Source organism: Hypomesus nipponensis, chromosome 27 (assembly GCF_054491055.1).
Source record: "Hypomesus nipponensis isolate SF chromosome 27, ASM5449105v1, whole genome shotgun sequence".
Classification (NCBI taxonomy): Eukaryota; Metazoa; Chordata; class Actinopteri; order Osmeriformes; family Osmeridae; genus Hypomesus; species Hypomesus nipponensis.
This window is the reverse complement of record NC_140387.1, coordinates 9934938-10194944: the sequence shown is the minus strand read 5'-3', so window position 1 is coordinate 10194944 and position 260007 is coordinate 9934938. Positions and strand designations below refer to the sequence as shown.

The 260007-nt window shown below is 41.4% G+C and overlaps 5 protein-coding genes across 9 annotated transcripts; 3 read left to right on the top strand and 2 right to left on the bottom strand.

Annotated features, from left to right (window-relative positions):
- The first annotated feature begins 17326 nt into the window (after positions 1-17326).
- On the top strand, positions 17327-26300 carry LOC146220781 (sterile alpha motif domain-containing protein 3-like). Its single transcript, XM_084694099.1, has 9 exons — positions 17327-19595; positions 20499-20697; positions 21047-21208; positions 21331-21418; positions 21543-21722; positions 21816-22019; positions 22437-22608; positions 22723-22802; positions 23099-26300. The coding sequence occupies exons 1-9, from the start codon at positions 19493-19495 to the stop codon at positions 23393-23395; spliced, it is 1485 nt and encodes a 494-aa protein (XP_084550225.1). The 5' UTR covers positions 17327-19492; the 3' UTR covers positions 23396-26300.
- A 23503-nt stretch (positions 26301-49803) lies between these two features.
- Positions 49804-173183, top strand: sema4d (sema domain, immunoglobulin domain (Ig), transmembrane domain (TM) and short cytoplasmic domain, (semaphorin) 4D). Of its 5 annotated transcripts, none has more exons than XM_084694094.1 (21): positions 49805-49992; positions 80680-80771; positions 111248-111317; positions 126671-126804; positions 150390-150535; positions 150703-150765; positions 151820-151918; positions 152073-152166; positions 152347-152463; positions 152585-152736; positions 152927-153102; positions 153889-154045; positions 155383-155605; positions 163180-163295; positions 163895-164067; positions 164249-164295; positions 165637-165993; positions 170184-170426; positions 171722-171937; positions 172065-172156; positions 172622-173183. In XM_084694094.1, the coding sequence occupies exons 4-21, from the start codon at positions 126708-126710 to the stop codon at positions 172649-172651; spliced, it is 2598 nt and encodes an 865-aa protein (XP_084550220.1). In that variant the 5' UTR covers positions 49805-49992; positions 80680-80771; positions 111248-111317; positions 126671-126707; the 3' UTR covers positions 172652-173183. The 5 variants fall into 5 exon arrangements, with proteins under 5 accessions (XP_084550224.1, XP_084550220.1, XP_084550223.1 ...); XM_084694096.1 differs by lacking the exon at positions 49805-49992 and adding an exon at positions 50839-50857; XM_084694095.1 differs by lacking the exon at positions 49805-49992 and adding an exon at positions 77969-77987.
- On the bottom strand, positions 98097-99855 carry LOC146220780 (E3 SUMO-protein ligase ZBED1-like). Its single transcript, XM_084693978.1, has 3 exons — positions 99352-99855; positions 98932-99141; positions 98097-98750 (listed from the first exon to the last, which is right to left on the bottom strand). Exons 1-3 carry the CDS (start codon positions 99483-99485, stop codon positions 98300-98302), a joined length of 795 nt encoding a protein of 264 aa, XP_084550104.1. The 5' UTR covers positions 99486-99855; the 3' UTR covers positions 98097-98299.
- Positions 173184-175789: 2606 nt separating the features above from the next.
- Positions 175790-177658, bottom strand: LOC146220778 (cyclin-dependent kinases regulatory subunit 2). Its single transcript, XM_084693856.1, has 3 exons — positions 177444-177658; positions 176762-176889; positions 175790-176446 (listed from the first exon to the last, which is right to left on the bottom strand). The coding sequence occupies exons 1-3, from the start codon at positions 177500-177502 to the stop codon at positions 176403-176405; spliced, it is 231 nt and encodes a 76-aa protein (XP_084549982.1). The 5' UTR covers positions 177503-177658; the 3' UTR covers positions 175790-176402.
- A 9735-nt stretch (positions 177659-187393) lies between these two features.
- Positions 187394-259807, top strand: shc3 (SHC (Src homology 2 domain containing) transforming protein 3). The gene is made up of 12 exons (XM_084693855.1): positions 187394-188346; positions 221436-221506; positions 222240-222303; positions 223318-223437; positions 253874-253927; positions 254095-254146; positions 254382-254511; positions 254837-254990; positions 255133-255229; positions 255353-255544; positions 256247-256542; positions 256781-259807. The coding sequence occupies exons 1-12, from the start codon at positions 187744-187746 to the stop codon at positions 256907-256909; spliced, it is 1962 nt and encodes a 653-aa protein (XP_084549981.1). The 5' UTR covers positions 187394-187743; the 3' UTR covers positions 256910-259807.
- The last annotated feature ends 200 nt before the right edge of the window (positions 259808-260007 follow it).

The window sequence follows — 260007 nt, the reverse complement described above, 5'->3', positions numbered from 1 at the left end:
TTAGGCTGCCAAATACTATTTGATAAAGTGTGTTTACTGTCAGTAAAGAGGTTATTGGAGCCTATAAAAGTCTGATGCCTACAACAATTTTTTAAATGGGAGTCAACAATCAATGTATATATTAAGATAGAGACGGTTAGACCAGCTATGATGCCTGCATACTAAATGCAACAGTCGGGGAGGTGTGCAGTGGTTAGGCTATATCTGCTGGTTACTTGTTGAATAACTGCTGTGAATTAATAAATGCACCGATAAATGTTCAATATGATCTGCTGTTCTGGCATCACCCACCTGTCATTTCTGAACCCAGTGTATGGTCGAGGGTTAAAAAACAGGTGGATATGAGAGTTAGCCATAGCCTAGGACTACGTATGCAGTGTCAGATCCACAACCAAGTTATCTCTATGGAAGTATATTTATTGTTCAGGTGGATCCCTTGCCTGTTGCGCAAATTCATTTCAGTAACCAAAGCCAGGACACATCGCCACTGATGCGAGGCATAATTGGAAATTCCCTTCCATGACAAGTTATGGCACCCCAAACCACCTTTTTTAAGCACTAACTAGCAAACTTTGAATCAACATTCCACTTTAACGCTAATTTCATTGAACCAACGTCAGACTATATGGTCAACATTGTTGACCCATCATCATTTTGCACCCTTATTTAATATTGAAACAACGATAAAACAACCAACGCGATTCTAACGGTATTTCCACCAATATTACAATTGAAACAACCTTGAAAAAACTACCAAAATCAACGCTATTCTAACGGGATTTCCACCAATACTACTACTTTCAACAACGTTGAAAGATCAACAAGCTATTATTTACAGCAGCAACCCAGTCATCTCGTTGTCCCGTTTTTATAGGAAATTTAAACTTGTTGACAACTTGTTCTTCCCCAATCTCGACGAACAGCCAAACACAGCAACAATTGACAATGTTTTAAACATTTTTTGCCACTGTAACTTGCTCACTTATGCTTCTAAACTAGCTGACTTCCATCAAAACAATCATTCGCGCGTCTGAAACCGGAAGCTTTCAAGGGCCAAACTTGACGAATGAAAATTCTAGAATGTTCATCAAAAAGGTCTATAATACTTTAGGATTTGTGGTCTGAATATCAAACAAGTAGGGGAATTGGGACAAAGCATTAGGCACATCTTATTTTAGTTGCTGCTGGTGTTGTCATTTGTGTATTGTGGTATAATAGTATGGAACAGCAGAGTTGTAGAAATGTGTTTTAATATCAATAGTCCACATTGTACAATACAAACACATTAATTTCTAATTATTTCCAATGATAAACATTCAAAACAACTTCAAAAGTAAAAGATTGTTTTAAACATGTAGGCTGTGAATCGAAAGGCCAGAGACGCGCTTGGTGTTTGTCCCTGGCTTGGGAACCACAAGTCACCTTTGGTTAGATTCTCAGGGAGATAATTGACTCATTAATATCTGACTCCAATTTTTGACAATGTGCACAAGTGCGTTACCTGTAACCTTGAGCGCTAAACAGTTAATGACATGAAACTCTGACGTAGGTAAAAATCGTCTGCTTGATCAGAGCACCGACCCTAAAATATGCGTGTTCACTAAACAGTCGTTTATCTCTACTATAATATGGATTTTAACCATAGTAGACCTAGTAGGATATGTAATCGATCACTCAGAGGCTCCGGTAAATTCCTTCGGAGCGTGGAGATCCACTGTAAGTGACTCAGAGGCCTTAAGTTAAAACCTACTCCAAAAGTCTATGTTTATAATCAGTTAGCCGCATCAACCAGACTAGATCAAAGTTTTCACCGCCGTAGCTTGATAGATACGTTTCAAGGAGAACAAGTAACTTTAAAATGCACACATTAATAGTTTATTATCTAAATAGCAAGATAATCAATACAATGATAATGAAATATCATCAAGTACAAAACATACCTTCAGAGCAATGGTTAACGAAGGTATTCACAATGAGGACTAGGCGCCTAACGCACCGGAGCTGTATCGTAAACAGAACTCGAAGTGATTGGTAAAAACTTCTTCCTATATACACCCAAACCTGACTCAAATGGGGACACCGGTCATGTGACAGAAAAGTTGTCGAACGCATACAAATTCAAATTGGATCATTAATCAAGACTGCAGTAGACCAAGTGGTGCCCTTGCAAGACAAGGGAATATGTTAAACATATGTTGGTCTGCTGCAGGCACAAACTCTGTAAACCCTGTACATGTACATGTTACAGTGTTAAAATTATTACTAGAATGTAACACACAAAATAAGAAACAAAAGCATATCAAACATGACATTTAAAGCTGTTTAGAACCTTATTTTCAAGAACACAACTTTTAATGATAATTTCAGAGTCTTCCTCTGTCCACCTTCCTCTTCAACTGTTGAGACCACCTCTCCAGAGGTGTGTCATCAAGGTGTGATTGTCATTTTAGCATTCATGCAAATCAACAACTGTCCCAGACGAGTGTCTGGGTGACCAGTGACAAAGGGGCTGCCAAAACAGCCCTACAAACACTAAAGTACAAAGCTACAATCAAGCTGAACAGTTGTGTTTATTTAATTTCAAATAAATTATTGATTAACTTTCAGGTTGTCAACTCATTTTTTGACAGTAATGTCAATGCCAGTCCAGTACAGTATCTTGTAAAAGGAAAGTACAAACAAAACTACAAACACTTACAAAGTGTTTTTCAACATTAATGTTGAACTTAATTTTTTTCAAAAAGTATATTGAAAGTAAAGTCTTGGTAAATTAAACATTATCCGTCAGGTTATCTTTGTTTTTTGTCCATAAAGTCGACAATGCTTTCATTTGTGTTTGAAGGTTCAGTGTCTACTTTAGTTTTTTGGTCAAGATGAACAAACGCTGCAGAGAGAACATGTGATATAATAATATTTAGATTTTATTTATAATAAAATACATCACTTGCTTTTCCGTTTCTGCAGTATGGTACGTGTGGTGAAGTTGTACGTCAAAAACACAACTCGGGGGTTTCTTTTATCTTCTTGTAAGACGGCTGAGAAGAATTTGGTTTGGTTTTTGCCTTGTATGACCTCTGAAACTTTGTGGAGGTATCCTTCTACTTCTGATTTAGTTCTCCATTAAGCCTGACTATTTTAAAGATTCATTAATTAAACTTTGGTAAAGTCACATTTCTACTTTCATTTACAATAATTTTACATTTTGTTATGCAACATAAGTAGCCCATTTTTTATATAACATTTTGAAAGAATTTAAAAATCTAGGTAGCAAGTGAGAAAAAATACATTACCATAATGAATGAAACTCCTACCCCCGGTTCCACCTGATGCGAATTTAAGTTGATAGATGTACACACGCTATAGGTTAATAGGCCTAGGTCGTGGGGGAGCGCTTCATTGTTTCAATATTAGTGAAGATAACGCAAATTAAGCCACAAATGCAGCCATGGGGTTTTATATAATTGTCCAAAAACTATACCCAAGACAGAGAAGAACCCAATGAAATAAATTGTTGCAATAACAGCAATGAAGTATGCGAATCACTCAAATGACACGGACACTAAAATCATAATTCAGAGAAAAGTTTATTATAAAAATGCTATGGGATTGCATTTTCATTTGAATTAAGTTAATTATACGTTTCATACAGAATACAGCAAGTTTGGTTTCAATGCATCAAAGAGTTGTGGTCAGGCCGTGGCAGGTGTCTATAAACTGGACCCGACCCGCCATTGACTACGATAAGGTAGGATGTGCTGCTTGGATACACGTCTCAAGAAAATGTAATCTATATGGCTATGCATGTAATTGTTTTAATGTAGTATACTGATCAACTCTCAGTGAATTGTTAATTAAAATGTTATGCCAATGAAAGTTAGCTTGTGTAACACCATCATCCACCTAGCTCTTGACGCTCGTTAGAATTTGACAAAAATGTTGATATAATACAAATTAAACACTTTATGTCACAGCATTGTACTTTAATACATAGATACACACCTATATAACATTCCGGTTTTAAAATCCAATAAGGACCTGCCTAGAAATGTTATTTTCCTCATGTTAGCAGTTAGCCAGGGTGGTCCCATTATCGTCCACCCACCACTTTCAATTAAGAATTGGCAAGTTTGACGCTGCGGGAGGCTGATGCTAGAGTGTATTTACATAGGCTACTCAAATCTAAGTAAGATTCTCTAATTTGGCGTGCAGCAATATAAGGTGTCTACATATCGGTGAGATAGCCTACTTTCTTTCGTTACCGCTGCATATCTTCTGTAAGAAATTAACGGAAGAATCGGTCGTGGACAATAATGGGGGTCTGGAACATTGGCGAGTTTGAATTGATGATGGGGCCGATAACTCCAACATTGGTTGATATCAGTTTGCCAACTCTGTAATATTAGGCTAGCCTACATTTATTGCTAGCTGAAGTTGGGATATTTCTTATAACCTGGGTTTGGCAGTTTGTATCCTTCTCGGTTGACCGTAAGGAAGTTTTTTTTTGTGTTTGTAAGGTGGATAGTAAATGTCTTGAAGAACGAGGTGAACTTGTAAGATAATGGATTGGGCTAAATCTGTTTTGTACTTAAATTTACAACTGTTATTTCTGTATATTTTTTGTAGCCTTAAGTAGGCCTATGCATACTGATTATATAGGAAGATTGCATAGATAAACAACTACAATAACTACAGACACACTTTTGCATTTGTTTATCCCCAAACTAAAAAATATGATAATTTGCTCTGCATGAGACATGGTTTAAACAGACCCCACTATCAAATTAGGGTTATAGAGTTTGTTGTCCTTGGTGGTTCATGTTCGTGGCTTGGCCTGTCGAATATTTTGGACTAGTTAATACTTTTTTATATATGGCCTTACTTCTATGCCAGATGGAGGATCAACAGCGCCACCTTGAAGTGTTAATTTTCAAAATTTAAAATGTGTCTTGTACTCCAATCAGTCCAATGTATGCTGCTACCGGGCTGAAAATGTGTATGTTGCTCCACTGTGAGACATTCCATGCAGAGTGTGACAATGACATTTGAAACTTGAATATAGTTCTTTTTACAGTAAATTATGCAAACTTATGAAGAAAAAAAATGCCAAAGTTTACTTTTGTAGTGCTGATTATATATAACTTTTATTGATCTATAATAAATGTACATTTTACATTTCTGATCAATCTGATGTAAAATTGGGGATGATATTGGTGTAAAACACAAATGACTAAAATAACTACAAATGTATTCCATTAAACAATAGATCGAGACGTTGAATGACGCCATATTTGTAGTTCAATTAAATGTTCTCAGTTCGATGATCGACTTCGTAGTCGTGTCGTCGGACTTGAGGCCGCATGTCTTGGACACTCGGGTGAGGAGAGGGGCGGAGCTGTCAACTGATCACCACCTGGTGGTGAGTTGGCTCCGATGGTGGGGGAGGACGCCGGTCAGGCCTGGCAGGCCCAAACGTAATGTGAGGGTCTGCTGGGAACGGCTGGCGGAACCCTCTGTCAGAAGGAGCTTCAACTCCCACCTCTGGGAGAGCTTCCATCATGTCTCGGGGGGGGCCGGGGACATTGAGTCCGAATGGGCCATGTTCCGGGCCTCCATTGTTGAAGCGGCTGACCGGAGCTGCGGCCGCAAGGCGGTCGGTGCATGTCGCGGCGGTAACCCTCGGACCCGGTGGTGGACTCCGGAGGTGAGGGATGCCGTCAAGCTGAAGAAGGAGGCCTATCGGGCTTTATTGGCTGGTAGGACTCCTGAGGCAGCTGATGTGTACCGGCAGGCCAAGCGGAACGCGGCTCTGGCGGTCGCGGAGGCAAAAACCCGGGCATGGGAGGAGTTCGGCGAGGCCATGGAGAATGACTTCCGAACGGCTTCAAAAAGGTTCTGGACCACCATCCGGCGACTCAGGAGGGGGAAGCAGTGCTCTGTCAACACTGTATACGGTGGGGACGGTGCGCTGCTGACTTTGACGGGGGACGTCCTGGATCGGTGGAAGGAATACTTTGAAGACCTCCTTAATTCCACCAACACGTTTTCCGACGTGGAGGCAGAGTCTGGGGACATCGGGGGGGGCCCTCCTATCTCTGGGGCCGAGGTCGCCGAGGTGGTTGAAAAGCTCCGCGGTGGCAGGGCCCCTGGGGTGGACGAGGTCCGCCCGGAGTTCCTTAAGGCTCTGGATGTTGTAGGGCTGTCTTGGTTGACATGACTCTGCAACATCGCGTGGACATCGGGGACAGTGCCTCTGGACTGGCAGACCGGGGTGGTGGTTCCCCTCTTTAAAAAGGGGGACCGGAGGGTGTGCTCCAACTTTAGGGGGATCACACTCCTCAGCCTCCCTGGGAAAGTCTATTCGGGGGTCCTGGAGAGGAGGGTCCGCCGGATTGTCGAACCTCGGATTCAGGAGGAGCAATGTGGTTTTCGTCCTGGCCGTGGAACAGTGGACCAGCTCTATACCCTCCGCGGAGTCCTGGAGGGTACATGGGAGTTCGCCCAACCAGTCTACACATGTTTTGTGGATTTGGAAAAGGCGTTCGACCGTGTCCCTCGGGGGCTCATGTGGGGGGTGCTCCGAGAGTACGGGGTACCGGATTCCCTGATCGGGGCTGTCCGGTCCCTGTACGACCGGTGCCAGAGTTTGGTCCGCATTGCCGGTAGTAAGTCGAACTTGTTTCCGGTGAGGGTTGGACTCCGCCAGGGCTGCCCTATGTCACCGATTCTGTTCATTACCTATATGGACAGGATTTCTAGGCGCAGCCAGGGTGTTGAGGGGGTCCGGTTTGGTGACCTCAAGATCGGGTCGCTGCTTTTTGCAGATGATGTGGTCCTGTTGGCTTCATCGGGCCGTGACCTTCAGCTCTCACTGGAGCGGTTCGCAACCGAATGTGAAGCGGCTGGGATGCGAATCAGCACCTCCAAATCTGAGGCCATGGTTATCGACCGGAAAAGGGTGGAGTGCCATCTCCGGGTCGGGGAGGAGATCCTGAACCAAGTGGAGGAGTTCAAGTATCTCGGGGTCTTGTTCACGAGTGAGGGAAGAATGGAGCGCGAGGTCGACAGGCGGATCGGTGCGGCGTCCGCAGTGATGCGGGCTCTGCATCGGTCCGTCGTGGTGAAGAAGGAGCTGAGTCGAAAGGCGAAGCTCTCTATTTACCAGTCGATCTACGTTCCTACCCTCACCTATGGTCACGAACTATGGGTAGTGACCAAAAGAACGAGATCGCGAATACAAGCGGCCGAAATGAGCTTTCTCCGCAGGGTGTCCGGGCTCTCCCTTAGAGATAGGGTGAGAAGCTTGGTCATCCGGGAGGGGCTCAGAGTAGAACCGCTGCTCCTCCGCGTCGAGAGGAGCCAGCTGAGGTGGCTCGGGCATCTGATTAGGATGCCTCCTGGACGCCTCCCTGGTGAGGTGTTCCGGGCACGTCCCACTGGGAAGAGGCCCCGGGGAAGACCCAGGACACGCTGGAGGGACTATGTCACTCGGCTGGCCTGGGAACGCCTCGGGGTCCCCCAGGAAGAGGTGGTGGAAGTGGCCGGGGAGAGGGAAGCCTGGGCCTCCCTGCTTAGGTCGTTGCCCCCGCGACCCGATCCCCGGACAAGCGGAAGATGACGAGACGGGAGATTAAATGTTTCAAAGTTTACATGGTTAGAGTAAGAAAAAATAACATCTTAACGATTTATATATCACATTAACGTATGTATAAATAGATTATTATATAATGGAAGTGTTGAAGAGGTAATTTAATATCAAAAATAGTATTAAATGCCCTTGTTGGCAATGGAATATTAGTATTCTAAAGGAGAACAATGACATCTGCAAACTGAAAATATTCCCCCCAAAACGCAAATAAGAACATATATGATACGTTGAAATTTACCAAATGATTAGCCAAAATTTACACTTGCGAAAACGCACATTAGCCCATACACATCACCCCTGCAAACAAAACACTATTTTTTGTACAAAAAAACACAGAAAGCTGATGTGAAAATTAGCATGAACAAATGTAGACTTTTTTAAATCTATGCAATCTTCACAAATAATCAGTATACATACTTAGGCTATTAAAAATATACTGAAATAATAGTTCTCAAATCTAAGTAAAAAACTGACCCATCTGCAAATGACGCAACCACACTTTACAATTTCCCCAGAAATTGTACCCTCTCTAGTTGTTTGTCGTTTCGTTTATGTGTATATTTATTTGTTGAAATTAAATGACATTTTATGAAAATGTCAGAGCGCGAAATAGTTTATCAGTAGTGTGATTTGTCAGACCTGACAGTTTCTGATGTGCTCTCTGTCTGTATTGTGGATCCCACATCCCAGCAGATGGTCAAAGGCAGCCAAGCAAAGGCAATATGTCTATCATTGGTAAAACTATTAATTATGTTACTTCTGTAACCCTGTAGAAAATACATGGTTAAGTTTCCTTGTTTTTTTCTGTCTGTTTACCAAACAGATAATGTATTTGTTTTGCTTTTTTCTGATAATAATGTAAAATGTTCATTTAAAAAAGGATTGTAATTTATCCTATTCTTATGTGCAGTGACCATAACGCGCACTACGCGCTGTGCGTAGGGCACCAAGGCCTGAGGGGGCACCAAAAAATTGCCAACTGAAAAATCATCATAGTTATTATAATTATAATGTTGATATTATTTCAGTAGGCCTATATAAATATTACGCACCTTTTAAGGCATCACAAAACAGGCAAAACAAGAATATATTTAAATGCTCAAAAAAAATTACGACGGTGCCCCCCCCCACCCCACCCCACAAAAAAACAAATACACACTCAACTTTCCAAGCTCGCCGTGGGTGCCCTTTCCTGACGAATTTTGACAGTAGGCTAGGTGAACTTTTCGAAAATGGCCTCAAAAAGACAACAGGAGTCAGGGGCAGAAAAAGAAATAAACTGCGAGATAATGCCCGTGCATCACTTTCAGGTAAGTCCATGTTTAATTATTGTTAAATACGGGAAATGTGCTGCTAACTTATAGTTAGCCTATGCATACACCTCGAACTAGCTGACGTTATTGCTAATTTTAGCACACTCAAATATGTTATCTATGCATTTGAAATAACTGACGCCAGCTAGATGTTACTTTACTGTACATTCTATAATGCTTTTATATTCGATTGATCAAATCGTTTTTAAATGAGTATTAAAGGTGGAGATCTCCTTGGCTGCTTGCTTTCAGTTTTAAATGTTTATAATTAATTTGGAAAACCATGCTAAGAAACGTAAGGGTGTGGCTGACAAATTAAGACACAAAAATACATCACCTGAACTAGACAAGGTTTTACCAATTGAGAAACGGCTGTTTATTTAACACATTTTGTTTATGCTCCAAAAACTATTATGCACTCAAATAAAGGCCCCAAAATTTCGCTTGCGCGCATTGCGCGCTCGCATTAACTCCGTAACTAGCATCATATCAAACACAGAATGTAGATGCATTGACAGGGCAGCTGTGGTGGTGGTGGTGGGGGGGGAATAGGAATTATGCGTAGGGCACCAAAATGGCTTGCGGCGGCACTGCTTATGTGGAAATATAATGAAGTGGGTAAAATAATTCATTTCTGTATAACACATTGGCCAATCAGTGGCAAAGGTGAGTTCACGGATGTAGCAAAATCCAGTGACGATCGATGCACGTCCTCTTTTGCACCGGGGAAGCGACAGAGGTTGCGTAGTAGACTGCAACTAAGATACATTCCTCTTTCGTATATGATGCGTATAATTGTCGGCCTGACAACCATTTTCATAGGGTATGCAAAAGTAGGTTATTCTATTTACACCGGGAAGTTTCGGGCAGTTTTCATATATTTTGCACCGGGGAAGCGACAGAGGTTGCGTAGTAGACTGCAACTAAGATACATTCCTCTTTCGTATATGATGCGTATAATTGTCGGCCTGACAACCATTTTCATAGGGTATGCAAAAGTAGGTTATTCTATTTACACCGGGAAGTTTCGGGCAGTTTTCATATATTTTGTTTAGTCAAATGATGTTTAAAACAGTGGGCAGTTTGCTAGCTGTAGCCTGCTGGTCGGTTGCTAATTGGCTATTGAAGAACGGCGAGTGAACAGAACGAGAGGCCACACAAGTGAACTGCGTGAGTCGCGCGACTACTACTGACGGCGGTGCACAGAGTTCCTCTGTGCCGGGAGCTCATCACATTCGTGAGTTAACAGCTGGTTTTATTTTGTTGCGTATTGCGTGAAGAGGCCACTTTTACGTTTAAAGGCCACAAGCCCACAAGCAACTCAGGCCTGCAACAGGAACAATTAATGTTTGGGGTGTTTCAAATAGATATATGCCGGCTTAGTTTATCACCTTATGGGCCCATAAATTAAATGCTCCAGTAATCTATGAGTGTGTATGATTTGTATGAGGGAACCAGTACCATTTGGTTATATAAGCAGGACACCTGCTATCCTTTGAAAAGGTATCTGATTTAAATTAATGCATCCTACATGTATTTGCTATTCAGTGGTATCTATTTTCCTTTATTTTATTTGATACCTGAGATCTGTGCTAATGGGATCCTTTCATCAAGGTCATCCACAGTTTGGAGATGCACAAAACAAGCAGTGTGGTGCCATCAGTCAGACTGCAGTTATGAAGAGCAAGACTAAGAGTGTGTTGACTTGGAATACTCAAGATTTAGATAATGTTTTGGTGAAAGGGACTTGCCTGTATAGATCCATGAGAGCTCAGGGTAAGATAAGAGACCATGTCAGAAGAAGAGGTTACATTGCTGTGTCTGAACTGCCAACAAGACATAGATTGTGTAATTTTGATTTCAGAATATACTTTTCTGATTCTTTCACTGGATTTGTTCATTTTGATGATTATGACCATGCTATACGTGATGTTGCCATTTGATGTAGCATTACAACGAACAGTTGAGTAACGAGGCATGTCTCATAACCATTTGTGCTAATAATACATGTGCTATTGTAAAAGAGGGAACGTGGTTTGCACTTATTGATTCACACGCTAATAGAGATGTTAACAAGAAACGACACATGTCAAGTATTGTTGCTTATTTTCGCTGAGTAAACCAGAGAGTAAACCTCAGCGTCAGCCGAATAGGAAACGAGCCAGAGGAATCATGGCTAGAGAGACGGTGTCCTCAACAACAAAGACAGACATACCAACATTAACAACAACCCCCGTTCAAACAAGTCAGGAAACAGATGATGTCATTATTAGCGATGTAAGAGTTCAGGAACAACCTTTTAACGAATCAGGATCAGGATGTTTTGTGCGCACGTTTAAAACTTGCAAATGAAAACGTTCAGATTACTGTAGCAACAAACGTTGATGTCATGGGTTGTCCTTGTAAAATAAAGAGTATAAAGCCGGATGGAAACTGTTTCTATCGTAGCCTATCCTTTAGCATATTTCAAAATGAAGAGAAGCATCTAGAAATTAGACGGGCCGTTGTGCAACACCTTAAACAGAACAGTTCCAAATTTGAATTGTATTTGACAGATGAGTACACATCTGTACAGGACTACGTGACCAAGTCAAGAATGTATTACAGTGGTTCATGGGCAACCGAGATGGACATTTTTGCTGCAGCTGACTTTTTGGAAACAACTATAATGACTTTAAATGGTGGAAGATGGAATGCGCACTGACCAACAACCAGTCCCGCCGCTAGCCATTTTGGTGCCCTACGCATAATTCCTTTATGATGCCCCCCACCCCCCCCCCACCACCACCACCACCACCACAGCTGCCCTGTCAATGCATCCACATTCTGTGTTTGATATGATTCTAGTTACGGAGTTGATGCGCGCGCGCAAAACAAAGGAGAGAAAATTGCTGCACTGGCTAACAGGTGTATAACATTAACATATTTACATGTGTATGATGTTGAATGTGAGCATGGAAACTATTTGTGTGACAATCCATCAAGTAAGTTATGGATTTGCTATACATGCCATCGAAAAATACTTAGTGGAAAACTGCCAGACCAGAGCGTTGCCAACAACATGCATTTAGAGGAAATCCCAGCGGATCTTGTGTCTCAACTCTTTAGAGCAAAACGTGGTTGCACGTGGTTGGTTGCCAGAGAGCTTGTCATGGCCCATGTGTCTCAGTTCTTATCAATAATGCAGATGTAACAAACATACTTCCGAGACATGAATGTGACGACAAAATGATAAGAGTAAAACTGAAACGAAAATTGACATACAAAGGGCATTATGAGTATATGTATGTCCATACTGACCGTGTCAGAAATGCTCTGAGATATTACTTTGAATGAAACTGATGATGCTGAGAGAGGCGTATAACAAAGATGAAACCGTAGAAGAGAGTGATGAAGAGAATACTCCTGAAGAGCAACCAGAGGAGGATTTGACATATATTAAAGGACAGAATGGACTTTTGTCTGATACGTCATTACAGCCAGTTGATCTTGGTTCAGAGATCATTGATTAGCATTTCCAGGACAGACTAAATGTGGCACCAGGTGAAGGCAACAGTCCTGTTAGGTTGCTAACAGATCAAACCAAAGCAAAATGTTTCCCTGTCCTCTATCCTACTGGTGGGCCTACTTTACATGCTGAAAGAGAAGAAAAAATAACTCTGTTACGTTACCTGAATACACGCATACTCAATGCGGATGGTTGTTTTGCACAGAACACAGACATTTGTATTTTATTTTTTAACTTTATTGTTTTTTTTGCACATTTTACCAATATCAAACCACATATATGCAAAAATACATCCAGAATAAAAGATAGTCTCAAATAGAGCTGCATGTGCTTGGATTAACAATTCATACCCATATGTTTAGGTCAAAAAGACATTGAAAGGAAACAAAAGACAAATCGAAAGCCACAACAAAAGCAAAAACAGGAAAGTAGAAGGAAATAAAAATAATAAATAGAAATAACAGTGACATGTAAGCGTTCTTCCTTACTTGAAATGCAACGTCAAGATCTGATTTCGAGCTTCCTAATCTGTGGTGTCATTAATTGTTCTTTTATATTCTACCCATTTTTCCCATCTTGTATCAAACTTCCCCTCCTGGACCCTCAATATGTACGTGAATCTTTCCATGACGTATATTTCTTCAACTACACCAAGCCATTGCTTCTTTGTTGGTGGATCTGCTCTGTAACACACTCTTGTTATTGTTTTCTTGCTGGCTGCCAGCAGAGCTTTTATCAGATATAAGTCCCCACCCTCAACGTTTACCTGAACCAGATTCCCCAGATACAGCACCAAGCCGGTGTTAGGCATTTCATAAGCAATTATCTCCTTTAATTCTTTCCAAACATCTTCCCAATATTGCTCTAACTTTTGGCACTTCCAAAATATGTGTGTGGTTTGCCCCCTCCTGCCCACACAACCTCCAACATGCGTTCTGTTCCGGAGCATACTTCCCTTTCATATTTGGAGTTATGAAATATCTTATGATGTTCTTCCACCCGAACTCCCTCCATGACCTGGAAGCAGTTGTCGAGTGCTGTATCCTGCCCACATTATACCATTCTTCCTCAGTTATCTCAATCCCAAGCTCTCTTTCCCACTTTTCCTTTACATACATAGTAGAATTCCCACTACTCTTTAGCAGACCTTGGTATAGGGCTGAGATCACCCTGCTCTTCCCCTCTGTATATGCATCAGTCAGCACCTTAATTACTCCATTTTGTTTGGTGGCCTTATCCATTTTTATTTCCCTTATATAATAATCCCTTACTTGTAGATATCTAAAGTGGTCACCCCTCTCTAAATCAAACCTCTCTTTTAGATTTTGAAAACTTAGCATTTCCCCCTTTTTTACCATCGTGCATATTGCGGTGATGCCTCCTCTTTCCCATCTCCTGTAACCTTGATCTTTTCCGGGTTGAAATGTATTGTCATGTGTTAGCCATCTCAAAATCTTCGTTTCTCTTCCTAATTTGTATCTCTTTACTACTGTGTTCCAAATGTTGAGAAAACTTAGATATTGGGTCTAGCAAGGCTTCCCGTTTCTCAAATAGTTCATTATCTCCCACTAGCGCTTGAATCTGATATCCCTCCCCCTCACTTCAATATCTTTCCATTTGGCTACGTAGTTACTGGTACACCAACATGCAACGGCTCTGGTCTGTGCTGCATAGTAATAATCCTTGAAACTGGGCACCGCCATTCCTCCTCTCTCCTTAGGTAACTGTAGTGTTGCAAGCCTAATCCTGGGTCTCTTGCCCACCCAGATGAACCTTGAGATCCACTTGTCCCACTCCATAAATTGACTTTGTGGTTAGGTATGGGTAAAGATTGGTAGAGATACAATAACCTTGGCAATATGTTCATCTTTACAATTTCGATCCTTGAGCTGTGTGTAATTTGGGTTATATAATTTGTCTACTCCTTTTGTAATATTCACTCCTAAGTATTTAATCTTCTCACAGTCCCATCTCAATTTGTATTTCTCTTTGATCCCTATTGTTGGCGTGTAATTTAGAGCCAGAATCAGTGTCTTTGCCACATTAAGTCTATACCTTGAGTAGTGCCCGTATACCTCCAGTAGATCCATAAGTATTGGAAAGCTCACGTCTGGGGGACCTATGTATGCAATCACATCGTCCGCGAATAGGCCCAATTTGTGTTCTGATCCTCTCATTTCCACCCCTTTGATATTATGCTGCTGTCTAATTGCTTGAGTTAGTGGTTCGATGAAGATATCTAAAAGTGTTGGAGATAGGCAACACCCTTGTCTAGTCGACCTCTCTAGTTTAATCCGATCCGTCAGACTACCATTCACTTTCACTCTTGCTGTTGGCTCATCATACAGTGACCGTATGCATTTGATAGAATCCCCATTAAAGCCAAATTTTCCTAAGACTTTATACAAGTAGGTCCATCCAACACAATCAAATGCCTTTTCTGCATCCAAACTCACTAAGACCACACTATTTCCCCTCCTCTACTATGTGAATGGTTTTCCTTATATTGTTCTGTGCCTGCCTTCCTTTTATAAAACCAGTCTGGTCTTCATCTATAATATCAGGCCTGAACGACTCAAATCTTTTTGAAATAATTGAAGTATAGATCTTATAGTCAACATTAAGCATGGATATCGGTCTGTAGCTACTACACATTTCTTTATCCTTGCCCTTTTTAGGTATTATAGAAATAATAGCCTCCTTCCAGGATGGGGGAGTCCTGCCCTCCTTCATTGAGTATCTAAATGATGCTAACAATAAGGGGTTAAGTTCAAATCAAAATCAAATCAAATCAAATCAAATTTATTTGTATAGCCCTTTTTACACGCAAGCATGTCACAGAGGGCTTCACATACGCCCATAGAACTGCCCCTCAACCAACCTAAACCCTCAAGGAAGACAAGGAAAAACTCCCAGAAAAACTCCCAACGGGAGAAAAAATGGAAGAAACCTTGGGAGGAGCAATTCAGAGAGGGATCCCCTCCTCCAGAGACGGTTGGCAAGAGAGAGGAGCAGAACACAAGCTAAACATAGTCATACAGTGTCAATGGGTTTTAAAACACCAAAAATCCATTGTTCGGCTTTATAGACGTTGGATGGGACCTGGAAACTCGCTGTTGACCGTCATGGAGGCTGGTTTCCGGTTGACGACCTGGTCCAGCGTTGGTAGACCGACGACCAGGCAGGTCCTGACAGCTCAGACCCCCCACACCACAAGGGATGTGTGGGGGGGACAGAGAGGAGAACAGGGATTAGAGAATGCCAGGAGCAGCTAACAGTTTCAGTCGTAATAGAATGAGATCCCCACCGGTCAAGTGTGGACTAGTGCAGCAATTTAACAAAGCTAAGAGGGTATGTGATGCAGCCCCACACACCAAGACAGCGACAGCCCCCCTTGGTTGGAACATGAAATCTGTTCCAGGGGAAACAACTCTAAAATAGGTTATATTTATACGAATAAGGATGAAAACAACCAGCCCCCCGTTGTCTCCAACTAGTAAACTATAACAATTAAAATATACAGCAACGGAACTATTACAGTAACAATATACAATAACAGGTTTACTTTATTTGTAACATTTAAATGGGCAGTGTGAACATAAGCTAAAATTACAATTTAAAAGTTACATGTGATACACACATAGGCAAACGCACACCCCAGGTTTACATAGAAAGTACACACATTTAACAATCATAGGATTGACTAAACAGGAACGTTTTTAATCTAGTTTTAAATGTCGAAACAGTATCAGCCTCCCTAATTGAGACAGGTAATTTGTTCCAGAGAAGAGGTGCTCTATATGAGAACGCCCTACCTCCAGCAGTTTTTTTCTTAATTTTGGGTATTACCAGATAGCCGGCATCTTGAGATCTTAGAGTCCTTGCGGGGCAATAGGGTGCAAGGAGACCGGAGAGGTACAGTGGTGCCAATCCATGTAGAGATTTGTAAGTTAGTAGTAAAACTTTGAAATCAGCTCTGGCTTGGATAGGGAGCCAGTGTAAAGAGATAAGAGTAGATGTTATATGATCAAACTTTCTTGTTTTTGTCAATAGTCTAGCAGCAGCATTTTGTACCCGCTGTAAATTTTTCAAGTAGGTAATTGGGAGGCCAGAGAACAACACATTGCAGTAGTCCAATCGGGACGTAACAAAAGCATGTATTAGTTTTTCAGCATCATCCTTTGAGAGGAATTTTCGTATTTTGGCAATATTACGTAGATGGAAAAATGCAGTTCTGGTGATTTGTTTAATATGGTACTCAAACGAAAGGTCTGGGTCCAATGTGACTCCTAAATTTTTTACCAACTGGCTTTGAGATACTTTGACACCATCTAAGTTTAAGGTCAGATTGGATAAATTATTTCTGTATTTTTTAGGGCCGAAAATTTGAACCTCGGTTTTATCCGAATTAAGAAGAAGGAAATTTGCTGTCATCCAAGTTCTCAACCCGGAAACACATTTTTCCATAGCATGTGGAAATTCTCCAGGCTTTATGGACATGTATAGCTGAGTATCATCTGCATAACAGTGAAAATTTACCCCAGAGCTTCTAATTATGTTTCCTAAAGGCAACATATAGAGTGAAAATAACAGAGGGCCTAGAACTGAACCCTGTGGTACTCCGTATTTTACAGTAGTGCTCCTGGATGAGCAACCATCATAGTGGACATATTGTGATCTATCAGATAGATACGATCTAAACCACTGAAGTGAAGTACCAGAGATCCCAACATAGTTCTCCATACGCTCCAGGAGAATCTCATGATCCACAGTGTCAAATGCTGCACTAAGGTCTAGAAGAACCAGAACAGAGATAGAGCCCGCGTCAGAGGCTAATAATTAAAGTTATAAATAAAGTTCCTGCCTAAATACTTTATAGAATTCCGATGGGAATCCATCACTACCTGGTGATTTACCATTCTTTATTCTACTAATTGCATACCCAAACTCTTCCTCTGTAATATCTGAATTGAAGAATTTATTCTGCCCTTCCCCTATCAACAGTAAGTCTAACCCCTCCAAAAATGTTTCGATACTCTCTTCATCTGCTGCTGCTGGTTGTGTGTATAGTGTCCTATAATATTCCTCAAATATTCCCTCTATTTCCTCTGGCTCTTTTAATAACTCATTAGTTTTGGGGTTCCTAATCTTAAGAATAGTGCTTAGTGTTTGTTGTACCCCAATCCTTCTGGCCAATAATGTATTTGCTTTTGGCCCTCCTTCATAGTACGTCTGCTTTACAAACCTCACTTTTTTTCTCCACCTCTGACAATAGTCTTATTTATCTTGCCTCTAATTTCTTTGACCTTCGCCAGTGCCTCCGGGTCATTTGTGTTTTTATGTTGTTTTTCAAACTCTCTTAGATGCCCTGTTAAGTTTTGATACAGTTCCAGTTTGGTTCTTTTAAGGTGCGCTGTTTGTGCTATGAGCTTCCCTCTTATTACTGCCTTCAGAGCGTCCCAGAGAATAATTGGGTTTACTTCTCCATTATCATTTTCTTCCCTATATCTAGTTATATCTCCTTTTATTTCTTTCACTAGATCTTTGTTATTCAGTATACCTACATTCAACCTCCAGACTGTGTTCTTTCTTCTAGCGGTTAGATTCACTGTCAGATACACTGACTGCACTATGGTCAAACAAGTCAGTAACACCTATCGAACAGTCTTCTACCCTGTGTTTATCCTCCATGGTCATGAGAAAATAGTCGATGCTTGCATAGTTCGAGTGTGGATTTGAATAATGTGTGTAGTCTCTATCTAGTGTATGCCTATCCCTCCATATATCTATAATTCCCAGTTGCTTCAGTTGTATGTTCATGTACTTAGAGATATGTGCCCTAGCTTTTCTTGTACTCGTCGTATCTAAATCATGATTTAGTACCACATTGAAATCCCCCCCACAAATCAGGATCCCATCCATTTCCACAGCTATGATATCAAAAAGCTCCTTGAAAAATGTCTTATCGCTATCAGGTGGCGCGTACACATTGATTAATGTAACCATGTGTCCATCCATTTTTCCCTTAAACACCACGTACCTTCCTTCCCTGTCACACATTTCTTCGCTCGTTTCAAATTTCACTGAGTCTTTAATTAGTGTGGCTACCCCTCTCCTATGAAACTGCTTAAATGAGCTATAGAAAGTATTGTTGTATCCATATCTTTTAAATTTTTCATGTTCTTGTGATGACAAGTGAGTTTCTTGTAGAAAAATAACCTGCATCTCTTCCTTTCTAAATTTTGTTAACACTTTACCCCTTTTTATAGGATTGTTCATACCATTAACATTTAATGACACCATTCTAATACCCCTACGTTGCATAGTAATTCCTCTTGAAGCATTCTTCTGTTCTCCACGTCACAGAACACAATATGTAAAATAGTAGCAACCGCTGAACTTAAAAAACACATTTTAACAATCAGAACATGAACTTCCAAGGCATTCGGGGGTTTCAAACAAGTCCCCCTGTTCCCTGTTGGTACACACAGAGAAATGGAGGTATCATTTCCGTACCTAAAAGGTACATTTTTCAGAAAAGTACCCTGTAAGGTACTGAAATGGTCCTGAAGGTGACAACTGTGTACCTTTGTTTGATTTTTAAGGTACAAAAGCATTGCTGCCGTCAATGGGTACAAAATTGTACTTTAAAAAGCTTAAGGTACAGGCAATCAATGTAGCAACCAGTGATCTAAATAGAGAATTGTTCCCCCTCTCTCAATACATGTAACATTTAAAAAATATGAGGAAACTTTTTCAATGAATAAATCATTAATAAATGATTATTAATCCAAATCCACTCCTTGCCCTGATTTAATTGACATCAACTGACATAAAGTAGGGCACAAAGGTGCAGCTCGTCTAGCTCTGAATTGAGCGGAGGGATTTTGTCAGTTGGAGTCACTCCGCGCCTCCGCGCGCATTCAATGCCTCTCGTCCAATGAAGTTACTCGGAAACTAACGTGTACAACTGTGGATCGTCTGGTTCGTTTCTGTCAAGTCAGTGGCTATGGATATGATGACAGCATGGCGACAAACAGTTTATCGACCCTATCAACGGAGCAACTTATAAAAAAATGTTCGGAAGCAGGAATTAACATAAACGAAGAAGAGAGCAGAAAATTCAGGGGTAAGTAAATGGTTGTAACATTTTTGTTAGCAAGCTAACTTTAGACATTCAGTGTGGCGGAGCTCAAAGGGTGCGCAAACACCAACCACATAGCAACGGTTGTTCGGCAAAGTGTCCATTGTGCCTTAACGGTAGCCCTTTTAGCTCTGTTAAGCTAACTAACCTGGCCTACAAGGGCCAACAAGAGTCAGTTATCAAATAAGATGGTGGTAGCTCACTAAAACGAAGGGAAGTCGAATGTTCATTTGCCGCCCACATTGCTATGAGTCAAAGCCGTTGAAAAACGTCAATATTTGTCTTTTTAAATGTTAGCTTGCTACATCAAGCACATTTAGTCATACTCTGTATTTGAAAATGCCCACATTGCAATTAGTAAAATCTGTTAAATCGTCAATAGCTGCCTTAAATGTTAGCTAGCTACATCAAGCACATTTTAGTCTCACTCTGAATTTAAAAATGGGTTGCACTACCCAAGTTGGCAGGGGCACCAGTATTGGCGCGGTCTAATGGGGCCCCTGCCAACTTGGGTAGTGAAACCTGTTTTTTCAGGTCCATTAATGTTACATCCATGTGGACCAACTGGCATTGCTAGCTTTGACAGCTTTAAGAAAAAATCTCTCACGGTAACGTCGTGCTTTGGTATATACTATCTCTATTTTACCATTTTATATTGTGAATTCCGTGATAAATATATAAAATTGTATTCGGGACAGCCCAACCTTACAAAGACTACACATTTTTTTTGTCTGTTAATTGAACGTGAAAATAACAGCAGCCCAACTCTACCATTTCCAACGTTTGTCTTTTCCTCAACACATTTATTTGTAGGGATGCTTGAAAAATGTTGAAAGTATTGTCCCATAACGCTGTTTTAATTGTGCATGTGTTTGTGTTTTATCTCAGATTATCATGTGGATGGGGAAACGGTTAACTTAGGACTCACTGAATCCATGGTGGGGCACCTATTTGATGGTTCTTTCAAAAAGCAACTACAATTTAGACAGTTTGTCACTGCACATCAGCACAAGGAGGGTCTCGTGCAAGAGCCAGTCAATTCTAACTCCACTGAGGAGCACCAGCCACAGCCTTTCACAGATCCAAGGTAAGATAAGTGCATCACTATGAGGCTTTAAAGGGAGAGATGCTTGTCACTATCACTTTTTGTTAAAATCAGTAAATATCTCCATGACCCAGCTACCTGTCAGTACTGTGTTTGTGTTCGCGTACACTGAAAAAAAAAAGCAGTCTTATTGCCTATGCTCTGTAAACGGGCATGTTGCTTGCTATGGTGGACCCCGTTTGTTTTACCCATTTACAGAGCCTAGGCTGTGTATTAAAGGGGACGTATTATGTGAATTGCACTATTTTAATGTTTTTAAACCTAAATATGTTGTCACATACTGTGGACATATTATGCCTTTCTGCACTAATGTCATCTTGTTGTCTTGCAGCAGTGAAGTAACTCGCAACCGAATTCCTCTGGGGATTGGCATTCCGAAATTCCCGCGAGATGTTCAATCAAAGCTCGATGCTGAGGGAGTGGGACCGTGTGCGCAAAAGTTACGCAACAACATAATCAGAGGCTTGTATGAAATGGTTGCAGAATATACACTGTAAGTACTTACAACCACTTCTGCTAATACAACTTGACTACTTGCTGCCTTCATTGATTGTGAATTGATCTTAAGACAAAACTAAGGGATTGACTTTGAGTTTGTTCCTAACTTTGAGCTAGGTATCCAACCAATGCAGAATACACCCAGGTTGTCAAGGCGCTGGTTGTGAAATATCCTTTTCTGAGAGATGTGACGGGGAACGGCTATGTAAGTTGTATTTTTTTAAATAGTTTTTAGTAAAAATTTAATGTTTGTTTGTAAAACAGTATTGTTACTCATTCCTTACTTGCTGCAATATAACAGTGTGTCAAATGTGTTTAATTTTTACTAGCACACCTGGCACATGTCCCTCAAACGTAAATTCAAGGCTGAACGTGCACCTCTTGTAAACGACTGTGAAGTAAGGAAGGTGAAGGAGAAGTTTGGCAACAAAAAGCAGTCTGAATCCACTACGGCATCTGCTGGTTCAGCACAGATGCTCCGCGGTCGGATGTCAGCAAGTCTTACTGATGTAAGTCCATAGGATATTGTTTGTCAACCAGTACTGTATTAGTGTACAATGAGTGCACTGACTTTTAGCATCTATCTGTTCCTTTTGCCAAAGGAAATTGGTGTTGGCGAGGACTCAAGCACAATTGAGGCTCATGTGAATGTGCTTCAAAACGAATACCTGAAGACCCAACCAGACATGTCTACTGTCCATGACCGGATGGTCCGAACATTTCCGTGGAGAAGACGTGAGATTATGGAAGGAATGACTGTAGAGGATGTTCTAATTAAATATCCACACCTGAGGATGCCTGCTGAAGTGAGTGGAAATGCCGAACTGTTACAGTGGAGTTTTGTCAATCTATATGTAATTATTTTGGATATTAGAAATTGAAGTGAAATCAAACTGTTAGGTTATATAGGTAAGGTAATACAGTTTTCAAATAGTTTTTCATTATAAATTGTCAAGGCAGTATGATAACTTTATTCATAGCTCCCAATTAAGTTTGTTTATAGTGTGGAGAGTTGGTTTAAGTGTTTCTTTAGTGATATGTGCTCATTATAGGCTATGACAGTAAAGCCGTAGAGACACCCTTAACTGTGATGAGTACATATATTGGACAGAAGTGAGGTATTGCTTTTATAAAACAGAAGTATGCCAATACACACTACTTCAGTTTTAAAAAATCGTATTTTATGAAAATAAAGTATAAAGTGCTATACGTGTGTTCTACAGCTTTTCAACGAGGTTGACCGGATTCATCAATCACAAAAAGGCTTTGGTGATCGCTTCAGGGAGGGGTTCGCCAATGTACTGACAAATGTTCTTCAACTTGCCAAGGGAAAATCTCCCATAGCAAAACAGTACAACGAAACAAGACAAGATGCCCTTGCTGAAGATGTACCAGGTAGTGATGATCACCTTGCTTATTAACCTGAAGTAATTAGATCTCTGTAATAACCACCAGGTGCAGTTGAAAATGCATGCGATTGTGAAAGTAGTATATTTTTATGTGTTGCAGGAATCGACTTCAGGGCCGGACTGATCCTGTTGCCACTAATCTTCAAAGAAAAGGTGGAACACTTCATTACAATGGGAGAGGTAAGCGTCTGGATTATCCAACAATATGACTGCTAGTAGACCTTGCATAAAAATATGCACAGAAAGTAATTGTTTACTTTTTCATATAATAGGATGCAAATTTCTTGTCAGGGGCAACAAAAATTTAAACTTTTTTCCCCCAAGAAAAATATAACAAATAAATAAATAACATAGGACTCTAATAGAACTGTTGACAAATTGGATTTGATTGCAATAAAAGTGCCAATGAGTTCACAAATTGACTGATTGGTAACAAATTATAATCATTCCCTTTTGCATGTTTTGCTTTCATGTAGGGCAACCCTGCTACACCCTATCCTACCATAAGACTGCTGGATAATGACTGGAAAATGGCGATTGCCGGAAGAGCGTTGAACGTGGTGAAAGTCGACGGAGTAGACGTGTGCCAGTGCACGGGCATTGAAGACGGTTTCATCACAGCCTTCAGTATGCATTTTGTTTTCAACATTGCATACCCACTGCACCTGAAAAATACTCTGACCTTCCTTCAGAGGCGCATTGTCAGTATTGTAGAAGAGGGCGAGAAGACACTGCCAGTGACTGTACTACGTGTGATCAATCTTCTGTGCTAAACCATTATGCCTCCGATGCACCAGTGCCCTATGTGTCCTCGAAGGACATTTACGCTGTTCAAGTTGATGCAACATGTTGGCATTGTTCATGCCCATCAACCAAATTTTAACGTCACCTGCGGTTTAGGTGATTGCCGGTCAACTTTTACCAAATATCATTCTTTTAGAAAACATGTGTACAGAAAGCACAGACGCTTTGTATTTAGACCTGAAAATACAAATGACTGTCCCATTCTAGAGTCCTCAGTGCAGCAGGGAAGTTCAATGACTGATCCAAGTGGTTCGGATCCCGAAACGGTTAAGCCCAATTTAGACAATTTATTGGAGGATTTCAGAGATAATCTGTTTGGATTCATTCTTAAATGCAGAGAGGTAAACCTTCTACATTTGTCAGTACAACAAGACATCACCAATGATGTCAAATTTCTATTTTGTTTTTTCAAAGAAAACTATGATTTGTTTATTTCTCACCATCTTAAAAACAACGGTTTTGATATTTCAAAGTGCCCTGAACTTCAACAGGTTTTGCACTCATCGGATTTCTTTGAAAAAGCATATGATGTCGTCCGTTCTCCGCACATGATAAAAGAACGCTGCAAGGCCAAGATGGACTATACAGAACCTGTACATTACACACTAAGAGGCTCTTCAGGAAATACAATTGGAAGCTATTCCTATGTTCCCATCTCTGAAGTTCTAAGGAAATACTGTTCTCATGAAGATGTCTGGAATAAAATTACTGAAAACAATGAGGACAAAGATGAACAACTTCTGTCGGATTATACAGATGGTGTTAATTTTAAAGAACATTTGATTTTCAAAGAGCATCCAAATGCAATAAGACTTCATTTGTATGAGGACGAATTTGAGATTGTAAACCCTTTGGGCTCCAAGAGAACTAAATACAAGTTATGTGCATTTTACTACACAATTGGAAATCTAAGTGGAATGTATAGATCTCAACTGAAGCACATTCACCTAGCTCTGCTGGCTCGTTACTCACATGTAAAACAATTTGGTATGGACGTCATACTGAAACCCATGTTAGATGACCTAAAACAGCTTTCAACTGAAGGCTTCATAGTAAGTGTCAGTGGAAAGGAGCACAAAGTGTTTGCAGCTTTAGCAACTTTTTCAGCAGACAATCTGTCGGCACATATGATTGGTGGCTTCCGCATGTGTTTTAACTCGGGTCGAATTTGTCGTTACTGTATGGCAACCTATTCAGAAATTAATCAAAAATTCCAGGAAGATAGTTTTATTGTGAGAACAACAGAAGTCCACAAATATCATCTCCAGTGTGTCCGGCATAACAAGGAAGATGCTGCTTTGTACGGTGTATATGGCCCTAGTTCATTTGATGCACTCAGTTATTTTGATGTAACTAAGTCTCTACCTCCAGACATCATGCACGATATGTTGGAGGGAGTTTTACCATTGACAATGAAGTATGTTATTCGTGAAGCGCATACACAAAAACATATTACTATAACTGAACTAAATGACGAGCTTCAAAAATTCTGTATTGGTCAGAATGACAAGGCCAATCAACCTGTGCTGTTGTCTGAAAGACTTCTCCGGACTTCTGGAATCGTAGGAACAGCTACCCAAAAATGGTGTCTCTTTCGATTGTTGCCTTTTATAATGGGGCACCGTATTCCTCCTGGCAGCAGATACTGGCATGTGTTTTTATTATGTAGAGATATTGCAGATATTGTCATGGCCACTAAAGTGAGGAAAGATGATCTAGCATGTCTTGAATTACTTGTGCATACATTCCTTTCTGAGATGACAGAGGTATTTGGAACGATTTTAACTCCTAAATGTCACTTCCTTATACATTATCCTCAACTTATGTTAATGTATGGTCCTCTTCGTTCTCTTTGGTGTATGAGATTCGAAGGCAAACATCAGTATTTTAAGAATCTGACCAATAACTGTCGAAATTTTAGAAACATAACAGTGACACTGAGCAATCGTCACCAGCTCAAACAATGCTGGGAATTTTCCCTGAACAATGTCTTGGGTGATTGTGAAAAAGTGCCCGGTAAATCAGTGAGCACACCATTATTGTCTCTTCCTATTGGCCTCCAGAATGCATTAAAAGGAAATCAGATCAGAGATTTAGAATGGGAGGACAAAGAAATTCAGCGCGTGTCCCAAATTTCACTAAAAAACGTGAAGTATGCTATTAGAGATGTTTTGCCATTAGACCATGTACATCTTGAAAGAATTCCTGTGTTTGCGCAGATCAAGTACATTCTTAACATCAACACTTTGTGGGTGCTGTGCTGTAAAATGTTAATCCCGGTTTCCTTTGACTCACATTTTCATGCTTATAATGTAAAATTAGACAGTGACTGGATTTTGATTAAACCTGGTCTTGAACTTGACCATACATCACTGGACACATATACAGTTGATGATAACTTGTTTGTTGCGCTTAAACATTTTGTTTAAATGCTTGCTAGATAAGTTTTCCATTAAACACTGATTTTGAATGCTCATTCCATTTTAACTGTTAAATGAGTTTTTTTTTTAAGCAAAATTGGTTGATAAAAACATTTTGTGCTTGCTAGATCATTTCCCCTGCTTTACACCTGCAATGTTTTCCATTTAAATGTAAAAACTGATTTATGAACGGCTCATCGAGCCTGATGCTTTCAGTTTTAACCGTTAAATGTTAAAGACTGATGAATTGAAACTGTAAAAATAAATGTAAAATAAAAGAATGTATTTTGAAAAATTACAAAAGGTTTTGTATTTGAATTTATGGGTATACTTTTGCCGCCATAAGGTACACAGTGGCTTGTCCCCCCAGCAGTACCTCATAAGGGACAAATTATGTACCTTTCCAATGGGTACATTTTTGTTCCAGGACATAAAGGTACATTTTTGTCACGAGGGGTACAGAAATGTTCTTTTAGAGGTACAAATTAGAAGGTACAAATATGTACCTGTATTTAAGGTACAGTGTTGTACCCTGATAGGGTACTGTGGGGGGGACAAAGGGTTTGTACCTTTTTAGGACCAATCCCGTACCTCTATTTCTTAGTGTGTAGGTGAGGGGTTAAGCCTCTCATAGTGAGAGGGCCCCCCCCCCCCCTAGTGGCGGAGATCTCCTCGGGCGTTGATCTCCCAAGCTCACTATAAGTGTCCAACATCTAACTTCCAGAGCTCCCGGGGGAGAGCTTTATGAGCTTTTTCCATACATTATTTTAACCCACTGCGGTTTTTTCAAAAGGACCATCAAGCCACTAAATAATAGGCTTTATTCAAAAGTTATAAATTTGAAGCTGTGTTTGTGTCCATGTTCTTTCCCAATCGGTCACCGTGGCGTTTCACGTCCTCTATTCTCACCTGTACGATCATCTCCCGATTTTGGTCCACTTGCGCGCTGCCTCCTGTCTCTGCAGCGGTGTCAGTCTCTCCTCTCCCGGGTCCGGGACCTGCCATCCTCTCTCCCGCATCGCCCTCGCCGCGTCTTGAGCGCTGTTGTATACTTTTAATCCTTCAGTCCAGTGCACTCTCAGTGTGTCCCTTGGGGATTGAAATCGAATCCCCCTCTCTTTTAGAATTGTTTTAATACCCGCATATCTCCGACGTTTAGCCGCCACTTCTGCTGCGTAGTCATGATCAAAAGTCACTCGATGACCCTCGACTTCCAGCTGCATTCGCCAGGCCGTCTTGAGGACGTTCTCTTTAACCTCGAACCTCAAAAAGTTGACAATAATCGCTCTCGGGGGCTTATTTGGTTGAGGTTTTGGTGCTAACGCCCTGTGCACCCTTTGAATATCCAGTTTAATATCCTCCGACATTCCCAACTCCTTATGAATTAATTTGTCCACGTATTCAGCGACCAAGTCTCCCTCTACTCCTTCTTTCAACCCCCAGATTTGAATATTGCTTCTCCTTGACCTCCCATCCAAGTCGGACAGTTTCTCTTGAAGCTTAGTTTGTTGTTCGAGTGAAGCAGCGAGAATGTCCTGTACCTCTGCAGTCCATTCCTCCACCTCAACTGTACGTTCTTCTAGGGTGTCGATTTCTTTATTTTGCGTCCGCATGTCGACGTCCACAGACTCAAATTTTGTATTAGTTTCCTCTCGAAGGCTATCCAGCCCTTGCTTCATCTCCATTTACTTGCCAATTTTGTCCAGTTTGGCATCCATTGTACTCTGGCCTTTGTCAATTTTAGCATGTATCTTGTCCATACCAGCATGAAAGCTAGCCTGTAGTTCAGACACCCAGCTAGGTTGATCGGCATTGCTAGCTACCGCTGCGTTAGCCCGTAGCACCTGTTCGTCTTCTTCCTCGTTGTACATATTTTCCGTTTGTTTCTGCGCTTTCTTTTTTTTCTTCTTTCCCTTTCCACTTTGAGAATTACCCATGGCGTCTATTCTTCAAAATTCGAATTGCAGCTTTAGGATTTTTTCCGTTATTTTGCTTAATTGGCCGGGAGCTCTTCTTGTTTGCTGCCTATCGTCTCAGTTGCATACCGGGAGTCCCCCGGACTTCATTTTTTATGCAAAGTACATATCAGAAGTTAATCAAGTTGTGTCTAGTGTTTCAGTTGCAGTACGCAAAGGGGAAGGCAATTCTCTGAAAAAAGTCACACCAGACATGCTAACAAACTTCGACTCACTGTGTCAAATATTACATAATAACGAAGGATACAAGTTCTTTAGAGGAATTTGTGGCACACCTCCATTCTGGATGTCAGTACAGAAAGACCTTTTTGCCCACTTTTTTTGCATCTTTTAGTTCTGCTGATTTGAGATGGCCTGAAATGCTGAACTCTATCCTAAAGATAGAAGGAAAACAATTAAATGTTGATGAACTTGACTGGTCTGAAAAAAACGCATACAACGCAATCCTGTCACAGCAGCAAGAATGTTTGGTCACAGATGGCATCGTTTACTGCGTGATGTAATCATGTCTCCAGCTGAACCCATTGGGAAAATCAAAGATTACTTTTACCGTGTTGAATTTCAAAAACGTGGCTCACCACATGTCCACTGTCTTTTTTGGGTTTAGAATGCTCCAAAGATTGACAAAGAAAGTGATGCCGAAGTATCACATTTCATAGATACATACATCACTTGTGAGACTCACCCTGAAACTGAAACGAAGCTTAATGAGACTGTGATTTGTGTGCAGAAACACAGCACAAGACATTCCAAGACATGCCAAAACAGTGTGATGATTTAATTTCCCACGACCACCATCCAACTATACTTTGTCACAAGAGGAGGTAACTCAGAGGACTTGAATGGCAAGGATGAAAATACAGTGCAACTGGAATTATGAAGAAAGTCAAAACTGCTTTGACAAAGCCTGATATGAATTTCAATTCAACAGATGTTTTTTTTGAGTCTATTGGAATTGATCAAGGTTTGTTTGAAAGAGCATACAATATATGTTCCAAAAAGAAGAGCATTGTGCTAAAGCGAAGTCCAAAAGACATTTGGGTGAATCAGTACAACAGAGACTTATTGCGTGCATGGCAAGGCAATATGGATATCCAGTATGTCACAGATGCTTTTTCAGTAGTGGTCTATATACTGACGTATATCACAAAAGCAGAACAAGAAATGGGATTGCTATTACAACGTGCACAATATGAGGGAATGAAAGGGAATCTTGATGCAAAAGCAGCAATCAAACAGCTGGGAAGCGTATATCTGCACAACAGAGAAGTCCCAGCCCAAGAGGCAGTGTATCGATTAGCACATATGCACTTGAAAGAATGCTCTCGTCAAGTACAGTATATACTAGTGCTGTCAAACGATTAAAATATTTAATCGCGATTAATCGCCTTAATGTCATAGTTAACTCGCGATTAATCACAATTAATCACACATTTTTATCTATTCTAAATGTCCCTGACTTCTTTTTGTCCCAATCTTTTTTCAAATGTTAATGCTCTTATCAACATAGAAAAGTGGTTCGGATTGCTTTGTGCAAATATTTTTTTTATTGAAAACAACATTGCAATCGCCTGGCTTTGACGAGGGGGCAGAGAATTCGCATCAGCTGTGTGCTTGGCCATCAAGTGGTATTTCAGACTGGACGTGCTGCGATGATAGCTCATTTTACAACGACAAAACACACAGATCACTGGTCTTGTCAATACAACCATTTGGCAACTTTTTAAAAGCAAACTTTCCATTCAGAATCTTATTGGCATCCATTTCGGCATCTCGCGCTCGTCATCCACTCAAAACGTAACGTTAGCCTACTACCAGAGAATGTCTAATATCCGTAAACGGGCTCTGCTACTACTCTTTAGCCAGCTCGCAAGCCAAACGAGTGTTTGGCGTCCCTGTTGTTTTGTTTCCGATCTAGCTAGATCCGGTGTGGTGTTGTAGTTTTTCTAACGTCGGTAGTTGTTGCAACAGCATGTGAAAAAAACTACAAAGTTTGCTAGGCCAAAAAGAGCGTTAATCGCGCGATAAAATAATTGACGCCGTTAATTTGGGTTTGCGTTAACGCCGTTAATAACGCGTTAAACTGACAGCACTAGTATATACCCATTGGGGAGAACCCTGTTAGGATGAGTTTGCCTTTGCACATACTCCAAAATAAATTTCAACATCAAGTGAGTGATGATGAAAACAGTCTTATGATGACCAATGCAGTTGAGAGGTATAAGAACAGACCAAGGACAGCACATTTAGAAAGTGTATGCCTTGCCAGTTTTTGTTCTGAATACAGAGTACTCTCAAAGTCACAAGTTTCCACAGAAAAAGATTCAGATGACATAATCAAGCTAAACAACGACTATGGATTTTTGAAACAAAGGACCCAAACTGAACCTGCTGTTGTGAGGTATCCCAGATTTTCTCCCACAAAAAACCCGGAGAAGTACTTTCATTTGTTATTGCAACTTTTTTTGCCATATTATAATGACTGTTACCTTTAGCCGGCACAGTTTGATACCTACGAGGATTTCTACAAGAATGGTGCAGTGAAAAGTGGCAGTGATATCCAGAGTGTGCAGTTAATTGTTGATTCTAACAAAGCTTTATTTGAAAAAGAAAGCGATGAAATCAATAAAGCCAAACAGTTGCTGGAAGACGACTGGGCTCAAATATGTCCTGAAACTGAAAACGAGCGTCTTCATTGTTTAGAACTGATGAAAGATAAGGTCAAGCCTGATGAAGACGATGATGATGAGGAACTCATTCCAGATCTGACAGGACGTCCACAAACCACATGTACTTTTGAAACAAATCGCGTGACAATGCCCAGAGAGCATGCACTGCATTTACTACGGTCATTAAAAGAGGAGCAGTCTGCAATATTCTATCATGTTTGTCAGTGGTGTTTGGATAAATTGCTTGGACAAAATCCTGAACCATTTAGATTATTTATTAAAGGTGGAGCAGGAAAAGGGAAAAGCCATTTAGTCAAAGCAATATATTATGAATCCTGTAGAATGTTATCTCAACTTGCTGAAAGTCCTGATGATGCCACTGTAATTTTAACAGCATCAACTGGTGTGGCTGCATATAACATTGGTGCAACAACCATTCACAATACATTCTCCATTGGTGCCAATATCAGGTTGCCATATCAACCTCTAAGTGATGATAAAGTCAATTATTTACGAATCAAAATGGGCAACTTGCAAATTCTGATCATTGATGAAGTGTCCATGATTGACCACCGCCTTCTGGCCTATGTTCATGGTAGACTGCGTCAAATCAAGCAGCCTGGTGATTACTCTGTTTTTGGAAAAGTCTGCATTGTTGCTGTGGGTGATTTCTATCATTTGCCACCTGTAAAAGGCACTCCTCTCTTTGCTGATAATAACGGACCAACTTGTGGGAGAACAACTTTGAAGTTGCAGAACTAACTAAAGTAGTCAGGCAACAAAATGCTAACTTTGCAGAAATGTTGAATCGCCTGAGAGTTTGTAAAAAGAAAGAACCTCTAAGCAACCATGATGTTTTCACATTAAAGCAGTGCGAAACTGGTGAAGAATGTAGTGACATTCACATATTTGCAACAAACGCAGAGGTTGATGAATTTAACATCCAGAGACTAGTCTGCAGGAATCACACATAAGGAAGCAAACCCACTGTAGCCAAGTCTTGACACTGTTCAGTCTGTCTGCATCTGTCTGTCTTTGCATGTGGGACATTCTTGAACGGGCAACTATGCCAGGAAATATGAAAGGTATACCTTGCTCCAAAGCAGTACCTGAATATTATAATCAGTTTTTCAGGTAATCTTGAAACACAAATAATCAATGAGACTTTTTATTTAATTGTTTAAAAGTATTTTCATTGTTTAAAGTAGCCTATTTGTTGACAAGCCTCTATATTACCTCTCCTCTGGCTTCCCCAATATTATAGGTGCAATATACTGTCCCCATGGGTGTATACAGACCCACTGGAAGACTCGGGGTAACTACCTGGTGTCCCTATGGTTGAAAGTGTTTCTAAAATGCCCTCTAGAGTGGCAACAATTAGACCAAGTGCCCTACTGTCTGCCATTCACATTGTGAAATATGTTTGAGTGCATAGGATGCCCCATGCAATAAATGACAGTGTGCCCTCTGTAAATGTAAAAATATGTCTTAATGAGTTCCTTTATAGTATAGAAAATGTGATGCAGTACCCTATAAGGTGCCCTTACAATGGCCTAAATTGGACTGTTCCCATGCCCTTATGCCCTTAAGGGTGCTGTTATGAAGTGCCCTTTATACAGGGTCCCAAATGTTGCCCTTTCCAATGAAGACAATTAGATGCTGAAGGTACAGCAGTTAGATAACTAGTTTAAACTGGTCAAAGAGTAGCTAGCCAGTGAGTCAGTTGCAGTGGCAGAGTACTTGGTAGGGAGGACAATAGAACTCATCATATTTGGCCAAGGCTAACCAATTGTCAAATACTGTGGAACACCGGTAGCAAACGCATTGAATCGAATGCTAAGTTAGCCTGAATGTAGCTAAGAACGCCACTGAGAAATCTGGCACCGGAATTTTAAGGTTTACATCCTTTTCTTTGCTCTATAACTAGCGACTTCTAGCGAGATATTAAAAACATGCCAGTTAACATGTAGACACTTACCCCTTAATGCTATCAAATGTTGGTTGCAATGCACATTGAGAAAGTATATGAAAATAATGTTTATAGTTTTTGTTGCTTTGGCTACCTTTCATAGAAGGTCGGCACATTCGGGAGACATCTTAAACGAAAGTTTAGGTTGTTTTCTTCAAAATAAGGTATGTTTAGTCAATTTTAAAACATTTTAAGAAAAATCAAGTTGAAGTCATGTTGATGAAAATCCCAAAGGAATGCATTGAAATCTGAACGTTCTATTGAGAAAAAGGTTGGTTTTTGCCATGTAACTTTTTTCAGCATGTCGGCACAACATTGACACGTCCTGAAAAGCTAGGTTACGTATAAAGACGTCATCAGTCAAATTTTTAATAAAATCGAAAGACATACATTTTATGTTTTGGCTCCCTGAATGAGTCTTTCAGAAACCTGTGACGTCAGACGTTTTGAGCCTCTGTAACTCCCGCGCTTGACTCATGCTAGGCTGCTTCCAATGCTCACATCAACTAATTCACATCATACTTTGTGCGACTAGCCTTATAATATATACCCATATGTGGATGCAAGTATCGGTTATGGTTACTGGTTTAAAAAATATATTTTAGACACTTTACATGTATCTTTACAGTGTGCAGAACAAAAAACAAACGTTGGTAATATAAAACCCACTCTCTTGGTGACTTTAAGTACAGGTTTCTACTGAAATGATTCATGGTAATGATGTGCAAATATTATTGTCACGTAGCACAAATTGGAACCAATCATTACCGTTTTTGAACGTCAGGAAATGCACGGACGTCACATTCTGGGCAGTAACCCGGATGCGCGGCCATCTTGGAGGCACTCGATGTAAACAACTCAACGGAGTACAACGAAAATAACGTAAATTCTTCACTCTTTGGTACAACTGTAGCCATGTCTAAATGACCGAAAAGGTCACCAAAACGTGTCCAAGATAATAACATGTAGGCTTATCTTATGAAACTAACTCAGATAGTGTACAGTGTACATAGCAAACTGGGGGTCTTTGAAATGAAAAGAAAAACACGATTGAGTGTCACTTGGCTACACCTTGAGTATTGCAATGATATCATACAGTTATGGTTAGGTTGATTTAAGACGCTATAGCATTACTTACTTTCGCCTTAACAACACAACGGTCGTTGAGGACTTGGTACTGCATCTCCCTCACCCATCCACACACCATCTGATTGTAGGCCCACAAACCTTTGTAAGCTTTAAGGTCTTCCGCTGTATATGGGCTCGGCGAGAAAACCAGGTAGTTCACAATATCTGGATGTCCTACTGAAGGCAGAATCACAGGGTCGTCACAGATCCAAGAAGAGGGAGCTAACTGGTAGGGATCTGCACCGCCAATAAATCCAATTTTCTCAACATATCGACGGTTTTCTTGCGGTCCAAGGCCTTCCCTGTATGCCTTTGGATCTTGGACACGTTTTGGTGACCTTTTCGGTCGTTTAGACATGGCTACAGTTGTACCAAAGAGTGTATAATTTACGTTATTTTCGTTGTACTCTGTTGAGTTGTTTACATCGAGTGCCTCCAAGATGGCCGCGCATCCGGGTTACTGCCCAGAATGTGACGTCCGTGAAAACCCTCTATTCTTTCTTTCTGGCAATCAACTTTGCAGGAAAAGAAATTCTATGGCAGATAAAAAAACAAGAACTACTGAAATTGCATTCATAGCTGAGGGGGAGCAACACATAGCCACTTGCAAAAGTTTAGGTATCATTTTAGATCCAAATAGTCTTAGGGTTTGTGGTAAATTACCATTAGAAACCTTAACAAATGGGATCATGATCGACATTATCACCCGTAGTCACAAATTAGTATTTCAAATGCCAGCGCACCTTGTAACGTTTAATATAATTAAAAATAACTTTAAACTCCACGAACATTACTTTGATGATAAAATATGGAAGAGTACATACTGTTGTAAGTAAACTGATGAAACAATTCAAAAATTTAGTCAGAGTTAGTGATAAAGAATTGTGTCTCGGTGTGGTCTTTGAGCTACTGCCTCCATAATATGGGCGTGAAGTTGTAGATACTCTGCCCTGCGCGTCTCATGATGCCGATGAGACAAGTCAAAATGACATTTTTGATGTTAGAAAAGCTAATGATTTAGTAATTGGTTTACAGGAACAAGTTAGCATTGTCAACTTTCAACTTTATTTATCCTTCAAAAGGAAATTAGTGTGCAGCAGGGTCAGAAACACATACACAAACACAGAACAGCGCCAAATGCCAACAACATTACACAACACAGAACACACAATACAGACACACCTTCCCCCAAACCCCATGACAGGGTCCAATTGGGACAGTAATGGCCATTGGCAGGAAATAAATAATTAATTACATTTAAAAAAACATCATGATGTCGGCCAAGTGAATTTAGGTTCCAAATGAAAGAATCTCTGGCACGACCAGTTCTTAACCTAGGTAGCCTAAAGCGACAGCCAGAAGGGAGCAAATCAAACTCTCCGAAAAGTGGGTGGTCAGGGCAGTTTAAAATGTGTTTCGCCTTACCCATAACTCGTTTATCGTATATTTCTTGCAACTGGATTAACTGTACCCCAACCACCTTAGATGCTACATTAACCAGCTTTGTAAGCTTACGCTTGCTGATCATTGGAAGACCACTGTACCACACCACAATGCCAAATGTCAAGACAGATTCAATAAAACACTGGTAAAACAAAGTCATCAAAGTCGTGCACACCCTGAATGATTTCATCTTCCTCAAAAAGAAAAGTCTCTGTTGGGACTTTTTTGGGACAGCCTCAGTATTGCTCTCAAAAGAGTTTGTTGTCAATGATGGTTCCTAAATATTTATATTCAGCTACAATGTCAACATTCTTGTTATGAATAACAGTGTGCGGAACATTGTGCTGTGACTTCCGGAAATCAAAAATCACATCCTTGGTCTTAGAAACATTGATGGACAAACAAAAGTTATCACACCAAGCAATAAAATCATCAACAACAGGACCATGCCCCTCCTCCTCATTGTTTAAAAGGCTCACTATGACTGTGTCATCTGCAAACTTCACACATTGCCTATTCTCATACCTACTCCTACAGTCGTTAGTATATAAAATAAAAAGCAATGGTGAAAGGACACAGCCCTGAGGAGAGCCTGTGGAACAAAGGACTTTACTAACGCCACTAAAACAGAGTACCAAATAGTAGAAGTAAGTCAATCAACTCAGGAATGTAAATATATGTGGCTTAAAATATACCAGGCTGAGAAAGAAAGAATATCACTTTGAACTAATCAAATCAGCGGAAAGACAAAGTCTGGTCAATGTAGCCTACGTAACATACATACAAAAATTAAGAGGAAAGACAATCACATAGATCACCTTGAAGTTAGATGTAAAGGGAATATGCAAGTGTTCGAGCAGGTATATGCAGAGCTCAAAACAGAGAGAGAATTTAAATGACCAAATACTATAGGCCTACTGGCAGGGCCGCCCATAGAAATGGTTATGGTTATAAAAAATTGGTTATGTCTTAAAATATTTAGGACAAACATGATTATTGCTGGCATCACGGCTGGGCCCCACCACGGGGCCCCAGAAGGTTTTCCCATATATGGGCGGACCTGCCTACTGAACATGTATTAACAATGAATGATAGGTATAGAACGCTTGTTATAAAGCTTAGAGTGGCAGGCAGACAGCAGGCAGTTTATGAAGGGTGAGGTCACTCTGTTTGAGGATGTAGACATCCACAGAGGACCCATCTTAGATAAGTTGTTGGAATCAACGTCAAGAGTTTGATGCTATGACTCAACAAGTTCTCGAACTTGTATTTGCTAGTTTAGTGAAAGTTTGCTGTAGGTTGGTAGCGGACCAACATGGACGGTACGATGATGTGTCTGAAGATCAGTATCATGTCCTCAGATCAGTGCCCAAAACAAATGTTTCATGCAAGAGGGATTTTGGGATATTTGATTATTTGATTAGATCAACGTTCAGGGCAAGTAAAATAGCATTAGAGGGTATGGTCATGTTTAAGCAGAATAGGTCCTGGGAATGGTTGTCAGGGTTAGATCCAGATAGAAGAGCTGAAGTTCTCACCTCAGCTCGGACATCTGTGAAAGGGCAGAGGGCAATGTTCTGTGAAAGAATGCATAGAATTAGAGAAGATAGATTGCATGTGCTTAGAAACCAACAGGATAGGCAGGTAGTTAGAGAGGTTCAAGCAGTGCACAGGAAACAACAGCTCACTCTTGAACTTGGTAAGTATGGTGGACTATGGACAAGCGAGTTAGAGGTTAATGAACAGGTAAGTAATTTAGGGAGAGATTTAATACTAGCAGTAGTTGCTCAGTTAAAGTTCCGTTTTGTGTTGGGGCAGAAAAATTAGAGTGGGATTTTAAGTATATCAAAATATGGCAAGAGGCTCCCAGTAGATCAGCTCATCAGTAATCTAAAGAGTGTTGTAGTTAATGCCATCGAGCCTGTAGACACTAGTTTAGATGAAGGGTGTGGAGCTGCACCTGCTGATCTTGTTGCTGATAGGAAGGTAGAGTTTTTGAGGGATGCTGCTAAACAGCACCTTAAGGCACAAGATCTGGGGCGGAGGAGGGGTATAGTCAGACTTCCAAGTATTGAAATGCCAAAGCAGTTACTTGGTAAGAGTGTCAAACATTTGTATGTAGAGCATGGGTTAGATAGGTGGTTTAATGGGACAGTTATAGATTGTAAAAGAACAAAAGATGACATTTTGTTCAAAATAAAACATGATGGCTATAGAAAAAAGTACTGAATGCCCTTATGGACCAAATACCAGGAAAATAAACTAGTATTTATACCGTTTAGTGCAGAGGATCTTGTAGGGAAAAGAATAGCGCATATGTTTATTAGCAGTGAGGACGATAGTGTATGTTGGTGGCCAGGCAGAGTAGTTAATTTTAATGGGAAAGATGGGTTTTTAATAGATTATGAAGAAGAGGAAGATGAGTAGCCAGCTCAGTGGTAGAATACCCATTACTCACAGATTATTACGAGAATGAGGTTAGGATTTATAAATAGGTTTGTAGTCTTGCGATGGGTATGTAATATTCAGGCTGTATTGGGTAAGTAGTCATTTGTTTGGTTTTAGCATTGTGTTGTCTGATCAAGTGGGCCTGTGCGGCACTGACAGACTTGAGTTTGCAGTGTGTCATTTAGCTAATCGGTATGTAATATTCAGGCTTTGTGGTAGCTTGAGGATATTCATGATGGACCATTTGGTGATATGAGACAGGGGGCCCCAGTAGGGGGTGACTCCCTGTTAAGCCAAATGGTTTGCCATAATATCTGATAGCTGCATTGGGTAATTAGTAGTAGTATTTGTTTGGTTTTAGCATTGGGTTGTCTGATCAAGTGGGCCTGTGCGGCACGGACAGACTTAGCTTTGCAATATTAAAATGGACTATGTCTATAAAAGTAGATACAGGTAGGATTAGAAGAAGTACAGTTTGGTGATATGAGACAGGGGGCCCTGTAATGGGGTGTCTCCCTTTTAAGCCAAACTGTCATAGTTAGTATAGAAGTAATAGATAAAAGTTGCTCCCCTGAACCTTCACCATGGACGCAGAGGTGCCCAATTGTCCACTGAGAGCTATCAACCTGTAGGTTTTTTTCACAGGCAATGACTACATTTTGGACCATAAGTTTCATATCCCTATAAATAAAGTATATTATTTATAATACATTTAGTGTATACTTTTTGTCCATCATAAACAAACAGACGTGTTCAAATCAAGGTATTTGAAAATAATGGGCAATGTCACAACAAGCACACACAAACACCCTGTTCAACGTTAAATACTCCCCCAAGTGGCCCAAAATTTTCCTTACAGCAGTAATGCTAAACGTGACAAACATTTGCATATTTGTGGTCTCGATTTAACATAATTGTTTATGGCAAAGTACTGGACACCGCATTAGCTCGCAATGTACAAAGAATGTAAGTCTGGATAAGAGCGGAGAATCTGATAAGAGCATTTGCTAAATGACAAATGTAAGTCATATTTCCCGCCCTGGCTAGAACCAGAGCTCTGTGATGTAGAACAATGGCGTTCTTAAAGGGAGCTTGACAGCCTCTCGGTGCCACAAAACTCAAAGCTTAAAGCGGTGGAACGTTTCCAAAATTACCTAAAATCACGCCTAAAAACTGGATTTATGAGAACTAATAGAGGTAACTGAAATCTGACTTCGGATTAGTTTAAGTTACGTTAGGTTACATAGGGAATTGAAAGAAAAACGGAACTAAACTAATTTTTGGTCTGTCCCCCCTATACTTGGGGTCGTCTTTTGTTTGACAGTAATTGGGGGCGTTGTGTCTGTGCATTAGCATATTTAAGGCGTCTGGCACTACAGAGGCAGCCTCGCCTGTTAGCCTCGCCTGTTAGCCTCGGTGCATGAAGAGTCGGTCGAACAAAGACAGGGAGTCTACCTGCGGGAGTCCACCGAGGAAGGCCAACGGGGCCAGATCACCTCTTCTGATGAGTATCAACCTATCCATATTCATATTTATATTATATTCTACCTATAACTTATTCATAGCTCGCATGTGTTTCCTTAGCATTCCTGTTCATTACGCTACCCGTAGACTTAGTCTACTTCTATCCTTCACTACCTAACCAGATCTTCTCCACCTACCCTCTCTCTTTCTATAGGGCTCTGGAACTGCCAATCTGCTGTGAACAAGGCAGACTTCATCCCGGCGTTTGCAACCCAGGCTAATCTTCATGTCCTTGCGCTGAAAGAGACATGGATCCGCCCAGAGAACACTGCAACTCCAGCTGCTCTCTCTATCAACCACTCCTTCGCTCACTCACCCCGCTCAACCGGGCGGGGTGGTGGGACAGGTTTGCTTCTTTCCCCACATATTAAATACACATCCACGCCACTCTCTGTTACAGCCAAATCATTTGAACACCATTATGCGATGCTAACTGATCCTATCAAAGCATGCTTAATTGTTGTTTATTGCCCACCAGAACCGCTAGCCGACTTTGTGGAGGCGATTTTTGGGGGTATTTCTCACTGTTCCTTATGGATGATGTAACCCCCCTGATAGTCCTTGGAGACTTCAACATCCACCTCCAAGGAACGCAGGCTGTCGACTTCATGTCTCTCCTGACCTCCTTCGACCTGACGCTGCTGAGCAGACTGGTGACCCACAAGGTAGGCAAACAGCTAGACCTCATCCTGACACGTAACTGTATCACTGACTGAACCTCTGTAACCTGTAACCCCACTGCACATTTCTGATCACTACTTTATCCAATTCTCTCTCTCCCTCCAACTCCTCCTACCTCCCCTCCCCTCGTAACTTTCCGGCGCAACCTCCGCTCCCTATCCCCTTCCCATTTCTCCTCTATTGTAACATCCTCCCTCCCTCCCATTGACGAGTTCTCGTCCCACCCCACTAACACTACCACCGACATCCTGTTAACCACTTTAACTGCTTCACTTGACTCTCTGTCCCCTGTCAACTAGGCCTGCACAATCTTCTCCCTCCTGCCCTTGGCTTACGGATGTTATTCGTGAAGAACGGTCCACCCTTCGGGCAGCTGAGAGGGGATGGTGCAAGTCCAAAGACGGTCTGGACCTTGATAAGTATCACTCCCTCCTTAAATCCTTCTCTTCTCACATAATTGGTGCTAAAAAACTTTCTGGACAAAATGAACTCTGCTTCAAACTTTTTTTCTACCTTCTCCACCCTTCCTAACCCACCTCCCCAACCCCCCCCTTCCACCCTGACAGCAGACGACTTCTCCTTCTTTGAGAAAAAAGTCGCCGACATTAACAGTCGGTTCCCTAAACCCACCTTTCCTACCCTCTCACCCTCCATGACTGACCCAACTAAATGTCTAAACTCTTTCTCTTCCCTGTCCGAGGCAGAGATCTCTGACCTCATTCTCTCTCATCGCCCCACCTACAGTCCCCTTGATCCTATCCCCTCCCCTCTCTTTCAAACCATCTCCCCCTCCATCATAACTTTTCTTCTCCATGTCCTTAACTCCTGTCTTACCTCCGGCACCTTTCCCTCTGCTTTCAAACAGGCCAGAGTTACCCCTCTACTCAAAAAAAACCCTTAACCCTGCCGTCTTCCAGAACTACAAACCGGTATCACTGTTACACTTCTTTTCAAAAACAATTGAACGTGCTGAATCTAACCAACTGTCAAACTTTCTCTCTCAGAACAACCTGCTTGACCCCAACCAATTGGGCTTCAAGACTGGCCACTCCACAGAGACTGCCTTCCTTTCAGTCACCACTGCCCACCAGTCTGCCAGAGTGGCTTCCAGGTCATCCGTCATCATTCTGCTGGACCTTTCTGCAGCGTTTGATATGGTTAACCACCAGATCCTGTTCTCTAGACTTTCTGAGATGGGCATCACTGGCCCTGCACTCCAGTGGATCTCATCCTACCTGTCGGGAAGATCCTACCAGGTCTCCTGGGGAAGCAAACTGTCAGGCCCTCGCCAGCTCTGCACTGGTGTCCCACAGGGCTCCGTCCTTGGACCCCTCCTCTTCTTTCTGTACGCCACCTTACTGGGACCAATCATCACCTCCCATGGCTTCTCCTACTACTGCTATGCTGACGACACCCAGCTGGACCTGTCGTTGCCCCTGACCGATCCGGGGATCTCAGCTTAGATTGAGGCCTGCCTCACAGTCATCTCCACCTGGATGACCAAGCACCACCTCCAGCTGAACCTCGCCAAAACAGAACTTCTCATCATCCCGGCTAAACCCTCCATTTCCCACGATCTCTCAATCACCCTGGGATCTGCGACGGTGACCCCTTCATCCTCTGCAAGGAACCTTGGGGTTACCATCGATGACGAGCTCTCCCTCGCGGCCCACATTGCTGCAGTCTCCCGGTCCTGTAGATTCACACCTCTACAACATCTGGAAGATCAAGAGATACCTGTCTGACCATTCCAACCAGCTGCTAGTCCAAGCACTTATCCTCTCCCAGTTGGACAACTGTAACTCGCTGCTCGCTGGTCTCCCAGCATGTGCAACCCCAGAGGATTCAGAATGCAGCGGCCCTCCTGGTCAACAATCTACCCAGACGCTCCCATGTTACCCCGCTCCTCATCTCCCTCCACTGGCTACCCATCATCGCCCGTATCAGATTCAAAACCCTGGTACTGACCTTCCAAGCAGTGAACGGGATTGCACCCGACTACATCAAGTCTCTCCTGCAGCCTTACACCCCCACCCGCCACCTACGGTCTTCTTCAGACAACCTACCGTCCCACCGCTCAAGACCGCCCAGTCCTAACACAAACTCTTCTCGTGTCTGGCCCCCCAGTGGTGGAATCAACTCCCCACCTCCATCAGAGACACTGACTGTCTCTCCACCTTCAAGAAAAGGCTCAAGACGCACTTGTTCCGGGAGTACAACGGTACTTAGGGATGGTTTGCTTGGCCCGATGTTAGTTTCCTCAAGGATCACAATGACTCTTGCTTAGAGACTGGTTGCTCTTGTGGTTAGTGGTAACCGATTTAAATTGTTGTACTCGCTGTGATTTATTGTTTTTATTGTTACTTGTTTTCCCACAGGTACACTAGCACTTATAGAAGTTTATGTTGTGTAATTATAACTTCCATAACTACATGCTCTTATGGTTCTTCCTTTTGGCACTTATTTTGGTTGTTCACAATATGTGCTTCATGTTTTGGCTACTCGCAATATTTTTAGGGCTATCTTGTTGTTATTATCAGTGACCTATGCACTTTGTAAAGCTCTCTCTTGGAAGTCGCTTTGGATAAAAGCGTCTGCTAAATGAATATATGTAAATGTAAAGCTCCATAGACCTCCATTCATTCTGCACTCGACCGTTAGCGCCCTCATATGGAACTAGAGTGGAACTGCAACTAGTTCACAACCCGGAAGTTTCCTGTGAGTGGCAGTTCTCCCCATATTAGACATTCTCTGTATGAGTGCATCCCCCAAAGGAAAACACTCCCCCCAAATACGAGTCATTAGGTGTGTTCGACTTCATTCAGCGCCGGCGGCTTGGAAATAAAAGTCCCAGAGTCTGGAGGAAAAGTGGAGAGGCACAGAATCCAAGTTGCTTGAAGTCCAGTTTTAAATTTCCAAGTGATAATTTGCGGAGCCCTGTAATCTGCTTTAGTGTAGGTCCACTGTTTTATCAAGTCAAAAGTCAATGCAGCTGTATACCAGGACATTTTAGAGCTTCCTTCCAATGCTTTATGGAGATGCTAATTTCATTTTCCTGCAGAACTTGGCACCTGCCCACACTGCCAGAAGTACCAGAACCTGGTTTAATGACCATGGCACTGCTTGATTGGTCAGCAAACTCGCCTGACCTGAACCCATAGAGAATCTATGAGTATTGTCAAGAGGAAGATGAGAGACACCAGACCCAACAGTGCTATCAAAGCAACCTGGGCTTCCATAACATCAGCAGTGCCACTGGCGGATCGCCTCCATGCCATATTGATGCAATAATTCATACAAAAGGAACCCATACAAAGTATTGAGTGCATATATGAACATACTTTCCAGTAGGCTGACATTTCTGTATGAAAATTCCTTCGTTTTATTTGGTCTTGTGTAATATTCTAATTTTCTGAGATACTGAATTTTGTGATTTCATTAGATGAAAGTCAGAATCATCAAAATGAAAATGAACGCTTGAAGTATTACACTGTGTGTGTGATGCATCTGTATAATATATGATTTTCAACTTCTGAATTTACTAATCAAAATAAACTTTTCCTTGATATTCTAATTCATTGAGGTACATCGGTACTCATAGTTCAAGCAGTGCATTTGTAAGAGAGCGTGCTGCACATTTGTCATTATAAACAGGATCTAGAAAATCAACCGGCACATAGATGCAACAGGAACTGTGCCCCAATTTAAGAATCTCTTCATACCCTTTGTGTGTTTTCATTAAATGTAACTTGCAAACAAGTAGTTTATTCTGCATCTTTATTTAATCTTGACCTACTATATAGTATGATTTTTATTTAATCATCAATAAGTGACAGCACACAAGGTGATTATGACCATGTCATGATAGAAATAGAAAACAGTTTAATAACATTTTATGCATGTGTACTGCAATGATTAACCGTCAAGGACTTGGGTTTGCGAAAGGCTACAGTACTGCAGAAAGTCGATGTGACTGTTGATATATGTACACGTTATTTTAGTTTCTGCTATGAAAAGAGTGTTAAGGGTGACACAATAAAGGTAACACTTTTGTCTACACTGCGCTGTCTTGGTCTTGCACCTAGCATCTTGGATTTCATAACGGTTAGGTGTGATGCATGGGGATGTATTGCATGCTCCAAATAGGGAGTCGTGATGTAGGCTACAGCTTCCCAGCTAATAGTGAGAGGAGAAAAAGGTGGTTTGATAAAGTCAACAGGAGCAACCTCAATACAACAAACTAACACAATTAAAAGCATGTAGTAATGACAAAAATACTGTGGTTTAAATGTAAGACAGCCCTCTCCATCACATTTTCCCTCATCCAGCTCTCTCTCATCCAATGGTCTCCCGTCCAATGCTTCTTCATCCAGTGTTAACCCATCCAGCGCTCCTTCATCCAGTGGTCTGACATCCACCTCCAAGGCACTGGGCCTCTGTTCAGCTCATGTCAAGCTCAGTAGCAATGCCAGACTGCAAGGGCCATAGACACAAACACACAGTAAGCTTTAATGATCATCACATGATGGACTGAATGTTACAATGGACTCTAACTCATAGTTTACTTAGTAAACATTCACTTTATGAACAGACTACCCATGTTGTACTCTGTTCTTTGATGGTTCCTTTACACTGTGTATAATCTCATCCAAGTTTTTACTGTACCAACTCCAATATTATTGGTGCAAAGCGACCAGTTATGGACTAATAATTAAATACAGCTTTCCTCTCACAAAAACATGTTTGTAGGCATAAGTTTCTCAATAAATATAAATAGTGCACTAAATTAGCTAGCTACACTTAACATTACATATATTACATAAACATCTCTCACTTCGTAGCACATTGTTTTTGCTACGTTCTGGCCTCTACATTTCTAGCTAGCATCAAAAAATATCGGCACTTCAATGTTAAATGTACTAGCTTAGTTGCCAGAAATGGGCCAAGAATTACCTTCGATTGGCACAGCTCCATCATAAAGTACAATACAAGACCGAGGTGAAATTAGTTTCATATTCGACATTCGTCTCACATTCGGAAGACGCTACTTTGCAGCGTCGAGTTAGGGACCGGGTGAAAATTACCCATACAATTTTGAAAAATTATGACATTTATAATATTTGTATGACTATAAACCTAAAAAAAACAGCAAAGCATTCCAATAATGTCTGACCTACTTACACACCCTTTACTTTTTCAATAAAACTTTTTTTTAAATGATAGAAAATCGCTAATCTCTGAAAATAGCATGAAATCATTGATAATCTCAATAATTTTTTCAAACTTGTTTCAAAAACTCTAATATACACCAGATTATTCTAATAATGTCTGGCCTACTTCCACACCTTTAACTTTTTCAATAACGTTTTTTTTTAAATGATAGAAAATCGCTAATCTCTGAAAATAGCATGAAATCCTTGCTAATCTCAATAACTTTTCCAGATTTATATACACCAAATTATTTTAATAATGTCTGTCCTACTTCCACACCCTTTACTTTTTCAATAAAACATTTAAAAAATGATAGAAAATCGTTAATCTCTGAAAATAGCATGAAATCTTCACTAATCTCAATAATTTTTCCAGACTTGTGTCAAAAAATTTCAATTACACAGCAGATTATTCCAATAGTGTCTGTCCTATTCCCACACCCTTTACTTTTTCAATAATGTTTTTTTTAAATGATAGAAAATCACTAATCTCTGAAAATAGCATGAAATCCTTGATCATCTCAATAACTTTTTCAATCTTGTTTCAAAAAATCTCGAATATACACCATATTATTCTAATAGTGTCTGTCCTACTTCCACACCCTTTAATTTTTCAATAATGATTTCTTTTTTTTATGATAAAAAATCGCTAATCTCTGAAAATAGCATGAAATCCTTGCTAATCTCAATAACTTTTCCAGACTTGGGTCAAAAAATCTCAAATACACACCATATTATTCTAATAATGTCTGGCCTACTTCCACACCCTTTACTTTTTCAATAAAACCTTTTAAGAATGATAGAAAATCGCTTATCTCTGAAAATAGCATGAAATCCTTGCTAATCTCAATAACTTTTCCAGACTTGAGTCAAAAAATCTCAAATACACACCATATTATTCTAATAGTATCTGTCCTACTTCCACACCCTTTAATTTTTCAATAATTATTTTTTTAAATCATAAAACATCGCTAATCTCTGCTAATAGCATGAAATCCTTGCTAATCTCAATAACTTTTCCAGACTTGGGTCAAAAAATCTCAAATACACACCATATTATTCTAATAATGTCTGTCCTACTTCTACACCCTTTACGTTTTCAATAATCTGTTTTAAAAAATGATAGAAAATCGCTAATCTCTGAAAATAGCATGAAATCCTTGCTAATCTCAATATCTTTTTCAAACTTGTTTAAAAAAATCTCAAATACTAACCAAATTATTCTAATAATGTCTGGCCTACTTCTACACCTTTTACTTTTTCAATGATGTTTTTAAAAAAATGATAGAAATCGCTAATCTCTGAAAATAGCATGAAATCATTGATAATCTCAATAACTTTTCCCATCTTGTTTCAAAAAATCTTGAATATACACCATATTATTCTAATAGTGTCTGGCCTACTTCCACACCCTTTACTTTTTATATAAAACCTTTTAAGAATTGATAGAAAATCGTTAATCTCTGAAAATAGCATGAAATCCTTGCTAATCTCAATACTTTTTTCAAACTTGTTTCAGAAAATCTCGAATGTACACTATATTATTCTAATAGTGTCTGTCCTACTTGTAGTCATGACAAGGAACGTTTAGCCAGTACTTTCTCCTGACCCCGAACATCTATTAATCCTGACACATAGACACAATCTACTCTTATTAATAGCAAGTTTACATGAGAACTTACTAACTAGTATCCAATGACTAGTTCTATTGATAAGTGAATAATGTAAGCACATAGGAAATCCCAATTTCTTCAAAACTCTTCTTTCATTGGCTCCCTTGCATAGACCTTGCGCACGCGTGTGTGAGTGTTTGCGTCATTAACCCTAGTTGAATCTCTGGTTCTGGTGTCAGCCATATAGGTGTCAAGCAAATGGTCACCAGAGTTGATGTCTCCATCTCGCCCAGGTTTGGGAGTAGGCCTCTCTTTGCACACAAGGAATGCTGAACACAGTATCATTTTATACAGAATAAAAAAGTTACATCTTCAATTTTTCTGACAGGCAGACACTCCAAGTGATGGGGTGTGTCAAGGGGTTACATCAGAGTAATCTTACACATACCTCTCTCTCTCTCTCTCTCTCAGTATCAGTCAGTCAGGTCAGTATCGACTGGATTCAAAATATTCCTTATATATAAAGTGTTTTACCTAAGACTTGACAGCTGAGACTGTCAATTGATCCGTTGTGGTGGATTGTGATCCTGTCTTCCTGTATGACATAATTACTCGTCTTCTATAACATTTCTGAGGGATTTAATGCTATTTTCAGATATTAGCGATTAATTGGAATTTTATTCAAAACTTTATTGAAAAAGTAAGGGTGTGCAAGTAGGCCAGACATTATTAGAATAATCTGGTGTATATTCGAGATTTTTTGAAACAAGTTTGAAAAAGTTATTGAGATTATCAATGATTTCATGCTATTTTCAGAGATTAGTGATTTTCCGGGCGGACCTTGTAGGGCTGTCTTGGTTGACACGACTCTGCAACATCGCGTGTACATCGGGGACAGTGCCTCTGGACTGGCAGACCGGGGTGGTGGTTCCCCTCTTTAAAAAGGGGGACCGGAGGGTGTGCTCCAACTTTAGGGGGATCACACTCCTCAGCCTCCCTGGGAAGGTCTATTCAGGGGTCCTGGAGAGGAGGGTCCGCCGGATTGTCGAACCTCGGATTCAGGAGGAGCAATGTGGTTTTCGTCCTGGCCGTGGAACAGTGGACCAGCTCTATACCCTCCGCGGAGTCCTGGAGGGTACATGGGAGTTCGCCCAACCAGTCTACACGTTTTGTGGATTTGGAAAAGGCGTTCGACCGTGTCCCTCGGGGGCTCATGTGGGGGGTGCTCCGAGAGTACGGGGTACCGGATTCCCTGATCGGGGCTGTCCGGTCCCTGTACGACCGGTGCCAGAGTTTGGTCCGCATTGCCGGTAGTAAGTCGAACTTGTTTCCGGTGAGGGTTGGACTCCGCCAGGGCTGCCCTATGTCACCGATTCTGTTCATTACCTATATGGACAGGATTTCTAGGCGCAGCCAGGGTGTTGAGGGGGTCCGGTTTGGTGACCTCAGGATCGGGTCGCTGCTTTTTGCAGATGATGTGGTCCTGTTGGCTTCATCGGGCCGTGACCTTCAGCTCTCACTGGAGCGGTTCGCAACCGAATGTGAAGCGGCTGGGATGCGAATCAGCACCTCCAAATCTGAGGCCATGGTTATCGACCGGAAAAGGGTGGAGTGCCATCTCCGGGTCGGGGAGGAGATCCTGAACCAAGTGGAGGAGTTCAAGTATCTCGGGGTCTTGTTCACGAGTGAGGGAAGAATGGAGCGCGAGGTCGACAGGCGGATCGGTGCGGCGTCCGCAGTGATGCGGGCTCTGCATCGGTCCGTCGTGGTGAAGAAGGAGCTGAGTCGAAAGGCGAAGCTCTCTATTTACCAGTCGATCTACGTTCCTACCCTCACCTATGGTCACGAACTATGGGTAGTGACCGAAAGAACGAGATCGCGAATACAAGCGGCCGAAATGAGCTTCCTCCGCAGGGTGTCCGGGCTCTCCCTTAGAGATAGGGTGAGAAGCTCGGTCATCCGGGAGGGGCTCAGAGTAGAACCGCTGCTCCTCCGCGTCGAGAGGAGCCAGCTGAGGTGGCTCGGGCATCTGATTAGGATGCCTCCTGGACGCCTCCCTGGTGAGGTGTTCCGGGCATGTCCCACTGGGAAGAGGCCCCGGGGAAGACCCAGGACACGCTGGAGGGACTATGTCACTCGGCTGGCCTGGGAACGCCTCGGGGTCCCCCAGGAAGAGGTGGTGGAAGTGGCCGGGGAGAGGGAAGCCTGGGCCTCCCTGCTTAGGTCGTTGCCCCCGCGACCCGATCCCCGGACAAGCGGAAGATGACGAGACGACGAGAGTGATTTTCTATCATTTCTTATAAGGTTTTATTTAAAAATTAAAGGGTGTGGAAGTAGGCCAGACATTATTAGAATAATATGGTGTATATTAGAGATTTTTTGAAACAAGTTTGAAAAAGTTATTGAGATTATCAATGATTTCATGCTATTTTCAGAGATTAGCGATTTTCTATCATTTAAACAAAAGTTTTATTGAAAAAGTAAAGGGTGTGGAAGTAGGTCAGACATCGTTGGAATGCTCTGCTGTTTTTTTGAGGTTTTATAGTCATTTAGTCATTTTATAGTCGAAAATGTCATCATTTTTCAAAATTGTATGGGTAATTTTCACCCGGTCCCTAACTCGACGCTGCAAAGTATCGTCTTCCGAATGTGAGACGAATGTCGAATATGAAACTAACTTCACCTCGGTCAATACAAGTGTTCCTCAACGACGATGTTGCTGTGTTTGAAACTGATGCTAGCTAGCTCTAGTTCTACCATCGAGCCCATAGACATAATATATGATCGAGACTACCATGAACGTAAAAATAACGGTGATGATTGAAGGCAATCTCTTTGTATTTATGACTGCATGCCGCCAAAACTCTCAAATCTCTGGCTATCTGTTGCGTGTGTGCAGCCTTTTTACTTAGTTTACTAAGGTAGTCATAGCAACCCCAATAATGGAAAATCCATCTTCGCACTCTCATATATATATATTTATATATGTCTATGACTCTGATACCGATCAACCAATAGGGTTAAGGTGACACCGTGACATACATTGATTTACAGTTTACCTCATTAGCTTAAACTAATGAGGTAAATAAATACTGAAATAAATGAGGAAAGAAATAAATGAATACAAAAATAAACAAATACAGAAATAAATGGCCATGTAAATAAATAAAACATAAAATATATTTATATGTTTTAATTTATAAATACATTTATTGCCACATTTATTTCTTCATGTATTTTTTCTATTTTGGCAGGTTTGGTCCTCCATAACCGAGTAGGCTAGTTGAGAGCATCAAGAGCCTCGGGGGAATCGACTAGCTTCCCTGTTTCACACGCACCTTCCACCCCTATCTCTGTGGATATTAGCGAGACAGGATTTTTGAATTCAATCTTAGCAGCCGCCATGCTGGGAGCAACAAACTTGTCAAGCTACTACGCTAGTGCAGCACTCTGCTAACGACCCGGACAAAGAAGAGTCTTACCAAGTGAGTTAAAGCGATGCCTCGTCAAGTTTTGACATGAATGCACTTCGTAACGATGGCATCATAGCTAACTGATCGGTGTGTAGCAGATGTTAAACCTTTAACTTGAGTTGCTGTAGTTGGCTGGCGATCACGCATGTGTGTTCTCTTTAGGTTTACTCTTGACTAAACCGAACTGTTATGCACTTGTTACATAGTAACAACAAATGTTCGTATTAATTATATATGTTGTTTACGTTATAGAAATCAGTTCCATGCAATTGTAGAATGCTTTCCTAGATTTGACTTTATCTGCACACAACGTACAACAAACCAGGTCTGCAGTATTGGGCAACGTCAGGAGCAAACAGATTTTAGTGCGTTATTCTAATGTTAAACGTTAAAGTAAACTAAATTGTAAGCGATTAAAACGTCCGAGACATTTTAAATGTCTGTCTGGCCCTCGGGGGTTCCTTTTCGCGGAATGCATATAAACCAAGCTGGGTGCTTTTTTAATTTGTAAGAAGGGAAGAATGAAAACAAACCAACACCTAACCAGTTCATGGGGATACGTAACGGTGGCTGGACTACGCGCCAATGGTCAAGTTTAATCACCGCCATTTGTTCACCAGTCTACCTGTAGCTCTTAAAGCAAAAACAAAGCTTTTATGTCTATGTTGTGTTGTGGAGTGAGTGACTTTGCTACAGGGCATTTGGGAAGTGTACCAAGCAGCTGGAGTTCATCAGTGTCACGTCATGTAGTAGTGTCACCTGTGTCGCGTATTTCTAGGACCTTAGAAGCCCACTGTAGGCTATATCAGACTAAGCTTAAGTCTTTCAAGGAGAAGCAGTTCTGACTGTTGAAATATACAATGTCATATGGAATATGGTAAGTGAAAAGCATGATACTTTTGACAGTTTGACTGTGTTCCGTTCTAAAAGCCCAGTCTGTCATCAATCTCACGTTGAATCGTGGCCATGCCATTGTGGGGATGTTTTGAGGAACTGACCCAGATAAATAATTGCAAAGTATCAGGTGTCAATTTTGTGCTTAAAAATAGCCCAGTGGGAGAAAAGAAGAATCTTACATGTGTTGAACCACACACTACCATCATCCTTCATTCATTCTAGCATTGTATTCTCTGCTTAGTCAATGCCCCACCAACTATACAGGAGTTTAGAAAGTCTATTTGTCTCCCCCTGGACCTCAATAAGTATCTGCCTCATCAAATTAGATTCATGCCCCGTGCAGTGTCAGAGCTGGCATGGCTGCCATCCGGACTTTGTCAATATAACAGACCAGCCCCTCACCCTGGCCTCACACAGTCAAAACCATTTCAGCCAGTGCCTCTGGCCTCTTATGGTGAAACAGGAGAGGATATTGCAGTGAACATTCACCAGCAGCTGACTTGTGTGAAAAGTGGTGTTTCCATGTAGCTTTGGTTGCTTGTTTACCTGCGAATCAAATCCATTCAATTGTAACAACTTTTACATTAGTAGGGCTTCAGTTATTGATCTTGTAGCTTTAAGTTTAGGACCAAGTTGAACCATGTAAGTGGCGTGTAAATGACTTTTGTCTAGTGTGTACCATAATCTTTCAGCCAGTGGGATTTCATGCTAATTGTTGTGGTTAATAAATGGAAGATCAGGGCTCTACGCTAATGTTTTCACCAAGGAGTACATGTGCTCCTAAATGAAAACATTTAGGAGCACACAAAGAAATTTAGGAGCACAGTATTTTTTAAATTAGTTCATTTATTAAACATAACTTAACACAGGAGTGTCGTTATACCCTTTTTACAGGGGCACAAACACAGTATAAATCTGCTGTGCCCCAGTAAAATCTAAGTTTGAGTTTTAACAAACCAAAAACACAAAGGTTGCATTTACTATAGATGTCCCTGCCAAAGCTGATATCAAACTTGCGTCCCTAAAAATGTTATATAGTGGGTTAAGCGAGGGGAGTTTCTATAGCCTAATTATGCATTGTGCGCAACAAGCTTGGAAGAAGGGATAAGAATAGTGCCCATAGCCGTGGGAACTAGGGGTGCTGCAGCACCCCCTGACAGCACGAGCATTTAAATTGATATGACTTAAAAATCCACCACCGTGGCACAGCTCCGCAGTAGCGGACTGGCAATCGGGAGCACCGGGAGGAGAATAACGATGGAAAACCAGGCTAAGAAACGTAGGGTGGGGCTGAAAAATTAAGAAATCACCTTCACAAGACAAGGTTTTACCAATTGAAAAATGGTTATGTTTATTTTACATAAAGCTCAACTATTTTGCGCTCAAATAAAGGCCCAAAAATTTTGCTTGCGCGCTCGCATTACGGATAGAACTCCCAAACTTGCATCACATCGAACACTGAATATGCTTGCATTAGCAGGGCAGCTGTGGTGGCGTATATGGGGGCCAGTTCTGGTGGGCTGGTCTGGATCAAAGTCCAGGGCTTATTTTTACTCCCAGTACGTCCCTGCCGCCCCGCAACATTAAGCCCCCCCAGCACCCCCTCGATAAAATATGTTCCCGCGGCTATGCCTGTGCCCCAGTACAGTTTTATGTCTAACAACGCCACTGACTTAACAGTTAATGCTAGACAACTAGCAACTTTCACTCTGCTAGAACTAGAACAAATAGTTAAACTATTTGTATCTATATGTATCTAGTTATAGTTAATATTTTCTTAAAATACTGGGACATTATAGACTATGTAAGCATGCCACGGATTAAAAGGCTTGGTTGTCAAAGTTAGGTAGACCCAAAGCCATATAAAAAGAGAGGTGGGACACTTCCATAGACTTCCATTGTTGTCTAATCGAAGAAGGCAGAAGTAAAGTGTGTCATTTGCGACCTACCTATAGTCCCAAACATTGTTTTTAGCAATGTCGAACCCCATTCATGTTCAGTGTAACGAATCAAGTTAGCTGATTTTGAAAACTGTTTTAAAATAATGCAGTAATTGGATCAATTTACCATTTACAATTTTGGAATCCCTGCCGGAAGCATTTTTTAGGTCTCGAAAAGAGGACATGTCCGGGTAAAAGAGGACGTCTGGTCATCCAAATTTTATACAGCCAGCTTTACTTCAAGTTTATTGTAAGATATAGCTTGTTAGATTTTAAATGCACATGTGATTACATTTTACATTTAGTCATTTAGCAGACGCTCTTATCTAGAGCGACTTACAGTAAGTACAGGGACATTGCTTGACAATATTGCTGCCTAGTGTTATAGCGTTAAGTTATGTAATACATAAATGTTAATAAAGTATCAGACATATACATAATACAACACACCAGGAACCAATTGATATTGTGTGTTAATATACCAGAATTTCCTGAAATTCAGCCTTGGTGCATAATTACAGCCACTATTAGCAGTCCCACAATGAGCTTTCCTCAAAACGCGTTGTTTCTGTGTCTGTAGCTTTAAATGCTAATGAGGAGGGGCAGCAACATGCACTAATGTTTACAACGGATGTATCGCAATGGCTCGTAGCCCCCGTTGCGGTAAGATGCCTCGAATTTAGCCATTCTCATCTGATCACCCTGGTTTGCAGAGATGCACACTTAATCATTTCAATGAGGAGAAAGGCGGTTTATCGCGCTCCATAACACCAACAGCAGAACGGTTTTCCAAATAACAAGTGTACAACACTCGTGTTACAGCGTTTGTATTTACACACACACACTTGATGCCATCTACCTTTACATTAGCAACAGTAACTCAGCTGTTAGCTGCAGAGCTAATGTTACAGCTACATTCTAAGGGTAGCAAGCTAGGTAACCATATACAGAAAAGCAACAAAATGATATAGCGTTAGTTAACTTATTTGTCCAAGGTTTGTAGCTTGACTAAGGAGAGTTAGTAATGATCCAGAATTACATTTCAGCAAGGTCAGCTTTGTATTGGCTCAAGTTGAGGAAACAGCAGTGGCTGAAATGTTTGGTGCAGACAAATTAAATTAAGATACTGGTTGTGCAAAGGCTTGGATGAAGGAACTAAAAAAATACTTTTGTTTTGATTTGTACATCAAAACACTGAGAAACTGTTATGCTTCGTTCGTTTGCTAGCCATGATGTCCCTACAGGAAAAACATTGTGCAGTCGTGACTCCGTCACTTGCTTTCCATGTGAAATCAATGGTATGCTTCACTTCATTGCGCTGTTGTTCCGACAACAGCCCGTCACTCGCGCACTGTGCTCGTAAATGTTTTTTGCGTAAAAAGTTTGTATGTACATATTTTTAGCCGCAAATGCAAGTGAAATGCTAGCACTGTAGAGTCCTGAAAATGACAGCTTCTCGGCATTGAAATGTTTAGCTTTAAATGACCTATGAGTTGCATCAAAGCAACGCTATGCATACAATGAGGACTAGATGGGTGATTTGATAAAGGTAGGAATGGGAATGGTCGCAGGTGTCGTCTTTGTTCATCTTTTGCCGTGCTTTTGTTCTTTTTTTATTATAAAGAAATATTGGTGGCAGGTGGAAAATGTAGCCTTTATAACGGTTCGAGAATTACATGGATTATACAAATAGTTTGATTGAGGGTTCAACATAAAACAAAAAATTGCGATTGGCCCCACGGGCCAGTGGGTTTGAAACTTACTGGCCCCCCCTCCAAATCCTGTAATTTATCATTGTTACAACAAAACCAAAGACTTATAAGTTATGTTATTCTGTTAACATGTTTAACCATTTATTAAACACATCCTGGATATAAAAAGAACAAAAATGAAATCACATTTCTAGTGATAAAAAAATGATAAGGTAATAGTCAGCAAAACAATTGACTTCTAACCTCAAAAATGACGCAAACCAGGTGCTGCCTGCTAGCATGTCAGGGATTGTTTTCGAAAATCGTCGGTGCCTGTGTAAAAAAGATCCACTTTTGTCTGCTTTAGACGGGAACATACGACAGACAACACAGTGAATCTTAGCTCCATAAGATTGGCGCCTGATCGGGCCAGTGAGTTGCTATTTAACTGTCCCAACGTTACTTTTCACTGACCCCGGGCCATGGCTTATGTTGAACCCTGTGATTAAAGGTAGAGGAGGACAGCCTTTAAGACCGCCAAACTAAGACAGACCTCTGCGACCGCCAAAGCCTGCCGATACACATCAGCTGCCTCTGGAGTCCTACCAGCCAATAAAGTCCGATAGGCCTCCTTCTTCAGCTTGACGGCAACCCTCACCTCCGGAGTCCACCACCGGGTTCAAAGGTTACCGCCGTGACATGCACCGACTGCAGCTCCGGTCAGCCGCTTCAACAATGGAGGCCCGGAACATTTGAAAAACCAAAATCCATTGTTCGGCTTTATAGACGTTGGATGGGACTGGTGTTGGCCGTCATGGAGACTGGGTTCCGGTAGACGACCTGGTCCAGCGTTGGTAGACTGACGACCAGGCAAGTCCTGACAGCTCAAACCCCCCACACCACAGGGGATGTGTGGGGGGGGGGACAGAGAGAGGAGAGCAGGGATTAGAGAATGCCAGGCGCAGGTAACAATTACAGTCGTAATAGAGATCCCCACCGGTCAAGTGTGGACTAGTGCAGCAATTTTACAAAGCTAAAAGGATATTTGATGCAGCCCACACCAAGACAGCGACAGCACCCCTCATTTGGAACATGAAATCTGTTCCAGGGGAAACAACTCTAAAATAAGTTATATTTATACGAATAAGGATGAAAACAACCAGTCCCCCTTTGTCTCCAACAAGTAAACTATAACAATAACAATATACAGCAACAGAACTATAACAGTAACAATATACATTAACAGGTTTACTTTATTTGTAACATCTAAATGGGCAGTGTGAACATAAGCTAAAATTACAATATAAAAGTTACATGTGATAGGCAAACGCACACCCCAGGTTTACTTAGAAAGTACACACATACTTACCTTTAACAAGCATAGAATTGACTAAACAAGAACGTTTTTAGTCTAGTTTTAAATGTTGAAACAGTATCAGCCTCCTTAATTGAGACAGCTAATTTGTTCCAGAGAAGAGGTGCTCTATATGAGAACGCCCTACTTCCAGCAGTTTTTTTCTTAATTTGGGTATTACCAGATAGCCGGCATCTTGAGATCTTAGAGTCCTTGCGGGGCAATAGGGTGCAAGGAGACCGGAGAGACAATGGTGCCAATCCATGCAGAGATTTGTAAGTTAGTAATAAAACTTTGAAATCAGTTCTGGCTTGGATAGGGAGCCAGTGTAAAGAGATAAGAGTAGAGGTTATATGATAAAACGTTTTTGTTTTTGTCAAGTCCAGCAGCAGCATTTTGTACCCGCTGTAAATTTTTCAAGTGGGTAGTTGGGAAGCCAGAGAACAACACATTGCAGTAGTCCACTCGGGACGTAACAAAAGCATATATTAGTTTTCAGCATCATCCTTTGAGAGGAATTTTCGTATTTTGGCAATATTACGTAGATGGAAAAATGCAGTTCTGGTGATTTGTTTAATATGGTACTCAAACGAAAGGTCTGGGTCCAATGTGACTCCTAAATGTTTTACCAGCTGGCTTTGAGATACTTTGACGTTGTCTAAGGTCAGATTGGATAAATTATTTCTGTATTTTTTAGGGCCGAAAATTTGAACCTCGGTTTTTTCCGAATTAAGAAGAAGGAAATTTGGTGTCATCCAAGTCCTCAACCCGGAAACACATTTTTCCATAGCATGTGGAAATTCTCCAGGCTTTATGGACATGTATAGCTGAGTATCATCTGCATAACAGTGAACATTTACCCCAGAGCTTTTAATTATGTTCCCTAAAGGCAACATATAGAGTGAAAATAACAGAGGGCCTAGAACTGAACCCTGTGGTACTCCGTATTTTACTGTGGAGCTCCTGGATGAGCAGCCATCATAGTGGACATATTGTGATCTATCAAATAGATAGGATCTAAACCACTGAAGTGAAGTACCAGAAATCCTAACATAGTTCTCCATACATTCCAGGAGAATCTCATGATCCACAGTGTCAAATGCTGCACTTAGGTCTAGAACAGTGGTTCTCAACCCTGTCCTCAGGGACCCCCTGTCCTCAGGGACCCCCTGTCCTCAGGGACCCCCTGTCCTCAGGGACCCCCTGTCCTCAGGGACCCCCTGTCCTCAGGGACCCCCTGTCCTCAGGGACCCCCTGTCCTGCACGTTTGAGATGTTTCTCTGCTCCAACACACCTGATTCAAACGCATGTTCGTTACCAGGCTTCTACAGAGCTAGGTAATGACGCATTCATTTGAATCAGGTGTGTTGAAGCAGGGAAACATCTAAAACATGCAGGATAGGGGGTCCCTGAGGACAGGGTTGAGAACCACTGGTCTAGAAGAACCAGAACAGAGATAGAGCCCGTGTCAGAGGCTAATAATAGATCATTGACTACCTTAGCTAATGCAGTTTCAGTGCTGTGGTGAAGACGAAATCCAGACTGGAGAGGTTCATAAAGCTGATTTAAGGAGAGGTGCTCAGTGAGCTGTTGTGCCACAGCTCTCCTTTTGCTCTCATGGCTTACAGAACTGACTGGGGCCTATAGAATTTTGGACGGGCATCCGCAGACACACGGATTGTTGCCTTCGTGCCTTTTAACATGCCTAGTTCTTGTTTGAAAACCTCCTCATGCTTTGACAGTACTTCCTGTAGCTCGTGTGCCTCTGTGTTTACATGTTTGATTTCATCCCATTTGAGCTTTAAAGCCTCAAGCCAGCCTCTACTTAACAACCTAGTTCCGGTGCCCTTCACCACCACTAGGGACAATGTCTTCATTTGCTGAGCATAGTTCACTTTTCCTTCAGAAACTCCCACTATTTAGATTTTTTCTCCCGAGTATGACTTCAGAGACAGTTTGCTTTCATTTAATTTGAGGCGTTTATTTTCTTCCCACTTGTCATTGAACTTATTTTCATTCATAATGCTCACATTGCATTCTGTGTCTATTTCAAAGTTGACTTTCTTTTTATTGACTTTGAATGGTTTATTTCTCTGCATTAAAGTTTCTGTATTCAGGCATGCCAGTGTGAATGCTTCTTCATGATCAGAGCTATCATCATCTTGTCTCTCACACAAGTTGTGTGACCTGTGTGGACAGGGTTGAGGGCGTACGCGCCACTCTGCTCTGTGTGTTTTGGCTTCACGGGCATCATCTTTACTTTTATTCCTACTAGGGATGTCACGAGAACCGATACTTACGATACCTTTAGATGCTAAAATAACAAAACACCAATGGTGCCCATTTTTTTGAAGCACCGTGAGCGCCGATGCCAGATGTTAGCATTGGTGCTGCTCCTCTTCTGGAACGGATGGGAGCAGTATTCAGGAGTGTTCCAGTCGACTTACATTCAGAAAGACAAGATGGCAACTGCAGCTGCAGTGATAGCCCCACCTCGACTTGTTTACAACATAGGCACAAAAAGTTGTGTTTGGAAATAGCCTACTTTGCGTTTGAGGCAGATGACCGTGGCGTTATAATTAATCCGCAGAAGCCACTATGCAGAAGATGCTACCGTGTTCTTCAGATCAAGGGAGGTAATACTTCCAATTTAGCTTAGCAACTGAAAGATCGTCCTCCGGATTTGTTTAAAGAATTCAAGGTGAGCCGTTCCAGAAGAGGCGCAGCACCGATGCTAACAACTGGCATCATACCATGCTGTAGTTTTAACATTAGACTTTAGCCTACCTTGGTTACAAGGTAAACTCATGTTCATCTTGTTAGCTGAATGGTTTAATTGCACTGTATTATGTTGTGCTATGCTCTGTTACACATGTTTTGTATGTCTTATGACATTTTGATATTTGTATAAATAAGTTCATGTTTCAAGTTCAAGTAGATGGAATCTTAGAAAATATTTTTTTTTACCATGGTATCGAAATTGGCATAGAGAATCATGTTATTTTACTGATTTTTTACCTATTTTACTAATACGCGATTATTACGCCACTCAATATGTCGCAGAGATGTTTGAGTATAAAAAAAAAAAAAATTTAGTTGAGCACGGAGCAGAGGTAGAGGAAAGGCCATTGGAGAGACGTTGTTGAGTAACGTTGTTGTGAAACACATGGCAGAGAAATTAGTACAACCCAAGTAATCCAAGGTGTGGGAACATTTCACACGTAAGACATCGAAAAAGTGTGTTAATTGACCGAGGTGAAGTTAGTTTCATGTTCGACATTCGTCTCACATTCGGAAGACACTACTTTGCAGCATTGCATTACGGACTGAGTGAAAACAACCCATACCATTTGGAATAATTTTGACTTTTATAATATTTTGGGGAATATAAAACCTCAACCAGACACCAGCGTACCAAAGTAACCAACTTTTTTTCAAAATTGTGTCAAAAAATCTTAAATATACACCAGATTATTCTAATAAAGTCTGGCCTACTTCTACAACCTTTCAATTTTCCATAAAGTTTTAAATAAAACTCAAATAAATTGCTCATCTTGGAATCCACGCTAATATTGATAACTTTTTCAGAATTGTGTGCCTGTTTGTGCACATTCTGAAGATTTTTTGCACTGTGAATTTGCACTGTCAGCTCTGTTTTTGAATAAAAGGTTGGAAATGAATGCGTTTTTGTTTTTTATCCGATTCATTGATTAATCAAAAAAAGAATCGACCGTTTAATCGATTATTAAAATAATTGTTAGTTGCAGCCCTACTCCACATGCTGCTGCATACCCGTGCCTGGCCAGCCACCAGACAAAACATTTCTTATTAAGCATTTGAACACCTACATGAGTGAGTGCCTAGGCTACATAGCCTGAAATACAAGAACGAAAAGAGTGAACGTTATTAGAGGATGGAAGAGTGAAAGCCATCCTCCTGGCCTTCCAGAACATCACTGCATTCAGTCTGATGTAACGATGAACCATTGCAGCTGGCCAACGACCCATCACTTTCAGCGTCGATGACGAGACCACTTGACGTAGCCGCTTTGATTCCAAACGAGTGCGCCGTGTAGCTACAGTTTAGGATACAGACCACAGCGCCGGCACAGGATTCCAAGCCAGTCGGGGTCTCGCTCATTACCGTTGAGGAACGCCAACGGAGGTATTTCACCATGGAAGAGTTAATCTGTGATATCACGACAGGAGTAAGCTACCCGCACTTCCCCCGTTTAAGAACCACCGTGGACATGTGCGAGTCAATGCCTCGGCATCCGAACGTAGTCGCTGCCTTGACATACTGACTGAGGCGTTGCCTCGACATACCGACTGAGGCACTGCCTCAACACACCACTTGATCCGTTGCCTTAACCCCTGAGGCACTGCTTCGACGTCCAAACGTTGACGGTGACTGCGTCACCTGATGCTGCCACGCCTAGCCAGACACCTGATGTAACATTAATTTGTAAATATTAAGCATGCAATGCAGGACATGAAGAGTGAACATTAGGTAAGTTCGTAAGTAGTGAGGGTAGACGGCATCCTTCTCTGCCTTCCATAACATCACTGCATTCGCTCTAATGTAACATTGAACTGTTGCAGATCAACGACCCAACACTGAGCAGTGAGCCGAGACCACTTGAGATGCCAACGTTGTTTAGGGTCCGGACCACAGCGCCGGCACAGGATTCCAAACCTCCCGGTGACAGTTATGTAGTCATGCTTCCCCGGCATATGTGACGAACATGGGCTCGCTCATCGATGAATGCATACAGCGGAGGTGGTGCACCATGTAAAAGAGTTAATATGCCATGTAACAAGAGTACCCGCACCAGCTTCACACTAGTACTATGTTAAGTATGCGTGTGTCTATGGTCGTGGCAGTCGCCAGGGTGAGTGTGCAAAGGTCAAGGATGGAATGTGACATCACTTACGTTGTTTACCAACCCGGGAAGAAATGCGGCCCACAAACATTGGCCCGTGATGCACGTCCAGCTTGCAACACATCTCACTACTGTTAATCTAATGCCCTTGATTGTTACTGTGTCTTCATTATCACAAGACACAACAATCTTCTTCCTGCACCATATTACATTTACATTACATTTTACTTTTAGTCATTTAGCTTACACTCTTATCACAGCTACAGGGATCCCTTGTATCTTATCACATCATATTAAGCTTAGCCCACGTCAGAGAGCTACAGGTGTAGGATACAAATTCATATTCAAGTCTTTGTCAGATGCGCAAACACCAGGTCAGAGTGGGCCCTGAAATTCTCAGGACAAGACAACGCAAAGCAACCTGGCATAACATGAGTACACACCGAACATAGATTACATTTTAACTAAGCTAAATAGTTAAACTTCCTGAATACAGATAATATCCAATACAATATACTGAACGTTTAATACGCCTAGTACAACCTATACCAACCTTATAAACCTAAGAATAATATAATACACATACTACCCCTACTACCCTATGACAAGTGGGGTACAATTAGTGGGATACAGTCGAACAGTGCTGTGACTTGCAATCGCCCGCCGCACTCCATTCCAACGAGCCACGAGCCCTTCATTTGCCCAGAACGCAATCAGATTTCAACCCTCATACGACAAGATTGTGCAGCCCCGCAACCAATTTAGCCACGACCACAGACGGGAACGATGACCGACCGTGAGACGATGCGCATGCGAAATTAGACACCCGAGCAACAACAAATGAAACGCACTGAGCCGGTGCGAGGACAAAAAAATTGCAACACAAAATCAGCCGGCAGGTGCAGCATGAATGCACACTGCACCCGTCCGAGCTGACCTACACAGGACTCGGACGGAATGTCAAAATGCGCACCCGCTACGATGCTGAAGCTAGAAGAGCATGAAGACATCTGTGATAATGCTGCGATCATACAATTATACACCACATCCATTGTTTCAGTTGACCTAATTGGGGTGTGCTTGCCTTTGGCAAGAGCACAAACCATTGTTATCTCATATATTTATTTCTTTATTTATTATTGTTTATTTTCGCGCCCCTAAGGCTCAGTCAATATTTGGACTACATAGACAACGTTGATGTCAAAAGGTTCGTCTTGGTCACGATTGCGTTGGTTCTTTTGGGATTTATGTTCCGTTGCACGGTATAGGTTTTAATTAAGTTTTTGTGGCAAAAGTGAAGATAACGGTGGCTAACTTAACAGATACTACCTCTATCAGAACATTAGTTTAGCAGCTTGTTAACTTCTGGGAGATAGCTAGGCTAGGGTAACTGCTTTACTGCAAGGGAGCTACAGAAACACCATTAGCAAAGAGGCCAGGGTGATAACTATTTACTCATTTTGCTTTGTGATATGAAACACAATTGTGAAGTGTAATGTTCAATGCAAGATGAAATAAGGAAGAACATTTACATTTACTCATTTCGCCGACGCTTTATCCAGAGCGACTTACAGTAAGTACAGGGACATTCCCCCGAGGCAAGTAGGGTGAATTGCCTTGCCCAAGGACACAACACGTGCCAACATCATTTTGGCACGGCCGGGAATCAAACTGGCGACCTTCAGATTACTAGCCCGATTTCCTAACCGCTCTGTCACCTGACTCCCTGTGGAGTAGTAGTTACATCTACTTTCGGAAACAGTAGGCTACTATTTCACTGAAGCATTAGCATCATGACATTAGCTTCTGTTGCCCGGGCAACACATACTACAGCAGTCTATGATGCATCTGTTTTCAATTGTTAAAATAAACATGCCTCACATGTAACTTTTCGTTGTAGGATTTATTATGACATTAGATTACAAGTAGACGATTTGTTGGTGAAATTATCATTGCCTGTGGTTTCAAACCAGTGTAGCTCACTGCAACGCTGTACTGTAGCATAGTTTAGTAGCTAAAAAAACCCCCATCTCCACAGCTGTTGTAGCCTACGTAGGAAGTCAAACGGCGGCACATGTTCGGCACTACCCTTACTTAAGTCAAAAGTCTTTCAATAGGTGAAACTATCTGACTAGTGACTACTAACCTGAATTCCAATGCCACAGCCTAAACTTCAATCGGTTCATGAAACTATTTTTTTCCGCCTAGACCGTACAACGGTACAACGGAAGTAATGTTAAATCGAATTCAACCAACGCAATCGCTACCAAGACAGTCTAGTAGTAGTTGTAGCCTACAATTTACCAGGGCAGCTTCTCCACACAGCAGGGCTATATCGCATTTTGCCTTGTTACTGACAATGATCGCTACCCCTGACATTTTTATGAATGAGTGATTTTCCCCTGAATAAATGTCAAGCTTATTTACAATTTTGGGGGCATATTTTCAGTTAGCAGATGGTACTCGACTATCGCGATTGCATCTGAGATAGCTACTGCTGGTAACATTGTTGTTAAAATAAGCTTCAAAGGGGGTTCTTTAGTAATGAATGAATGCAAAAAGAGTAGGCTACATGCCTGAAAATATCACAAGAAGGGAAAAACTGACAATGACGTTTAAGTCATAGAGATTAGGTCAATTTTTACACCGGTCTGCCAAATGTATTCATTTTGATTCAACTATGAGGTTGCTGATCACCATTCCCTCTTCCAGGGGAAATGAGAAGACAACTATTTCATTCTACTCTTCACTTAGTATTTTGAGTTGTAAATGAGTAGAAAAAAATATGCTTTTAAATTTATGGAATCTTTATAAATAATAAGTAGGCTATGCATTTTAATATAAAATATACAGAAATATCAGTTGTAAAATGTAATTTAAATACGGACCCCTGCAACCAACGCAAGCAAGCACACCCTACAATTTCCCCAGAAATTGTACCCTCTCTAGTTCCCACATTCCCTTCGAGTTAATGTTTCTTCGTTAGCTTGTTTGTTCATTTATTCATTCATTCAGTAGGCCAGGCAGGTGTCGTAGGGATGATGTAACTAAATAAATGGAAACGTATATAGGCTTAAAATGAGCTTTCTCTATTCACATTTACATTTGGTCATTTAACAGATGCTCTTATCCAGAGCGACTTACAGTAATTACAGGGACATTCCCCCGAGGCAAGTAGGGTGAAGTGCCTTGCCCAAGGACTATTTAAAGACCAGCAGCTGCCACCGCCTCAGATATGTAGCTGTGCCACCGACTAAAGGAAACGCAGACCAACCACAGATACCCCTGCCGGATCCTTGCTAGCCCTAGTGACACGTCGGGCTCCTGAGAAGACATTTGCAGTAACTAAAGCACACAAGTGACATTGAGCAGACATTTACCCAACCTTAAAGTTTGATCTGGTTTTATGATAAAAACCCTTGCATTACATTAACATTCATTCATGTAGCAGACACTTACCCAAAGCGACTTCCAAGAGAGCTTTAGTGCTAGGTCAATACCATAACAACGAGACATCCCCAAAACAAACAATGCACGGCCGAGAGCACAGCCCAGTAGAACAGGAGAAACACCTGCACCAGAACACGCCAACTTACCAAGCCCAGCAATGCGGGGCTAACCACTCCAGATCCAACTCGGACCAGGCTAGAGTCAATGACCACATAGATATACAGGGTAGACCCTGCGGAAACGCTGCGCTACTCGCATAACAGACACATCCCACGTTGTCCCGCCGAATCACGCCCACATTCCCACATCAGACAAAGTGTTCCCAAAGATTCAGCTCCACACAGCGGAATCCGCCAATTAACATCCTTACCCAAAGACACATCTGTTCACGCCACCCAGGAACCAGATCAATCGGTCACAGCGTTTGACACAAGAAACAGCCGATTAAACAGAAACCAACCTGTGTCGCACTAGCAAAGCAGAGTGCAGCAATATCCTGTTTAAATAGCCCTCCCTGCTATGAAGGTGTGTCCCTACTGCTTGATGTGACGAGCTGCTAATGAGGCACTATGTCTCGCGTCCCCCTGCATGAACCAGCTCCGCTTGATTTTGGATTTAAGTGCTCTTTCATTATTTGTTTTAATTAATCAAATGTTTTCGCAGATGGCTTATCTGGACTCACCAGGTTTCTCATGAGCTTGTACGTTCCTGGACCCAGGGCCGGATTAAGACATTTTGAGGCCTGGGGCTAATTACCAGGATAAGGCCCCTATATCGCCCCAACGCACATCATGACACGCACACAAACCCACGCCAGGTGCACTGACACATCAGTGCTTTAAAGTCCACAGAGCCACTCTATAAATATAATCAGTTTAAACATGTGACTCACCATCATCACATCAGTGATATTAAAAGGTTCGTTTTCTGTTCTTTCTCAATGCAAACTCATCAATGAGCTCTTCAAAGTAGAGAAGAATAGAAAGAAAAGAAAGAAGTTGGCGCAGTATGTCATGCTCTATTGACTAGGGATGCACCGAATCCAGGATTCGGTTTCGGCCGAACCTTAATTTTTTTCCCACCGAACCTGAACCCTACGCTTGCACTACACCGGTTACGCTGATCGAAATAATGACGCCGCCGTTGAATACGGGAATGTGTTTATGTAGGTGGTCCGTTCAAGGTAGTAGGCTGAGAGAAAGTGAAAATGAAACTCATAAGCAGACAAAGTGTTGTGTGCAGTGGCGATTTCTTTAAGACTGCAAGGGAAGCTCAGCTTCCCCTAAAATATCAAAAAACTGATTTACATTTGGTGCTTAACCCAACCTAATAGCCTACCTAGTGAGGTTTTGATGTGAGGTGAAATCGGAACTTCACATTAATGCGAGTGCGCATGGCGCGCGAGCGGAAATTTGTACATTAATTTCAGTGCAAAATCGTTTTTTTTTAGCTTTATGTAGCCTAGCCTAATATGAACATTACGTTGGAGTTATATTCTTAGCTATATTTTCCTGGAAATTACAACCCAAATGTTTACCTGAAAGATTCAGGGCTTTTGAGAAAACATTGTTCCCACCCTTGCACAAACCTAGATTTATGAAGTGAAAGATCTTTCTTTTTTTACCTGTCTTTTTCAGTTCCGCCGGGCATCTTTTTCCCTTCCATTTTATTCTTCTCTGGACGCTCAGCGTCTCTGGGAGCGAATGGAGGAGTGGGCTGGCCTGGACGCTGGGCTTCTGCTTGATGATTGGAGGGTGTGTCGAAAGACTGCATCTCCTTTTGATTGACAACGATTTTGTTCTATAAAAAGTCGCCGAAGCTATTCGAGTTTAGTCCCATCGCGGATTTTGGCCACACTCTCTGCTTTCCTTGACCGGACATTTTCGAACATTATTTTTGTTTTCACTCTGAATTTTTCTAATTTTATGCGCGGTGCCGTTGACTCACTCGACATCAGGCAACCTGAGGCCCCCCTGGTGACGAGGCCCGGGGCCCATTGTCTTAATCTGGCCCTGCCTGGACCAACCACGCTGATTACATAGCCCTCTGTTTCCCTCCATCCTTGATCGCATTAGCTTGAAAAAACTGATCGATAACCTCGCAGTACTCTTCCCAATTCTGCTCTTTTGCATCAAAAGTTGACAGGGTGCCTATCATCATCCTAGCAATTTTTTTTTTATTGCTCGTTACCTCCAGTCCACTTCCAACGTTCCTAACATTTGCCACCTGCGGCCATCCCGACGCATCCAACTTTAATCAGGCACTTTCCTCCTCCATCCAGTATCCTCGTCGCCAATATGTGATAACTTATTTCTCAGTAAGAGATGATTCACTTGATATGACAACATTCATTCTTTATGATATTTGATTTAGTCAATAGTCAATATGATATTTGATTTATTGACACAAAGATATTGTGGCAATGTGTACATTTACATAAATACACCCCTTTCAGACATTTTGTATTACATTTCTCATTCCATTTCACCCTATATAAAACACACCTGCCCGCACACAATCCCAATCCATGCCATTTACCTCCCTCCCAGCGCAAGTCACGCCAAAGCAGAAATGCTGTAGCGGCGCATGAGGTTTAGATGTCGACCAAAAATTGCCTCCCACAAGCAACACACATTGATCGCAAAACGGTTTCCAGAATTTCTCAAAGATGGCTTGAAAACAGCTTTCCAGACCCACAGTCGATTAACAATCAAGAGTAGCCTCATTGGCAATAGGTCTATGCCACAGCCCATGACCAATTCCTTGCAAGTAATAATGTACAATCGCCGACTCTCACTTCCCATTAAACCACACAACATGCACTCTCACGGTGACCAAGATTATTTTAACTAACAAACAATATTACAAACATCTAACTGAACGAACGCAACAACGTGTTTTTTGACATGCCGCACTGCATGCTGGGTACCCAAGAGCGCTGACGCTGATGACAGAGCCTGTTTAAGGAGAGCCTTGGACTGATACGACCAGAGCCCCCGGTTGATGGCATCCGAAGCAGAACCAGAATGTCAGAGCATTAGCAACATTAGCAACAACAGTAGCAAGCCAATTTCTACAATGTGTATTGACAGGGAGAGCCTAACCTGTCAGCTGTGTTGTCGATGCCCTGAGAGAAAAAAGTAAGTGACCAGAGCTTGCCGTAAAGCAGTAGCTCTGGTAGTACGATGTGTATGACATTAATGACATTTTCAAAAGCTTTTTAGAACAGAAAGGCGACTTTAAAACAATCTAATAGCCAGCAGTGTGTATTTTTTTTGCCTCCCCTTTCGAATTCAGAATTCACATTACGACAAAAAATTATATCCTCAGAAAAGTGGATTTAGAGGGGTACCACTCCATAGACCTCCATTCATTCTGCACTCGCTCGTTAGGGCCCTCAGATGGAACTTCAACCAGTTCAGAACCCGGAAGTTTCCCGAGAGTGGCAGTTCTCTCTATATTAGACATTCTCTGTTGATGATCTAGCTGTGCTCGGACTGCATGATATGACGAGATGCTAGTGACGCGCTATGGTCTCAGAGTCTCCTGAAATGGAACGCGTCTTTCTGCCTTGAAGTTGCGTGCGCATCATCAAGACCCCATGTATATGTCAAGATAACATCCAAGCTAACAATTTTGCCAAATCTGACTGCAGCTTTGTATACCATATGTACTGTGTTATGGTTGTTTGAGTTAAACAACTTGCTTAATGAATTAAATGGCTGTTAAATATCAAATCCAACTATAAATGCATAAAATAGAGAGTTCCAATCAAATCTGAATTCCTTTTAAACCAAGAGGTTTAAAATACAACCTTTGCCTAAACTGACATGCACCAACTCAAAGAACTGAGTTTCAACATCCATTTACACACTTAGTCTCTATTTTTTACTCTACTCTTAAGGCATAACTATGTTTAACTTAATGTCTGCACCTTATAAGACTTTTTAAGACCTTTTAATACCACTTCCAATTGAAATTAAAGACCAAATTTGCGATGGAAATACAAATCAAAAGTGGAAATATACAGTTATCTTCCCAAACACTGATGTCTGTTCAATATGAACAGTATGGTAAAATGAGTTTAAGAACATTGACTAAATGTGTGTAATGTGAAAAGATAACACAAAAATGGAATTGCTGTCCTTAATTATTTTTTATTACACAATGGTGGAGCAGAAACTAGCAATTCCATGAATACCATGGAAACAAAGGCAAATGTGTGAGATGAACTGATGCGGAGCACAAATCATCCAAGAAGCAGTACTTCTCTAGAGTGTTTTTTATTCAGATGACTAATCATTGGATTCAGGTCAAAAGTCTATAACTTGAACTGGTTTCATTACTTGACACTAAAAGTCAGGAGTTTGGCATGCTGTGACATGGAAAGGATTAAACATTTAGTAAAAAATGCTGGTTTGTCCTTTTTCATCAATGTCCTCAAAAAAGCAGTCTGCACAGCTACTGTGTCTGTGGGGCGACTGTCTCTGGAGGGTTGGAAGGCAGGGGCAAGCAGGGCCTGCAGGTAGGCAGTCAGGGCAGGCCAGCTGGATGAAGCTGTCCTGGGGTCAGGGCTGAAGAAAAGCTGTCCAGCTAGAGGGGGTTAGTCCAGCAAGAGATCTGTTTTTCTCTCAGCATCCTCTGTTGAACTCTGTTGAGCATGACCCTCCAGACCTGTAAAAGTGAAGAAAAGATCCATGTCAGTTGTAAAAACGAAACTTTTTACATCTACACTTGACATAAACTACAGTTTTGACTGTGAAATGCAGTGGCATTAAGGCCGATTTATACTTCTGCTTTTTTACGCACACGCACAAGGAACTCCCTCTCCGTGTCCTCTCCGAGCCCCTCGCAAAGCTCTGCGTGCACCTCCTGATTTGCCTGACTCTCCACCTGTCCATCCGTCATTTTACGGATACCCCTTGGCTGTGATTGGTCCGTATTAAGAACCGCTTGCGGCGGGGGCGGGGTTGCCGTGACCAACAAGAGAACAGAATCCTTTGACCGCCATTGTTGTAAGTTTTTACAATTCATATTTCAGCTCCGATATGTTGGCTATCTTCATCAGGCTCGTATCTACATAAGGCAGTCCTGACATTAGGCAGCCCTGATGTTTCTGGTGTAGTATGGAGTGAAATACAACATTAAGCACACTGCCAGTGAGCGAGTCTGACTGAGGCTAACGTCAAAACAGTGTAACGGGGATGCAGTCTCACTCAGATTTCCAGTTTAAACAAATAAGAAAAATAATCGGAGAAGCTGGCTAAAAGCAGAATTTCCATATCTCTTGAAAGCTGCCCTGCTCAACTTTTTAGATGAAGAATTGACTGTAAAACTGTAAAATTATGAACTTTGTGACGTTCGATTTATTGACACAAAGATATTGAGGCAATGTGGACATTTACATAAATACACCCCTTTCAGCCATTTTGTATTGCATTTCTTATTCAATTTGACTATTTACAAAAACATGTAATATACACATCTGCAACACATTTCAAGTCGATTGGATCTATGGTTCATGAGAAGAAGGGTTTTGAAGGTTGTACCAAATTTGGACTGTACAGCAAAAGCTATCGTGGCGGACGTTGTGGGTTCTTGAGGCTTTTTTGTTCCCCATGAGAAACAAGGTACACCAATTTTCAGGCATTTTGGAGTAATGGGGCGCTGGGGAAATCACGTAGACTTTGGGTGTGTTTTATAGCGCCACCTATGGGCGTACATGGGCCACTAGCTGTCTGGGAGTAATGAGTGACCTATTGTATCATTGGGCCAAATTGGAAAAAATCGGGTCCAGGGGCCTCATGTATAAAGGATTGCGCGGTTTTCATACCAGAAGATGGCGTACGGCCAAAACTCGAAAAGTACCTACGCACAGAAATATTCACATGTAGAAAACCGGTCGTACGCCAGGTCCTGCGCACCTTTCCTTTATAAATCACAATCAACGTGAGATTGACCGCACGAAAACGAGCCACTGACCCCACCTTGCCTCCTCCCCTAAATTAATATGCAGATGGACTATAAATGCGCTCCTGATGTCATTTCTTGGTCTGAATTACCGTATTTCTTCGAATAAATGCCTTCCTCGAAAAAACGCCGGACCAAAAATGAACGTTAAACGCCGCTGCGTTTATTCGAAGAAATACGGGGACTGTGAGATCGAGGTTCTGACAACAGAGGTGGAGGCGAGAAAATGTGTCCTGTTTGGCGGCCTGTCATCAGGTATTAGTAACAAACAAAAAAGTCGGCAGAGTGGAAAATTGTCACTATTTGCGCCCTTTCTTGTTTTTAACCTGCAGCACTTTGAGATTTAGAAAATGTAAAGTGCATTACAAATAAAATTATCATTATTATTATAGGGCCATCAATGCTGTGGGTTCAGAGAACCGGACCATTGCAGAAGTTAAGAAGAAATGGTTTGATATAAAACTTTAAATGAAGAAACGAGTGGTGGCACATCGTAACAGCATGGCAGCTATAGGGTTAGCGTGACATGCATTTCCTGAGTGATTTTGTAGTTTGTTTGACAGCCTCAAGTTTAACAGAAGTTATTAAGTGGTGGCGGTATAAACAGAAGGCGAGATAGCATTTCCCGTTTTGGGTTTTGGCATTTTGATGTGATTATCCACATTAATGATCAAACTTTTATTTTAATGTTTTTCGAATAGTCAACGTCATAAATGTACTAGTGGAAACTTTATTTTGTAATGTTTGGTGAGTGTCGGCACTTTTCAGTTAGAATTCGCCATGTTACAGAGCCAGACAAGACTTTGCGTACGGTCCGCACATTCTCACGTCTGCTCAAAAGTTACCAGCGCACGCAAGCTTTTTGTGCGTACGCAACGTTTATACATGAGGCCCCAGGACTTTTTGAGCTATTGAGCCATTTAGCAGGAAAGAAAAATAATAAGAAGAATACTAACAAAAACAATAGGTTCCCTCCTACCGGAGGAACCCTAATAAGATTAACTAAAAATAGAATACAACAATTTAAATCAGCTACCACTAACCAACAAGAGCAACAGTCTCTTAGCAAAAGTCCTTGTGATCCTTGAGGAAACTAGCTTTGGGTTCAGCAGACCATTCCTAAGTACCGTTGTACTCCTGGAACAAGTGTGTCTTGAGCCTTCTCTTGAAGGTGGAGAGACAGTCTGTGTCTCTGATGGAGGTGGGGAGTTGATTCCACCACTGGGGGGCCAGGCAGGAGAAGTGCTTGTGTTGGGACCGGGCGGTCTTGAGCAGTGGGACCACCAGGCGGTTGTCTGAAGAAGACCGTAGGTGGCGGGTGGGGGTGTAAGGCTGCAGGAGAGACTTGATGTAGTCGGGTGCAGTCCCGTTCACTGCTCGGAAGGTCAGTACCAGGGTCTTGAATCTGATGCGGGCCGTGATGGGTAGCCAATGGAGTGAGATGAGGAGCGGGGTAACGTGGGAGCGTCTGGGTAGATTGTAGACCAGGCGGGCCGCTGCATTCTGAATCCTCTAAAGAGGGCGGGTTGAGCATGCTGGGAGACTGGCGAGCAGCGAGTTGCAGTTGTCTAACTTGGAGAGGACAAGTGCTTGGACAAGCAGCTGGGTGGAGTGCTCAGACAGGTATCTCCTGATCTTCCGGAAGTTGTGGAGGGTGAATCTACACAACCGGCAGACCGCAGCAATGTGGGCCGTGAGGGAGAGCTCATCATCCATGGTAACCCCAAGGTTCCTGGCAGAGGATGAGGGGGTCACCGTTGCAGATCCCAGGGTGATTGAGATGTCGTGGGAGATGGAGGGTTTGGCCGGGATGATGAGAAGTTCTGTTTTGGCGAGGTTCAGCTGGAGGTGGTGCTCGGTCATCCAGGCAGAGATGTCTGCAAGGCAGGCCTCAATCTTAGCTGAGATCCCCGGATCGGTCGGGGGGAACGACAGGTACAGCTGCGTGTCGTCAGCGTAGCAGTAGTAGGAGAAGCCATGGGAGGTGATGATTGGTCCAAGTGAGGTGGTGTACAGAGAGAAGAGGAGGGGTCCAAGGACGGAGCCCTGTGGGACATCAGTGGAGAGCTGGCAAGGGTCTGACAGTTTGCCTCCCCAGGAGACCTGGTAGGATTGTCCCGACAGGTAGGATGAGATCCACTGGAGTGCAGTGCCAGTGATGCAAATCTCAGAAAGTCTGTAGAGCAGGATCTGGTGGTTAACCGTATCAAACGCTGCAGAAAGGCACAGTAGATGATGACGGATGACCTTGAAGCCGCTCTGGCAGACTGGAGGGCAGTGGTGACTGAAAGGAGGGCAGTCTCTGTGGAGTGGCTGGTCTTGAAACCCGATTGGTTGGGGTCAAGCAGGTTGTTCTGAGAGAGAAAGTTAGACGGTTGGATACAGCACGTTCAGTTGTTTTAGAGAAGAAGGGTAACAGTGATATCCAAGGACGGCAGAGTTAAGGGAGTGATTTTTGAGTAGAGGCAAGGGTGAAAGTAGTTTTTATTTCTTGGTGGTACTATGATACAAGTGTAATGCTCGCCCGCTGAAAATTTCACTTAGCCTTATTATTTATTTGTTTAGTTACTGTATTATAGTCTACTTATCAAGCATTCACTATGACTTTTTATCAATATAGTATCACTCTTCAGGGCTCTACGCTAATGTTTTCACCAAGGAGTACATGTGCTCCAAAATGAAAACATTTAGGAGCACACAAAGAAATTTAGGAGCAGTGTTTGTTTTTTTTTGTATTCGTTTATTAAACATAACTTAACACAGTGGCATCCTTAGACCCTTTTTACAGCGGCACATGCCCAGTATAAATCTGCTGTGCCCCAGTGAAATCTAAAGTTTGAGTTGTAACAAACCGAAAACACAAAGCTTGCATTCATTATAGATGTCCCTGCCAAAGCTGATATCAAACTTGCGTCCCTGAACTGTTATATAGTGGGTTAAGCGAGTTAGTTTCTATAGCCTAATAGTGCATTGTGCGCAATAAGCTTGGAAGAAGGGATATGAATAGGGGCCTGTGCCCCACCCAGTACAATTTTATGTCTAACAACGCCACTGACTTAACAGTTAATGCTGGACAGCAACTTTCACTCTGATAGAACTAGAACAAATAGTTAAAGAAACATGTATATAATTATAGTTAATATTCTCTTAAAACACTGGGACATTATAGACTATGTAAGCACGGATTAAAAGGCTTGGTAGTTAAAACTAGGTAGACCCAGAGCCATATAAAGAGAGTTGGGACACTTCCATAGACTTCCATTTTAGTGTAATCGAAGAAGGCAGAAGTAAAGTGTGTCATATGCGACCTGTAGTCCCAAACATTGTATTTTGCAACGTTTAACCCCATTCTTGTTCAGTGTTACAAATCAAGTTAGCTGATTTTGAAAATAGTTTTAAAATAATGCAGTAATTTGATCACTTTACCAGCTAACTTGCTTCGTAACACTGAACATGAATGGCGTAATAGTTTGTTAAAGACCCAGAGAAACACACATTTTCGACAAGGCAAAATCGCTCACCCAAATGTTATATAGCCAGCTTTACTTCAAGTTAATTGTAAGATATAGCTTGTTTTATTCTAAATGCACATCTGATTAGAGCTAGCAACAATGAATTGCAGATTAAGGGGTCCCCTATCGTCCAGCTAACTGTCGACGCTCGGCAGGAATTTCAGGTCCACTCACTAAAAACAAACGACCCTCTCACTGGACATATTCCATAATAATATGTTTAATTGAATGCAATTAGTTGCCTTGTATATTCTGTTCTATTTACCAAACTCCTTTCTTGTCTTAAATTGAGCTGGTGTGAGCTATGGTAGCTAGCATAGCCATTTCTTACTTTGCTTGACAATATTGCTGCCTAGCGTTATAAGTTAATGTAATACATCAATGTTAATAAAGTATCAGGCATATACATAGTACAACACACCAGTAACCAGTTGATATTATGTGTAGGCTATACCGAAAATGTCAGTAAATCGAGATGCTGCTACTGTCTGTCCCGATGAAAACCATTCAAACAGGTTGCCACTGCCAGCAGTGTTTTTTTTGCAGCTAGCTACTTGAACCAAGTGATCAAGTGTCGGCGACATCTAAGTGTCGTAATTAAGCATTCTAAAACTAGTTGTTCCCATCCTTGATTGTGATTGGCTATATCGCGTTCCATGCCGTTGTAAAATCCAGCATAACCTCACAGGTTGTCCTCATAACATTCTTTAACATTCCATATTACTGCGCATCGAATATTTCAAATTGAAAAAGACGGCAAAGATGTCCATCTGGCTGTTGCGTAGCAACGATTTATGTAGGAACTAGACTTTGTAGTAGCGGAAGAACGACGGTTTATTATTAAACTATTTTGTTTCTAATTATTTTTATTGATGAAACCATATCAAATAATTGTAGTAACAGTTTTAGAAAAGCAATAAGCCCCGCGAGTCCGTTGTTTACGCTGATTTTAGAACAGGTAAGGGGGTTTTTGGCACTCCGCTTCGCGTCGTGCCTAACAACTCCCCTTACCTGTTTAAAATCAGCGTAAACCACGGCCTGTTAGGGCTTATTGCTTAAATAAGGTACTCGAGGCAGTACTTTATTGCCAATAAAGTACGTGTTCCAGGGTTTGCCGGCCCTCCGCTGCACGTCGGGCCTAACAACACCCATGAACACGTACTTTATTGGCGATAAAGTACTGCCTTGAGTACCTTATTGCTTTTATAATACGGTTGCCAGCGAAATTATGAATAGTAAATAAATAGTAAGCTGCCTTTCAGCACAAAATAGTTATAGACAACAAACATTGTGTATCGCATTTCAGTAGCCGAGAGAAAATAGTCCCTGTAAACAGTGGCTGTTGCTATGCAACGGACAAACAGCACTGTGAACTTCACATTTGTTAGCCTAGCTAGATCTCGCACCATCTCATTCATTCAATGCTCATTTTATAAAAGCTGCCTTTAAAATAGCAACGACAATGGGACACTTTCAATAAAATTATATTTAATTTAAACAGTAGGCCTACTGTAAACATTCTAAATCAATCATAAATGTTTTGTAGGCACTGGGTATATGGTAGCTAGCTAGCCTACATATGCTGTAAACAAGTTACGAGTGACTTGGGACTCGATAGACTAACATTAAGCTGTAAGGTATGTTGATTTGGATAGCTCCATTAGTTGTGCATCCGTGGAAAACGTCCTTTTAAGAAGCCAAGACCAGGTCATGTACTGTAATTGCGTGGCTACAGTACGAAGCTAAAATTAAATAAGTGGATATCAAGTTAGCAACTAATGGCTAGACCTGAGCTTCCGTCCAACGTTTCAGTAACTAGTTAGACCAGTTATGATGGAAGGGAAGATGGTTTGAAAGAGAGGGGAGGGGACAGGATCAAGAGGACAGGAGGTGGGGCGATGAGAGAGAATGAGGTCAGAGAGCTCGGACAGGGGAGAGAAAGAGTTTAGACATTTAGTTGGGTCAGTCATGGAGGGTGAGGGGGTAGGAAGTGAGTGAGTGAAGGAGTGGTTGATAGAGAGAGCAGCTGGAGTTGCAGTGTTCTCTGGGCAGATCCATGTCTCTGTCAGCGCAAGGGCATGAAGATTAGCCTGGGTTGCAAACGCCGGGATGAAGTCTGCCTTGTTCACAGCAGATTGGCAGTTCCAGAGCCCTACAGAAAGAGAGAGGGTAGGTGGAGAAGATCTGGTTAGGTAGTGAAGGATAGAAGTAGACTAAGTCTACGGGTAGCGTAATGAACAGGAATGCTAAGGAAACACATGCGAGCTATGAATAAGTTATAGGTAGAATATAATATAAATATGAATATGGATAGGTTGATACTCATCAGAAGAGGTGATCCGGCCCCGTTGGCCTTCCTCGGTGGACTCCCGCAGGTAGACTCCCTGTCTTTGTTCGACTGAGTCTTTGTGCACCGAGGCTAACAGGCGAGGCTGCCAGGCGAGGCTGCCTCTGCAGTGCTAGTCGCTTTAAATGTGCTAATGCACAGTACAACACCCTCAATTACTGTAAAACAAAAGAATACCCTGACTCACTGGCTAGCTACTCTTTGACCATTTTAAACCGGTTATCTCACTGCTGACCCTTCAGCTCTACCCAAGAGACTAAGTTTTAGCTCACCTCAATATTATACTACAGTAGGGGTCCAACATCATTTGGTCCGGCCCGCCATGGCACTGCAGGAACCATATTATTAGCTGCATTATTCGTTGGCAGCAACACTTTTTTAACATGTGTAAGAGGACTGTGGAGGCGTGCAGCGTTGCGTACCAATGTACCAAAAAAATTTGCTCGCGCGCTATGCACGCTCTCATAAAGTGTGGAATTCCTTCCTAGCAAATCAAACCCAGAAAACGTTGTTGGTTTGGCCTAAGCCCCAAATGTTTACAACATCTGGCTCCGTGCCTGATTAACACTCGGATTGATAAGCAGTCTCAAAAATGGTAGCAATATAAAAAATAATACGATCCCTTTCCGTAATCACGATACCCCCCCCAGAAATGTTCACTGCACCCCAGTCAAAGCAGGCTGCATCCGTGCCAGCTAACATCACAAACCTCACAAAGAGAAGCAGTTCCAGCCATCACATTAGGGGTGAGTTAATTAAATGTTTGAAACAATATAGCAGGCACATTTTGATAAGTTGATAAGGGTTAGTCTGTACGGCCCCAGAATGATTTTATAAATATTCATATTTCATTTGCAGAAAAAAGGTTACCCACCCCTGTACTTCAGCCTTGATCACTCGCAGTCAATGCGGCGGTCTCAATGTTCACTTCAGCAGGACGCTATACGCTCTCAGCTGATTCCAGGTGACTGCAGCTTTTAAACCTAGACCTAGAATCTACAATGCCCCCAATTACTGTCAAACAAAAGAATACCCTGAGTTACCTGAAACCGAAAATGACTCAATGGCTAGCTACTCTTTGACCAGTTTAAACTGGTTATCTAACTGCTGACCCTTCAGCTCTACCCAAAAGACTATGTTTTAGCTCAACTCAATATTATACTACAGCCTTGATCACTCGCAGTCAATGTGGCGTTCTCAATGTTCACTTCAGCAGGACGCTATACGCTCTCGGTTACAGCATAACATGAGGAGAGAGGAGGAGAGAAAAAGGCAACCCCCAGACAATGCTCCTAGAGGAGAAGAGTGTGGGAACAGGCAAAAATCTCAGCACATAAGCCCAACAACATTTACAAAGACACAACGGGGAGTGTGTGGGGGGGGGGGCGGGGGGGTACACAAGCAGCATCTGGACCTGCAGCCATGGTAGGCGCTGGACACAATTTGTTACTAATTCATTACGTGTGTACAAGTCTGCTTTACACCATTACACTATATATATATATATAATGTCTAAATCGACTACTTTGTATGGTGAGCTTGTAGTGAGACATCAAAAGTATGATTTTGAGTCTGTTAGCACTTACATTGTAACTTCTATTTAAAAAAAATCTAAGTTTATAGCCTGTTCTCCTGTTATAAAATGGCCGAAAAAAAGAAAAGTTACACGACAGTAAACAAAAGCTGCAAGACACCCAATGCAACTGCCACGAGACACTTGCGTACCAGTGGAGGCTGTCACATACCACTAGCTACTGTCATGTACCAGCGGAGGCACTGGCATGTACCACTAGCTACCACACGTACCACTAGCTCCACCGGCACGTACCACTTGCTACAGTACAGTAGAGTTTCGGTTCAAGTTCAAGTCTTTTATTTGTCAGGAACACAGAAAAACACAAGGTCAGACTGGGCACTGAAATTCTTAAGACAAGACAACGCAAGCACCTGGCATAACATAACATGTAAGTACACAGAACATAATTTACATCTATGTTGAGCTTAAATAAGTGAAACTTCCTAAATATATAGATAGCAATAAATAATCGACTATACTAACCCTAATACTAAAACTTCCTAAATTACAGATAACAATAAATAATACACTATACTAACCCTAAATGCACATAAAACCTATTTCAACCCTATAACCTATTCTAACCCAAGTGGAGTACAGTACAATAGTGCAAAATTGCAGATCAGTGACTATGTCAATGACCATACAAGAGCCTGGTGGCGAGGTACAGTAGTGCAATGTTACTGATAGTGCAACCATAGCTGAAAGTGACAGTGTATAAGTGACTAGTGTGCATTAAATCAATGTCCATATCAGTGTCCCTTCAGATGCCTGATGGCCCTTGGGTAGAAACTGTTGTCCAGTCTGCGTGTGCGCGACCGGATGCTGCAGTAACGCCTGCCAGAAGGCAACGGGATAAAGAGACTGAAGGATGGGTGGGAATAGTCTCTTAGAATCCTGCCGGCTTTCTTTAGGCAACGTGTGTCGTAGGTGTCCTGTAGGGCTGGGAGCTCCCTGCCGATGATGAACTCAGCAGAACGGACCACACTTTGTAGGGCCTTGCGGTCCCTGTCTGTGCAGCTCCCATACCACACTGTAATACAACCAGTCAGAATGGTTGAGAATTCTGACTGGTTGTCAGAATGTTGGAAGAGATTGGTTGGTTGGTAGAGATTCTGGTTCAGAATCTCTATAGTGCATCTGTAAAAGTTAGTGAGGATGACTGAGTCCATACCAAACTTCTTCAGTCTCCTCAGGAAGAGGAGGCGCTTACGGGACGATTTGGCACATTTTGGGCCGCTACCCACACGGTTAGCTGTGTTGCTCATTCCACGAATGCACGATCCTTACAAGTTGTAGCCTACCTCGTTGTAAAGGTGACTAATCAGGCTTTCCAACTATATGAAATATTGTTGAATATAGTTATTGAAGGGGAGGAATAATCAACCGAAATAACGTTTACGAAATGTTATGAGGAGAATTCTCTGGATGATCTGGCCACCATTGTTGCCGGTTGCGCAGTATTCACATACTCCTTGGTTTCAAGTAATTTCCCGAAAACACTTGGTTTTAAGGGGTATGTACACATTCCTACCCTCAATCAAAACAAGTATTGGGACAGCCCTTACTCTCTCGTGAACGCGCAAAACTAAGGGGTAGAGGTAAGACAGAGATTTGGGATTCGGCCCAAATCTCTCTTACTAATTAAAGCTTCCCCCAACAAAAATGAACATTGTGTGATATACGCTGCAGCGTTTAATCAAAGAAATACTGTATTTGCTTCACATCTTGATAGCAACCAATACATATAAAGGTTATATAATAACCGGTAGTATGAAATCAATCCGACATCTGTGGGCGTCGCAAGACTGTTATAAACAGAACCAATCGTTAAGCTGTACCTTGACTAAAGATTGGACGGGTTGTCTGCCTGTCTACTAGGGATGGAGATTTGAACTGATTTCACTATTCGAATAGTATCCGAAATTATTTTCGAATATCCGGATAATCTATTTTATTAATGTGGTTCCGTTATGTATATAGCCTGACGTGACGCAAAGCATACACATGAACCACCACACATTCTGGCAATAATTGGGACTGTTAAACTATTAGATTAAATAAGGGTTGAATAAAGAAAACAAATGAAAGATAAATTTATTAACATGACGAAAAGACAATGAACTTGAAAAAACGCTGCGTCTTCAGACGTAGGCTCTTAATTTTGCGGAAAAGCGATTAGTCTATTAGGCCTATTATGTGAAATAAAAAGTCGGTTACATTGGACTAAATTAAACACATTGGGTAGGCTATCCTCCATAAAAACGAAAGACACACGGAGAAATATTGCATATTAACTTGGAACCGGAATCCTATAGGATACGGTGCGCCACCACACATTGCGAACATAAACAGCCGATTACGCTAGCTCTACATGGCTACTGGTAAGAAAATAAATAAGCCACAACTGCATTAGCCATACGCATTTTTATTCTGGAGAATTAGCATGTAAACATGCTCAGGGGAAAGGCTAGTACGGAGTCGATTTTACGAGCAGGCCGGCGTAGAAAAGACTGCAGGAACTGAGGTTGTTGCGTGGTACTGCTTAGCCAGGACACAATGCTTCTTGTAGCGCCAAATGAAATGAAAGGAGACTCGCAGCAGAACGCAGGCGTAGCGTACCTTTTTTGATGGTTTTCATCATTTTCTAACGTCACAACTATTAGAATTCACAACACGACGGTTTTTCAATAAAACCTTTTTTTTTTTTTTTTTATCAAACTACGCTCATAAGTATTCGAAAAAAGTATTTGAATACTAACTTACTTTAGGATATCCGGATATTCGATTAACCACGCCCATCCCTACTGTCTACCTACCTACGCGTACTCTGCCCCTACACTCAATGCGCTTTACTGTAGTTTTGTGTGAGTGGCTTTGAAGGAAGGGGGTGGGATATTTAGATTAGAATCGTGTCAAACAGAATCTAAAATAGCTAGCTTCGCAAAACTTGCCCAACCAAGCTTCAATATACATGATTTATTTAACTACGATGCCTAAAATTAGGCTTACAGCATGCGTAACGAATTAAGGTTTGAATATGTTTGCTTTAAACAACAGAAAATTCCTCTCTTTCACAGACCACTGTTGAACCATCCTCAGGCCATCCCAGATCGAGGAAGAAGAGCGTTTTCATTCATCAATATTATCTCATTGAAGCCATGACAGACAAGTAAGTGTTTGTCTGCACGTGTGTCTGCATGTGTGCGTTCACCAGGAAAGGTCCACAGTGTCCCAACTGTTGTCCTGCATGAAGTCAAGACGGTGTCATCTCAATACTGCGCCTTCTTGGATGACGTTCACCAGTCACCGTGGAGATGGGGGACCGACAGACAGACAAGGATAAAGGGAGACGCTGGTACAAAGAGTCAGTCTGTTTTGCCCCTGAAGATACCATTTGCATCAGGCTCGATTTGCATCCTAGTTGGCTGTGGTGTGTTGTGTTAAATGTTGCTACTTGCCTGGTTCTACCCCCATACTTCCTCCCCTCCCTTTGTCTCTTTGTCTGCGTGAGTCAGCCTCTCTGTCTATCGTACTTCATCTTTTTGCCTTTGCTTTCTTCTGCTCCGTTTCCCTCTCCTACCACTTTCTCTTTGTATCTCATCACCAAATCTCTCCACCCCCATCCACCAAAAGCAGACAACTTGGCAGCAACTTGATAGCAAAACACCTGCTGGAGACTATAAAGAACTGATTATCTTAGCCTAACATCATAGTTATAGGGCGTTTCCTTGAGCCATGCATGTTGTCTGAGCACATTAGTCTCATGTGGCTGGGGGATGGACTGGAGTGATGAAGTTTGCCTCTTAGTGCTGCCCTATGCAATGGTTAGCTGTGATCAGTCCTGTCAGCACAGGCTGTGTACAGACACTGACACACAGACTGAGCTGCACCTTACTGAGAGTGTTAACTCATGAGGGAGAAAATTGTTTTGCTGTAAGGCATCAAAGACACTGAAGCCCGTTTGTGAGGTTTTAGTGTGAGTTAATCCAGTCAATTGCTCGGTCAGCAATTAGTTAAGACTGCAGTAGCATATCCTTTCCTCAGTGGATCTCTGCATATAAGAAAAATACAAAAATGTTTGGATGATGAGTTGTAAGTAAGTGATGAGCTCATTGACAAGTGGTCCAGATGATCGTAGGAACAAGGGATCGTTGCAACCAGTGCAGTGGGTGCAAGGAGTCCTCAGATTTAGTTGTCCATTGTTCTGCCTGTGCTAGTCAGTGTTGTCGCACAATTGTTAGTAGGAAAGAATGATAAATGTTCCAGCCAAAATAAAGTGAAGGAAGAGTGGTAGTCTGACCCTCCACCCCATCAGTGGCAGGGAACAAAGCTCCCCTCAACACAAGACTACTTAAAATTCATGCAACTCAGATTGCAGAATTTTGCAGTTTGCGCCCTTCTTCACATCCCCTTACATTTTTTATTTGGCATGGCAGCACACCCTGGATATCAGGACATTCCAATAGATCTGTGCTCTCAAATTGTTCCAAAAACTCTGCATCCTAGAGGCAAATAGGTTTGTTTTCCTAAAATATGGTGGATATTTCGTGGTGTGAACTGCATCTCCAGATAAATGTATCTATCAGTCTTCTATTTCCAATATGACTCCCTGAGGATTAGTAGATTATGGTTGAACTTAAAGAACGTAGAAGGCCGTGGAAGCTGTTTGAAAACAGCAGTCTATTGTGCAGGATTTACTCTGTTGTATATGATTCCAAATCCAGATTTGGGCTCTAATACTTGTAGACAGGGATTCTTTCTGTTGAAATACAAGCCTCCCTAATCCTCCTCTCCAGTTCACAATGCAAGAGTGTGTGTGTAGTCCTACCTCATGTTGGTAAACGCACTGGAATTTCACCCTTTTTTCTGTCTCTGCTGAAAAGGTTTTACTTTGGTGGGCTGCCGTGCACTGATAGAGAAACCAGGACAAAAAGGCTTAGGTGATTACCCCAAATGTACAAAGTGCACACTGGTATTGCTAGCATGAGAATACAGATTTAAATCCTGAATGGCCTGACCTCAAATAGCTTCCATCTGCATCTAAGATGTCAAGCTCATAGCTAGCTCATGCAACAGTTAAAGATGTAATCAGGCTTTGAACCTGCTTTTCTTTTTACATAATTATAATTTTTACATGATCATTGCACAGTTATCCAGAAAGTTCACAGCGCTTCACTTTTTCCACATTTTGATTTGTTACATCCTTATTCCTAAATGGATTCAATTCATTTTTCCCCTCAAAATTCTACACACAATACCCAATAATGACTGTGAAAAAAAAGGTTCATATTTTTTTATAAATTTGCAAAAATGTGTACATAAGCATTCACAACCTTTGCTCAATACTTTGTTCTAGCACCTTTAGCAGCCTAAAGTATTTTTGAGTATGATGCTACAAGCTTGGCACACCTGTGCCAACCCTTATGGAAAGAAAATATATTTACCAATATATGATTTAAAATACATTTTAATATATTGTAATATATTATTTTCCATTACATTGACCAATATATTATATATGGAAATAAATGGGATAATATATTGATAATATATTACCAATATATTATAAACTATAATATATATTCATGTAATATATTGCAATATATTGCAGGATACAGCAATGTTTGTCGTTTTCTATATATTGCAATATATGGAACATGAATATATAATATGTGGTTAGATATCCCAAAATATATGCAAGTATGTATTCATAAATAACCACCATAAGGTATGCCCCTTTATATGGGAATATGTATGGGTAAAATATGTAAAGATATAGTGTCACATGTATGCTTCATATATGGTAGAATATATTCTAAATATATCTAAAATTATATGGAAAGATATATTGTACAATGCATGTGTACATATATGATAACATGCCCATACAATGTACAGACATATATGGTGATATTTACATTTAGTCATTTAGCAGACCAGAGTGACTTACAGAAAGTTACAGTAAGTACAGGGACATACCCCGAGGCAAGTAGGATGAATTGCCTTGCCCAAGGACACAGCTTCAATTTTGCGCTTCCGGGAATCAAACAGGCAACCTTCTGATACCCTAACTGCTCAGCCATCTAGAAGGTATTCTAATAAGGTTGTCAACGGCAGTATTTCAAATGGAATCCCGATTCAAACAGTACCACCTGCTAACTGATAATGTGCCCCCAAAAACGGAAATACCGTAAGATTGACATTTATTTAGGGGGAAATGGCTAATTCAAAAGAAGTTTGCTGGAAGCGATCATTGCCAGCATATATTTCAAATATTTTTCCATATAATTTGACCTATATTTAAAATGTATTCCACAATACATTGAACACATGTACATTTATTTCATGTATATCTTTCCATATAATTAGGATTCCCCCGTCAGGAATAGGCTTTAACCTCTTCCCGTTCCTTGGCTCGCCGGCTTGCCAGCAACACTGCGCCCCCTTAGTGAGAACGCACTCAAACATTTTTTTTATTTTTTTTTAGACGGCTAAACATATGATACCTCGTTGGAAAGCTACGATTCTTGTGCTTTCATTGAAATAAACCAATTCAAGCTCAACTCGCAACAGCAAGTACCGTCAACGTCTTTGTCCGGTGACCGTTCCTTCAACAATGCCAGAGAAAAAAGTTTGACTTACCTACGATTACTTCGGAATGTTCCAGATATGCACACAACTCATCAAAACCTCATCTGCTTACATTCCCAAAGGTCCAAAGTATCAAACCATGTCGAGTAGTTGTCCAAACAATGAATTATATCCACACATAGCCACGATCTTGTTGCTTCATTCTTCCATCGTAAATTTTTTTTTGATTTGTGTCACAAACAATCGCTCATAGCAAGAGATCTGGGGTCTCATTTATAAAGCTTGCGTATGCACAAAACGGGGGTGAAAATGTGCGTACGCCACTTTCCACGCAAAGTTTGTGATTTATAAAAAACAAACTTAACGGGAGAATGTGCGGTCCTCCACGCAAACTCTGACCCTCCCGTAGGCCTACGCACATTTTGAAAACAGTTGGAATTGGCGACGCAGATGACCGTACTGTAGTCAGACCGCAGAAATTGAATGTGGGAAGAACATTACTCGTAATATTTATATATTTTGTCTTCCTCACACACGTTTTTTTTCATTCAATTTCATGATTATGATGAAGATTACATCCAGCAGTGTTATTTGCGCTTGTACTGAGTGATTCTTGTTCCATAAACACCTTGTACAATCCAACTCAAATTTTAAATAAAAATTCAGCGCTTCCTCACCATCAGATTGTCCACTATGGGAGTTCAGGAGGGGGAGATTTCCTGACTGCATGGAATACAGGATAACATCACATATCCTACCTTTTAGATAACTGCAGAACATAACTAAATATATTTATTTAATACTGTGCAAATATTCTCATATGTCAAAAACTGGAAATACAGTCGTTAAGCTCCCGTGCAATCGCTACACTCTACTTCCTCGTTATCAGTCCAGACTTTACTAGATTACTGTTCATAACAGTTCTTATAACAGTTAAGTTTTTCTTAACCGCTTTTGTTTTCAAATTGTATCTCGACTCGCAGTATCACTGCCACAGTTGACGCCACTCGCACAGTTTTTAAATTGGTGATCTACCGGCCACCACATTTTCAGAGTTTTCGGGCTCCACCAATAGGCTAACAGTGTCTGAGAAGTTGTCATGCGCTATGATTCACCGTAAAGAACAATCGTATTCCAGGGTCATGATGAGATACTAGATTAGCATTCATGAGGTGCTTTGCATTGACTATATATGGTTAAAAATGGGCGTGTTCAGGGCGGGGTACAATGCTGATTCACGTACGCACACTTGTGGGTAATCTGTGATTTATAAAGGGAACATTGTGTACAGGTGTGCGTACGCACGGTTTTATAAATCTGAATTTTTGTGTGCATACGCCATTTTAGGCTTTTGGGCGTACGTACACTTTTAGTAACAATCCCACGCAGTTTTATAAATGAGACCCCTGAGCAGAGTACAAACGCGCGGATAGTCTTAAAATGGCCGCTACACCCTAAGCTTTTGATCGACACCTCTTTTGACCCAATAGGAGCTTCCATGCCCCGTGACAGCCCTCTAAAGCCAACTAGGTCTGTGTGTCCCGCCCCCCTCCTGCCCCCCCACCCCCTCTACACGATTTTTTCTAACTGGCTTCGACTGGCTCTGAAATTAGCCTTCAAAATAAAAGTCGATTGCGCAATATGTCAGTGTTCTATGAGTGCCAATCCTGGGAATCAGATAAAGCACTCCAATGTGTTCATGCTTCAGTTTTTGTGTTTCAGTTATACTAATGAGGGGTTTAGCTGTTATATATGATAGTTCTAAGTACCACCTTTCATTATAGATAACAATTATACCTTTTTATACTAAGAATTTGACCTTGGTTACATGGGTCATTCTGGAGTCTCCAAAAGAAAACGCCTGGATGTACTCTTATAAAAACCTTAGTCAAATCAGAATATATTGTGGTATTATGTTTGACTTTTGATTTGAATTGGGTAAGGCTTCACCCTGTGGTCCAATGCTGTCTTCCAGCTAATACCTACCACCTCTAGGCCTCTTTAGACCTCTGTTTTCAACACAAACTCTAGGCGGAAATAGAAACTTTCACTTTCCTTGTGTCCAAGCTTGTATTTCTCAACACCAGTAGGACTGACAGGGGTCCTGACAACAAGAAACATAACTTCAGAGTGTCAGCTTTCAAAATAGTCCATTTACATGCATGTACTCCAAATGGTTCAAGAACAGCAGTCAATTTACTTTGGGTATGCTGTTTAGGCGTTTTTGGGAACATTTAACAGGATCCAGAAGAGGTTTAAGGTGACTTGCCCCTGAAGTACCCTGCAAAGTTTCACCTTAATATGTGAAAATATGACTGAATTAGAGCTGTTTGAGCTTGGACCAAATGTGACTATGATTGCCATAGGACAAACATCTTATTTTATTATTCAGTAACTGAACACTGCAAAGTCTAGCTCTTGGAATGGCTCAATTTGATGAGAGGCTGTGCTGGTAAATGAAGATTTCCAGGTTCAACTCCAGACATAGGAGACAACACACGTTTTTGACAAAACAGTTTCTAGTTTTCTGGGTAATCCCGGTGTAACTATCTATTATGTCAATTTTACAATATTTTGCCACTTTGAAGGAGGAATTCGCCATTGCTGCTTGCAGCTATATTTTTTACATATAATTCAAATATATTCTACCATATATTAAACATACATGTGACACTATATCTTTACATATTTTACCAATACATTTTCCCATATAAATCGGAATACATTATGGTGGTATTTATAGATATAAAATAGCATATATTTGGGGATATATAAACACATATATTATATATTAATGTTGAATATGTCGCAACATATGGAAAACGGCAATCATTGCTGAATTCTGAAATATATTGCAATATATTAATATATTTATAATCAATATATTATCCCATGTATTTCCGTACAATATAAATATTAAATCCCATGTATGGACATATATTGCCTAATGTATCACATGATATTTTCCAATATACTGCAACCGTTACTCCTTCCGTAAGGGAAGCCATGGGCAGTTTTTGGGCAGTTTCTCACATTCTTCTTTGCAGGACCTCTCAAGCTCCATCAGGTTGGAGTTTATGCCGCTAAAAAACATCCCCACAGCATGATGCTGCCACCACCATGCTTCCCTATAGGGATGGAATTGGCCAGGTGATGAGCGGTGTCTGGTTTCCTCCAGACACGACGCTTGGCATTCAGGCCAAAGAGTTCAATCTTTGTTTCATCAGACCAGATAATTTTGTTTCTCTTGGTCTGAGAGTCCTTCAGGTGCCTTTTGGGTAACTCCGGGCGGGCTGTCATGTGCCTTTTACTGAGGAGTGACTTCCGTCTAGCCACTCTACCATACAAGCCTGATTGGTGGAGTGCTGCAGAGATGGTTGTCCTTCTGGAAGGGACCATCGGGTTCTTGGTCTCCTCTCTGACTAAGGCCCTTCTCCCCCGATCGCTCAGTTTGACCTGGCGGCCACTCTAGCAAGGGTCCTGGGGTCTCATTTATAAACAAAACAGGGCTGAAAATGTGCGTACGCCACTTCCCACGCAAAGGTTGTGATTTATAAAAAAACAACTTGACAGGAGAATGTGTGGTCCTCCACGCAAACTCTGACCTATCCGTAGGCCTACGCACATTTTGGAGACAGTGGGAATTGGCGACGCAGATGACTGTACTGTAGTCAGACTGCAGAAAGTAAATGTGCGAAGACCGATTCCTTGTAATATATTTTGTTTTCCTCACACACGTTTTTTTCACTCCATTTCATAATTATACATTTACGTTTAGTAGGGCTGTCCCCACTCAGTCGACTAGTCAATTTTTTTTGGTCCATATGCTCTTGTTCGACTAAGATTTTTTTAGTCGAGCTGCCGTATGGCAGTGTGTGATCTCATTCCCGCTTGTGTCATCATTGCTGAATTAACAAAATGTTCTACAGAAATTGTAGATTGTATTTAAGACAAATAAAGCAACTCAAAAAATATATAATTTAAAAGAAAAGGTGTTACTGTTTTCCCTTTCGTTAATCTGTGCTTTGTTTTGGTTTGGTATTTTTCACACGGCACGAGCACAATTGGCTGCAGAACTACAAACTCTGCCATAGCCTACTTTGTCTGTGTAATTAGTCAAAATGGCAAAGAAATCTGTGGTATGGCACAAGGCCGTAGCCATGGAGTCAACATTGGGGGGGATTGTAGCCTACCACCTGAAAAACGTAAGTTGGCCTAGCCCTACTTCGCTCATGTTAACGCGCTGGGTTGAAAAATGAATATACCTATTATAAGAATCACATCCAAAGTGATTGACATTATCTTCTCCAGCCAAGACAACAAGCTCTTCTCCTGCCTGGCCCCCCAGTGGTGAAATCAACTCCCCACCTCCATCAGAGACATAGACTGTTTCTCCACCTTCAAGAGAAGGCTCAAGACGCACTTGTTCTGGGAGTACAATGGTACTTAGGAATGGTTTGCTGAACACAATGCTAGTTTCCTTAAGGATCACATGACTCTTGCTTAGAGACTTGTTGCTCTTGTTGGTTAGTGGTAACTGATTTAAACTGTTGTATTCGCTGCAAAATATTCTATTTTAGTTAATCTTATTGTTATTTTTATTGTTGTTTGCTTTTTCTACAGGTACACTTGCACTTAGAGATTCATGTTGTTTAATTGTAACTTGCTTAACTACATGGTCTTATGGTTCTTCCCTTTGGCACGTATTTTTTTGGTTGTTCACAATGTGTGCTTCTTGTTTTGGCTACCCGCAATGCTTTGGGGCTATCTTGTTGTTATTATCAAGGACCTATGCACTTTGTAAAGCTCTATCTTGGAAGTTGCTTTGGATAAAAGCATCTGTTAAACGAATACATGTAAATGTAAAATCTTTCACTGTTGCACCGTTCCCCACTCAGCTTCTACGTAAGTTTGCATACTGTTCGTAAGTTCAGGCAGTGATAAGCGCGCTCTGATGATTTGCATGTTAAACAAACAATATTTTAATTTGTAGTACATTGTAAGAGATACTAAATACTATCGGCATTCGGTTACAACAGGACTGGTGATACAAGTCTTATCATTTGTAGGCATTTAGCGGTTGAAACTGCAATGTCCAGCAGCCATTGAGTCAGATCGCGAAAATGTTTGTACAAAGTTGTGTTTCAAAGTTCGATTAGCTGATTTTCAGACATTTTAGTCGAGTCTTGGTCGACCAGAGAAAATCCTAGTCGGGGACAGCCTCATTTAGCAGACGCTTTTATCCAAAGCGACTTCCAAGAGAGAGCTTTACAAAGTGCATAGGTCACTGATAATGACAACAAGATAGCCCCAAATAATTATCCCCAGATAATTACATTTACATTTATTCATTTAGCAGACGCTTTTATCCAAAGCGACTTCCAAGAGAGAGCTTTACAAAAGAGCATAGGTCACTGATCATAACAACGAGATAGTCCCAAACATTGCAAGTAGCCAAAACATGAAGCATACATTGTGAAAAAGCTAAACAAGTGCCAAAAGGGAAGACCCATAAGAGCATGCAGTTATACAAGTTACAAATTAAAACAACATGAACCACAAAAGTGCAGGACTGTACCTGTAGAAGAATAATCAACAGTAAAATATTTCACAGCGAGTACAAGACTTAACTTCGTTATATCTACCTAAAAGAGCAACGAGTCACTCAATAAGAGTCATTGTGATCCTGGAGGAAACTAACTAACAAGTCCAGCTAAGCATTCTTAAGTGCCGTTGTACTCCCGGAACAAGTGCGTCTTGAGCCTTTTCTTGAAGGTGGGGAGACAGTCAGTGTCCCTGATGGAGGTGGGGAGCTGGTTCCACCATTAGGGGGCCAGGCAGGAGAAGAGCTTGTGTTGGGACCGGGCAGTCTTGAGCGGTGGGACCACCAGGCGGTTGTCTGAAGTAGACCGTAGGTGACGGGTGGGGGTGTAAGGTTGCAGGAGAGACTTGATATAGACGGGTGCAGTCCCGTTCACTGCTCTGAAGGTCAGTACCAGGGTCTTGAATCTGATACGGGCATTGATGGGTAGCCAGTGGAGAGAGATGTGGAGCGGGGTAACATGGGAGCGTCTGGGTAGATTGTAGACCAGGCGGGCCGCTGCATTCTGAATCCTCTGAAGAGGGCGGGTTGCACATGCTGGGAGACCAGCGAGCAGCGAGTTGCAGTAGTCCAACTTGGAGAGGACCAGTGCTTGGACTAGCAGCTGGGTGGAGTGCTCAGACAGGTATCTCCTGATCTTCCGGATGTTGTAGAGGGTAAATCTACAAGACCGGGAGACTGCGGCGATGTGGGCCGTGAGGGAGAGGTCGTCATCCATTGTAACCCCAAGGTTCCTGGCAGAGGATGAGGGGGTCACCGTCGCAGATCCCAGGGTGATTGACAGATCGTGGAAGATGGAGGGTTTAGCTGATGAGAAGTTCTGTTTTGGCGAGGTTCAGCTGGAGGTGGTGCTCGGTCATCCAGGCGGAGATGTCTGCGAGGCAGGCCTCAATCCTAGCTGAGATCCCCGGATCGGTCGGGGGGAACGACAGGTACAGCTGAGTGTCGTCGGCGTAGCAGTGGTAGGAGAAGCCATGGGAGGTGATGATTGGTCCAAGTGAGGTGGTGTACAGAGAGAAGAGGAGGGGTCCAAGGACGGAGCCCTGTGGGACACCGGTGGAGAGCTGGTGAGGGTCTAACAGTTTGCCTCCCCAGGAGACCTGGTAGGATCTTCCCGAGAGGTAAGGTGAGATCCACTGGAGTGCAGTGCCAGTGGTGCCCATCTCAGAAAGTCTGTAGAGCAGGATCTGGTGGTTAACCGTGTCAAACGCTGCAGAAAGGTCCAGCAGAATGATGACGGATGACCTCAAAGCCGCTCTGGCCAACTGGAGGGCAGTGGTGACTGAAAGGAGGGCAGTCTCTGTGGAGTGGCTGGTCTTGAAACTCGATTGGTTGGGGTCAAGCAGGTTGTTCTGAGAGAGAAAGTTAGACAGGTAACTCTGGCCTGTTTTAAGGCAGAGGGGAAGGTGCCAGAGGTAAGAGAGGAGTTTAGGACATGGAGCAGAAAAGTTATGATAGAGGGGGAGATGGTTTGAAAGAGAGGGGAGGGGACAGGATCAAGGGGGCAGGAGGTGGGGCGATGAGAGAGAATGAGGTCAGAGAGTTCTGACTCGGACAGGGGAGAGAAAGAGTTTAGACATTTAGTTGGGTCAGTCATGGAGGGTGAGAGGGTAGGAAAGGTGGGTTTAGGGAACCGACTGTTAATGTCGGCGACTTTTTCCTCAAAGGAGGAGAAGTCGTCTGCTGTCAGGGTGGAGGGGGGGGTGGGGGAGGTGGGTTAAGAAGGGTGGAGAAGGTAGAGAAAAGTTTGTGGGGGTTTGAAGCAGTTAATTTTGTTAAGAAAGTAGAGGGTTTTAGCACCAGTTATGTGAGTAGAGAAGGATTAAAGGAGGGAGTGATACTTATCAAGGTCCAGACCGTCTTTGGACTTGTGCCATCTCCTCTCAGCTGCTCGAAGGGCGGACCTCTCTTCACGAATAACATCCGTAAGCCACGGGCAGGAGGGAGAAGATCGCGCAAGCCTGGTTGACAGGGGACAGAGAGAGTCAAGTGATGCAGTTAAAGTGGTTAACAGGGTGTCAGTGGCAGTGTTAGTGGGGTGGGACGAGAACTCGTCGATGGGAGGGAGGGAGGGAGGGAGGGAGGATGTTACAACAGAGGAGAAATGGGAGGGGGATAGGGAGCGGAGGTTGCGCCGGAAAGTTATGAGGGGAGGTAGGAGGGGTTGGGGGGAGAGAGACAGAGAATTTGATAAAGAAGTGATCAGAAATTTGCAGTGGGGTTACAGAGGTTAAGTCAGTGATACAGTAATTATCATGAAGATTACATCAAACATTGTTATTTGCGCTTGTATTGAGTGATAATTGTTCCATAAACACCTTGTACAAGCCAACTCAAATTTTACATCAAAACTCAGCGCTGTTTCACCATCAGATTGTCCACTACTGGAGTGCAGGAGGGGGAGATGCCCCAACTGCATGGAATACAGAATAACATCACATATCCTACCTTTACATAACTGCAAAACACAGTGTAGCCTATAACTAAATATATTTCTTTAATAGTGTGCATATATCATCATATGTCAAAAACTGGAAAAACAGCCATTAATTAATGCACAAAATCTTATAAGCTCCTGCGCTATTGCTACACTACGTCCTCGTTATCAGTCCAAACTTTAAAAGCATACTGTTCATAACAATATCAATGTTTACGGATACGCTTTTGTTTTCAAATTGTTACCTCGCATTGCTTTTTTTATTTATTGGTGATCCCGCTGCTGTGGCCACCAAATAGGTCTAATGTGTTTTTTTGCTCCTCCACCTCGCCTACAAGTATTTAAATGTCAGTGTCTGAGAAGTTGAGCCTTTTCGTTCTTTTCCTTCCTGACGCCATGATTCAACGTAACGTAAGAACAATCGCATGCCAGGGCCATTAATATACTGGATTAGCATTAATTTGCATTAACCATTTACATTTTACATTTACATGTATTCATTTTTCAGACGCTTTTATCCAAAGCGACTTCCAAGAGAGAGCTTTACAAAGTGCTTAGGTCACTGATAATAACAACAAGATAGCCCCAAAGCATTGCGGGTAGCCAAAACAAGAAGCACACATTGTGAATAACCAAAAAATAAGTGCCAAAGGGAAGAACCATAAGAGCATGTTGTTAAGCAAGTTACAATTAAACAACATGAATCTCTAAGTGCAAGTGTACCTGTAGAAAAAGCAAGCAACAGTAAAAATAAGATTAACTAAAATAGAATAGAATTTATGGTTAAAAACGGTGTCTTACAGGTGTGCGTGCACACGGAGTCCTACGCACAGTTTTATAAATGAGACCCCTGGTGGTTCCAAACTTCTTCCATTTACGGATGATGGAGGTCGCTGTGCTCACTGGGACCTTCAATGCTGCAGAAATCTTTCTGTAGCTTTGGACTCCAATCAGGTTGTAGAAACATCTCAAGGATGATCAGTGGAAACAGGAAAGTGTTTCCCATACATCCATTTATTAGTGGTGGCCCGCCACAATAAAACATTGACCACCACAAAATAATTAAATGATTGTATATTTTTTTACTTTTTAAACATGGCTAAACAAATATTTAATTGAAGAGTGCATTGATTCGGTCAGCCCCTTCTTGCTCCGCACCCGTTTTCTCTCTCACTACAACGGACCCATCTGTCAATAGCCCCCTCTCTCCGTACAATCTCTGAATCAATGACAAACGTTTTTTTCCCTCAGAGAAGATGGAAGGAGAATCAATTTGGAGTTTACCATGGCAAGACCCGATCCCAATGTCCACCCTCATAGACTCACAGATTTTGAAGTCTGTAAGGGCTTAGGGCTGTCCCACTGTCAAATCATCAAGTGCACAAGGGCTTTTTTGCAGACATTTTGAGCCCTTGATGCACCCTTTTTGTAAGTCTGCATTTTTGCCACGAGGGTTACCAGAGGAAGCCCAGTAGTGAGAGAAAAGTCCTGGCAAATCTGCCTTATAAAACAAAAAAGAAGAACAAACATGGCATGGAAGGAGCAACTAACCCTGACGCAAACATATTTAGAAATAAAAGTTAACATGTAAGGTTAAACACAAAGCTGATGGTTAATATAGTCAGAAATGTGTGTAGTTTGTCCTTTGATGATAAATTCGGGGATTAGGGTTTAGGGGGGGACATTGGGATTGGGCCTTAGTATCATAATTCCCCTGTCAAATTTGTACAAAATTAATATTTAAGTTAAATATAATAAGCATAGTTAAATACATTCGGCAAATAAGAATATGAATTCAACGTAATGTTAAGGTTACATAGAGCAAAAATATATATATTGCTTGTTGAAGTCCTTATGTACACACATCTAACCGATACTAAGACCTAGGTTTGGGCTAAGCCCCTAATGTTTACAACAACTGGCTTTGCTCCTGCCTACCCAACCCAGTCTCATACTTCTGCGCATTTATGACACAGGTTTATACTTCAATTTTGCGTGCCATATACGCGCCAAATCCAGTGTACGAAATACCCGTCAATATTCGGTGGGGTCCCCATCTCCGATTGTTGCGCAAAAACGATCTAAATTTGCTCAATATGCAGTAGGCAGGGATGGACTGGGAGTAAAAATAGGCCCTGGACTTTGATCCAGACCGGCCCACCAGAACCGACCCCGTATATGCCACCACAGTGCCCTGCTAATGCATGCACATTCTTGGTTGATGTGATGTTAGGAGGGAGTTCCACAGTTAATGCGAACACGCACAGCGTGCAAGCAAAATGTTTGGGCTGATTTGAGCAAAAATTTGTAGAAAAAAAGCTTTTGTAAAGCTTTGTAAAGCTTTTTTAGAAAAAGATTTTTTAGAAAAAAAAGCTGTTTGGATGCACGTTGTTTTATAACAAGGAGGCAAAGTTGTGCATTACAATGCAGACATGACAATTATTGGAACCAATCTGGCGCACTTACAAGAGCAATTAACTGAATAAATGCCAGGTATAGCCTATCGGAGACAGTTGTGGTCTTTCCATGTGCCCACCTGCTGAATAATACACTCTGTTTAGCTTTCGCTTGTTTGCCATTGACTTTTGCCATTGCCATGCGCACATGGCTATACGTGCACAGGACCTGCTGGCTCTGCTTGGCATTTTTTTATTTTTATAAATGTTTTGAATTCTGAATACTGGACATTGTGAGCTTAAAAACATTTTAGTGACCATTAGTGACATTTATTAGTGGTATTTATTTATTTTGAAAACATTTGAGACCCCCTTCAAATTTTGCTTTTGAGGCTTTCAGGGGGGCTCATGGGTTAATCGGGGGTGTTGAGCCCCACGGATTCCCCGTATTTTGCACACTGGCCAAATCCCTGTTTTGCATGCAGTTCATACACAAATTCCTCCCATTAATTTCTATCAGTAGCGGAGGGGGGGAGGGTTCTATTTTTTTCTCTACTTCTCAATTTTTCTTTGGTAACAAAACATTGATTGTATCCATGGTAGACAAGTTTACTAAATATAGTTTTTCCATATAGTTGTGTTCCATCTCTTCGCAAATATATCACATTCCTTCTTTGTAGGTGAGATTATTATTGTGGCACAGTGTTCCTGGGCTAGTTGTATGAACAAGGATTATCGTGATAACCAGGTAGTTTTAGTGTCTCATTCATTCCTGTTACTCCATCAAGCATGGGGATTAACTAAAAGATAATTGTACTAAATATATAAACATTTTCAATTTGTTTAATTGACGTAGAGACGTAGTAGACGTACAGTAGAATAAACGTTGAGTAAACTTTCGCAGTTTGAGCATCGCTTCGCTGATTTCAGGAGAATGGCTGAGAAATTTGCTGTGATGAACCCAAAACATTTTTGTCACCCTAATGCTGCTCGGAAAGCGCTTGCAGAGTTCTATTCGGAATATCTGTCTTAGGCCGATGATGTGGTTGATGAATTTGTTACACTTCGTATTATGTACCGTAAGCTGAGCATGGAAAAACATGACCTAAACACACACCGCATCCTACCATTTCTCATTGACAACGACATGGACCGTGCTTTCCCCAACCTTGCCATTCTTTATCACATTTAGGTACTTGACAATTCCGATAAGCAGTGCTAAGGCAGAGAGGACTTTCAGCCGTCTGAAGTTAATAAATAATGTGCTTGTATTTTGACCTGTGTGTAGGCTATGAGTTTGCTGGTTTTGAGAGATGCACAATACATGTCAGTTCGGAAAAGAAAATGATTAGTTTAGTGGAATTTTAGTTCAATCGTAGCATGCCTGTAGGTGGTCAACTACAGTGCACATCATGCTTGTCTGTTTTTTTTTCATGGGGGCTTGGTTTTGCGTGTAGCTTGCCCAAATTGTTGCTGAAAGAATTGTTATATAGGCCTATGTTTGTTTATTATTAGTTGTCACTGTTAGGATGACTATAGGCTACTGTCTTCAACTTCATTTTGGGGGGCTTATGACCTATTATCGTTGAATTTGAATATAGTGTATTTGGTAAATGGACAGATCATTAAACCCATGTTATGCATGGATTTGTATAGGCCTACTGTGTGTGAAAGATTCTAATGAATGCTGAATGCACGGCTAGTGGCCTAGGCCTACATTTTGTTCGCACATAAGGGGCTATGATGACTGAACACATTTATTATATAGGCTAATATGTGCTGTTCACAATAGAGGTTGCCATTGGTTACTGTTTATTGTTATATTTTATTGCACTGATAAATGTTAATAACAGGGGGGCCCCCAATCAGTTTCCGCCCCCCCTGACACACAACCCTTGCTCCGCCCCTGATTTCTATCAACAGAAAATGCGTCTATATCATTCGTAGAACGTCATCAACTCTTTATCGATTATGCATCATCCTCCAGAGTCGGATTTTAGTCCGACGCAGTCGTACGTAGGTAGTTATCATTGAGATAATAGTTGTCTCGAGTTATACAGAGTTAAATCAGAAAAAAAATTAAAAAATAATCTCCATAATTTATCCCCATGATTGCCCACTCAGGATATCTGCCAGCCCGCCCTTCCATAGCTGGCAAGAACCAGGGGCCTATTCCATAAAGGCCGCTCAAAAAAGCTAGACTTGAAAGTCCTAAACCAGACTTGAATAAGTTTAATTAGTCAAGCGGGGCTTCAGCGGTTCCATAAAGGCCATTTCAGCTCACGCAGTCCTACTAATTCAAGTCAGATTTACTTAGTCAAGCTAATTGCGCGTGCACCCTATTTTTTAACAGCCCGAGAAGTAAAACATGGATCATACAATCCACCACGGCAAAAGCAATCCACACGGCCACATGACTTCTTCCAGAAAGAACGTCCCCTTTAAATTGTGTACAATGACAGCTCCCTCATCCACCGCTTCAATCAAAGTAAAATGACACGCCGTGATTGACGTCGTGAACGTAGACCTTCGTTGATTAAAAAATACCCTCTAAACTAATCTAAATGGACTTTTTTTGACATTGTTTAAAATAAATAGCCTACTGTTAATTAAAACATTATCCAGTTGCCTAGTGCTTAATTTTTAACATGAGTTTTGTGTCGGGGAAATGGGGGGCGGATTTAGGTTTGTTTTGCAATTGTAGGCTACTGTAAACAATGATATTGCTATGATAATTATACTTGGATAATTTAGATTGAGATGTAGGCCTATGCCTGATGCCTAAACATTTGAAATCACAAACTAACATCCATACATTTAACGGCTATGGTGCGTAGCCTATCAAAGCATTGTTCATCATTGTTTAATGCATTAGGCTAAATGTTGTAGCCTATGTAGGCTATTTACGTTGATTTATTATCAATGTTAAACTGATGAAATAAGAAAAGGAGAATATACGTGGTAAATCATCGTCTTCCCGTTGGGTCAATGTTACAGGGACGTCTGGTTAAGCACCAAGTCACGCTAAGCCTGACAGTTAGTATGACCCTGACCAGACTAGTTTCGTAGCCTAAGTTGCCATAGTAACCGAGTTCGAACTACGTTGAGCTAGCTTTACGGAACCGAATGAACAAGAAATGAGTCCGACTAACTGACATAAGTCTGGCTTATTCGGTAAACTCGCTTTATGGAACAGGCCTCAGGCCTGTATACAGCCTATATGCAGTATGTATATATTAGGGCTGTCAAACTATTAAAATATTTAATCGCGATTAATCACATTAATGTCATAGTTAACTCGCGATTAATCACACATTTTTATCTATACTAAATGTCCCTTGATTTCTTTTTGTCCCATTATTTGTTCTCATTTTAATGCTCTATCAACATGGAAAAGTGGATCGGCTTGTTTTGTGCAAATATTTTTTTATTGAAAACAACATTGGCATGTAGTGTTCAATTTCACACAATTACATTTCATACCTTTTCACACTAACAGCCCCTTCAACACCCCTTTCTAAGGGATCAAAATAGGGCAATACAAAATACAATTATAAAGTGCACATGTAAGGTAAACTAGGACTCTATTCACCAGAGGCTCATCAACCCAGCCTCTTATTTCAGAAAAAATTAACATATGAAAGAATTAACAGTAACCAATAAAAGGCCTACTACTTCTTTGCTTTGAGCCAGTTACTCAAACAGACAAGCCTGTTGACATTTTCAGACAACAGGGAAGCTCGCTTCTTTTGAACAACATGCCCAGACAGTGAAAACAACCTTTCAGATGGTACAGATGTGGCTGGTGTTGCCAAGTACTTGCGTGCAAGGCAGGCAATATCACTGTGTGCCCCTTCATGTGTGGACCACCATTCCTGGGGACAGTCATCCATGCCAGCAAGAGGCTCTGCCTTGTAGCGCTCCAGACATTGCTCAATACTGTCCTCCTCTTCATCAGACGAAGACTCGTGTGCAAGCATGAGAGATGGTTTCTTCATAGGAGGCTCAGGCGTGATTTGGTTAACTGACTGTGCAGGCCTCTCCATTTCCAGGAGCAAGGCGCGGATCGCATCCCACACCTCAGCCCTGTGAGGTTTGCCCAGACACTTGAGGTCCTTAAACCTTGAAATCAAATGCAACTTTAATGCAAGTACAGGTATAACCAAATTGCAACAATACCCCGATCTCTACAGTGTTAAATTCAAAAATACAAAGTAAAGAAGCAAGCAACCTAACAAAACACACTGGGAGAAACAATGCTGAGAATGAGGATGAGTGTAAGAATGAAGCATGGCTATCTGACCTTGGGTCAAGTGCTGTCGCAACTCTCAGCCATGTGATGTTGGTCTTCTCCTTGCGACCTTCCATGTCTGCTGCGAAGGTTTCTTTGAACTTGATCATGTAAGCTGGGTCGTCCTCAGTGACCTCCATCACTCGCGACAGATGACATAATGCTGGCAGCACCGCTGAGCAAGACACAAATGTCTCTCCTCCCAGAAGTTCAGAAACATACCTGCAATAATATAGAGAAGCACTTTAGTGGGGAACTAGTTAGGCCTACTGTAATTCACACAGAGTTCTCTCACTCATATATTTCACACATGCATAGCTGCAGGCACATAAACACACACACCAAACAATAACGTTATTGTTCTGACACAGACCTACTTTGATTATTAAACAAACAGATATACACACACAGCACGAATACACAATAAATTACCTGCAGTGCTCCAACACAGCCTCGAGCTTCTTCAGTTTCTCCAGCTCAGTAGCTGTTGGCATGGCGACATTGGTTGTGTGCAGGGCCAGTGCATCTCTCAGAGGTTCAGCATTCCGCTGAACACGCTTGATCATTTCCAGGGTACTATTCCATCTGGTTGACACTTCCTGTGCGAGTGATTCTTTATTCTGATATTGTGCGACTTGTTGCTGCTCGAGCTCCGCTTGGTTTGCTGGGCTGTGCTTAAAATGTCCCACAACTTTTCTTCATTTTGCCAATGCGCTGTCAAACGGGCTGTTGGTTAGAGAAACCGTGACGGCTCGGTGCACAATGTGTGCGATGCACGGCATGTGCTCAAAGGGGAGCTGCCTGGCCGCTGCAATCATGTTGCGTGCACTATCAGTGGTCAGTGAGACAACTTTGTGTTGAATGTCCCACTCTCTAGCTACTTGCATAAAGTGCTCTGCAACAGCATCAGCGAAGTGTCTATCTTCTGTCTTTAAAACAGTCAAAGCATGCGACTGAAGTTTCCACTGTGGATCAAAGTAATGGGGTGTGACCCCGAGGTAGTTGTGATTACTGAGGGAAGTCCAGTAATCACCAGTGAACGCAAATGCTTTTGTCTTCTCCAACGCCTGCTGTACCTTAAGGCCGTTATATGCTACTCCGTACTATACGATTACGGACACATGGGAAGGGCCTACGCATAGTTGGAACGCCCTGAAACGCCCTCTCCGTCGTCTGCAGGGCCGACGGAGACCTTTCCCGTGCACCGTTTAAATTCCTGTCGATCCGTCGTGCCGTGCTGTACGCGACGGATACCCCTTGGCCGTGATTGGTCCGCTACGACATCATTTCCAAACGACATCATTTCCGACTTCGACAGAAAGGCGTTTTCTCTAAGGTCGTCTTTTTGAAAGACGTCTGTGATGAGAACTTCTTGGAGATTAATTTTATTGTGAGCTAGTTTATGCTCTACTCTAGCAAATTCAGAAACGTGAGTTTGTTGTCTGTGCACTGACTGCCACAGTTTAGTGACCTAGAGTAGTACATTGTAGTTTTGACTGTAGCCTACATACAGTTTGTATGGATCTTTTTGTTTCCAATTATATCAGTCTTTTTGTTTATCATTTTTCACATTGGATTATACACTTGGTGGAGAAATGAATTCACAAAACCAGAGCCTTGTCTATATCGCAGGGGTGTCAAACCCATTTTCACCGAGGGCCACATCAACATGGTTGCCGTCAAAGGGCTAGTTGTAACTACGATGTAACGTCAGTAACGATGTAAAAACATGGTGTTTTTGTTGTAGCTTTTGTGAACATAGGGCATATTATGCTGCAATTTAAGTCCGCCTTTTAATTCTTGGACAATCTGCTGTTTTTCTTGGAGGATACATTTGCACATTTTTCTCAGTGTTTGGTGACAAAATGCAAGCGCGCATAGCGCAAGAGCAAAACTTGTTTTGCCCTTCATCTGAACGCAGAATAGCTTTTTAAACTTCATGGTAAATAAACATTGCCGTTTTCCAATAGCCTAGGTAAAACCTTGTCTAATGAAGGTGATGTCTTCATCATTGCTGGCTCCAAATTGTCGATAAGGGAAGCAGAAACATGCTAGCTTGGCTGAGTACTCTAACCAAGTTCGAGAGCGATACCAACTTGGGTTGAATGCCCGAGGGCCTTGGCTGAAAATGCACATGGGGTACGTTCGCAGAACCGGCTGCATTGGAGTGCTGTCATTCAAACCATGCTCGCCTTCACCCAGTTAAACTTTGCGTTTAACACTGATGTGCATACACTGTTTTCTAAAGGCGGGATGTCGTCACTTTGCCGTAACACAATTGAAATGCATGGTGAGAGATGTCGTTTATGGTCAATGCACGCTGTAAAGCAGCGTAGACTTATTTCAATAGCCCATTAATCTTCCGCGGGCCACATAAAATGACGCGGCGGGCCTTGAGTTTGTCTTAATATTATAATATAATATTATGTGACTGCACCTGCTGCACTCATCGTCTGACTAGTGACAGCTGGTAAGAGTGTCACACGTGTGATGAGAGGTGGGAGATAAACGACGACGATTTCTAACTTACAAAGACGCAACAAAGCAACGTGTTTTCGACAAAAAAAAACGCTTCTCCACCTACTGTTCTGGCGGTGAATTGTTTTCAGCACCCCCAGCCTTCGGAGAACCATAAAGGCAACATAAATGCTAATTAATCCGTCCTATCCGGCCGCCCGCCCATCCGTAACGGAGTCGGAGTACCATACTGGCACCTTTAGCTTTCTCCGTTTCGTGCAATGTCTGTACGTGGCTTGTAATGGTAGCTCTAGAAGGCAATTCGTAGGTCCAGTCGTTGGATGCAATGCGAATGATATCAGCTAAACCCTCGTCCTCCACAACGTTAATAGGCCTACATGCAGTAGCCACCCATTTAGCTATGGCTGCAGTAACTTTCTTTTTAGTTGTGTTGTCCATGGGCTTCTGTCTGAAGTCATCCATTGTCGCCTGGCTTTGACGAGGAGGCGCAGATTTAGCGTCAGCAGTGTGTTTGGCCATCAAGTGATATTTTAGACTAGATGTGCTGCGATGATAGCTTAGTTCACAACTACAAAAGATACAGATTACTTTGGTTTTATCAACTGAACCATTTGGCAACTTTTATAAGTGAACTTTCCATTAAGAATTGTATTGTCAGCCATTTCGGCGTCTCGCGCTGGCCACTCAAAACGTTAGCCTACAGGTGTAGTCGACTTCATGACAGCCGACAGCAGGCTGCAGCTGCCTGACTTGAGGCAGTGAATGCCATTGGCTGCCGGCAGCCGGCGCTGCATGAAGTCGAACATACCTTACTCTTTGGCCGGCTCGCAAGTGCGGCGGGCCTGTTGTTTTGTTTCCGGTCTAGCTAGATCTGGTGTGGTGTTGTAGTTTTTCTAACGTTACTAGTTGTCGCAACAGCATGTAAAAAAAACCCTACAAATTGCGTTAATCGCGCGATAAAAAAAATTAACGCCGTTAAAATGGGTTTGCGTTAACGCCGTTAATAACGCGTTAAACTGACAGCACTAATATATATATATATATATATTGCCTCTGTGATCTTTTTTCTTATTTTCATTTACAAGAATGCTGCTTGGTGTTGGTGGCAAATAATTGTTGGAATGCTGCTTCAGCATTAAAAGACTATGAGCACCACAACTACTACCACTTCTGATACTGATATATCTTATGCCACTACTACAATTACTAATTCTGCAGATGCTTCTAATATCTCTTTTACTAACTGCTAATGGTACTTTTTTGTTCTACTACGCCACTGAGTGCGTTCACTTGACCATGAGAAACTCGATAGCCATTGTCGGTTTATGCCAATAATACGATTACTCCGTTTACATGTGTAATTAGTAGTGATGGGGGAAACTAAGCTTTCCAAAGCAACAAGCTATTTGACACAATAGACCAATTATCACCCTACGTCACACAACTGTCAAGCAGGCTCAACTGCGCATGTCGGTTGCAAAAGACAAACTTCTCCTCGGTCTATAACTCTCGTTCAGGTCATCATGTGTAAAATTATGAACTTTGTGACATGACGTGAAGACATGGTTGCCGCTCGACTATGCGGTCTGTACCGGGCGACATTCTCACTAAAATTTCAAGACTTTTGTGACCCAAATAAAAATTCTGATGTGACAGATCATTGGGTAATCGCTTTCTCTCTTATAGGCTTGTCCTCCTTGACGTTTTTGGTCTTTTTAAATCTAACTATTTGTATTATCAGTGTGGTCCTTTTGCCATTTAAAATGCTATCCTTTCCCGGTTTTCTGTAGCCACATTGCGCGCGCATCCCGATTGTTTACAAACAAATAATCGGTCTATTGTCTCGAAAAAGTATCGCTTTTTCGAAGTGTTCGATACATTTTCTCCATAGGGACATCTGCTGGTCAGTTTATGGTATGGCGACTGTATCGAGTGATGGAAGGAATCAAGTGACGTTAAGTCTTTGAGACTTCAGTCTCACAATTGTCATTGACAACTTGATAAATAAAGGTTATGTGACAAATGTTTCGATTTGCAAGTGTCAAATGTATATTGTTGTATTATAAACAACGTAACGTCTTCGCTACTTTACGTTTATAATATTTATTTTTAGGTTCTTATAACATTAATTACACAAAAATCCTAACTGAGTATGGTCTCGTGGCAAGAACGTAGCCCCTCATCCAGACAAAGTGAGATTGCAGCCGCGTATTTAGCCCGTTTTAGTGGAAGTATATGCTAAATGAATCATTATTATATGATCATGTAAGCTAGCGGTTAAGGTTTTGGAACATGCTTTTGCAACCGGGAAAGGGATGGCCACATTTGAAGGCTGGTAAAACTAGAGAAAGATGTAGGCTATGTGCTTGTGTACACCTACTATCTCATATCTGTATCTATCTCTGTCCATCTAGCTCTGGCAATCTATCTTTATCTCTGGCTCTGTCAATGAATGTATTGTATAGCATCGGTAAATAGGCCTGATGTCTTTTTAAGCGTATTCGTCCCACCTGCTCGTGTGACGTCCGAAGCTTCGACTCTGATCACGTGGTTTTTGCCCATTTGAAACCACGCTCGACAGGTTTTTGTTGGTACCAATTGTTTCGAAAGGTCGATACTGCTTCGTGAGCACGGTATCGAGCGTAACATCACTAGTAATTAGTTATGCGATTACTCAAACACATGATTCTTTTTATTAATCGTTGTATGCTCCACGGACAAAATTGCACCATCATCCTTCTGCAACAAAGTCGCCGTGTCTTCCTGTATCAGCCCTATTGTTGTTTCATTCAATCAACACATTGAATCCTACTAGGAAAGCCGAGTAAATGCACTCAAAGATAGGCTACATCTGCTACTGATATTACTATCCCAACTAATTTCAGCTGTTAAAACTATAATAATCTTGTTACAACTAGCTAGCTTACTTCTTCTTCTTCTGTTTAACAGTTCAACTTTCAGCTTCTCCCGCATTGTAGACTATTTAAGCTCTTAGCTTTGTTAGATGATGTAGTTCAGCTTCCACACTGCCTCTTAAAATTAAACTTTTTCTTTGATTGCTTCACAACGTTCAAACAAACAAATTATAATACTTTTATTTCCAAGGCACCTTTCTCGGCACTCAAGGACAGCGTACAGAGGTACAAAAAACATTAAAAGCAGCAGAAAAAGAAAGAATACAACATTAAAAACAACAGAAGGAAGAACTGCAATTGACATTAAGTGGAATAAGCAGTGTTAAACAGATTTGTTTTGAGTAGTGATTTGAAATGGGGAAATCAACCGATATTTCTAAGTTGGAGTGGTAATGAGTTCCAGAGACGGGAAGCAGAGCGACTGAATGCTCTGAGGGAGCGGGAGGGAGTGGGACCCTGGAGGAGATCAGACAAATATGGAGGGGTGAGGTGTGGAAGGCCTTGAATGTAAACAGGAGGATCTGTCCCTCCGTTCTGTCATCCCATAATCAACCTTCCCCTTTCTCAAGCCCTCTCCTCAGTTTCTCTCTTTTACCCTCTTTATCCCCTCCCCCAGCCTGGCCCCCAGGCTTGCTGACAGGCCTGCCAGAGTGTTGGGATGTTAATAGATGGACCGTAATCAAGTCTGGACTGGGACTTTGAAATGCAGACCGGCCCAAGGCTGTGTATTATTATTATATATATATTTGCATTATGCCGCGGCCGTTTGACCGGCCGTTCGGGAAATCTCTGATGGCCAGTCCAACCCTGACCCTAAGCGTGACGGCAGATCTGAATGTGGACCAGGGGTAGATGACTGGCTTTACTGGAAAGACCATGTAGCCAGGCATGAGTGGTGTTTCCCACGCTGTGTCCCTGTGTATTTATGTGTCTTATCATAAGACTCTTATGGGACCAGTATGAGAGGGGTTGGTATGAGACCAAAGCTACATGTTGAACTACATATTATAAAAGAGCATGATTACCAGTGTCCCTTGAGGGCATTGGTTCACTTATTTGCGAAGAAGGCCAGTCAATGAATTCGACCCATATGCCGGAACCTCCAAAATTGAATTTAAATCAGGTGTCAGGGTTTAGTTATCCTCTTGGTTGCCCTGTCAGTATGTTTACCATGCATTTGTGAAGCACACTTTATCTCAGCCCAATGGCCCTCATTCAGTGTCAGTCATCAATTCAGAAACTCAAACCTGTGACATCTCCACTTCCTCTCCGTCCATCGTGTCACAAGGGCATGGTCGTGTCCGGGGTGCCCATCAAACAGGCCTCAATTAAGACATGTCGAAAGCTTGTGTCAATGTTTTTTTGTAGGAGTCAAGTGAAGGCAAATCAGACTGTTCCTTTTTATGTCAAGGATGATGTGACCTCTCAACTTTAGCTCATTAATCTGGTCCTTTGTCAACTTGTCATGCTGCCAGGACAGAGAAAGAGGAAGGCAGGGGGTTGTTTGTGGAGGGGTAGGATTGCAGGGCCTCACCTATTCTGGAGGCCACATGTCTTTGTAGTGACTGTCTGGTAAGACCAGAGATTCTCACCTCGACAAGAGATTCCCACCAACCGATATATCTCCTGACCTTGGTCTAATTATCCCAAATTGAAAGCCCTGTACCTTTGAAAGCAATAGTTGTGCTAATGTATTAGAATGATGTATTGATAAAACCTTCAGTCCTCTCAGTATGCAAATTCAGAGTTAATGCATTAATTTGAAATGTGTAAGAAATGTATAAATGTGATCAATTTAAGCAAAGTTATTTTAGACAAGTATTGCAGAACCTTTTTTGTCTGATTATAAAGCTGGGAATCTCAGTACGAGTGTGTCTGTCTGTGGTTCAGTTATCTCGAGAACCAGGCGTTGTATGCAGTTGAGCACAGAGACCCATCCGTCTGCCACATCACTAAAGTATTCTATTCAAGCGGGAACTGCATTAGTTATATATAATTGATCTTAACAGTAGTTAGGATACAGTTGCTCACCCCCCACCCCTCCAAAGTTGTTTATTAATTCAGTGTTTGGGGTTATTTCAGTGACCTAAATTCAATTGTTCATTTCAATTATATTCTGTCCCCTGATTATAGATTAATTATCTCTGTTGCATTGCCTCAAGCTCCTCAAGATAGATCGAGCTGTATTTGACAAAACCTACTTTCCTTGGTATTGTTTGCAAACTAAAAATACATTTACCATACTTACACATTTGTGGTTCATGAGTTATGGTGATGTAATATTGATAGCCAGTACATATTTCTCTAATGCCAGGAATCTGTTTGTCTGTGTTTGTTTTTAACTAGTGCACAGTGCCCATGATGCAGTTGGTGATTAAAATGCCAGTGAAACACACAAATACAGATTACATGGACTATAGATAGTGCAGAGTGCCCGTGATAAAAATTGATTCACACACTCCCAGATTCCTGGAATTATAGATAGGGCACAGTGCCCACAATGATATCGGTGAGACACGCTCATAATTCTGAAATTATAGATAGATAGTGCAGTGCACGTGATGCTGACAGTTTACCTCAATGGCTCTGATACCTATGTTTCTCAGATTACAATTGAAATGTAATAAAAAGACTACTTGTTCAACCTCCACATCATCTTGTCACTAATGCACATCATAAAAGCAATTTCTCATGTTTTTAAACAAGTGCAGTTCTGTTTATGTTTACATAAACGTTTGTATTTTTTCCTTTGTGCTATGCAATGCTGTAAAATAGTCTTGTCATTTCTGTATTGCATTCGCAATCGCCTACTTCAGAGATGACAGATCATTTCAGTTGTGATCTGAGTAATATAGTCCACTGAGAAGAACTGTAATCACCAGCTGCATCAGATAATAATTATCTGCAATAATTCCAGAAATATGTGTTTATCTAACTTATCTAACTAATTATCTAACTGTGCCCTATCTATAATTCCAGTAATCTGTGTGTGTGCGAGCCACCAATTTTATCACAGGCACCGTGCACTATCTATAGTTCAAGTAATCTGTATTTGTGTGTTTCACTGACATCTTACTCACGGACTGCATCGGGCACTGTGCACTAGTCAAGTCAGACAGTCAAACAGTTGAAGCCTGGTTAAAGCCTGGTCTTCAAAGGTGAACTACATAGTCCAGGTCATACGTTTCATTTTCTGCAACACAGGATTATTTAAGTTTAAATGCAGAATTGAATTTTGAATTGTGATTCCAGCTAAGATACTGGCAGTGACAACGTTATAGGTTAGGACAATTTGTCCTTTTTTTTTTATGCAACTGTTCCAACTTTGTGAGGCTGCCTATCACCATTCCCTCCATTCATTCTGCACTTCTATGGAGCTAAATCAGGGCCAAATGTTTTGTTAATTTGAAATATATACTGTACGTCATCAAAAAGTCGGAGCAAATTTACAAATTAGGAGTGTCATCAATAAAATAAGTACATTTTCAGCAACTACACTGCCCACTCCTCGATACATTTTTATTCAGATGCTGATTTACAAGTACCGTTTAGCTGAAATATGAATTGTAAAAACTTAGAGCAATGGCGGTCAAATAATTCTGTTTAACTTGTTGCTCACGGTAACCCCGCGCACAGAGTTATGGGTAATACGTGCCGCCATTAAGACAGCTCATATGCTCTCTTAAAAAATGACCGTTATGTGACGTATTTCAAGGTATCTTATTAGACAGGAAGAGAAGATTTAAGACATTTTGAACCAAGCCCCCACCCCTCGCCCCTCGGCTTGAAGCAACGGCCCCGGTGGATGTAGGTGGTATTGCATTACGGTTAGGTTTCCGACTCTTCCGGTCGTTTTTATTCTATTAACTCCAGTCAACATTTACAAAACTATCTCCCCCAATAATTTTTGTTCGATTCTCGAACCTGGCTCATACTACTAGCTTTTTCATAGAATAATTTTTCAATTTTTTTGGCTAAGATTGAAACCAATCTGAAATGGGTAAACGAGCAGCCCATTCATTTGCTTACGTCAAAAAAAGTTGCCTGCAAATGTGCCTGCGGATACTAACAGGGCACGAGCACTAAAGTTCACATTGGCCGATAGCCGATTTACATTCAGCTGAATGAGCCATAGACTTATATTGAATGAGCACAGGGAGAAATGGCTTGAGTTGCCTGCCTTGTTGTAGCAAGTTTAGCAAATCGTTGTCACACATAGGTCTACATGAAATGTTGTGAATATAGTTTATTCCCGTTATTTTCAAACAGATTAGATTTTTCGTAAAAACGTTCATGACATGATAGCAAATATATTATGTTAAGCGCGAGCATAGATTGTTGACATGTCTATCTGGAGCAAAGACGAAGATTAATACTTTAACTGTTAACCACAATAGGAAATTATATATATTTAAATAATATAAGTCTTGCCTTCAGAAGCTTTTGTTAAACACACCCATTATTCTTTTTTTGATCGTGTCATCAAGCCAGACTGCTTTTGTGAAACAATGTTTCACCCCCACTTACATCTGATGGAAACGTCTTGTAGCCTATGGTTCTATGAACATGCCCCTTTCAAAGGCAAATGTTCAATAAAGTATATTTTAGACACACTTCTCGAGGTTTTATTTTTTACATTATTAACACGTCTTGTTAGATCACGTTATATCCATTAATAGACGCATGGTTTTCTAGGTTGAGCATGTAAAACACAGGTCGCATTTCGACACTGATGTGAAATTGAAGGTAGTGTGAATTTTGTGGCATTTCGTTTGAATATAAAGTTGACCGTAAGCTATGGTAAGTCTGCATTATGGAAGATTTCGGTTACCAAAATAACTATTAAGCTTTCTTTCCCTGGCGAGAACAACGACGGAGCTGTTCATGTTAACAGTTTATTTCATCCGATACAATGCGTTGTAAATCATACTCATATCACGAAGAAAAAAAGCAACATATGCGATGAGTTTCATCGAGAATAGCCCTATATTTAGCCATATAGCTTAAGAAACAAGTGAAAGGAATACTATACAGTGACAGAATACATTTCCGTTAAGTTTGCATCATGTGTCTGATTCTTATCGGACTTGTACCCCATTCTGCCCATAGATTCTGCAACTGCAATGCCCACACGCTCGTAACCATATAAATCTATGCTCGCAACTGGTTGTCGCAAAGTATGACGAAAAAAAGAGCCACTGTTTAAAGCTAGACTGGAAGACACGGAAGTTGGAATATGGCCGCGCCCAGTCTCGCGCTCTCGCGTGCCTCACTGCGCCACTGAGCACTTTTCATAGAAATTAATGGGGACGCCATCTTGGAAGACAGAAGTAGCTGTCTCTACTTATATTAACTTTGTTTCGAACAGACCTCGCTGTCTTAAAAGGAAGGAAGGACGCATTTTAAGACATTTCGAACAGAGCCTGAAAGCTCCTCCCGAAACGGTTGGTGAAAGAGAGGTGCAGAACACAGGCTAAACATAGTCATACAACAGGGAAGTGTCAATGGGTGTTAAAACACCAAAATCCAGTGTTCAACTTGGGTCAGAGTTGGTAAATGTCAGTTTAAGGGTAGCCACAGGGCTGGGGGACTGTGATCGGCGCCGTATCACAGGCAGGTGGATGAGGGAAGGGACTAGGAACTCGCTGTTGTCCGTCAGGGAGACCGATGTCCACTTGGCGACTTGATCCAGCTTTGGCAGACTGTCACAGATCGATGTCCACTGGCGACAAGGTCCAACGTTGGCAGACCGACGACCAGGCAGATGCTGACAGCTCAGACCTCCCACACCACAGGGGAAGTGTAGAAGGGGGGCAGAGAGAGGAGGGCAGGAATTAGAGAATTCAAGGAGAAACTAACAGTTATATATTACTAACAGTAATATTAAGAATGAGGTCCCCACTGGTCAAGTGTGGACTTGTGCAGCAATTTAGCAGACCAAAAAGGGTATTTGATGCATCCCTAAACACTAAGGCAGCGCTGGCCCCCCTCGATTGGAACACAAAATCTGTTCCAGGGAAGAGAAACTCTAAAATACGAATAAGAATGCCCCGTCCCCCGTCGTCTCCAACTAGCAACAGAAACAATATACAGTAACAAGTTTACTTTATTTGTAAATTCAAGTTATATGATACCTATGGAAGTGTTCTTAAAGCTGATAGATTCATTGAAACCCACCGGTTGCCTTCTCGACCCCCTTCCTGCCGAACGTCATGAAGAACTCCTCCCTAGTTTCGACATTCAAAGTTAGGTTGAAAACATTTTTGATTAGTCAGTTCTACGGCTGCTAAAGTGTGTGTGTACATTTAATGCAAAACTGAAGTGTGTTTGTCTGTATATATATAATAAGTGGTCGTGGATTTAAAAAAATTCTCCTTAAAAAAAAAAAAAAACATAGAACCCAAATGGCAAAAAATAGAAAAATCCAACCTTTCATTTCAGTACATTACTTTGGTGCAAAAAAAAAAAAATCACACATTTTGAAAAAAAAAAACTTGAAATCATGTGTCCCACAATTATTGGCACCCCTGATGTTAATACTTTGTACAACCCCCTTTTACCAACAAGAAAGCACTTAATCTCCTATAATATTTCACAAGATTGGAGAACACAGAGAGAGGGATATTTCCCAGAATCATCAAACAATCACAAAATGATGAGCTTCTGGCACTTCACAGGAGTTAATTAGGACTAGACTTCGTGGTACAGGTTTTGGGTGTAATGGCAGGTTTCTGCATGCTTGTAATGGCACATCATTCTATAGGTGTTATTCTTTTTTTTACGCTACTCCTGCCAAGCTGACAATGGATCTAAAGTGGTTCCTCCATGTCTGCCCATCCTGATGGGCTTGACTGTTCTCATCTTCACAGCTGTGCTAACGTAATGACAGTCATTCCTTATCTATTGTCTCTCCCTTCATCCTCCCCTCCCTATAGCTTCAGGAGTTTGTAACATTCCCCAGAGGAAGAGCCTCTCATCTGGTAGAACGTCGTTGAGGAGCCACAGGTCAGAATTCTCCCTCCCTCTTTTCCCAGCCTCTTTGCTGCCATTAAGCCCACAGAAGATGTGTGCTTGCATGCTGGAACTTGCATGCTGCATGCTCCCCTGCATACTCCCCAGCAGGGTGAAGTTACATAGCTTCTACCTTTTCTTTAAAACTGACTTGCACTAGTCTTACCTCTTCAAAAGTGATTTTATTTTATTAAAACAATGATTTGATTCCCTTTTCTCCAGTGGGCTGAATATGACTGTGATCTCCCTCAATCCCTGTAAAATGGTGTCCTTCCCACACCCACTTTAATGTAATGTGTGTTCCTGCTGAAAAAGTGCTGGTGTTGTATGACCTGTTGATTCAGCAAGTGATTTTTTCTCTCTTAATTTTTGTTGTTATGTTTATCAGAAAGATAACTAGATTTTTGAGGATCAGAGCAGTAGGAGAAGGGGGACTGGCTCTGCACCAGTCTTTTTTACCCTCAGCCCTGTTGGCATGACTGATGATGGGGCACCTGCCCCTGGCAATCACCAGCAAAGGAACCAGCACCATAAGCACCATCAGAGAACCACAGGCCTAAGAACAGCTCTTTTACAGCTCCTAAAATAGTCCTGGTTTACGCCCCAAGCCCTGGGTAACAGATCACATTTGCCTCAAGGAAGTAGAAAATACACCCTCCTAAAAGGTTTGTTTCCACTAGTGTGGTTATGTAGATATAGGGCTAATTAAACAGTTGTCCACATTATAGTCAGGCCAATTCATGACTAAATGCAATGGCTGTTCTCCTCTTTATTCTGACATTGAGAGTTTGTCAGTAGCACCATGTCCATCCCATGGGAGGACAATGTAAACCTTAGTGGCAGCATCTAAATAATTGTTAAAAGGCACAGGAGTAGCAGGGGCAGCTGATGTTAACCCCGTTTCTCTTTTTCATCGTTGATCACGGATATCATTCGAATTTTGCAGTCACAGATGGAGGTAGTAAGTTTCTTTTTCATCTTTTTTTTTTTTTTTTTACTTTTCAAAAACTAGACATCGTCATATCATTTTACTATTTCACTACAAAAGTGTATCAATTGGTTGACGGGGAGCCATGTTCCAACACAACTGCAGGAGCCACTTCACTCACCATTTGTTTATAGTCTTTTTAAATATTCTGTCAGCCCATGGGACCTGGGAAGGGTGTGTTGTTTGGAAAAATCTCTCCATCCCAGGCTAAATACACCCTTTGCTAGGGCTGACCCTTCATTCGCCTTTAATGTGGTCTTTTTAGGTTAGCTTAGGGACCCTGAAAGTAATTATATATAGCAGGGTAGCCATTGTTTTATGTTCAGTGTTTCTTTTATAAAGTCTCTCCCTTTCAGATTTGCACACCCTAATTTTAAATAGTCACACACGTTCTTTTGCTTTCAAATAAATATTTTGGGGTGTTTTCTGTTTCAGTCTAACTAGTGCACAGTGCCAGTAATGCAGTCAGTTATTAAGATGCCAGTGAAACACACAAACACAGATTACTTAAACTACAGATAGTGTACAGTGCCTGTGATAAAATTGGTTGCTCACACACACAGATTCCTGGAATTATAAATAGGGCACAATTCCCGCGATTATGTCGATTACACACATTTCTGGAATTATAGATAGATGGTGCAGTGCCCGTAATGCAGCTGGTGATAGACAGTTCTTCTCAGTGGTTTTGTTATATTTCTCAGATCACAATTGAAATAATCTGTCATCTTTGAAGCACTTGTTCATACTCCATATCATCTATTGTAGTCACTTATGCACGTCATTAAAGCAATTTCTCATTATTTTAAACAAATTGACAATGCTCTGGTACGTTCATGCAAATGATTATGTAGCCTAAGGGGTGTTTGCTATGTTTATATTAACGTTTGTATTTTTTAATTTTGTGCTATGCAATATGTAAAATAGTCTTGCATTTTCAGTTTTGCATTCTCATAAATATGACAACATTGTTCCTGTCGCTATATCCATGCCTTAAGAAACCAACCAAGGAGACTAAAGTGGTAGGAATAATACCTATTTGATGCACACTGGTGATTATTTACATTTAGTCATTTAGCAGACGTTCTTATCCAGAGCGACTTACAGTAAGTACAGGTACATTCACCCCGAGGCAAGTAGGGTGAAGTACCTTCCCCAAGGACACAACGTTATTTGGCACGGCCGGGAATCGAACCAACAACCTTTTGATTAACAGCCCGACTCCTGAACCACTCAGCCATCTGACCCCTATAACCCCTGTGACCATAATGGTGATTGTTTAACTACATGCTCTTATGGTTCTTCCCTTTGGCACTTATTTGTTTTTTCACAATGTATGCTTCATGTTTTGGCTGCTTGCAATGTTTGGGGCTACCTCGTTGTTATGATCAGTGACATATGCTCTTTTGTAAAGCTCTCTCTTGAAAATCGCTTCGAATAAAAGCGTCTGCTAAATGCATAAAATGTATAATCTAGTCGTTGATTTGCTGCCAGATACTCGTGACAACAGAAGCTAAAAGCACATCTAATTGGTTAAGGGGTTACTGGGAGTGAATAATAAATGTATCATCAGCAAAGTCAGCCATGCCACCATGTGGAAGAGACTAAAGGCACCAGACTTTCCTAACTTAACATTACTTTCCTAAGTAAGACAAAATAACAGATTTAATGTATTGTTCTTATTTATTGTTATACAATAATATATAATAATTGTGCATTCAAATCGAAAATAGAACGTAATCAAACTTACATACATATACATGCACATTTAAATAAATAAAATGTAGCAGTAGAAACAAAATAGTGTATTGGTCAAACATACAATAGTAATCAAACAGTTACCAAACATTGTAAACATGTAAAAATAAAAAGTTTAACTCTTATTTATTTGTTAAATACTTGTGCATTCCAATCTAAAACAGAATGTAGTCAAACTTCGTAAATTAAATAAATCAAATGTAGCCGCTGAAACAAAACAGTGTATTGGTTGAACATACAATAGTAACAGTAACCAAACATTGTAAACATGTAAAAAAAAAAATTAAGTGCAAAGTCCTGCAAACAGGAATTCAAAATAAACATAGCAGCTGAACCTGCGAATAAACTAATACAAATTTGGTCAAACAACAACTTGGTCACACATACAAATAATAACCAAACATTGTAAACATGTAGTGCAGTGTCACACCACTCATGACCTGTGAATGCTCACTTAATCAGCAAAGGCAAATTCTTTCTCACCAAGACAAGCATTTCTGCTCTGTCTGATGTAAGTCTATTTCTCTTTTCATCCACAATGTTGGAAACTGTGCTGAACACTCTCTCGCTTTCTATACTAGTGCAGGGCGCACAGAGGTATTTTGTGGCAGTGGCAGCAAGAAAGGTCATCGGTATTTGTTGACTCCCCAGTACTGGTATGGGTTGTCTGAGGCAGCAATGATTTTCTCTGTAAGATATCCATGCAGTTGGACTGCAGGGCTCGAGTTGCTTGCTGCACTGGGATCTTCACACTCCTCCACAATTCTGTCAAACTCTTGCATAATAAAGCTGCTCTTACTTGGTGCTGCTGCTGCTTCCACCCAAGGGGCCTTTTCTTATGGCTCTGCAGCCTCTGATGCTCCAGCTGTGCTGCTCCTCAAGTCTTCCTCTAGTTCCCGTCAGTGCATCTTTTGCACGCTTTGTAGATTGTGCACTTGTAAAGTATCTGAAACAGAAATCAAACATAAGTTAGGCTAAATATGAAACATTTGATGACACTAAAACTTAAGGCTGATTTAAGTAATATACAAATGAATTTAAACACCGCAAAAAAAGTTCGGAAACTTTGATCAATTATTCCTCCCCTTCAATAATACCATTGCACGACATTGGTATTGTATGTTATCATTGGACAGCCTGAAGTGAATACCAAGATAAGAATATTGCAGAGGTTTTTTGGGCCGCTACCCACACGGTTAGCTGTGTTGCTCATTCCACGAATGCACGATCCTTACAAGTTGTACCCCGTTGTAAAGGTGATTAATTAGGCTTTCCAACGATATAAAATACCAATTGGTATTATCCTGCTCTCGGTGCAAACACCGAGAGCAGGATGCACCGCCACTAACCAGGGTCGGATGTACATTCTTCAAGTGGTACATCATTTGAGTCGTGGAGTTGTATTTTATACTCATTTATACTCAATGCTTTGCAGTGTTGGCAGTGAACAGTCAAAATGGTCTCACGCTACACTTCGCCGTGACTTTTTCCATGTTTACTTTTGAAATACATGGAAACTCGCCAGTAAGTGAGTAGGCCTGTGGCGTTTTTTCCCAGAGATTGCCTTTGTGTGGTAAAATGTTTAATTGCTGCCACATAGCAAAATCCATTGCATTCCTTCAAAACTCACACTACGCAACAGAACACGCATTCGTTTTATAGATGAAAAAATGTCATAGACGAAATTTGTAATGATCAATTAATCGATCGTGTTACATTTCTTCAATGATTATAAAAAGATTTTCATGAGAAATATCTATGTATGTGAACTTAATTTGTAACCATTGTGGCAATTTCCTACCACGCCTGTTTAACCGAAGCTAATTTGGGTGGGTTTCTTCTCCCATCTCCATCAGAATCAGAATTTGAATGAGCAGCATGAGTGGGAAATTTAGTGCAATGAGAAAACTGCTCTGCCTTTCCCATACAATGTCACTTCTCTATCTGTTACGGCCCTGACTAGAACATCGATCTCCTTGGCTGTGAACCGCTCCTGGCGTGCGCCTGGCAAATCCGCAGTTATAATAGCAATCCGCCATAGAACAAGCGTTGCTCTTAAAGGGAATGTGAAATGACGCTCTGAGTGGTTTATTGCACATTACGCCAAAACCACACCCATTACTAATGTAGCTACTTCGGCACCAAAAAATAGCCAACTGAAAAAACATCATAGTTATAATACTTATAATACCGATATTATTTTGGTATAGAAATATTAGACACGTATATTACAAAACAGGCAGAACAAGAGATGTATTTAAATGCTCAAAAAAAGTTACAATGGTGCCTCCCCCCCCAAACAAAACTAATAGGCTACACACTCAACTTCCCAAGCTCGCTGTGGGTACCCTTCCCTCAGTGGGCTGACAAACTTTTACAATAGGCTAAGTCAACTTTTCTAAAATGGTCTTAAAACTATAACAGGAGTCAGGGGAAGAAAAAAATAAGAAAGAAAGAGAATGCGAGATGGTGCCCGTGCATCACTTTCAGGTAAGTCAATGTTTAATCCTTGTTAAATACGGGAAACGTGCTGCTAATTTAATGGTTAGCCTATGCATACACCTCAAACTTGCTGACGTTATTGCTAATGTTATCACACTCAAATATGTTTTAACTTAGGTGCAAGCTAAATTGAGATTTTACTGTTAAACATTATCTATGCATTTTACAAGTACAGGGCACAGAAAATTGTTAATCAATGGAAGCAAATTGTGACCAAAATTCAAATGAAAATGCATTTCCAGAAATGCTTTTTTATTTTAAGAATGTGGCTGCATTATTTGACTCATAAATAAAATTAGTAATCAATCATCCTATTTGCATTTTAATTTTCTTCTTTAAGACTGCTCATTCTTTTACTTAATTAAAATGAAAACGAAAAAGACATTTGAATTTTAATTTTCAAAATATGCCCCAGCAAATAGATACCAAAATTCAATTTGAAATGTAAAATTCGAAAATGAAAATGCATTTCCAGAAATGTGTTTTCATTTTAAGAACGTGGCTGCAAAATCGTGACCACAATTCAAATTCAAATGCATTTCTGGAAATGCATTTTCATTTTCAAGAACGTGGCTGCAAAATCGTGACCACAATTCAAATTCAAATGCATTTCCAGAAATGCATTTTCGTTTTCGTGTTCTGCCCTCAAAGAACTGCCCATAATTCGAAAACGAAAATGCATTCTGAGCGGCGCAGCAGAGTGACGTCAGTAGCCTCTCTTCTTTAGCTCCCTGCTGACTGAGCTACCCATCTTGTTCGGTAGGGGGCAGTGTGCACATACGCATTGCATTACATGACAACATTTGCCGGGAAATTGACTGAATTGCCGTGGCAAGCGTGAAATATCTCCACACAGCCAACTCTTTGGCTCGCTCCATGTTGCTTAACTACGGTGGCCCTGAAGTGCAAATCACCCCCCTTAATATGAGTACATCCCCCAAATGAAAACACTCCCCCCGAATACGAGTTAACTCCCCCCAAATCGGATGACTTGTTCACCTCCCCCCAATACAAAAACATGCTCCCCCAAATGGAAAACAACATTACATTAACTCTGAACGGAAAGGGTAGGTACTACACTTTAGCGCTGATTGGATGCTAGTAGGCTAAGAAATTAATCGACAGAAGTAAAAAATGCAATAACCTGACAGTTACGTGCACTAGGACATTTATTTGGGTATCGAAGCATGTAGCATATGCTACGTATGCAAAAGCATAAATTGCGTGTTAAACATAGCCAAACAACTAGTCCACCTAACTCTGTCATTATCATGAACTTGATCGTTTTGGTTGGAAGGAAAGAGGAAACATTAATGTTTACAATTCAATTCGAGTCATGACACTACTCTTTATTTTAATCAGGGTCATTCCTATGAAATAATCTCAGATATGCTGTTAACGTTTCATAATATAAGTAGCCTATGCGCACGCTAAAAACGCAGTTGAAGGCAGGACTTTTCAGAAGAACAAACTATTAGTCCACTACAGAAGAACGAAATGCCACAATGACAGAGTAACGTGGACCAGGATATCCTGATCCTGGTCCACGTTACTCTGTTTCGTGTTAAATGTAAAAATCGATAGCCAAACAACAGATTTTTACATTTAACACAAAATACTTTTGCCTAAGTAGCCTACTATTTGCTACATTCTTCATAGCCTAACAAATGTTCTGGTGCACGTAACTCTGCCAGGCTATTGCATTTTGTACTTCTGTCGATCAATTTTATATTTCTTGTTAGTTAGCCTACTGCATCCAATCAGCGCTAAAGTGTAGTACCTACCCTTTCCTTTCAGAGTTAATGTAATGTCGTTTTCCATTTGGGGGAGCATGTTTTTGTATTGTGGGGAGGTGAACAAGTCATCCAATTTGGGGGGAGTTAACTCGTATTCGGGGGGAGTGTTTTCATTTGGGGGATGTACTCATATTAGGGGGTGTGATTTGCACTTCAGGGCCACCGTACTTAATGGTTAACTCAACTCTTCCAGCATGTGACACACGTATTGCTGACGAATGACGTAGAATGTGCTGTGCCGGTGAAAAAATAGCTAAAAACTGGACCGGCCCATGGATCTGTTAATTTTTCAGATCCCAGCTATTTTGTCAATATCGGGGCCAAATTTTGTTGCAGTTCCACCAGAGTTCCACTGGGAGTGATCGCGGTCGAGTGCAAAATGAATGGGAGCCTATGGAGCTAAACAGCTAAATGTGTCTCTTTCGCCTGATTGTCGTTGAGAAATCTCAGATTTGATTGTAGTTTTTGCATGTTCAACATGGATTACAGGTCAAAAGTGAATGAACGAGTATTTATGTCCTTTCAATTTCTTACAGGGTAAGTCGTTGTTGCCCATAACACGCTAGCACTCTGCTAACGAATGCTGATTGGTTAGTGAAGGACTAACTACAACCAGAGATCCCGCTTGATGGCATCTGAAGCAGAACCAGAATGTCAGAGCATTAGCAACATCACAAACAAGCCAAAACTCTTTCTAGCATTTGTATTGACAGGGAGAGCCTAACCTGTCAGCTGTGTTGTCGATGCCTCGAGAGAAAAGTGGAAGTAACCAGAGCTTGCCGTCAAGCAGTAGCTCTGGTCGTACGATGTGTATGACGTCAATTACATTTTCAAAGGCTTTTTAGAACGGAAAGGCAACTTTATTATTTTTTTTACACCCAGCGGTGTGTATTTTTTTGCCTCCCCTTTCGAATTCAGAATTCAAATTACTAGACAAAAATTTATAGCTCCATAGACCTCCATTCATTCTGCACTCGACCGTTAGCGCCCTCATATGGAACTAGAGTGGAACTGCAACCAGTTCAGAACCCGGAAGTTTCCCAGAGAGTGGGAGTTGTCCCTTTATTAGACAATAGGTGCGTTCGACATGGACTGCGGCTGCATGAAACGACTGGCGAGAGTGGCTGCTTGCAGTCGGGAAGGAGTTGAAAACGGCTTTGTGAAGTCGGACATTTCAGCTTCTCGCGGTTTGCTGCGTTGACGTCAGTCACGGCTGATTAAGCGCTGTTTGCTTACTTTACTCTATTTATAATTAAACGTAGTCTTTCTGTTAGCAGTTAGTAAAACCCTTTCTTCCATACATTTTTAATTCAATTCAACAGTTTGGTCCGGATTTGAGCATTGGTGAAACTGAAGGTGTTTGAATATTACAAAACACGCATCAAAGTTGTCGTGTGTGAGTCTGGCCAATCATGAAATAGCTGTGTCGTCACTTGAACCCGTGCAGTTGCTCTTGAGCAAATGCGCTCGGCTACACAGCCGGCAGTTCTCAAATCGATCTCAGGTACTTTGATGGCGCCGTCTCAAGTCGGTCAAAAAGTCTAACCAGAATTCACTGTTTCAGGCTGCAACGCCGCATGAAGTTGGGTCATGTCGAATGCACCTATTCTCTGCTACTTCCGTCATAGCCATAGAGTTAATATAACTAGAGACAGCTACTTCTGTCTTCCAAGATGGCGTCCCCATTAATTTCTATGAAAAGTGCTCAGTGGCGCAGTGAGGCAAGCGAGAGCGCGAGACTGGACGCAGCCATCTTTCCACTTCCGTGTCTTCCGGTCTAGCTTTAAACAGTGGCTCTTTTTCCCTAGCTCCGAGACCTCGTGCACGCTTGCAACTAGCTGTACACGTCATACTTTGCGACAACCAGTCGCGAACATAGATTGATATGGTTACGAGCCTATGTTACGAGCGTGTGAGCTAAGGCATTGCAGTGGCAGAATGGGGTACAAGTCCGATAAGAATCAGTCACATGATGCAAACTTAACGGAAATGTATTCTGTCACTGTATAGTATTCCTTTCACTTGTTTTTTAGAAATAGGCTATAGGGTTAAATATAGGGCTATTCTAGATGGAACTCATCACATAGGTTGCTTTTTTTCTTTGTGATATGAGTATGATTTCCAACACATGAACAGCTCCGTCTTTGTTCTCGCCAGGCAAAGAAAGCTTTATAGTTATTTTGGTAACCAAAATTTTCCATAATGCAGACTTAGCATAGCTTACTTTCTTCACACTGCCTTCAATTTAACATCAGTGTAGAAATATGGCCATGTGTTTTATATGTGCATCCTACAAAACCAAACGCCTATTAATGGATATAACGTGATCTAACAAGACTTGGTAATAATGTCATAAATAAAAGCTTGAGAACTGTCTAAAATATACTTTATTGGACATTTGCCTTTGAAAGGGGAATATTCGAAGAACCGTATAGGCTACAAGACGTTTCCATCAGATGTAAGTGGGGGTGAAACATATAGAGTCACTGAGGACCTTCATTGTCCCACAAAAGCAGACTGGCTTGATGACACGATCAACAAAAGAATAATGGGTGTGTTTAACAAAAGCTTCTGAAGGCAAGACTAATATTATTTAAATATAGGCCTATATAATTTCCTATTATGGTTACCGGTTAAAGTATTAATCTTCGTCTTTGCTCCAGATAGACATCAACAATCTATGCTCGCGCTTAACATATTATATTTGCCATCATGTCATGTCAATCAAATCTGTTTGAAAATAACAGGAATAAACTATATTAACAACATTTCATGTATGTGTGACATTTGCTTAACTTGCTGCAACAGGGCAGGCAACTCAAGCCAGCTCTCCCTGTGCTCATTCAATATAAGTCTATGGCTCATTCAGCTCCATGTAAATTGGCTATCGGCCAATGTGAACTTTTGTGCTCGTGCCCTGTTAGTATCCGCAAGCACATTTGCAGGCAACTTTTATTGACGTAAGCAAATAAATGGGGTGCTAGCAGAGAATGTCTAATATAGAGAGAACTGCCACTCTCAGGAAACTTCCGGGTTCTGAACTGGTTGAAGTTCCATGTGAGGGCGCTAACGAGCGAGTGCAGAATTAATGGAGGTCTATGGAGCGGTACCCCTCAAAATACACTTCTCAGGATATAATTTTTTTGTCTAGTGATTTGAATTCTGAATTCGGAAGGGGAGGCAAAAAAAATACACACTGCTGGCTGTTGGATTGTTTTAAAGTCGCCTTTCTGTTCAAAAAAGCTTTTGAAAATGTCATTGACGTCATACACATCATACGACCAGAGCTACTGCTTGACGGCAAGCTCTGGTCACTTACTTTTTTCTCTCAGGGCATCGACAACACAGCTGACAGGTTAGGCTCTCCCTGTCAATACACATGCTAGAAAGAGTTTTGGCTTGCTAATGTTGTTGCTAATGTTGCTAATGCTCCGACATTCTGATTTAGCTTCGGATGCCATCAAGCGGGACATCTGGTCGTATCAGTCCTTCACTAACCAATAGGCATTCATTAGCAGAATGCTAGCGTGTTATGGGCAACAACGACTCACCATGTAAGAAATCAAAAGGACATAAGTACTCGTTCATTCAACTTTCGACCTATAATCCATGTTGAATATGCACAAACTACAATCAAATCGGAGATTTTTAAACGACAATTAGGCGAAAGAGACAAATGTAACCGTTTAGCTCCATAGACTCCCATTCAACATGCACTCGCTCGCGATCACCCCAAGTGGAACTCTGGTGGAACTGCAGCCAAATTCGGTACAATGGGGCTTAATAGGGAGTGGCAAGGCTCTCCTTAAACAGGCTCTGGTGCTAGTTTACCCATTTCGGATTGGTCTCAAACTTAGCAAAAATCGGGGGTAGAACATGGATCATATTGATCCACCACTCTATTTCCCCCTAAATAAATGTCAAGCTTATTTACGTTTTTGGGGGCATATTTTCAGTCAGCAGATGGTATTGTTTGAATCGCGATTCCATCTGAAATACTGCCGGTGACAATGTTGTACAATAGCTTGTTTCAAAGGGGGTTCTTATTGAATTATCACTTTTTGTATTTTGAATTGTAAATGAGCAGCAACGAATGTATGCTTTAAAATCTATGCAATCTCCATAAATAGTATAGGCATATGCCTTTTTCTATAAAATATACAAAAATATCAGTTGTAAAAATTACAGTTAATAAGCTGACTCTTCTACAACCGACGCCAGCAAGCACGCTACAATTTCTCTAGAAATTGTACCCTCTCTAGTTAATATTATTATATTAATGTACCCTCTCTAGTTATTATTATTATTATTATTATATTAATTATTATTATAGTATAGGCATATGCCTTTTTCTATAAAATATACAGAAATATTAGTTGTAAAAATTACAGTTCATAAACTGACTCTTCTACAACCGACGCCAGCAAGCACGCTACAATTTCTCTAGAAATTGTACCCTCTCTAGTTATTATTATTATATTAATTATTATTATATGGATTGAAACGAGTGAGAATAGGAGTTAAGGGGGCCCCATGCCTGTCTTCGCCTGGGGCCCCCAAATCACTAAATCCGCCACTGCTGCCTGTCACAAACGGCCAAGCCGGTCACGTAATTCTTTCTGAAAAAAACTCACGTCACTCCCACAAACAAATACTTCATAAGTAAAAAGTTTGGACTTTTAATTTCCAATATTGACAACACAGCCAATCAGCCAAATAGTTCCAGCAAAACTGTGAACCATTCTAAATTATTGAGGGACAATGACATGGCTAGATAGCTAGATAGCTGGCTAGTCTTGATGTTAAACATACTATCAAATTATAATTACTGTAATTATAATTACTCCATATTGTTGAAATGTAGGTCTATATCTACAAATGTCTGGACTCAAATATACATAAAGAAACATTTTTCATTTCCGGTGCATTCACGAAATTCCCTTTGTTTGTCTGGTAACAGCAGCGGTGACTGACTTTAGTGACAGGTGGGGGGAGTTGTAGGGCTTATAAGTTGTAGGCTACCTATTTTGCTTCCAACTTCTGTTTTCACAAGCCATTTGGAGCAGATAAACATCTAAAAACCTGCAGGGCTACAGTATACCCAGGGACCAGGATCAATGACCAGGAATGAGAGAGGCTGATATAGAGAAAGTGTAAGAGAAGCTGACAAAGTTGCATGTGCTTTTCCCTACTTAAAACGTGGATAGCCGGTCACAGGTCAGAGCAGGGATGTTGTTACTGAAAATTAGTTTAGATCGTCCCCTACTTGATCCAGCTCTTAGGGCCTTGAGTCCCTGAGACTTTGACTCAGGTTTCCGCTAATCTTGTCTGACATTTTGATTGGCATGGCTGGTAGAGGAAATAGGCGTTTGTTTATTGTGTTTCATTGTTCTGCTAATGTGATGCTCTTTGGTGAATGGTAGCTGGCGCGCATGGAGGAGGAGGGGGGGTCACCCTTGTCCTTTGAATACAATAGGACTCTGTTTGTTTGACCCCCTTTACCACCCTGGCATGTGACAATGGTGGAATCAGGGTGACACAATATTTGAAAACCCAGACTAAACCCAGGGGGGTGGGGGGCAGGGGCAGGCATCCTTCAACTTCCAGAGTATGTGTGTGTCCTACAGTCTGGAATATTGCCCCTGGAAACAGATTTTAATTAAATCAAATCGAGGATCAATATGTTTTTGTAGTTGTAGTCAATAGGCATGGATTACAGTACATGTGGTGTTTTCTGATCCCCTCCGAAAATCCCATTATTAGAGCATTTCTCTAATAATGTCAGGGGCCTGTTCCATAAAGGCTGCTCAAATTTTTCTTTGGATTTAAGTCCCAAACCAGACTTGAATTAGCCAAGCAAGCCAGTCGGGGCTAAAGTAGTTCCATAAAGGCCAATTCTAGTTCACGCAATCCGACTTATTCGAGTCAGATTCAAGTACTCAAGATAATTGCGGGTGCACCTTATTCTTAAGCAGCTAGAGAGGTAGAACATGGATCATATTGATCCACCACTGCAAAACGCAATGTTCACGGCCACATACCTTCTACCTGAATGAACATTCTCTTTACAGGGGTGCAAACTCGTCACCTTTCGGCGAAATTTGCAGTTTTAATTCAAAATAGGTCATGTGTAGATCTGTACACAACATGCAAAATGATCTGTGTAGATCTTCTTTTTGGGGATGGGGGGGGGTGCTCCAAGTAATCTGCAAACGCAAGCTGGAATTAATATTTTTTTCAAGCTTGTTCATTTGGCCAACCAATGTCATCGTGAAGCAGATCCGATTAGAGGGATCTTTGGGGGGGGGGGGGGCATGGCGGGTCGTAGCCGTGGCCAACATAGCATTTTACCCATGCTTCCCAAGTTTGCAATTGGCTCTGGAACCCATCGTCACTCCTAATGCCTAAACCTCACAACCAATCAGAGGTTTACAGACCCATCCTACATCATCTAGTAGAAACAATTTTAATACAATATAAAAAATTATGTCTTATGTGTTAGCTTTACAGTAAGTGATGATTTTGACTTTTGCTTTTTAAAGTAGTTCAACACAGTTAATCCTGTTTGTTTAATAGTTTTTTTTAGTATACGGCTCTTCATAACGTTCCAAAAAGTACCGTTGATTTGAATGGGCCATCCCAACGTTCGCCGGTAAATATTTCTTGATATTTACCGCTGCGAAAAGATATTGACCGCTGTCATTGGCAACGGGTTTTGTGCTTCTAATTCACATCTTTCATATCATTCCGCAAGTAGTCCGGTCATTTAATGTAACGGAATGTTGTGATACAAATTATCTAACTGTAACTGTCATTGATAACTCTAGCAATTCACCGTAACATCAAGTAGCGTTGCCTTCCAGGGAGCATAAAACGTTGCTATACAACATCTGCAACTCCAAAGTTCTGTTCCGTTGAAGAGCTATTTGTCAGCGGAAGGCAGAAAATATCAATAAATCAATTCAAATGTCATTGTGTGAAGTCTCTTTTTTAAGTTTATTGGCAAGTAACCGTATAATAAGCGGGATGATGTATGAATAATAATAAATCCCGACGGGCCGAACAACACCCCAACGCTTTATTTTGGGATGACATCCGGATGATCCCTTACATGATGTATGCTATACAAAAAAAAAAAAAATCACTGATCTATACTGAAAGTATCCATTTTATATTGTAATTCTGTTAGCTAGCCAGCATTTCATCCATAAAGAAAACCCTTTGAAAGCAGCTGACTCATATGCCAGCAGTCAGCATTGCTAACCTGCCCATATCGGTTGTACATTTACATTTATTCATTTAGCAGACGCTTTTATCCAAAGCGACTTCCAAGAGAGAGCTTTACAAAATGCATAGGTCACTGATAATAACAACAAGATGGCCCCAAAGCATTGCGGATAGCCAAAACAAGAAGCAAACATTGTGAACAACCAAAAAATAAGTGCCAAATGGAAGAACCATAAGAGCATGAAGTTAAGCAAGTTACAATTAAACAACATGAATCTCTAAGTGCAAGTGTACCTGTAGAAAAAGCAAGCAACAGTAAAAATAAAGATAAGATTAACTAGAATAGGATATTTCACAGCGAATACAACAGTTTAAATCAGTTACCACTAACCAACAAGAGCAACAAGTCTCTAGGCAAGTGATCCTTGAGGAAACTAGCATTGGGTTCAGCAAACCATTCCTAAGTACCATTGTACTCCCGGAACAAGTGCGTCTTGAGCCTTCTCTTGAAGGTGGAGAGACAGTCTGTGTCTCTGGTGGAGTTTGGGAGTTGATTCCACCACTGGGGGACCAGGCAGGAGAAGAGCTTGTGTTGGGACCGGGCGGTCTTGAGCAGTGGGACTACCAGGCAGTTGTCTGAAGAAGACCGTAGGTGGCAGGTGGGGGTTTAAGGCTGCAGGAGAGACTTGATGTAGTTGGGTGCAGTCCCGTTGAACCAAACATATCTGTTAATGTGCAAGATAGAATACTTTTGAGATTAAAAGGCTGATCTGCTTTCAACACGATCAAGAGCCAGCATAGTGTTCAGCTTTTTTTTCGTTTTTAGTTCATGTAGGCTAGCACGCTTATGCTTAACAAATGAGACCAACCAAAGACGATGATGCGGTGATGCCAGTTCTCATATTGAGAGAAAAGAGGAAGTGGCTTCAGTGGCTCTCTCAGCTCTCTCTAAATGCAGCACACTTGTCTGTTTGCTCTCACTGCTCTTCCAGTTAAGGAACCACAAACAAACGATCATCTTTTTCACATTTCCATCTTCAAGGTTGGTACTCATTCCATTTGTTGTTTTCTTTCAGAGGAAACGTTACTGTTTCAAAGTTACCGGAATCGAACATGGCATTTGGTGTCCTTGGTATGTTCCTGGGCCTGCTAATGGAGGTCTCCACCCACAGTCCTTCAAGTGTCCCAAGGATCTCCTGGAAACATGAAGGTACTGTAGAACCCACTGCTCATCATCCCTTTAGCACCTTAACTGACAATTACTAAACTACAGCAGTCAGCATATTGACTGGAGATTGACCTTATATTTGACTTTATATTTGGGCAATAAATATAACACGTTAAAGTAGAGCTGGGCAGTATGGCCTAAAGTGTCTATCACGGTATAATTCTGAAGCACGGATGGTAACGGTATGTATTGTGATATATTTCATATGTCGCGATAGTCAATATATTGACTTATCGCACGGTATGTGCAGTGTTTCCCCTATGTTGATTTTTCCGTGGCGGCCTGCCACGGTAAAATTTCTGCCGCCACGGTATCAGAATTAGAGCAACATTTTTGGCAGTCTCAGCCGTGATTGTTAGAGCGCTTGTCGGAGAATAGCACAGACGCGCTTCACAGTGCAGTTGAGATTGCGCGTGTGCGTCCTTGAGAACTGTAAGTCGTATAACTTATGTTGTCAGTTCATTTAAGCCTGTTATTGTATTAGTCTATAGTTCTTGCAAATTGAAATTAAATTAACTGGTGATTTTCGTTGTTTGTATTCTTCGCCAGCTAGCGAAATTGCACGTCTCTTGATTCGATAGCGATTGCTGCCCTTGCTCACGTTTGTATTTTAAGTGCATTATTATGCTTAAGTAGCCTAGTTTTAATGAATAAATAGTGGGTATATTGTTGTTATTTGCTACAGAATGATTAGCCTATCAAGATCAAATGAAGCAGACAGTGTACATCCTTCCGAGTAGCCTACCTTAATCAATAGGCTAGACCACTGCATTTACAATAAGTTGTTACGTCAATTACTAACTGGCAGCATTTATGCCTACTATGCATACTGTAAGGTGTCTTTAAGTATGCTAACTTTATTTCTTTAGGGGAAATAGGACGAAAATATGTGCAATATTACATTAGCTATGAGACTTACATTAAACTGCTCCGAAATATAGGGTTAGCACTTTGTTTTGGCCGGGGGGGGGTCGGGGGGGGGGGGGGGGGGTAGACCTGACCTGCCCCCCACTGCTAAAAAAATCCTAGGGGAAACACTGATATGGAAATTAGCGCAATCATTTTTGGTGCCGCGATATATTGCAGCTGATCATGTTTATAACAAAAAATAATTATTATATTAATTTTTACATAAGAACAAATGTGACCAACATTTTAGTTGATCCCGCTGCCTCAGTCATCTTGTCTGCTTTCTGTGTCGAAAGCGTAGGCGGGACTAGCGTCTCCACACACACTGAGTGGACACTGACAGGTGAAGAGAAGTGTGAACTCACTGTGTTACAGCTAGTTCGGAAGAATAAGTAAAAACTGACTTGGTTCAGGCAGGAGGACTCAGTATGTATTTACTTGATACTTTATTCACACGGTACAATACATCATTGTAACATTTGATTTGGCATTATGGTTCTGCTTGCATCGGCTCCCTGCCGCACCCAACGGAGACACCGTCTCGACCTCCGAGCAGAGAGCAGCGACGCATTCCCCCTACGACAGAAAACACAGAACCAAGGGTGGAGGCCGGGGAGGCGGAGGCAGCAGATTAAACAGAAGCACCTTGTGTCGCACTAGCAAGCAGAGTGCAGCGATATCCTCATTAAATACCCGCCCTGCTAAGGTGTGCCCCTATTCCGTGATGACGTACTGCCAGTGACACGCTGCTAATGACACGCTATGTCTCGTGTCCCCCTGCATGAACAAGCTCCGCTTGTTTCAGGCAGGAGGACTCAGTATGTATTTACTTGATACTTTATTCACACGGTACAATACATCATTGTAACATTTGATTTGGCATTATGGTTCTGCTTGCATCGGCTCCCTGCCGCACCCAACGGAGACACCGTCTCGACCTCCGAGCAGAGAGCAGCGACGCATTCACCCAACACAAAACCACATGCCAGACGAGACAATACATGAGACTGCTGTGTGTATGTGGTGCCCCTGTTGTGCTAGAGTCGACTAGCTGAGCGTCGTGTTAGCCATACTTACCCTCAGCATCGCATTTCAGAGCAGACTGTGCCCCTGCTGCATCTATAGTGAATGTATTGAAATTGAACAAGCGTGATTACTGACTGAGGCATGGCCTCGACTACCCAAATGAGGCACGGCCTCAACTTCCCAACTGAGGCACGGCCTCGACATCCCAACTGAGGCATGGCCTCAACTACCCAACTGAGGCACGGCCTCGACTACCCAACTGAGGCACGGCCTCGACATCCCAACTGAGGCATGGCCTCAACTACCCAACTGAGGCACGGCCTCGACATCCCAACTTCCGATGGTGACTGTCACCTGTCGCTCCACATGCTGCATACCCGCGCCCGGCCAGCCACCAGACGAAACATTTCGTATTAAGCATTTGAACACCTAAACATGGAGTGAGTGAATACATGGCCTGAAATACAAGAACGAGAAGAGTGAACGTTATTAGAGGTTGGAAGAGTGAAAGCCATCCTCCTGGCTGTCCAGAACATCCCTGCATTCAGGCTGATGTAACAATGAACCGTTGCACATGACCACTACCCATACTTTCTGCGTAGATGACGAAACCACTTGAGACGCCGACGTAGCCGCTCCGATTCCAAACGAGTGCGCCGTGTAGCTACAGTTTAGGATCCAGACCACAGAGCCGGCACAGGATTCCAAGCCGCCGGTGAACCAGTAGCCGTCATGGCTTCCCGGCATTGGTAACGAACGGGGCTCGCTCATTACCGTTGATGAACGCCAACGGAGGTATTTCACGATGGAAGAGAGGGAACAGAAAGAGGAGTTAATCTGTGATATCACGACAGGAATAGGCTACCCGTACTTGCCCCTTTTAAGACCCACGGTGGACATGTGCGAGTCTATGCCTCGACATCCCACTGGAGGCGTTGCCTCCACGTCCCACTGGAGGCACTGCCTCCACGTCCCACTGGAGGCACTGCCTCGACATACCAACTGAGGCACTGCCTCAACATACCAACTGAGGCACTGCCTCGACATACCAACTGAGGCACTGCCTCGAACATACCAACTGAGGCACTGCCTTGACATACCAACTGAGGCACTGCCTCGACATACCAACTGAGCACTACCCGGCATACCACTGAGGCACTGCCACGACATACCAACTGAGGTACTGCCTCGACATACCAACTGAGGCACTGCTTCAACATACCACCTGATGCATTGCATCAAACCACCTGAGGCACTGCTTCGACATCCCAACGTTGACGGTGACTGCGTCACCTGATGCGCACGTGCTCCTGGCCAGCCACCTGACAAAACTTTCATTTGTAAATATTAGCAGGCAATGCATGACATAAAGTGAACATTACGTAGTTTGAAGGTAGGGAGGGTAGATGCCATCCTCCTCTGCCTTCCATCACATGACTGCATTCGCTCTAATGTAACATTGAACTGTTGCAGATCAACAACCCAACACTGAGCAGTGAGCCGAGACTACTTGAGATTCAAACATTGTTTAGGGTCCGGACCACAGGGCCGGCACAGGATTCCAAGCCTCCCGGTGACAGTTATGTAGTCATGCTTCCCCGGCATATGTGACGAACAGGGGTTCGCTCATTGATGAACGCATACAGCTGAGGTGGTGCACCATGTAAAAGAGGGGACAGTAAGCAGAGTTAATATACCATGTAACAAGAGTACCCGCACCAGCTTCACACTAGTACTACGTTAAGAATGCGTGTGTCTATGGTTAAGTCGCTTCCAGGGTGAGAATGTGCAAAGGTCAAGGTTGGAATGTGACATCACTTACGTTGTTAACCAACCCGGGAAGAAATGCAGCCCATAAACATTTGCCCGTGATGCATGTCCAGCTTGTAAGACGTCTCACTACTGTTAATCTAATGCCCTTGATTGTTACTGTGTCTTCATTATCACAAGACACAACGATGTCTCTTCCTGCACCATATTACATTTGTTACATTTTGTATTTAGTCATTTAGCAGACAAGCTTGTCACAGCTGCAGGAACCCTTGTATCTTATCACATCATATTAGTTTAGCCCACGTCAGAGAGCTACAGGGATAGGATACAAATTCATATTCAGTCTTTATGACGGATGCGCCAACACCAGGTCAGACTGGGCCCTGAATTCTCAGGACAAGACAACGCAAGCAACCTGGCATAACGTGAGAACACACAGAACATAGATTACATCTTAACAAAGCTAAATGTTAAACCTCCTGAATAGATAATATCCAATACAGTATACTGGACCTCTAATACGCCTTGTACAACCTATACCAACCTTATAGACCTAAGAGTAATATAATGCACACAATACCCCTACTACCCTATGACAAGTGGGGTACAATTAGTGGGATACAGTCGAACAGTGCTGTGACATGCAATCGCCCGCCGAACTCCATTCCACAAGCCCTTCATTTGCATCAAATCCCCAACACAATGTACCGACAGGGAGCTAAAGTTGCACCCCGGCCGTACAGAACGACACCCGTTCATAGCCCGCAGAGCACGGCCCAGATTGCAATCGGATTGCAACCCTCATACGACAAGATTGTGCAGCAGCCCGCAACCGATTTAGCCACGGCCACAGACGGGAACGACGACCTACCATGAGACGATGCGCATGCGAAATTAGGACGCCCGAGCAACGACAATGAAACGCACCGAGCCGGTGCAAGAACGAAAAATCCAACACAAAATCGTCCGGCAGGTGCAGCACGAGCACTCTGCACCCGTCCAGCTGACCTACGCAAGACTCCGACGGAATGTCGAAATGCGCACCCGCTACGACGCTGACGCCATAAGAGCATGAAGACATCCGCGATAGCCGTTTAATCCCGACAGGTGCCACTGCGACTGTTTAGGCCATACCTGACGCGTCGCAAGACGCCTGCCCGGCAATTGACTGATGTCGACTGATATTGCCGAAACACACAGGATCAGGCAGATCAAGCAAAATGCCAGGCCCTGTAACCCTGTCAGTCACTCCAGATCAGCCGATTCCTTAAAGACTCAGCTCCCCCTAAATGCAAAATTACGGGTAAATATGTACTATTGTGTTAACATTTGAATGAGTTAGACACGTTCATCTCGAAGACGAGTTCGTTCGGAATCAGCTACGTACGGTAGCAGGTCAACTGACTGATTCCATCCCATACATTCCTGTAGCGTCACAGTGCATTCCCCTGTTGAAGCCCAGCTTCAATGGACTTCGATGGGGCTGCTTCCAACAGTTCTTCGAAACTCTACAGTCAATGGATAATGCTGTGATCATACAATTACACCACATCCCTCGTTTCAGTTCACCTAATTCCCACATTCCCTTTGAGTTTATGTTTCTTCCTTAGTTCGTTCGTTCATGTATCCATTCATTCAGTAGCCCAGGCTATTGTCGTAGGCTGACTAGCCAAATAAATGAATACGTAGGATAAGACTGAAAATGAGGAAAAAAACGCCAAAGAACGACCTTACCCGAAGACACAAACAGCAGATTAAACAGAAGCACCTTGTGTCGCACTAGCAAGCAGAGTGCAGCGATATCCTCATTAAATACCCGCCCTGCTAAGGTGTGCCCCTATTGCGTGATGACGCACTGCCAGTGACACGCTGCTAATGAGACGCTATGTCTCGCGTCCCCCTGCATGAACCAGCTCCGCTTGTTTTCAAAGCCGCAATGTTCAGCTCCGGTGTGGGAACATTTTGTCTTTAAGCCGAATGAGGTGAGAGATAATTTACGTGAACGAGCCGGTATGTCGACTTCGATTAAAAACAGTGGAAACGAAAATGCAACTAACCTAACATCTCACCTAAAACATAACTATCCCACCCAGTTTTTCAACCTGTGAACAACAACCGCAGCTGGAGCTGGAAAGGGGTCTTCCATACAATTCTGTTACAGATGCCTTTTCCCGACAGTGCAAATATAAACGTGACAGCGCGAAATGGAGCACACTCACGGATAGCGTAACTCGCTATATAGCCAACGACATGCAGCCATTAAACACGGTCAAAAAAACAGCATTTACAAATATGCTGCAAACTTTTGACAAACACAGGGCTGCCAACTCTCACGCATTGGCCGTGAGACACGCATTTCAACCATTTCACACGCTCTCATGCCACACCTTGTATCTCAAGCTGAAAAGGCAACGCCAACCAAGTAGCCTTGTTAACGTTTAAGGGTTTAACGTTTAAACAATAAGGGATGATGGAGTGAAGCGACATAGACGCGCGAACAGCCGTGAAAACTCGCCTTGGGGGGGGGGGGCGGTCAGTATGTAATCAGTGGCATAAAATAGACTGAAAACTACAATTGACGTGTGCGCAATAATATCGTTTATCGCAATTAAGTTTGGTGCAATATATCGCACAAGAAAAAGTTGTTTTCGTGACAGCCCTAGATATATTTGGTTTTCTCAGAATCAGAATGGTATTTATTTGCCATGAAAGTTTGCACAGACAAGGAATTTACTATGGCAGGAAGGTGCATACAATAAACATCGGAACCTAAAATGTAAATATGTGGACTATCTATACTAAGGGTACATAGGGTACAGAAACTAGCAGTACTAAGTGGAATTAGAATTAAATAAAATGTACAATAAAAGAAAATATAAGTTGTCATGAAATACAATATAAGTTACCACTTACAATATAAAAATACAAATGTACAAGATACAATTGTGTAAATGTAATGTGTTTTAAGTGGTCATTAGAGTCAGTGTGGACCCTTGGCCTTGTTGAAGAGGCCTTTCACCCTTGCCCTTGACCCTTGGCCCTCTTAAAATTTAATTACATTGCAATCCGAACCGCTGCAGCTAATGTACCGCACTCGGACAGATTTAGATGGCGTACTGCAAGTGCTGCCACGGGAGAAGAGCTAATATTTAGCTTTCAACAGTACGTTTATGGGATCACAAGAAAACTTAAATATTTGTAGAGCTAGTGAGCTAGCTATAACAAATTATTACATGTTGGAATACTCAATTCTGTTGGCGTACAATTAACATTTCACAATTCTAACCAACCTGGCATAATTGCTTGCATGGCTACACTTTTCTATGCAAGTTTTTTTGTCTCTGTAAACGACGGAAGTTGTGTTATAGTAGTGCACAGTGCCCCGGATAAACTTGGTGGCAAACACACACACAGATTCCTGTAATTATAAATAGGGCACAGTGCCCGTGATGCAGCTGGTGATGACAGTTCATCTCAGTGGTTTTGGTACCTATATTTCTCAGATCACAATTGACATGTTCAACCTCCACATCTATTCTCGTCAAATTGCCAATGCTGTGGTAGCCTGCATTCATACAAATTATTATGTAGCCTTAATTTGTCTACTGTTTCCTACATTATAAATTGCCTACATTACATTACAAACTACATTACAAAGTTATGTTGATCAACATTTTTTATATTTGTTCTCTTTTAAATTATCTTACCACCACAAACATCTAAACATTTAGTTAATAACAGAAGTCATTATATTCACAATGGTTGAGCCAGTTGTCATAATTGTAGGCCTAATTCACCATACAGCATATGTATATATGTTCAAAGTATATCCACTTATGTTGTTGTTCTCTTAGCTAGCCAGCCCCTTTGAAAGCAGCTGAATATCAGTTGTAGCCTATAAGCTCATTCACTTCTAAATAAAGAAACAGAATTTTACCATTTTCCGTACTACGCTTACTTAATTTCAATTATGAATTCATGAACAAATGTTAATTGCAGGGCACTGTGCCCTATGTATAATTCCAGGAATGTGTGTATGTGTGTGCCACCACTTTTATCACAGGCGCACTATCTATTCTTAAAGGAATCTGTATTTGTGTATTTCACTAACATCTTAATCTGAGTGCATAACTGGGACGGTGCACTTAGCCTGGCTTCCAGCCCAATTTAGCCCCGCCCACAACAAAAATTTGGTCGGGAAGTTGGGTCTAGAGGGGGCTCGTATTGGGGACAAACTATAAAACCAGGAGCTGGGCGGACCAATAAAATTGCCAGGGCAGGCTTTACACGATGATGGACAGATGATCAACAGTAACGTAATCAACAACGTCACGAAAAAGCGCTTGGGTTGAATTTGTTTACAACAAACAACATATTACGTTGCTATGATTGGTTGTAGGTCTATCCAATTGAGCGAAGAGGCATTTGTTTTACGAGTTCGGTTGAAACATGCCCCATAGTCACAGCCCAACGGAGAGTTATCAGACTCATATTCTGACTAGAATTATGAGTATGACAACGTCAGGCTACGGTGCACAAGTGCAATAATGATAGTGTGCCCTCTAGAGAAACAAAAAGTATAACATGTCTTAGTGAGTGCCCTTATAGTGGAGAAAATTTGATGCAGTGCCCTATAAGGTGCCCTTACAATGATCTAAACTCGACTGTTCTTGTGTCCTTCCTTCCAATGGAAAAGGGTGCTGTTAATAAGTTCCCTTTATGCTCCCCCTACATGACCCAGTGTCCCAAATGGTGCCCTTTCCAAAGGAGAAAATTAGATGCTGTGCTCTACAATGTGCCCATCAGGGCATGCTTTTCCAAGTGAGGCCGTGAGGTCCCATTCCCATTGTTATGCTGGTGGGGCCCCATGTTGTGCAGTTAGAGCCCTTTTAATTTTTCCACCCCTGCCCTTCAAACAGCCAGAGTCTGCCACTGTCCAGGACCCATCTGGACCTGTGGAGGAAGACTATGCTAATTGTAAATCTGCAGGTGTACATTTACGCTATGGGGCAGCTGTCCATACACTGCCAGACAGAATAGTCACAATTGGATTTGGATTAAATGTGGACATGTAATAGATCAAATTATATATTCTCATGCTACGCGATTTTAAATGAATGTTCTGCCAAGCAAAGTGTGCCAAGAAATCAGAATCAGATAAATCCCTTTCTGATTCAGATTTATTTCTGGTGTTCTAATCTGCGATGGACGTCTGTGCTGGATCTGGATCTAAACTCAGCATTTAGCTTACCAGTTAAGAAATGTGTGTGTCAAAGTTATTTTTAAGTCATTTATTCATTGTGTTCTAGATGTGAAGACAAAAACATTATTAGCCTACATCAAGTCCAACCCATGACCTTCTGTATTATTTAGAATTCATACATTGCCTACAACCAAATGTAATTTTACATTTACATTTTGTCATTAAGCAGACGCTTTTATCCAAAGCAACTTTTACAAGAGAGAGCTTTCATAAACCCGAGATAGCCCCTAAAACATTGCGGGTAGGAAAAACATGAAGCATACATTGTGAAAAGCTAATAAGTGCCAATGGGTGGAACCAGAAGAGCATGTAGTTAAGCACATTTCAATGAAACAACATGATCCTCTAAAGTGCTAGAGTGTACCTGGTGAAATAGCAAGCAACAACAAGAGAGGGTACAATTTCTGGGGAAATTGTGGGGTGTGCTTGCATCGGTTGCAGATGGGTATGTTTCCAGGCTGGGAATATCAACACCCTCTATTTTTGTACACCCTTCGACTGGTTAGCTCTTGCAATTGCCGAAGGGAAGCACACCCAATAATATAATTCACAGCGAGTACAATCATTTAAATCAGTTACAACTAACGAACAAGTGCATCGAGTCACTCAACGTCATTGTGTTCCTGGAGGAAATAAACCAACATCTGATCTAACAAATCTTTCTTAACTCCCGGAACAAGTGCGTCTTTAGCCTTTTTTTGAAGGTGGAGGGACGGTCAGTATTTCTAATGGAGGTGGGGAGATGATTCCACCTTTGGGAGGCCAGACAGGAGAAGAGCTTGGGTTGTGAGCGGGCGCTCTTGAGTAGGGATGGGTATCGAGAACCGGTTCTGTAAGGACCCGGTTCCAAATTTCTCAAAACCCAAATATCAATAAGGTCCAAGCTTATCGATACCGCTATCGAGACCAAGTAATATAATGTAACATTGACTTATGTCTCGAGAAATAAGTAATGTTATTTAAATCAAGTCGCTGGTGCACAAACATACAAAGTATAAACTAATAAAATGACCAAATTCAATTGAATGGCCTGCCAACCGCCTTTAAACTAAACAAAGAAGAATGTTATTGCCTCAAGCGCTACCTACTTAGTAGCGAGCTCGCTTCATTTATCATTTTGTTGCTAGCTACGATAGCAGAACGCACGAAACGGTCAAAGGCTTGGCTACATTTTATTAAAGCCAAAGATAAAGACGAAGCAAAGTGCGATATATGTTCTAAAGTAATTTCTTGTAAAGGGGGGAAACAACTGCGATGAAAAAGCACCTCAACGTTGTGCATCAGATAAAGATAAAAAGCAGTACTTCGACTGTCTCCGAGTCGCAACGGTGCAAACTCCAGCTGCCTCTGCAGGACAATCCTCTGGTGAGCGCACCACAACTTCGTAGCGAGTCTCCGTCGTTGACAATAATAAGCCAATTCAGGGCTCAACAGTGCAACTATTTAGCATATGCCCCTAAAATTTGATGTGTGCGCGAACTGCAAAAATTATTTACGAGCACAGTGTGTGAGTATAGACAAGCCTCCCCCCCTCACTGTTGATCATTCAAAACATAGCCACCGCAAGCATGGCTCTGTGGGATGCTTAAACATCGTGTTAAACAAAAACAGAGACAGAAGAAAATAGGGATAAGATAAGGAAGGTTTTGGTTCGGTTAGCTGGTCATTTAGCTATATCAGGTGCATTTTGTTGAAACGTGTTCAACTTCTTATAAAGTCGATGAGCTTGACAATGTCACTTCGTCAACCAACCAATTACTCATAGTCTAGTTACTCATCCAGGTTGTGGACAGATTTAGATATAGCCAGAGTCAGGATCCATTGTGCCTATTTGCTCCTTTTAGCCAGTCTCCTCCTGAGAGCAACACGTTCCCCTTGTTCTATTTTACATCTGTTTTACTTAAGAAATAGAAAAGTATCGATAGTGGTATCGATAAAGACTCGAATCGTTAAGCAGTCTCAAAAATTGTATCAATATCGATAAAAATGTACGATACCCATCCCTACCCTTGAGAGGTGAGACCACCAGACGGTTGTCCGAAGAAGACCTTTAGGTGGCAGGTGGGGGTGTAAGGCTAAAGAAGAGACTGGATGTAGTCAGGTGCAGTCCCATTCACCGCTCGGAAGGTCAGTACCAGGGTCTTGAAAATATAGATATATATTAATCCAAAATGATTCACTCGTTCACAAAATCAACACCAAGAAACAAATAATTTCTGCATATGCAGGTACCAACGCTAGTGCTAAATAACTACTTAACTGGTCGGCTCCATGACGCCGGGTAACTAGCTAGCTCCTCAGACTTCTCACCAAAAGAACGAAGGGGATTCTTCGATTAAGACATGTTCGTACGTACCTAGCGAAAAGTAGCCTCAACTTTCCTAGACCTTTAGCTACGGCACTAATGCTGAAGGCTCGCAGATATAGCTGTCGGTCTAGAACGGCGTAGGTATGCATCGTTGCTAACGTGTGCTGACATTGTGACTGTGCGTATGTGAGAAAGACGCGTGATTGACAGAGAGATGGAGGGAGAGCAGGGAAAGGAAATGCAGCTGAACGAATATGCTGCGTGTTTTAACCTAAATAGTGTTAAAAATAAATAAATTACTATAAAATTATAAATTATTACAAAAAACACAATATGTGGCGGCCGGTGTTGATTCTGTAGCGCACCGCCACAAATTAGTCTATGTGTGGGAAACACTAGAGAAGAGGAGGGGTCCAAGGACAGAGCTCTGTGGGACACCAGTGGAGAGCTGGCGGGGTCCTGACACTTTACCTCCCCAAGAGACCTGGTAGGATATCCCTGACAGGTAGGATGAGATCCACTGAAGTGCAGTGCCAGAGATGCCCATCTCAGAAAGTCTGGCGAGCAGGATCTGGTGGTTGACTGTGTCAAATGCTGCAGATAGGTCCAGCAGAATGATGACGGATGACCTTGAAGCAGCTCTGGCCGACTGGCAGTAGTAACTGACAAGAGGGCAGTCTCTGTGGCTAGGCTTGAAGCCTGATTGGTTGGGGTCTAGTAGGTTGTTCTGAGAGAGAAGGTTAGACAGTTGATTAGATACAGCAGGTTCAATTGTTTTTTAAAGAAGGGTAGCAGTGATACTGGTCTGTATTTCTGGAGGACGGCAGGGTTAAGGGAGGGTTTTTTGAGTGGAGGGGTAACCCATGCCTGTTTGACGGCAGAAGGGAATGTGCCAGAAGTAAGAGAAGAGTTATGTTAATTAGTCAAAACGGTCAGCAATGTTTTGCCAAGTCGTCTGTTAATTGTATTGCAATATTGTATTTAGGGCTGCAACAAACGATTATTTTGATAATCGACTAATCTAACAATTATCAGAACGATTAGTCAACTAATCTATTTTTTCACTGATTAATCAGTAGACTCTGAATGATAATTCAGCTTTTGCAATTTGTTAAAACATTGGGTTATACTTTTTCTAACTAATAAATAAAACCAGGAAATCACTTCAGCTTTTGAAAAAAATAATTGACACACGTCTAATTGACGTGATATAGGTCACTGGTATGCCTTATATTTAAGAAGTTGTTCTAACGCTGCTCAAAACTTTCAACACATGTCTGAACTTAATTTGCCAACCAATATGAAACAAATCATTTTGAAACTGCCATATAAACTCAGAGAGAAATGGAGAGCAGTGATACCTACCATTACGGAACAAACACAACAGAGGCCTACACTCTAAGATCTTGTCAGATATGTCAAAAGGCAGGTAGAGATAATGCAGGATCCCGTCTTTGGCAACATCCAAGACGCTAGAAAGAACCACCGAGGGTAAGGGTGGCCACGGACACGCCCTCTGGAAGGTCTGGCAGTAAGAAGAGCAGTTTTGTCACTGCGGTTTCTCCGGGCAATTCTGTTGATAATTCTAATACCAAAGAGAACGGAAATGGAATGATCTCCACTGTCAATTCAAAAGACGCCTTTTCCAAACCATGTGTAAAAGAGAGCATGCAATATAAATATGTCAAACAATAACAATTCTTCCACATGAACAAAAGGTTGAGTTTCTTAAAAGGAATGGCTTTTGTTTTTCATGTTTGATCAAAGGACATCTCAGTAAGACATGTATGAAATGCCTGACATGTCGCTCATGTGGCAAGAAACACCCTACCATCTTACACATTGAGGACTACCCACCTAGAGATGGCGCCACAGATAATAAGACACCTACAGTAGCCACGAAAAATCCCAGCAGTGGTACAGCCCTTCGATCCAACTCCGTCACTGTTGCCTTAGTATCAACTGACAAAACAGGGGCCGGAGATACGGATCACAAACTGGCTATTGTACCTGTACAAGTGAAAGCACCCAAGGGTAGTCAGTACATAGAAATTATGCATTCCTGGATCCCGGGAGTTCCGCAACCGTCTGTACTGAAAAACGAATGGAACAACTGTCTGTCAGAGGGAGGAAAACAGAAATTCTGCTTCAGACAATGGATTACGAAGGACCCGTGAAAAGCTATAAATTGAAAGGACTGGAAGTATGCTGTCTCAATGGCAACGACTTTATTGAACTTCCAGAAGTCTTTACACGGCATACCATTCCTGTTAACCGTATGAACAACAGCGAAGAAGATATCAAGCAATGGCCTTATCTGGATGAGGTCAAGCTGAAGTCCATTGGAGCCGAGGTCGATCTGCTGATCGGCGTGAACGTCCCTAAAACCATGGAACCTCTTAAGGTTATCAACAGCCAAGACAATGGCCCAAACACTGTCCAACACACCTGGGATGGATAGTGAATGGACCATTGGGCATCAGTTCACACGTTGACAAGCATGGCCGACCACAGATAATGACCAATAGAATATCAGTGGCTAGTTTGGAGAATCTTCTGATCCAACAGTACAATCAAGACTTTCCAGAATTGACCCACGAAGAGCAAACAGAAAACTTGTTTGAGGACAAGAAGTTTCTGAGAATAATGAAGGAATCCATAAGGAAAAGAGACGCCCATTATGAAATTCGACTTCTTTTCCGAAGGGAAGACGTCTGTATGCCAAACAATAGGCAATTGGCTGAGTCTTAGGAGAAGATTCGAAAGGGATGGATCCTTTAAAGGTGACTATGGGCCCTATCTTGCACCCAGCGCAATTGACTTAGTCAACGACGCAAGTGTCATTCTTAGTTTGCACTCGACGCAAAGGCAACTTTTCCCTCCACAGACGCACATCGAAATGACTTTGCGCTCCCGTGGGCGGGTCAGCAAAAAAGGAGGCGTGTTCCGCGCAAATGTTCCCTGGTACTATCTTGCAGTTTCCGAAAAACAGTTCCACTACTGACCAGGAAAAACGTGGTCTAAAGTCAATTGCGCATTATTCAGATGCTATTTTAAGGGCGCAAGCTTGGTCTGTGCGCACTGCTGGCGAGGCCAGGGTCTTCTTTCTGCGAAGCTACGTTACATTGTTTTGATTTATGGCGTGTTACATTTCTTCAATGATTATAAAAAAGATTTTCATAAGAAATTTCTATGTATGTGAACTTTTTTTGTAAAAACTGTGGCAATTCCCTCCCATGACTGTTTAACCGAAGCTAATTTGGTTAGGCTTCTTCTCCCATGCCCATCAGAATTCAGAATTCGGTTTATTCGCCATGAAGCTTATGTTACACAAATACGCGATTTACTGTGGCAGGAAGGTGCAAACAATAAACGGGTATAAATGAAGTACAAAAGTACATTAGGTAAACTAATTCTAAGAACTAAAAAATAAAATATATGTAAAAATAAGAATAATAATTTGAATGAACAGCATGAGCGGGCAATTTAGTGCAATGAGAAAACTGCTCTGCCTTTCCCTTACAAATTTCTCTGCCTTTCCCTTACAAATTTCTCTATCTTTTACGACTCTGACGAGAACGTCGGTCTCCTCCTGTGAACCGCTACTGGCGTGCGCCTGGCAAATTCGCCGTTATAATAGCAATTTGCCATGGAACAAGCGCTGCTCTTAAAGGGAATGTGAGATGATGCTCTGATTGGTTTATTGCACGTTACGCCCAAACCACACCCATTAGTAATGTAGCTACTTCAGACCAACCCTATTTAAGATTTGCGCCAGGCGCAAAGTCATTTATCCCACCGGCAAAATAACAACCAAGCTGAAGTCACGCCCACAAAGTTACTTGCGCTTTGTGTTTTGATACTTGCGTTTCGGATCGTCAAAATAGGGGGGTATATGTGCTTCATGAATGATGTTCTGCAGAAAGGACATGCAGAGATGGTGCCTAAAGAACAGCTCCCCCGGAGTAATGGAAGACTCTGGTACATTCCCCATCATGGAGTGTACCACAAAAGAAAAAGTCAACCTGGGTGGTCTTTGACTGTACCTCTTCGTACCAAGGTACTTCTTTGAACTCTGAACTACTACAAGGCCCAGATCTTACAAACACCTTGTTGGGTGTACTGCTTAAGTTCAGACAGGAACCAGTGGCTGTGATGGGGGACATCGAAGGGATCCACCAAGTGAAGATTCCTGTAGAGGATGTGGACTTCCTGAGGTTCCTATGGTGGTGACACTACACAACCGCTGAGAGACTTCCGAATGTCTGTGCATCTTTTCGGCGCGGTCTCCTCTCCCAACCGTGCAAATTTCGCCCTCAAGCAGACAGCTGAGGATAATGAAGGAAACACTGATGCCTCAGTACTCAACACCATCCGTCACAATTTCTATGTGTACGACTGCCTGAAATATGTCCCGGATGACAGCCAAGCCATTAGTCTGGTTCAGAACTTGAAGGCCATATATGCGACTGGACCCAATGGATCAGTAACAGCCGTTCTGTCCATGTATCTCTATCTGTTTATGAAAGAGCAAAAGAAGTCAAGAACATTGGGCCTCATTCACCAATATCTTCCTAAGTTCTTTCATAAATTTGTTCTTAAGAAAGTTCCTAAGAAAAATCTACGTGTGATTCCCATAAAAGGGCATGATATGGCAGGGCCGTGTGCACACTCAGAGAAATGTCAAAACAACGTGGTAAAGACGGTGGAGGCCTCGACAAAAGACAGAAAAACATAATAATAATTCTGAAGTGGAGGTACAGCTGCAAGAAGTTAGTGACACAGACACATCATATTTACGTAATAGCGTTGGCTGTGGATACAAATCAGTAAATAAAACCGATGCATGGTATGCAATTACTCATGCAGTGAACGCTGTATCTGGAGAAGGGCGCAGAACTGATGAAGTAAAAAAATAAATGGTTTAACTTAAATCTGAATTCTTAAGCAAAAAAACTGAGTGTTTTTTTTGACTGTTACAAATATCCATGAGGACTGCTCTTGTTAGCCTAAAAGCGTTCCAACAGGTAGCCTACTCGTCGCTCTCTGCGAATAAATCAGTATGTTCAAGGAAGATGTGATCCCTCCTCTAGGAACGATCTGCAACATTTTGCAGCAGCAATAAATACGCCATTGTGTGGTGTAGTCCTAGTGTACAGAATAAGCCTACTTTGGGTCTATAAATACAGTGATAAGTTACTTATTATTTGATGGCAAAGTTCCCTGTTAACATAATTGATTTGAATTGAAGGCAAAGCAAGGCTAGTTTACAGTTTTTTGAATGACCCATCTCAGAGTAGCTTTATAGAATGTACAGTTACTGTATTGAAAAAAAAGACATAGCATAATTGCTGCAGTAAAGGCTTCATTTGCAACAGGACAAGAAATATGGAATATAGCTTCCATTTACAGTATTACCCGAGCTTTGGCCCTTCTCTGAGCCCCACCACACATTCTAACTCCTCTCCCTCGTCCCACTCCTTTCCCTTGTCCAGGTACTTGTCTTCCTCTCCCTTGTGCAGGCATTACTGTATTCTTGCTTTCTTTTGTTGCTCTATATTGTTCTTTTCCCACACCAGATCAGCCCAAAAAGGTTCTTTACTGTCTATACCATATGGTCATGCAATTACAGTTTTTATCGATTGCTAACACACATTTTTGAAAGCCTACCCCGATTTCTCAAAACTCTAAACACAAACCCCACAACCACTCACACAAAATTCAAAACACTTCATAACTCCTGCAAAATGCTACTTTGGTTTCAAAACAATGTTATGTCACTTCAAAATTGTATTTTGATTTCATACAACAAACACAGACTATTATTTGAGTAGACTTTTCAAGCATCGATTGAACACTGATGTACTCAAGTGAAAACACTACGATGAATGGGAAAACACCATGTATGAAGGCCTTATCAGGAGCATTTTGCCTTTTCATGTTCAGTGATACCATAGGCTTACTTAGGCTTAGTACATATTGTTATACTGTAAAATGTAACTGTAAAATGTTTTTACTCCAATATGAAACAACACACAAATATACAGTAACAGAAATATTTATTTGTTTCAAAAGTGAAATAAAGAATAGGCCAGTACAGTCAACAACAAAGAAGAAAAGTAAAAGAAAAATATATATACTGTAAAACACTGTAAAAAAGGAGGACAAAATACTGTAATTAGGCTGCATCCTGTCTTCGGATCCTGTCTGGCCAGAGGACCTCATCAACATCACAGGCTATGTTCTCTCTGGCCAGACAGCGGGGAAAGTAACGCCTGGTGTGGCGAATCCAGCCCTGAAAGGCCTCAGGGGCTATATTGCCTCATGCCTCCTCCATGGCCTGTATCAGGGGCATCTGCGCCTGCGGACTGCGGAATGTGACTTGGTCATTGATTATTGTATTCCTTATTTGTCTTATGGTTAATGCGTTATTTGCCACAACCATGTTGACTATTGCTGTTTCCTGTGCATCTGAGAAGGTACGCTCCCTCCCACCACGCCGGGGTAATCTTTCAGTTCTGCAAAATGTACAAATACAGAACAATGGAAAATACTCTAAATACAACCGTTTTTCTGTCATAGTAGGCCTAGTATTTCTTACCTATTTTCTCTCCTGAACGTCCGTATGATTAATGCAACGGAGTAGCGGCTAATATTTGGTTGCACCCTCTGGCCTGCCTCCTGCATGGTCAAACCATGGTTCACGACATGGTCGACCACTGTGGCCCGAATTTCATCAGTGATTACTGCTCTCCTTCCATCTCTTCCTCCCCCTCGTCCGCCTCCTCTTCCTACTCTTACCCTTACTCCTCTGCCTCTCTGAAATGCTTGTGCTTCCATGTCGTTAATTGCTCTCCAAACCAGGAGCTCACCTATGTCCCTTATATTCCTAAAACCTTGATTATAAATTGCACAACAGCCTTGGAAATTGAAGTTTTAAGTGTTCTGTCTGAAAACAAGGAGGTTTTGGCATGGATGAAGTGTTAAAAATAAAGAGGATTGTGTGTAGTGTTTTGGAGACTGTGTGGTTTACCAATTGAAATCTGTGTTTAAAGCAGATCATTGTGTGTTGTGTTTTGAGGAAAGTGTGGCTCGCAATAGAAATTTGTGTCTAAAGCAGCAAAATGTGTTTAAAGTTAAGCAGAATTGGTTAAAAGAGTTGGCACATGAGTTACAAGTTGTGGTGATTGTGTCATATGTTCCTATTTTTGTGTGTTAGCAATCGATAAAAACTGTAAAAGAACCTCAACACCTGAGTGTTTCCTAGTTGGGAATCAGCTGTGATGTACAGTATTTGCATAACTTCAGCTGTTTCTCAGTAGCAATAGAATAAAATACAGGGGATATATTTCTGTTTCAATTCACAATATAAACAGCTGTTCACTTTGACTTTAGCCCCAATAATTTAGGTTTTGAACATGATGTTATCTGTTTTGCTGACAGTTTGAAAGCATTGGTAAATTGGGCAGTAAAAATCGATTGTTTTGCATTGACGTCATACACATCGTACGACCAGAGCTACTGCTTTACGGCAAGCTCTGGTCACTTACTTTTTTCTCTCAGGGCATCGACAACACAGCTGACAGGTTAGGCTCTCCCTGTCAATACACATGCTAGAAAGAGTTTTGGCTTGCTAATGTTGTTGCTGATGTTGCTAATGCTCTGACATTCTGAATCCGCTTCAGACGCCATCAAGCGGGAGCTCTGGTCGTATCAGTCCTTCACTAACCAATTAGCATTCATTAGCCGAATGCTAGCGTGTTATGGGCAACAACAACTCACCCTGTAAGAAATCAAAAGGACATAAGTACTTGTTCATTCAACTTTTGACCTATAATCCATGTTGAACATGCAAAAACTACAATCAAATCGGAGATTTGACAAATTTAGCCGTTTAGCTCCATAGACTCCCATTCAACAAGCACTCGCTCACGATCACCCCCAGTGGAACTCTGGTGGAACTGCAGCCAAATTCGGTGCAATGGGGCTTAATAGGGAGTGGCAAGGCTCTCCTTAACAAGATTCAGGTCCTGTATCGCCCGCAATACAGAAATGCTGTGCCCCCCTCCCTCAGTGAGAACGCACTCAAATAAAAAATAAAAAGATTTTTTTTTCAAATTTTAGATGGCTACACATATGATACCTCGTTGGAAAGCTACGATTCTTGTGCTTCCATTGAAATAAACCAATTCAAGCTCAATTTGCAACAGAAAGTACCGTCAACGTCTTTGTCCGGTGACCGTTCATTCAACAATGCCAGAGAAAAAAGTTGTACTTACCTACGATTACTTAGGAATGTTCCAGGTATGCACACAACTCATCAAAACCTCATCTGCTTACATTCCCAAGGGTCCAAAGTATAAAACCATGTCAAGTAGTTGTCCAAACAATGAATTATATCCACACATAGCCACGATCTTGTTGCTTCATTCTTACAAATCAAAAACATTTTTTGACGAAGTGTCACAAACAATTGCTAATAGCTACTCATGTGAGTAGAGTAGAAACCCGGGGATAGTCTTAAAATGGCCGCTACACTATGACCTTTTGATAGACATCCTGGTTGACCCAATAGGAGCTTCCATGCCCCGGTGACAGCCCTCTAAAGCCAACCAGGTCTGTGCGCCCCCCCCCCGGACCCCCCGCCACCGCCCCCTCTACACAATTTGTTCTAACTGGCTTAGACTGGCTATGAAATGAGCTAGTTATGCTTGTAGCTTAGAGCTAGCTGAAAATGGCGATACCCCATATGCCAGGTTTTGTGGAGCCATCAAAATAAAAGTTGATTGCGCAATATGTCAGTGTTCTTTGTGCGCCAATCCTGGGACTCAGATAAAGCACTCCAATGTGTTCATGCTTCAGTTTTTGTGTTTCAGTAATACCAATTAGGGATTTAGCTGTTATATATGATAGTTGTAAGTACCACCTTTCATTACAGATAGCAATTATACCTTTTTATCCAAAGAATTTGACCTTGATTACATGGGTCATTCTGGAGTCTCCAAAAGGCCCTTTTAGAAAACGCATGGATGTATTCTTATAAAAACATTAGTCAAATATGAATATATTGTGGTATTATTATGTGACTTTTGATTTGATTTGGATAAAGCTTCAACCTGTGGTCCAATGCTGTCGTCCAGCTAATACCTACCACCCCTGTTTTCAACACAAAATCCAGGCGGAAATAGAAACTTTCACTTTCCTTGTGTTCAAGCTTATATTACTCAACACCAGTAGGACTGACAGGGGTCCTGACAACAAGGAACATGACTTCAGAGTGTCAGCTTTCAAAAGAGTCCATTTACATGCATGTACTCCAAATGGTTCAAGAACAGCAGTCAATTTACTTTGGGTATGCTGTTTAGGGGTTTAAAAAAAACAATAAATAAAAAACAAAATACAGCGATATCCACCGTTGTCCTGTTTTCCCCCTTCCATTCCAAACCGTGACCAACGCCAGTCTCCCTTCTCTGCAGAACGCATTGGAGGAAAAACCTTTTGCGCCCCCCCCACACCCCACGCCGGCAAACCCCACCCTACCACCTTAACTAACACATTTCTGCAGTAACCCTGCAAAGATGTTCTATGTTATACTGAATTGTGGAGTTAGACAGTTCAACAGTTTTTCAATGTCCTCTGAATTTGATTCTGGCTCTGGAGGCTCAAACTGTGGGTTGTGTAAAGCCAATCTGTGACAAACTCAGAACACACATTTTATTGTACCTTTACAGGGACTTAAAAGTTCTGGCAAGCTATGTTCTTTGCTCAAATTCCCATCAAACAGAGAGACAAATTGCTTGGAGACGCATTGTCTCAAGCAAGCCCTTTGAAGCTTTCTTCCGTTAACACTGCAGCGATGCGAATCCCTTGCCATCGCTCGCCTTCCCACAGTGCACTAGGCTTAGGGGTGTGTCAGACGGATTCATGCAGAGTTGTAGTTCTCTAAAGTCATGGTTGTAGTTTGTACAAGGTCATGGCAAAGTGTGTAGACTTGGGTTTACGTACTCGCAATATCGATCAAAATACAACTTGTTGCAGACAAAAATTGTAATAGACATACACGTTGACATGTGTAAAATGTTTTTGTTATATTACTTGAAGTCTCTGTTAATCTGTCGATACGACTAGGGAATTCCAGCCGGGCTAGCTAGTTAGTTACCACAGAACTAAGTTACATAATGTGAGGAGACTGAATTTACAGTACAAAAAACCCACCAGGAGCACCGACAACGTCGGTCATTATGATGGGCTCATAATACGTAGATTGCATCTGCAATCTACGTATTATGGAACCATTTTAGAATAATGTTCCTCAACGTAAAATTGTGAAGACTATAAAATAATTCTGAATGCCTGTGATCTTCAGGCACTGATCTTTTTCAGGGAAAGCCTAGCATTTTTCAGGAAGACAATGTTAAACCACACCCTGCAGCTGTTATAACTGTTATAACTGGCTTTGTAATAGAAGAGTCTGGGTGCTGAGCTGGCCTGCCTGCAGTCCAGACCATTCACCAATTAAAAACATTTGATGGATCATGAAACAAAAAATATGACAAAGAAGACCCAGGACCATTGAGCAGCAAGAATCCTGTATCAAACACAAAAGGGACCACATTCCTCTCCCACAAATTCAGCAACTGGTCTCCTCAGTACCCAGACATACAGACTGTTGTTAAAAGAAGAGGGAATGCTACACAGTGGTAAACATGGCCTTGTCCCAACTTTTTTGAGACTTGTTGCTGCCATCAAATTTTAAATTACCTTATTTTTTCTTAAAAGGGTACATTTCATAAGTTTAAACATTTGATGTTTTCTATGTTCTGTAGTGAATAACATATGGGTTCATGAGCTTTGCAAATCGTTACATTCTGTTTTTTATTTTATTTGATATAACGTCCCAACTTTTCTGGAATTGGGGTTGTAAAACGAAAGTTGTATTGGAGCAATCAAGTAGGCGGCCTGTCTACTACAACTACCCTGACAGATAATTTAGAATAGCCATAGTTTTTATTCCCTTTACATCTATGGACTAAATAGAATAAGGCTAATCTCGGGTATTGCATTGAGTACATGATAAAAAATAAATAAATAATGTTAAATCGTGAATGCATCTTTCAGGTGCAATTTGAAAGGTGCAATATCCCATACCCACTTGTAATGATTGATTGCATAGTGAACCAGTGGATTTGGTCTCAACTTTTCCTTTCAATGGTGTCTAGATTACTCAAATCCAGTTCCCCAACATTCCAAGCATTCCATTTTGATAGGCCTACTTACAGCTCAAGAATACATTTCATTTAGCTTATTGTTACGTTCACGCACTCTTTGTACCAAATAGAGTATAAAGGGAATTGTGGAGCATTGTTCTCTACAACAGGGAGTCAGATGGCTGAGCGGATAGGGAATCAGGCTTGAAATCAGAAGGTTGCCGGTTCGGTTCCCCGCCTTGCAATTGACGTTGTGTCCTTGTGCAATGCACTTCACCCTACTTGCCTCGGGGGGAATACCCCTGTACTTGCTGTAAGTCGCTCTGGATAAGAGCGTCTGCTAAATGACTAAATGTAAATGTAGATACTTTATCTCCTGAGGGCTTCTCCTCAGCTCTGGCTGCTCCTTCTCCTACCTCACCTCTAACTCTTTCTCTCTCCGATTTACAATAATCATGATACAGTGGCCAATGTCAAACCCTTTACAATAGCCTAGGACAGTGGTTACCAACCCTGGTCCTTGGGACCCCCTGTCCTGCATGTTTTAGATGTTTCCCTGCTCTAACACACCTGATTCAAATGAATGGGTCGTTATCTAGCTCTGAAGAAGCCTTTTAACGACCATTCATTTGAATTGGTGTGTTAGAGCAGGGAAACATCTAAAACATGCAGGACAGGCGGTCCCAAGGACTAGGGTTGGGAAACACTGGCCTAGAAGATGCATATCTCAAGCTGGAAAGAAAGATAAGTTGATACATTATTAACTAGTATTAACTAGTAATAGCTTGAGCAGCTAAGTATATGATGGCCCAATGTGATTACCTCAAAAATAAAATGTTGGCTCAGAGAGGGTATTGGCTTTCAATGTCCAAGAGTTAATGCTCACACCTGGCGCGGGCATTGCCAGACAGTTTGCCTAATGCAAACCCGCTACCAGGTTTTGCCAGATCTCATTCATCACACTGTCACTTTCTGAGATGGCACAGCCAGACTCACAGACTGCACACCAAAATATTCAAAGTAGAGAGGCATAGACTGCAAGCTCACATACGCACCCTGAGGATGTGTTTTTTCCCCACAGAGGTCAATTTGATAGAGTTCTCTGAGCCTGGAGTTTTCAACTATTCCACCCTACTAATGAGCGAAGAAAAAGAGGTTCTCTACGTTGGGGCCAGGGAGGCCATCTTTGAGCTGAGCTTAAGAAACGTGTCCATCAGAAACAACAAGGTACTGTACCATCCTCCTGTTCAATGCTGATAGTCCCAACACATGTGCATGCATTGTTTGCAGTACTAGAGCTAGCAGAGGAGTGGATTGATATGAGGGACGTGAGCTTGAAAAGATTTCCTTGAATAGCGCAGTGTTCATTTATTGCTTTTGTAATCACGGTGCAGGTTCAATGGACAGTTCCACAAACCCCAATGATGATGTGCATGGCAAAAGGAAAATCTAAAGAGGTGCGTTTACTACAGTGCATCCTGAAAGTATTCACAGTGCTTTACTTTTTCCACATGCTGTTATGTTACAGTCTTATTCCAAAATTGACTAAATATTTTTTTCCTATTAATTCTACACACCATACCCCACAATGATACATGAACATGTATGCTCCCCGTCCAACCTGATGGAGCTTTAAGAGGGTTGCAAAGAATAATGGGAGAAACTGCAAAAAATAGATATGGGAACCTTGTAGCATCATACTCAAAAAGCCTTGAGCCTGTAATTGCCACCAAAGGGATTTCAACAAAGTATTGAGCAAAGACTGTGAATACTTATGTACATGTTGTATTCTATTCTTAATTTTTGCTAATCTATTAAAAATATTAAACAAACATTTTTCACTTGGTCATTATGACGGATTGTGTGTAGAATTGAGGGAAAAAATGAATTGAATCCATTTTGGAATAAGGCTGTAACATTATAAAATGTGGAAAAAGTGAAGCGCTGTGAACACTTTCCGGATAAACTTTATCTCACCACAGTAGATACATGAACATGTATGCTCCCCGTCCAACCTGATGGAGCTTTAAGAGGGTTGCAAAGAATAATGGGAGAAACTGCAAAAAATAGATATGGGAACCTTGTAGCATCATACTCAAAAAGCCTTGAGCCTGTAATTGCCACCAAAGGGATTTCAACAAAGTATTGAGCAAAGACTGTGAATACTTATGTACATGTTGTATTCTATTCTTAATTTTTGCTAATCTATTAAAAATATTAAACAAACATTTTTCACTTGGTCATTATGACGGATTGTGTGTAGAATTGAGGGAAAAAATGAATTGAATCCATTTTGGAATAAGGCTGTAACATTATAAAATGTGGAAAAAGTGAAGCGCTGTGAACACTTTCCGGATAAACTTTATCTCACCACAGTATGGTTTGTATAACTTAAATGTCAACCTGTTATCCGGATCGCCCACGACCTCCACATTAGTCTCTGTCTGTCAGGAACCTGTCAGATTGCTGTCTCAGGCAAGTTTCAATGTTTTATGCAATGTGTGTTTGCAGACTGACTGTCTGAACTACGTAAGAGTGCTCCAGGTGTTGGATGACGACCGTCTGTATGTCTGTGGGACGCACGCTTTTCAACCACTGTGTGACAACTTGGTAGGTGTAGTAAGAGTGCTTATGGCCAGACGAGGGTCATTTCTCCCAAAAATTTCCTAATAATTGAGGTGTCTGAGATTAAGCCTGGTCAGAGGAATGGAATTATCTGTAAAAGAAAAAAAAAGTTTTGTATTGGAAAGATTGTCTCTCTCAGTCTCTCAAAGACTTCTCTCTGGAGGGGCGAGCAGAGGACGGAAGAGGGAAGTGTTCTTTTGACCCCTCTCAAAGCTTTACTACCATCATGGTCGGTGAGTTGACTCCAATTTCGGAAACAGCATCTTTTTCCTTTTTTCAAAGCCCTAAACACATTCTTAATTCAGATTTGATCATGTTTTTGGAAACTTTTAATATAAACCTGGTTTATGAGGATAACCCATGCAGTCATCATGATTTAATCAGATTTGTTATTATATTTCCTTGTTATTCAGATGGAGAACTGTATTCTGGGACAGCTTATAACTTCTTGGGAAGTGAACCCATTATTTCTCGATATTCCTTGTCAGAGAGTCTGTTGAGAACCGAATATTCCACATCGTGGTTGAATGGTAAGATGGGACACTAATTCCCCTTAAAATTGAGTCTGTCGGTTCACGCAAGTTTATATCACACCATCTCTAGCTTTTGCCATACATCAATACCATTATATCTCCTTATGACTCCACACAGAGCCTAGTTTTGTTTTTGCCGACGTCATCCGGGAGGGAAAGAACAACGCAGATGGTGAAGAGGATAAGATATACTACTTCTTCACAGAGGTGTCGGTGGAGTACGAGTTCTATGGCAAGCTGCTGATCCCTAGAGTAGCTCGTGTCTGCAAGGTTAGAACCACGTCACGCACCGCCTGCTATCCCTTCTTTCTCTTCCTCACACTCTCTTCCACTCCTTGTATGTTTGTCTCTGTATCATCTCTCCATCTACTCCAGCATTAATTTAATTGCCAGCTATTAAACAGCCAGAAGTTTCCTTAGACCAGGTCAACACATTCTGTGTGCTTTTATTTGCTTACAGGGGGACCTTGGAGGCCAGAGGACTTTGCAGAAGAAGTGGACATCCTTCCTGAAGGCCAAGCTGGTGTGCTCTATGCCCGAACTCAACTTTGTCTTCAATGTGGTCCACGACGTGTTCATCCTCAAGACTCCCGACAGGAGGGAGACAATCATCTACGGGGTCTTTACCTCCCAGTGGTGAGTCAGCAGAGAATGGAGGGGGTTCCAGAGGGAGTTTGGTCTGGAAAGGTTTCCTTACCTATACTGCGGATAACAGGACAGGCCCCACATACCTCCAGGACATCATCCAGCCATACATAGACACAGGTGCTTCACTCAGTGACATTTTGTTGTATTGCAACCCCTGATTAAATTTTAATAAAGTTTAATACTCCCCACTACCACCATGCAGTGCTTCCCCTTCCATGTTCCACAGTTGTGTGACCTCCGTGTTCAACTATACACTTTTCCGTCCCTACGGTCCTTCCAACGGGGTCTCAAGATGCCCTTCTTCAACAAGCTTCACCAAGACTAATTAGTTCAAAGTGCACCAAAAGCAGCGGACCCTTCTCTGCATGTTGTATTTTAGTTCATACCACTGTCTAGCAAGAGACAGCAGCACCGACAACATGTTAATGTTATAATATGACAATGACTACTAGGCCTACGATATTTTGCTGCTCTGTACCATGCATTTGTAATTGAGGTGTTATTGTTGGACTGTAGTTATGAAATTATTATTAGTGTTCACCTGATAGGTGAGATGTGGTAACTTTGCTCGGTGGCTAGTAAATAAGGCTGTTCCGCCAAAAGTATTTTGGCTGACCACCAAAATACTGTTAATCTGTATTCATCAGTACTTTTGATCCTTGATCTTCTGCTGTGCTGTCTATATGCACTATTTGTATGCTGCTTTAGATAAAGCATCTGCTAAATGAACAAAATGTGAAGAGTCATGGTGATGTATGTCTTTGTCTGCCCCAGGGCGAATGTAGGTCTATCGGCAGTGTGTGCCTACAACATGACCTCGGTGGAGGAAGTCTTCTCCAAGGGGAAGTACATGCAGAAGGCCACTGTGGAGCAGTCCCACACCAAGTGGGTGAGGTACAATGGTATCACGCCAACGCCACGCCCCGGAGCGGTAAGAACCATTGCCTACCTCATGACCTGATGTTGATGATGATGAAGTTCTACAGATTGAAAAGTGACTTGGATCTAATGAACCTGTTCTTTTAATGTTTTTTATCGATACTGAATGTGCCCCCAGGCAACACTTTACATTAACTACCATATAACTACAGAGCAATTCCTATAGTAACAACATAGTAGTTACATAGAAACTGTATGTGCTTTCAGTTTATTGCGGTTTAAGTTAATACACAAGTGAAACTTGGTTTGGGGGATGTCAAGCTTTTCAGTGGTAGATTAATGTTAACATTGGTTATATTTTGGTAGCACAACCTTCAACTCCCCATTTACAACATCTACTTACTAGGGATGGGCATTCGATTAAATTGTCTTAATCGATCGTCGGGAGAATTAACGATCAATTTTCGATTAATCATTAACATTTTATATTACAATTCACTATTTATAGGCTATATTAAAATGCAGTGAAAATAGAAAAAACACAGCGTGTTTCCGCATTGAGATCTGTAGCTATTACAAGAGGAACAACTATTTCTGTAACTCCTAGAAGCAGAGACGACAGCTAGAAGCCGGTGCTCAAACACAACTGACCCTCGTTTTTTTCCGGCTAATTAACAAAGCTTAATAAAAACCTTCGCCCTCAACAATACTTAAGGATAGCATATCCATCTCGATGGACTTGCAGATCCATTGGGTAATTTTCTCTGATCGTTGTGCATCGCAGCTCCTCCGTGCAAACACAGAGGGTACGATGCACCGCCACTAACCAGGGTCAGATGTACGTTCTTCAAGTGGTATATCATTTGAGTCGTGGAGGAGTTGTATTTAACCTCAGCTTTGCAGTGTTGGCAGTGAACAAAGTAATTTTTTAGTCAAAATGGTCTCACGCTACACTTCGCCGTGACCTCTTCATGTTTACTTTTGAAATGCATGGAAACTAGCCAGTAACTGAGTAGGCCAAACATTGGCTTTGTTTGGTAAAATGTTTAATTGCTGCCACATAGCAAAATCCATTGCATTCCTTCAAGACTCACACTACGCAACAGAACACGCATTAGTTTTATCGATGAACATATAATGTCATCGACAAAATTCTTAATAATCAATCGTCGATTAATTATGCCCATCCCTACTACTTACCCATTAATCCCCTCCACCTTTTTACACTTTTATAATAACCCATAACCGCTTATTGCTAACACTTGATGCAATTTTATTATATAGAAATTCCTATGAACCTACAATATTTTTACTTCAAGGTATTGCTATGCAGTTACATAGTAGTTGCCATTGCCTTCATCCTTTTCCTCCCTTCCTTCCATCACACAGTGCATCAACAACCAGAACCGCCTCCGGAACATCACCAGCTCGCTCCACCTGCCCGACAAGACCCTGCAGTTTGTCAAAGACCACCCCCTGCTGGAGGACCCTGTGCTTCCCATTGGCAATGGGCCTCAGCTCATCACCAAGGATGTGAACTACACCCAGATTGTAGTTGAGAGGGTGCGGGCACTGAACAACAACGTCTATGACATCATCTTCACCGGAACTGGTAGGGAACTAGGCTCTGTTCGAAATGTCTTAAAATGCTTCCTTCCTTCTTTCCTTTTAAGACAGCGAGGTCTGTTTGAAATGTCTTAAATCTTCTCTTCCTGTGTAATAAGATACCTTGAAATACGTCACATAACGGTCATTTTTTAAGAGAGCTTATGAGCTGCCTTGCTGTCTTAATGGCGGCACGTATTACCCATAACTCTGTGAGCGGGGTTACCGTGAGCAACAAGTTACAAAGGAATTCTTTGACCGCCATTACTCTAAGTTTTTACAATTCGTATTTCAGCTAAACGGTACTTGTAAATCAGCATCTGAATACAAATGTATCGAGAAGTGGGCAGTGTAGTTGCTGAAAATGTACTTATTTTATTGATGACACTCCTAATTTCTAAATTTGCTCCGACTTTTCGATAACATACAGTAGCTAGCATCGCAGTGCAGTGCAGACACTAGCTAGTTGCTGCGTTTTATCATAATCCTATCAAATGAGTGAAATACAAACACAAATGTTATGAGCAATTGAGCCTATATCTAACACAAAATTTAAATACAGCTTAACTTGACTTGAGTGTGACAATAAACTCAATGCAATTGACTGCCGTCTGACAAAGCGCGCTAGTGCGAGCACATAAGTACGAGCAGCGCGATGACGTACAGCCTGTCTTAATAGGCTGTTCGAAAACAACGGTTTTTAAGATACCTTACCCCGAAGAGAGCGGTCTCGTTAGACACCTGCCTAGTAAGACATCAAGGATTAAGATAGCTGTCTAAGTTTTCGTACAAAGCCCTAAACTGCAGCTTAGGCCCAATGCCTTCTAGAATGCTCATAGGTGTTTACCATTGTGTGAAATTTAATTGTTGGAATGCTGCTTCAGCATTCCAAGTATTGTTCTTTGAATCTTTATTGTTGGAATGCTGCTTCAGCATTCCAAATATTGTTCTTTGAATCTTTATTCAACTTCTTCATATTATTATTCTATTTCTTCCGCGACACCTTTCAGCGCTTTCAAATCTTCAGCTATTAAAACCGTTCCACTATCAAAAAAATCTGCAGTTTCAGGCCATGGGCGCTATGACTTTTCAGCTTTGTACCTCTTATGCTTGAATTAATATAAATCAATATTCATCAATTTTTTTACATGGTTTTCCAATTGAGTTTTTTTTTCTTTCTCTCAATCCTCTTAAACTTCTTCAAGTTCAACTCAAATCCTTCTTCTTCCTCAATTCTTCAGCTACATTTAAACTTTAAAATGTTGACAAAACCCAAAACCTTTTTTTTTTATTCAGCTTTTTGATATCTATTCAACTTTTTAAAATATCACTGATTATGTTTCATGACTTTTTCAAACCGTTTCGGAGATTAACATGCGTGTGTACGAGAAAGCCTAGAGTGCAGACTGAATCGCTTAGAGTGGAGGGGAGCTTCAGATGTCGTTGAAAACATATTTCTAGTTTGCCAGCATTGCCACAATTTTCGCTCTACATGCTTCGTTTTTGGATCAATAGATAGCTTATTTTGTGCTGGTCGTTGACAATTGTCTGTGGAATCCAAAAGACTTACACATTTGTTCAGAGCCCCACGAAAGCGAGACAAAGTCCAACTTTTGCCCCATAGAGTCCAATGCAAATCTGGTGACAAATTTGTCAGAAAAGGCAAAAACAACCAGATTTAGAAACTGCCGGTAGAGTCGTATTTCTGACCGCACAGACATATAAAGGACATCTCTGGTTTCGGCAGACTCTTGGGTCCTGGAAAATACTCAGTTTTATGGAAGCAAATCGTGACCAAATGAAAATGAAAATGCATTTGCCAGACATTTGAAATTTAATTTTCAAAATATGCCCCAGCAAATAGATACCAAAATTCAATTTGAAATGTAAAATTTGAAAATGAAAATGCGTTTCCAGAAATGCATTTTCATTTTAAGAACGTGGCTGCAAAATAGTGACCACAATTCAAATTCAAATGCATTTCCAGAAATGCATTTTCATTTTCAAGAATGTGGCTGCAAAATCATGACAACAATTTAAATTCAAATGCATTTCCAAAAATGTATTTTCATTTTAAGAACGTGGCTGCAAAATCGTGACCAAAATTCAAATTCAAATGCATTTCCAGAAATGCATTTTCATTTTAAGAATGTGGCTGCATTATTTGACTCTAAATTAGTAATCAATCATCCTGTTTGCATTTTCTTCCTCAAGACTGCACATGTTATGCCATAATCAAAATGCATTTTCATGTTCTGCCCGCAAAGAACTGCCCATTATTCGAAAACCAAAATGCATTCTGAGCGGCGCAGCAGAGTGACGTCAGTAGCCTCTCTTCTTTAGCTCCCTGCTGACTGAGCTACCCATCTTGTTTGGTAGGGGGCAGTGTGCACATACGCATTGCATTACATGGCAAATGTGCCGGGAAATTGATTGAATTGCTGGGTCTTTAGAGGACGCATCACAGATCATGGCGCTCCCTCAAATTGTGCAGACACTGATAGAACTTGAGAGGGTACAATTTCTGGGTCGGGTGTGCTTGCTTGCTTCAGATGCAGGTGGGTCCGTTTTCCGTTCTAGTGATATTTTCAAGCATTTAGCCTACTCTTGCATAATTCATTAAGAACACCCTTTGAAACAAGTTACTGTAACAACGTTGTCACTGGCAGTATTTCAGATGGAATTGCGATTCAAATAGTACCGTCTGCTAACTACAAATAAGCCCCCCAAAACGTAAATAAGTTCGATATTAATTTAGGGGGACATGGCTAATTCAAAAGCAGTTTGCTAGAGGCAAGCTAGCTTCCGTTGCTATCCACACTCCACTGATTGTTTGAAAGCGCAGGAAATTAGAACGTTTCTTTTGTAAGGGATAATTAAGCAATAAGCCCCAAAAGGCCGTGGTTTGCGCTGATTTTAGAACAGGTAAGGGGAGTTGTTAGGCACGACACAAAGCAGAGTTTTCTCCAGTTTTGTTTCGCCGTGAAGGGGCTTGTTTCCCCGATAATGACTGGCGTTCTATACATTATCCCGCTTATTACATGGCTACTTGCCAACAAAATTACTTAACACAGTGTGTCTTTTTACAATTTGTTACCATTCGTAGTGTTGATCAGCAGAGAAATATTTCGCCAAAGACGTTGAACTTTATAGACGTTGAACATTCTTTAGGCTTCAAATCAGCTGACGTTGCTAAGCAACAGAGTACGCTGGGGTTGAAAAGTTACCGGACTACTTGCGAAGTGCTACGAAAGACGTGAATCCGAAGCAAAAAGGCCACTTCCCCCTTGACAGCGGTCAAATATGCATTGCAACGGTCAAATATGAGAAAATTGTTCACCTCAGAACGTTGGGAAGCCCCATTCAAGTGAATGGAGCATTCTACAGCATTAAGAACAGCCATGTAATAAGTAAGCGATAATGTATAGAACGCCCCCGCTTCGCGTCGGGGTGCTGTTCGCCCTGTCGGGGCTTATTTTCCCGATAATGACCGGCGTTCTATACATTATCCCGCTTATTACACGGCTACTTGCCAACAAAATTACTTAACACAGTGTGTCTTTTTACAATTTGTTACCATTCGTAGTGTTGATCAGCAGAGAAATATTTCGCCAAAGACGTTGAACTTTATAGACGTTGAACATTCTTTAGGCTTCAAATCAGCTGACGTCGCTAAGCAACAGAGTATGCTGGGGTTGAAAAGTTACCGACTACTTGCGGAGTGCTACGAAAGACGTGAATCAGAAGCAAAAAGGCCACTTTCCTTGACAGCGGTCTGTTATTCATAGCAACGGTCTGTTATAACAGACCTCAAAACGTTGGGAAGCCCCATTCACGTGAATAGAGCTTTCTACAGCGTTAAGAACAACCGTGTAATAAGACATAATAAAGTTTAGCTATTAGCTGTGGCATTGAAGACAGTACTGTAGCTTACTACACTGCCAGTGTAGTGAGCCGAGTCTGTGACTCTGTGGCTAACGTCAAAACAAGACCCAGTCTCACTCAAATTCCAAGTTTTACACAAATAACAAACTATGCTGACCCGCTGGCTGTCTTCGCAATCGCCATATCTTTAAAACACTACTGTCCATTTAGATGTAGAATTGGCCCTGGTACGAGATTAAGAAAATACTGACCAGACGCAGATCGACAGTTGACTGAGTGTCAACACTGTTGACAACACTTGTTGCTGCCGCAATCGTCAATGGAGGCTGACAGGCTCTCACGTAGCAAACAAATATTTTTTTTTACAGCAATCTATATTAAAATCTCACCACCTGGCTGTTTTCACAATAGTCATATCGTCATAACATTTCCCTCTTTCAGTTTTTTTGTGTAAAATTGAACTATAAAATTAGCTACAAAAAATACTACTATGACGCTTTCTAGCATGGCTTCCGCCTAAAAGACGAGGCGGTCTCATGGGCGACCTGCACTCACTCAAATTTCAAAGACTGTCACGACCTAAATTAAAAATGCGAGATTGCATTCCACTCGAAATCGCTTTCTCTACAAAGCGGCAAATGGTTGTGATTTTTTGTGGGTGGTATTTTTCACTCGTAATCCAAGCTCCAATTTGCGAGCTAGAAAGTCTCTATCACGTTGTATCCATGCGTTATTGCTAACGTGTGTTGACGTGGTGACGTAGCACAGATTACCCTTCGTCGACTAAAGGCACTTTGTCCCCACAAAAATGTTGTAACCTCCTAAACTGTGCAACGGAATGTAAATCCAAATACAAGCAACTCAATGGAGACCAAGACAAACATTTTGACAGGCATTGTGTATGTAGTCCAAATATTGACAAAGTTTTAGGGGGGCAAAAATAAATAATAATAATAATATATATGTGAGATAACAATGGTTTGTGCATGCCGAAGGCAAGCACACCCCAATTAGCTCAGCTGGTAGAAACTAATAATATATCTGAGTCTGATGCCCGTGACTGAGTAGAACAAGTCACAGAGAGCTTGGCTGCATACTCTGCCGTCACAGACGAACACATTAATGAGGTTGCCATAGTAAATCTCTCTTCAGTCCTGGAACGGCTGGATGCTGTGGAGCCTCAAATGGGACGGGGACGACCAACCATCCACATTCCATTTGAGTCCATTGAAAACTATTTATTAAATGGTTTAAAAATAAAGGACATAGCGGAGCTGTTCGGCGTAGGCCACCAGACCATCCGTCGGAGGATGCAAAGCAACGTATTTATGGAGCTAGAAAGCTGACAAAAGTATCTGAATTTGAATATGAAAGATCTGAAATATTTGTGTGTCGAATTTCATAAAACTGAAATATTTTTCTGTTTAATATATAATATCTGAATTATTTGTATGCCGAATTTAATAAAACTGAATAATTTTTATCCAAAAATACAAATTTCTAAAATTAAGATTGTAGGGATTCTGATTCTTGAAATTCAGATTGCAGGAATTCAGATTCTTGAAATTCAGATTGCGGAAATTCAGATTGCGTGAAAATATTTGCTTTCTGAGAGATCGGACATAGCAACTTATATTTTATTTTATTGTATTCCACTTAGTATTACTAGTTCATGTATCCTTAGTATAGTTAGACCACATTTAAATTTAAGATTCCTATATGTTTATTGTATGCACCTCCCTGCCAAAGCAAATTCCTTGTCTGTGCAAACCTTCATGGCGAATAAATCCCTTTCTGATTCTGACTCTGATAGCCTAGTATTTAACAGCATATAAGGAGTTATCTATCAGAATATATCTGTAGTGCGGCCGGGTGTGATTTGATTCATCGTCCACACATCGTCTGGAAGTCAGTTTCGATCAAATACCAACTATCTCCATACTACATCTTGCCGACGTATCTTCTACACATCGGGCTGACGTCGGCAAGACGTATTTGTGCTATCCCAGATGATCTGGGTCTTCCTCCAACTAGCAACTCAGTTTGTTCTACTCGGTCACGGGCATCAGACTCAGATATATTATTAGTTTCTACCAGCTCAGCTAATTTTATCAGTGTCTGCACAATTTGAGGGAGCGCCATGATCTGTGATGAGTCCTCTAAAGACCCGGCAATTCAATCAATTTCCCGTCACATTTGCCATGTAATGCAATGCGTATGTGCACACCGCCCCCTACCGAACAAGATGGGTAGCTCGGTCAGCAGGGAGCTGAAGAAGAGCGGCTACTGATGTCACTCTGCTGCCCCGCTCAGAATGCATTTTCGTTTTCGAATTATGGGCAGTTTTTTGCGGGCAGAACATGAAAATGAAAATGCAATGTCCGCTCTGTTTTCTTTTTGATTATGGCATAACGTGCAGTCTTGAGGAAGAAAATGCAAATGTAAATAGGATGATTGATTACTAATTTTATTTATGAGTCAAATAATGCAGCCACATTCATAAAATGAAAATGCATTTCAAAAAATGCATTTGAATTTGAATTGTGGTCACTATTTTGCAGCCACTTTCTTAAAATGAAACGCATTTCCACAAATGCATTTTTCATTTTCAAATTTTACATTTCAAATTGAATTTTGGTATCTATTTGCTGGGGCATATTTTGAAAATTAAATTTCAAATGTTTTTTACGTTTTCATTTTAATTAAGTGAAAGAATGAGCAGTCTTAAAGAGGAAAATTAAAATGCAAATAGATGACACGTGACCGGAAGTGTTTTTAAAACACTTGAGTGTTGAATGTGTCGGGACAGTATCGACACTTGAGTACTGAGCAGCCCATCACTACCAATAATACGATTACTCCGTTTACATGTGTAATTATGCGATTATTCAAACACGTCTACATGATTCTTTTTATGAATCGTTGTGCTCCACGGACAAAACTTGCACCATCATTCTTCTGCAACAAAGTGTCGCCGTGTCTTCTTGTATTGCCCTACTGCTGTATGTTTCATTCAATCAAAACATTAAATCCTACTTAAGAAAGCCGAGTAAACGCACTCGATGATAGGCTACATCTGCTACTGATATTACTTTCCCAACTATAATTTCAGCTGTTAAAAATATAATATTCTTGTTTCAACTAGCTAGCCTACTTCTTCTTCTGTTTAACAGATCAACTTTCAGCTTCTCCCGCATTGTAGGCTATTTAAGCTCTTGTTGATGCAGTTCAGCTTCCACACTGCCTCTTGAAATTAAACTATTTCTTCGATTGGTTCACAACGTTCAAAAGTATTCTCCCGCATTGTATTTAAGCACTGAGCTTTGGTAGATGATGCAGTTCAGCTTCCACACTCTCTCTTTTGTGTGAATCATACATTTTTTAAATTAATTTCAGCTTGCGGGTATTTTCTCATTTCTGTATTTTCAGCCGTTCAAAAAAAATAATTTCAAATTTCAGCATTCCAACGCATTTTCAGCAGGAAATGGATGTTCTAGTTGTATATAGTATATACATTTAACTTAATGGAAAGCACATTGTATGTTTCTTTGCACCATATGTATGTTTCTTTGCACCATAGTTTGTAAGTTTCTTGTGCAGATATATACAAAGCTGTATAAAACGCCTTTTTGTGTTTGTATGTAATAAAACCTTTTCCTGCCCCCTCCTTCCATCAAACACACACGCACCATATAGATAAAGGTGTACTGCACAAGTCTGTAGTATATGAAGGAGAGGTCCACATTGTGGAGGAGATCCAACTGCTTCAAAATTCTGAACCCATTCAGAACCTGCTGCTATCATCACAGGGGGTAAGAGAGACAGAACAGGCAGAAATGCTATGGATAAATGTTATTCAACAGGAGCAAAATAATATGAATTTCAATATTATGAATCCTAGCGGTTTTCCAGGCTAGACCACTTTCAGGACTAAACCCACAATGTGGTATGCTTTTAGCCTTAATCCTTAGCTGAAGGCCTCATCTGTTTATAGGATGCAGAATGGACTGACATAGCATATACCATGTCTGCCCTTTTAAGCTGTGTCACTGTCAACAAATTGGACCAACTCACACTCCTTTATTAAAACTATCCTGTCTCTAAGGCAAATGTTTGAGAGACCAAAAAATATTTTTCGACAGTGAGTCCAAAGGTAAATACATTTTCCAATTAGTCTATCATTGTTTTCTATTCGCCATTGTGTCAGTGGTCTGACATATTAGCTGTAAAGCAGACATTGAATGCAGTAAAGCTCGGTGGTAGAACATTAGACTGCAGATCAAGAGGTCCCAGGTTCAAATGACCCTGTACACTGCTTTAACTAAAGGTGTCTGCTAAATTAATACATTACTATTGTGTTTGCTAATGTGAGTGTTTGTGTGTGCGTGTGTATGTGTATACACGTTCACAGACTAGGTCAATCTACGCCGGCTCCAACTCGGGCATAGTTCAGTCTCCAACAGCCTTCTGTGAGAAATACACATCCTGCGAAGACTGCATCTTGGCCAGAGACCCGTACTGTGCCTGGAACCCAGACACTGCAGTCTGCATCAACATCTTCCACACCTCAACCAAAACACACCGGTAAACACCATTCACCGTCAAGTTAACACAATGCAGAACCAACAGCTTTGCCTTCATTTTTGACAAATCTTTGCCTTTTTTTTGTCTGCAAGCCAAGATTCTTTCTCTCTGACTTAGGAAAAACCTTTGTCTTCTCTGAATACGTGATTATGTAAAGTCTGCTGGCTTTTACTTTTTTCAGGAACTTAATCCAGAGTCTCAATGGAGACGCAGACAAGTGTCCTTCAGGTAAGTTAAAGGATGTCTCGTGTGGCCAGTTGGAAACACTCCAGGAACTCTGGTGACTTGTTAACAATTGGCTGATGAAGAAAAGTTACATGTCAGCACCCACTAGAAGTAGCACAGTGCAAGTTGGTGGCACCTGTTTGGGCGTTAAATGCTAGGACTGATGAAGGACTGACTACGACCAGAGATCCCACTTGATGGCATCCGAAGCGGAATCAGAATGTCAGAGCATTAGCAACATTAGCAACAACGTTAGCAAGCCAAAACTCTTTCTAGCATGTGTATTGACAGGGAGAGCCACACCTGTCAGCTGTGCTGTCAATGCCTCGAGAGAAAAAAGGAAGTGACCAGAGCTTGCCGTAAAGCACTATCTCTGGTCGTACGATGTGTATGACATCATTGACATTTTAAAAGGCTTTTTAGAACAGAAAGGCAAGGTAAAGAAATCTGACACCCAACAGTGTATTTTTTTTTCAAATTCAGAATTCCAATTACTAGACAAATTATTTCCTGAGAAAAGTGGATTTTGAGGGGTATAGCTCCATAGACCTCCATTCATTCTGCACTCGCTCGTTAGTGCCCTCATATGAAACCAGGGTGGATCTGCAACCAGGTCAGAACCCGGAAGTTTGCCAGAGTGACAGTTCTCCATATTAGACATTCTCTGGTCGCAGTTCTCCCCATATCAAACATTCTCTGGACAGGCTCTGACTGCCCTCACTGACTTCTCGTACTGCTTACGTCAGCATCATGCCTACGGCAACTCCCGAGGGACAAAACACCCTTTTCTGTTGAACATAGAAAGGTTTGCTACAGTAGGCTATCCTCAGGAATTGCAAGCTAGCTAAACTTATAGTACATCTAAAATATTTTTATAAACATAACAGTGGATTTTGCCACTAGATGAGTGACTTGGCTTTATTTATGGACATACTATCCACAACCGAAGTGTGTTACACAATGCCTTAAGATCGCCTATACTCGTACATTGCTTGGTATTGTAGCGACAATGCTCTTGGTACCCAGAATTCCCCACGGCAAGCTGAAAAGCTAAGAAGTTGAGGGCATTAGCTTAGTTGTGTAAGCACTGTTCAGGGTTCTATTGTTGTGTTTGTTGTGTTTTAATATGTGTAATGCTATGGTCTGTAGTTTTAGATAATTTGAGTGTTCACCCTGATTGTGAATGTTGTCTAGTTAGATGGCTATCAAAGCTGTCCAATGGCAAAGTGGTCCTGGATAAATAAACAGTAGACCTAGACTCCAATTTACAAATAAAAAATGCAATTTTTTTTTTTTTTACGGTACAAGTCATGCATTCTCACTGTCATGCTCTCCTCCCTCCAGCTCCATCTCTCTCTGTGGATGAGTACCAGTCTGTGACTGCGAAGCTATGGAGCTCAGTGGAGCTGTCCTGCACAGTGCGCTCTAACCTTGCCCAGATCTTGTGGATGGTGAACGGTAGTGCCCTCACCGAGGGCTCAAGGGGTTTCCACCTGCTGGGGGACACGGGCCTGCTTATCCACAGCGTGGCCCCCAAGGACCAAGGGTTTTACGAGTGCTGGTCCCTGGAGACAGCGGCTGGAAAAAACTTCACCCGCCTACTGGCCGGTTACATACTGAGTCTGGGGAAGGCCCCTTCCCAGTCCAGTCACTCCACGGTCCCCCTCAGCTCCAGGCTCTCCACCCTGAGCCACACTGAAGGTAATCGTCATGGTAACACTGTCCCACTAACATCAGCCCCTCCTGGCTTTACCGGCTTCAACTCACCCTCACTCAGTGCTTCATCACTAACTCTGCCCCCTGGCACGATCAACAGCAGCAGCACAACCAAGTTCCTGCCAAAGCATCTCACCTCCATCTCCAGCACACCCCGCCTAGAGACGCCTGGCGACCCTGCCACAGAGTACCTGCAGCGTGACAACAGCACTGCCCTCCTCTTCCTCTTTCTGCTTTTCTTCCTGCTCTTCCTGGCAGCGCTGGCCTACAACTGCTACATGCAGTACCTGCCGGAGCCGTGCCTGCGACTCCGTGTCGCCATGCTAGGGAGCACCAAAAAGCCCCAGCCAGAGTATGTGGCCTGCGAGGCCGGCCATGGGCTCATGGAGCAGGGCGCAGGAGAGAAGCTGGACCTAACTGAGCAGCAACACCACCCCCATCCTACCCAGAACGGGAAGCAAAACCCAAATCAGCTGAGAGCTCTGAGGGACACCGGATATGAGACAGAACCCGAGTATGGTAATGGCAGGGTCCCTTCCCACAGCTATGCTGACGAGAGTCCAGGGAAGGAGAAGCCCTTTGACGTGGACTGTGTGTCCCAACCAATAGAATATGCCGATGCAGACGAGCCCTTCTGCTAGACTTCATAGTCTTTCTTTTTATATAGTAGTTCATAGTTTTCCTTTTCTTTTTTTAAGGCTTGAGGTTTGTCCTTTTTTGATACAATATGCGCCTTCTATCTATCCTAAGCCCAAACTGAGTTTTCACTTTGGGTTTTGTGCTTGGGAATCACAGATGCAAATGACTTTAGATTAGGTTTGTATACAACTCTTCTCTTCTGTTTTTGTCTGGCCCAAAGCAGATCTACTATGTATTTCAGACAATGTCTTCCTACGGTCTAGCACATTTTTGTAAAGAAAAGTTTATTCCAAATTGGAAACATTGTTTTATCAAATTGGTAAGTTAACTTGATGTTTTCCAAATTGGAGTTGCTTGTAGCTTAATCATTATTTTTGTATAATGGATTTTTAAGGCTTTGTTTTTTCATAATTTTGTTCTGTAAATAAGGGTAGGCTGCTTTCCATCATCTTCAACTTTCTAGTACATTATTTTATCCTCAGGGACTGTTTTCTGGTTCCCTCGTTTGTATCTTGCTTGAGTAGCATCACACACGGCCTGGTGCATTCTCTCACAGCGGGGGTTTAAAACTAAGGGTACAGAGCTCAACAGACAAACAAGCACCAATGACTGTGAAGGGTTGTGTACTTTTGTGTAAAAGAGCCTAGATTAATAACTTAAATGTTAATATGACCATATTAATTGTGTAGCAGTATTGGAGAAAGTAAGGCCTTTACATCAGAGGCTTTTATCAATCAGAACCTTTTTTTTTACTGGAAAAAATATACCATGGGACATGGAATGGGCCCCACTTTCCTGGAAAATGCTTTAAATCAACTCTCAGACCACTATCTGAAGCACACAGGCATTAGAATGCTTCCTATATGTATCTCTGTGTCTCCCCTCCACTTGTGTACATTTCTAACTTTCTGAGATGAAAAGGGCCTCATACTCCACAACTCACTAACCTGTGGCCAGTGTCACCTCACACATTGAACTGTATAAATGTTCTATAACTAAGAAGTGAAAGTATGAACATTTCAGTTTTCTTTGTATTCAACATGTGCCCTGAAAGCAACCAGATATTTTATGTTTTTATATTTTATTTGATGAAGCTTTGTTTAAGAATCTTTATTATTTAAGTGTTGAAGAACACACTGTATTAGAACATTACGGGCCCTATCTTGCACCCAGTGCAATTGACTTTGTCAACTACGCAAGTATCATTCCTAGTTTGCACTTGTCGCAAGGCGGACTTTCCCTCCACAGACGCACATCGGTCAATTAGGTAATGACTTTGCGCTCCCTGGGGCGGTTCAGCAAAAAAAGGAGGCGTGTTCCGGCACAAACGTTCCCTGGTGCTATTTTGCAGTTTCAGAAAAACAATTCCGCCACTGACCAGGAAAAACGCCCCCCCTAAAGTTTCATTAGCCCCCCCAAATGAAAAAAATAAAATACATTTAAAATGTAAATTCTCAAACTCTTCCTAAAACCCACTAGAGGACACTATTTAAAAGGATATTTTCAAAAAAAATTGGGGGGAACATGCCCCCAGACTAGGAATGGGCGGTATACCGGTATGAACGCGAATACCGGTATTGCGTTGTGCCTTGATATGGATTTAGCCATATCATGGATATCAGGATATATTAATAAATGTATTAGTAAAGTGTTTCTGTTTTGGTATAAAATATAAGTCAAGTAATACTGCCTAGTGGGCTAGTTCAAATTTGTATCTTTTACAAAAAAACATGCAGCATGGACGCTGCACGCATTGTGCTAGCCAATGAAAGTGAACGCAACTCCAGAGGAAGCAAACATTCATATGAATAGACTGCTTTTGTTGGCAAGTGTAAGCAAGCATTAATGATGTCTGAAAATAATGCCAGTGGGGTTGATTTGCCGGACAAAGAAGGATTGGTAAAAAAAATTGAGCCTCTGTCGTTTGGAAATGATTTGGTTTCAAGTTTTCCGACATCGATCAACATACAGTAGCCTACTCTGTAAGTTGTGTCGTCGAATTGTGGAAACACTAGCAATCTTTTTCACCACCTGAAAGCCATGCATGTGCGTGAAAATGAATCTACCAGAATGCGTTTGACAAATCCAATGCCTGGTTGGTTAGAATTGTGAAATGTATGTTTATTGTAGGCCAACAGAATCGAGTATTCAGCCATGTAATAATTGTTTATAGCTAGAGCTAACTCTACAAATATTTAACTTTTTTTTTTGCGATCCCATAAACGTAGGCCACTGTTGAACTGGTTAATTGAAAAAAGAGTTACCCAATCCGTCCGAGTGCAGTAGATTAGTCGCTGCAGTGCGGATTGCATTGTCATTACATTTTAAGAATAACTAATATATCGTGATAAATACCGATACCGTCAGTGCTTAAGAATTATACCGTGATAAACATTTTAGGCCATACCGCCCAGCCCTACCCCCAACCCCCCTAGTTTTGCTGGGTCACAGGAAAAATAATAGGTTTTATCTAGGGGCTTAGCCCCCCAAAAAGTGGGATCCTAGATTTGCCCCTGTGCTATTTTAAGGGCGCAAGCTTGGCCTGTGCGCACTGATGGCGAGGCCAGGATCTTCTCTCTGCGAAGCTACGTTACATTGTTTTGATTTATGGCGTGTTACATTTCTTCAATGATTAAAACTATTTTCACGAGAAATCTCTTATGTATGTGAACTTGATTTGTAACAATTGTGGCAATTTCCTCCCACGCCTGTTAACCAAAGCTAATTTGGGTGGGTTTCTTCTCCCATCAGGATCAGAATCAGAATTTGGTTTATTCGCCATGCAGCCTATGTTACACAAACACAGAATTTACAGTGGAAGGAAGGTGCAAACAATAAACATATACAGGTCTTAAATTAAGTAAAAAAGTACAATAGTTAAACTAATTCTAAGAACTAAACAATTACAAAATATATAAATTTAAAAAATGAATATATATATATAAAAATAAGAATTTGAATGAGCAGCATTAGTGGGCAATGTAGTGCAATGAGAAAACTGCTCTGCCTTTCCCATACAATGTCACTTCTCTATCTTTTACGGCCCTGAGGAGAACATCTGTCTCCTCGGCTGTAAACCGCTCCTGGCATGCGCCAGGCAAGTCCGCCGTTATAATAGCAATCCGCCATGTAACAAGCGCGCCTGCTCTTAAAGGGAATGTGAGATGACACTCTGATAGGTTTACTGCACGTTACACCCCATCCACACCCATTAGTAATTTAGCTACCTCAGACCAACCCCTTTTAGATTTGCGCCAGGCGCAAAGTCATTTATCCCGCGGGCAAAATAGCAACCGAGCCGTAGTCCCGCCCACAAAGTTACTTGCATTTTGATACTTGCGTTTCAGATCGTTAAAATAGGGCCCTACATTTTTGTTTCATTCTTTGCATTGTTTTGGTCCATTTCACTGAATTCAAGGAGTACTCCCCTTCTTTTTACTCCCTGCATCTTTCATACCTGTCACTTCCTGTCTGGCCATGGTCCTCAGAGAATTATTTCTCTCCATCACTCCCTTCCCTTCTTCCCTTTCTCACAGCTTCCACCACTGCTGCTCCTCTTTGTCTTGTTGACACCTCATCATCCCTGTCCTCTGGAAGTAGTAGTCCTTCTGTACCCTCTCCCACATCCTCCTCCTCCTCCACCACCACCTCCTCCTCCAATGGGTCTGGGGGTGTAAAGGGTTGGGGGGCTAGTGTGAGGCTGCTGCCTCCTCTGCTGAAGGACCAGGCCTGGGGGGTTCAGGCCCAGGAGGCCTTCCTGCTCTTCTGCCTGGCCTTGGGTGAGTGGTGCTTGTGACCATACCACTTTTCTCTCTCTACCTCTTAGTCTTTCTGCACCTGCATGTGCCCCCCCCCCCATATCCATCCCCTACCAATCAACGTATCTAAACCTAACTTGAAATGTGTGAAGTGACTCAGAGAAAGCTTGTGTCTTTGAGCTATATGTTTTGTAGTATATGAATATTATAGTATATTAAGTTCTCATTAACAGCAGGTACAAAAGTGAGTAATTCAGTTATGGAAAACAATGGATGTTTTCCTAATACTCTGTGTTTAATTAACCAGATCTTCTCAAAGGTCTTGGTTCCATTGATTTAGATATTTGCACGTTTTTTGTATTTTTTATTAATAATTTGTGTTTTATAATTGAAAAACCTGAAACCTGTGATTTTATTATTATTAAGTGGCTTCCTCAACACAAACCTAGAGATGGACTATAAGAAGGATGTCTCTTCAGGAGAAAGGGCTTTTTGTATAATATTCTTGTTGACCTGTAGAATTGTCACTTTTGATGCATCGTTACCGTTTTGTGTGCCTATATAGTGTAAATACATTTGTAAATATAGAATATTCTGAGATGTACATTTGATGTACAGACATTTTTGGTCTATCTGTTGGTAGGGAGGTTAAATAAACCTTAATTTCAAATGTTACTTGAACATACTTGTTTGTTTATTCTGCTGACTGATCTTGTTTAAAATGCCATGGAAAGAATGTACATAAATATATCACAAAGTAACTGAGGGGATAATCATCTTAAATAAAGGTAAGCTTTGACTCAAGGACGCTTTGAACCCAAACCTGGACATTGAAAAGCCCAACTGTTATTTATAAAGGATGTTTACAGAGACAAAACTTCCATCTTGAGTACACAACAGAGGCTCGATCTCAGTCCATAAATGTTCACAACTTCAGGGACCAAGCCAGGGGAGGATGAATCCAAATCGCATTGGTAATTTACATAATTTAATTTTTTTAGGAAGTCACTGTAGGTGAGGCCATAGTGTTACAATACATACAGTAACGTATTTTCACAATTTTGCTGTAAACCTTCTTTGTCGGTCATAAAACAAACTGAAACACCTTGTCTATTCTTCCCAGTGCAAATATTTAGTGTCAGAACATGGTAACTGATTAGCAAGTTTAATTACTCTTGTGGTCAACATAGAATTATGTCAAACATATAATATGTTAAGCAAACTGACCCACAACCTAATTGCCAACGTAATATGTGTGTATGTCTTTTCCATAAAAAATGTCTGAGGTCCATATGAAGTCCCATTCTACTCTACAGGTCCCAGTGACATCCACATTCACTGGCAGGTGAACGGGCAGAGGCTAGAGACCCCCATCACTGAGCACCGACATCCGCTGAGCCAGAGAGTGGTGCTGCTGAGCAGCTGGGTCCGAGAGGAATCTCTTGGCAAAGAGTCCCACTACCGGTGTGAAGCCACAGCAGGAGACGCAGGAAATGACACTTCTGAGATACATCTCCGCCTTACCAACAGAGGTAGAGGTCTATGGCTTAAGTACTAGAGGAGTCGAGAATAAAACCTTTTTTTCCAGATAACTTGATTAATAAATCTTCCCACTGTATATAATGTACTGTTATAGTAAAGTGTTGAGCTTATTGACAGACGAAGACAGCACAGCTTCCAAAGACATGAGCCAGTGGATGGGGGCATTAACGGAACATGAAAAACTGCTAAAGAGATGGAAGAAGACTTGGGTAGGTTTGCATTTACTTGAGTCATATATGCTCCTAACACATGTTCTCATCAAAATGTCCTCAAACTCAAGCAATACCTTGTACAGAACCAAAAAAACATTTTGTTTAAATTGAATTGCATGTGCATTAGCTATGACTGCAGAAGCTGCTGTGAATTCATGCCAGTTTTAAACCTTGAGTGGCCAGAAATAGTGTAGTCTAATACTGTGGTCTAGTTTGGTTTCAATGGAGTGCTACAGAGGTGCAAGGTTTATCTATACTTCAGTTCAAGCAAGACATTTACTGCAAATTACCAACTTTACTGTTACTTCATTGTTTTTTGAGTTCACTTGAAATACAGTGTTCTGTATCAACAATAATGTTTAACTCAGGTAACTTCAAATTGATGACTAGTCTCAAAGAGTAACTATGTCTAAGGTGTTTTATATTCCGCCTTGTTCTGGTTTTCTGTTTCTCCCTCCACAGGAGAGCTGTGATGGCCAACGCGTTGTCTGAGGACTGGGCAACTTCCTCATTCATTGTCTCAGTATTAGGCCTTGGTGGACCTGACCTTGAGTCACACAAGAATGTTGCAGACTATCACATGACATGATGGTATGCTAGCATTGCTGTCGAGACGCCTAAAGCATGTCATCCTTGACATGTGGCTAGTATTCACCTGGTAGTCACAGTGGTTTATGCCTCTCCTACCTAACAGAGGACATGGCTGATTAGTTGGTTGCCTCAAGTTGAGGAAGGATCTGCCTCACGAGTTGTGTTAAAGTGTGTAATTAAAAGTGACGGGCTGGGTCGAATTCTGATTATAGCTTACCACCATGCAGTGACAGGCTGCCTAAGTTTTGCACTTATTCTCCAATTTATTCTGTTTATTTTGTTTTAAACTTTTGTGTCTCAAGCACTGCGTGAACAACCACAAACAACAAGTTTTAGATTATTTATGTATTGTTTTTAGAAAATCAATTGTGATGAGCAATTGTCTAAGCTCTGTGGTATAATAAATAATAATAATACAAATAAAACTAATAAAGGAATTCATGTATTTACGGCGCACAGAGGAGTTTGACCCCCAGTACACAGAATGTTAAATTCTGGTTTTTATTACAATTTATACCAGGGGTCCCCAACTACAGCCCGCATTTGGACCGGAACTTGGACTTAGTAAATGTTTTGATTTCAATAGCAATGAATATAAAAAAAGGTATCACAATAGTAATAATGCTCTTTTAATAGGCTATATATCTCTTGATATGTACGTTGCATAACAAAATAAGGAACTCATCTAGCATAATGAAGTCACTCTGGCCCAAGTAATTTTCTATTACAGACCGACCATTTTTCTCAATCACACTGGTCTATTACCAACAAAAAGATTAGCTAAGTCAGTTGAATAGAGGTAGGCTTAACCGCGACCATGTGTCAGGTCATTACAAGAGGATGCGCAGGCTGTACATTAGATGTACTGTAAATTGGTATAATTATCAGTGAACAAGTGAATGATCTACTGCAGATTGCATTTATCAAATACATGAAGCTTATAAATAGGCAGACAATATACAGATGCTGTCTTATTGGCACCACAATTTTAGTCCATTTAAATTAATACATTTGCCTACAGACATAAATTAGGCTATATAAATATATTGTCGTCACCTCAGGAATTATTGGTTACCCCTGGCAAAGATTAGTAAAAAGTGTAATTTAAAAAATCACCTTTTTGTTATACAGTTTAATGTCACATGCGAACAATCCAACCTTCAATTGTAGATTTATTTTGAGAGTAAAAAATCTGTCAAGAATGTATTATTTTTTTATGAAACCATGTGTGCCACAATTATTCTCACCCCTACATTTAATGGTATAACCTCTTTGTCAATATAACAGCACCAAGTATTTTCCTTAACATCTATTAATGTTAGAAAATACAGAGCTAGAAGTCTGAAAGTATTCCTCTTTACAGGACCTCTCCAGATCATCCAGGGTCCTAGGTCCTCCATTGAGCATTCTTTCAGTGGGATATAGATCAGCAGAAGAGTATTTTTGAATCAATTTGTACATTTTTCCAATCATTTTTCTTCTAAAAGATTCAACGACAACATAGTTTAATATTTTGTTTCAATGGGCAGCCATATTCAGACTTAAATAGCCTAGTATTTAAAGGATTTCATGATGCCATGTACCCTAACATTTCCAGGGCCTTTGGTGGAAAAACAGCCACACAACATCACAGAACCTCCACCATTTTTAACTGTTGCGATCAGGATATTTTTGGTATAACCATCCTTCTTTTTACTCCAAACTCATCTTGAGTGTTTGTTGCCAAAAGCAACATTTTATTTAATCTGATCATAGAACACTATTCAGGTCAACATTAGTGTCTCGCAAACACCAGGCACTTTCATTTGTGTTCAGATGACGGGAAAGGGCTTTTTTTTCTCCAAAGGCATGAAAAGGTAGCTTGGCTCTGCCCTCCTATGTACTTCCGCTCTATTTTCATTTTTCTTCTGTACTAGGTCTGGCCATGAGGTACGTAAGTCAGATGTCTCCGGTTAATTTTCTACCGGCCAATCAGTGAACAGAGGTAGTGGCTAAGAACGATGACGTTGTGCGCTAGTTTGTGTTGTAGTTCCGTAATGGCGGCGGAGAAAGATGCGAGCGAAGCCATTCGGTCCGTTGTGGCAACGCTGCCGAATATCCATAAGCTAAAGCCAGAGCAAGAACAAGTTTTGCTGGTGGCCATGATGTTGAGGTCCTCCTCCCCACGCGGTTTGGGAACAGTTTGATTTTCCAGCTATGGCAGCTAGTGGTGAAGGAATTGGCTAAAGTAAGGCGAACGCTAGCGATTGGTTATGGCAGGTCAGAGTGGCTCTAGGCAGATCCAATAGTTTTAAACTTCAACAGAGTACCCGCCTATAAGGAAGCCAACGCTTGTCAATGGAGTGAGCCCAGACTCTCTGTACAAATGAAATGTACGGGAGTCTGGTTAGGGCCAGGCTAATAAAAAGGATGGTTGTACCAAAAATATCAGACAGACACCACAGCACCCCTTCAGAGGTTGAGTGGAGTCTGTGCCTCTACGGGTCAGGGCTGTTTTGTCGGCAAATGGGGGACCTGCACAATATAAGGCAGGTGGTTGTAATGGTATGGCTGATCGGCGTGTATATAAAACATAAAAAATGTGTTTGAAAGTCAGCTTTCTAGCTACGTTTATCTGGAAAACAGATTATTGATTAAGTAGATAATTGGAACCTAGCAAAAGTTACCGACATTGGACCTGCTTTAGTCTAAATAAGATCCATTGACTCTGGTCTGAATCTCTGAGATAATCACACCCCATTATTTTGAATACACTGAAATAGATGTAGCATGAAATAAATATGGCATTACGAATTGAAAGTCCCCTGAAATAATTACAAGCAATCCTTTGAACAATGTAATTATGAAAGACATTACCTATTCATATTTGTAACTTTGTTGTCTGATTTGTATTTTTATAGGACAATTTATTTCAAATTGACTGAAAGGGCATTTCTAAGTTTTGTGTCAAATTTAGCCAAATCAATATACCCAGAAAAGATGGCTTGTCTATGAGTGCCATCTAGCGACATAAAACAGCAAAAAAAAATGGTCATGGTGAACAGTTAAAAAAATATTTATCAAAATATTTTATAAATGCACTCCACACTAATGCATATCAATTGAATTCAGCATCCAAACGGCTTTCATAAATAAACCTTATATGCTTTTGTGCAAATCATCAAGTAATTTTCCCATTTCGAATTTCATACAGTTTTTTGTAACATCAGTGTGATTTGTCTCAAATACAATATAACACTCTGAACCTGTCTCTATTCAGTCAGAAAATACAGGTAATTTTATCTGTTGCATATGTGAGGACATACATATAGGTCATAGTGAGAAAAGAAAAAGCAGTATGTGAATGAAGTTGCAAAACCGGTTATGACCAAACATCTGTGGATATACCTATTGCACAAAATAACTTTATTTTACCATAAAACAATATTACTAGAGGCACGTATTGTAGTGTACAGTTATATCTGAAAATATTAGCCCTTATAACTCCAAACCCGTGACAGCAACAATATTTTCCACAAAATCCAACTGAGCTCTTGTTGCTGAGAAAAATCCAGCTAATGCACAGCTGACAGCAATATGAACGTTGGCAAGTATTCACTGAATACTACATTCTCAGCTAGGAATGTTCCAGAAAGACAGCATCAATGTTCAATCAGTGCTTCGGTAAAGGCCTTCTAAACAGCAAGATGTGAGGCTCTGATGGAATGCAAAAGGTAAAAATTAACAAGGAAATAGTAAACGTTGTCCCCCACCAGTGATTTTGTTCCCCCCCTATGGGTTAGTCAGTGACGAGACCACCACCTAAAGGAGCAGTAAACATTATTGTGTGACCAATTAACACTCATGCGGAGTCCAATTACACGTACAATAAATAAAGCTACATGTGAAAAAGCATTGTTATATTGAGATAACATACATGTCCCTAAAACTGACACGAGTTTATTACCCGAGAAAAAAACATGTTGGGAATGTATTGCATGACATTAATGTTTTAAGGGGTGGTGTACAAACCAGGTTCATGTATCATGTAGTGTACCCATCCAAGTGATTGTTGCACCCCAAGTCTTCTCCACTCATCCTCGGACATCAGGTGTGATTTCGGTACTTGTTTGGCTAGCTCCCTAGGCAACACAACGTGTCTGAAATGAAATAAGACAAACGTGACCTATACTTTTCCTGAAACATTCGTAACCGAAATAAAAAAACACACCGCCTATGACTTCCACAGCCTCACCTGTAAGTGTCAAATACATTTACTAACTAGTCGGCAGTTATAGTCTACAGTAGCAACGTAGTGTCAAGGCCAGGAACAAAGCAAGCTTTTAACTTTATTTGGAATTCTAGTAACTTGCTAACTTTCCTAGCTAGGTAGCTCTAGCTAGAGACTACCAACTAGCTAGACTGTTGTCTTCAGTGTCAACCTATTTACAAGTGTGAGGCGATCAAGTTTACCAATACAAATAGGATGCCCTCTTGTATTATCAAAAGTAATATTGTTACGAATTTGAGTGGCTACATGGAAAACTTGTGAAACAGTATTTTTAAAAGTAAATATCCCACCACGCTTGCTGAACAATGATAGCTTGCTAACTAGCTACAGTACTGTAGCATTTTGCTGGCAGATTTACCCATCAGAACCTTAGCAAGCTATGCTAACACTGTGAAAAGTAGGCAAAGTGAACGCATCATTTACCTGTACTCATAATGCTCGTCGTTATATTTGTCTGAGTAGTAAATTTGTTTGTGGGCCATGTTATCAATTAAACGCTACCAGTGGTGAAGTTCAACAAAACCTAGCTTGTGATCAAATAAGAAGTAACGACTGCTACTTTAACACACGTTTGCCTTGCTGCTAACGATTAGATTTGAAACCTACGGTGAGAAAGCTATTTCATGCTTCTGATTGGATGAAAATAGCATATGACCAGCATCCTCAAGAACATGCTCTGTGGGCGAGGAAGAAACACAGCTCATCCTTATTCTCTCACCAAGTATGAGTTGTTTGATGTTTCTGATTTGATTTCAGGTGAGGTTAGTAGCCTAAGTCGATATTTTTGACGCTTTGCTAACTTTACAACTTTTATTTTCCTGTAACGATTAATAGTCTCATAGCGATAACCATTAACAGGAGTAATGTTTATAACAAAATTAAATATATCACATCTCAAATGCAGTGACTCACCTGCCATTAAGCTAGCCTATTGTTTGTTCGTTAAGTGGGTAGTAAGATTGACCTGGAGCAAAATCTTTAAAAGTGTGTATTGAACACTGATACGTAATTGTAGTGGAAATCCGCACAGATTTATTTTTCAACTGCTTTAGTGCACCATAAGGTGTCCCTTAACCATCCTGAAGACTGCATGCAGAAAATTCCCCCATGCCATTCTGACATTTGTGAAGGCATGTGTGCAGGCACACTGTCATAGTGGTTTGCCACACAAACACAACTCTCAGGGAGGGGTGTTCCATCAACGTTGCTAACGCGAATAAACATCAAGCAGTTCCACTAACAGGCAACGCTAGACCTCAATAAGCTTACAGTGCGTTCACACTGCAGCGACGCGATGCGGGCGACAACATGTTTTCCATTCATTTTCTATGGAGCCAGGCGAATCGCTTGCGTGGTGCATTGTGGGTAGCGTGGCGACGCGACAGAGTTGAGATTTTCTGAACTTTATGCAAATGAGCAGCGATTTTCGCTAGCGATGGCCAATCGGAGTGTTTTCTTGTTTCTCGTAATGTAGCAACCATGCAAACATTTCTAGCTTTCTAGGTTTCAAGGTGGAGGAGAAACTGATCGTTTGTGTGGCAGCTTACCCAGTCCTGTAGATACATGGCTGTATTTGTACAGAAATGTTAATTTAAAAAAAACAATGCATGGCGCAAGGTTGCCGAAGTTGTTGGTGATTGTACTTTCTTCTACGTAACTTAGTTCTGTGGTAACTACTGTAGCTAGCTATAGCCTGGCTGGAACTCCCCTTACGTATCGACAGATTAGCAGAGACTTTGAGTGATATAATAAAACGTTTTATACACATGTCAGTGTAAGTCTATTAAACAGTTTTGTATTTTGTATACAAGTTGTATTTTGATCGATGTTGCGAGTACGTAAACCCAGTCTGCACACTTGGCCATTACAACTACAACAGTGACTTTAGAGAACTACATTCTAAATGAATCTGTTTGAAACGCCCCTGAGCGTGGTGAACTGTGGGAAGGCGAGCGATGGCAAGCGATTTGCATCGCTGCAGTGTGAACGCACCGTTAGACTGTGCAGCCCAGATCAGGCAATTGTCAAAAAGAGGAGTAATTAGTGATGGGAAGTTCTGTTCATTTGACTGATTCGGTTCTTTGAATCTCGTTCAGTAAAATGAACGAATCTTTTTTCGAGTCATTCGTTCATTTCAACGGGGGTGGGGTGGGGGGGGGGGGGAAATGAACGAATCGTTCCTCTAGCTACCAGTACAGAGCCTATGCGGGTCACGTGAAAAATGATCCAAAGACTTGTAGAAAGACCGAGTCAGGAAATGAATGATCACTCTTTGAGAGGACTCGTTACTACCGAGTCCTTGTAAGGATTCGTCTAAAATGAACGAATTGTTCACGAACGACACATCACTAGGAGTAATGTCGCAAAGCGTAAAGCAGCAGAGGGGTGTTGTTTCAGCAGCGTAAATTGGTTTTTGGAAGAGTTGTCCCTAAAAAGGGCAATGTTGCCGCAATTGACATGGCAAGGGAGACAACTTGTCAAACCATTACGACCATTAAAATTGTAGACCTACCAAATCTACTAATATATATATATATATATATATATATATATGTCTCTAGAGCTGTCTCTAGAGCTGTCTCTAGAGCTGTCTCTAGAGCTGTCTCTAGAGCTGTCTCTAGAGCTGTCTCTAGAGCTGTCTCTAGAGCTGTCTCTAGAGCTGTCTCTAGAGCTGTCTATAGAGCTGTCTCTAGAGCTGTCTATAGAGCTGTCTGAAACCATTCTGACAGTAGGCTAGCCAATGGCCGATATTCTCAACAGGAGATTGAGAATAATAGCCCAAAAAAGAACGTGGCAGCCAGTGGTATAACCATGATTAAAATGGCGATTCACTCAAATGACTAGTATTGAACAGATCCAGCACAGACTTTTTAGATCAGAAGGTGACCCAAACTGCCCACTTTGCTTGGTAGAACAGTAATTTAAAATTGCTCAGCATGACTATCATTATTATATTACGAGTATTTCCAATTAACATAGTCTACCTCCACAGATCCAGAGGGGGCTTGGACAGTGACAGACTGTGGCTGTGCCAAGTGTTGTCACAGCCTCACTTTGGGAAAGCATGCCCTTCTGGGAACATTAGGGGAGACTGTTGGGCACAGCATCTAATTGTCTTCTTTGGAAAGGGCAACATTTGGGACATGAATGTAGGGGCAGCATAAAGGGCACTTCATAACAGCACCCTTTTCCATTGGAAGTAAGGGCATGGGAACAGTCCAATTTAGGCCGTTGTAAGGGCACCTTATAGGGTTGCATCACATTTTCTATACTATAAAGAAACTCATTAAGACATGTTTTTACATTTACAGAGGACTGTTATTTATTGCATGGGGCATCCTGTGCACTCAAGCATATTTCACAATGTGAATGTCAGACAATAGGGCACTTGGTCTAATTTTTGCCACTGTAGAGGGCCATTTAGAAACACCAGGCCCCCATGGTTGAAAGTCACCCCCTGAGTCTTCCAATGGGCCTGGATCGTCCCATGGGGACAGTACATTGCACCTATAATATTGGGGAAGCCAGAGGAGAGATAATATAGAGGCTTGTCAACATATAGGCTACTTTAAACAATTGAATAAAAAGTCTCCTTGATTCTTGGTGTTTCAAGATTACCTGAAAAACTGATGATAATATTTAGTTACTGCTTTGGAGCAAGGTGTACCCTTCGTATTTCCTGGCATAGTTCAAGAACGTCCCACATGCAAAGACATAGGCAGATGCCGACAGACTGAACAGTGTCAAGGCTTGGCTACAGTGGGTTTGCTTCCTTGTGTGCAATTCCAGCAGACTACATAGTCTAGGCCTACCTACATAGACTCCAGTCTACTACCCTCCTTTCTACTATAATAGTCTACTCTCCTTTTTATTACTTTCTGCAAAGGATGGTAGGCTGCTCTTATTCTTGTTCATTGTATGTATATATATATATACATTTTTTTTTTTTTTAAACCCTTGTGCTGCCTTCGGGTCACATGACCAAAAGGTTCACAACGAACCATTGTTGTGTTTACCCAATGTGGGGGGTCTGAGACAGCCCAACGGTTAAAAGAAAATGCTTCACTTTGTTTTTGTATGCGGTAAAGTTGTGCAAACGACGGTGGGTCACAATGACTGATGGGTCAGAATGACCCACAGATAACAACAGAATGACAATGAAATCTACCTAGATAAACTATGCTGGGCCTGCCGAACCTATACTTCTTCCACAGATACTGGTCACTGAAGCATTACTTCTGTGTGAAGACCCTTGGGGCTGGTGGGTTAAATGCTCTTTGTATAATCTGAGCACCTTCATCCACCACAGGGTTGTCAAAGAACGAATACACCATAATTGATTGTAACTTGTCTTTACGCTCTGCTTAGTTTCTAAGGCCTTATTTCATGTCAATTAACCAATGGCTTTTGAAAACAGATAAAATGACATAATTTCATAACTTGTTTATTTCAATTAATATATTTTTTGGAGATGAAGTAGGCCTAAACACGTGAATCATGTCTGCACTTCAAAAAGTCTGAATTTACATTTCTGAACACTGACTAAAGTGCTTCGCGCCCAGGAATTTACTCGACGGAACTGTCTTTTGAGATACTGTTTCCGCCTGTTTGAAATTATTTGCAACACATTTTAGTTTAGCTGACTTTTAGCCTGACACTGATCAGGCTAGTTCCGAACCTTGGTTATGTACCTAGAACTAGAATAATCCACCTTAATGGAACGGAACTCTCTCTAAAGTAAGTGAGACTTGGCAAAATAAGTCTCGCTTTCCCTTGATCGACGTTGATGAAACACCCCCCTGGTCATTTGCAGGATCTGACCTGTTAATTTCTAAAGCAAGCCCCTCACCCCTAGCCATGCCCGTATTAAGACTTCATGGTGCCCCTGGGCAACAGTGACTCTCTGGTGCCCATCTACCCCCACCCTGTAGAACGCAAACCATACCTATCCACAGGGGTGTATTGGTCCTTGAGTAGAAATACTTTTTTACTGTACTCAAGTATTATTTCTGAGTATCTGTACTTCACTGTATTGTTTTTTTATACATAAGTTTTGCTTAATACTGCTCCACTGATTTTCCATACATTGATGTAAAAAATGTAAGGAATAATGCACTGGGAACAACAGTCAAATATCGAAAAATAGCCTTATTGACCACAGACCATTGGGAAGCCCCATTCAAGTAACATCTAAGTACGAGTGTTCTGATTGGCTAAAGGGTAGTCTTGCCAGCCGCGTATTGACCTCATCGCCGGTCTGCGGTCTGTAACGTATTCTTATTGCCCTCCGCTGACGTCATCTTCAAAATGAGTATTACCGAGGAGTTTTACTATCCATATGACAATGAAGACATCAACGGCGACGAGGAAATTTTTTACTTTCTAAAAGAGCAGAAAAGTGTGAACACAGAGAAAAAGCGCTTGGCAGATTGCTAGGTTTGGTTCCTCAGATTTCAGATTGGTTGCTAGGTGCTAGCACCTGAAACACACCGTGAGAAGACTTGAGTAGAGCTGAACAAAACGACATGTTTTAAATTAAGAGCTAAAAATGCCATATAATAAACAACTTACTAACCTCGACCGTTCGGTCATGCCTGAAAATATCAAACTGAGGCTTTGTCTCGGATTTGCGTTAATATCGCTCGGTCGATACGTTAAAATATTAGTTTGAAATTTCCCGGCATGACCTCACTTGGCTAGTAGGCTAAGTCATAAGTTATAATTATTTTTTATTGTAAAAAATACATTGGTTGCTTGGTGCCCCTGGAGTGTTGGTGCCCCTGGGCAGTTGCCCAATTGCCCATATGGGTAATCCGGCCATGCTCCTAGCCTGGCTCTGCCCTCCTATGTTCTTCCGCTCAATTTTCCTTTAGCTTCTGTACTAGGTCTGGCCATGAGGTACCTTAGTCAGATGTCTTAGGTTAATTTTCTACCGGCCAATCAGCGAACAGAGGTAGTGGCTGAGAACGTGTTGATGTCCTGCGCTAGTTTGTGTAGTTCCGTAATAGAGGCGGAAAAAGATGCGAAAAAGATGCGAGCGAAGCCATTCGGTCCGTTGTGGCAACGCTGCTGAATATCCATAAGCTAAAGCTGTAGCAAGAACAAGTTTTGCTGAGTTTTGTTGGTGGCCATGATATTGAGGCCCTCCTCCCCACGGGGTTCGGGAACAATTTGATTTTCCATCTAAGGCAACTAGCTCTCTTACAGTAGTGGTAAACGAATTGGCTAAAAAAAATTGCCAACGCTAGGTTAAGGCAGATCAGAGTGGCTCTAGGCAGATCCAATAGTTTTTAACTTCAACAGAGTACCTGCCTACAAGTAAGTCAACGCTTGTCAATGGAGCGAGCCTAGACTCTTAAAGACTGTACAAATGAAATGTACAAGAGTCTGGTTAGGACCAGGCTACCTCACCTCTAGGCTGTCTTCAGGGCTCTCAAGTTTTGAAGACAGTCAAGAGTGACATCTCAATAATAATGACAATATGTCAGTCATTGTGTGATAACGAAAATATGACTAGGCCTATTATATGTAACAGACATGGTATTGCAAGCTCCGTCAGAAGTATCGGGCCGCTGTTTGTCCCGCACTGGGTTCAAACCTGCCACCTCTGACATCCCAAGCGCCACCACTACCAACTACGCCAACAAAAAGCTAGCAAACCGTTGACGCCGGTGGCCTTTTCCATACCTGAGGAGTGAGTTTCACCGATACACACCGGCTACATCTATGAACTACTTGTTCTGAGCAGGTGTTGTCAGTGAACAGGCTGTAAAACTGTTGGTTAAGTTACAGACACTCATGAAAAACTGATGCTAATTATCTGAGAAACGTTTTCTAACAGCAGTGAAGTTGTCATTGTTTGTGTCAAACAAGTTATGAATTTGTTGTAACATTAAAACAGGAGATCATGACTGCTCAAAGTGATGCTCGAGCTCCAGTGATTTGCTCTGTAGGTGAACAAAACTTTTGAGAGACACTGTAGCAGAATCACGTAAAAAATTACAGGATAAGCTTTTTTTTCCATTGGTTGTTGCATCAAATCTTACCCAGATACAATGGTGCTTTTTTTTTGATTGGCTGATAAGTGGCAGGCTCGACTAAGAACTCCAGGGGAGACGCGCTTGATTCCTGCCGGTTCCATAGTGAGACTGGCGCGGCCAGGGGAATTTTGGTTGGGTGCTGCGGCATATTACAAAAAAAAAAATTCTGCGTGAGAAATACAATGTGTGGCGGTAGGGTGTGACAAAAGACTGAAAGGAGTGACTGTCACACTCAATGCATGACACTTGAGAGCAGGGGCGTAGCCAGAAAAATATTTTTGGGAAGGCCCTAGAAAAATATGGATAGGCATCTTTTTTTTTTTTTTACTTATTTACTTTGCGATGTGCACCCGGTGCATAATCGGAGATATTTTCGTTTTTGGGTAGGCCTTAAAACAAATTGGGTAGTGGCTACGCCCCTGCTTGAGAGCCCTGTGTCTTTGAAACTATGGTTACTGTAAAAGTGCCTTTTTTATGGAATTATCTTTCTTCCTGTTCACTTGTTTGTATGAGCAATCATGGTAAGGCTGAGTATATTTGCTATAGTGCATATTATCGGTGGGATCTTCACATGTAAGATAGAAATGTATATTCAGGCTCATGAAAGGCTCAATAGAACACATCCCAAGTGACCACAAGATAAAACATTTTCATTACTGCAATTTGTTATCATATTTGTCAGCTACCTTTTAAGATGTTAAAGGCATTCACAGCTTTTCAGTCTGTTGAGTAATTGTAACAAAAAAAACTAAACAGACAAGTTTTAAATGTTTTTTAAACGGTAAACCCTCTTGATTTAAGTGATTGTACAGCCTTTTTTTCCCCAATCACAAACCAGTACAGGCATTTTAGGGTCTATTGGTTATCCACTGTATTATCTTATTCCTGTCTCAGACCTAATAAACTAACCAACTTAAGAGAGGACTTGACACAGTCACAATGATCAAGATTATTTCTCAAGGATATATTGATTATTGTCAACAAGAACCCCGCCACACACACTTCTTTTTTTATTAATTCTCTGTCCCTTTCTGTATCTTTAGATTGGGTGGCTTTTGTATTTACATTTCGGTTTGTTAATAACACAATTGTGCACAGTTAGTATGATGAGGAATACATTAGAAAGTCCATTCCCAATACTATTCCATTCAATCTATTCTCTATCTATATCCATACTTTTTGGTGTTTGATAACCATCTTTGGGTCATTCAAATCTTTGTCTTTTAGAGCATGCTTAACTTGACTTCCCATAACCAAATACCTTTGGACTTAGTTGGAGACGCATATTATAAATGTATTATACATTATTATTATAAAAGTAGCACATCCAGTGCTGTTGTTTAGATACAGGTAAAACTCTATTTCACATTTTATATATGCAGAAGTTATGTTATCACATGCAAGGGTGTAAAATATTAATCAGCAAATCAACTAAAACCACTTGGTCACGTTTGTATCTCTGTGTCAAGTCTTCACATTTGGAAAAAAGGTTCAGTATCAATGTACATAGGCCACCACAACAACAAAATCTATAATATCTTATTTGTGATAATAACATGTTACTGTTTGACATATTAATGGTATGTGCAGCTGACCACCCATCATATGAATGTGGAAAAATAGCCTTCACTGACACATTTTTTAAAGACAGGGGTGTTTCATTTTTACAAAAATATTTCCCCAGTTGCATTCTGCCTGGTTACCATAATTTAATTATTTCACAATTTGCAGTCATATAAAACAAAATTATCAGAAAGCTGATGGAAAAAAAGGACCTGTTTTGTAGATGTAGACAAGCTAAATAAATCAGAACCTGCATTTGGAATGGTCTCTTCCACTATTCTGCAAGCCTTCCCTGAATGAGTCATCCAGCTCTTCTCTTATTGGATAAGACCATTCCATCCCAAGGGATTGCCTTGCAAAGGCAGAAGGGCCTTGCTTCCATTCACAGAAACATTGGTATGCGAGCCTACAATTTCATTCACATAAAAGGCAAAATTATATTTGCCTCTTTTTTACCCAGATTCATGAAAGGTGCTTTTCATCTCTCTTTCTCTTTTTGCCTTTGTTTCTGAGGAGAAATCAGACGTACTTCCCTTTTTTCCCTGTATCTGCCAGGCAAGAAGGAGAGATGTTGGGAGGGACTGCAGTGCGAAATCTGTAGCAGGATGCGAGGCAATGCTTATGAATGACTGTCAGTCCTCAGCTACACGATCCTGGGGACATTTTACATGAATGGCTTTTGGCTTAATGCAGCTGTACAGAGGCTTTCACTGTTGTTTTGTTGAGACTGTGTCTGGTTGCTGTTCTGTGCTGCTGCTGTGTGTTCAGTCAACTGCATGTGACTCATGTTTACATTGTGTTTTTGCGTTAATTAATTATTCACTAAGATAATTCAGGACAACTAGCTTGGTTTCTGTGGAATTCTGAGAAAGAGCACATCAGAGATTCGTAGTATGATTTATTTGTTTCATAATGGATGGAAATTAAGTTGAGGCACATTTGACAAATGGACTAAACCAGAGATCTATTATTTAATGTTTGAAATGCTCATCATAAAATGTGAACTGTTAAAGCAGAACACATACATGTATTATTAAGGTACATTTCTGAAAAACAAGTCTATATGAAGGGCCATGCATAGTTAAAAAAAAATCTCCAGCTGTTATAATGAAGATTCTTTTGTATTTAATATAAACATTTTTCATAATTCGCTTCGAATTTATTGACCAGAATTTAGCATTTCAGTGTTCTTAATTTAATAGCATGGTACTTTAACCGGTAATATCTATATAGGCACGGAGTCAACCAAATCTGTTGTACTAAAGAGAAACAGAAATATGACAGATAGTAGCCTAGGCTTATCCATTTTATTAAGCCATCTAATAGATACATAAAAACATTTGATCCACTTTGAATTTAATTTTGCCATTCATAGAAACATGTATTGTAGATCTTAGTTGTGATAGGGACTTAATTAGATAATTATATGTTGATTATATTTTTAATCTGATTATTTTCCACGGGTATTCTTTGCTGTTTTACACCGATGGCAGAATTAGAGTAGTATTCTTGTAGTGAAAAGGAAATATCAGTCTGGGAAATGTACAAATTGATTGGTTATAGTGTGCTGTAAGTGGGAGGATTTTATTTCCAACAGGAAGTGATTTGCAGTGTTCAGTGAGCCTTTTGTTGTGAAGGTTTTCTCAGATCTGTGAGTCATGCTGTAGCTGGGAGCCGGCACGCAACAGTCAGAGAGCGTTTGCGCGCGCTCGCTTGCTTGTCCTCCATCAACATACCTCACTCTTTCTCTCTTTTTGTCTGGAGCTTGATCTTGATCTGGATCTCATCTTTGGAACCTAGCAAGAATCCTGGCTGCTTACGAGACCTTTTTTTTGTCTTTTTATCCATATTATGGCTTGGCTTTCTTTCAGTTTCTTTTCCACCAGTGGATTCTATTACTGCCTTGAATCCCCCTTACAACAGCCCCAGCGACAGCAGAAGAAGCAGAAGCAGCAGCCCACCTCTACTGTATCTTCAACAGAGATTTATAGTCGCCCTGGCCTGTGATTGCTACTAGGCGTTTGCTGCATCTCCACTATGTTGAAGGAGAGACTAGCTGTTTGGGCACTTCATCTGCCAGTGTGTTTGTAAGGGCAGGCAACAAGGAGAAGGAAAAGGGTATGCTTCACCGTACCAAATACAACCGCTTCAGGAATGAGTCAGTGACATCCGTAGATGAGCTTATCCACGACCTTTCCATGAACCCCAAGGTCTCGGCTGCCCCCACATCCTCTGCAGAGCCCCCCTACTCCCCCCAGGCTGAGGTGCTCTCCCCAACCACTACCGCCTCTGAACCTGAGGATGGAGGCACCACCCTCTGCACCTTCATCAACAAGGTGTCCAACCTGAAATTCACCAATTCAGGCAGCCTGCTGGGCATCAAGGGCCTCCCATCTGCTGTCAAGGACCTGGCTGTGTCCAAGTTCCAGGGGGGTGGGGGTTCCAGCTCTGGTTCTGGCAACTCTGGCCACAGTGTGTCAGCAGCTGCCTCGGGTGGCAGTTTCCTCTGCAGCTCGGCCTTCTCTGGACCCCAGTCCCATCAGGAGCCAGGCAACATGAGCAGCAGCGGGAAGAAGGGCAGGCTGGAGGAGCTCCAGCAGGGAGGGGAGGACTGGAACCCTGGGGGCAATGGTAGAGGTAATGGACTGGTGAACAAGCCCTCCAGAGGATGGCTACACTCTAGTGAGAAGATCTCTGGACCCGGAGTGACATACATTGTAAAGGTGGGTCTCTTTATTTTTCCTTTCTTTCTCTCCCCATTTCTCTATTTTCCCCTCAATGACTGAACCAAGCTGTGTGAAAAAGAAGACACTGTAGTTTGGTGCCACATTGCATCGTGCCCTTGTGTGGGTGTAGATATGCAAGGGCTTTATGTGGAGGGCAGGAACCAGAAAATAGACATTGAATAATTCAGGAAACAGGGAAGGTCATCATCTGAAAAAAGCCTGCAAGAGAGAGAAGCCTTTCATGGCATAACAAAAACACAGCTCTCTAACATGCACCCAAGGCTTCCATTACGGTACAGTTAGCATCATTTACAATTTGGCTCATTGCCTTCCTTACATTGTGTTATCTTCCATATCTTGCCATGGGTATATTTAAAAAAAAATACACATTGTGCTTTATTGAAAACTGATTGCAGCTTCGCCTCTAGTAGTGATAAAAGGCAATGCCAGACAAGCAGTAAAAAGCTTGTCTCCATCTTGACTCAAAACTAGATCAATGTTCCAATCCTAGTGTATGAAATCCCCAACCAATAAAATGTGGTTCTGCTTGTAGGCAGAACCAAGTGATACACAACTGTAGTAACAATAAAATATAATGACAATTTAATCATGGTGCGGTTGAAACTATCGGCAATGGAATGGAACCCAATGCAATCGTAATTGAATAGTAAAACATTGAACCACAACAAGCAGTTAACATTTCTTTCACACAGACAATCTGTCAGAGAATTTCTGTGAATGGGATTCCAGAGACACAAAAAGATAATAATTTTCGATGTTGGGAAAGTAATGTACACAGTATTTACTGTAAAGCCTTCTGATGTAGCAGTTTACTGATATCACATAGGGGAAATAGGTCAGATCCACAATCTTGCTACTCCATTAACAGTTTTGTTCTGGGGGGATGAGTATGGTGCTGAGTATGGTGCAACCCATTCAGTCAATACAGCGAAAGTGATCACACAGAGAGGGTGGAAATGCGTCTGTCCTTTAGCTTTCCTATGGCCTGTGTTTGTATCTAGTTCAGCGTGCAATTGTGCTTGCAGCGCTTTTAATTAATGTGCTCACACCATACACTATTAGTTTAAAGGGACAATGATTGACAGCGTTTTCTCTCACACTCATCCTACACAGTCCCACTGTTGCTGCCAAAGCCTAAATGCCTATTTCTCTTAAAATCCTCATTCTCATCTGACCTGCTGTTCTTGATGAAGGACTGTAGACTTGAAATTAAAGCTCACACATAATCCTAAAGCTAATAAGCTATTGTTATTTCATTTTGGGAAGCTGTTTGGGAACAATCGCATTTCTGCACAATTGTTTTTATTTTGCCATAGGGACCGTGTATTAGGTGCGTGAACTTACTGTCTGCAACACATAGATTACTAAAACCATTCATCATTTTCCATACTTCCTTTCCTTTTCCATAGAGATCCATGTTCCTCTCACTCTGACCAACTGATTGTTTGATTGTCTAAATGTGTACACACTCAAAGGACTATTCCCTCCGTCCATTATTTCCATAGAGGTGTTCCTAGATAATCTGGGTTCTGGGTGAATGAACTTCACAAATTTGAAAGAATTAATTTGGACTGGCAAAAAGTTGTGTTGATGATGACATATCTTGGCAAGTTGATCTGTCCCTAATGTGTATAGGTATCCTTTCTTCTACTACTGATGGTATTCAGCTGGTTCACACTTGATAGACAAACAAATACAGTGTTTATCATTTTTAGCAAACAAATATATTGTATGTTTTTTAACTATGGCACTGTAGTCCATCCATACTTGCCTGTTGGAGACACTGAAACTTTCAGCAGTGTTTGCAAGTAAAGAAGACCTCATTAAGTAAAAATATTTCATCCAAAGTGCATATAAAAACAAAAGTACACCTTCACAGTTCTGTCTCACACAAAGGCTACTTATATACAACATCCAGGGGTGTCTGAAATTCCTGTTGTGTGTTCTGTTTGGTTTCTGCCACATTCCAAGTCTGACTGAGGACAAGGGAAACTCATCATTTTTTATAGGGACAAACTGTTCCCTGCCAGTGATATTAGTCAGAGGAGGTGCTGTACTGTATGTGGGTGGATGGATGGTTGCTCTACAGCATGGGATACAAAGACAATCTCTTAAATTAGACCCGGCTGAACAAACAGGTGTGCATCGGTTCAAATTCAATTTACCAGCCACAAGTCCAAAATCTGCTGTTCCCAAGTTTGATGGAGCATGGCATGTAGGCATGGCCTGACAACGCCCACAGTATAAAGTTGCAGCAGGATTAGGACAAAGATGTCTTTTGAAGTCCAGCATTCAATGTATGATCCAACCAATTCATGCTTAGCTAACAAATATTATGCATATGTTGTTTAAACTTGTTTATATATTTGATTGCTTCCTTTTGTAATATAAATCTAAGGTAACACTTCACATTACAGGAGAGAGCTTTACTATAACCACATAAGAGTTGTGCTCAAAGGGGTGCTTGGTGGCACATATAAAATTACAGTGTTTAATAACAGGCTTTTCCACAATGTAATATCATGTTAATTGGTAATACAAGTAGTAAGTAATAAGTTTTATTTATATTTATTATTTATTTTTATTTATATTTTAACATTGGTTATTACTAGTGCACAGTGCACAGTGCCCGTGATGCAGTTGGTGATCAAGATGTCAGTGAAACCGTGATACAATTAGTGGCACACACAGATTCCAGGGGCCTCATGTATAAAGGATTGCGCAGCTTTCATACCAGAAGATGGGGTAGGCCAAAACTCGAAAAGTACCTACGCACAGAAATATTCACATGTATAAAACCGGTCGTACCCCAGGTCCTGCACACCTTTCCTTTATAAATCACAATCAATGTGAAATTGACCGCACGTGAACGAGCCACTGACCCCGCCTTGCCTCCTCCCATAAATTAATATGCAGATGGACTATAAATGCGCTTCTGAGGTCATTTCTTTGTCTGAATTACCGTATTTCTTCGAATAAACGCCGCCCTCAAATAAACTGTGCATCAAATTAACGTTAAACGCTGCAGCGTTTATTCTAAGAAATACGGTGACTGTGAGATCGAGGTTCTGACAACAGAGGTGGAGGCGAGAAAATGTATCCTGTTTGGCGGCCTATCATCAGGTATTAGCGACAAAAGAAAGTGTGCGGAGTGGAAAACTGTCACTATTTGCGCCCTTAGGCTACTTGTTTCTAACATGAAGCTCTTTGAGATTTAGCTAAATGTAAAGTGCATTACAAATAAAATCATTATTATTATTTTATATTTAAATTGTTGTATTCTTAGATTCTTAGATTGTTTAGTTCTTAGAAATAGTATAACTTTTGTACTTTCACATAATTTAAGATTCGTATATGTTTAGTGTTTTGCACCTCCCTGCCACAGTAAATTCCGTGTTTGCATTACATACATGGCAAATAAACTGAATTCTGATTCTGATTATTATAGGGCCATAAATGCTGTGGGTTCAGAGAACCGGACCATGGCAGAGATTAAGATGAAATGGTCCGATGTGAAACTTTAAATGAAGAAACGAGTGGTGGCGCATCGTAACAGCATGGCAGGTTTGCGTGACATGCATTTCCTGAGTGATTTTGTCGTTCGTTTGGCACCTTCAAGTTTAATAGAAGTTATTAAGTGGTGGCGGATTAAACAGAAGGCTATATAGTGTTTCCCGTTTTGGGTTTTGGCATTTTGATGTGATCATCCACATTAATGATGAAACTTGTATTTATGTTTTTTGAATCGTCAACGTCATAAACGTAGTAGTGGAAACTTTATTTTGTAATGTTTGGTGAGTTTCGGCACTTTTCAGTTAGAATTCGCCATGTTACAGATCCAGACAAGACTTTGCGGACGGTCCGCACATTCTCACGTCTGCTCAAAACTTTCCGTGAAGGCCCGCACATTCTCATGTCAAGTAAATCTTTAAACATCACAAAGTGTGCGTGAAAACCAGCGTACACAAGCTTTTTGTGCGTACGCAACGTTTATACATGAGGCCCCTGGAGTTTTAGATAGATAGTGCAGTTCCCATGATGCAGCTTTTGATGACAGTTGTTCTCAGTGGTTTTGGTACCTATATTTATCAGATCACGATTAAAATTTCAAGTCATCTCTGAAGGACTTGTTCAACCTCCACATCTATTCTAATCAAATTGCCAATGCTATGGTAGTCTACATTTATGCATATTATTTCGCCTTAATTTGTCTGCTGTTTCCTATGTTATAAATTCCTTATGTAATGTTGACTATACTACAGTATAGTCAATAGTATTCTCTATTAAATTGTCTTACCACCACAAACCTCTAAACATTTAATTAATAACAGTGGTTAATAACAAGTCATTACATGCACAATGGTTGAGCCAGTAGTCATGATTGTAGGCCTAATTCACCATACAGCACTTGTACATTTGCAATGTGCTGGCAGTTTTAACAACAGTAAACACATTAATTTAGGATATCCACTTTATATTGTTGTTCTGTTCACTAGCCAGCCCCTTTGAAAGAAGATGAGTATCAGATGTAAAAGAGAATTTGCTTCTAAAGAACTAAACAGAATTTTCCAATTTTCCTTACTACGCTTAGTTTCATTTCCTTGCAAATGCCTTTGTTAATCCCATTAGTTCAATCACAGTAGCCTACTGCACTCCGTTGGATTATAAAAAGGACACCTGCAAAATATTAACTTTGCAGAGGACCCGGTTCTTGAGTTGAGACATTCGTAGAAAACTCGCTGCAGACCAGAGGACCAATCAGAGTGAAGGGCCTGTGACACGAAGAGAGCAAGCCACGCTGTTGCAATTTTTTAAATGTATTATTTGATGTTGAAATGCTTATCCAAACAACGTCAATCGCACTCTGTTGGGTTATAAAGAGGACACATGCAGAATATGAACTTTGCAGGGTGCCCAGTTCTTGAGTTGATCATGGAAAACTAAACCCAGTCTAATTTGTGCACACACAAATGTGCACACACAAATTAGATTCCTGGCATTATTAGAAAGATACAATAACACCACTGTAATTTAAGTGTGACCATACGGTCAGAAACCCGGATGCTTGACCATAACAGAGATAATGGGATGTAAAGAAAAGATGGATTGCACTGAAATTGTTCAATTTAAGACAGTTTTAGGATGTCTAAACCATGGAACAAGTCGGGAACACGAGTTGAAGCTGTTAAAACTTACAGTGAATGACTTAATCAGCTGGAAAGGGAGTAATATTTTGATACTAAAGTGGTGAAGATTGGGCCTGAATCATCAATTTATAGACCCTTGGGCAGAAATGTTTGATGGGCCCCTAGCCAAATTTGTTTGATGGTCAGGCTTTTTTTCCTTCTTTAATAAATCTGACATAGCATAGGCTACTGGACACTAAATAGCTCTTATTCATTATGGAGGGCTCTGTACATCATTGGAAAATGTAGTAAAAAGTAACCATTGAAAGTAACCGTTACAATACCACTTGGCTAGCCTTCAACCTAAGTCAGACAGAAATTAGGCCTGATATTACTTATGTACAGGTCAGTGCTAATACAGTGGAAACTTAAGTCTCTGCGTTATCTCTGGGTCTTTTGATCCAGTGTGAGCTTGGATATTGCCATGTATTGTACATGTATCTAAAAAAAGTTTATTTTCAGCTGGTTAATTTGTGTGTTTTAATACGTTATTAACAAGCTGAACCAAGCTACTTTTTATACATGTATCCAATGTCAATATCCAAGCTCACATGTAATGTCAATACAGTTTAAGATTAAATCTTGCAAACTGTCAAGGCCAGGGCTAAAACTATTGTTGCTTTCGTCAACAAAAATTATGACTAAATATTGTCGTTAACAAACATTTATTACGTGACGAAAACGAGACGAGATGCTGGTCATGTGACGATGACTGTAATTAAATGTATAATGTAGTAAGGTTAGTAAGGGGGTCCAGGACTACCCTTACTATCTTCTGTGGAAGGGACAGGACAAAACAATTATCAACATATCATTACATTCGGCACAGAAGACAAAATGTGTTAAAAAAAAAAAAAAAAAAAATGTTATAACGTTATTTTGTCTTGTTTCGCCGAGTTATCATGATTATTAGCCAACTCATGAGGCTGTTTTAACCATTTAGTTTTAGACGTTAGCTTTAAACGTTGGCCACTGGAGATGAAAACGACTGAGAGTCTGAGAGAAACGTGTGTGACTCGCGTGTAAAGTGAGTTAACATGTGTGACACTGTGTGTGTGTATTTGTTGGTATGAGAGAGTGTAAAGTGGGTTCTTAGTTCCTACCTGACTGACTGCATGTGTACTAAGCATCCCTTGTGGGCCAAATAGGCCTACTGTAGCTAGTTTTGTCATTTACATAGCAACCACACTGAACTGAATTTGGCATCAACAACATGACTTTGAATAACTTACTCTAGACAAATACATACATACAACAAATGGTTTTGGCATTAACATGCCTCCCGAGACTACTGCTTAGACTACTTCTGTATTGATCAGAAAGAGACTAAAATACAATTTTCATTGACTTAAACTAGACTAAATGTCATCAGTTTTTGTCGACTAAAACTAGACTAAAATGTCATCAGTTTTCATTGACTAAAACTACACGTATATAGTCATGGATGAGTCTGACTAAAATAATACTCAAATGCTTATACTTTTAGTTGACTGAAACCAGACGCGCTAACACGAATAAGTCTCACTTGGGTAAACGTCAACTTAGACTTAAGCCTCAAGCCGTTCCACTAACGTTCCGTTCCACAAACGGGCAGCGCTAATTCAAGCTAGACCTCAATAAGCTTACACTGTGCAGCCCAGATCAGGCGATCATCAAAAAGAGGAGTTATGTCGCAAAAAGTAAAGCGTAAAGCAGCAGAGGGGTGTTGTTTCAGCAGCGTAAATAGATTTTTTGAGTTTTTTGGGAGTTGTCCCCAAATGGCAATGTTGCCGCAATTAACATGGTAAGGGAGACAACTTGTCAAACCATTACGACCATTAACATGCGTAAATTGTAGACCTACAAAATCTACTTAACACATATATATATATATGCATTTAGGCCTACTGATAATTAGAGTAATTTGATGAGCTGTCTGAAACCGTTCTGACAGTAGGCTAGCCTATGGCCGATATTCTCAACAGAAGATTGAGAATAATAGCCCAAAAAAGAACGTGGCAGCAATTGAAAATTGTAGGATAAAATTCAAAACACTGAAGAAAGCCATGGTTAATTGCACTTGGAGTGAGCAAATGTTTTTGTCTTCACATCTTGAACAAAATCTAAAATTACTTCAAAAGAACGTTGCCACACACATTTATTAACTGATAGGCTAAATGCTGAGCTTTAAGATAAAAGGGAAAGATAACCATGACTAAAATAGGGATTCACTGAAATGACTAGTATTGCACAGATCCAGCACTAACTTTTTAGATCAGAAGGTTACCCAAACTGCACACTTTGTTTGGCAGAACAGTCATTTAAAATTGCTCAGCATGACTATCATTATTATATTACGAGTATTTCCAATTAACATAGTCTGCCTCCACAGATCCAGGGGGGCTTGGACAGTGACAGACCCACTTTGGGAAAGCATGCCCTACTGGAAACATTTGGGGAGACTGTTGGACACATCATCTAATTGTCTTCTTTGGAAAGGGCAATATTTAGGACACTCATGTAGGGGCAGCATAAATGGCACTTCATAACAGCACCCTTTTCCATTGGAAGTAAGGGCATGGGAACAGTCCAATTTAGGCCATTATAATGGCACCTTATGGGGTACTGCATCACATTTTTATACTATAAAGGAACTCATTAAGACATGTTTTTACATTTATAGAGGGCACACTGTCATTTATTGCATGGGGCATCCTGGGCACTCAAGCATATTTCACAATGTGAATGGCAGACAGTAGGGCACTTGGTCTTATTTTTGTCACACTTGAGGGCATTTTAGAAACACTTTCAACCATGGGGGCACCAGGCAGTCACCCCGAGTCTTCCAATGGGCCTAGATACACCCATGGGGACAGTATATTGCACCTATAATATTGGGGAAGCCAGAGGAGAGGTAATATAGAGGCTTGTCAACATATAGGCTACTTTAAACAATGAAAATACTTTATACAATTAAATAAAAAGTCTCCTTGATTATTTGTGTTTCAAGATTACCTGAAAAACTGACGATAATATTCAGGTACTGCTTGGAGCAAAGTATACCCTTCATATTTCCTGGCATAGTTCAAGAACGTTTCACATGCAAAGACAGACAGATGCAGACAGACTGAACTGTGTCAAGGCTTGGCTACAGTGGGTTTGCTTCCTTGTGTGTGATTCCAGCAGACTTCATATTCTAGGCCTACCTACATAAACTGCAGTCTACTACCCTCCTTTCTACTATTATAGTCTACTCTCCTTTCTATTACTTTCAACAAAGGATGGTAGGCTGCTCTTATTCTTGTTCATTGCCATCGTTAAGAGTTGCTAAAGTGTTGTTTTTTATATATATATATATATATATATATATCTATATATGTATGTTGTTATTTTTTAAAGAATGACAATTAAATATATCTAGATAAACTATGCTGGGCCTGCTGAACCTATACTTCTTCCACAGATACTGGTCAGGGCATTACTTCTGTTTGAAGACCCTTGGGGCTGGTGGGATAAACTCTCTTTGTATAATCTGAGCACCTTCATCCACCACAGGGATGTCAAAGAACGGACACACCATAATTGATTGTAACTTGTCTTGACGCTCTGCTTAGTTTCTAAGGCCTTATTTTATGTCAATTAACCAATGGCTTTTGAAAACAGATAAAATAACATTATTTCTAGGGCTTTGAAAAATAATGCGTAAACGCGTTATGATTATATTACAGGATTAATTCGTTATTTTTGTTCAACACATTTAACGTAATATAACCACAATTTCACCCAATCTGCAACTTCTGGATGAGAAGTTTGTGTTCCAAAAAAACTAAGATGGAACATCCAATAAAACCAAAGTGATATGCACACTCTGCGGCAGGGCTCCAGACTGCAACCAAATGGTCGCATTTTGCGACCAGTTTTTGAGACAGTGCGAGCATTTTTTACAAGCACTTGCGCATGTGCGAACTACAAATTTTGAATTCATTGGGTGTGCACAATGTCAGCACATGTTAGCAACAACGCATAGATAGGACGTTCTAGTAAGACAGCGATATCAGCTTTCCTTCTGCATTAGTACCGTAGCTTAAAGTCTAGGAAAGTTGAAGCTATTTTTCGCTAGGTACCTATAAACCTAGCTAAAAGTCTTGGAAAGTTTAGGATATTTTTCGCTAGGTTCCTATGAACATGTCTTAATCTGCCAGACAAGTGGGTGCCCCTTCGTTCTTTTGGTGAGCAGTTTCACAAGCCTTTCTTACCCGGCGTCAAGGAGCCGAGCATCTAAATACTTATTTAGCACTAGCGTTGCTACTGTATCCCTGCATGTGTTTGAGCTGTTGCGCTGTTATACTCGGCAAGTATCGTGTTGTGGTGTCGGAGGACTGATCGAAATGTGCATCATACATTTAAGTCATTTAGCTACGACTTGTATGTACAGTACATAATGTAACATTAAATAATGTGTTTAAACTCAAGCTTATATGGTGCGTTGCAGGGGCGATTCTAGGATCAGACCTTTAGGGGTGCTCAGCCCCCAATGAGAATGTGACATGAATACAGTGCCATGCAAAAGTGCTAAACGTAAACCCCCTTGCTAATATAAAAATCCCTAATTTAACTGGATAACAATTAATACATTTATGTATTATTATGCAAAATATTGAATGAAAAAACTAAGGATGTCCCTTTCTTCATGAACTACCAGCATCAAATGATAATAAACAATATATTTAAGAAAAAAAAAAAAAAATATTAGGAATGCTTGAGCACTCTGCTTGCGCTCCTAAAATTTTCAGTCAGGGGCTACTGTGCTCCTAGTAAAAAAAGTTATTCTGGAGACCTGCTCTGCGGGAAGACGTTATCGTTCTGGATAAGAGTGTCTGCTAAATGACTGAATGCTAAATGTTATCGTTTCACCGAAGCAATACCAGCCTAAAGTAACCTAGTAGAATGCGCCAAACCACCCTCACTGAACAGCGTAGGGCCCTCACTAAGTCTGCCCGTGACAAGGTGACTAGCACAGTTGCCAAATGTATTGCAAAAAGCTATAGACCGATTGATATTGTTGAGGACGAGGGGTTCACCAAAGTTTTGGGAGTGGCAACGGGTGACTCGAACATCAAAGTACCGCAAAATCAAAGACGCACACTAATGACAAAAATTCGGAAAATCGGTAATATGTAATTAATCATGATTAATCCACAGAAACCTGTGATTAATTTGATTTAAAAAAATTATAATTTCACAGCCCTAATTATTTCTTAACTTGTTTATTTAAATTAATATATTTTTTGGAGATGAAGTAGGCCTAAACACGTGAATCATTCATGTCTGCACTTCAAAAAGTCTGAATTTATGTTGTCCGAACACGGACTAAAGTACTTTGCGCGCAAGAATTTACTCGACGGAACTGTCTCTTGAGATACTGTTTCCACCTGTTTGAAATTATTTGCAACACATTTTAGTTTAGCTTGACTTTTAGCCTGACACGGAGCAGGCTAGTTCCAAACCTTGGTTATGTAGCTAGAAATAGAATAATCCACCTTGATGGAACGGAACTCTCACTAAAGTAAGTGAGACTTGGCGAAATAAGCCTCGCTTTCCCTTAATTGACGTTGATGGAAATGTAGGGGAGCAAAAACACAATATATATATCTTCTATTGCTGCTTTGGCCCCCAAGTGTGCATGGGCCCCTAAGTACACATGGGCCACTGGGCCTGTGCCCAGAATGCCCATTGGATGATCCATCCCTGGGGAAGATCCATACAAGCTGACAAGCCCGTACTGGGATTCAAACTTGTGTCCTATGACCACCGCCTTTACAAATGCCGCTTTAACCCAAGTAGTCCTCATTGCAATGTGCAATTTGGGGCAAGGCTCAACGTGGGCGAGGCTCAGGGCCTCATTTACTAACAATGGCGCAGTTTATGCTGCGTCTGTTTTTGCGAGTTTGGTAATAGCGTCCAGCGTCATTTTGCGTAGTACTTATCAAACCTGACACCAATCAGGCAATCAGCGCTTACTCCGCCCTCAACCGTAATTTGCGCGCCTCTAAAATAACAATGGGCTCGCATATTTCTACCATGGATCTTCCCATGGGAAAGCTTAAATGTAGTGACGTGCATGAAGTAACAGCAGACCTGAACACATTACAGGGCAGAACATTTAAATTTTTGTATTCATTTAGCAGACGCTTTTATCCAAAGCGACTTCCAAGGGAGAGCTTTACAAAAGTGCATAGGTCAAATCAGAAATCCGGAATCAGGAAATGATTTATTCGCCATGAAAGTTTGCACAGACAAGGAATTTGCTTTGGCAGGAAGGTGCAAAATGCAAATAGTTTTTAGACATGAAGTCATTAAAGTCAGTGTGAACTCTTGGCCTTGTTTAGGAGGCCAACAGCGGAAGGGAAGAAACTGTTTGTGTGGCGTGAGGTTTTGGTCATGATGGACCGCAGCCTTCTGCCGGAGGGGAGTGACTGAAACAGGGAGTGTCCAGGGTGGGAGGAGTCGGCCACAATCTTCTTCGCTCACCTCAGGGTCCTCGAGGTATGCAGGTCCTCGAGGGAAGGCAGATTGCAGCCAATCACCTTCTCCGCAGTGCGGATGATACGCTGATGTTCAGTTCCCACTTGAGGTCCTGGGAGAGGATAGTGCCCAGGAAGCAGGACTCGACATTGTTGACTGGGGAGTCACACAGGGTGATGGGGGTGAGTGGGGCTGTGTAGTCCACAACCATCTCCAATGTCTTGAGAGCATCGAGCTCTAGGTTGTTCTGGATGCACCAGGTCACCAGGTTGTCCGCTTCCCACCTATAATCAGACTTGTCTCCACCAGAGATGAGCCCAATGAGGGTGGTAAACCCTAAACAAACTTCAGGAGTTTGACGGTCGGATGACTGGAGGTGCAGCTGTTAGTGTACAGGGAGAAGAGCAGAGGAGAAAGGACGCAGCCCTTGGGAGATCCGGTGCTGATGGACCGGGAATCAGAGACTTGTGTTCCCAGCTTAACGCACTGCTTTCTGTCACACAGGAAGTCTGTGATCCACCTGCAGGTGGAATCAGGCACGTTCAGCTGGGAGAGCTTGTCCTGAAGCAGGGCGGGGATGATGGCATTAAGGGCAGAGCTGAAGTCCACAAACAGGATCCTGGCGTAGGATGCTGGGGAGTCCAGGTGCTGTAGGGTGAAGTGGAGGGCCATATTAACTGCATCGTCTAAAGACCTGTTGGCTCTGTAGGCAAACTGCAGAGGGTCCAGTAGAGGGTCTGTGATGGATTTAAGGTGTGCCAGCACCAGGCGCTCAAAAGACTTCATTACCACAGAGGTCAGGGCGACGGGTCTGTAGTCATTATGTCCACTTGAGACAGGCTGGCACATGGCATGTCTCCAGGGAGGTGTTGAAGATGTAGATAAACACTGGAGTCAGCTGGTCAGCGCAGTTCTTGACGGTGGCTGTAGAGACAGAGACCAGCCCAGCTGCTTTGCGGGGGTTCTGTCTCTTGAACAGTTTGTTCACGTCTCGCTCCTGAATGGAGAGGGTCTTCACTGTAGAGGGGGGGAGGGGGGAGGCCTCACGGGTGGAAAGGGGTTGTTCAGGACTGTCCAATTGTCTTTCAAATCAACAGTAGAACTCATTCAGGTTGTTGGCCAGGCGGGAGTCGTTAGTGGAGTGGGGGGCTCTGGGCTTGAAGTTGGTGATCTGCCTGAGCCCTCTCCAGACAGAAGCAGAGTCGTTAGCAGAGAATTGATGTTCTAGTCTCTCCGAGTACAGCCATTTAGCCTCTCTCACCACCTTGGTAAACTTGTTCTTCGACTCCTTGAAAACTCCTTGAATACTCCTAAACGTGGCCTCTTTGTCCTGCCTCAGCCTTCTGAGTTTAGCTAAACCAGGGTTTGTTGTTGTTGTAGCTCACCCTGGTGCGTGTTGGTATACAGAAGCTGATGTATGATGCCACAGCCTCTGTGAGCTCATCCATACTATTTGTAGCAGTCATGAACATGTCCCAGGCAGTACAGTCCAAGCACGCCCGCAGTTCCTCCATAGCCTCACTAGTCCACTGTTTCGATGTCCTCACAGCAGGCTTACAGCGCTTAAGCTTCTGCCAATATATGCAGGAATCAGGTGGACCATGGCGTGGTCTGAGTGACCCAGTGCTGCTCGGGGAACCGCATGGTATGCTTTACTGATAGTAGAGTAGCAGTGATCCAAAGTGTTCTCTTTTCTGGTAGGGCATTTGATGAATTGTCTGTATTTGGGGAGTTCTTGAGTGAGATTGCATTTGCTAAAGTTGCATAGCACAATAACCAAGGAATCGGGATTTTCATGCTCCACACTCAATATCTGGTTGGCGAGCACACGTTGAGCCTCGTTGGCGCTAGCCTGAGGGGACATGTAGACGCCGACCAGTATGAATGAAGCAAACTCACGTGGCAAGTAAAAAAGGTTTAGTTAATAAAAAATGTTTCCAGATCAGGAGAACAGTGCTGCAAAATCACTGTCACATCTTCACACCAGCCACTGTTAATAAAAAAAACAAATACCACCGCCTTTCGTTTTGCCAGAAAGCAGGGAGTCACGATCCACTCTCAGCAGTTTGAAACCTGCTAGCTGTAGCGTAGAGTCTGGGATCAGTTCACTCAGCCATGTCTCCGTAAAGCACAAAACGGAAGATGAACGAAAGTCTCTGTTTTTTCCACACCAGTAGCTGAAGTTCGTCCAGTTTGTTGCTCAGCAAACGCACGTTGGAGAGAAATATCCCCGGTAACGCTGTGCGCACTCCGCGCCGACGAAGTCGCACCAAAGCACCGGCTTGTTTGCCTCTCCTACAATGCTTCGCTGCTAGGACAAAGCCGAGGGTGGCTTTGACTATAATTCTCATTAAATCTGCCGCTGGAAGCAGAAAAGTGGGAAATAAATACACAGGAGTTGTAGTCCTGATCTATCCATCCATCTTAGCGTTCTTAGCAATGATCATAAACATTGCGGGTAACCAAAACATGAAGCATACGAACATGAAAAACATCCACACCCTCTGAAAAAAATTGCCCTATGTCTTCGCCTTGATCAGATTACTGCTGTCATTGAATAAGGTACGTACATTTGTACACACAGGAAAATGCGCTCCTGGTTAAGACCTGCTTTTAAGAGGCAGAGAATTGCCCCTGCAGAATAGAGGCGCACTCTTACTGGCAGTCTTTGTAATTACCGCGGAATATATAATTAGGCGCACTACCTCTTCCCCTTCCCCACCTCTTCTAGACCCTTCCTCTTTTCCCATGACCCTCCCAGGAACGCATATTGAAAGCGCAATTTGCCTATTCTCACTCATGTGGCAGGCAATCTGCTATTTTACCCCAGTGCGCCCTGTTTGTAAATAGCCTGCATCGTTAAGTCAGTCTTTGCAAACAATTAATGACTGGAAACAGGCTCAGACGGCTTGATAAATGAGCCCCTTAGTGTTTTAATTGACACTTGGTGGCAGAACATTCACAAATGGCTTTACCTGTCTGCCTCGTAAAAACGAGTATAGAAGCATGATCTTTGCTATATAATAATCATGTCAGACCAGTGATGTGATATATTTTTATACAGCCTAACAACTAGGACACAAATGTTAGCATAACATTACTTAGCATCCATTTGCACGGGAGCTAGCTAATTTGCTTACAATAAGGGAATTTTATTTTTAGGTCTACAATATGTAATCTATTTGATTGTTGACTTTTTGTGTTTCTTTAAAGCAGGGTAGAAGCACTTTTTGTCTGAATATTTGCTGAAATAAACTTCACATCCTGATAGCAACCAATAAATCAAAAGGTTTGACAGTAAAATGTAATAAATCCGATATTTGTGGGTGTCGCAGGACTGTAATAAACACAACCAATCATTTAGGCCAGACCGGCACTAATGATTGGACAGCTTTTGGACCGAATGCAATGATTGGACAGGGTGCTTGTCTGTCTGTCAACCTACTTCCCGGCAGTAGTCAGGCAGCATGTTCATATGTTTTGGAGGAGTGGCTTTTAAGGGAGGGGGTGAGATATTTTGGTTTGAATCTTTTTAAACGAGCTAAAATGTTTAGGTTTGCTAAACTTTCCTATCCTGCCTTCCCTTACGGAAAGAAAATATATTGACCAATATATGATTTGAAATACATTTTAATATATTGTTAATATATTATTTTCCATTACATTAACCAATATATTATATATGGAAATACATGGGACAATGTATTGATGATAAATATATTACTAATATATTATAAACTATAATATATATTCATGTAATATATTGCAATATATTGCAGAATACAGCAATGATTGCCGTTTTCCATATATTGCAATATATGGAACATGAATATATAATATATGTGGTTATATATCCCAAAATATATGCAATTATGTATTCATAAATAACCACCATAATCTATGCCGCTTTATATGGGAAAATGTATGGGTAATATATGTAAAGATATAGTGTCACATGTATGCTTCATATATGGTAGAATATATTTTAAATATATGTAAAATTATATGGAAAGATACATTGTACAATGCATGTGTACATATATGAGAACATGCACATACAATGTACAGACAAATATGGTGATATTTACATTTAGTCATTTAGCAGACAATCTTATCCAGTGACTTACAGTAAGTACAGGGACATACCCCGAGGCAAGTAGGGTGAATTGCCTTGCCCAAGGACACAGCTTCATTTTTGCGCTTCCGGGGTTCGAACCGGCAACCTTCTGATTAATAGCCTGATACCCTAACTGCTCAGCCATCTAGAAGGTATTGTAATAAGGTTGTCAACGGCAGTATTTCAAATGGAATCCCGATTCAAACAGCACCACCTGCTAACTGAAAATGTGCCCCCAAAAACGTAAATACCGTAAGATTGACATTTATTTAGGGGGAAATGGCTAATTCAAAAGAAGTTTGCTGGAAGCAATCATTGTCATATATTTCAAATATTTTTCCATAAAATTTACCCATATTTCAAATATATTCCACAATATATTGAACACATATCTGTACATTTATTTCATGTATATCTTTCCATATAATTAGGATTCCCCCGTCAGGAATAGGCTTTAAGGTGACTTCCCCCTGAAGTACTTTGCAAAGTTTCACCTTAATATGTGAAAATATGACTGAATTAGAGCTGTTTGAGCTTGGACCAAATGTGACTTTGATTGCCATAGGAGAAACTTCCTATTTTATTATTCAGTAACTGAACACTGCAAAGTCTAGATCTTGGAATGGCTCAATTGGATTAGAGGTTCAAATCAAATCAAATGTATTTGTATAGCCCTTTTTACACGCAAGCATGTCACAGAAGGCTTCACATACGCCCATAGAACTGCCCCTCAACCAACCTAAACCCTCAAGGAAGACAAGGAAAAACTCCCAGAAAAACTCCCAACGGGAGAAAAAATGGAAGAAACCTTGGGAGGAGCAATTCAGAGAGGGATCCCCTCCTCCAGAGACGGTTGGCAAGAGAGAGGAGCAGAACACAAGCTAAACATAGTCATACAGTGTCAATGGGTTTTGAAACACCAAAAATCCATTGTTCGGCTTTATAGACGTTGGATGGGACCTGGAAACTCGCTGTTGGCCGTCATGGAGGCTGGTTTCCGGTTGACAACCTGGTCCAGCGTTGGTAGACCGACGACCAGGCAAGTCCTGACAGCTCAGACCCCCCACACCACAAGGGATGTGTGGGGGGGACAGAGAGGAGAACAGGGATTAGAGAATGCCAGGAGCAGCTAACAGTTTCAGTCGTAATAGAATGAGATCCCCACCGGTCAAGTGTGGACTAGTGCAGCAATTTAACAAAGCTAAGAGGGTATTTGATGCAGCCCCACACACCAAGACAGCGACAGCCCCCCTTGGTTGGAACATGAAATCTGTTCCAGGGGAAACAACTCTAAAAAAGGTTATATTTATACGAATAAGGATGAAAACAACCAGCCCCCCGTTGTCTCCAACTAGTAAACTATAACAATTAAAATATACAGCAACGGAACTATTACAGTAATAATATACAATAACAGGTTTACTTTATTTGTAACATTTAAATGGGCAGGGTGAACACAAGCTAAAATTAAAATTTAAAAGTTACATGTGATACACACATAGGCAAATGCACACCCCAGGTTTACATAGAAAGTACACACATTTAACAATCATAGGATTGACTAAACAGGAACGTTTTTAATCTAGTTTTAAATGTCGAAACAGTATCAGCCTCCCTAATTGAGACAGGTAATTTGTTCCAGAGAAGAGGTGCTCTATATGAGAACGCCCTACCTCCAGCAGTTTTTTTCTTAATTTTGGGTATTACCAGATAGCCGGCATCTTGAGATCTTAGAGTCCTTGCGGGGCAATAGGGTGCAAGGAGACCGGAGAGGTACAGTGGTGCCAATCCATGTAGAGATTTGTAAGTTAGTAGTAAAACTTTGAAATCAGCTCTGGCTTGGATAGGGAGCCAGTGTAAAGAGATAAGAGTAGATGTTATATGATCAAACTTTCTTGTTTTTGTCAATAGTCTAGCAGCAGCATTTTGTACCCGCTGTAAATTTTTCAAGTAGGTAATTGGGAGGCCAGAGAACAACACATTGCAGTAGTCCAATCGGGACGTAACAAAAGCATGTATTAGTTTTTCAGCATCATCCTTTGAGAGGAATTTTCGTATTTTGGCAATATTACGTAGATGGAAAAATGCAGTTCTGGTGATTTGTTTAATATGGTACTCAAACGAAAGGTCTGGGTCCAATGTGACTCCTAAATTTTTTACCAACTGGCTTTGAGATACTTTGACACCATCTAAGTTTAAGGTCAGATTGGATAAATTATTTCTGTATTTTTTAGGACCGAAAATTTGAACCTCGGTTTTATCCGAATTAAGAAGAAGGAAATTTGCTGTCATCCAAGTTCTCAACCCGGAAACACATTTTTCCATAGCATGTGGAAATTCTCCAGGCTTTATGGACATGTATAGCTGAGTATCATCTGCATAACAGTGAAAATTTACCCCAGAGCTTCTAATTATGTTTCCTAAAGGCAACATATAGAGTGAAAATAACAGAGGGCCTAGAACTGAACCCTGTGCTAGTAAATGAAGGGTTCCAGGTTCAACTTCAGACAAAGGCATTTTTTTTGTTGACAAAACAGTTTCTAGTTTTCAGGGTAATCCTGGTGTAACTATTATGTCAATTTTACAATATTTTGCAATTTTAAAGGAGGAATTCGTCATTGCAGCTATATTTTTTTACATATAATTCAAATATACCCTACCATATAGTAAACATACATGTGACACTATATCTTTACATATATTACCAATACATCTTCCCATATAAATCGCAGTACATTATGGTGGTATTTATAGATATAAAATTGCATATATTTTGGGATATATAAACACGTATTATATGTTCATGTTGAATATGTTGCAATATATGGAAAACGGCAATCATTGGTGTATTTTGCAATATATTGCAATATATTACATGAATATATATTATAGTTTATAATATATTAGTAAGATATTTATAATTAATATATTATCCCATGTATTTCTGTACAATATAAATGTTAAATCCCATATATGGACATATATTGCTAATGTATCACATATTTTCCAATATACTGCAATATATTTTCCTTCCGTAAGGGATACTAACCTTAATACTAAAACCTCCTAAATTACAGATAACAATAAATAATACACTATACTAACCCTAAATGCACATAAAACCTTTTCAACCCTATAACCTATTCTAACCTAAGTGGAGTACAGTACAATATATGGAAAACGGCAATCATTGGTGTATTTTGCAATATATTGCAATATATTACATGAATATATATTATAGTTTATAATATATTAGTAAGATATTTATAATTAATATATTATCCCATGTATTTCTGTACAATATAAATGTTAAACCCCATATATGGACATATATTGCTAATGTATCACATATTTTCCAATATACTGCAATATATTTTCCTTCCGTAAGGGATACTAACCTTAATACTAAAACCTCCTAAATTACAGATAACAATAAATAATACACTATACTAACCCTAAATGCACATAAAACCTTTTCAACCCTATAACCTATTCTAACCTAAGTGGAGTACAGTACAATATATGGAAAACGGCAATCATTGGTGTATTTTGCAATATATTGCAATATATTACATGAATATATATTATAGTTTATAATATATTAGTAAGATATTTATAATTAATATATTATCCCATGTATTTCTGTACAATATAAATGTTAAATCCCATATATGGACATATATTGCTAATGTATCACATATTTTCCAATATACTGCAATATATTTTCCTTCCGTAAGGGATACTAACCTTAATACTAAAACCTCCTAAGTTACAGATAACAATAAATAATACACTATACTAACCCTAAATGCACATAAAACCTTTTTAACCCTATAACCTATTCTAACCTAAGTGGAGTACAGTACAATAGTGCAAAATTGCAGAGCAGTGACTATGTCAATGACCATACAGGAGCCTGGTGGCGAGGTACAGTGAGGTACTGTAGTGCAATGTTACTGATAGTGCAACCAGTAGCTGAAAGTGACAGTGTATAAGTGACTAGTGTGCAGTAAATCAATGTCCATATCAGTGTCCATTTAGATGCCTGATGGCCCTTGGGTAGAAACTGTTGTCCAGTCTGTGTGTGCGCGACCGGATGCCTCAGTAACGCCTGCCAGAAGGCAACGGGGTAAAGAGACTGAAGGATGGGTGGGAACAGTCTCTTAGAATCCTGCCGGCTTTCCTGTGTGTGGTAGGTGTCCTGTAGGGCTGGGAGCTTCCTGCCGATGTGAACTCAGCAGAACGGACCACACTTCGTAGGGCCTTGCGGTCCCTGTCTGTGCAGCTCCCATACCACACTGTAATACAACCAGTCAGAATGCTCTATGCTCCATCGTGCATCTAATGCTCTATAGTGCATCTGTAAAAGTTAGTGAGGATGACTGAGGTCATACCAAACTTCTTCAGTCTCTTCAGGAAGAAGAGGCGCTTACAGGCCGATTTGACCACCTTGTCCGTGTGAACAGACCAGGTGAGGTCGTTGCTGATGTTCACCCCAAGGAACTTGAAGCAGCTGACCTTTTGATGAGTAGGGGTGCGTGCTCCTCCTCCTGCCGCCTCCTATAGTCCACAATGATCTCCTTGGTCTTGCTGATGTTGAGAGAGAGGTTATTGTCCTGCCACCATGATGTCAGGGTGTCAACCTTCTCTCTTTAGGCTGACTCGTCACTGTCAGAAATGAGGCCCATGATGGTTGTGTCGTCACCAAACTTAACAAGGAGGTTGGAGCTGTGCGTTGTCGCACAAGCGTGAGTGAACAGGGAGAACAGGAGAGGGCTGAGCACACAGCCCTGGGGGGTACCTGTGTGGTGATTCGTACAGATGGGGTGTGGTCACCGATTCTCACCACCTGTGGCCTCCCCGTCAGGAAGTGGAAGATCCAACTGCAGAGAGAGGTGCTTAGTCCCAGGTCCACAAGCTTGGAGACCAGTCTGGAGTGGATGATGGTGTTGAATGCTGAGCTGTAGTCAATGAACAACATCCTCACATACGTATTCCCCTTGTCCAGGTGGGAGAGAGCGGTGTGCATAGTCAGAGCGATGGCATCGTCTGTAGACCTGTTGGACCGGTATGCAAACTGCATAGGGTCCAGGGTGGGGGGCAGCGAGGAGTAGATGAATGATTTGACTAGCCGCTCGAAGCACTTCATGATGACAGAGGTCAGTGCTATCGGGCGATCGTCATTCAAATATGTGACCTTGGTGTTCTTGGGCACAGGGATAATGGTGGTCCTCTTGAAGCAGGTGGGGAGTACAGACAGGTTAAGGGAGAGGTTGAAGATGTCACTGAAGACGCCTGCCAGCTGGTCAGCGCAGCCCCTGAGGGCCCTACCTGAAATACCGTCTGGGCCAGGTGCCTTGCGAGGGTTGATCTTCTTAAAGCACAGCCTCACCTCGGCTACAGTTTAGTGTAGGCACACCACTGGCTTGGCCTTCAGGTAGCTCCACTGCAGGGGGGTCACTGTCCCTCTCAAAGCGAGCGTAGAAGGAATTCAGCTTGTCTGGCAGTAGGACAGTACTGCCCTACAAAGCCAAAATACCGTAACTCGCCGAAGTGTAGAACTGAGAAAAACGACTTCAAAGTTTTTGCACTTTCATAGTAGTTGTCCTGCCAAATGTATTTTAGGTAGGACACTGAAAATCTAGCAGTTTGATGTTTTAGTGATTACACATTATCTAAACTAGAAATTTTAGAAATTCTTGATCTTAAATTGCACTTTTGACCCATATTTTGAAGTTACAGTAGTATACTATAGTCTATCGTAAGTGGTCATGCCAAAGCAAAATACAGTAACTTCCATTTCTTCGCTCACTTAGTTGCTTATCACGATATAAACTCTGTATTTTATAAGCCAATGTAACATACACGTGGATACCTGTCACAAGACTCACAAGACAAGAGTGTTTTTGATTTAACTGCCAGGGTAAGATACCTACAAACGACTCATGTTTGGGATGTTTGGTGTTGAATGCCAGCGAGTAGGCTAGGCTAATGCTAGATGTGTTTATTGTTGCTAGCTTACGTATTCGTTCAATTGAAACCGTAACTCCATTTGAACGTTATTGAGTGCAGCAAAACAAAGGCAAAGAACCGTAACTGATGTTACAGCATTCTGCATTGGATTTCTAAAGCCAAAGCAGGCTTTTGGAAGTTACGGTGAAGACAACAACCTTATTTTCTCTGAAAAACAGACAAGTTCATTTAAGATATTTGGCCACATGATAAAGCAGACCTTAACTGTTCCGAAAATGAAAAAAAATCATTTTCGACTAAATTGAAGTTACGGTCTTTTGCCTTTGCATGGCAGAGTAACCTGGCTCTGCCCTCCTACGTACTTCCGCTCAATTTGGATTTTGCTTCTGTACTAGGTCTGGGAGCTCGGCTCTGAAGTCGGTTTACAGAAACACATTTTTTGTAGGTCCAATCAGCGAACAGAGGGAGTGGCTGAGAACGATGACGTTAACTAGTCGTGCACTAGTTTGAGTAGTTCAGTAATGGCGGCGGAGAAAGATGCGAGCGAAACTATTCTGCGGTTGTGGCAGCAACGCTGCCGAATATCCATAGGTTAAAGCCAGAGCAGGAACATTCCTTGCTGAGTTTTGTTGGTGGCCATGATGTTGTGGCCCTCCTCCCCATGGGGTTTGGGAAAAGTTTGATTTTCCAGCTACGGCAGCTAGCTCCGTTACAGTAGTGGTGAAGGAGTTGGCTAAGGCGAATGCTTGCGATTGGTTATGGCAAATCAGAGTGGCTCTGGCGGATCCAATAGTTTTAAACTTCAACAGAGGACCCACCTTCAAGGAAGTTAACGTTTGTCAATGGAGAGATCCCAGACCCTCTGTACAAATGAAATGTACGAGGTCTGGTTAGGACCAGGCTAGTAGGACAGAGAACTGGGTCTCATTGTAGCCTCTCCCTTTGTAGTCAGTAATGGCTTTAAGTCCACTCCACGTGCGCCTGGGGTCAGAGCCATGGTAGCTGGACTCCACCTTGGTCCTGTAAGCCCTTTTCGCTGCTTTGATGGCCTTCAGAAGGTCGTGTCTGGCCTTCCTGTACTCATCAGGGTCCCCAGAGTTAAAGGCGACAGTGCGGGCTCTCAGCTTGGCCCGGACCGCGCATCAACCCAGGGCTTCTGATTTGGGAAAGACCGGACAACTTTCTTGGGGACAACGTCATCAATGCAGTTTTGGATGTAGCTGGAAACAGTGTCTGTGTATCCGTTAATGTGCCCATCTGCTGCCTCCTTGAACATCAGCCAGTCAGTGGTGTCAAAGCAGTCCTGGAGGGTTGCCACACTCTCGTCACTCCATAGGTGAACTGACCTCTCAACCGGTCTGACCTGTTTAAGCTTTTGTTCATATGCAGGGAGGAGAAGAATGGAGGTGTGATCAGCCTTCCCAAAAGCGGGGAGGGGTTTGTAACTGCCCTTGAATGCTGTATAACAAAGGTCAAGGATCTGGTCTCCACGTACTGTTATAGCAAAGAGCATAAGCTTCTATACCTGTTTTGACGAGGGAAACAAGTAGGGACAATTGTGAATGTTCCGCCACCAACTGTCAATCAAAACATTGAGCTTCGCCCACGCCGAGCCACGCTCTGAATTGCACACTGCAATGAGGGGCTTCTCCTTTAACCAGCAACGTCAGCAAAAAACTAGCTTTTCAATGGGGCGGGTGGGCAGCATATGCTGAGGAGTGAGTTTAACCAGTTCAACTCGGTTACACACCTCCCCCTAAACTCACTCCAACACACCTCAGTGACTTCAGCTGGTCAGCAACGGCTAACTAGAAGGATCTGGGTTACGACACCACTGTAACAAGTGTACGTGACTTGCTGGTCAGTGTTGCTTTCTCCCAATCTTTCCCCATACTGTGATTTGAACTTGGGTCCTCTGACTCGCAAACGTGACTACCATCTTTACAAACACCGCTTTAACCAGCTATGCCACAGAAAAGCTAGCTCTTTAATGGCACAGGTGAGCGGATTAATACTCTGAAGTGAGTTTAACCAGTTCAACTTGGTTACACAACACCATAGCAACATGTCCATGGACAGAAGTTGGACAGTACCATGTGTACAACTGATTTGATAAGACACAAATCAAAGATGCAGATAAACTGTATTACAACTTTCACAAACAGTTGATGCACGGAGCAGCTGCCTCTTATTGTGAGGTTGGTTAGGTACCTCAGACTTTCCGAGAAGGATCCTGGCCTTTCTCGCAATCGGCGTTCCTGTCTGTAGCCTACTGGTGTTCTTGTGTACTTTTGAAGGATCATCAGTCGCAGCCCAAGTACTGTTCCAATTTAAAGTCTGCATCTGGCCAAACAGTCCGAATACTTGGAAGTGTCCTTTGTCCACCTGTTTTATCAAGGACGCATTGGGAAATGACATGTGTGGACTTGGACAGCTAAGTATCCCAGGCTGAATTTCACACCAACTAGCACCAATAATGGCTGAGGAGGAAACTCACAACTATATAGCAGTCATAATTTTGGAAATACTACTGTTGTTGTGTCACAGAATGTAGTTTTAAAATATGTTTAGGTGAGAATATGACTTAACACATGGTTGAATAAACAAGATAAGAGCCTACTTGAATATCTGCTCAGACTTTTTTTGGAGATGTGAGGTAATCTGGCTAATGGCTAGTTTGCCTCCTCCAGCTATCAAGATGACTGTGCTGTCAGTGCTCATGGTATTTTATGGTATCTCATTTCAATTTCATCCAAACAACTTCACATTCAACACCTGCTAAGGGTGAAGTCGATCAGATGACCAGTTCCCGAGATATCCAAACCAAAGACACACCGTCACGCCCACATGTGTACCCCTGTCTATGTTTACCTGCCCTAGTGTGTCTCTGTGTTCTGTGTTTATTAGGGTCACTTGTGTTCTGTTGAATGTCTGTCAATGGTCTCATTAGTGTTGTTGCTTTCACGCGTGTCCCTGTTTATACCTGTTGTCTCCATCTTTGTTTTGTGAATCCTGCCTCCTTTTGTCTCCTTGCGCTTACATTTACGTTTAGTCATTTAGCATACGCAGAGCGACTTACAGTAAGTACAGGGACATTCCCCCGAGGCAAGTAGGGTGAAGTGCCGTGCCCGACACAACATCATTTTGCACTTCAACCTTCTGATTACTAGCCCGATTCCCTAACCGCTCAACCACCTGACTCCCAAGTGCATCCTCCCTGCACCTTGTTACATAAGGATTAGAACTGGGCAATTGATTAGAACTCGCAACTGTTGCCTCGCAACTGGCAGCGCATACACAGGCAGCGGCGGGGGGCTCTCCAGACTAAGATTCTGTTTTTGTTTTTAGTAATTGTTTTAGTTGTAGTTGTAGTTTTTTGTGAAATAGCTGCTCGGGGTTCTCCCGATTATAAGATGTCATTGTTTTTAACTGTTGTAGTTTAGTTTTAGTCCAATCGTTTAGTTGTTTACCATGGCGATGTGAACACAGCTTGTACACAGCTTGACTGTCTACAGTAGCCAGGATCTCCTAAATATTGGAGTACGGAACGAACAATCTGTAAACAATGACTTTACCCACACACACAGCATACCGAAGGATATAGCCCGGACAGCGGGCTCTCCGTGGATCGTCATTCCAAAGGGCAGGAGTAGGGCCTAGGAGGCGGCGAAATGAGAAGAGACAAAAGCAAGGCTGCCGGGCTGGCGTTTTCGTGCAGCTGAGAAGACAACCACACAAACTGCCACTTCCCAGCATCTTTGTCTCAAATGCCAGATCCATCGTAAATCAAATGGATGAGCTGAAGCTACAGATGGTAGCAAACAGACTTGTACAGGACTGTTGCACTCGGCTGATAAGAGACTTAGCTCCACTCATCCATTCCATATACGGCTATCGAGTCTATATTTTCTATTGTTTTTTGTAAATACTTTTCAACTGCATTGAGTCTGAGAGCTGCTACCTCAATTTTGTTGTACTTGTGCAATGACAAATAAAGACATTCTATTCTATTATATACACAGATATTCCTTCCTTCATATAGAAGTTATAGTTCTTGCAGTGGATTTGATCAGTGAATCCTTTCTGCAGCAGAAGTCCATGCGGGAAGTCTGCTGGTATATAACGATCTTAAATCAAGTTTAACACCCCACTTTGTTGTTTACCGCCACAAATCAATTAGCCTATGGTCTGGGTACAGGCTATTATTTAAGAAATATGGCCATTGTTAAATTGAATTTGTTTGTGCCTGACTATAATGTACTACAGCACTTTTAACCCACATAGCCTAACATAAATCCCATGGCATCTGTCTAATAATGCCAGGAATCCCAGTGTGTCTATGTGATTTTATAATGACAAGGGCCTTCTTAGGGCAACTAGTGTCCCACAGTTATCTCAAGAACAAGCACTGTGCAGAGTTCGAATTTTGCAGGTGTCCATTTCAGAACACGAGTACGGTGCAAGTCCCACGTTTGACGTTGTTTGCATAAGCCCTTCCACATACACCCCCAAAAATTCCCGCCAAGAACTTTTTCAGCCATGTTGAGCTGGCACTAAATAAAGCGTTGAGCTGCACTGTAGTAAATGTAAAACTGTGAAGATTAAATGATGTGTATAGCTCGGATGAGTGGTTAGTGAAAATTAAATAGTCCTATAAAGTGCATCAACTTCTATGACAATCTCAATAAAGCAAACTCCGCAAAAGATTGTGAACGGCAATCGTACAATCATAGGTGAGCCGGGTTTCCTTTTGGAAACAATTTTAGTATAGCTGGAAAGTTATTAGCTACAATTGCTGCTGAGTAGACTACACAAACAACTCACTATGGTTTTGCCTGATTTCCATTGCTTTAGGCATCAAACAACGACTTACGGTGAGGAAAAAATATATATTATCCCCTGCTGATTTTGTATGTTTGCCCGCTGCCCGCCGGGGACATTGAGTCCGAATGGGCCATGTTCCAGGCCTCCATTGTTGAACCGGCTGACCGGAGCTGCGGCCGCAAGGCGATCGGTGCCTGTCGCGGCGGTAACCCTCGGACCCGGTGGTGGACTCCGGAGGTGGACTCCGGAGGTGAGGGATGCCGTCAAGCTGAAGAAGGAGGCCTATCGGGCTTTATTGGCTGGTAGGACCCCAGAGGCAGCTGATGTGTACCGGCAGACCAAGCGGAACGCGGCTTTGGCGGTCGCGGAGGAGTTCGGCGAGGCCATGGAGAATGACTTCCGAACGGCTTCAAAAAGGTTCTGGACCACCATCCGGCGACTCAGGAGGGGGAAGCAGTGCTCTGTCAACACTGTATACGGTGGTGATGGTGCGCTGCTGACTTCGACGGGGGACGTCCTGGATCGGTGGAAGGAATACTTCGAAGACCTCCTTAATTCCACCCACACGCTTTCCGACGTGGAGGCAGAGTCTGGGGACATCGGGGGGGGCCCTCCTATCTCTGGGGCCGAGGTCGCCGAGGTGGTTGAAAAGCTCCGCGGTGGCAGGGCCCCTGGGGTGGACGAGGTCCGCCCGGAGTTCCTTAAGGCTCTGGATGTTGTAGGGCTGTCTTGGTTGACACGACTCTGCAACATCGCGTGGACATCGGGGACAGTGCCTCTGGACTGGCAGACCGGGGTGGTGGTTCCCCTCTTTAAAAAGGGGGACCGGAGGGTGTGCTCCAACTTTAGGGGGATCACACTCCTCAGCCTCCCTGGGAAAGTCTATTCGGGGGTCCTGGAGAGGAGGGTCCGCCGGATTGTCGAACCTCGGATTCAGGAGGAGCAATGTGGTTTTCGTCCTGGCCGTGGAACAGTGGACCAGCTCTATACCCTCCGCGGAGTCCTGGAGGGTACATGGGAGTTCGCCCAACCAGGATTTGGAAAAGGCGTTCGACTGTGTCCTTCGGGGGCTCATGTGGGGGGTGCTCCGAGAGTACGGGGTACCGGATTCCCTGATCGGGGCTGTCCGGTCCCTGTACGACCGGTGCCAGAGTTTGGTCCGCATTGCCGGTAGTAAGTCGAACTTGTTTCCGGTGAGGGTTGGACTCCGCCAGAGCTGCCCTATGTCACAGATTCTGTTCATTACCTATATGGACAGGATTTCTATGCGCAGCCAGGGTGTTGAGGGGGTCCGGTTTGGTGACCTTAGGATTGGGTCGCTGCTTTTTGCAGATGATGTGGTCCTGTTGGCTTCATCGGGCCGTGACCTTCAGCTCTCACTGGAGCGGTTCGCAACCGAATGTGAAGCGGCTGGGATGCGAATCAGCACCTCCAAATCTGAGGCCATGGTTATCGACCGAAAAAAGTGCCATCTCCGGGTCGGGGAGGAGATCCTGAACCAAGCGGAGGAGTTCAAGTATCTCAGGGTCTTGTTCACGAGTGAGGGAAGAATGGAGCGCGAGGTCGACAGGTGGATCGGTGCGGTGTCCGCAGTGATACGGGCTCTGCATCGGTCCGTCGTGGTGAAGAAGGAGCTGAGTCGAAAGGCGAAGCTCTCTATTTACCAGTCGATCTACGTTCCTACCCTCACCTATGGTCACGAACTATGGGTAGTGACCGAAAGAACGAGATCGCAAATACAAGCGGCCGAAATAAGCTTTCTCCGCAGGGTGTCCGGGCTCTCCCTTAGAGATAGGGTGAGAAGCTCGGTCATCCGGGAGGGGCTCAGAGTAGAACCGCTGCTCCTCCGCGTCGAGAGGAGCCAGCTGAGGTGGCTCGGGCATCTGATTAGGATGCCTCCTGGAGCCTCCCTGGTGAGGTGTTCCTGGTGAAGAGGCCCCGGGGAAGACCCAGGACACGCTGGAGGGACTATGTCTCTCGGCTGGCCTGGGAACGCCTTGGGGTCCCCCAGGAAGAGGTGGTGGAAGTGGCCGGGGAGAGGGAAGCCTGGGCCTCCCTGCTTACGTCGCTACCCCCGCGACCCGATCCCCGGACAAGCGGCAGATGACGGACGGACGGACGGCCCGCTCATAAAGAAATTATCAGTCTATGATTTTGATAGTAGGTTTATTTGAACAGTGTCAAATGTTTTATAAATTGATTTGCATTTCAATGACCAAAATAAGTATTTGACCCCCTCTCAATCAGAAATATTTCTGTCTCCTAGGTGTCTTTTATAGAGGTAATGCTGGGGACACACTAAACAATTTTTTTAACCTTAACCCAAACTGTGAGAGACCACAAACATGAGGAAAAAAATCCTAAATTGAGCCGTTTTACTCCTACAGTGTGTACGCCATGATTTGACAAAGACAACACACCACACACAAACAGATTTCCAACCAGTGTCTCGACTGTTAACACAATAAATCTCGCAAAATCTGTTGAGATTTAAGAATAAGCATGGCGGAGTATATCCAGGAAGAAATTGCGATGATAGTGTTTGGAATTATTTTCACAGAAAATTCACGGACAAAAGTAAAGGGTTTGCTGTTGCCACAAATCAATTCCATTTAACTTTGTGTTGCGCCGTGACTCTGTTTGTTATGCTTCTGTCTTCTCTCAGCTTGCTTTCTGATTGGATATTGTTTCATTTCACGTGATAATCTCCAGATCGTGCGAGGGTTTGTCATCGGGGTTCCCCCCACACATTAGGATTTCTGATCGTAAATGTTCAACATGTTGAACATTTACGCTTCGCGATCGGGGCGCCTCCGACGTTATTCCGAGCACCAAGGGAACATCTGATAAGATAATATGCGGAACCATAAAGTCAATCGGGACATTACCTAGGATTGTCGGAAGGGGCGATATTGGCCCGATTGTCCTGTGGTGTGTCCCCAGCATAAGACTGTGTGCCTAATCTCACCTTGTTACCTGTATAAAAGACACCTGTCCACAGAAGCAATCGATCAATCAGATTCCAAACTCTCCACCACTGACAAGACCAAAGAGCTGTCCAAGGATGTCAGGGACAAGTTTGTAGACCTATACAAGGCTGGAATGGGCTACAAGACCATCGCCAAGCAGCTTTGTGAGAAGGTGACAACAGTTGGTGCGATAATTCGCAAATGGAAGAAACACAAAATAAATGTAAATCTCCCTTGGTCTGGGGCGCCATGCAAGATGTCACCTTGTGGAGTTGCAATAATCATGAGAACAGTGAGGAATTAGCCCAGAACTACACTGGAGGATCTTGTCAATGATCTCAAGGCAGCTGGGACCATGGTAACCAAGAAAACAATTGGTAAAACACTACGCCGCGAAGGACTGAAATCCTGCAGTGCCCACAAGGTCCCCCTGCTCAAGAAAACACATATACAGGCCCTGAAGTTTGCCAACGAACATCTGAATGATTCAGAGGAGAACTGGGGAAAGTGTTGTGGTCAGATGAGACCCAAATCGAGTTATTTGGCATCAACTCAACATCAACACTCGCCGTGTTGGCAGGAGGAGGAATGCTGCCTATGACCCCAAGACCACCATCCCCACCATCAAACACGGTGGAAACATTATGCTTTGGGGGGTGTTTTTCTGCAGGGGGGGGACAGGACAACTTCACCGCTTTTAAGGGACGATGGACGGGCCATGTACCGTAAAATCTTGGGCGAGAACTTTCCATCAGCCAGGGCATTGAAAATGGGTTGTGGATCGGTATTCCAGCATCACAATGACCCAAAACACATGGCCAAGGCAACAAAAGAGTGGCTTCAAGAAGAAGCATATTAAGGTCCTGGAGAACCAAATATCAGTGAGGGGTGGCAATAATTGTTTCCAGGGTACATTTTATGTTTGCATGATTTCACTATTGGAGGTGTTTTTTGTTTGTTTTTACTTTACTTTTGTTCAGTAACCTTGGACATCTTATAAAACTATTATAGTTGTACAATATTGGTTTATTTGCATTAATTTTAAGATATTTTGTGCTTAAAATTCAGGGGTGACAATAATTTTGACCAGGACTGTACACAGATATTCCTTCATTTATACAGAAGTTATAGTTTTTGCTGTGGATTTGTTCAATGAATAAGCGATGGGCATATTCATTCCTTTAGGAGACTCAAATCTTTTTTATTCTGTTCGCCAAAAAGATTTCTTCACTGATTCGCAAACAACATTTGGAAGATTCTCTTGTTCGCGAGATCCAGTGATTCTCTCATTCCTTTTTGCGAGCGAGAATCAGTGATTCACCTTCGTGATTAACATCTGGTTGTTCTCATTCTGAACAAACAAACCTGAAGAACTGATGGAAACAGTTCTAAACTGCTTCCTACTTTCTTTTAATTGCTTCAATCTGCCAAAAGCATAATTAGGCAGAGACTCCAACAAACAAATCTTTTTGGGGGGAGGATTCAGTTCACTTTAAAGATTTGTTCAAAAAGAACATATCATTTGTGAACAACCCATTACTACAGTGAATCCTCTCTGCACTCAAAGTCCAGTCCATAGATAGACCAAATTATAATTGCTGGAATCTCTGTGTGCCACTGAATCAACTTAGCAACATCTTTATCACTGGCTGCATCACAGGCGCTGCTCGGGGTCTGTAACTTGATGACTCAGGCCTGCTCCTTGGTAAGTTGTCGGTGTTGAAAACCAGCCGCAACAGGTATAGGATAAGAACACTATTTATACCACTTTAACCTCCTCCTTCAATTTCTTGAGGCATGGATATAGCGAGCTGCAAACGGGCATACGACAGGAACAATGTTTTTACAAATTTAGCCTCCTCAGTTTGTTATTGGGGTCTTAAAATATGTGAATGCGATACAGAAAATACAATAGTTTTTACAGCATTGCATAGCACAAAGGAAAAATACAAATGTTAATGTAAACATAGCAAACATCTCTTAGGCAGAACAGTACATACAAGTATGACAACAGGCTCAACCATTATACATTTAATGACTTATGTAATGAACTAAATGTCTAGATGATTGTGAGGGTAAGACAATTTAACAGAGTGCAAATATACATTTGGATCAACATGACATAATCAACTGTCATGCAGCAGACAATTAGGCTGTATGACAGTAGGCTACATAATCATTTGCATGAATGTACCAGAGCCAAGGGCGTAACCACGCATTCTTTGGGGGGGTCGTGTCCCCCCCAATATACAGCAGAAAATATGTAAAATGTATGTTCTCCTTTTATGAACCCTGTCAATCGATCGGTCTCTTATTTGTTTTAAATTTATTTCAATCCCCCCTCCTATTTGTACACTTGTGTGATTTTGTTTGAATCCACCTTGTTTTTTTTTTTTTTGTCATGGTTACCTAACACTTTTTCATCAGTCAGTTGAGCGCAAAGAAAGTAACGTTAGTTAACTTGTTGCAGAGGAGGCAGAGTAATGGAGGATTTGAGGTGACCTAAAAAGCAGAGAAAACTGGACCAGCAGCCAAGCATACGTGTTTTTTTTCAGACAGTAACTTGATACCGAGCTTAATGTGTAAGCAAATAAAACGAGTAGCCTCATAAAAGCATGAGTTGCTGTTTTTCTGATAAAATTACGTTGTCACAATCAGTGTTGGGTAACGTTACTTTTTAAAGTAACTAATTACAGTTACTAGTTACATTCCTTGTAAAGTAACTAGTTACGTTACTTAGTTACTTGCTGTAGAGAGTAAGGCGTTACGTTACTTTTGCGTTACATTAAGAAAAGTATTTTATTTCTAAGACAATTCACCTTGGTCACTCTTATGCCCAGAGGGCACATTTAATGGATTGACCTCAGCAATAGTACATATTGTACTGAATATTCAGTGTCATTCGCATATAACATGATCAATCCTCATGATAAAGCAAGACGGATCAAGGTAATAATCCGCTATAAAAGAATGAGACATTTCTTTTATCATCTGCATCCATGACAAGGTGATGTGAATGTTGAACAAGTACTTTTGAGAATGTCAATTGTGATCTGAAAAATGTAGGTACAAAAACCACTGAGAAGAACTGTCGTCATCAGGTGCATCACGGACACTGTGTATTAGTTTTGATCAATTCATGTTTTTTGCTTCCATCCTTAAGGCCACTTGTCTTCAACGATAAATGGCAATTTAGTGTTATTAGTGATGAATCAAGTACAGGGCAAAATTAAATAAAGTGTCTTGATCATTTTCAGTCAAGTTTTTATTTTGCTATTTTTCAAATAATTTTCATCACCACCATTTTTTATTCACATGCATTTTCATAACCCAAATTTTTTTACTTCCACTCCTCATATTCCGTTGCATTGTTTACGTAAAATGTCTCAGAAATGGCCAACTTCCGGATTGATGACATGCTGTGTAAACACTAGGCAATTGCTTCACCAGTGGACAATTATGATCTAACTGTTAGCAATTTTCTTCTTTTAGTATTTGGGTTGCATTGAAGTCCTTCGATCAATGAGATCCTTGGATTTCAACACAAGATCACAAATAACAAGGTAAGCTTTCCTTTTCTATATGTTTAGACAATTAATTATATGAAGCTGTCCGGTTCCACTGTGGTTATTTATTGGGTAACAGGCTGATGTGGAAGAGCCTGAGAGGCCGAGTGCGTCTGTGAGTATGTGTGTGTCACATTCACTTTTCCACTTGGCTTCCTGGAGTCAGCGGCGTTAACATTAGCCCTGGACCACACAGCACTAGAGTTTATTGACCATAGAGAGAGTTGGGTCTCACCTCTAGTACTATTATTAGACAGTGACAGTTGATGTTTACTTCACCCAGGGAAGACAGTGTTGAAAAAAGAATAGTCTATTTTACGGAACAATAGTAACTGTGATGTGGGGGGATACCCCTTCCCAGTCCAAAAATATGGATTATATTTTCATGTTATTTCCTGACCTGAACATAAAGACTCACCCTGGATATTTCCCCTTTATTGATAACACGCCATACTCTCTGACTGCGTTGCTGTTGCTATATAGCTGCACTTGGATGTTTTTCTCTGTCGCCATTCACATGACTCTCGGCCTACTACTCCCACCGTCCTTCTTCAGGCTGTTGCTATGCACAAGGACTGATGCTCATCTGAGGCAGAAAGTCACGGGCAGAGTACACCCATTCTGTAATATCCGTAGGTCTTATTTTAACTTGCCCAAGAAGGTCTGTAGGTATAGTATGTGCAATGGCTGTGGTGGCTGTGCTGAGCCCCTCCCTACCCCACCCCCCCAGGGAGGCCATCAGTCTGGTGTGTGAGGCGGTTCCTGGAACCAAAGGAGCGCTGCGCAAGAGAAAGGTACCCATGACACATCTCTGATAAAAAAGGGTTTATGGGTGGGGGGGGGCACCTTATACGGACAGTGGGGGGGGGGGGAGAATGCAAGTGAGAGAGAGAAGTAGAGGATGAGATACTCAGAATGAGAGACAGAAAGAATCACTCATTTTTGTTCAATAACTCATTATATAGAAAGGAAGAAGATGTGTGCGAGAAGTAAAACTGTTAATAATAATCATAAATAAATAAAGGATAAGAGAAAGAGTGTGTCAGCAAGAGAGAAAAATGGAGAGGAAGTGAGGGAGGGAGAGAGGTGTAGGGCTGTGTGAGCGTAGGCGTAGCTTTAGCCCACGATGCACACTGCACGCTCAGTGACTCATGTAGTGCAGAATATAGCTAATCAGACAGAGAGAGAAAGAGAGAGACAAAGCAAAAGAGAGATCTGGATAGGGATGTGGAGGTCTGGATTGAGAGAAGCCTCTGTTTGATGATTTTGAGTTGGACCATGGTTTGTGAAGATTTTGATATCTATTAACACCCTCAGGGAGGGAACAAAATAAAATGCTTAGGTTACATGTCTTATTGTAATAATAAATGAGTGGGATTAACATTTTTTATGGATGCCATATATTTTAGTTGATTCTTTAAATAGTTTAACTCATTTTCAGTATACTCACAGTTCCAGTGTTACTTGCGTAATTTTTATGCACTCTTTTCTCTCTGTCCCTGCCCACAGTGTATACCTCTTGCCCCACCCATACCCTACATCCCTTACCCTACCCATACCCTACACCCCTACTTCTTCCCATACCATATACCCCTATCTCTGCCCCGTATCCTACAGCTCTGACCCTACCCTTGCCCTACACCCCTACCTCTGACCTTACCCATACCCTAAACCCTTACCTCTGTCCATACCCTAGTGTGCACCTCTGACCCTGCCCATATCCTACACCACTGATCCTTGCCACTATCCCTGCCCTACATCTCTGCTCCACTTATAACTCTAACCTTGTCTTTGTCCACGCTCCCCAGCCGCCATCCAAAGTGCTGTCCAATATCCTAGGAAAGAGCAACCTGCAGTTTGCTGGCATGAGCATCAACCTCAACATCTCCACTAACAGTCTCAACCTGATGACCCTTGACTCCAAACAGGTCAGCTCACTGACTCATCGATTCACTCACTAATACTTAGGTAATGCTTAAGTCACATTGAATATAATGTATTACACTACGGTTTATTGTAGTAGTTTATTTTACAGTTGACTGAAGAGCAGTTAATTGTGTACTTGTGAATTATTCATGTTTTGTGAATTGTGTATTTTTAAGTGTCAGTTAAAGTAATACTTTCTATAAATGGTCAATATTATTGATTAAATGGTAAATGGACTGCATTTATATAGCGCGTTTTTATATCTTGCCGGCACCCAAAGCGCTTTAGTTATGATGTAATACAATGATTTTTAATTTAAGTTTTACTCTTACTTCCAATTCGTTTTTGTAAGTGTTTCAAATTTACATATTTCAAAACATAGTTCAAACTAGGGGTTGATCGATATGCGTTTCTCAGGACCGATAACGATACCGATTATTACAGATCAAATAGACTGATAACTGATATTTTGAATCTAGTGTAAAAATGAAAATTAATGTCAAAATTAAGAATAAAAAGGTCTAGGACAAAGACTCTCTTTAAATTATTTTAACCGTATCTTTAATTCAGAGAACTATTAATAATAACAACATTAATATTAAATATAGCTGCAAGCAACAATGGCGGATTCCTCCGTGAAAATGGCAAAATGTTGTAAAATTGACATAATACCTAGTTGCACTGGAATTAACCAGAAGACTTGAAACTGTAATTTCTGTCAGAATAAAACAAACATGTTTATACTTCTGACTGGAACCGAACCCACCACCCTTCACACATCAGCATTGCGTCTCATCCTATGAAGCCATTCACAGACTTGGACAATTAATCAAACTGTTTTTGTATCAGAAAACAAGAAATTTCTTCGATGGCACCCATTTTCAGATTTGGTTAAAGTTCAAACAGCTGTACTTTTGTCCTATTTATATATGGGACTTAAAAACGGGACAACGGGATGTCTGGGTTGCTGCTATAAAGAATAGCTTACTCATAGTGCTTTAAAAAGGTTGTTTGGGGCGCCAAAACTTGTCATGTAAGGGAATTTCAAATCATGCCTTGCATCAGTGGCGATTTGTCCTGGCTTAGGTTCCTGAAATGAATTTGCGCAACAGGCAACAGGCTGAACAATCAATATACTTATTTATACATTCAAGCTAATTCGGTTTTTGAATCTGACACTACTATGCATAGACTCCAAGTAGCTAGCTACTGTTGTAAACCTGGCTTGTTTCGCAGTGGTTTACACAGTCTCGCTAAACGGATGATCGGAGTGTTGTTATGGGCTCAAATAAACTCATTGCTATGTTTTACAACCGGAGGATTGACCGGAAGACTAGAAACCGTTCTGTCAACAACAAAAACATGTTAGCCTTTGACTGGATATGAACCTACAACCATTTGTTTACCAGCACAACATCTCATCCAATTGAGCTATTGCCAGAACTAGACCCTACCATGTTCAGTGATCATGTTCATAATAAAATAAGATGTTTCTCCAATGGCAAGCATTTGGTCCAAGATCTAACAGCTGTAAATCAGTCATATATTGACATATCAAGGTGAAACTTTGCATGGTACTTCAGAGGCATGTCACCTTAAAGCCTATTAGGTTTGAACCATCCTTCAAAAATACATTTGATTTAGTGACACAAACATATTGAGGCAATGTGTACATTTACATAAATACACCCTTTTCAGCCATTATGTATTTGATTCAATTGCCTTAATTAAAAATTTTAAATACGTCAAAAACACATATCTGTACAAAATTTCAAGTCAATTAGACCTTTGGTTCAAGAGAAGAGGAATTTTGAAGGTTTTCCCAAATTATCACTGCGAATCCATCATGGCGAACCTTATGGGTCTTGATGCTTTTTTGGTCCTCATGAAAAATGAGTCATACACACCAAGTTTCAGAAGAATTGGAGTAATGGGGTGGAAATGCAATCACACTGAAAAGTGGACATTTGGGCGTGGCCTGTGGCGCCCCCTATGGTCTGATGTGGGCCAGTCTGTGTTTGGGCCATAGTTGTGGCATGTTGTATCAATATGCTAAATTTCAAAACTTTTTACCAATGTGTTCATGAGATAAATTACAATAATAATAATAAATATACCTGCAAGCAGCAATGAGGTGGCCAAGCAGTCAAATGACCCATAAAACACTTTAGAAATCTTCAAAACAGGGTTCCAAGTGCATGCAGCAAGTTTGGTGTGAATCCATCAAAAATTTGCTGAGATCAACTTCCTGTTTGCTGGCTTAACAGCACATTTTGATTGCCTGTACTGGGCAAACAGTTCTGAAAATCAAAAAATCATGTGAAGGCCTTTGTGAGGCTTGGTCTGAAAATAATCTCAAATTTGGGGAAGATTGGACAATATGTGTAGAAGGAGTAGAGAAAAAACTTTTTTAATGAATTCAAAATGGCGGCCGCATCAATTCGGCTATTATCAGAAATGATGATGGGTCACACACGGGACGACCCAAGATATCATGAGACAAAGGAATCACTTAATAAAGGCAAACAAATCAACAGTTATTGGCCAAAACACATTTTTGCATCCTGCGGCCACGTCCAGTGATCACATGACACCAAATTAATTGGACATCCTCATACAACGGTTCTGAGTCAACATACCAAGGTTGGTGTTGATTTCTCAAAGATTTGCTGAGATATGACCCAACTTCCTGTTTGGTTACTTTGTTGCCGATTTTGATTGGCTGTACTGGACAAACGGTTTTGAAAATCAAAAATCTTCGGATAATTCTGTGAAGGTTGCTCTGACAATGATGTGTTCCAATTCTGGGGAAGATTGAAGAAAAATTGTAGGAGGAGTAGGCTTTCAAAGGTTTTTGCTAAAACCGGAAATGGCGGGAAATCTATATAACCGGAAATTGACTTCATAGGGTGTGTTGAACTCGTCTCGTTCCAGGGAATCCAACGGTACCTCATTTTTGAAAATCGGTCATACGGTTTAAAAGTTATGTGTGTAAACAAAGTCCAACTTTGACCAGTTGGTGGCGCTAGAGTGCTCGAACGGGGGACATGAAACGGGGGACATGCTTAATGAGTGTGCCAAATTTCACAACTTTTTGCCATACGGTTCTAGGGGCTGCCATAGACTCCAATGGGAGAAGATGATTAACTAGAGGGTACAATTTCTGGAGAAATTGTAGGGTGTGCTTGCTTGTTTCTGTTGCAGGTGGGTCCGTTTTCCCTTCTAGTGATATTTTATATTTCAATCAAGTATTTAGCCTACTCATATTTAGTACTCACATTGCATAATTCATTAAGAACAGCCTTTGAAACAAGGAACCCCCTTTGAAATAAGCTACTGTAACAACGTTGTCACTGGCAGTATTTCAGATGGAATTGCGATTCAAATAGTACCGTCTGCTAACAGAAAATAAGCCCCCCCCCCAAAAAAAACAAAATAAGTTTGTTATTAATTTAGGGGGACATGGCTAATTCAAAAGCAGTTTGCTAGATGCAAGCTAGCTGCCGTTGCTATCCACACCACTGATTGTTTGAAAGCGCAGGAAATTAGAACCTTTCTTTTGTAAGGGATATATACCCGACAGGGCGAACAGCACAAAACAGAGGGGTTTAGTTTCGCCCTGAAGGGGCTTATTTCCCCGATAATGATCTGCGTTCTATAAATTATCCCGCTTATTACACGGCTACTTGCCAACAAAAATAACTTAACACAGTGTGTCTTTTTACAATGTATTTGTTACCATTCGTATTGTTGATCAGCAGAGAAATAGTTCGCCAAAGACTTTGAACTTCATAGACTTTGAGCATTATTTAGGCTTCAAATCAGCTGACGTCGCTAAGCAACTGAGTACGCTGGGGTTGAAAAGTTACTGGACTACTTGCGGAGTGCTACGAAAGACGTGAATCAGAAGCAAAAAGGCCACTTCCCTTGACAGCGGTCAAATATAGCAACGGTCAAATATGAGAAAATTGTTCACCGCAGAACGTTGGGAAGCCCCATTCAAGTGAATGGAGCATTCTACAGCATTAAGAACAGCCATGTCATAAGACATAATAAAGTTTAGCTACAGCTGTGGCATTGAAGACAGTACTGTAGCCTACTACACTGTTAGTGGGCGAGCCGAGTCTGTGACTCTGTGGCTAACGTCAAAACAAGACGCAGTCTCACTCAAATTCCAAGTTTTACACAAATAACAAACTATGCTGACCCGCTGGCTGTCTGCGCAATCGCCATATCTTTAAAACACTGCTGTCCATTTAGATGTAGAATTGACCCTTGTACGAAATTAAGAAAATACTCACCAGACGCAGATTGACAGTTGACTGAGTTGACAACACTGTTGTTGCTGCTGCAATCGTCAATGGAGGCTGACAGGCTCTCACATTGAAAACAAATCAACGTTTTTACAGCAACCTCTATTAAAATCTCACCACCTTGCTGTTTTCACAATAGTCATATCGTCATAACATTTCCCTCTTTCAGTTTTTTCGTGTAAAATTGAACAATAAAATTAGCTACAAAAAATACTACTATGATGCTTTCAAGCATGGCTGCCGCCTAAAAGACGAGGCGGTCTCATGGGCGACCTGCACTCGCTCAAATTTCAAAGACTGTCACGACCTAAATCAAAAATGCAATATTGCAGTTCCACTCGAAATCGCTTTCTCTACAAAGCCAAATGGTTGTGATTTTTGGGGGGTGGTATTTTTCACTCGTAATCCAAGCTCCAATTTGCGAGCTAGAAAGTCTCCATCACGTTGTATCCATGCGTCGTTGCTAACGTGTGTTGACGTGCTGACGTGGCTAGCAAAGGTTACCCTTCGTCGACAAAAGGCACTTTGTCCCCACAAAAACATTGTAACCTCCTAAACTGTGCAACGGAACGTAAATCCGAAAACAACAAACGCAATCGAGACCAAGACAAACATTTTGACACAGCCGTTGTCAGTGTAGTCCAAATATTGACTGAGCCTTAGGGGGGCGAAAAGAAACAATAAATAATAAAAATATATATGTGAGATAACAATGGTTTGTGCTCGTTGAAGGCAAGCACACCCCAATAATAAAAAAAGGTAGAAACACTTAGGTGGCTTGGCCGCTTCGCGGCCTGGCCACCAAATATAGATGCAAGCTGCGATGCGGGTTGTATTTGATTCAATTGCCTGAAGTAACATTTTAAAATACGTCAATGATGCGTATCTGTACAAACTTTCAAGTCAATTAGACCTTTCGTTCTAGAGAAGAGGAATTTTTTCCCAGATTTTTCCAAGTTATCACTGTACAGGAAAATCCATCATGGCGGACCTTATGGGTCTGTAGTTGTGGCATGTTGTACCAATATGCCAAATTTCAATAACTAGTTAAGATAAATTACAAGAATAATAATAAATATAGCTGCAGGCAGCAATGCGGGTTCCTCCGCAAAATATTATAAACATGTACACTGTAGAAGATCGAGAGTTGGACAACAAAAGAGCAAAACTATTTCATGTTTGGCCAACAACAGGCTGAATGGGGATTTGAACTCATGAGCATAAGGTTACAAATCTGTCTCTCTATCCTCTCTGCTACACACCAACTGTTGAGATTGTATGAATAGAAAGGGCAGACTATTAGCTTTGGTCAACTTTGGGACAAAGGTTAAGAAACGGTTGACATTTCAAGGTGAAATTGCATGAAATTGTGCATGGTATTTCAGAATGATGTCAACCTGTTTAACTAAACAGATAAACAAAATGATGACAGGCCAAAAGATAATGGCTGCATTCCAACCTACTACCTTATACTTTACAGGTCACCATCCCAGCCCATTGAGCTATTATCAGTGTTGAATAGTGTCATGTTCAGTAACTGTATTTAAAAGTAAGCTGTTTCTCCTGTGGTAAGCGTTGTTAGATTCAGCCAAAGTTGCTTGTACATTTCCTATGAAAATGGGACAACGGGATGACTGGGTTGCTGCTGTAAAGAATAACTTACTTACAGTTTTTAGAAAGGTTGTTTGGAGTGCCATAACTTGTCATGGAAGGGAATTTCAAATCATGTCTAGCATCAGTGGGGATGTGTCCTGGCTTAGGTTACTGAAATGAATTTGTGCAACGGACAATCACCCACTTGGACGTAGTATCAATGTGCCAAATTAGAACATTTATGACTGGGGACTTTTTGAGATATTTGAGATATTCCTCTGCCTTTCAAGGCTGTAATTCACCTTTCTATCAGCAGATGTTGCAAGGGTTAACTCTGGAGGGCGTGCAGGCAGGGCGTGAAGGCAGGGCCTGCAGGCTGGCAGGCAGGGCAGGCCCTGTTGGATGAAGCTGTCTTGGGGTCAGGGCTGAAGAGGCGCTGTCCAGCTAGAGAGGGGTAGTCCAGCAAGAGGTCTGTGTTGCTCTCAGCATCCTCTGTTGCATCCTCTGTTACACTCAGCATCCTCTGTTGTTGCTGTCAGCATGCTCTGTTGCACTCTGTTGAGCAGGCCTCTGCATGACCCTCCAGACCTGTCAAAGTGAAGAAAGGGTTCATGTCAGTAGTAAAAAAAGAAAGCTTTTTTGAATGAATGGGTCGTTATCTAGTTATGCAGAAGCCTGTTAATGACCCATTCATTTGAATCAGGTGTGTTGGAGCAGGGAAACATCTCAAACGTGCAGGACAGGGGGTCCCTGAGGACCAGGGTTGAAGACCACTGCACTAGGTGATCAAACATTAGAAGTTTAGATGGGATATTGCAACTTTCAAACAGCCTGAAAGATGCATTCACAGTTTACCGGCAAAAAAAGAAAAAGGGGAGGTTCAGAGGTACAATCACCCGATAGCCCCACATCAGACATCATTGCTGGACAGTGAGCTTGTTGTGTCGGCTCAGGAATGGTGACAGCTCACTTCTGGTGTTTTTCTACTGGTAAGCATCCCGTTGTTACCATGTCCAAGACAGTAGACCTTATGGGGTCAGCCATGGTGTCTCGTCGTATCTCCTTGCTGCTGACGGGCAGTGTTTCCATCGGGCGGCTGTAGAATACATCCACGACTTTGTTTCCGTGTTTCACTTCGAGTGGCAGTCGTGAAAGTCTGCATTAGCATGGAACTCAGCTTTCTTACATTTACATTTACTCATTTAGCAGACGCTTTTATCCAAAGCGACTTCCAAGAGAGAGCTTTACAAAGTGCATTGGTCACTGATAATAACAACAAGATAGCCCCAAAGCATTGCGGGTAGCCAAAACAAGAAGCACACATTGTGAACAACCCAAAAATAAGTGCCAAAGGGAAGAACCATAAGAGCATGTAGTTAAGCAAGTTACAATTTAAACAACATGAATCTCTAAGTGCAAGTGTACCTGTAGAAAAAGCAGCAGCAGTAAAAATAAAAATACGATTATAGATTATAGAACTAAAATAGAATATTTTGCAGCGAATACAACAGTTTAAATCAGTTGCCACTAACCAACAAGAGCAACAAGTCTGTAAGCAAGAGTCATTGTGATCCTTGAGGAAACTTGCATTGAGTTCAGCAAACCATTCCTAAGTACCGTTGTACTCCCGGAACAAGTGCGTCTTGAGCCTTCTCTTGAAGGTAGAGAGACAGTCTGTGTCTCTGATGGAGGTGGGGAGTTGATTCCACCACTGGGGGCCAGGCAGGAGAAGAGCTTGTGTTGGGACCGGGCGGTCTTGAGCAGTGGGACCACCAAGCGGTTGTCTGAAGAAGACCGTAGGTGGCGGGTGGGGGTGTAAGACTGCAGGAGAGACTTGAGGTAGTCGGGTGCAGTCCCGTTCACTGCTCGGAAGGTCAGTACCAGGGTCTTGAATCTGATGCGGGCTGTGATGGGTAGCCAGTGGAGGGAGATGAGGAGCGGAGTAACGTGGGAGCGTCTGGGTAGGTTGTAGACCAGGCGTGCCGCTTCTGAATCCTCTGAAGAGGGCGGGTTACGCATGCTGGGAGACCGGCGAGCAGCGAGTTGCAGTAGTCCAACTTGGAGAGGACAAGTGCTTGGACAAGCAGCTGGGTGGAGTGCTCAGACAGGTATCTCCTGATCTTCCGGATGTTGTAGAGGGTGAATCTACACGACCGGGAGACTGCTGCAATGTGGGCCGTGAGGGAGAGCTCATTATCCATGATAACCCCAAGGTTCCTGGCAGAGGATGAGGGGGTCACGGTCGCAGATCCCAGAGTGATTGAGAGGTCGTGGGAGATGGAGGGTTTGGCCGGGATGATGAGAAGTTCTGTTTTTACGAGGTTCAGCTGGAGGTAGTGCTCGGTCATCCAGGCGGAGATGTCTGCGAAGCAGGCCTCAATCCTAGTTGAGATCCCCGGATCGGTCGGGGGGAACGACAGGTACAGCTGCGTGTCGTCAGCGTAGCAGTGGTTGGAGAAGCCATGGGAGGTGATGATTGGTCCGAGTGAGGTGGTGTACAGAGAGAAGAGGAGGGGTCCTAGGACGGAGCCCTGTTGGGACACCAGTGGAGAGCTGGCAAGGGCCTGACAGTTTACCTCCCCAGGAGACCTGGTAGGATCTTCCCGACAGGTAGGATGAGATCCACTGGAGGGCAGTGCCAGTGATGCCCATCTCAGAAAGTCTGGAGAGCAGGATATGGTGGTTAACCGTATCAAACGCTGCAGAAAGGTCCAGCAGAATGATGATGGGTGACCTGGAAGCTGCTCTAGCAGACTGGAGGGCAGTGGTGACTGAAAGGAGAGCAGTCTCTGTGGAGTGGCCAGTCTTGAAGCCCGATTGGTTGGGGTCAAGCAGGTTGTTCTGAGAGAGAAAGTTAGACAGTTGGTTAGATACAGCACGTTCAATTGTTTTTGAGAAGAAGGGTAACAATGATACCGGTCTATAGTTCTGGAGGACGGCAGGCTTCAGGGAGGGTTTTTTGAGTAGAGGGGTAACTCTGGCCTGTTTGAAAGCAGAGAGGAAGGTGCCGGAGGTAAGAGAGTTTAGGACATGGAGAAGAAAAGTTATGATGGAGGGGGTTATGGTTTGAAAGAGAGGGGAGTGGATAGGATCAAGGGGACAGGAGGTGGGGCGATGAGAGAGAATGAGGTCAGAGATCTCTGCCTTGGATAGGGGAGAGAAAGAGTTTAGACATTTAGTTGGGTCAGTCATGGAGGGTGAGAGGGTAGGAAAGGTGGGTTTAGGGAACCAACTGCTAATGTCAGCGACTTTTTTCTTAAAGAAGGAGGAGAAGTTGTCTGCTGTCAGGGTGGAGGGATGGGGTGGGGGAGGTGGGTTAAGAAGGGTGGAGAATGTAGAGAAAAGTTTTTGGGGGTTTGAAGCAGAGTTAATTTTGTTCAGAAAGAGGGTTAGAGGGTTTTAGCACCAGTTATGTGAGAAGAGAAGGATTTAAGGAGGGAGTGATATTTATCAAGGTCCGGACCGTCTTTTGACTTGCGCCATCTCGTCTCAGCTGCCCGAAAGGTGGACCGTTCCTCACGAATAACATCCGTAAGCCACGGGCAGGAGGGAGAAAATCGTGCAGGCCTGGTTGACAGGGGACAGAGAGAGTCAAGTGATGCAGTTATGTCTCGTTCTGGGAGGGGACAACGTCACTTTGTTTATCTTGATGGAGCCGCTCAGCTGTTGCGCTTCCCTGGCGACTGTCTCCACTGATACGGTGATTTCCACTGCTTTGTGAAAGGTGAGAGCTGCCTCCATCAATAACCGTTTCTGGGCAGCTTCACTCTTTATTCCACAAAAATATGCACCTTAGTGCATCTTCCAGATATGCCCCGAAGTCACAATATTCAGAGAGTCTCGGAATATTGCTATGTACTATGTACTGCTTAGTGGCATGCGATGATGTCAGTAAGAGGCTAGGCACTGAGTTATGAAAGACAGATTACCTAATTTATTGTTAGGCTAATTTGTCAAAACAGTAGACGCAGTAAACAGTACAAGCAGTAGCCTACAGCCACTGACTGTTATCACAGCCACATAGCCAATCTTTTCTTCCATACCAGTCTGTTTGAAACGATCGTAAAAAAGATTTGTCCCTTTTGCTGCAGTAGTCCATGTAAAGGCCGATTTATACTTCTCTGACTCCGTTACGGACAGACGCACGCACGTAGTCAGACGGATTGGTTGAATTGATACTAGTCCGACGGCTCTGCGTGCTGAAAGCAATTCACCGCCAGAACAGTAGATGGCTCTGCACTGCGATGCTCGCAAGGTTATCGAAAAGTCGGAGCAGATTTACAAATGAGCCGTTTCATCTATAAAATAAGCACATTTTCAGCAACTACACTGCCCAATTCTCGTTACATTTTAATTCAAATGCTGATTTACATGTGATATGAAATGTAAAAACTTACAACAATGGCGGTCAAAGGATTCTGTTCTCTTGTTGGTCACGGCAACCCCGTCCCTGCCCCTGACGCAAGCGGTTTTTAATACGGACCAATCACAGCCAAGGGGTATCCTTAAAATTACAGACTGACGGACGGATAGTCAGGAAAATCAGGAGGTGCACGTAGAGCTCTCCGAGGGGTTCGGAGAGGGCACGGAGAGAAAGTTCCTTGACGGAGAGGGCGTTCCCTGTGTGTGTGTCCATAAAAACGCAGAAGTATAAATTGGCCTTAAGTCTGGCGTAGACCTCCCTTTTGCTATTAAGTCCTTTTTTGAATAAAATCGAGCTTGGAGAAATTCCTCAACTCAGTGATATCGGCAGACACCGCTACTTGAATTTTGCGGGGATTACGCTTACAATGTAGCCAGTGTAATGACGTCAGCTGCGCAAATGTCCAGTAATATCTTGATTTTAATTGGTCCATGTTTGATACGTAACGTAGGTGATTACTGGCATAACATATTTACGTGCAAAGGCACAGAAGAGTTGTGCTTTTCGACGTACATGTTGAAGAATACAGGATCGAAGTGTGCATGCGCAACATTTTTCGCTCGTCGTCCGCAACGAATGGACAGTAAAAGCACTGCTTATTCTACCATTTAATTTTATTGTGCGTAACTGCTACATTTGTCATAGTAACATCTGAACAATTGGAATTACATACATATTGCATATATAAATCACAAGAATAATCTGTAAAAATACAAATACAAGTTTATTAAATAAAATGATTTCATTAACCATTTTTACGTTAGAATTTTAGCAGGTTAGGCAGTGCCTACCTTGCCTACCCTGACTGCACGTCACTGCAGTCTCCCTATCTTCCTGGTTCCGTTTATGAAAGCGAAATCTCTTCGCTATAGTGAGGGGTTTTGGAGAGAAATGGGCCTTCAGTTCAGCCACAATGCGCTACGTTCTCGTACCCATAATGCTAAGTAGAACTCGCTTTTCATTGTTTATATTTCGTTTTTATTCATTAGCATTTACAAAGTGATCTCTCATTATACGTGTCCCATTTTTCCACAGTCTCATCGAAGGCATCATGTCCAATGGTACTGGTAGCCGTCATTTTCTTTCGTTCACGTCCTTGCTGTGCTTGCCGTGCTGGCTTTTCCTCTAACTCTCCTTGCTCCACTTCTCAGACATTCCCACCTGCAGAGACTCATTTCCGGGAGGTGGCTCTCCCCCCCCCCCCCCCCCCCCACACAATCGGGACGCATGATGTACCCCCTCAACCAGCACGTACACCCCCCCAACCCCCCCTGGGACGCAAATCAGGACTCGCAGTATGCACCTGTCTGTACCAGAAATGACCATTGGACAGTCTCTCGCTAGCTCTAAATACAAAATCCCCAATTTCCGGGAGATTATATAGCATTTGCGGGCGTCAGGGAGCCGTTATTGAAATGCGGGAGACTTGGGATGTCTGACTTCTGAACTTAAACATGATGAGCTAGACATGCGCCGTTTTGCACGTTAGTGTGGATGTTTCTGTTGTCTATAATTCACTCTAAGCGCGACGTTCTTAGAATTAATTAACAATACCGTTGTCGCCAATTTATGTTCTGTTTGTTATATAATATTATGATACACTAGAGATTAACTGAGTGACACAAGAACGCAGGTAGAGACATGGGTAGCCATTTTAACTCTGCTTTTACTAGCCAGTAGAAGAAAAGTAACAATGCCATAAACCGGTGCAGTAGAGCGCCACCTAATGCTTTGGAATCACAAAGCATGCAATTGACACTATCCATTGCATACATAACACACGTGTTTGACATCCTTTAAAGATGTTGTAAAGCAAATTCCATGATTTGCTTCTCAGTAAATTATATATGTGTGAATAGAGTTCCTGAAAGCATGTGCAAAGTGCAAAAACTTTGTCACACGAAAATGTGAAGTTAGACCGTTGAACAGAACTCTTCCGTTTTCAGCTCAGGTTTTGTATAGGCGGAGCCAAAACCCGAACTATCTACGTCACAGCCAGGGCTGGCCCAAGGCATAAGCGAACTAAGCGGCTGCTTAGGGCCCCATGACCACCAGGGGGACCCCTAAGAGCACTTTAAGTTACAGCTTAATTTTAAAGTCATTATGTTAATGGTAATTATACAAATTTGCAATAAACTCAATATTATGTTTACGGGCTGGCAAGGAAGATAATAGCCTACTACTACTATTTTAATAAATTATCTTGGGGGCCTGGCTTTGTCAGCACTCATACAGCAACAACGTTGTCGATTGTTCAAGAACAGAAAAGATCAGTCGGCAATCGCAATCTGACACGGCAAAAAGCAATGTCACAAAAAAAAAGACATATTCCTCTGGTGCAGAGAAAAGAAAACAGAGGAAGAGAAAAAACAGCAAGATCAAAGTATGTTTGGATGATTAATTTGTTTATAACCATAAACATTTACTGTCTTGAGATACATGCGTCAAGCAAGCCTTCAACGTTAGCTAGAGCTAGCTAGCTATCATTTTAGTGTAACACTTATAATAGCTAGCTAACAAAATATAACAATAGCTTGATCCCCCTCCCCCCCGTTAAAATGTGCATTTATTTTGCTAGTATGCATTCACCTCGGTGGATTTACCTAGGCGAATGCATTCTAGCTAAATACATTTCAAAATAAATGTTGATTGCCATTGAACTTTGCTATAAGGTAGGTTTGCTAACTAGGCTACGTTGTGAGCTAACGTAAAGTGGCTAGTTGACAGTAAAGCTCGCTAACAAAGCTAGTCTAGTGTAGCTTGCATAGATCCGACCCTTTAGGGGTCATTGTTATAATATTTCAATATCACTATGCCTCAATTAGCTAGTTATAGATTAAGAGTTGTGCTTTCAAGTGTACAGATGGCTTGCTGCTGTGTAAAATCATTTATGTTGTTAAATGAATATTCTGATCCGTCTACTATGTACTCATATGAATCTTCCCTAGGAGCACTGTTGAAATATTTTGGAGCTGGGCCACAACCAACGCCTTCTGCCCAGAAGTGCCAGTGCTACAGTTGATAATACAGCAGGTCCGTTTTCAACAATCCCAGATCAGTATATATTGTAGGTATCTAATCAGTTTTGTAAGAAATAAGAAAATACTGTAAGTTATTTGGAGTTGAATATTTTGCACTTTTGCACATTGCTAGTTTAAACCATAAGCTATTAAAGTGGTTAACTTGTGTACAATAGATGCATTGTCTGGTTTATTTAGCTACTTTTCAGTACACCACATTAGGTACACCACTTAGTACTGTAAGACTTTGAATACTTAAAGTTCAAATCATCACATGACCAATCTGGGTTTGCTTCTGTTAAAATTAAAAACTGTATAAGGGTGAAATAAATCAATGTTATCATGTAAGCAACAACTAATAACATTGCTAATTAGTGCATTAGATTAATAGCGTGCAAATAATCAAGCATTAAAAGTAATCAATAATATTTGCGTCACAGGGGGGCCCCTAAATCAATTCTGCTTAAGACCCCATAAAGGCTTGGGCCGGGCCCTGGTCACAGCAACCTATCTACGTCAAATCACAGACAGTTGAATTCTGTTACTCAGCTGGTATGATGCAAAGACAAAGTAATTAACACATAAATCACTCAGAGACTGCAGGTAGGTCGGTTTTGATATCTGCAATTGATTTAGCTAGTGTTGCTGTTGTTGCTAAATTCAATAAATTCGAGGGGGCGGAGCTAGGGATCCTAAGGGCGACACGCCCCCCCAGTCTCAAGCAGAGAAGACTGCTGTTTTTCTCACGATTTCAAAACGTAATTTATAATATGGGTGGATGAAATCAAGCATTCTAATCGGTTGAGAGGGAGTTCCGGGGTGTGCATTATTTAAGCAATAAGGCAGTACTTTATCGCCAATAAAGTATGTATTCCAGGGTGTTGTAAAAAGTGCCCAATGCACTTTTTACATTTACCTTTAAAGTAAATGTAAAAAGGCGTACAGTACTTTATTGCACAATAATGCACACCCCGGAACTTCCTCTCAACCAATCAGAATGCTTGATTTCATCCACCCGTATTATAATGAGCAATAAAGTACTGTACGCCTTTTTACATTTACCTTAAAGGAGAGAGTTCCATATTAGTGCGCACTCAAAATAACTAAAAGGTTGCCAAAGAAAAAGACTGTCTACAAGTACTGGTGTTCAGCAGTTTATTGGTTAGCAAGCTAGACTAGCAACATTCGGCTAAATTTTGAGCAATAATATTTGTTGGAAAAATTGAATATATAACTGTTATCCTGTAATAAGAATGATTCTGTGTTCAGCATTCCTTGCCAGCAGAAAACCCTCTCCCCATATGACTTATAGATGACACTAGGCTTACGTAGACAAACTGATCGAGGTTGACCATTAGTATGCTGGAGGTGCAACAAATGTGTTAACCTTATCTGTGCTGAGTGAATCATATGGTCAAGCCTAGGGTCAGAGAACTCTGTAAGTTTCCAAGTGCACGCGCACTCTGTCTCTGGGATTGATCATATTGACAGCTGATATGCAGGGAAGGAGACTTCTCACCAATAAATAGTCTTACTTGAAGACTTGTGAACCAGACAAACTTTGTAGCACAATGGCGTGTGATGTTTTTGTCTCCTTGTGGGCCGGCCGCAAGTAATAAAGCTTTCTGAAACTTGTTCACCGACTGACAATGCTTGATATATTAATATTTCTGACACAATGGTCCTTCGAGCCGGATTTCAACATCCATTCCACCATCCAGAACCCAAGAACCAAGAACTAAAATTGTGCAGACGTGCATGACAATGGAGAACCTCGCAGCAAAAATGGCTGTTTAAAAAGAGGCCAGTTTTTTTGGGGGGGTGGATGGTGGAAAGGTGACAGAATTCTGGACTAGCTAAGAGGCACAGCTTTCGATGGACAAGGTAAGAATAATTTGTATATATACAGTCGACTTTGTTTTATTTTAGGCCTATGTTGAGAAAAATTCCAGAGTACAGTAGGTAAAGATGCACTCTGTTCCTATATCTGCTAAGACCCGGTGAAAATCCAGTGCAGCTAATATAGGGCGTCATATTTTACTGAGATCGGTATTGGTGTTGTATCTGTGAATTAAGTCATTTTGCTAAAACCTAACATGTGAAGTGAAACCGTGTGCATAATATTGGTGGAGCAAAGTGTTTTGAAAACTGATGCATGAGTAGTACTGGTGACGTAAATATATAATGAAATATATCTGAGTTTGGTGGTATTCAAATACCTAACCAAATGGAAATATTATTGCTAATTCTGTGGGAATGCCATTGAAGTAAATATAACCTGTAAAAGTTCATAGCCAATATTGAGGGAGACTACAGTAAAGAATATAGTCCGTGCAGCACGTAAAATGATGAACCAGTCAGAGAGACTGAGATTGTTAAGGCCTAATTTTATGTTGTTAAGTGCAAAGTGCAAAGGTGATGCATATGTGTTTGATGCTGCTGAGGTTGTTTTGCTGAAATGTATGAGTTTGATGGTGTTAATATTTACCTAATCAAATGGAGTAGTTGAAGACTTGCCCAACCAGAACTCTGATATGTGTAAACATCTCTGACGAGTAATCTTAGGTGCACATGTAGACTTTGGACCAAGTTTTATGTTGTAATTAAAATAGTACTAAGAGCTGATAGAATTGTAAATATCGAGGTTCTATGTAAATATAACCATGGTTAATTGTTTTAAAAGTTGTACAGAGGAAGTGTGAAATGCTTAGAAATAGGGAAACCAAAATTCGGTTTCAATGGTGAAATTGAAGTTTTGTTTGAATTCCGTTTTTTAAGTTAAAGAGTATAGTGTGGAGAATGTGGTCACTTTTGTCTCAAATGTGTCTTAAAGAAGACTGACTTGATTCTAGTGAATTTGCCAGTCTGCTGTCTGTTGAACAAAGTATTTTACAAATTGCTAGGATAGCTTTGGGATCTGAGAGGAAAAGATCCAAGCTGCAACTATGGTAACGACATTTGTAGCTAACAAACTTACAGACAGAATCAACAGCAATGGCGGCGGGTACATGCTAGTAAAGGAATTGTAGCTTGACATCTGATATCCAGGATGAGTAACCGCATGACGCATGCGCAGACTAATTGAGTGATTAAAATGACACAAATTTAGAGAAATAGGCGAATTTGATATTAATTTGGTTTCTTTTTAAAATATGTTACGTGATGAGTATTTTGAAATATTTGCTAACAAAGTTTTTGGTTGTTTGAGTACATTTTACATGAGTTTCAGAAATTCTGAGGAAAGGCGGGGGCTAAAAGTGTCCCGTTACGTTTAAGTTTTACAAAGGTGATCCCAAAGGGTAATTCTCCATAATTATGTGAGTAGGCTATTAATGCTGAAGGATGTGTCCGTTTGGATGAATTCGAAGTTTGGTGGTTAACAAATGCGTGATAAAAATTTGTTGTAATTCCTAGTCAAACAGGGAGGTTTTTTGAAGCCTTTCTGACCAGAACTTGTATTTATAAGCGACATATATGTGTGAAGGTATTCAATAAGAATGCAGAAATTGAACCCCTGGTTTATAAATTGGTTCCAATACAATCGGAAGAGTTATATTAGAGCAAAATTAAGTGAATAGAAGGTAAACGCCAACCATCTGTGTTGTTCAAAGAGAAACAAAAATAAACTGAATATAAAAGTTGGTTCCGGCGCGCTGTTGTTTGATTTGAGTTTGAAAGCGCCCTGTTGAGTTGAGTTCTTCGAGTAAAAGACTAGTAATTGAGAAAGTAAGAAGAGTGATACATGAAACCATATACAAACTACAAAATATTTCATTAAATATTTTCATTTAGGGTTTTTTGTCCGCAAAATTGAGATTTGAAGAATTGTCCGTGCATTACGCATGCTGAGGGCACAATGGCTGGTAAATATAGGAATATTCAAAGGAGTATTCTGTATTACATGCTTTGATAAGACTTTTGAGAAGTTATAGAATAAGGTTTTGTTTTACAGGCTTATGTTACTCTTGTTAAATTGTGAATTTAAAGGTTTAAAAAGAGCGGAGCGTAATATGGCATGAGTGACTTAGGTCTGGGAGCAGTTTTAACCTATCTAAACATGGATTTCATGAAACAAAGTCATGATAACGATAGTTTAAACCAAAGTCAAATATGGGTCAGAGAATTAGTAGAAGGCTAAATTCTGAAATCAAACGGCGAGATTCAGTCAATAATGGCAACCTTTTGTGTTACCGGAAATTACGGGAAGTTTGTGTTAGACAGAAAGGAGGACGAAGGAATGTGTTTTGTTTAAGAGTTTGATTTGAAATGTAACTTTATCTTAAAAAAAAAAAATGGTTACATGAAAGATTGGTTTAGAGTGAACCATAAAAAGTTTATGAAATGAAGCAGGAGAACGTTTTGTGGTTGTGAAGAGATGATTGGTTTAAACACGTTGATGTTCTGAAAAGGGAACTATGCATATGCTTTGAATGTATTGGAAAACATTTTAAGTCAAAATAGTAAAATCTAGGGTTTTTTAGAGTTTTTATGGAGGTATTGGATGCAATTTGGTTATGAAATGAGAAAGAGAAAATAACTAAAATGTATTTTTATTTGGATTTTGATAGTAGAGCCTGACACAACGTTTGGGATGAACAGTTAAGCTGTGATAAGGTTGTATTAATAAATGGTATTAGTGCATAAGGAGGGTTATTATAACCTTTGTTCTGAAATCATTTGACAAGACTCATTAAGTCTGATAGATTGTGGTTATGATGGTTTGTGCTAATTAGCTTGTTTTGGACTGCAGCCAAAGCAGGTTATGAAGTTCTACCTATCTGACCTTTATGGAAAATATAGTTGGAAACATGTTTTGTTAATAGCTACATTGGGAACATTTAGTGGTCTATTTTTTCATTTGAGAAACATACAGTTTAAATTCTGGTTTGGGATAATGACAATGGTTTTTATCATATCTTTGACAAGAAGAGGTGTGATTTGTTAAACAGAGAATCTAAAATGATATAGGTCTTAAACTTAACTGTTTTGAATGAAAGAAAAGATTTTTGGATTGAAAGAAATTAGACTAACAGTTGATTTTGTTTAAAAGGGAACAAAGAAACAGACTTCTAGACATAAGTAATAGGAGTTGAATATCAAATGATGAGGTATTGTCTTGTTATATATGTTTGCTCAACAATGGATAAATAGGGCAATGATCACCTGGAAAGATAATAATTTTGAAGAACTTGTGTTGGTTCTACTAGAACTAGTCCAAATTCCTGAAGAGGTGGATGAAAAAGTTAACCGATTTTATACAAAATGCTAACTAGAAAATAGATATCTTCTGCTAAATTCTGTTCCAGGTGAAGCAGTAAACCAAAGCGTGGATGAGTCAAACCAGAAGATTAGGTATTGATTAAAGTTATTAAAAGAAAGAACTGGTCCAGCCCAGGTGGGAGGGACCATAACAGGTACTACTCACCACACCCACTGCAGTCAAAATAGCAGAGGACACTTTGGAGATTGTGAGCTTGTCACATTGTAAGAAAGTAAGGGAAATCGATACAGGGACAGATTAGTTACTCACCACGGTCTTGAGGCACAAGTCTGCCTACAAAGGGGAGTCATTCTCTTAAAGAAAGGCGCGTCTCAACCTCAGTGAAGAAACCAACGGCAAACAGACATGAGGTGTAGACTAAATAGGACAGTAAGCAGGGGAAAGGTAGAAAAGATGGGTTACCTATTTCCTCTTCCATATTATTGTGAGATCTGTGGTACCATAGGTAGTTACTGTTGCTAATATTCTTAATAGTCTTCCCTTTACTATGGTTTGAAAAGGTGATTGCTCCTGTATGATGCCCCTAGTGGAAACAATAGGACAGATAAAGACAACACCGCTGAGATAAGCAGAACAAACTAGTATTAGGAACTGGATTTACTGACAGAAAATTTGTGGTTGGAATGGATAATGTTTACTGCTCACAAAAAAGAGGGCAGTCCAACTGTCTTGCATGTGCCAAAGCTAGACCTCAACCAGGCACAGTGCTATTCCATCTGAGTGATTAAACAGATTACACAGGAACTAGAAGTTCATACTGATAACATTGATTTTATTTTTCTGGGAATGCTAAAGCAGATGTGGCAGCAAAGAGACAGCCATACAAGATGTCTTAACATTAGGAAATGTGGATGACACTGTCTTGAGAGATATGCAAGAAGTGTCACAAAAATGAGGGGTTATGTAAATTCACAGGAGGAACTTGTGATACTAAAGAATCTATTTCATTATGCTATAATATTGAGCCATGAGATGAATCATGTCTCAACAGGAGGGAGTGTTAACGAAAGTGTTCATAGCATATGGAGTTCCAAACTATCAGAGAAAAAGAAAAAACTTTTTTAGCATACCCGATTTTAGTGAGAACAAGATATGCATGAACTTTATTGAGCTAAAGAAATGTTTTAAAGATTCAGGAATGGACCAACGGCGAGTCAGTTGCTTTCAACTGACCTCTGTGAGAATGTAATTTTAATTACTGTGTAGTCTACTTCTTTTGAAATTCGCAGACAGGAGAAAGATGCTGTCTCAATCTAGTGAAAGGTGCTGACCTAAGGAGACTGGATTGTGGTGACGGATTTGAAAACTTAAAGTCCTGGAAAATTACCCGAGCTGAAGGGGTAATTCTGGCTAGTTTCAGAGATGGCATGGTACACGTAAGTCAAGCGTGCACTGTGTTTGATGACATCAAATTAAGGAAAACTCTGCGCTGTGCCTATAGTACAGTGCGTTGAGGTTGCCGTTAAATCAACTGGACTACATCTTCTACGAGAAGATTACACAATCACCATGTACACAATCATGGCATCCGTTTCAACAAATTGGACTTTGGGAAACAAGGGGAATTGTCTTGGGGATGACATTCCGTTTGTATGTTGAAAAACGTATGAACAATTCTGAATGATGCTATGACTATGGAAGTAAAGATTGACCTATTTCAATGATAACAATGCACATTTTAAATAGATTCAGAAGTAAAGTTTTAATCTTGAGATAGGTTAGAAACCTTTCTGTGGAATAAAATGTAGGTACAAACACTCCTATCATGATGCGTTCTACCAGTTACCTAGAACAGTTATAGACTGTCGGAAGAGGAGATAACAATACTGTTTCATTTGTGACTTAATGAAATATTATTTGGGAGTTGCATTAAAGCTTAATGTTTTGTTTTTGAGAAACCTATTTGTACTACAGAAAGTTGATATTAATTTGAAAAGAAATAGAAATTGAGAACATGTAATGAGATTTTAGGATTTGTGCCAAAGTGATGTGTCTTATCATGCAGAGGTTATAAAAGACTTAGCAGCAGGCTGGAGAAAAATGTCTGTTGACCAAAAGTCCTGACCGCTCTGTAGGAGATCTGATTCGGGGGAGGGTGAGCTTCTTTTGCCATCTATAAAATGGAGATAAGTTTGACTGGGGGAGTACACCTGGAGACAAAATCTGGGGTGACTTAAGGGTTAAACAAGTTTTTGTTTGGTTAAATGATGACTCCCTGACTTGGAGAGAAATGCTTATCACCTAACCTGGAGAGGAAGAGCACAATCAGGGCCTGGTTTCGACTGTCTTAGAAAAATCTGACTGACAGTTTACTGAATGGTTGATGGTTTTAGAGATGACCATGTTGACAACAAGTAGGCATGTTCTGATATTCTGATAATTTCTGTATTGATTTCTTTGTTGCAATGTTTGTTTCTATTTGATTTTGGTGGTGAATGAGATCTGAGATGAAGTCCAGGTCTGCCGGTGAATGCAACAGACGTCAAATGACCATTCTTCTGCGTGATGATGGGTTTTACCCAATACCATGGGCTTCCGTCATGTCCAAGCATTCACACCACTAGACTATAATGCTGTATAGTCTTATTAAATATTACATATTTTTGATTTTTATGAATTGTTTAGATTTTATGTGTTTTTGATTTTATTGGCTGTGTGTAGGCGTGGTTTTGGAATAACACCTTTTATTCAGGATAAACAGGAGGGATATGTTGGAAAAATTGAATATGTAACTGTTATCCTGTAATAAGAATGATTCTGTGTTCAGCATTCCTTGCCAGCAGAGAACCCTCTCCCCACATAACTTATAGATGACACTAGGCTTATGTAGACAAACTGATCAAAGTTGACCATTAGTATGCTAGAGGTGCAATAAATGTGTTAACCTTATCTGTGCTGAGTGAATCATATGGTCAAGCCTAGGGTCAGAGAACTCTGTAAGTTTCCACGTGCACGCGCACTCTGTCTCTGGGATCGATCATATTGACAGCTGATATGCAGGGGAGGAGACTTCTCACCAATAAATAATCTTACTTGAAAACTTGTGAACCAGACAAACTTTGTAGCACAATGGCGTGTGATGTTTTTGTCTCCTTGTGGGCCGGCCGCAAGTAATAAAGCTTTCTTAAACTTGTTCACCGACTGACTGTGCAATGCTTGATAGATTAATATTTCTAACAATATTGCATATATTGTCCCGTGCTATCAGTGCTAACTAGCTGGTCTAGCTACTGCAACGTTGCACGGAAGCTCAGGTCTAGCCATTAGTTGCTAACTAGATATCCCCTTATTTAATTTGAGCTTCGTAGCCACGCAATTACATGACCTGAGGTCTGTAGTACGAATCAAGATCAACATGTTCTGGATTACTTTCAGTTACCCGGCTACGTGAAGCCTTACAATCACGATAAGCGGTGCAACGACGGCGGTTATCAATTCTGTAACTCAAACCAGAGCTTTCCAATCTAAAGACGTGCGCATTCACATAAAGGGGCGGTGTTTGAACCGTATGTCTAATCGCAAATATGGACGAAACAAGGACGCAGGACGAAACAACACGCAGGAGGAGCAGACAATAATCTTACAAACTTTGCCTACTCCTCCTGAGTGAAATATTGTAATACAAGCATATCAGGAATACAAATACAGGCAAAATTCAATAAAGTTGCTGCTGCCAGGCTGGCAGAAAATAGCAGACGCTGTAAATGTGTAAGCTACATGACTTATTGAAGATGTGACTAAATTATACGTGTGCATTCCACAAAGTTAAACTTTTGTTGCTTTATTATTTTACTTGCAACACTGCAGTGGCAAACGATTGTGGGAGCAAATAAAAAATAAATATGAAACCATAATTCAAAACGGTAAGTAGCAGTAAGCAATACTTGTACATATTTTAAGGCCAACAAGTACAAGGCTGAATTGCCTGAATTAGTCCATTTTGTAGGATATTGTATAGCTACAAAAGGCCTATAGAACAATGAAATTGCTTGCAGCCAACAGGAAGAAGAATTGGGGGGGGGGTGGCTCCTCCACAGGACTTCACTCCTGCCGAGGAGCTGGCCCTCTTCAGCTATCAGGGTCACCCCATGATGGAAGGAGTGGAAGGGGGCATTTCTTTAGACCCTGGTGGCAGCAGGTTGGAAGACCAGGCATATGTATGTTTCAAGTAATCAAGTAATGTCACCATGTTTATTCAACAATTATTTATGAATATTGTAGGAGTGAAATGTATTACTGTTCTCTGCAGTGACAGGAAATACAGTGGTGTTGCTGCCACCACCCACTGTCGTCCCACTGTGCCATACAGAGGTAACAGTGAAACTAATAGTCATACGCCAGTATGTATGCCATATGTGGTTGCTGAATATTGATCAAATATACCATTTACTTTCTCAAGTGGAGTTCTTAGATGATCAGGAAACTGAGTCTGCCTGCTCATTTTGGGAGTACACTTTTGAGTTTTATTTACCACTTGCAACACAGATGGTGAGAGTGTGTGAACGTGTGGCTGTGATTGAATTGTTTGTAATGACTTAGTAATGGTGGTGGTCTCAACATAAGACACAAGTTCTTAAAGTGCTCATTTCAAATATGACTCAATTGATTAAATTGCTATGATGTTAAACTCAGCAGGAAGAGGAACTTCTTCCTCCCCCTGAGCCTAGGGCCTCCACTTCAAGGCTAAGACAAAGACACAAAGTATGAGCAATGAACCTTGAAATACAGTAGTCAAATGGACACCTTCAACTTTGTTCAAGTGTGCCTTGGAAAGGGACAATGTTCTTTATTTGTTTCAGGTTGGAGCAGACAATGTGAGGGCCCTGTATAAAAGAACCCTTGAGCTCGATTATAAGAGGCTTTTAATTAAAAAAAAGTCTGGAGACAGAAAAACTGGAATATGAAAAGAGATAGTACATGACTGAATGAACGACACTAAACTTAGTTACACTGACATATTTTTCTGTGTTCCTAGGGAAGGGAGAACGTATTTGTTACACTTTTACGTTTCGGTCTTTTATACCTTTTTGTGGCTTTCAAGTTGTGCCTTTTGAATCTTTTCTGGGGGTTTTCACCACTTATCTCTTTCAATGTCCTATTTATTATTTTGGAAAAATGCTTTAAAAGTGAATGAAACGTCAAAATTCAATGAAAGTAGTGAAATGAGCATTTATGAATCACTTGTGAAGAGCTGTGATACCCATTGTTCTTTTTGGTTTGAAAGGTGTTGGTTGAAAGAAACCCCAATTTATGATATGTAAATTATTGTAAAATGGGTCAAAGCAACCCAAGCCCCTGAAGTGTTTCTATAGGTGGCACCTATTGTTTTTGTTAGTTTTATTATTATTATTATTATTATTAGGAGCCAAGCAGCAGCGAAGCTCCTGTGGCACCTATTGTTTTTGTTAGTTTTATTATTATTATTAGGGGCCAAGTGGCTCCTGTTGTTTTTGTTAGTTTTATTAGGGGCCAAGCAGCAGCGAAGCTGCTGTGGCACCTATTATTTTTGTTAGTTTTATCATTATTATTATTATTATACTTAGGACTAGGAGCCTATGGCAGCCCATAGAACCGATTGGTGAAAAGTTTCGAATTTTGGCACGCTGATTGGGAACAGTCTCCTGATTATCATCACCAAGTTTCATGTCAATCCCTGAAGCTCATCTTCCTCCCAATCACCTTGATACGTCAAAATATGACTGAATTACAGCTGTTTATACTTGGGTCAAATCTGACAACGTACGCCACGGGAGAAACCTCTTCCTTTTTTTAATATAGTAACCAAACACAGCATTTCCCAGCAGCGAGAAGTCGTCAAAGTTGGAAGTGCGTTTACGCCCATAACTTTGGAACCATGAGACCGTTTTTCTTAAGTGAGGTTTCATTCGATTCCGTAGATGCAGATGATTCGATTGAACCCTGTGACGTAATTGTCGTCATGATGGTTTTTACGTCATTTGTATTTTAAGAAATGCCAACTTTTTCGAACTAGTCCTAGGCCGGTGCTCCGATTTTCATGAAAATTGCAACAGATCATCTTCAGACCATGCCGACTAAAAGTTATCAAAAGTTTATCGATGAGCCAAATCGTTCACGAGTAACGCGCAAACGGTTTTGACAAGGAGCACGCCAAAGTGGAAGTGAGGCCTTGTCTCTGCGATGGTTTACCGTATGGAGTCGAAACTTTGATAATGTCATCACGAGCATGTCATGTAATCATCTTCCTACCAGAATCACCTTGATATGTCAAAATATGACTGAATTACAGCTGTTTATTCTTGGGTCAAATGTGACAAAGCTCGCCACGGGAGAAACGGCTTCCTTTTTTTTATAATGTAACCAAACACAGCATTTTCCAGCAGCGAGAATAGCTCACTGAGACAAGACGTGCTGCTTCGGAACGCAAGGGCGTAGGAATGAATCCAGCCACAATCTTCAAGCATGTGGCGACACTGGATTATCTGTTTAGTGAAACCAGGTATGCCACAGTAGTGGTCTAGCAGTATAATCATAATGGTAACAATAACATTTCATTGTCAGGGGATTTATATTTATACTTAGGACTAGGAGTCTATGGCAGCCCACAGAACAGATTGGTGCAGCGTTTTGAAATTTGGCACACTGATTTGGAACGGTCTCCTGATTATCGTCAGCAAAGTTTCGTGTCGATCCCTGAAGCTCTATAGCGCCACCAAGGAGTCAAAGTTGGAGGTGCGTTTACGCCCACAACTTTTGAACTGTGATACCGTTTTTTTTATTGAGGTATCATTGGATTCCATGGATGCAGACGATTCGATTGAACCCTGTGACGTCATTGTCGTCATGATGGTTTTTACGTCATTTGTATTTTAAGAAATGCCAACTTTTTCGAACTAGTCCTAGGCCGGTGCTCCGATTTTCATGAAAATTGCAACAGATCATCTTCAGACCATGCCGACTAAAAGTTATCAAAAGTTTATCGATGAGTCAAACCGTTCACAAGTAACGCGCAAACAATTTTGACAAAGAGCACGCCACAGCGGACGTGAGGCCTTGTCTCTGCGACGGTTTACGGTATGGAGACGAAACTTTGATAATGTAATCACAAGCATGTCATCTAATCATGTTCCTAACACAATCACCTTGATATGTCAAAATATGACTGAATTACAGCTGTTTATTCTTGGGTCAAATCTGACAAAGCTCGCCACGGGAGAAACAGCTTCCTTTTTTAAATAAAATAACCAAACACAGTATATCCCAGCAGCCAGAATAGCTCATTGGGATAAGATGTGTTCCTCTGAATTGCAAGGTCGTAAGATCGAATCCAGCCACAGTCATCGAGCATGGTCGTAATATCGAATCCAGCCACAGTCATCGAGCATATCGTGACACTGGATAATCTGTTTAGCGACGCCACAGTAGCTGTCTAGCAGTATAATTGTAATAGTAACAATAACGTTTCATTGTCATGGGATTTATAGTCAAGAAGAAGTGGATTTATTGTGCTTTGTAGATACAACGCTGCTACATCTAACCAATGCATTTTGTCTCAAAATGACATGACTGTGTTTTATGATTTGTTTCTTTAGCTACTGAATTTCCATATGGAATGCTGCTTGGCCCCTTCATTGCTGCTTGCAGCTATATTTAGGGTTCCTCCGTCAGGAGGACCCTATTGTGTTTGTTGGTATTATTATTATTATTATTATTATTCTAGTAATTTATCTCATGAACACATTGGTAAAAAGTTTTGAAATTTGGCATATTGATACAACATGCCACAGCTACGGCCCAAACACAGACTGGCCCACATCAGATCATAGGGGGCGCCACAGGCGACGCCCAAACGTCCGATTTTCTAAGTGATACCATTTCCACCCCATTGCTCAAATTCTTCTGAAACTTGGTGTGCATGCCTTATTTCTCATGGCGAACAAAAAAGCCTCAGGGAGCCGTAAGGTCCGCCTGATCGTTTTTCCTGTACAGTGATAATTTGGGAAAACCTTCAAAATTCCTCTTCTCTTGAACCAAAGGTCTAATTAACTTGAGATTTTGTACAGATATGTATCATTGACGTATTTAAAAACGTTACGTATAGCAATTGAATAAAATACTAAATAGCTGAAAGGGGTGTATTTATGGAAATTTCCACATTGCCTCAATATGTTTGTGTCACTAAATCACATTTTGAATGATGGGTTTTCAAACCTAATAGGCTTTAAGGTGACACGCCCATGAAGTACCATAAACAATTTCACCTTGATAAGTCAAAATATGACTGAATTACAGCTGTTTGAACTTGGACCAAATCTGACAATGCTTGCCTTTGGAGAAACAGCTTTTTTTTGTTCAGTAACTGAACATGCCAATACTCAACACTGAGAATAGCTCAACGAGCTGGAACGGTGACCTGCTAAGTATAAGGTCGTAGGTTTAAATCCAGCAACACTGAATCTGTCTTAAATTTGAATATATGTTTAGTTAAACAGGATGACATCGTTCTGAAGTACCATGCGCAATTTCACCTTGATATGTCAAAAAATCATTGAATTACAGCTGTTTAAGCTTTGGCTGAATCGAACAAGCCATGCTACAGGATATACATCTTTGGGGGGGGACAGAAACTGATCTGAATTTCTCAGCCTTGCGGGTAGCTCAATGGATTGAAGCGTTTTACTGCAAAGCGTAATGCCACAGGTTCGATTCCAGCCACAGTCTTTTTGCCTGTCATAATTTTGATTACTTGTTTAGTTAAACAGGCAGACATCATTCTGAAATACCATGCACAATTTCATGCAATTTAACCTTGAAATGTCAAACTTTTCTTAACCTTTGTCCCAAAGCTGACAAAAAACTAATACTCATATCACGCAGTCGGAGCACAGCCAGATAATCAGCGTCAGCACCCTTGGGTACCCAGCATGCAGTGCGGCATGTCCAAAAATGCAAAGACTTGTGGAAAATAGTTTGGTTACAACAGCCTTGCGAGGGATTTCACTTGTTGTGTTTGTTCATTTAGATGTTTGTAATGTTTTTGTTGGTTAGTTAATATAATCTTGTTGGTCACCCTGATTGTGTATGCTGTATAGTTTAATGGGACTAGAGAGTCGGCTGCTAAGCCGCTACAGGCTCTTCTTGCAAGAAGCTGAAAATGAATGCTGTCTTGCCCAGTTGACCACATGATTTCAGTTAGTTGTGCATTGACTGAGAATCTGGAATCAATGGTGGCCAAACATGAAGTTGTTTTGCTCTCTTGTTGTCAAAAGTCTCGATCTTCTGCAGTGTATATGTTGTATGTATAATATTTTGTGGAGGAACCCGCATCGCTGCTTGCAGCTATATTTATTATTATTATACTTAGGACTAGGAGTCTATGGCATCCCATAGAACCGATTGGTGCGAAGTTTTGAAATTTGGCACACTGATTTGGAACGGTCTCCTGATTATCGTCACCAAGTTTCATGTTGATCCCTGAAGCACTATAGCGCCACCAAGGGGTCAAAGTTGGAAGTGTGTTTACGCCCTCAACTTTTGAACCGTAAGACGTAAGTAAACCGTAAGTTTTCTTAATTGAGGTATCATTGGATTCCTTGGATGCAGACTTGACTGAACCCTGTGACGTCATCTTCGTCAGGATTGTTTTTCCGTCATTTGTGTTGTACGAAAAGCTAACTTTTTCAAACTCCTCATAGGCGGTTGCTCCGATTTTCATTAAAATCGTAACAGATCATCTTCAGACCATGCTCACAAAAAGTTATTGAAATTGTATCGATAAGTCAAACCGTTCACAAGTAACGCGCCAACGATTTTGACAAGGAGCATGCCAAAGCGGACAAGAGGCCTTGTCTCTGCGACAGACAAGACTGTTGCTGCATGCAGCTATATTTATTATTGGCGGTCAAGCGGCGAAGCCATTTAAGTGTTTCTACCTTTTCTTCTTCTTATTGGGGTGTGCTTGCCTTCGGCTATGACGTCCATTTCCGGTTATATAGATTTTCCGGTTTTATCGAAAACCTTTGAAAGCCTACTCCTCCTACAATTGTATTTCCAATCTTCCCCAGAATGGACATACATCATCGTCAGAGAAACCTTCACTCAGGCATTACTTTCATATCTGTTTTCAAAACCGTTTGTCTGGTATAGCCAATCAAAATCGTCAACAAAGCAACCACACAGGAATTTGGATCAAATCTCAGCAAATCTCTGAGATATCAAGACCAAACTTGGTATATCGGTGGAATACACTACAACATTTTACCATGTTCAAAGGCAACTTCATATCTCTAAAAAGGATTGATATAAAGGGAATCTAATTTATCGCTAACACTAAAATAATGCTTTACACATCCGCCGGTCCAAAACTTCCATACTCTGATTCAATCAAAAGTTCACATGAAGACTCTTGAGAATGTTTATTATGAATGTTTATTAAGATGAAAAGTAGATAAAAAGTTATAAAAATCCTGAAACATTGATACTATAGGCCAAGAGTAACTACCACACCACAAATGGCCCACCACTCCCCATAGGTGATGCTACAGGCCACGCCTTGATGCACAAAGATACAAGGCTTTTTGGAATGGGTAGGCTCACCAAGCCATCCATGCTCTGGTTCAACAGGATCAGAATGTGCAAATCGTTTTTTATAATCATTATTCTCATAATGTCAGTGTAACTGACAATTCCGCACAAGCCTTTAAATAAAAGTACATGGGGAGAGAACTACCAGTTGCTACCATACATAATTCTCTGCATCCATTTCTGAGGCAGCAGTCAGTCTCTTCATCATCTTAATCATCATCATCATCCTTTAATGAAAGCATTCTGTTGGGGGAAACCGCTACTACAAGTTGAAATAGGCACCAATTGATATTTACTTTGTATCATGTTGAATATGATTAAAACCAAGGTGACGTCGAGGCTACTATCACAAGCGTAGAGCCTAAGCAAAATATGTCTTACCTGTTCGTGGTATATTATTATATTTAATATAACATTGAACATGCTATTTTATTAAGTCCATCATTTTTTCTTATGTAATATTAACAGACAGTGGGGTTACATTTTCAATGTATGGACTGGCTATTACATTCAAATGTATGCATTGAGCAGTTCGTCTCCCACGCCAATTGTATACGCTGCTACAGCCGTGTTGCTTTTTTTCCGGAATATGTGCTCAGATTGACCATAAACACAAATAAAATTTATGTCTGAAGTGTGGTGGAGTAGGACGTTTTTTGTCGCCGGGTGCCAAGGTGGATCCTAGTATCGGAGCTCCATTGATGTTGGATTTTAGTAGTTCTCATGCCCGCGCTCAACTCAGAGTTGACGTACTCCGAGTTGAGTCAACAAATTCAAATCAGCTTTTCTTGAACCGAGTTTTCGGAAATTCCCATTTTAGAGTAACTAAACTCAGAGTTCAGGGTTAAGCTCAGACTTTGTTAAACCTGCTACCTGGAATACCCCCCTTGTGTTTTGTTTAGCTTTTTGGTAGAGGGGGTTAAGTGTTGTTGGATTGTAGGCTGTTGCACATGAGGAGCACACAGCTGCAGCAGCACTTCAGGTTCGCTAGCTTGCTCAGTTCACCTTGCTGATTTGAGCAAATTTTAATTGAAGCTTTAACCTGCTAATATGTAATAAAAAACTATCAGGGGGAGGATGCTTCCCATTTAGATCACTTAAATTATTGTTTGCTATCATGATGTGGAGAGACCTTCAGTATAACAAAACATGTTACACATCCTAGCTTTAAGTCAGACAGTCAACATGTGTCCGGGAAGCTTCTAGTTTTCAAATTGGTTGTGTTTGTTTTTTGTTTGTTGATAGATCATTGCCAATCACCATATGCAGTCCATTTCCTTTGCATCAGGGGGAGATCCAGTAAGTGACAGTAGAGTGTTCTCTAAATTGACTGCATGAGCTTCTGTATAAATGGTGTAATAGTCATAATTGGAAAGCCACTTTATATCTGCATGCTATCACTTGTCAGATGGATTCTGACCTAGTGTAGTGCCAGTGTGATATTGTTTTGTTGTTGCCCCCTTTAGGACACAACAGATTTTGTTGCATATGTGGCAAAAGACCCTGTGAACCGAAGGGGTAAGGAGATTTCCTCTTTGTTCTTGTTCTTGTCCTTTCAGAGAATGTTTCATTCAGAAACAACAAACCAAATGTTTTTGGGGGAGGTGTGTGTCTGTGTGTGTGTGTGTGTATGAGTCTGTGTATGTAGTGGGGGGTGGTTGTGGGAGTATCAGCACCTACTGGGACATCTTGGCAATTAGCACGTGTTGAACCAATACTGAACAGCCGACACCTGGCACATTCCCTCGTCTAGCGTGTCACATCCTGGAGTGTTCTGATAGGCTGGCCCAGGATGTCATCAGCACAATTGGCCAAGCCTTTGACCTTCGCTTCCAGCAATACCTCCAGTGTCCCTCCAACAAGCTTTCACCCATGCATGACAGGTGAGATCAGCTGTAGACATTTAGGCAGGCAATATGTATGTTCATGTGGTTGATTTTTTCTATTTTCCATATAAATGAAGGAAGCAGAGGGTTAAGTAGAACAGGGTCACAATTAGTCAGCTACTGTACTCTGAGTGACTGGGGTATTTATGTCGTTATTTTTCAGTAATCTTTGACAATTCCTATGTTTTTTGTGCGTCACTGTTTGCGTATGTGTATCTCTGCCCTGTGTGTATCCATCTGTGTATGTGTGTGTACGCCCCTGCCCCTGTGTGTATATGTTCCTGCCTGTGTGTTTGTGCATTCATGCCTGTGTATGTACCAGGGTCCTGAACATGGATGACTCGCCTTGGACAGAGGAAGAGGAAGAGCCAGCCGAGCACCCCTATTACAACAACATCCCTGGGAAGATGCCACCCACTGGAGGCTTCATTGACACCCGGCTGACCAATCAGATAGCAGGACAGGACGGCAACCAGGTAAGATAAACACAAAGGATGGGATCTTGTCAAAAACATGTTTACATTCAAAAGATGAGGGAATTGCAAATCCTACATGTAAATGTACAATAGTCCATAACATTTTAAGAATAAAGACTAAATTGATGTCTGTGCTTGTTAGATGGGTCCAGGTGCAATGGTAGACCAGACATACTACCAGGGCCGACACTGTGGGGAGAACCGGGGGGAAGAAAGGAGGTCTATATTCATACAACAGGGTAATAAGACAATCTATCTCTTGAACATAACAGAGGTGGTTGGGTAACCAGAAACCTCCCCTCTGACCTTGACTTGTGCTAGTCCGTTTAACCTTCCATTGCACATCATCTACCCGTGTCCAGGGTCATGTGACATGTACAGTCTACCAGAGGGGAAGAGTCAAGTACCAGAAATGGGTGATGGGCCAACGTACATCAACACACAGCAGATCGACTCCCAAGTTCAGGCGGCACTGCAGGCCAAGGCGGAGGGCATGGCAGGGGGCACCCCGAGCACAGCCAAAGACAGTTCCAGGAAAGACCTGTTCGATATGAGTAAGAGAACAAGTAGTTCTATCTGTTCATTTACTAACCTTCCAGGGCCTTTTCACAAACACACTCAGAGCATGCACCGGGTATAAAACATTCAGTTCAGTCAAGATGTGATTGATTTCACCATTTATTCATATACATGAAAAATAAGTTAAACATTGGCGGAATGGATGTACATGGGAAAGCGTTCCCTGCCTTCACTGCGGCATGCATGACATGAGGCAGGGAGCAACAAGTTAAATCCCCCACGGGGACAACATGGGGGAGAAGAGGAGGGTGGTGGGTGGCAGCAGCGCAGAACACAAAGGTAATCGAGGATGCGTGTGCGATGACTTTATAGCGCCGCCTATCAAGCTAAGCCTATGGGTTAAGAACACGGCGATGGGTGATATGACGCACGCTGCCCGAGTGCCATGCCTGAACTTGCTTTGCTCATGTGTTGTCTTACAGGAAGTGTTAATTATAGAGGCACGCTCGGTTATTCTGTTCCTACATTGGGTCTTGATCCTGCTATTTTGGTGTAATATTACCATGTCAGATGTAGGACAAAAAGGAAATGGTTGAATAAAGACATGGTGCATAGCGTTTCGTGCATAGCCCCCTCTGTTTAACTTTTTGGACATTCAAAGTGTTCACTCTAGCATAGTCTATTTGATCATATCCTTCCCTTTGTCCTCTCTCTCTATCACCCAACCTCCCTTCAAGAGCCTTTTGAGGATGCCATTCTAACCCAGTCTCAGACCCCCACCCTGCACAAGACCACATCTGTTGACAACTCCAGCCCACTGCTGGTGCGTTCGGCAGCCTTCCGGGCCCAGGAGGAGCTGGAGGGTCAGGTGTGGTACCACGGGGAAATGAGCCGGCGCCAGGCTGAAAAGCTTCTGTGCGAGGATGGAGACTTCCTGGTGCGGAAGAGCACCACCAATCCTGGCTCCTATGTCCTGACAGGCATGCACAATTGTCTGGTCAAACACCTGCTGCTGGTCGACCCAGAGGGCACGGTAGGACAGAGGGGAGGAGGACAAAAAATGGAGGAAGGGAAAGGGGAAGATAAGATTAAAGAATTGGTGGAAAATGTGAAAGATTGAGCAAGTGAGAGTGTGATATAAGAATGTTTATATTTTTTTATTCCACAAATATGAAAGGGTAAAATATATATAATTCCAAAAATGTAAAATGTTAACCAGCCTCTGAAATTACACCGCAATAAACACAAATAATTCTCCCCCTTTTCAAAAGGTACGGACGAAAGATCACATATTTGATAGCATCAGCCATCTGATTGGCCATCACCGTGACAACAGCCTGCCCATAGTGTCTGCCGGAAGTGAACTGTGCCTGAAGGAGCCAGTGGGAAGAAAACAGTGACTTGCAATGCCAGATGGGTACTGTAGGAGACACTGCAAGCCTCCCTTCAACCTGAAACTTGAAGATAATATAGAGAATATACTATTGTTTCAAGGTTCCTTGCGATGACAGTATCTTGGAATAGGTGTGTGTGCACTGGAGCACTTGAGGAAGATTGCCGATTTTTAGAACTGTTTTTATTTTGTTGTGATGATTGAAATGCTATATTTTTGAGAAGACATATAAGTGCATTTGGACATATATGTTGATTTGGTGTCCTAAAACAAAAAGGACAACCTTCAGTAGTTTAGATCAAGAGCAAATCGACCTCAAGGAGGGGTATTAAAAAATATTTTAGAATAAATCCCAAACTTTTGTTTTGTCTATCAAGCACAACCAGGTCATTGGTTAAAGTTAAAGGAGAAAAAAACTACAGTTGGATAAAATGCTATTTATATAGAACTATTTTAGGGAGTTTTCCCACAGCTAGCGTTACAACTGACCAGGTCTGTATTGATTTTGCTTTTATTGGGAAAGACGTGAATGTGTTTGCTTTGCAGTAGTCCCGATGTGCTAGGGTCACGGCCACCTCCCATAGTGCTGTCAACATGGCTTTAAAGGTACATTAAAAATGTTCATGAAGTACTTTTGTGCCACAGCGGTCGCATGACGTTGAAATCAACTGTACTTGTGAAACATTGTTTGTAGACCTTGATGCCCTTTTCGGAGAGGTGCGTGTGTATGCTCACTCTGTAAAATATTTATGCTTTTCAAAACAATATTTCTTAATTGATACTTCTAAATCCTTTTAACTGGGTGTGTAGTGAATTCGTTTTTGAGGCTTGAATCATGCAATGGATATTAAGACATTGTTTATGCTAGTTTTTCTGGCTTTGTTGACTTCAAAAGTATTTGATGAATGGTCACAAATTAATTGCACAGAACTTTAGATTATCTGTGTTAGTTGTATAAGAACAATTCACCATGTGTTGAAAACATAATCACTGAAGAGGAGTTATAAAAAATCCTTTTAATTTTACATAGAGCACCCTTTATTGGATTTGTAAAAAACACACTAAAACACAAAAAAGATCACTTAATGGTACAACAGTTATGAATTATGAATATTCACACCTCAATGGTGGATCTCCTATCTTTGATTGTCACCACTGAGGGCCATCACTGAGGAACTATTAAAGGGTCTATGTTACTGTTGGACTGCCTGAAATATTCTGGATATCAGTCGCTGTGTTAAGATTACTCCTACAGTTGCTTATTTTGTTATATAGCTTGACACAAAATTTACCTTATAGAAATACGGTTTTGAATAATAGTTGTTCAGACCTTTGTTAAGACCTCAATTTCCAGTTATTGATACAGGGTAGCTAGAACAGTAGTCACTGTAGAATTTGCTTAGTTACAATGACTAACTTGATAGCACTTGTATTATTGTGATACTTGTAATACAGAGGCTAAATGTTTTGAATCTCTCCACCTTGCCGTCATTATTGGACAACAAAATTCTCAAACCATTATCAAACATGCTATTGATGTGTCGGGCCTATACAACTGAACCAAATTCAGTCAGTTTTCAATTACTTTGACAAGACAATTGTAATGTATCTTAGTGTACCTGTATTTTGCTGCAAGAAAAAGTAAACATGCATATAGTTCTCACAATATACTGTTTCTAGTTAAAAAAAGGGTCTGTAATATTGTAAGATCACCATTTCACATCCTCCAAGAACCACTTGATAATTAGAACTATTGTCCTTTGTGACAAAATATAAACTGTGCACTTTGTTGAGAATTGACCTGTAGTCCCTCCTCCCTAACAGTTGTATTACTGAGTACTTAATTGAAGTTACTAGCTGTATATTTGGAACTGCTATCAATCGCTGGTTACTTCCAACCTCACTTGCAATCTAACAAGGCTTTATGTCAGACTTACTGTAAATTACTACTTACTGTTTTTAGATCAAGTAATTTGACTTCACAGTAATTTTACAACTGAGGATTCACCTTGGTTAGAACCCCCTTTTACATCGACCTAGGTAAATCTTGGTTGAACTGAACTCTTGTCCGTTTTACACTTGTGAATCTATGTTACATTGCTGACTTAATATTTTATACACACATTCCGAAACTGCGATTTAGCAAGTGACACCATCAAAACACAATTCTACTTAATTTAAAATGGCTGATTCGTTTTTCTCTTTTACTGCTGTTTGTTGAGTAGAGAATACCAATGGGTTGAGTGTGGGTTGATATGATGACATTATTACTCTGGGGTACATTTCCAAGAGAAGTCAACCACCATGAACTTTGCTGAAGTACCGTTGACTCTTCCTTATGTCAGGAGGAATTAAAATACACTTTACCATTTTCAACGCTGATAGACCTACTGTTGATTTCAGAAAATCACCATCCTCCTGTGTGTTAAGGTGTTGTATTATTGAGTCTAGCTTTAACATCAAGTACAACACCAACAGTTATTTGTTGATTCGCTACTGTGCATCAAATTAACTGATGTATTATGAGTTGCACGGGGTATACATTTCAGAGTACACTCAACATCCATGTGAGGTCAAATAGATTTCTGTTTATGAAAATGTGCCTTTTATTTTTTACCAATGTTGTTTTCTTCAAAGTGCAATCCTGAACTTTCATGGGGCATGCCCGTACTTTCACTAGAGGTTGTGTTTTGCTCTGCTGTGCATTGGTGCTTGAGATTCAAGATTTTCTCTATATATGGTTTCCAAATTCTAAATATGAATTTTTGTCAGAGGGATCACCAAAAAAATACTATTTTGGAACTAGTAAAAACTTTCAAACAAAGAATTGAGTCAAAACAATGTTTACAGTTTTAATATTTGGTTGTATGAGTTATCATCATTCTGTATGACTGTTGGCAATAAAACCGTGAATGTGTATTATTTCTTACCTTTCAATGTCTTTTGCACATCATGTTAAAATGTATTTTTTGCAGTTCTCCAAGGTAATGTTATTCCAAACCAGCAGTACCTCCACCAGTAGAGGTCGCGTTTTACATCTAAAAACAGTAATGATATTAACAAATAAATTAAACAATACACAGGCAATTTAGTGATATTCCCGCA

Bases quoted from the DNA above. Each gene is read 5' to 3' on its own strand.
- LOC146220780 (XM_084693978.1), bottom strand. From the start codon at position 99,485: ATGATCAAGCGTGTTCAGCGGAATGCTGAACCTCTGAGAGATGCACTG. The intron at 99,142-99,351 runs GTAATTTATTGT...ATATTATTGCAG, and splicing joins GCTGTGTTGGAGCACTGCAG to GTATGTTTCTGAACTTCTGG. The intron at 98,751-98,931 runs GTCAGATAGCCA...TTTGATTTCAAG, and splicing joins GCGACAGCACTTGACCCAAG to GTTTAAGGACCTCAAGTGTC.
- shc3 (XM_084693855.1), top strand. From the start codon at position 187,744: ATGCTTCACCGTACCAAATACAACCGCTTCAGGAATGAGTCAGTGACA. The intron at 221,507-222,239 runs GTAAGCTTTCCT...CCACCCCCCCAG, and splicing joins ACAAGATCACAAATAACAAG to GGAGGCCATCAGTCTGGTGT. The intron at 222,304-223,317 runs GTACCCATGACA...CACGCTCCCCAG, and splicing joins GAGCGCTGCGCAAGAGAAAG to CCGCCATCCAAAGTGCTGTC.
- sema4d (XM_084694094.1), top strand. From the start codon at position 126,708: ATGGCATTTGGTGTCCTTGGTATGTTCCTGGGCCTGCTAATGGAGGTC. The intron at 126,805-150,389 runs GTACTGTAGAAC...TTTTCCCCACAG, and splicing joins GATCTCCTGGAAACATGAAG to AGGTCAATTTGATAGAGTTC. The intron at 163,296-163,894 runs GTAAGAGAGACA...ACACGTTCACAG, and splicing joins TGCTGCTATCATCACAGGGG to ACTAGGTCAATCTACGCCGG.
- LOC146220778 (XM_084693856.1), bottom strand. From the start codon at position 177,502: ATGGCCCACAAACAAATTTACTACTCAGACAAATATAACGACGAGCAT. The intron at 176,890-177,443 runs GTAAATGATGCG...ATTTCATTTCAG, and splicing joins GACGAGCATTATGAGTACAG to ACACGTTGTGTTGCCTAGGG. The intron at 176,447-176,761 runs GTTTGTACACCA...GCATTCCATCAG, and splicing joins CTACATGATACATGAACCTG to AGCCTCACATCTTGCTGTTT.
- LOC146220781 (XM_084694099.1), top strand. From the start codon at position 19,493: ATGGCGACAAACAGTTTATCGACCCTATCAACGGAGCAACTTATAAAA. The intron at 21,209-21,330 runs GTAAGTACTTAC...ACTTTGAGCTAG, and splicing joins ATGGTTGCAGAATATACACT to GTATCCAACCAATGCAGAAT. The intron at 22,020-22,436 runs GTGAGTGGAAAT...TGTGTTCTACAG, and splicing joins ACCTGAGGATGCCTGCTGAA to CTTTTCAACGAGGTTGACCG.